Source organism: Cynocephalus volans, chromosome 9 (genome assembly GCF_027409185.1).
Source record: "Cynocephalus volans isolate mCynVol1 chromosome 9, mCynVol1.pri, whole genome shotgun sequence".
Taxonomy (NCBI): Eukaryota; Metazoa; Chordata; class Mammalia; order Dermoptera; family Cynocephalidae; genus Cynocephalus; species Cynocephalus volans.
Genome location: NC_084468.1, coordinates 19,604,007 through 19,892,364, shown reverse-complemented (window position 1 = coordinate 19,892,364; position 288,358 = coordinate 19,604,007). Strand labels below are relative to the sequence as shown.

At 38.5% G+C, this 288,358-nt stretch overlaps 1 protein-coding gene and 1 pseudogene across 1 annotated transcript; one reads left to right on the top strand and one right to left on the bottom strand.

Annotated features, from left to right (window-relative positions):
* Positions 1–83,317: 83,317 nt before the first annotated feature.
* Positions 83,318–84,434, top strand: LOC134386502 (phosphatidylcholine:ceramide cholinephosphotransferase 2-like; annotated as a pseudogene).
* Positions 84,435–162,691: 78,257 nt separating this feature from the next.
* Positions 162,692–281,963, bottom strand: LOC134386585 (cytosolic beta-glucosidase). The gene is made up of 5 exons (XM_063108792.1): positions 281,906–281,963; positions 238,384–238,611; positions 227,365–228,161; positions 226,519–226,642; positions 162,692–162,894 (listed from the first exon to the last, which is right to left on the bottom strand). Exons 1-5 carry the CDS (start codon positions 281,961–281,963, stop codon positions 162,692–162,694), a joined length of 1,410 nt encoding a protein of 469 aa, XP_062964862.1.
* Positions 281,964–288,358: the final 6,395 nt, after the last annotated feature.

Below are 288,358 nucleotides of genomic sequence, written 5' to 3'. Positions count from 1 at the left end.
TATACCTTCCACTTGATGATTTCCATTCCTCTGGGTATATTCCCAATAGTGGGATAGCTGGGTCATATGGTAGATCTATCTGCAATTGTTTGAGGAAACTCCATACCATTTTCCATAGAGGCTGCACCATTTTGCAGTCCCACCAACAATGTATGAGAGTTCCTTTTTCTCTGCAACCTCGCCAGCATTTATCGTTCACGGTCTTTTGGATTTTAGCCATCCTAACTGGAGTTAGATGGTATCTCAGTGTGGTTTTGATTTGCATTTCCCGGATGCTGAGTGATGTTGATCATTTTTTCATATGTCTGTTGGCCATTTGTATATCTTCCTCAGAGAAAAGCCTACTTAGCTCTTTTGCCCAATTTTTAATAGGGTTGCTTGTTTTCTTCTTGTAAAGTTGTTTGAGTTCCTTATATATTCTGGATATTAATCCTTTGTCAGATGTATATTTTGCAAATATTTTCTCCCACTCTGTTGGTTGTCTTTTAACTCTGTTAATTGTTTCTTTTGCTGTGCAGAAGCTTTTTAGTTTGATATAATCCCATTTGTTTACTTTTCCTTTGGTTGCCCATGCTTTTGGGGTCGTATTCATGAAGTCTGTGTCCAGTCCTGTTTCCTGAAGTGTTTCTCGTATGTTTTCTTTAAGAAATTTTATTGTTTCAGGCTGTATATTTAAATCCTTAATCCATTTTGAGTTGATTTTAGTATACGGTGAGAGGTATGGATCTAGTTTCATTCTCCTGCATATGGGTATCCAGTTATCCCAGCACCATTTGCTGAAGAGGCAGTCCCTTCCCCAGTGAATAGGCTTGGTGCCTTTGTCAAAGATCAGATGGAAGTAAGTGTGTGGGTTGATTTCTGGATTCTCTATTCTATTCCATTGATCAGTGTGTCTGTTTTTATGCCAGTACCATACTGTTTTGGTTATTATAGCTTTGTAGTATAGCTTAAAGTCAGGTAGTGTTATGCCTCCAGCTTTATTTTTTTTGCTCAGCATTGCTTTGGCTATGTGTGGTCTTTTATTGTTCCATATAAATGTCTGGATAGTTTTTTCCATTTCTGAGAAAAATGTCTTTGGAATTTTGATGGGGATTGCATTGAATTTGTATATCACTTTGGGTAGTATGGAAATTTTCACTATGTTGATTCTTCCAATCCAAGAGCATGGGATATCTTTCCATCTTCTTGAATCCTCTCTAATTTCTCTCAGCAGTGGTTTGTAGTTCTCATTATAGAGATTTTCACCTCCTTGGTTAACTCAATTCCTAAGTATTTTATTTTTTTGGTGGCTTTTGTAAATGGGCAGGCTTTCTTGATTTCTCGTTGTGCATGTTCACTATTGGAGAAAAGAAATGCTACTGATTTTTGTGTGTTGATTTTGTATCCTGCTACTGTGCTGAAATCATTTATCAATTCCAACAGTTTTTTTGTAGAGGTTTTAGGCTGTTCGATATATAGGATCATGTCGTCTGCAAACAGAGACAGTTTGACTTCATCTTTTTCAATCTGGATGCCCTTTATTTCCTTCTCTTCTCTGATTGCTCTGGCTAGTACTTCCAACACTATGTTGAATAAGAGTGGTGAGAGTGGGCATCCTTGTCTAGTTCCTTTTCTTAAAGGAAAAGCTTTCAGCTTTTCCCCATTCAGGATGATATTGGCAGTGGGTTTGTCATATATGGCTTTAATTATGTTGAGATACTTTCCCTCTATACCTAACTTATAGAGCGTCTTTGTCAAGAATGAGTGCTGAACTTTATCAAATGCTTTTTCAGCATCTATAGAGATGATCATATGGTCCTTGTGTTTGAGTTTATTGATATTGTGTATCACATTTATTGATTTGCGTATGTTGAACCAACCTTGCATCCCTGGGATGAATCCCACTTGATCGTGGTAAATAATTTTACGTATGTGTTGCTGTACTCTGTTTGCTAGTATTTTAGTGAGGATTTTTGGATCTATATTCATCAAGGATATCGGCCTGTAGTTTTCGTTTTTAGTTATATCTTTACCTGGCTTTGGTATCAGGATGATGTTTGCTTCATAGAATGAGTATGGGAGATTTGCGTCTGTTTCAATCTTTTGGAATAGTTTGTAAAGAATCGGTGTCAATTCCTCATTGAATGTTTGGTAAAATTCTGCTGTGAATCCATCTGGTCCTGGGCTTTTCTTTGTTGGGAGCCTTCTGATAACAGCTTCAATCTCCTTTATTGTTATTGGTCTGTTCAAATTTTCTACATCTTCATGGTTCAGTTTTGGGAGCTACTGTGTGTCCAGAAATTTATTCATTTCCTCCAGATTTTCAAATTTGTTGGCATATGGTTGTTTATAGTAGTCTCGAACGATTCCTTGTATTTCAGATGAATCAGTGTAATATTGCCTTTTTCATTTCTAATTTTTGTTATTTGAGTCTTCTCTCTTCTTTTTTTAGTTAGCCATGCTAAAGGTTTCTCAATTTTATTTATCTTTTCAAAAAACCAACTTTTGGATTCATTGATCTTTTGAATTGTTTTTTGGTTTTCAATTTCATTCAGTTCTGCTCAGATCTTAATGATTTCTTTCCGTCTGCTTACTTTAGGTTTGGATTGTTCTTGTTTTTCTAGTTCTTTAAGGTGAAGTGTTAGGTTGTTCACTTGCCATCTTTCCTTTCTTCTGAAGTGAGCATTTAGTGCAATAAATTTCCCCCTTAATACTGCTTTTGTAGTATCCCACAGGTTTTGGTATGATGTATCATTGTTTTCATTAGTTTCAGTAAATTTTTTGATTTCCTGCTTGATTTCTTCTTGGACCCATATGTCATTAAGTAGAATGCTGTTTAATTTCCATGTGTTTGTATAGTTTCCAGAGTTTCATTTGTTATTAATTTCTAGTTTTAATCAATTGTGGCCTGAGAAGATACATGGGATAATTCCAATTTTTTTGAATTTATTGAGACTTGATTTGTGACCTAATATGTGATCTATCCTGGAGAATGATCCATGTGCTGATGAGAAGAATGAATATTCTGAGGTTGTTGGGTGGAATGTTCTGTAGATATCTGCCAATTCCAATTGGTCTAGAGTCTTGATTAGATCTTGTGTTTCTCTACTGATTCTTTGCCTAGATGATCTGTCTAATATTGACAGTGGGGTGTTCAGGTCCCCTGCTATTATGGTATTAGTGTCTATTTCCTTCTTTAGGTCTAATAGAGTTTGTTTCATAAATGTGGATGCTCCAACATTGGGTGCATACATATTTATGATTGTTATGTCTTCTTGATGCATCAGTCCTTTTATCATTAAGTAGTGTCCCTCATTGTCTCTTTTTATGGTTTTTAGTTTAAAGTCTATTTTGTCAGATATAAGAATAACTACTCCAGCTTGTTTTTCTTTTCTGTTTGCATCGTAAATCTTTTTCCATCCTTTCACTCTTAGTCTATGTGAATCTTTATGGGTGAGGTGGGTCTCTTGTAGGCAGCATATAGTTGGGTCCTCCTTTTTGTTCCGGTCAGCCAGTCTGTGTCTTTTGATTGGGGAATTTAAGCCTTTTACATTAAGAGTTGTTATTAAAAGGTGATGATTTATTCCTAGCATTTTATTGGTCATTTGGTTGTCTTAGGTGTCTTTTGTTCCTTGCTTTCTGATTTACTGTTTGGTTTCTGTGTTTGTTGGTTCCTTAGGTTGTAGATAGCATTTCTGTTTGCTTGTTTTCTCTTCATGAATGCCATTTTTATTATTCTAGTGGGTTTTGATTTTTCTTGGGTTTTTATGGCAGTGGTAGTTATTTTTCAGGAACCAAATCCAGTACTCCCTTGAGGATTTCCTGTAAGGGTGGTCGTGTGGTAGTGAACTCCCACAGTTTCTGTTTGTCTGAGAAATATACTATTTGCCCTTCATTACGGAAGGATAGCCTTGCAGGGTAGAGTATTCTTGGCTGGCAATCTTTGTCTTTTAGTATTTTGAATATATCATCCCATTCCTTTCTAGCTTTTAGGGTTTGTGATGAAAAGTCTGATGTTAGCCTGATTGGGGCTCCCGATTGGGTGATTTGACGCTTCTCTCTTGCAGCTTTTAAGATTCTCTCTTTGTCTCTGAATTTTGCCAATTTGACTATAACATGTCTTGGAGAAGGCCTTTTTGGGTTGAATACGTTTGGAGATCATTGAGCTTCCTGGATCTGAAGATCTGTGATTTTTCCCATACCTGGGAAATTTCCTGCCACTATTTTGTTGAATATGTTTTCAATGGAATCTCCATTTTCCTCCCCTTCTGGAATACCCATGACTCGGATATTTGAGCGCTTAAGGTTGTCTGATATCTCTCTCAGATTTTCTTCAATGTCTTTGATTCTTTTTTCTTTCTTTTTGTCTGCTTGTGTTATTTCAAACAGCCCATCTTCAAGTTCAGACGTTCTCTCTTCAACTTTGACAAGCCTGCTGGTTAAACTCTCCATTGCGTTTTTTATTTTGCTGAATAAATTCTTCAGTTCGGCAAGTTCTGCTACATTTTTTTTCAGGACATTGATTTCCTTGTACATTTCCTCTTTCAGATCCTGTATACTTTTCCTCATTTCATCATGATGTCTAGCTGAGTTTTCTTGTATCTCATTCAGTTTCCTTAGAATTATCACTCGAAATTCCTTGTCAGTCATTTCAAGGGCTTCTTGTTCTATAGGATCTAGAGTTTGAGATTTATTAACTTTTGTTGGTGTACTTTCTTGATTTTTTGTATTTCTGGCATCTTTTTTTTTTATGTTTATTCATTGTGGCAGGGGGTTTCACAGTCCACTGGTTTGAGACTATTGACTAACTAAGATGTTGCTGTGCTTGCCAATTTCATATGGCTCCCTCCGTGACTGCTCAGTTGGCCTCTAGTCCCTTGTGTGTATGGTTGCCTCTGGTCTTGGGCCTCTCCGGGGAGCCACCTTTCTGGTCAGCTTGGACTCTGCTGGGCTTCTGGATCATGTACCACAGGGTGTGTGATCTCTGTTGAGCTTTCACTTCCCATGCAGGACTTCTCCCTGTTCTGTGTGCTCTGGCCCAGGCTGTTGGATCGTGCAGTGGCGACCCCACAGGGTGTGTGGTTTCTGTCGAGTCTCTGCCTCCCTGGCCGCACATCTCCCCACTCTGTGCGCACTGGGCTGGGCTGGGACGTGTCTTCTGCAACCCTCGTCTATCAGCTGGGCCTTCAAGACCCTGCTCGGCACCGCCTCGCCCAGGAAATCTACCAGGTTTCTGGTAGGCACATACGACCAGTCTCTCTGGGTGCCTTTGTAGCACTGTGTAGATCTTTCTTGGGACTTGTTCACCTTTGTATCCCCCTGGTATGGACCGAGTCTAGCACCCGCCTGCAGCCAGCTCTCCAGCAGGTTCAAGCGGACTTGGGAACTCTCCTACCACACTGTTCCCAACCAGAAATTGGTTAGGCTTTTTTCCAAACAGGTGGCCACAGAGATGGTATCTGCCTCCCAGTAACAGGAAGTTTTCTGGGGACCGGAGTCCAGGGTGTGGTGGAGTGACAGTCAGCCCCACCCGTACTTCCTTGCCCTCCCAACACTGGCCGGGGATGCCCCATGCAACCAGCCCCACCAGAGAACAACGAAGGGAGTGGGAGAGGAGGCCGGCCCGCAGGCCCCGGAAGCCCCGCACCGGGGCAAGCAAGTGGGAAGGCTCAGTGAAGAGCCGAGCCGAGCCGGGCCGGAGCTGCCAGTACCTGGGAAAATGGAGGCAGCCCCGGGGAGGTGAGTGACCCGGTGATGCAGGCGGAAGCCGGGTGGGCATCAGCCCCCCAGCAGGGCTGGGCCGGGGGTCACTCACAGGGCTGTGCCAGGTCTGGCGCTCACTCTCTGCCTCTGGTTTGTCGCCTTCCCTGTTCTCAGCCGCTGCCGCCTCGGGCTGTTCATTCGGTTCCGTGGCGCAGCTCGGGCATTCCCAGGAATCTTCTTTTATGCCGGCCTGAAACCTCGAATCCTGAATAGGGCAGCTGGCCGCCTTAAGCGTGGCCCCGGCCTCCGGGATCCTGTCTGCATCCACAGCAGCCCTGGCGCCATGTTCCCTGTTTAGAGACTCACTTTTGCAGCTAAGAAACAGTTCTTTTCCTGCTCCATACTTCAAAGCTGTTGCTTGTAAATGAGGCAGCCTCTCCTGCCGAGGGCAAAGTGGCGGTCACCCCCCACGACCGGCCACCAGCAGCGGTCCTCCCTTAAGAGATGGCAAGAGGAAGGTCCACAAGTTTCCCAGCTGCCTGAGGCCCAGTGGCCGCCTTTTCCACCTCAGCTATTCCACGCCAACCGCCGCAGCCACCGCCATCTTGAAAAACCCTGACAAGACACCCTTTATAAACCTCTTTTGATCTTTCATTTACTCATTATCAATGTCAATGCAGTTGTCGTAGCAATTTCCTGTTTTTATTTGCAAAAGAAAACAACATGCTACCTTTATTGGATAGAGTGCTTGATTATACTTTACAATCCCATTCATAAATTCAATATTTTTAAGAGTCAGTATTTATGATTTTCAGAATAATAGGCAAATTCAGCTAACAAGAACCCTAAACTGATAGTACTGAATGGTTATCAGTTTTCCTAAGTATAATATGTATACATTATTTTATAATATATGTTTCATACATATATAAATGTATTCATATATATTCCTTATACATACAGTGCAAAGATGTATATATTTGCTACAGTTCCTTTCAAATACTTTATTTTTAAGGAAACACCATCTTATATATAATATATATACATGCATGCATATTTACATACATATCACATAATATGTAACATGCACATGGATAATAAACAAGATACAAATATATACTCAAAACAGGAATATATAATTTGTGTGTATGCAATGCTTACTATATATTCAGGGATAGGAAGAACCCTGAAGCCTTTATTTTATTGAAGAAGTGACTGAGGCCCAAAGAAAATAAATGACTTAATCAAGGTCACAGTGAGGAAAAAAACCCAAAAATCCAAGTATCATGATTTCAGCCCAGTGTTATCCCCACTTAATATTTTGATTTTCCATCCTGAATTTTAGACATGGAGAGTGAACTGTAGATGACTTGTCTGCTGAGATTTGCCTTGTCTGAGATTTGAATTCTTATCATAAGTCTCTGTTTTGGAAGGACCAATTGCCATTTTAATGCAACTTACTGATCATGCAGACAGCCAGCCTCTCATAAATCATGTAAAGTACCTGAAAATATGATTTATGAGCTAAGTTATGGAAAATGGGGTCCTTTAATATTCTTAACCCTTCAGGATGTTACTGACCCTCCTTTCCTGATTCCTGAAGGTGGGTCTAAATGCTCAACCCACCCTGACCTCTACCCCCAGCTAACACGGACCTTTTATCCATTCACCTTCATCCATAAAGAATTTGCAGCTTCTTTACGTTCATCAGTTAAGTATGAATTCTTAATTCAAACTCTAACTCCATTTGTTTCTATTGCAGAATAGAAATATAGAATACATTCCTGAGGCACTGCCTCACATGGTAATTAAAGAACTGCACTTAATAGCATCTTACTATAGAATTAAAAGAGCGAGAATATTATAGTTTGTTGCAGAAAACAGTCTGTGGAAGATCCTAAGAAACCTAAGATGAAATTAATTTAAACCATATGACTTGTTGAAAAGGAATATGGAAAAAATGTCTGTAATATGCAGTAAATGAGGCCCATAACTCATTGGAGCCTCCAATGAATTATGTGTTAAATTCATATTTCACAACATGGTCATGATTTTTTTTAAAATCTGCCTGTCTATTAACCCTTTTGTTTGTGTGGGAGAGTTTATAAGATCAACATGGCTCTGTGTGCATTAATATATTTACTTATGCAAATAAGAATTGTATACCAATAGGTTGTTTTTCTTTTCTTACCCCCTCCCTTATGGCTCAATATATTATCGCTTCACCAAACCAACAAATTAAAAACAATTTCCAATTTCTTCCACAAATACCTACTGGCTAAATGTTATTAATGCATTTGTCTGAAAGGCACAAATTCAAACATTGCTCAGTTAGGGAAGAAGAATATACGGTGCTGATTGCTTGCAATCAGTTTTAGTAATCTATATTTTCTTCACGGAGGTGAAAGTTTATCTCCCCATGGAACAACAGTTATAATTTGGCTTCTACCATTCATCAACTCTGATATTTCAGAGCCTCAAATCATCACTTTCTCAAGCTACAAAGTAAGCAAGCTGTTGACTATTTTCTTTTCAGTACACTCCTTCAAAAAAAAATGTTTGCTTGTGTGTTATAGGTTTATCTTCTGTCTATGAAAGACCCTAATAAATCACTTTTGCTTTCAGCTATCATAGATTATTAGGCTTTTATAATCATGAAATAAACCCAATAGACTATTGCTCTTTTCAGAAGATTGAAAATCACTAGGTGTTTTCTTCTTTGTATAATTTGTGGTTCCCTCGTTTTTCAGAAGGGTAGTGTTACATTTAGACTGCATCAGCATATTGCTTGTAGAACAATAATGCTTCCAACAAATTGTGGTCTAAGGCATAGAAGTGAGAATTCCAGAATCACAGGGGTTTAGTCAGCCTCTGCCATGCTAAAGTTAAAAGCCTGAAGTTTATTTCACAATGTGAACCTTTCAAATTGTTCTCTTTTGCCCTTTCCCTTTTCAAATACAATAATTGCTGATAATCTGTTGTAGAACAATGGTTTGAAATAATTTCAGTTTTAAGAGAGTACATGAAGTCCATCAAACAGAATGAAGCCCTTAAAGGAGATTTATGTGGACTCTTTCTGAACACAATTACTGCAAGTAGATACATGTACACCTTTGTGTCCTTAATATTGTAATTTTCATGGGGCAATGATTTGAAGGAGCTCCTTACTAGAAATAGACCTAAAACACAGGGTTTTGATGACATTCTCAGCTAAACTAATTGTGAGAGCTGGGAACAAGGTAATGAGGACAAATGTCAAGGTCAATATAATTACTAATTTCTGAATCTGGGTTAATATTTCCAAGAGCTTTGCATAAGAGTTACAACTTATAACCACCACTCATAGAAAATTCAGTTTTAGTTTTTGTGGTATGGATGTAATGTTTATATTCTTTTTCCAGTGGTGTCCCAAAGTGAACTTTATTTGTCAAAGGAACAAAATGAAATCTACTTTCTTGTTGACTCTTCATCATATCGAAAGATGCAGATGTGAACAACAAAAGAAACACTTGGCACGATCTCTGCTAATGTGCGCACTCCAAAACGCAGCTCATAAAAATCATATTTATCCCTTTGAGAGGAGACAGGCATAAAAGGGGACAAATACAAGGAGGAATTGTGTTGTTGAGTTATTTACATTTCTGATAGTCCTGAAATTATTAGATAGCTATTTTCTTGGATCTTTTTTCCCTATCAGCCACAGACTGTCTGTACATCTTGTGTCATAATTGCTATGAAAGGACCTTGTTCCAAATGACATTCATTTCCAGGTTTTTATGCCTAAGCTCCTAGATGATCACCATGTTTCAAAGTGATGCAGGGGTATTCATTCCATAAACAGTGTTTTAGAACTCTCTTCACTTATGTTGGCTAGGATAAATGAACATAGGTAGAGAGGTGCTGATTAAAAGGCATGCTTCAATGGAAAATTATTTCAAAGCCCAAATTAATAGAAACTGCTCAACTAAACAGATTTGGGGACCTGCGGGGGAAACTGGCAGGTAATAATACAACAAAAGGACAGCAGAATCAATCAGTCTTTGTCTCTCTCTGTGTCTCTCTCACACCCACACACACACACACCCCCACACACAATTGTTCGATAATACATATTTACCTTTATATTTCATATCATTGAATGACTTTTGTATTCTTATCTTTTTTTAAAAAATGAGCTAGTTGATCATAATTCTATTTGACACTATACTTGAGTATTCCACAGAGAGTGTAGATGGCAAGCTTTCCTAGTTGTAATTGTCCAACAGGTTTCTGGAACTAATTGGCTAATTCAGAAAGTCATCTCCTGCCTTAGGCTTTACTAACTCTTCCTCTCTACAGTATTTCACTACTAATCTGCCTCTGTCTGCTCTGACTTACCCCACCTTGGCACTGACCTTGTCTCATGCCAGTTGCTGAATTGCACTTAGGAGACCTTCCCTTCTGGAACCAAACATTTAAAACCTTGATTTAAAAAAATTTTCTTAATTTCAACCAAAAAAAAGGAAAGAGAAATCTTCCCATACCCCCTCCCCTTATTCTGACAGCTTGTCTCTCTCTATTTTTCATCCAAGTAAGCAGAGCTCTGTAAATCTTGTCCAGAAGATGCGGACTGAAAGAATTAATCAAAGTGTTGTTTATGAGCTGCTCAGAGCAGATTAAATGTTGTGTTGACAACACAATTTGCAAATTATCTATCAACATCAACAGACATACAGCAATGAGCCAAGCCAATTGGATACTTTTGGACACAAGAGGACCATGTATTTCCTAGTCTTGTTTCCAAAACTAAATCCTTTTTCAAAGAGCTTTATCCAACATTATTTGCAGTCTTATTGCTGCAGATGAGTTCCTTTACAATTTGTTTTGGACAATGCCAGTTTTATTTCTGCCACATACACGTCAAATTTTCTATCATAACTCTAATCAAAACCTTTCTTCCCAGCCCCGCTTCTCTACCCCATTCCAGACTCCTTACATTTTAATTCACCACCAGACAACTGCCAGATAACTGGCTCCTAAAAATACCTGTGGCAGCCAACCTCCAAATGATCCCAAACTCCTGGAATTCACAGCCTTTACACCTTTGTGTTTAGTCCTCTCACATGACAAGATCAGTCTGTGTGACCAAGAGAATAGGCCGAAGTGGAGGTATGTCACTTCTCAGATTTGTTGTACCTGAGATCTGTTCCTGTATACCTCTGGGTAATATTTTGTTGTATTGACATACCATGACTTGTTTATACATTAACTTATTAATAAACATTAGAGTAATTTCCAATTTTCCCAACTATGAATAAAACTACTGTCTTTTTGTGGCCTCTGCTTTCAAAAATAAATACCTAACAGTAGAATTGCTAGGTCAAAAGGTAACTTTATACTTTGTGCAATAAAAATTGAAAAACAGTTTTCCAGTAATATTTTACAAACTCATCAACAAGGTAGGAGAATTCCATTTGCTTTGCTTTGCCAACACTTGATACTTGTGCTCTTCTCAATTTTAACCATTCTAATGGGTGTGAAATATCTTCTCATAATGGTTTAATTTGTATTTTTCTGATGCCTAATCTTGTTGTACAACTTTTCATTTTATTGAATATTTGCATACCTTTGTGGACCTTCATTTGTGAAGGATTCTTTCACGTCCTTTCACTCATTTTTAATTGATTTGTCAACTTCTTATTAATGAACTGTCTAAGGTTTTCTAAATATTCCGGATAGAAATTCTTTGTCCGAATTACACACTGTGATTATTTTCCCAGTCTGTGCCTTGATTTTTATTCCGAACAATGTCTTTTAAAAAACAGGTTTTACTCTAGATTAAGCTTTATTTATCAAGTTTTAAGGTTAGTGCTTATTATGTACTGTCCAAGAAATCTTTGCCTACCTTAGTTGTAAAGATTATCTTCCATGTTTTCTTCTAGAAGTATTATAGTTTGGCTTCTTGATACAAATTGTAGAAGTGGCCTGACAATGTCTATGAAACAAACAAACAAAAACTGCTGTCTGGGATTCTGACAGGATTGCAATAAATCTAGAGTTCAATTTGGAAAGAACCAGAATCTTATAAACATAGAGGCTTCCAGTCCACGAACGTGATATCCCTCTCTGTTCTCCATTCTGTAATTTCTTTGTCAATCTGAATGTACCAGTCTTGTAAGCCTTCTGTCACATTCATTTCTAGATATTTCCATGATATTGTTATCATTATATTGTTACTTTATTTTTCAAATATAATAGGCATATGATTAATTTAATCATAAATTTTTATTCTAAACTTTACTAAATTCATTTATCAATTCCAGAAGACCTTTTTGCAAATTACTGAAGATTTCCTAATATTTTCTTTTTCTTCATGTAGTCTATAAATAAAGACAATTTTACATCTTCCCTCCGATCTGTTACATGTACTTCCTTTTTATTTTTTCTTGTTATACTGGCAAAGACTTCCAGTATTATATTGAATAAAACAGACATTCTTGCATTGTTCTCATTCTTAGGGAGAAAATATTTTTTGTTTTATACTATTACACGTGATGGTGGTTTTAGAAATTTAAATTGTTTCTTATTAAATTCAGAAAATTCTCTCCTATTCTTAGTTGACTGATATATGTAAACATGAATATGTGTTAAATTTTATTAATTGTTATTTCTGCATCTGTTGATATGACTATATGACTGTATCTTTTTTTGTCAATATGGGAAATTACATTGATTTTCTTTTTGATGTTTGATCCAGCCTCGCATCCTGGGGATAAATGCCACTTGGACGTGATTTATTAGCCTTTTTTAATAGGGTGCTATTTCCAATTTGATAATCTTTTGTTGAGAATGTTTTTGTCTATGTTCATGAGTATTGTTGGTATGTACTTTTCTTTTTTAGTAAAGTATTTTACAGGTTTGAGTATCAGGATTATGCCTTCCTTATAAAATTTGTTTTAAAGCATTCTACCCATCTCTATTTTCTGAGGGTTTTTGTTTGCTTCTTTGTTTGTTTGTAAAATTGGTATGTATTCCATAAATGTACCATAGCATTAACCAGTAAAATCACTTGGGCCTGAGATTTTCCTTGGTAGTATATTTCTTATCACGTCTTCAAAATTTTAAAATGATATAGGACTAATAAAATTTTTCCAGTTAATCGTGTGTCAGTCTAGGTAAATGTATATTTCAAGGTTTGTGGTCATTTCACCTGAGTTATTAAATTTATTGGCATAAAATTGTTCATAGTATTCCTTATATTCCTTGTATCGTGTGTAGGATGTATGATATCCCCTTTCTCATTTATGGTATTGATGATTCGTATTTTATTCTTTTTGGTCTTGGTCATTCTAGTCAGGTGTTTCTTAACTTTAGTAAACTTTTCAAAGAACAAACTTGGCTTTGTTAATCTTTGCTATTATTTGCCTATTCTAATTCATTGATTCCTCTTTTTTTTTCCAATTATTGTGTGTTGAATTTACTGTTTCTCCTAACTTCTTGAGGTAAATAATTAGATCACTGATCAAATAGACATTTAATACTGAAAATTCCCCTCTAAGCTTTGTTTGGATGCTTCTCTTATATTTTGATGTCTTTGCTTTATCACTCTGTTTAAAGTATTTTCTCTTTTCCCTTCTGACTTGTTTTGTCATCCATGAGATATTTAGCAGTTTGTTATTTAAATTCCAGATATTTGAATATTATTTTATATTTTATTTTTATTGGCTTTTAACTTAATTCTACTGTGGTCTAACATCAACTGTCATGAGGTTTAATCATTTGAAACACAGCAAGACTCAGTTTGTGGCCCATTATGTGGTATATTTTGTGGACATTATATGTTAATTTGAAAAGAATGTTTATTCTGTAAATGTCAATTAATTCAGCGGATAATGTTACTCAGATTTTCCATATTCTTACTGATATTTTTTTCTACTTGTCTCATCTTAATGAAAGGGCTGTTAAAATTTCCAACTACACTGTTATTGTGAATTCATTTATTTCTCCCTTTACTTTTACCAACTTTTGTTTCATGAATTTTAAAGTTTTATTATTAAGTGCATACATCCTTAGGAGTGTTATGTCTTTTGGATGCATTGCCCCTTTTATTATAGTGAAATTCCCCTCTTTACCTCTAATAATAGTTTTTGTCTTTAAGTCATGCTGTCTGATATTAATACACCCAACATAGCTTTTTTTTATTAGTGTTTCCATAGTATATTTTTTTGTTCTTTTATTTTCAACCTATGTATATCTTTGTTTAAGTACATTTCTTGCAGACAAACTCTAGCTGAGAGTTATTTTTATCCCCTCTGACAATCTGTGTTTTTAATTAGAATATTTAAACCATGTGTATTTAATGTAGTCATAGCTATGGTTGGGTTTAAGTCTACAAAATTGCTATAATTTTTCTATTTGTCTCACCTGAGCTCTGTTTCTATTCTCTTCCTGTGTACCTTCTTTGGGATTAATTGGATATAGTTCATTATTCTATTTGATGTCCTCCTTTGGCTTATTAGCCACACTTCTTTTATTTTTAGTTAATGCATTTACAATATCCATCCCTAACACGTCAAAGTCCATGTAGAGTCATATTTTATTATTTCACACTTCATACCTCACGCTTCACACCTGATGCTTCCTAAATTTCATTTCTCACGTCACTACTGAGAAACTCCCCTTTTACATTTCACACTTCACAGTTCCTGCTTCATGCACGTAATATCTTCTGTTTTTCCTTTTACCGTTGTGGTCATTTCTATACCTCTATGTATATTTCAAACCTGCCTTCAATATTATTATTTTTATATTGAACAACTGTCAATTTTCAGACTTAAAACAAAATTTTCTTGACATGAATAACAAGATTTTCTTTTATATTTTCCCATTTCTGGTTTTCTCTTTCCTTCCTCTAGATCCAACTTTGCATCTGGTATAATTTCCTTCCTCCTGAAGAATATTTTTTTAGCATTTCTCCTAGTGCCAGTCTGCTGGTGATACATAATCTCAGCTCTCATTTATCTTTACCTTGGAATTCTGAGCATCTTTGATTTATAAGCTGAGGTTTTTCATATTGAGGAAATTGTAAGGCATTATTTAAAAAAATTTTTTTTATACCATTCTCACCAGCTTTTTCAAGCATTCCAGTTGATATTGTCCATCAATTTTCTGTACTTCTTTTAATTTTCTTCAATCTTTTCCCTTTCTTTTCCAAATTCAATATTATTTCTATTTTTTTGTCTTCAAATTTATTGACTCTGCCTTCTACCATATCCAATTTACTATTAAGCCTATCCACTTAATTTTTTATTTCAGTTATTGTACTTTTCCATTCTAGAATTTTGATTTTGGTTTTTTTGTGCAGTTTCCATTTTCTGCTGAGATTTCTTTTCTATTTTATACATTTAGACATACTTCCATTAATTATTTGAACATATTTTATTTAAATTCTTTGAATGTATTTATATTAGTTACTTTACAATATTTGTCTACTAACTCCAATACCAAGGCACCCTGAATTTGGTTTCTAACATCTATTCATTTTTATTTACTTGAAACTGAGTTTCGTTTTCCTGTTTCTTTGCATGTCTGTTTTTTGTTTGTTTTTTGTTTTTTTTTTTTTTTAATTGCATACTGGACATTGTGAATAATATTGCAGGGACCCTGAATCTCTTATTTTCTTCTGAAGAGTGTTCATTTTTGTTCTAATAAGCATTTCAATTATGGGCTGGTCATCCTTTAAATGGTGTAAGTTTGATTTTGTGTGTTGTTAGATGGATCTGTAGAAAGCCATTTCTTCAGTTCCTCTAGTACTGTAAGTTCTACCTAGCAAACTCTCAATTCTGAAGATCTGATTCGAGCTTGGTTTTGTCTTCGTTAAGGCTGGTCTACAGTAGACCTAACTCTAAGTTGTAGACCTTACTTCAGAGAGGAAGTAACAGCTGAAGAACTTTACTCCCGAGAGGCTTTACTCTCTGGTATCTCGGATTCCAAATGCGTTAATGAGATTTTTCTATTCTTCCTGGGACAGAACTTTAATGTCCTTCAGCACTACTCAAATTCTTATATCTCTTTTGTTCTGTCAAACTCATAGCAGCTGCTCTCTGGTAGACATGTGTAATCTTATTCTGTGTATGTGCAAATAGTATTTAATCAAGAACTCATAGGTAACCCCTGCCCCACAGAATTATTGCTTATCCCTAAGAGCCTTTTTCCTCCAGTGCCTGTCTTTCAGATTTCAGCTGCTTCAGGGGTCTTTATACTTAGATCTTAGCTGCTTCAGCTCAGCAGAAACCATTGTTTTTTTCTTTGATTCTAGCTTTTTGTACCATGGTTGGGGATTTGTCCTAGAGAATTCATGTGGGTCTCCTTACAAATTTCCCTTTTTAAGAGATTATTGTCTTATGCTGCCTGTTGTCCAAAGCCCCTGCATTAGTTCATTTCTGTTGCTTATAACAAAATACCTGGAATTGGGTGATTTATAAAGAAAATAAAATTCACTGCTTATAGTTTTGGAGGCTGGGGAGTCCAAAGTCCAGGGAACATATCTGATGAGGGTCTTGGTGGTTGTAACAGTGATCCAGGAGTCTCATCTGGCAGAAATGGCAGAGCAGAGAGAGAGACTAACCTCTTTATTCACTCTTTTTAAAGCCCTCAGAGCCATACCCCTAACCACCATTATTAATCTATTCACTATGGCACAGTCCTACAATCTAATTATCTCCCCAAAGCCCCACCTTACAATTACCATAATAGGATTTCCTACCCTCCCTAGAGTCACAGTGGGGGTAAAGTTTCTAATACACAAAATTTCAGGGACATCATTCAAGCTTCAATAAATTAGGGAGGGACATTCAATCCACTACAGTCTCAAACCCAATAATTTATATATTTTGTCCAGTTTCACGGTTGTTTGTGGTTGATTATGATGTAATGGTCCAGTCTAGTACTTCATTATATTTGTAGTATGTTTTCTAAATAAAGAAATTTTAATGCCGATCATTCATGCCTATGAATAAGGCTGTTTAGCCGCCTTTACAGCCCAAGACAGGCTGGCCTTGGGAGTCACTGTAATGATCTGCCTACTCAGTACAATTTGGATTAGCCCAAAAGCTTGTTTCTTCTTAATCCTTTACCCACCTGTCATGAATAAAGCATCCTGATATTTTTTCCCTTAGTCCAAAATCCCCATTAGATTAATTTATTTAAATGTTACAATAAACGTAGGAACATATCCTGTAATAGACACAAGTTAAAATTTATTTTAGCACATATTTTCGAGAATCTTCAAATGAGTATTAGAGCAGCATAGTTGCGTAAGCCCAGGAGTCAGAGTTAAGAGAGAAAGGACTATTTAGCGTTTCAAAGGCTCAGCTTCCTAATCTGTAAAGCATGCTAGAGCTCTTTGTGCATTGTCAAATTTTGTCTGGAAAATGTTTGTTTTATTAGAAGGCATTAATTAAAATATGCTTTCTACTTGGGGAGAAGGGATGGAAGAGGGAATATAGGGTAGGGGAAGGATTTTCTCTAGCTTTTACCCATTAATGAAAATTAATTTATCAATACAGTTATTATCACAGAAAATCTGATTCTAAGGAAATCAAATTCAAATCTGTCCCGCTGAAGAGTAAAGAAGGGGGTTTATGGCATCAAAAATGTCAACAGTGTTGGGACGTGTCACAGAATGGAAACAGATACCATAAATTTAGAAACTTGCAGTAAAAGGGCGATGAAGATGAATTGCTTTCAAGTAGCTCTGATTTAATTACTCATTTTTACCTTTACCAAATAAACAACTAATAGATGGTACCAATATATAAGATGTCATCAACTGCCAAGCAGAATGTTGAGGACTTTATGTGGATTATTCCACATGCTTGGCATGATTTATACTTATTATACCGAAGAAGAAATGAAAACTTAGGGAGTGTGGTGGACAGACTTTAAGGTGGCCCTCATGTTTTCTGCTTTCTGGTGTCCATGTCCTGTATGATCCCCGTCTCTTCAGCGTGGGTGAGACCTGTGACTTGCTTTTAAACAACAGAATGTGTCAAAGGTAATGAATCACTCCCATGATTGTGATACATTGTATAAGACTCCATCTTGCTAACATTCTCTCTCTATTGATGGCCATGGACAAGCAAAGTTGCCATGAATACTACAGCCACAAGGAAATCTTGGAAATGGATCCTTTCCCAGTTGAGCCTCTTGCAAAAACTCAACTCTGACTTAAACCTTAGTTGCAGCCTTGTTAGGCACTGGGCAGAGGACCCAGTTAAAACCTACCCTGACTCCTTGACCCACACAAACTGTGAGGTATTAAACGTATGTTGTTTTAGGCCACCAAGTTTGTGGTAATTTGTTATGCAGCAATAGGTAGCACAAGAGGTAAATTAAATTGCTCAAGGTCACACAGCTAGGATGGAGCAACGACAATAACCAAACCAGACCTATTTGGATTCAAAATATTTGCTCTTTGCTAATATTTTATATTAAATCCCACGCCTCTGCTCTAGGATACCCAATCTCCCACCAGTAAAAACTTAGTAATGCCAAGAAGGTTTCCCAATTGAATACTGTTTCAAAACCTTGAACCTTGACTGTAAAATTTGCTTGCCTTTTATGTGAAATGGTGGCAAAATTTCTACATATGAATAATAATAGCTAATAATTAAAGTGTTCTCCATGGATTTATCTGCATTATCCCACTTAACCCTTTGAAATTCCTGTGAAGTCAACCCTATAGTTATTCTCTGTGATAAAGACTGCAAGTTACAGACTTATCCAATTTGCCAAAAGTTTTATAGCTACTATGCAGCAAAGCAGAGATTTGAACTCAGATCTGTTTTATCCTAACACATGGGACTTGTAGTCAGACAAATCTGCAGGCTGTTGACAGAGATTCACATATGGCCTAGAAAATTGAAAAAAAAAAAAAAAGGAAAATGATTCAGGTTGCAATTGCTAGTCTTTATTGTGAAATGTATGAAATTCTCTAAGGCAGATGGACAGCATTTATTAACCACCTCCCGTACCACACACAGGACTGGGTACCATAACAGTAGCAATGATGATAATGAATTTCACCCATCTACTCTTCAATTATTTACTGGTTTTCTTGTATGTGCCAGGAGCAGAGCAGATACTGGGAACAGGGAAAGAAAAGGCATAGTACAAATGTGAAGTTATTTCTGAATTTTAATAAAGTGATTAAACAGAAAAATATACCCTTTCAGACTATTTAGAAGAGACATCCAGACTTTGAAAAACTTGCTTTGGTTTTTTAGAAAGGAGAGAAGGGAGGTATAAGATATTCACATTTTGGTAGAGTAAATGCATCTGCTTAGTTCAAGTCACAGCTCCTAATTATAACAAATATGAATATCTGTACTTGTAGCAGACATTGTGATTCCTCCCAATGTTGTTTCCATTCTTTCCCCATCATTTATCAGTCTTGTTCTTTGGATAGGCCTTAAATGACCTATGCATTCAGGAGAGTCCCTTCCCCTTTGCAACAGTGACAGTCTAATCAGAAAACTACTGGTCAACTAATGGACATAGATACAAACAAAACTCCCAGACGTGTTTGGTGGCCATTTTGCCACATGCTAGGAAGGAGTCCATTTTAGGAGGAGGGCGTAACAAGAAGACAAAAAAGCAGTAGGTTCTTGATGAGTTTGTTGAGTACCTAGATTAAGTCCATTCTATTCCTAAGTCTTTCTCATTAAGTAAATCAACAATTTCCCTCTTTGTTTAAATAATATAAGTTGAGCTTTCTCTCACAGACAACAAACGTGGCTAAGTGTTGAAAAACTTTAAGTCACCTATTTAAAAATAATCAGTTTTCTGACATGTTCATCTGAACCAATTTTATGGTAATGAATGTTCAGGGAGGGTTAGCAAGTACAAATGTTGACATCTGAGTCCCGAGACAACTCAATCTGTGTTGGAGCCAGCCTTCCGGGACACTCCCAGTGATCCTCATGCTTATGTCCTTATGCAGTCTCCTCCAACACTGAATCAGGACTGGTTATGACAAGCAGCAGCAGCAGCAAAAAGCAGTGTGTACTTTCCAAGGTTAGGTCATAAAAGGCATTGAAGCTTTCCCCTTAGTCTCTTGAATCTCTCCCTCTAGGGGGAGATGGCCACCTTGCCATGAGAATACCTAAAATTCCTGTGCACTGTCTCTCATCAAGAAGAACTGAGGCCCAGCACGAACAGCAAGGGTCAATGTGGCAGTCATATAAGCAAGACACCTTGGAAGCTAATTCTTCAGTCCCATTCAAGATTTCAGGTGACTGAAACTCAAGTCTACTTTTGACTCCAACCTTGTGAGAAACCTGGCTCAGAACCACCAGCCAAGCCATTCCTAAATTCCCGACCCACAGACATAATAAACAAATATAGTTGTTTTAAGCTACTAAATTTTGAGGGAAGTTGGTACTCATCAGAAAATAACTAATACTATAAACAATGAATGGCATCTTCCTAGTTACAAAGACCTTACAATCTTATTGGAAAGATAAAAGTAACACAAATAAAGCAAACACATTCCCTTCCATATAGTTGTCAATCAAAAGTGCATCATTAATTAACCAAGAGACCAGTACACTATATCCTGTTAACAAAAGCTAAATTGTGTAGTTCTAGAAATAGCTATGAAGTCAGCTGCCCATACGTATTGTAACCCAAAATTGTGTATGATGTATATTAAAGCAGATGAACATTAATATTAGTGTAAATTATGTTTAAAAATTGAGATTAGTGTAATTAGGTATAAAAATTAAGAATTAAGTTATTTAATTCTTACATTAGAATTTGAAAATCTCCTATTGTTTGACTGATGGAAGGTTTTTAGCCTTCATTAATAAGCAGTTTATGTTTCAGGGTTATAGAAATTACCCTAGGAGTGTTTTGTGAAATGCAAAAAGGAAGAGAGCTGATACAGCGATCAATTAATAAACAATAATGTAATGTAATTAACATTTTAAATGGAAGGTGGTTTGCTCAAGAATCCCCACAAATATCTAAATAATAGGAAACAAAAATATATGTTGTCCCTTCCAGATAGAAGAATGGAGGAAAGAGTATGACCACAGAGTTTTGCCAAAGATTTACATCAACTGAGAGGTTAAAATATGGTATTTCTCTCTCACCTACAAAGTAGCTTCATAGAACATAATGAAGTAGGAACTGAGGATTCCTTTAACACAGAACAAAAAATTTGATAAATGTGTTTGCTGTGTTTTACAGAATAATGTACTCTATGGGATAATAATACATGAAAAATAAACTTCCATAATATGGTCAGTAATTTGCTGGAGAACCAGCAACATCTAATGCCAATGATTTCATTAAGCTATTAGATTTCCTTTGATTAAAGTTAACAATTGGTGTTACACCACCTGACAATGGAAGCTTTTCATCAGAGCAGCTAGTTAAAATACCACAGTGTTGTCTTTCTTATCACCGCTTCCATGTGAAACTCATAAGAATAGCGCTTCCTCAGTCCAACAGCTGGAAAACCCCACTTCTGAGATAAGAGAGGTTGTGTTCATCATCACAAAAAGTGCAATATTATGAAGGAATTTGTAGAAATAATAGGATCTACATGGAAATGCTGAGGACAATTTAACAAATGTGTTCAGACACTGACTTATGTTTTAAGCTCCTCTTCAAAATTGGGCATTGCATTCATGGCTGCTATCTAACTCATGCTCGGCTTGCAGCGTTAGATAATCACATGTAGCTTTTCTTTCTCTCTCTCTTTTTCCAACAACAGAAATGACGTTTAACGTCAAAACACCGAGAAAAGAATTGACTACAGCCAGGTCTTCTAAATCTAATAACAACTTTTTTCTTTCTTCCCTTTTTTTTTTTTTTTTAAAGATTTAAGGTTTCTCTTTAGCAGAAATAGAAATAACACCTTACTAGGCACCAAAGTTATAACCAGTTTACTTACATTGACTCACTTCATCTTCACAACAATCTTGAGAAGTAGTTTACTATGATTATCCCTGTTTCACAGATAAAGAGATTAAACCACAAGGAAATTAAATGACTCACCCAAGGTCATATGGCTAATAAGCCTTGCCATCTGTCTTCAGATCTTACGTACTTAATGCACAATTTTTAGAATGCTTATTCCTAAATTTTCATTTTTTATTTTTAATGTGGTAACAATCAAAGAATCAAAACTCTGGACAGAGCTACCTGATGTTTTGGGGTTAGACAAAATGGTTTTCTGCCTGTTGTTTCATCTTTTAAAAATAGCTCCAATGTAAGCACCCCGCCAGTTAGAGCAAGCATATACACCATTGAAAATGTATGAGCAAATCCAATATTTTTGTGCATTAAATGATGTTTTAAATGAGAACTAAGAGAACTACTGTTTAAATTACCTTTTGAAGTCGATTTTAGAAACTCATCTTCCCATAACAAGGACTTGTTCAAAGTGCATCACCTTGTAAATAACTTTTCTACTGTTCCTGGGAAGAAGTAAAAGAAAGAACAAAAAAGAATACCAGAAGGAATACCAGATAGAAGAAGAAAAATTTTTTTAATTATTATTTAGTTATATAATCATTGAATAAGTAATTATTATGATAAACTCTAGATTGTGGAAAACTTGGTGTTTTACAAAAATACTCTCAAATCTATTTGTTATTCAATGCCTAAACTGACTCCATAATGAGGAAAGTTCAAGCATAATTATAACCACATGACATGTAGGTAATTGCTTGGCTGTCAGCTCTTGAAAGATAGGAAAAGCCTTTGCCCTGTTCTCTCCATATCCCAGCTCTTAATACCTGGAACATAGTAGGCACTCAATTTACCAATCACCAGATTAATTAATTAATTAATTAATTAATGAGTTAAGGCACAAATGAGAGATCAAAATTTTGGTCTCTGACTAGACTACTAAGGCATGAAGCCCTGCTCTGCCACTTAAAAAGGGTTATAACTTTGAGCAAGTTTTTTTTTTTTAACATCTGAGTCTTGATTTTCTCATGTAAACATGAAGATAATACTGGTGCCTACTTCATTGTCAGAAGATGCAGGAATAATGAGCTAACACATGTAAAGTTCACAGAACTGAGCCTGACCCATAGTAGCTGCCCGATGTATATTTGATAAATGAATGAATAATAAAACAAACTTACCTTCTCTGGAACTAGCCTTACATTCCTGGAGCCATCTAACCTGAATCTCAAGAGATGGAGGCTTGCAGAGGGGAGGCGGGGTTGCTGCCTGAGGGAGCAGACATGCAAGGGCACAGCAGTATCCAGTGGCTCTGTGGAGGGCTGTGGGGGGAGGCAGAACTGCTGCTGGACTGGCTGTGGGGCCAGCAGAGGCACCTGTGGGCTTAGCAGACCAGCGGATCATGCAGGGCTGGTGCCCATGAATGTGGTGGACCTGCTGCCTACTGGTGGCTTCCCCACTGGACAGGTTTTCCTATTCTCCTAGGGGGAGAGGGCAGGAGGTGCCACATGGGTTCGGATGCTGGGGTCTCAGTGGTTCTGTCTGGCCTAGGCTCCAGACAGCCAGGGTCATAATATTGCAGGTGCCCGTGCTAATGTGGTAGAATTAATGTGGGGCCTCAGGGCAAGTCACACCCTAGCAGTGGTTTTGGTTTCAAGATGGCACTGTGCCATAGCCACTTAGGTCAGAAGGGCAGGGGTTGCTCTATCTGGGCTTCTTCTATGAGGACTTACAGCTGCACAAATTCCCAGCTACTCTCCAAACTGGGTTTGGGGCCTGGGAGGACTGAGAAACTCTTGTGGCAAGGATTTCCAGCATTTATGGCAGCAGTGGGAATGGCCAGGGTTTTCCAGCCTACCTTTTCTCTGTTAGATGAGGTCCTGCCTGACTCCAAGGCAGACCTTGCGGGGAGACAATATGTCAGAGGCAACATACCTTTCTGGGCTCTCTATGGTGCTATTCCAGTCTCCTATACTCCACAGGGATTTTGTCACTCCCCTGGTGCTCTGCAGCATACTTCTTTGGTGATTCCAGTCAAAATACAGTTGTTTATTTGTTGTTTTGGTCCTTTTGGGGGTGAGGGGCAAATGCCAGACAACTCTAGTAAGCCACCTTGCTCTACCCTCTGGTCAGCCTCTTAATCTTACTAAGAAGTTTATCAGAAACAACAGGGCATGTCCCCAGATCCTGTGCCTCCCACTCAAAACACCTGTCAGCATCTCCAAATGTCTTTCCCACTTGCATTACCATAGCTGTCACACAGTCATTTCATGGGGCAGATAAATGCCATCATCTGATGGTGGGGACAAAGAGGACAGATTGCAGACTGTTCTCAAGCAGTCCCTCCATGATAAAGGACTAGACTCAATTATTCAAACTGAACTGGGAACCTTAATAGCTATTAGTGATCTAGGGAGCTATGATGGAGGTGCTATCAACCTATGTCCCCCAACTAATGACAGATCCACTTAATGGGGCAGGGACACAATTGTAAGCAACCTTTTCTTTCCAGGGACACCATGTATGTCTCCCATACTATGCTTCGTCTATGACAGCCAGGTGTTAACTTGCCTCCCTCCTAAAAACATAACTTGCAATATGGCAGAATGAGTCTATCAGCACAAAAGATTCCAGGAGGTTTGTCGGGAGTAAGGATGAGGCAGTATCAGGAGAAAGAGGCAGAGGCACTGAGAAGGGCTAGTTTCTAGGAACTGGACCATCTTTGGATGGATTATTTTTTTTAAAAAGTGTAACCTCATTTTGCAATCATACTGTAGGGCTGTGAAAATAACATATTACATAGGTCAAAATGGTTACAATGCTTCAAAGATGGGATGAGTAAATTGGCTGATTGTGGGTATTCTCTAACTAGAGGAATTCAAGTATGGAATAGAGGGTTACTTAGTAAAAGTATTTTACAAGAAATTCAGGGGTTGGCTGCAGATCAGAACTAGAATTTTGTGATATTTCCTTTCTCTCAATTTTGATCTAGGGGATAAAATAATCCAGCATAAAAATGTGCACAAAAATTTTTAACCATGAAGATTCAAAACTCCTGAGCATGTCACCAATATAAATAACCCATCTGAATGCTCCTACTCTTCTTATTCACCTTAGATTCTTTCAGCAATAAGGCATCTCAGAACTCAACCAGCTCATCTTATGTATTTTACAGATAAAGCGATAGTAAATTTAATTAAATGGCTTTCTCAAAAGTTGGCAAATTTATGACATAACAAAATTAGAAATTGAGTATAATGACTCTCATCAGGCTTTCTTTTCTTTCCAGGGTTCCTTATCTAAACCACGGAATATAGAAAAAGAGTCTGAATGACTGTTTCCTCAGTCCTCCCAAAGATGGTACACAGTGCCACCCTAGATGCATAGGAGAGAAGGCGGACTCATATACACCAGGGTACCTGGATGTCTGTAGCATTGGATATTATTTTCTCCCGGAACTCTGGTTGAGCTGGGCCGTCCCTGGCAGCATGCTGCTCTCTTATTACACCCAAGTCACACATTTTATCAATACGAGGATAGTTTTCCCCTCAGAATTATCAGGTGGTCCTCAAAATACAGTGATCCATGAATATAAACACACAGTCCATTTATATAAGCCTTTGGGTGCTGTGGTAGAAATTGAATGAAACACATTGTACTGGTCAGGGCTCTCCAGTCAAGTTGACACCTCAAATTAATCATTGCACACACCTAGAGAATTCATTGGACCTTAAGTTGGTGCTCTGGCCCCTCACTATAAACAGGTAACGTTACATCACTGGGCCTCATGCTGTCTCAGAAAACACCACATTTTTATCCTCAGTATATTACTTGTTGAGTGAAATGTCCAGTTGAGGCACTGTGAGGTTCAGTGCTGATTAAGTCCTTATTCTTCAGAAAGAAGCATATTTCCTGAGCACTTTTTGGGGAAGTGGGAAGGCTGAGGCCAAAGCACAATCTTTACTGTTCTCTGTTCTTTTTGTTTCTAAATTAAAACAGGCTACTAAGGTGTGCGAGTGTGTGAATTATTATTTTCCTAACATTAAACACTTGATTTAAAGCATATTCCCTTTGAAGGAAGGTATAATTTGGGAATTATTTGAAGTTTCTAAGTGTTTAGAAACTGGTTTAGCCAGATTTCTAGCTGTAAGCAAAAGTCAGCCTTTGATAAGAAGCTGTTGTACTTTATTGATGCAAAGGAGGAAAGTACCCTCTTGGGGGTTTCTCAGTTCAAGAGCATCCTAGTTGTTATTTGCAAACTGCAGTGTGCAATTCTGAATATTTTCAGATACGTTTACTCCATGTAACCAAGTTCTCCTCATCAAAGGAAGCTTCTGAGTAACTGGGAGAAGTTTTAACAATGTATTGGTTGTAACATGGGTTTTGTGAGGCAGAAAAGCTTCCCTCCATTACCTATTCATATGCAATATTGAATTATAAAATAAAGCACAGAAACAAAATAGATAGACTTTCCAACAGAGAGACATGCAGCCGCATTACAAAGTCAATTTCATATATGCGACCCTGCGCTGAATCATTTAGCTATTTAGGAATGCGTTTCACAGCTAACTCATCCTGGCAGGCCCAACGGGATGCAGTTCCTCTTAAAATAAATATGGAGTCATCAAACGGGCATCACTGTGACAATTAACTGCTGGGCTTGAAGGAACTTTTGCCTGGCTTTTCAAAGGAGTCAGAACAAAAACAGAGACTCCATGAGTCACAAGCATGATCTATATATGGAACAATCTTTTGCAAAAATCAATCTTGAATAAATGCACTGTATTAGGTCCTGGTTTTGCTCAGCACACTTAAGAAATAAGGGGTGCCACATAACTGAATATTCCAGGTAACTTGAAACATACTACTTTAATAACTGAAAAAGAGAGAGACAGTGAGCTACAGACATTCTTAAATTTATTACATAGAACCCAGGGTCCTTAAATAGAGCTGGGTTATAACTTAATTTTATAAGTTCATTAGTTGACTTGACATCACCCATTTGGGATGATGCTCTTGCAATAGTTTCAAGAAGGGGTGGCGCAAATCTAGACCAGGGTGGCAGGGCTGATGGGGAGAAGGGGACAGATTTGAGATATATTTTAGAGGTAGAATTGACAGAATTTAGTGACTGAATGAATGTGGCATTTAGGCTGAGGGTGAAGGCAAATATGATTCCCAGTTTCTGGCACAAATAACTGGGAAGATGGCAGTACTATCCATGTTGACATTGTATACGGAAGGAGGAACAGGTTGTAGGGGAAAATATCAAGCGTTCAATAAGATCAGTAATCTAGAACATAATAGAACTCAGAAATAAAGGGAAAAGACCCCTGAACCAGGGAAATTACATCCATAAACCTGAGCTACACACCAACTTTGGCTAGGCCCTCATTCAGAGTGTGTTGACTTTTGACTGACCCTCAATTGCAGGATATGAGGTTATCTGGTTGCATAGTTTTAGCAGGTTGGAAACACTACACATGAAGAGAGAAGCCTTCATGAAACAGACACATTCACAGCAAAAGCAGTGGCTTAGAGCCTAAATGGAAAGCTGGTGAATTACAACGCAAATGAGTAATATTCACCATAAAGGCCCTATACTGGATGAGGATTAAATGAGCTATTACCTATAAGGCTGATTCACCATTTCTTTTGACTCAGAACAATCCTATATGGTCAGTGTGATCATCAGCATTTTACAGATGGGCCAATGATACTCAGAGAATTCATGGCACTTACCCAAAGCCATATACAGTAAGTGGCTAAGTTGCTGTTCTGATCCATGTGTACATTATTCCAAAGGCCGGCTCTCTTTTTCTCTACGCTCCACACTGAGGCCAATGAATGGAATTTGAGGAAGATACAGCTATCACCTCCATTAAAAACAAAAATTATTTTGAACAATTATGGCTGTGCATTTAAAATACTTGGTATCATGAGACAGTGAGCTCTCTGTCACTTGAATTCAAAAGAAAAGGAACTTCACCTGCCCATTGCATCTTTAAACGGGATTCATGCATTGGATGGGAAGAGAAGGCAACTAATTTCTTTTAATGGCAACATTCTATGAGTTTAGAATCTAGGTTCAAATGAAATTGTGGATAGAAAAGTGCTCCAGATATTGTAAAGCAATATTCAAATATCAGCATCTTTATTATTTGCCAGAGCGTGCACACATCCAAAGACCCCTCTCTACAAAAGGCTGAATAATTCACTGCTTAAGTATTATAACTGGATAATCTTGCACTGCTCTGCTCACCTTCATCTGCCTCTTCCTTTCCCTTTGACTCTACCAAGCTTGAAATGAATATCACTGGAGTCTTTTCTTTGGATGACTAAAAATATTAGCCATTTTCTTCAGAAGGCCGCTATTGAAATGGAAACATTTGCCAAGGATGAGGGTTGTAGGAGCTCAAAGATCTTCTCTCATTCTTTGAATGATCATATTCACTTAGATGGAACTGTTTAACAGACTAGCTGGTGGTCCCTTCGGGAGGTAGAGACACATGAACAAATCATCTTTGATTGGAAGTGATGGGAAAACGTGGCAGGAAGACTTTAGCATCATTAATTTATATTTTCTCCATGTCTTTCTCATGTCCTTTGCCCCCATCCAAGCAAGTAACAGGCTCAAACCAAGAAAATGTTTGTGACAAGACTTTCTGGCTTTTTATAGTCAAAAGCTTAAGCTCATTAAGAATAGTAGGCTTTGAAGTAAGAGGGATACCCATCAACTAACAAAGATTTCTTTGGCTTGGAGAAAGTTGGTAGGAAAAAAAATAAATTCACATGGTTCTGCATGCTGAGTTTACCTGCACTCTTCTTTGTAATACTTGATAATGGAGCAAAAATTCAGTAAACCACATAGTGTCTCAGAGACCACAGAGTGTCCCAGGGAAGCTAGATGCTAGGGCCCGAGGCTCACAGCCTTACCAAAGATTCCTTAAATATGTCATGGACCATGAAGGTTGAGATCATGTGCTTTCCAACAGAACCAGTGCATCAGACATTTGCAATGACTTGAGGACTTTGGCACAGCCTCAGGGAAGTGGTGAAACGAAGCCCCAGGAATATGCAGTTTAATTTTCTATAGGCCATAAAGGTGGAGAATCCAAGTTGAAAATTTGGTTAGTCTAAAATAAAAAGAAATGAAAAAAATCTTGTTTTCCTGAACAAGAATGGAAATGGAATGGAGAGTCACATTCGCTCCAGAATTAAATCCCTAAGGGACAAGCAGAGAAACTGTATGGAGGGTCAAAGTAGAAAAGCCAAGGAAATCCCAAGGATAGGAGTCCGTGAAAGGGTATGAGGCCATGGATGGCAAGGCCTAGATAATGAATAATCTTGGATTCAAAAGGGAGCTGAGTGCTGCCATAAAGAGGACAAACCTCAAGAAAAAAAAAAAAAAACCCAAAAAACAGGTATCTACTTTACCAACTTCACATATTTCCTGAACAGCAGCCTTCCATAAGAGATTCGAATTCTTACAGTTTTCATGGCAAATCCTAATTTTACCATCTCCCAAAAGGCCAAGCAGGACCTAATTTAGTGTGACACTTTCATATCCAAACTACTTTTACTCCTCAGAGTGAGCTGAGTCTGAACATCAAAATGAAATTTCAAATAAGAAAGGATACATGAGGTTTTTGTTTTTATTTTTCCCCCTAAGCCCTCAAACTTCTGCTAGAAAATCCATGGCACTATGAAAGGTACTGTCTTCCAGCAGAAATACTACACTCACCTCTAGGGGTAGAAGAACTTCACCCATAAAATAAACTCCAGCCATTTACCTCCTCTCTGAGCAAATGAAATCCCAGGTTTTCTCAGTGCATATCCAGAAGCTAGCTGCATTTCTTATCTTCCCCTTATCTCACTGTGTAGATGGTCTCCAAAGATGGCTACCACCAATTGCCTTCTTCTCTGTAGATGCAGACTGATCCTCTCATCAGAAAGTAAAGTCTAATTCAATCATTCTCTTTGAATCCAAGCTGGCTTTCTAATTAATGGAATGTGCAGAAGTGACATTGCACCAGTTTCGGGTCTTACTTTGAAGAGGCCTGGCAGCTTCTCCTTTTGTGTTCTCTAGAAAATTTAGCCTCCATACTATAAAGAAGCTGGGGCTAGACTATGAAATGATGAAACACGGTGTGGAGAGAGAAAGAGATGGGGTAGGGAAGAGAAAAAGGAAGGAAGGAAGAGACAGAGACAGAGAGAGAGACCACATGAAGGGGCCCTGATGCCAGACAAGCAAATAAATTCATCATAGATCTTCCAACCCAATCTAGACCCAACTAAATGCAGAAACGAGTAACACAGTGACACCACTTGGAGCAGAAGAACTGTCTGGCTGAGCCTTGCCTAAATTCCCAGCCATAAGAAATCATAAACCATTGCTGCTTTAAGCCATTAAATTTAGGAGGTGTTTGTTATGCAGCAATAGATAACTGAAACACAAGTCTAGACCTCATGATGTATTATTTCAACCATCATTTTACCATATTTTTAACTCCCATGAAAGTCCCTGACTAGTATAAATTTTAACATTTATCTCCCACACAATACCTGCTGGGTTCTTCCGGAGAAAATAACACCACTGCAGATATATGTTCTCCTCTCAGCTGAACTTTGATTCCTTTCAGCAGTTCTTCCATATGTCCCTAAGTCACTCTTCATTACTCACAGTGGCCATTACAGATATTCACTATGCTCCCCTTTCCCACCTCCCACCCCTTTTCCCACCTCCCTCACGCATAAACCTCACTTCCTACTTCAAATAGTAAATAGAAGTGAGAATTCCCTCAATCTCACCAATTTTGCTGTTAGAAAGGGAACTCCTCGCATCACTGTCCTCCTGTTTCCAGGAGCTACCTACGTGTTTGGTTGATATGGGAGAAAGGACTGGGCACACGGACTTTAACCTCTTTCTCTCTTTGAGATCTGTCTGCAGACAGCACACACCGGCACCTGCGCAGATGTTCTTGGCCCTTCAGTAAGGGGCTCCTTTTGTGTGGAGAGGCTTGAAGACGTCCAGCTGTCCATTCTCTAAATGTCTGTCTAATGCAGGATTAAAGTACTAGCAAGTCTATTTTCTTGTACTTTATAGCTATGTTCTCCAGTCAACCTATCAGTTATAAAGCTCCTGTTTTTAGTTTCATCTCTCTGCTTCATTGTGTTATTCTTCTTTTGGTTCTAAACTCAGAGAACAAGGGCGGGGGAGTTATTGATTCTTTAAAACCCCAATGTTTCTTTCATATTTATTTGTAAACACCACTGTCCTCTATTCTCAACTCTGAAGTGTTATTTTTGCTCATTGGGGCTAATGCTTCTGCCTACGATCTGCATCCCAGCCCTTATCCATCCCTGTTAATTATTTTCTCTCGTTCCTACATTTTCAAACTCTTCCTCAACACTGAATCGATCTGCCTAACAAACCTCTCTTACATGAAGAGTAGTGAAATAACTTTCTCTCTACCTTATGTCCGGTTTTGATCACTGTCCTATTTTTATGCTTCCTTTCATAGCTAGTGTCTTGAAGACTCATCTGTAATTACAATCTTCTACCCGTCACACTTTTAGACATATCAATACACTATGCTTGGCTTTTATCCTTATGGCTCCTCTAAAATTTTCTTAGTAAATTGGACAGATCCTTGGGCTCTCCTTTCTTTGTATTCCATGACCTGTCTATAGCACCTAATCATGGTGGCTACTCCTTCCTTCCTTCTTTGGCTTCCGTATGCCACGACCCCCTCCTTATCCTTCTAAATCTTTGACCATTTACTCAACATCTCATTTATAGGCAGTATTTTCTCTGTCTGCTAATGAAATAGCAACTTTCCCCAAGTCACGAACTTTGGCTCTCTTATCACTGCACAGATGCCGGCTGGATCATGACACTTATAGTGGTGGTTTAATTATTACTTAGCTATCACTGCCTAAATCTCTATCATTGGTCTCCCAAACTTCTATCCTAAGTTCTACTCACTTAATGCGGTTATTTTTAATTACCTCATAACTAACCTCATAACCTCCCAAGAGGTCTCTAAACCACAAACTTAACATTTTTTGTAATAAAACATTTCCTTATGCCCGCTCAACTCTTAAGTTTCCATTTACAATGAACAGCACCACAACTAAACCCTTCCCTCAGACTAAAAATTCCAGAACTATTTTAGATGCATCCTTCTTCCTCCCATCTCCTAAGCTATCGGTCACTGATTTGTGTGAGGTCTTCCTTTTATGCTGTTTCAGACATTACTCCTCATCTCGTTCATTCTATTGTCTTAATTGATGCCTCCACTAGTATACTGCAAATGATTTCTTAGCCTCCAGAGGCACTCTTCTCCCATAATACTCCTAGTCTATTGCTATATTTTAAAATCCAAACCTGATCATTCCTTCTCTGCTTAAAGTCCTTCAGTGAATCCTTGTCGTCTACTGGATGAGTCTAACCTCTTCAGTTTTGCAAGTAAGATCCATCATCATCAGGCTCCTCTTTATTGCTCCCATTCAGACAGCCTCATTTCCAACCATTCCCCTGCAGGTCTCCTGTAACACAGCTAGACAACTTATTTGCAGCCCCTTCCCCAAAATATGCCCAAAGTGGCTCATTCTCTCACACATCAGTTCTTTCTACTTGGAATGCCTTTTCTCTTCCTTTATATTCTAGTCTGTCTTCCAGGTCAGTTTCCAGTCATGCTTCTAAATTCTACACTGATATTATCATTCTGTGAATATTCCCTCAAGTTTGCCCCCACACCAATGCCAACAGAGAAGGGAGCTTGCTACTTTTGCTTTTAGAGTAACTCTCTACAGACATTCATCATCACACTTCTCAGCTGTATTATGTTTTATTACCTGTCTCCCTCTTAGAAGATAGGTTACTTTCATTTATTCAACAAATGTATTTATTAGATGCCAGCTTTTCTCAGGCACTTTTCTAGGCTCATGGAATAAATCATTGAACAAGCAAAGTTCTTATTCTAATGAAGCTTACATCCCAGTAGGAGCAGCAGACGATTAACAACAAACATAGTAAATTAGTAAACTGTGTAATACAATATGAAAAATAAAGTAAAGGAAATCAAGAATATCAGAGTCAAAAGAAAGAAGGAAGGGCTGATTTTAGTTTTAAATAGGGTGGTCAGTGGTCATTGAGGTGAGATTTAAGCAAAGACTTGAAGGATGTGAGGATCAGTCATTCAGGTAATGGGGAGTGGGCCTTTCTTCTTTGGGCAAGAGTAGAAAAAGAGGAGCTCCGTAACTGAACAGAGGGCTGGATCACATAGGATATTATAGACCTCGGCACGGGCTTTAGCTCTGACTTGGATGAAGCCAGGGCAGGGTGTTGAACAAAGGAGGAGTGAGACTTGTCCTGTATTATAAAAAGATCTTTCTGACTACAGTGTTGAGGACAGACTGTAAGCAGGAATCAGGGAAACCAGTTAGAAGGCCATTGCACCAATCCAGGTAGGAGGAATAAAAGGAAGGATGAAAACAGAAGAAAAGAGAGAGCAGGGAAGTGAAGTAGGGAGGAGGCATGAAGGAGAGAGCAGAAAAGGGTGTAAAGAGGAGACACGCTAGAAAGAAAAAGAAAGAAAAAAGAACTCCCTGTTTAGACTGAACCATCTGTACGCCATCACGGTGATATTTCATCAGCTTCAAACTCGGCCGTGTGTTCGTTCACTCTCCCTCTTCTGGGGTTAGTGGCTACTAACCCGGCTTCTTTTTGATTAATCTGAGAGTATTTTCTGCTGGCTGAGCTACCTACCCGTAGAACTGTCTGCTTTTTGAACAACAAAATCGGCCCCTGGGACAAAAGCCTAAAAGAAATTAGGATAAGGCTAATGAAAATCAGGCGACTGGACTAAATATAGCGCTATGTCCTACTTTCTCTTCAATTTCTCTTTGCCTTGTTTTCTTGTGAATCTGTGTTTGGGGAGAAATTCTATCTGTATTTGCTTCAATAAAATGTTTGTGTTCTCTTTGCTTAGGTGGATGCTGAGAAAGGAAGTAATTCAACAGTGACTCAAGGTGTCAGGGAGAAGCTGAAGAAACAGGATAGTACAAATATCATTTGGGAAACCAATAGATTTTCTGCCTTGAGGAAATTATTTTAAGTAATTTCCAATGTTTTAAAATTATTGGAAGGTACCAGGCTTAAAATTGTACATTGTACTATATTAATAACAACTATTTTTCATGTACACTTTTCTTACAACATGTCACCTTGATTTCTAGCTGTGAAAGAGTAAACCATTCATGCTTCTTTAGGTCTTTGCCTGTTTCCCATTTTTCTCCCCAGCAAGCATTTCATTATATTGTTTTGCTTAAACAAATCTTGCTAGGATATTTAATAATTGTCCTTCCTGTGTTGGAAGTTGTTATATTGATCACTTTGAAAGATAATATTTACTTTTTTGTCTGCATCTGTTTGTTCGGTGTATTCCTACCACAGTCACAGCAATTATCAGGGCTAATTCTTGAAAGTTGAGCAGTCCCGGTCTTTGGCTCCTATTTATAGGTTTTCCTTCACTTTTACAAATAATGATTTATGCAAAGTCACCAAGACAGCTATTGCCTCAATGCTAGGTTTATTATCTCCAAGATGAACAGACAAGTCATTAAGAGCTCATGGGAGGATTAGTGTAGAGAAAGATCACCACATTGTGATTTTCTGGTTACGTGGCTCAATACAATGATGGTTTGAGGAAGTAAAAGCCAATTTTAGCACTGCCATTATGGAGCTGTGTATACTATTAATAGGCAGTTATAAAAGCTGTGACTGATAGGAATTTCTCCACCATAAAAGTTCCTTCCATTGCATACCCACTAAGTGAGTCATATAGAAGAATAACTTCTAAAGAATATGATTTATCCTCAGCTTTTATTTTCTGATATATTTCTCATATATGAGCTAAGGCCATAAAGTAATAAGATAGAGTCCACAAGAGCCTATGCAATTAGCCTCATTATTTTATAGACACATTTTATGTTTGAGTATATTTCTTAGTGTACAAAGTATGTATTTGTGGATACTCAATTGTAACTATTGTTCAGAGGACAGAAGTTTACATTTTTATGTGTACTGTTAATGTGTGTTATAGTGGGTGGGGCACAGAAATGGGTGAACAACGAATGAATGAATAAATGTACCAACATCCACGTACACATCTAACTGCTCTCCTTGCTTCTCCTCCCCACTTTATTTTATTCTAAACAGTGAAGCAAGTTACTCACTCCTTTACCAAAAAGGCTCAAAATCCCCCCATGTCCCTGAGAACAAAGTCCTACCTTATTAGTGTAACATTAAAGATCTTCTGTGGTCTGTCCACAACCTCCTTCTCCGACCTGTCTTTCTGCTCCACCCACAAGCCCCCACTTCAGTCAAACTAGCCTAAGGACTATCTGTCTATCGGGCCAAGTGGCTCTCCATCATTCCATCTGCTCACACTAGAATGCATTTCCCTTTAGCTTTACTAAAGTTTTAATGGCATGTGATAACAATAGCAATAGCCACAATGTAAAGTAGTAATAGTAATAGTAGTAGTAGAAGCAGTATGACCAACATTTGCACGGTTGGTGTAGTTTAGTAAAAAACAGGTTTGGAGCCAGATGCCTGGGTCTTAATCACAGCTCTCACAATTCCAAATTAAATGAATGAAGGCAGGTTGTTTAATCTCTCTGGACCTCAGTATTTTTATCTTTAAAATGGGAATCATAACACAGTACCTCATAGGGCTGCAGTGAAGTTGAAATGAATTGACACATGTAAGTAGTGCTTAGAACATAGTAAGCGCTTGATAAAATTAGCTCCAAAATGGTTCCAAAGCATTTACAGTGTGCTAAACAGCCCCTAGGCCAGTTTGACTGAAGTTGGGGCTTGTGGGTGGAGCAGGAAAACAGGTTGGAAAAGGAGGTTGTGGACAGATCGTAGAAGATCTCTAAAATTACACTAACAAGATAGGACTTCATTCTCAGGAACATGGGGGATTTTGAGTCTTTTGGGTAAAGAAAAGATTAACTTGCATCACTGTTTAGAATAAAATAACATGGGGAGGAGGAAAGGCAAGGAGCACACCTTAAGACACAGATCTTATGATCTGGGTGGAACATAGATCTTACGATCTGGGTGGAACATAGATTAGGTGAAGCAAGGTAATGAATCTCTGGGGTTTTAGAAAAGGATAAAGTGTAACCTATTTCATTAGATGGATCTGACCCCAGTCTGAGAAGCAGGCTTCTTGCGTTCAGAAAACTGCTTAGTTATAGTTTTCTGTGTATGATCTGGAGAGGGGGAGTTGCTCACTGCTATGTTCTCACTTTAATTATCTGTAAAAGTTTGTTACCGGTATTGGGCTGGCTTGCCTCATAGAGGTGTTAAGATCCAAATAAGATAATGTATGTGGAGTTCCCCAAATGTACACAATGAAACCCTGACATCTGTGAGGGTTATATCTCAAGCAAAGAGCGTCTTAATCCCAAATTGTGAACACCACTGTAGCATATATTTTCTTCATAAAATGCATTCAATTACAACTATAAATTTTAAGTTGCTTCTTTAAAACCTTAATTAAAATTACTGGGCGTGCAACAATAAAAGAAAGGCAACAAAGCCGCCTTCAACTGTGATTCACGGCTGGTCCATCAGGTTTGCTCATAAACAAGTCCTCACTACCTACAATGTGCTCTAAAAAACAGCATTATGGGCACTCCCAGAGAAAAATGCAGAATATCAGGCCCCTCCCCAGATCTAATGGGTCAGAAAGCGAATTTTAGTAAGGTCCTTTGATGATGTGTGTATACAGGAAATGTGAAGCACTGCCATAAAGGCCTCAATTACCCTACACATTTGCCCTCAGTGATAACTGTTTTGAAGTCACACCTGAAAAAAATGAGCTATTACTACATGTCAGGGATGTCCAATATCTCCCCTGAAGTGTCAAAACCTCGAATCTTAAATCCCAAGAGTCCCAAAGGTTGCAGCTAATGGGTTATATGCTTGAAGTAGGCCATCAATCTCAATAACTGGGCCTATTCAAGTACCCTGTCTACCAAGGGAAGCTGCATGATAATGGGGCCATTTCTAGGTTCAAAGATAAAAAAAATTGCACACTACTTAGAATAACTCTTCTAGCAGCACCTAAGGCATGTAAATAAGAGGAAGCAATTAGAAAATGAATACAGGATGTGTAGGTGACTAATGTTCTCTTGGGAAAAAAAGCTGTTTCCAAAATGAAGAAAGTCATGGAGATTCTTGGTGAGTTACTCATCTACCACATCCACGGGGCTCAGACTGTGCACATCGGTGACCTCTGGGGGTATTATTCACATCTGTACAGTTATGGTGAGTTCATGACACAAATATACATCTTCAGTTCACTAAAAAAATTTACAAATTTTTGAGGCACAATTATCTCCAACAACCTCCTAATTCCCATATAATTCTGGAGCATAAAGGCATATTACCATTTCACCAAAGCAAAAATCGTATTTCTTCAGTTTAGTCCTCTAAGAAATAGAGCAGGGACCAAAAAAATAATTTAAAATATTCTTCTTTATGGCCAATTCTCCAAATTTAGCTCTTTTTTTTCCCAGAGGAATATGTATATTGGGTGCCATTGGGTGTTCAAGGTTGGTCAGGTCCACAGGAGTAGGGAAATGGAGTACAGAAGCAATTATCTGCATAATTTGGGATAATTTGCTTCCACCTGAATTGTAGTTGGGACAATAATGGGAGTGAGGGTTTCACAAAGACATGGATTTTTGTCTGTGTTGTACACCAAACTATTTCAAGGTTTTTGAAAGCAAAGATTTTGTTTTGTTCAGTTATGTGCCAAGCTCCAAAAAGCTGGCTCACAGTAGGTGCTTAATAAATATTCTCTGAATAAATGAATTCCTAAATTCCTTGAATCTCTAGTTTTCCTATAGGAAAACTTCATATCTATAGATATATCATAGCACCTCACAAGATTTTCATAAACCAACTAATTGATTTTTCTGTGTACTGGCCATTTACAATTGCCTTCATATTTTATTGAATCATCTGATTATTAGACTGAATCTATTCTCTTCCATCATAAGAAACAACATGAAATAAGTGAAAGAATATAGATATTGAAGTTAGTCAGGTATTGATATGAATTCTAACTCTGATCCCTATGAACTGCAATACCTTGAGTAAGTTATCCACCTGCTAATTTTCTAACCTATAAAAAATAGGAGCTCCAACTATCCTAATTTGATCATCACATATTATACATGAATACTAATGGTCGACTCTGTATAATACGTATAATCAGTTATGTTCCAATAAAAAAAATAGGGACGATAATACCTTCTTTGAAATAATATAGAATTTAAAGGTGATAAGTGGAAGCTCTCAGCCTAGCACTCAAACATACTAGTATTATCACTAGTGCTAAAGTTATTTATGTAAACACAAACACAACCTGAGTGAATTTTGCTACAGGTCAATGACCATGTTCTCCCAGTCTTAGAATATGGTGCAAGTTAGAAAGAATTGGAAGTGGAGAAAAAGCTTTGACAATTATTCAAGATGGGCAAAGAGAAAGGATCTTACTGAGAGCAGCAAGATTTCCCTCTAAGAACCAATTAATTCATCCTTACAAGGAACTTAAAAGGTCGTTAGACCTTAAATATCCTAGTCATCCTGAAAAACTTGCTTTGATCCTTTCTCTTTGCGCACCTTGACTAATTTTCACTGCCTTTTCTGCTGAACTTCATTCGTGGCATTTGACACAGATACAGATTTGGGGGATCAAATCAATCTCTGGGAGGAAGGCTTTATGACACTAAACTTTTCTGCAGAATTCCACAAAATGAAGGTTATTTGCACTCGAAATGAAAACCACAGGTATGCCTGGACCTTAAGCTTTCTGGCACGCTTAATGTTATCAAAACGTGTGTGAAGCCAGAGATTGTCTATAACCATTAGACTCTCAGCAAACTGAATTCATTCACTCATTGATTCATTCATGCATCCATTTATCCCACATTTAAGCATTTACTATGTGCCTAGTTCTCTGTTGAACACTCAGCTCTGTATGTCAACTCATTAAGCATTTGCTGAAAATCAATGAATGTATACTTCTACATTTGCCTACCAATTCCCTCAGTTCTCTGAATTCAGCCCATGATGTAAGCACCCTCAAATTCTAGAACCCCTTCCCCAGTATTTCACACAGCTTGGTTTGAACTCCCTCTGCTGGTGAATCTGCCAGTAAAATCCCCATGACTACTGATCTAGCATACGACATTCACTGAGAAAAAGATAATGCTACCAAGAAGAAAAGTCTCAAACGGACGGACAGCCTTTCCTGAGAGAGCATTAAACTTCATCTTTAAGAGATCATTGCTTTGTGTGAGGAAACACTATAAAAAGAGTGAACCTTATCATCATTTTCACTGTAGTTGAGCCTAGGAGTAAAGAGCAGAGACTGAGAAATCTCCCAGGCTTAGATAGGAGGATGACTAATGAACTAGAAGATATCTGGGGTGTGTGATCCTTAATTGTACATTTCATTGCTTTTACTGTTTTCTATTACAACTTTATAGCTGGCTAACTGTGCTTTCCAAGAGCCCATGCTTGGCAATAAGAATTTGTTTCAGAAAATAAAAAGAACCTCTCAACTTCTTCAGAAACTTTTTTCCCTTTAATAGATTTTCTCTTTTCTCCCCTGAAGCAGCAATTCTTTCAAAAACAAGCACACTAAATTTATTTCAGAAATGAATAGGGAACTTTTTAATATCTCACACTCATTTTCCCTTTACCTTCTTAAGCATTTTTCTTCCTTATATTTCAATATAAGGCAATATTATGAGTCATAAGATTGATACCTAATTATTACAAGTGAAATAATTGCAAGTAATGGAGATATATTTCACTCTCAGAGTATTGAAGAAATTCAACCATTTTATATATTATGAACAGTTATTGGCTTTGAACAGCACAGAATTAGGTGGTTCTTCTTTCTACTCAAGAAGTTCTCAGTTAGATGTGGCCAGTTAATGAACAAAAGTTCATATAGACCAAATATACTCACACAAACTTAAGCAGAAAAATAAAAAGGAAAAGGAAAAGTACTATCATTTATTTAGTGCTTAACATATACAAGAGATTCTCGTAAATGTACATCATATGTATGTGTATTTATCTTCATAGAAACCCTGTGAGGTATTTATACCTTTGTTTTAGAAAAAGGAGAATAGGCTCAGAGAGTCTAAATAATCTGCCTAAGGTCGCACAGCCAAGCATAACAGAGCCAGGATGAGAATTCAGGTTTCTTGGTTTCTCAGAGATGATTAAAGAAATTTTTAGCATGCGATGTTAAAGCTAGAATGAATTTTAGACATCCCCTCTTTTCCAGTCTTCTCAGTGATAGGAACACTGAGGCCCAGGAGATCTTAAAACTTGTTCGTTGGTATCCAATATGGAGGAGACCCATCCTGATAAATTTTTTGTTGAAAACACAGATAACCCTTTGCTTCATTTAACCGATTTTTCAGATGAAGTATTTGAGGATCTGAATCATCTCAGTGAGTGGCCCAATTTTGTTCTGATGAACAACAGGTGTGTCGACAGGTGGTGACTGAATTGAACCAAGACTTTAAATAGAATCAAGGTGGTGAGCAGAACTATCCAAATGATCTGTTTCACTACTAAACATGGTAGTATGCTGACACAGGTGTTCGATGCCAACCTTCAGCTCTGTACTTACCTTAAGGAGATAGTATATCATTATGCCATTTAAAAACATACATTAAAAAATATATCCTGTCACTGGTAAAAATTTTCCTGCTGTTGAAAAGTATGCTGAATATGCCCAGAACTTCTAAATGAGGAATAACAATAAAATGGAATCTTACATTTAAATAAATATATTATGTTCTCTGGCATTGCTGTGTCATTCGGCCTCACACCTGTTTTCCATAAGGAAAATTGAGACTCAGAGAAGTGACTCACCCTGCAAAGCCCAGTCTTCTGGGTGTCAGTCTAGGACTGTTTCTATTACCCTCGCTGCCAACCAGAAAATTGCAACTGGATGCACACTCCCTTCACACATCTCTCCCAGCTCACCTCCAGGAAGGTCCTTTTTAGCCCACTGTTCCTTCCTCCATGCTGACAAGGTTAATAAAGCATAATAATAGGGTCGGCATCAGGAAAGACATCTTATCCTTCTCTCCTTCTCCTTTGGGGACCAAGCTCTCTAGGAGGAAAGTTTCACCTTTAAGAATCTGAAGTACAAAGAGTGTCATCTCCCACAAAGAAAAGGAGACATACCAAAGACACCCAAACTCTTGTCTGGAAAGAGTGAGGCTTTCTAATAACAGTGCTGAGTTGTACTGTCATACCATTTCCCTCCCATCTTGGGTGATTGCATATGTGATGTCTTCCATTTGGGAAATATTCACTTTCACCATCTTCTCTTGGCTCATGAATACCTATTGTTGCTTCAAATCTCAGCTTCACAGGGGCTTCTTTGGAAAAGTCTTTTCTGGTCCTCCAGGCTAGGTCAAACCTCACTTTTGTAAGCTCTCCTGGCACCGTACACCTCTCCTTCTTTGCATTTGTCATGATTATAGTTTTATGTTTCAATTTGAATGATTTATAGATTAATGTCAACCTCCACTGGATTATGGTGTCCATGTGGGCATAGACTATGGTTGGCTCACCATTGTTTTTCCAGTGCCTATCATTATATACAGAAGATGTCTATAAATACATGGTCAGTGAATGAATAAGTAAACAAGCCAAGAGAGTAGGGAAGAATAAAAAGATGTGTCCTGAAGTCAGACATAGAAATAATTGGGGAATTTCCAATTGTCCAATATGTCAAAACTTGCCTGAATGAATGCAATGAGGTACTTTATTTGTTGTTCATGTTACTATTATGTTGATATTGTTCTGGTTGTTGTTTTGGCTTTTTTTTTCCCCCTTAGGAGCCAGATAGAAGATAAGAAAGAGCTTGATATAAGTAGAAAAAGAAGTAAATAGGAAAATTATTTGATGAATGCTTCTTCTTTCTGCCCTAATAAATCAATAGTTGGGTTATCAATACAATGAAGCATTCTACAAGGAGTGTATTTCTTACCATTTCCCAAGAACAAAAAATCCGAACAGACTATATTTCCAATTTACTCTTCAAATCCTTTGAACAGCATAAGACTTTGAACTCTGAAAGAATTTTCACAATCCAATTTGCTTTCATCATCATACCCTATACTCAGTATTTCAGTTTTTAAACATTTCATTCTCAATGCTATTGTAGTACAGTTCACAACAGAAATGTTTAATTCCCCCAAACACCTGTTTTTGCTCAGACAAAACAAAAACCATCAATACAGTTCAAGTTCAGTAAATCCTATCTACAATCCCCATTATTTTCATTGGGAAATAATAACAATTCCTGAACCTGAGAATTGAATACTCCATTCCACTTCTGTAAAGATTTTCATCAGCAAAACCCAGAGCACTCAAGTATACAGTGATGAGATTAGAGACTGCTAAAACTATTGTATTGTTTGAGCTATCAGATAGTGCTCATTTGACAATCTCTGTGCTCCAAAACCTAATGAAGTTATGGCCAGGATATATGCAAATTAAACTCTGTGAGAAAAACTGTATTGTCCCATCATCAGAAACCTTCATGGGGAAATGAGTCATTTCAGTGGCTTGGCTTAGCTAATTACTACTGAAAAAGGGAGGGGCGGTATTCCGAGAGGAAGTTCAGGTGGAGAAAATGGACACCTGGAAAAAGCAGAGAGTCAACAGAGATAAAGGGGGCACTTGACTGCTGAGAGGGAGAAACAGAAAAGCCAAAGTCGCCCCAGCTTATCTTCCAGCTGTAAAATCATCCCAAGATCAGATGAGAAACATCATTAATTTCAACGTAATTAAATATCATTAATAAGATGCTCTGGAGTGTGTGCTGCTTAGAGATAATGGAGGCCCCTGGGCATGACCTATGGGGAGGCTGTATCTCCAGATCACGCTGGCTCTGGGCTCCAAAGCAGAACTGGAAAAGTAAAAGTTGTGCACTTAGTTAACTTTGTTTATTGACTCCACAGCTCTTTCAACAACACCACCACCTCCAATAAAAAAGATCAGAAAAGATGGTGCATGGCAGCCATAAAATTTATCTTCATTGAATCAATAGAAAGGATTGCATTTCCCAAAGCCAACTCAGGCAACCAATTCTCCTTCACGAAAACCCCTATGGATAAGCATGTAGGAGGAATGTTTCATAAGTAGAAGGGAATCTGATAGGGGTTTCATTTCTATACTCAACATATAAAATCACATATACTCCGAACAGCTCTGGATCCTGCTGGCTTGGTGAGATGCTCATAGATGCCCGTGAGAGGTACTGGTGACTGTGAGGCTGGCCCTCTTACTCGGTGACTGTGACACTCAACTGTGATTCCCTTGGGCTGAGGCGATGGGCACAGCATATAAGCATAGACTGCGAGAGCAGGTAGAATCTCCCTGAGTGTAGAATTGTGTTCTATTTCTCTCCAATTTTCTCTCTCTGCCTGTTTCCCTGTCTCTCTCTCCCTCAGTAAATAAATTCAGGGAAATGAAATATGCCCCTGATGCTACTACACTGTACTCTTCCCTCTGTCTGGAAGATCATTTCTCTCATCTCTGTTCTCATACCTCACTCCCTTCACAGTCCACTTATATCCAACTAATCCTTTGAGACTCCACTCTAGTCAATTCCCCTTACTCTCCAAGTCTAATATAGTTGCTCCTCTTCTGGGCTCTCTTGGAATGCTGCATGTCCCTCTGTGTAATCACTTATCCTGTCTAGAGTAATAACTGATTTGCATCACTGCTGCCACACCAAAGCAGAAGTTCAGCAGTCTATGTCACGTGTCTCTTTGTATCATTAGCACTGAAGACAGTGCGTGGCATCTGGGAGCTATCAATAGATAAGGAAGGGAAGAAAGGTGACAGAGAGGAGGAAGAAGAGGAACAAGAAAGAACAGATATCTGTGCAACTTGAGCAATTTTTCACCCCAATGGGTCTTGCTTTCCTCATCTGGAAAGTGATGGGGCAGCTACTTCAAATTTTGGAGAGTAGCATTCTGTGATCCTAGTCTTGGAACAACCTCACTGAGACCTCGCATCAGGCCAAAAAGAAGCAGTTAAAGAAAATACTTCAGATAGGAAATAGGTGTTAAAAATAATCCAATCAGCAGAATGCATCCCAAAATATGTGCACAGCTCTTAGCCACTATCTTGAACAGTTGGGAAGTAGCATGCTCAGCAGTGAAGAAATCTCTAGGGACTAGGCCGATATGAACTCACAGATGTTCCTGTTGAAGTCAGGTGATGAGTTTCCTTCAAAGCCATGTTTAACCAGAGTCCTCAGTTCACCTCCAGGACACAGCCCACTCAGTCTCTGCACCCTTGGTTGAAACAAAGGAAGAGAGAGAGACAGAGACAGAGACAGAGACAGAGACAGAGACAGAGAGGAAGAATCTCCTAACACCGAGTACAATCCATGTCTAAGTGTTCCAAGAGTTGATGAACTTTCTCTTCCTAAAGAAAGGCCATAATTTGAAGTAACAGTGCCCAAGCAATAGATTTATTCATTATTTTATGATTCCTCTTCACTTACCATTCTTCTCTCCACAGCAGAAAATCCCTACTGCCATCCTCAGGCAGTGGCGAAAGAGGTGTGGGTTTTCTTGTTGAGAGATTTAAAAAACAAAACAAAACAAAAAAAAAACTGCAATCAGGAAGATTGAGAGGATGTGAAGAAGAAATAAATAATTTGTTGAGTGTTGACTCTGCAGCAAAAGCTTTATATACAGTATCTCATTAATTTTAAGCCCCACAAGATCCTTCCCAGATACCATCAGCATTTGACAAAGCGGAGAAAATAAAAGCAAAAGGATTTCAAAATAACTTGCTTAAGTCATCCAACGAGTAAATGACAGAGTCAGCACTTGAGCCTAAGTCTCGTGTAGTGTGAAGCCTCCACCCTTGCTCCTGATCTAAATCCCACCTGTTCAATCAGTGCTTCCCTAGTTGCTCAGGAACCTCCCAACTGCATTGCCAAGGGGTGTGAATGAGCAGCATGGTGAACTCAGATCTCAGTGCAGCCTAGTGGGGGTTAGGGAAGCACCAGTCTCCGGGCCCACGGCTTCCCACCACAAGTGGCATTATCTAGTGCCACTACTAGAATACTACAAACAAATGCAGTATTTTCATTTCCTAGGTGCATCATAATGTGAAAAAGTTTGGCAGACAGTGATCTACCTTTGTCTTCTATCGCCCTGTACATGTGATCTTCCAAGCACCTGAAGTTACATAATGTAATAAACTTGACATATAAATATATGATATCCTTTTATGCCTGCATGGATTTGCTCATGCTGTGTCCCCAGTGCAGAATGCCTTCTCCTTCATCTCTACCTGGTAAATTCCCATCTACTTCAAGAGCAATTGAAAAGAGAAAGTCCTATGCTCTTTTTTTCTCAAGCACTTTGGCGCCTCCTTAGGGTTCTCATCACATTGCACTTTAAAGAAGACACAACAATCACAATTCCTTGAACTTGTTAAGACAAGTGAACAGATATGATGTTGATGGGTGGGAGGGAGGCGAGGGAGGGGGCAGGGAGGAATCAGTGAAGGGACACAAAAATCAACTGCATTGTATATTGATAAAATAAAAATAAAAAAGTTAAAGAAAAAAAAGCAAGATAAAGGTTAAATAGCTGTTTCACCCACTTAAAGCACAGGGAAGGTACTCAGTAAAGATATGTTACAAATGGATGCAGGGAATTTGGAGGGAAAAACTGCATTTTAATCTTTTTAGCATCACCAGCAGCTTGCTGAGGGGTAAACAAACTACTTCCCCTGGGCCAAATCTAACCTGTGGCCTGTTTTCTACAGCCAGAAAGCTCAGAAGTTTTTATACTTTTGATGAGTTGTTTAAGAAAATTAACAAGACTATGAGACAGAGATCATATGTAGCCCACAAATCCTAAAATATTTACTATAACCAGCCCTTTACAGAAAAGTTTGCCAAAGCTCAATAGCTAAAGCAATCATCAAGATTACTTGATTGACTTTATAACTATACCGTATATAAGTAATTTTTCTTTTCAACTCTAGCCCTCTTGTTTTTCAACCTCCCCCTGTTTCTGGCCTCAATTATACCACTCTTCCTATGTTCCTCTAGTCAATACTTTTTAGTTCTAATATTGAAGAGTAGCACACATACAAAACAGACAAAAATCGTGAGTGTAGAACTCAATGAATTGTCAGTAAGTGACCACACCCATGTGACTACCACCCCCGTCAAGAAATGAAAGATTGCCAACACATCAGAAAGCCCTCACCACCCTTCCCAACAATTACTCTCCTCATCCTTAAAAGTAAACATATCCATGACTTCTAATCTTGCAGATTAGTTTTGTATTTCTGTAGTTTTTAATCTTTACATAAATGGAATAATACAGCATCACAAATCTTATATTAAGCAAAGTTAGGGCCTCAGTATTTTGCTCAATATTAGGTTTGTTATGCTTTTCCACTTGATTGTGAACAGAAGCTGCCTGTTCATTTTCGTTGCTGTATAGTACTCCATTGTCATTTTCTGAAATCTATTTCACTGTTGATAGACATTGGCATTATTTTTATTTGAGGTTCTTGTCAATAATGCTGCTTTGAACATTCTTCTACCTGCATTTTGAAGACATCACTGGCCACTTTTAATACTCAGCTGAGCTACCACATTATCTGTAACACACCACCTCACCTCTCCTCGGTCAGCTCCTTCTTCACAGTTACACAGCCTATTGTCATCACAGGGAGGTTAAGAGCATAGATTCTGAAACTGGACTATCTGTATCTAAATCCTAGACTCCCCCACTGCTGTCTGTGCAATTTTGAACAAATTACTTACCCTTTCTATGCCTTTGGTACCATATCTGTAAAATAAGAATAATAGAATTAAAGGTGTTAAATTTCATAAACCACATAGAGCAGAATTTGGCACATAGTAAGTGGCATTTATGTGTTTTCTCAATACTTAAATAATCACACTGAAACAATTACTCTGTATTTAGCTTGAACTCTTCAGCTTGAACTCTTCACATGACACAGATTAACTCTTTTCTTCTGTTTGAAGGATATAAAACAATGCGTAACTCCTTGAGAACTGGAAGTCAGTATCAAACACTCCCCCAAATCATTATAGCCTCAAGTTTTTAATTAGAAATATGTCCTTTATTTACTCTATCCTCAATACACAATGGAAAAAACAGGCATCTTGTAGTTGCTCAATACAAATTTATCAAATAAATAAGTAAATGAACAAAATACCATGTGAAAAAAAGAATCAAGTTATGATCTTGAACCACCTGCCCACCACATGCTGCCCCCTGCACAACCTCCCTGCATGTACCTGCATTTCTTTCTTCCGTTTTGAAACACCAAACTTCAGTCAGTTGAGGAGGTGGGCTGACACTGCTGCTCTGCTGACCTGTCCTCCTGACCATAAATAAAATCCTTCTTCCCAACAGAAAAAAAAAAAAAAGAGATGATCACTGTAGTATCAAAATTACAATCGGTTAGCCAAATATCTCACTGTTTAATTTCACCACCGTTTGTTAAACTACGTGGGAAATACCCTCTAATCCAAGCTAAAAACCAAGTATGCATTTATTGTCATGTTCTCGGTATTGTGCTAAACACAATAGAAGTATAATATACATATTTTCTCTCAGATGCTTGCAGTTCTGTTAGTTATTCATGCACTCTATGTTTATTGTTCATGGGGTTCTAGGCATCTCTAAAGCAACATTTCTACATATGAAATGATCGAAGAATATAAGATGAGAGCTACTCGCATACTAAAGTGGGGCTGTTTTTGTTCCTAAACTAAAACAGAATGCCTTTTTAAAACCTCTTTCTCAGAACGATAGAAACTGAAACAGCATCCCAGAACCTCATTTTAATTAGACACATGTTCTAGATGGTTGAAATGTAATGTTCAAATCAAGTAATACAGTACATCATTTGGGGGCATGTTTATAAAATAAAATTTTTGTTTTCATCAGATGTTTTTCCTAAGTCAATAGAAAATTCCCATTTCTCTTAATTCTGATGCAAAGCCAACCTGTTTAATAAGGGATACTACAGAAAATACCAGATGAAAAGAAGGAAAGTAGTGTGGACAGCAGTTAATGTTTAACAACTAGCTCTTTGAAGAAAAGGGCCTGACTGGTATCCTTTGCTCACTTCCATGGTGTAGGTACTCCCAGCACAGCCACTTTCAAGCACTCAGGGAAATGCCACTGAAATTGGAGCTGGAAAGAGTTGTGCAGCATCAGCTCTTATGAGTCAAAGCAAGCTGGTTCCAGTGCGCCATGGAGTGCGGAGTAATAGAGCTTCAGATTTCCTTTGAAGAACTACTCATCTTCCATGGAATGGTAGGCCTGACAGTGAAGCTGTCCCACCCTTGCCTGGAGAGGTAATCCTAAGAAATAAGACTGATCAAGTAGATTCTCTCGAGTATCTGAATCTTGAGTGGCACACAAATAAAGAGCAAATATTCAGGAAAAGAAAATCCCTAACAGTTCTTGCTTTCCAGACCTAGCCCCCACCCCATCCCCAGGCTCTAGTCCACCGACTTTATGAAACCTTGGTCTTCCATTTTTTCCCATGGTTATATGAAATTTCTTAAATTTTTCTAATCAGTTTGTTTTTCTTTAACATGCTCAGAGTCAGTCTCCAACTTAAAAAATTTTTTTAAAAAGTAGTAAAGCAGCAGATTTGCTATTTATTACTTTGCAACAATGTATATATAAATAGTTGCTCCACAATACTCTTCTCCCAGACTCATTTTGAGTCTTCTGAGGGGAGACTGCAGTGGGAGTAAAATGTAATTTATTTACAAAGGCACAAGGTGACACACCTTCTTTCCCACCTTTTTTCATTATGCCCACTAATTATGTCTACTATTAATAGAGAGTGGTTAGGGTGATGGAGGGGTATTATATGAAGGGAAGAGCCAAGCTGCTGTAACAAAGGGACTTAAAGCAAATGAGGCTTACAGGAAAAAGGACTTTGTTTCTCTGTCACATAACAGTTCCAATGTAGGCAATCTGGGTCAGTGAGCTGCTCTACTCCACCTGGGTATTCAAACACCCAGGCTCCTACCATCTTGCTATTGCACCTCTCGTTAGGCATATTGCCATCTGCATGGTTGAAGTTGGATTTCTACCATATCCAGTTTCCAGCCAACAGGAAGCAATGGAGAACAGGAAGAGGCATGCTCGTATTCCAAGGACAAGAGCTTTGCCACATGAAAAAAAAAAATAGAATTAACTGGTCTTCCACATATCTAGCTAAAACTGAGTTACAATGGAAGAGAGAAAGCATTGCATAGAAAACTGGCCATCTGCCCAGCAAAGGCCTTTTAGAACCATATGCTGTCACTGTTTTAAAAAAAGAGCATGGACACAGATCATAAATGTGAAACATGTTCCAAAGGATTAAAATAGAAATAGTTCAACGTTCTATATGTTTTCTATGTAATAGGTTTACATAGGACAGCACTTCTAAACCAGAGCGGAATAATACACTGGAATACCTTAAACATTTGTGAAATATACAAGGGTACCACAAAAAGTTGGTGGAAAAATAGGATTAAAAGATAATACAAATCCTTCCATGAACGTTTTGGAGTACCCTCATATCCTAAGAAATTTGTTACTAATAATCATCACAGTACTGAAGGTTGAAAATAATTTAGTTTTTGAAATATTAGGGCCAATTCAAGATTATTCCTAGAGCAGTATTTCCTAAACTTTCATCCTTCAACTAGTACCATCAGAATTTTCTACCTACCTGTACAATTATTGTAGCATATCATCATCATTATGTATTATGGAACATAGCTTTATTATTTTTTAAAAAAATCTTTTTTCTTTAAATGAACTCATTTCTTGACTTAAATAAATTTGTTTATGAAGGAAACTTTATATCCCCGCTATAAATGGAAAGCCAGTATCACTTGCCAAAATAAAAGGTAAACTTATCAATAAATAAAACTACCAGGCAATGTTTTTAAGTTGTAGCTAGATACTGTTGCTAGCTGAGAACTTTGAGTCAGGGCTGGTCTTTCAGAAGGGAGAGAGTGAGAATTAAGGGCTTTTAAAGAAAAATTAGCAGCAAATTGAGTCTTTCTCCTTGATGTAGTCTGAAGAACTGAAAGAGAACTTAAATTGGATTAAATGACTATGTGCATCAAAATGATTTGATTCCTGTCTATGAACTACCTAAAGCCACTCTTTGTGGAACTCTGCTCTGGAAATTTCCACTGTTAATCACTTGCACATAGATATCTTTTCTTGAGTGTGAAAGGAAGAGGTGAGGTTGCAGTCAGCACATTGAGAAGTTCTAGTAATCCTGCCAATGCCACGGGCTTAGAACATCATCATTCATGTGTTTGCAGGTGGCAGAGAGGTAAGGAAATACTATCTTAAACCCGGCTATTGTCTCAGAGCCATGAACTGGAGAAAAATGTCCCAAAAGATTAGTCATCCATACACCTGGGCATCAAGTCTGAACCATCTTTCCCTCTCTGGTACTGTTTATTTGGATGAAATTGCCTAGCTTCAGAAAGCTGTTTTCCAGTTCCAGATCTGTGGAATGTTTGTGTCAGATGTGGCCTCAAATGTTTTAATCAACCAAACACTCCTCCAATGAAAGGAAGATGATTTGAGTTATCTGGTCTGCAAACCTAACCTATAATTATGCTGAGTGTCTGACTGCTTTTGGTATTCCTAAACTTACACTGCACTCCAGGAAAACATTTTCTTTTCAGAAGCAAACAGCCATGAAGCATGAAAATAGTTGTTCCAGCGAGTCAGTCCCTTCAAGTGGCATCCAGCTTTTGCTCAAGTCATCACAGCAACAGAGAGCAAAGACTTCAACTCTCCAGAAAACCAGAGCAATATAATTCTATGGCCAATGACTTCAAAAGCATAGACTGGATGGAGAATTTCTTAGTGTTAGAGCTTCAGGTTCAAATTAAATATCTGGTTATCATATGAAACACAAATTTAAATGTGAGTAAAATGCATTTAACAATGAGATGCATTCAGAGCTACCTAAAGAAATGGTGTTGACGGTGAGAAAAAAAAGGAATATACCATTTCTTGTGTACCTACTCCATTCTAATCATTGCGCGATGTACTTTATAAAAGTTAGCTCATTTATTTCTCCCAACTCTGAAAACTTGTACAGAAAGATGAAGATATCTTATTAAATTTTGGCTGCCTTGTGATAAACCAATCAGTCATTCAGGGTCACCACAGTCTGCAGGTTTCTAGGACTATCCCAGTTTCAAACATCTATGGTTTTCCCCATAAACCATTTACTTTCAACTTGGAAGTGAGGGAGGCATGGTGAGGGAGGTCATGTGGGGGCTATAACCCACTCCACATACTCCTAAGGTTATGATGTCTCCAATGTCCCCTTCCCCACCATTGAGCATCATTGCCTTAGTAAATAGCTGTCACTAGGGAAATTTGAAATATCCCTCAGGTAAGTTTCACAGGTAACTTTTGCAGATAAGTTGAGAACTATCTCAATACTTGAATCATTGATCTTTCCCTGAAGGTCTAATATTTCAGAGCCCTGGCTACATATCTAAGATGGCCCCTCATATTTAGAAGTGGTAGAGAAACCTTCATCAGATCATTTGTCTAATTATGCTTTCCACATTTTCCTGAGTAGAGCCCAAGCCTCCTAACTTTATGTGTCTGTTTAGTCCATCTAAAGTAATTTTCTTGGTGCCCCAGGAACAGGTACTAGAGGACATCTCAAAATGTCTTCCACCTTTAGGATTCTATGATCCCATAATATAATCAGGATAGAAACCATTATTAATAACTGTCAGGTGACAGAACCCAGATATTTCAAAATTTGAAAGAATCCTATTGTAGCATTTCCAGTACTGCTCAAATGAGAAGAAATAACCTTGTCTTGGGAATTATTTTCAGCCGCAATTTTTAGCCAATATAAACTGGGCTCAAAAACCAGAGCTGTTGTGTAAAGATCCTTAATTTACATTTAAATATATATATATATTTAAATCTCCTCACACATGTGTATGTATTTATTGTGTATAACTGACTTGCTAACAGAAGGCTTAAAGAATGTTAGCAGTGGGGAAGTGTTATAAGTGGGAAAATGTTGCATTAGTCTTCTTCGTTAATTACAAGCTGTATGCACTGTGGGTTGTGTATTGATGTAGTTTTGTCTGTGTTATACTAGTTGATCCTGGATATTTGCAAATAAATTTGTGAATAGGAATAATAAGAATGATTTCATTATTCCTCCTAAAGAGAGTCTTGTGATTTGATCATTTTCCCAAAAGCAGAGACCTAAAATTATAGGGTTAGAGAGAAAGTTATATAGTTTAATTACTCGTTCAATTATTGAATCTTTCCTACCAGCTTCTTGACAAATAGTCACTCAGTCCCCATCTGAATGCCTTGAGTCAAAGGGAATTTCTGGAACAGTCTATGCATTTGCAGCAGATGACTAATGTTTTAGTTCTGCATAATGTATTCCCTCTTCCTCTGAAGGAGGTACCTTGGTTTCCCTGCGGGAAATTGTTCTCCGTTGCATACTGTCTTAAAAGACCATCAGTCAAGGTGTTCTTTCTCTATTAGCCAAAGAGCTCTCATGTAATCCAAGCTGTGACAATCCAAATCCATCTCCAGAGATTTAAATTCTGAGTGTTAAGGAAGGGGTTAAGAGAGATAAATGATTGGAGCAAATTTCTTCCAATGACAGTACCTTGAAGATCCTGGTTTGGGGAAAGACCAGATTCTTCAACTTTAATTTCAGATCCGTGGGCACTTAACACTTTCAATTTTTGCCTAAGTTTAGGTGAAGTCAATTTACATTAATTGCAATCAAAAAATTCTATCTGATATCCTGCTGGTATTGTATTTATCCAAATGGGGAAATCTAGCCAGGTGTACTCCCTCTTTAATATTACAGACCTTCATATGTGTGAATATTTAGCACATTCCCCTTGAAAAATTCCTCATTTCTTTATGTGCCTCTTTAAGAGACCAGCTCCCCTTTCCATAATTTCTGATATGTGTCAGATGTTTCCTTTTCTCCCCTCATTCCCCTTTTTCTCCCCCACTGTCAGGTATTCCTAAGAATATCTGAAATGCAATATAGTAAATACTTGTTCAATTTCTATTTCAGCACTTTTGTATAATGGTTTGTGAAGGCTATGCAGAAAGTACTGTAAAAATATATATACGATATATGAGTTGACATATGGTAAGTGGAAGCTGGAATTCCCTATGCCACAACATTTAACTCTTCTGCACATCCTCTGTCTCGCTCTTGCTGACTGAGGTATCTCAAGACTCCTTGATCTGGCTTACACCTTAACTTGTGCTGCATACGATACAGTGTTTCTGGCCCCACCATCCTTGGGGCTTTAATTTTTGGCATTACTTTCTAAGACCCACAGACATTTCTGGCATACATTCAGTCATGTGTTTGGCTGCCTGAATTCCTCTGAAAATACATGGACACATTTTGCCAAATAAACGGGAAGAAAGAAGAAAACTCAAAATCCCTTTCTTTGCATGACATAATTGTGTTCTCCCTTTGCATATCGCTCTCGTTCTTGCTTTTGGGACAAGGTAGAGAGTCACTTTCCCAGTCACTCCACAGACCCTTTCTGTGATTCTTCCTAGGAGCCCCTCCCTACCAACTAGAAAGACACCCACCGCTAGTCAACTTACTCACTGAAGCACGACCTGATTCTAGATGGGTTTCAGCGTGATTTCAGGTCCTTTCAACTTTCTACTTGATCTTCTCTAAACAAGCTCCAGCTAGTCTGTTCCACTTAATTCCGTAAGTATGTACTGAGCACTTACTTAGTGCCAGGCTCTGTACAAAATTGAATTGGATGTGGATCCTGCGCTCCGGGGCAGAAGGACACATAAGCAATACGGTAATGAAAAGTGATGACTGCACTAGGGCAAGTGAGCCAGCACAAGGTGGTGTTGATCAAATCTGCCTCATGAGCATGGGGTCTGGAAAGGTGTCAAGAGTGACCTTAAGCTGGCTTTAGAAAGATGAATAGGAATACATCAGGCAGACAAGGGGGCCGTCCAGGCACTTGAATGTGTCACTTCAGTTATGTAGAGAAAGGGAACTGATCACTTCCTTCTATGCTCTACAATTGAAGCCTATGATCCTCTTAGTCTTTTTGGCAGCCACAACACAGAAAGAGTTAAAACCACTACCTCACTTGCATTGTTTTGCCCCATCAACCCTCATCATTCATGCCATTATTTCTGTATTCTTCATCAGGGAAACAAAGGCAAGCCCTGACCTCCTTCATCTGACCCTCCCTGGTTACTGCCCTGTGGTTCTGATGAACACAGCACTCAGCCTTGTCTCTCTGCACCCAGCGTGAGAACCCTTCATCTCCACCAACTTTCCCTCCTCTCTCTCTCACACATATCCTTCTGCAATGGTGTGCTCTGAGCTTTGCAGGAGGCAGAAATCATCTTTTGACAAGTTTCACAGAGGGTTAGATGCAGTTTCTACCCAGCTGTTGTCCAGTGTTCTCTGAAACCAACCAAAGGAAAAGGAACCAAAAACATGTTTGCAAAAATCAAATTAAAGTCGAGCTCTGATGGAGTTGCAGCTTTCTACACCCATATGGGCTGCCTGCCAAGAATGTTTTTAATATAATAATTGCTCATCCGTAGACCCATAATAATTGATATTTGTAATTCGATAATGCTTCTTAACAATTTTTTATTTGTTTCCAATCTCCCCACTTACCTCCTCACCTCATCCGCCTAACAACCCCCTGCGTCAGCACATTCGTGGTTCTTAATGACCCTCTCAGCAGCTACTTATCAAAGTCAAATTTTAATTACGGTTCTAATTTTGGAAGTTTGCTTCTTTTTAATCTGAACTTTTAGAAGAGAGTCAAATAAGTGCTTGCAACTGCTCACAGGAAACACATCAAGCTCTAATATTATATAATTGGATGAGTTCAACTAGTTTTGAGCTTCATGCTTCCTACCAGCTTGAGTGATTACACCTATAGAATGTAAAGCACATCACTAACAACTGTAGTCTGGCCAGGGGAACAGGCAGAGTAAAAATGAGATGCAATCGTGTTACCAGAAAACTTTGCTCTCAACATTTTGGAATGGCTACTTTTTCTCCAGTACTTTGAGCTCTCCACAGTTTGGTCTAAGACCACCTGAAGTCTTTTCTATACTTTTGTGATAGCCCCATTACCTCTGCAAGATTATCTTACTTCAGGTTTTTGGAAATCCTACTCATTCTTATAAGCCCACCTCAAAAACTTTATCTTCTATGACACCTTGCATGATTCTTCCAGATAAAAATGACCCCCTCTAGAAATGCAGAGCACTTACTGTCATCAGCATTATATCAACTAGTAACCATAATAATAGCTAGCATTCATTGAGTGCAGATTACGTTGGGGCATAGAAAACACTATCTTACTTTACCCTCCCAAGAATCCTATTGTGTACTCCTATTTAATCCCTATTTAATAGATGAGGAAACTGAGTCTCAGGTTAAAATGCACTCAAAATCAAGTAGCTATTTAGTAACAGAGCTTTTGGTCTAGAGAATTTGAATGCCAAGTCTATCACAGCAAACCACAAGATTTACATTCCTCCTACGTGCACAAAATAATCTCAATTAGAATGTAAGCCTGTACAAGAAAGAAACTATATCTCACACTTCAAATCTCCTAACATTCATAAAGTTGTCATTTAATGAATACTTTTGAAATGAAAGACTGAATCTTAGAGCACATGCAAATATATTTAGAAACTTGCTGATGAGTAGGAATAAGTGACTTTTTAAAAATTATTTCCCATTTTCTTAACTTCTTTAGAAATTTGACACTTTGAAAGGTCAACTAAGGTGATGTCTCTAAGCACCATAAACCTTTAATGGAAAGAGAAAAATACAGACACTCATCAACAAATTATTAGCCAGCCTTTATTAAGTGCCTAATATGTGGGAAGTACCGTGCTCAGTGTGGTAGGGGACATGGAGGTGAAAATAACTGCTCTTGCCATCAGGGTAAGTAATTATCCAGCTTAGGGGTGCAATGAAGATCCAGTATTTACATTTGCTTCTTAAGAATAAGTAATAGCAGAGCTTTTTGTCTAGAGAGCATTTGGACAAATAAGTGTGCACACATTTGGAATAAAAGCCAGAGGGAGAACTCAATTGTTATGTGTAACAGAAAGAAGAATTCCAGGTAGACCCGGGAATGATGAGAGAGAAAGCAAGAGAGATAAAATGTCAGTGACAAGGTTTTAAGAGAAAAAAATAAATAAAACGTGCTATAAATCTTAAATTGTTTGCTGTGGGGTGCAAAGTGTAAAGCCCTCTCCTATAAAATCTTCAGTAAAGTCTACTTTGCTCACTCATAATTTTATGTAAGTGGACTTCTCTGGAGAATATGAATGTCCTTAATTTTACTTCTGTGTCAATGCAGTGTAGTCCAGGGACAGCATGAAGGAGTGGAGGGGCCCGTTATATTCATCACAGGATCTACGCTCAACCCCTACCCAGACCTTAATATGGAGATGTTTATACTCACACTCTTCTCCCTGGCTTTGGCTTCCTGGCTCTTTATCCCAGGTTCAGTAGCCTGACCCTGCACTCTGTTGCTTCAATGAAATTCCCTTCTAGCTTCTTGGGCCCTGTATTGGGTTGAATAGTATCCTCCAAAAATTCATGTCTACCCAGGACTTCAGAATGTGACTTATTTTGGAAATATAGTTTTCGCAGATGTAATCAAATAAAAACAAGAAAATACCAGATCAGGGTGACCTCTAGTCCAGTGACTGGTATCCTTACAAAGAAGAGGGAAACTTGGACACACACATTCAGGGAGAACCTACACGTGATAGTGCACACAAAGATTGGAGTAATGTCTCTACAAGCCAAGAAATGCCAAGATTGTCAGCCACCACCAGAAGCTAGGAGAGAGGCAAAGAAGAGATTGTCCCCAAGCTTGCAAACACTTTGCTTTCAGACTTCTGACCTCCAGAATGGTGAGAGAATAAACTGCTGCTGTTTTAAGCCATCCAGTTTATGGAAGTACATTACAGCAGCCCTAGAAAACTCACATAAACCCTTTCCTAACTCAGGTCCTGGTATCCCCCAATACTCAATGAGACAATCTTCCTCTATTTCAGGCCTCAGAATCCAATTCTAGCCAGACCTGTGACAGCAAATGAGAGGATTTGGCACAGATCCTTACAGAAAACATTTAGTTTTTCCTAAGACCCTGAGAAGAAAAACGATAAGGTATATTTTTTCCATCAACACCCGTTGTGATTCTCCATATAACAACACAGGACTCTTCAGAGGTTTAGGGCACCTGTGTGATAGAACTACTACAGAAACCCAATAGCCTAGACAAGTTGACAGACAGTGAGTACAACATGGCAAACGTTATTTATAATTGAAAACACAAATGACAAGATTGTCACTGTCCACTGTGCACAGTCTGAGATGTGCACACTCCATGCACTGCAGACAGACAACAAATTCACACCTGCCTAAAGGAAGGATGTGCTCTGCCAAATGGGCATTTTCTAAAATGACCTCATTTAAGAATTGTTCCATGATTTGTGCTCAAAATGAATACTATGCTTCTCTGATAAATGACTCCTCATTCATTCACTCAGCAAATATTTATTTGATGCATATTATGGGCCACTATATTTGGAACTTAATTTAATTTTTTTTAAAAAAAGACATTTGACAACGTATGGTTAAGGAAAAATAGGCTCAACACTAATTTATGATTTGTGGAGAAAAATGCTATAACATGGATCTCCAGGAAGTCATAGACTTAACTGAAATTTCACATATTCACGAAAGCACTGAAGATCCTTCTTACACAAATTTGGATTGCCCAGTCCAATTGTCTGGCAATCTGCCCAACATTGGCATCTCAACACAGGTTTGGTGTTCCCTATTTATCTTCTGTACACAGTTACTCTAGCGAGTGGTAAAACCTTTTAGAAGATGCTGTGGTAGGCCACAGTACTGGCAAACAGACAGACAAATACACTCATTTTCTGGGCATAAAGTATTTTAATGAGGTGCTTGGTGAGGTGGAATTTATTTTATTTTACTTTATATTTTAGCTGCAGAGGCTGTCAGTTGCTTTGTTAGGTGGATCCAGCTGGTGAGTTTGGAGCATCATTCTCTTTTCAGAGAACAGCTACTCAGTTTTGCGATTGCAAGATGAGTATGCACACATGAGTGTGGAATGGAACATTTTGAGCCCTGACCAAAAGCTGCCCTCTCCAAACCACTTGCAATGCAGCAGAGTTGATCAGACAAGATAGGGGCAGGCAAATTTGCATATAAGTCAAGGTGTCTCCTAGGAAAACAGGATGCAAAGAAAGAGAGACAGAGAGACAGAGCTCTCTGAGTACAGTTAAACAATGAATGAATAATCAGATCTTTGTTTGGGGGTGAAGTTTGCAGAGAGTTGGAAGAGAACTCCATCCTCCTGTCCTTGTATTTCCATGAAAAACCTTCAATTAGAGAAAAAATGCTGGCCTCTCTTCCCCATTTTCATGGGTCCTCCTGAAGGAGGAGAGACAGGGGATTGACAAAACTAGGTAAAGGAACTAGACAAGTGTGGTTAGCTCTCCCATCCTTGGGTTTTCAGAACTGTCTTTCCTCATCACTATGCATCTCTGCCATGCCAGTAAGAAATATGCATCTGGTGAGGCAGAGCAGGGCAGCAAGCGCTGCCTTTGCTTCCAACTTCGTGGACACGTTTAATTCAGTAAAAGTAAGTCTCACGGAAAGCAGCGAGGCACAGATATCCGAGCTGCACTGCCAGTCGGCTTTATTAGCACAAAATCTGATCCTTTGCTCACCATTTCTCTAACTCTCTCATCTGCTCCTCAGCTGGCTCCAAACGCAGGAAAGAAAACATCAGGTGTTATTTATTAGTCCCACAGTCACTACTTGCTAATCCCCTCCCGCACTGTCCCCCAGGATTATTCCACACTTCTCCTTATTTCTTTAACTCTGCAACCCTCCCTTCCAGGTTTCCATTATGAAATTCTTCCAGTCCATTCCAAATGCTGGGAAATTGTGTCCAACCATGTGGGCTCCACTGAGCATCCATGGCAGGTCGTACATATGACTCGGGCAGTTTTCATTCTGCCTGAGTTACAGTTATTTGAGTATTTGTTTTATCTGTCCTGCTGAACTTTGTCCTTACATCATGCACCATCTACTCCAACTTCATCCCCTCCCACACTACTGAACTTGAAGCTCTGCGATAACGGGAACTTAGTCTTTCTTGTGGTATTTATGATACCTGGTGCAGTGTTTGACAAAAGGAAGTACATTCAGAACTCATGTCCTCATTTCATTAAGAATCAATTCTGACACCACTTTGTCCTGCTTTACCAACTTCAAGGTACAAATACCATCAAAATTCTAATGAACTATTAAAATATCCCCACAACTACATTAGCAGTAAGTCTGGGTTCTCCACCTCAGTGTTCATTTAAGAGGAACGTATTTATCCAAAGGGGTCAGTTGTGCTTCCAAATGGCAGCAAGAGAGAGAAATGTGGGGTCTGGCCAGTAGTCACACCGTAGCATCTACACTGTAGGTGATCCCTGGCACTAACACATTTCCTTTCCTTATGGAAAATATGGTCCCTTTAGAGACTTAAGAGTTCTTTTCTACCAGTCATCTGGGATCAGCTCAATGCATCAGAGATTATAGTTGCATCCTGTTTTTCTAGGAGACACCTTGACCTATATGCAAATTTGCCTGCCCCTATCTTGTCTGATCAACTCTGCTGCATTGCAAGTGGTTTGGAGAGGGCAGCTTTTGGTCAGGGCTCAAAATGGTCCACTCCACACTCATGTGTGCATACTCATCTTACAATCACAAAACTGAGTAGCTGTTCTCTGAAAAGAGAATGATGCTCCAAACTCACCAGCTGGATCCACCTAACAAAGCAACTGACAGCCTCTGCAGCTAAAATATAAAGTAAAATAAAATAAATTCCACCTCACCAAGCACCTCATTAAAATACTTTATGCCCAGAAAATGAGTGTATGTGTTTGTCTGTTTGCCAACACTGAGCTTAGAATTTTTTAAAAATATAAATGCCTTTAAGAAAGACAGAAATTTTAGTTCCCTGCAGGATCTACCCAAACATGGAAGTTTCACACATTAGCTTTCTGCCTGGCCTCTGTAAGCATTTGAGTTCGAGCATTTTGCATTGTAGGTCCACATATTAGCTATACCACTGGGGGTGTGGGGATAACACACACAAGCAGATACACACACACACACACACACACGGCCACATGAGCTGAAAAAGCATTACCTTGACAATATCTTGTATGTCTCTGTTTTTGATTCTGAAGCTCTTTCTAGCATCCTGTCCTCTGAACAGCCATGGGTAAAGTGATGGAAAATAAGGCTCATCTATAGAAGAAAAGAAGACAACACCACAGTTAACCATAGGATTGAGACTTTTCTCAGTCATGCATGTAACTTTGGTGCTCAGAATGTCTGTTGAATGATTAAAACATCTGTTCCATGGGATGTATTGAAGTAGGTTGGTCATTGTTCTGTAGGTGGTCACATTGCCCATCTGCAAGAGATGGGATGGCCTGAGGGGTGACAAAGAAGGGTCACTGACCCCCCTCCCCCATCTACCATCTTCAAGAAAGGAAGCTCCGCTTTCATCTGTTTTACATATAGCTGGTCCCACTAGGAGAAAAGAAAGCAGATGAGAAAACCACTGGGATAGGTTAAAGTAATTTTTAAGAAGTACTCTCTTTACAGCATTCCACACTTCATTTCTTTTGCTCAACAGAAGCTGAAGAGTAGTGATCCTCAACTTTGGATATGCATTAAAATCATCTGGGAAGATTTTTTAAAGTACTGATGCCTGGACATGACCCCCAGAGATTCTGATTTAGAATTTGTCTGGGTCTTGACCTGAGCATCAAAATTTTTTACAGTTCCTGTCTAATTCCGATATGCAGCCAGGGTTGAGAACTCCCGCTGGAGAGAGAAAAAGACAGATTTGGGGGTCAGAAAGATGGTGTGGATTCCTGACTCATCTCTATCTGCCATAATGTAAGCTAATTACATAAACTCTCAGAGCCTCCATTTTATGCACTTACACTAGTATATCTGGGGGAATTTGTGTGTGTGCGTCTGTGTGTCTGTGTTGTTGTCAATTTATCCCCTTTGTTTCCTCATAACAGTTTCAGGTGCCTTGAAGAAATGCATATAGTATAGCAAGGAAATTCTGCAAAAGAATAATGAAGCCAGGCTAGAATATTCCCCAATGACTGTCATAAAGACCACTCCACTTCCTGGGGCTTCTTAGTAGTGAATACAAGTAAAGAAGAATCCACAATAGTTTGCCCAAACTACAGCTTCCATAAACAGCTGACTGCTCAGAGAATCACTATCAAGAGGGTTTTGTCCTGAGGGTTCTCCCAATAGAACACTGTGTGACACGATAAACAAAATCCTCAAAAGCCACAGTAAAACCAGTAAGGACCTCAACAGGGCTAAGCCTCAGTTTTCTACACCAATAAAATGGGGAAGATGACAGAGACTCCTAGTATGTACCCAATAACCAGTCTCACCTTCCTCCTTAACAACAGAACCATGTTTTCCCTGGGGGCAACAATGTGCCCAGGCTATAAGAAGAAAGAAGAGCAGGAGGAGGAGCTGAGAGAAGCCCTCGATCTTCCCCATTCACAAGTAGGGGTGGCCAATGGCATGTGAAAGTCCTTAAAGACCAGCTTCTCAAGGAAACCTTCTTAAAAAGGGTTGCCCTGGGTGGAAAAGTGCTCTTTGTTCTTTTTCCTTCCCTGTTTATAACAAGGATGTGATAGGTGGAGCTGCCGCAATCACCTTAGGGTCACAAGGAAAAGCAGAAAGAATTGCAGAGATCTTGGTTCTGAACAACGGACCACTAACCTACATGCAGTAAAGCCTGGACTCCTCATTACATCATTACATTAAGTGATGAAAACAAGCCTTTATTGTTTACGCCTTTATAGTCAGGTCTCAAGAACTCACAGGCAAACTCAGTTCTTAACTAATACAGGGACAACTATATCTTACAGTCTGGTGAGAGTGAAATTAATTAACATAGGCAGAGTTTCTGGCATTTCCTTGTGCTATTTCTGTTAGTCATCCATTCCATCAATATTTATGAAATGCTCTGTGCCAGGCACTTCTCTTAGCGCTGAAGAAAACAATTCTGCCCTCATGGAGATGACATTCTAATAAAATATTACTGCTGTTTGCCCAAAGGATTCCTATTTTTACCTCTATATATGTTTTTTAAAATACTTTGGCTTATTCAAAATATGGAATTACATATCAAATCTTTATATGACACATTTAAAACATTAGATTCATACATCTATGTATGGATGAATAGCACTTGTGTATGTGTTTGTTATATAGGTAATAAATATATCTAAAACACATTCTCTGTGCAGAAGAATCCTAAATATCTACTAGGAAAGATAAGACCTGAATGGAAAAAGAAAAAAAAAAAGCCAGCAAATCCAGACAATCAATCATGCTAGTAGCTAACATCTACCAACCTAGCATATTGTACGTCACGCATTTTCCAAGCATGCCATGGGAAGTATCTCATTTATTCCTCACATCAATCTTTTGAGAGAGTGGATAATATTGTCTTTATTTGAACCCTAAGTAAATTGCCTAAAATCATACAGCTCCTAAGTAGTAGAGCCAGGATTTGAACCCACCTAGTCCAATGCCAGAGCAGATGAGCTCCGTTACTTTAAACAAGCCCCAGGTTACCAAAGGATTCCAGAGAGACAATGACAGCCTGAAATCAGGAGTTTTTTCAAAAACTATTCATGGAGCTTCTTTTTCTGTATGCCAGGCATTGTTTGGATACAAACAACTCCATAAGAAAACAGAAAAGCAAAATTAAAAGGATAGGAAGAAAAGCTGCCCACCAGAGTGGCCAGAAAATATACTGCCATGGTACAGTATAGTCATCACTTTGGCTGAGGCAAAGGTTTAATGCTGGGAACGTGGGAGATGCTTTTAGTATTTTAAATATCTGCAGACAAGGAAATCAGATCATGTTCCCTGGTAATCCACACCAATCACTGAGACAGCTCACTGTCAGGGACCCTAGTCCCCTGTCTCTTCCCAAATCACTTGTGGACCAATTAAGCTTTTGCTCTCTTTCCTTCCTCTCTGAAGACCTAAGTGATGACTGATTTTCTTTTGAATCTCCTAAGATTTCCTTGTCCCTCTCCCCTTAAAAAATAGGTGTTAAAATGAGAGTCTGTGAGAGCCTGCCCAAATTTGGTGAGAGGTCAGAAGCAGCGACCAGCATTACAAACCACAAACGGTATTTCAAGAACGGCTCTGCTAGAAAGGAATCATTTGCAGGGAGAGTGGTCACTGGTGAGAAAAGGGCCCACAAGGTCATCAACTTTAGAAACCCATAGATGCAAGCTGTGATCATGCTTTTCATTCTGACCTGAGGGCTCTTTGCTTTTACAAACCACACCGAGTCAACCTGAAGTGTGTTCCCTTTCTGTTTAAGAGGGAAGAATAGTCTTAATTTCACTCCTTCATTCTTTAGGACAAACAAACAAAAAATAAACCATGAGGCTATAAAATATTCTTATGGAAGAAAGTCAGTCTGCTGCATAAATATGTTGTATCCATTACAAATGACAAGCACCATTTACAAGGCATTTACTACTGGGATGTGCCTGCTATGGTGCCCAGTGTTCTAGAAATATTTTCTCATTCACCCTCTACAACAACCCAATGAAGCAGGGTCTTTTCTATACCCCATTCTATAGATGAGAAAAATGAGGCTTAAGAGCTATGCAAAATACTTTGGTGGTTCTTGAGAAAGTTAAACGTAGAATTATCATAAGACCCAGCAATTACACTCCTATGTATGTTACCCTAAAGAATTAAAAACAGGTACTCAAACAAATACATTTACACAGATATTCATAGCAGCACTATTCATCATAGCCAAAAGGTAGAAATAACCCAAACATTCATCAATGGATCAGAGGATAAGCAGAATTTGGTATATCCATATATTATTACACTATTCGACCATAAAAAGGAACAAAGTACTGATACATGCTACCCTATGGATGAACTTTAAAAACATCATGCTAAGTGAAAGAAGCCAGATGCACAACATCACATGTTGCATGATTGCATTTATATGGATATCCGTATAAGTAAATCCATAAAGATAGAAAGTAGATTAGCGGTTGAGGAGAAATAGGGAGTAACTCCTTAACGCGTACAAGGTCTCCTTTGGGGGTGATGAAAACATTGTGGAACTAGGTAGAGGTGATGATTGCACAACATCATGAATGTACTAAATGCCACTGAATTATACACTTTTAAATGCTTAATTTTCTGTTATGTGACTTTTATCTCAATTTTTAAAAAATAATAATAAAAATTTTAAATGAGGGTTAGTTAGAGCTATGGTAGCCATGGAGGTGCATCACTCATATCTCTTTAAGAGGACCTGCTGCAAGGAAGGTGGTGAGTTTTCAGCCTCCAACTGTCAAACCTTCATATCCCCAGGTGCTGGGGGGTATTTATGCCCTGAGCCCATGCTTTTCTGGTTGCTCCCAGCCAGTACCTGAGCACAGCAGAGATCCTAGAGCTGGGTCTCTCCTACCCAGTGCAGTACTCATGTAGCAGGCAATATTCACTAAGAGCTGAACTGCAATCTGAGGTTCCTTCTACTCAATTCTACTTCCTTCCCTCTCTCCTTTTCACACACATCAGACATACATTTTGCTCCTCTGCCTCATCCTGCTCCTCACCACTTTATCCACCACAGGTATTCCCCCCACCCCCAGGTAAATCTCCGGCATGTCTAATCCCATCTTGGTCTGCTTCTTGGAGAACCCAAACTAACACCAGTCAAAAAAAATTGCCCAGAATTACAGAGCTAGTAGATGGTAAAGGAAAGACTCATTATCTGTATTACTAATCTTCATCAGCTAAACAAGGATACAAAATAAAATTATTTGATGATGAGAGCTATCTAAGTAAGATCTTTGTGTATTTTCTGGTGGAGTGGTTCTGATCCTCCACTAAATAGCCATAATTTTGAGCAAACCATTACCTTTCTGTATCTCTGTTTCGAAAACATAGAATAAGAGGTGACCCACTTGCAAATTACAAGCATCCTCCTTCCTGTGCCCATGGTTACCTCACTAATCCACTTCAGCCCTTTCTTACCCTAAGGCACTAGGCAGCTACTCTGATTGGAGTTAGGCGTATATACGATGAAATTTATTTGCTTCAGATGTGTAAGAGTCTACTCGAGCCCAGCCCAGCCCACTGTGATTAAATTACCACACTCTTCTGACCATGGCACTGAGCATAGCTGTAAATTCTCCAGGCAAGACCTTCACTCCCTCCTGCCCAGCAACCTCACCACCTTAATCAGCCAAAGCCAGGACATCAGGACTAATCCAATCTTATGCTACTTCCACATTTATGTCGGTCAACACAAGATGCCCCACCTCCCAGGGCATCCTTCATCACACTATAATTCTCTATATCCTCTAATCCAACCTCATCCCCACCAGCTTTCTAGCTGTCCATCTTCAGCAACTGCCCCCACCCTTCGTAGTCATTCTCTGATGTATGCCAACTGCAACCACGCTCTATGCTGAAGACACTGTATCCCCCATAACTCTCTTAAGTAGTGGCTCCTTTCTCATACCTCTTGTTTCACTGAGCCTAGAGGTGTGGTGTCATCCTTGGACCTCCTAGCCATTTCTAGACCATTGTCCCTTCCTCTCACTGAAATCCCCAGCTTCAAATTTCATTCCCTCAGACTATACTCCTATTACCACCTTCCTTTATAACCTGATCCATAGTCACTCCTCCTTATTTCTTGGCAATTTTAATACCTGAATCATTATTAGCCTCCACTAATACTTCTGCCATGATTCTTGGTAACTTTCAGCATTCACATAGACAGTTCTTTTTTTTACTCCAGCCTCTTGGTCAGAGGTTTCTTGACCTGCCCCTTTAATGATGTCATTCAGCCACCCAACCCTCAGAACATTCCCTGGACATTGTCATTGCCATAATCTCCATTTCAAGTATCTTCTCCTCATCCCACAACACCTCTCTGTGCAGTTTTCTCACTCCTGTGTTATGACTCAAACAACTAACAAATCCCACAGGGACCAGCCAACCACTGATCCTGGCACTTTTCTCTTGTCCTTATTTCTCTCCAGATCCAACTTAGATTTCATGGTTCTTTGCAAACAGGCTTCAGTCTCTTTCCCTCTCTTCCTTCATTATGACTCCCTGGCCAAACCCAAGTTTGAATACATTTAATTCTTCACTTTCTGTGTGCCTGCATCAGGGTAACTGAACTTAGCTAGAGAAAAACATATACACGTGCTCATTCATGTCATTGTGCAATCATTACCACAGCTCTCAAGAGGGTCCGTAAAGCTGCCTGACAATTCAACTACAGTTCCCAATTCTGATTCTCTCCCATGATCCTAGGTGACAATTTTATACCTTCCCATTAAAATTCCAACGTCTCCTGCTGCCTCCTTTACTCACCCCATGATGTCACTTCCAAGTGCACTGAGAAAATAGAAACAGCCAGAGAACTTCCTTATGTGCCCACCTCCACATGTAGCTCTCCTCATTACTCCTTTCCTCTTACACCCCTGTTTTCTTACTAGCTCCTACCCCAACCCACACCTGTTATTTATGTAATCATGTGTTTATTGGTTTGCCATCCATTCTCCCTATTCCCAAGATAGCAGAGAGTCATCTTTGTCCCCTGCTATAACCTGAGCAACAGAACAATGCCTGCCACATAATAACATTCAACAAATAGTTGCTGATTATGTAGCCAATATGTTGACAACTGACTGTCCTGTGATGCTTTCAAGCATCATTTGGTATCCTTCTATCCCTGGGGGTCTCCCTTATACTTTCTTAGACAAGGCGAATGTGTCTCTATCTTGGCTGACTCTCTTACTCCTTTTCTTAGATCCTAGGTATCCAGAAGTTTCTCCAGCTTTTCCCTACTAAGATCTACTCACCTGTATTAGACGAGATGTAAGACTACTCCATGAAAGTCTCTCTTGTGTGTAGCTATCTGTATTCATAGGAAATATTCACTCCTCCCTTGCACTGACAAACTCTTAAGTGCCTGCTGCCCTATGCAAATAACTTGCCTTTCTTTTACCTGTCCAGCACAAGCCAGCCAGTAAGCCCATCCGTGATGGAAGCTGACAGCAAACCTGAGTCTCCAAACAACTATATAATTATAACTAACAACAAATGTGGCATTTAATATGTGTCAGTAGCATATGAAGTGCTTTACGTATATTAATTTATTTAATCCTCAAATAGCCAGCAGAGGTAGATATTATAATTATTTCCATCTTATAGATGTGAAACTGAAGTGCCTACTTTGTGACAAGTCCTCCATGGTAGGTTCTTGCTCCACACTTTAGGATGAACTTTCTATTATCTTTAGCCTGAGCCCAAATAACTGAATTCATTCACTAGTCATTTTAGAGTAGATAACTTCTAAGGTTCTTTCCAATACTTATAATTTAGAAATGTAAAATGATATCATTGCCCCATCCATGCATGGTAAGGAATAGAAATGAACTTAGTTTAGGGTTGTGGTGCTGATGGTGGCAGTAGAGGAATGGAGCTAAGTTTGTTTAGCCTACATCTACAGACACTCATGTGATTCTAGCAATGACTTTGTAGTTCAGCAGAAAACTAACACAACATAGATGGTATGTACTCACAGAGCTGAGGAGTTATAACTCTTCCCTGGTCCTATTAACAGATGTTTAATTGACTGTTCAAACTTGCACCCAACTGCACAGTACCAGAGAGACTGGACATGAGGGCCTGCTCTTTTTTCTTTTTAAGTATATGTTTAAAAAACCAAAATCCCAACTGTTTATGTATCTCTGCCCTCATACAATTCCAACATTCCTCTATTGAAAAGATCTCAGAACAGTAGAAAGCACAATTAATTCCACCATAACTAGTTGGAAGCTTTCTGATACAAGAAGAAGAAATAAACACAAATTTTGTAACAATATTTTTATATTCCCTGCTAGGGCATCTCCTGCCTGCAAGGGAAGGAGCTGTGAAACTCATCTGTGAATTCAGAAGAATATTTAATGTGGCTTTCTGAACTGTGGCCTATGATGACAACAGAGTAGTTTTGGTACCACTTGTTAACATCCAGCAGAAGAGTATTACCATGATGTAGAAATAAGGACAGCCAGGGAGTAATAAAGTTAGAAGGCTCCTTTGCCTTAAATGTTGGGTTTTAGAGGTTCTGCAGTAAGTGCACCTGCAGAGCAAGAGTCGCCTGTCTGCCACTCTGCATCTGTGAACCCAGAATTAAAAGCAGAGGAAAATACACAACAGTAAGTGCAAATAACGAGATGGATCCAAAGAAAATAAGACCAAATTCTTACCTCCCTATCCCACTGCCATTGTCCAAGCTCAATAAACTCTAACTCCACTCCATGCAATTATCTCTTCTTTTCTCTGCTTTCAGCCTTCCCTACTCCTATCCAAACTCAACTGCTCAGACAGTCATATTTCTAAAATGCAAATCTGATTATGTCACTTCTCTGCTTAAAAACTGCTGCTCCCCACTGCCTACAGGCTAGAGTCCAAACTCATTAAAATGGAAGTCAATGCCCTTGAAAAGCTGGCGCTGACTCACCTTCTGGCCCCATTTCTCAATGTAATATTTCCAAACCCATCACGCTTCCTTCCATCTCTCTGCTAGCCTTTGCACATGCAGCCCTCCTGTCTAGAATTCCCTGCAGTTCAGAGGGGATCAGTTGTAAGCAACAAAAACTCAGCTCAAACAGGCTCCCACAATGAAGTGTATGTATTGGCTCATGGATTGGAAAGTCCAGAGGTTTACAGGATTCATATTTGGTTGAACCAAGGGCTCCTTGGCATTATCAAGGATGCACTTTCTTGCCATCTTTCTTATTTGTCTTCTGAAATACCTATTCAGATATCTGGGAGGCTCATCTTGAGAAAACAAGATGAATGTCAGCAGCAGCCAGGTCTACATGGGATGAAGTATAGAACCTTAAGGAAAGAGCAGATCCCTGGAGAAAAATCTGAATATTGACAGAAAAGGAGAATAAAGGAACAGAGTTATAGTACACTTTCAGTCTAAATAACTCTTAGACATCTTTCAAATCCCAACTCAAGTGTTATATTATCTGCAGGGAACATCCCCCACAAAGTCAAATTTCTTCCTTCATGCTCACCTGACACTCTAATCAAAGCTCTTTTATTAACACTCCTACAATTCATAAAGGTTTTCATATTGGCTTACGATGTGCAGACTATTTTATATACAGTAACTATTTAACACTAATAATAAAACTTTGAAATATATATTGATATCCATGTCCTATTTAGGAGAAAACTGTGGATCTGAGAGGTTAAGTAATTCTCCTGAGATAAAACAATTGACAGAACTCTCCAACTTCTGAATTCGTGTTTCTTGCTTTACACCCTGTGAGAGAAAGACATTACAAAATATCCACCATATAGCAATGACCAGAAAGACGTGTTCAATGGATCATAACACTTATCACAGTGTCTTATATCCATGGATCTCTCTTCCACACCAACTATAAAACCCTTATTTAAAAAATTCCAGTTGAGAGCCCCAAAATAACATGACTAAAATCATGCGCTCCAGAGACAAACTGGCTGGGTTAATACCTGAGTTCCTCCACTCCCTGTGAGACCTTGGGCAAATTCCTTAACTTCTCTGTGCCTCAATTTTTACATCTGTGAAATGGAGATATTAAGTACCTACATCATAGAGTTGCTGTGAGGATTGAGTAAGATATGGAAAATCCAAAGAACGATGCTTGAAACATTGAAAGACCTGAAAATATTCATTACCTGAAGGTACTGTTATCTTTTATTCTTTTAGGATAGTGCCTGATACAAGGGAAATAGTTGATGAATATGATTATAGTCATGGATAAGATCCTTAGCCTTCAGAAAACTTAACATTTCTTTAAATTTTCCCCATTGCCTTCTAACTCTAAAGAAATATTTTGAAATATTTCAGAAATATTTTCTTGATCTGCAAAGCAATCAGGATCTGGTTAACACCAAACAATGATGTCCTGGATAGAACAACACAGGGAAGAAAAAAAAAAATTCAAGTTATAGTAAAATGTAAATTAAATACGGTCTAGGAATTGGGAAATTCCGGAATCTAGAGCTGATTCTTTTTAACTGCGTGAAGCATTTTGCTAAAATCAATAGAATTTGATGAGTGCCTGAATGTGGGGATTGAGAAAGAGATATTAAGAATCATTCCCAGTATCTGGTCTTGGTCAAACCTGTTCCTGCAATAGGCCTTGATTTTCCCATCTATAGATGACAAATAGTATCGTCAGCTTTCTCACTGGGTTGTTCAAAACATCAAAAAGTGCAATGTTCATCCAGTACATTGTGAAATTAACTCTATTTCTTTTAGTACAACAGTAATTAGCGAGGGGCTCCATTTTCTACTCATTTTTACAATACATTATTTTTTTTATTTTAGAATAATTTTGATTGAGTGTAATCATGTGTATACACCTCACTGATGGGCAATTTTTCTGTTTTAGTCAATTCTTTATTTTTTGAATCGCATTTCTTTCATAACAATAAAAATTTGCAAATGTAAAAACATAATAAAAAAATAAATAAGGAATGGCACCTGATGGGAAAAAAACCAACACAATCATTTAAGCTGAGAAAGCAGCAGCAGGTGTTGCGGTGACTGAGGAAGCAGGACCTTTCACTTCGTTTTAAAAACCTGGGACTTTATCCTAATGTTATGGGAAAGCACTGAAGAGCCAAAAGCTGTATGCAGGAGGGCGGCATTGTATTTGTATATTAGAAATACTCCTTTGACTGGAGTTTAGATTAAGATTGCAGAAAGGCAAATGTAGTAGAACTAGGAGATTAACTGCAGAAATATAGACAATAAACAATGAGAGATTAAATAGGGGTCGTATCAGAGGGAAAAAAGAAAATACATAAATGCAAAGCATGTTTCAGGGATAAAACTAATAGAACCTGGTGACTGACAATGTGGGGATTGGTGAAGAAAGAGGAACCTAAGGCAATTCTCAGTTATTCTGATTTATCCAACTGGGTGAAGGCAGTGCCACTTTTAAGAAGGGAAAACTAAAAGAAAACAGAGTTAAAAATCATTCTTTTGGGAAATGAAAACATGACACAGAAGAGGTTCTTAGCTGGTTACGTATTAATATGTGGACTCATAGATTTCCTTATAAGGCAGACATAGGATTTTATAGAAATCATCATGGGATCTGGTCTAGAGAATAAATATGTGAAATTAAAAGGATTGACAAAAAATGAATTTATCAAATCCATGTATTCATGCAGCCAATATGACAGGTACTATTGCAAGCACAGTGCAGAAGAGAAAAAGTCCTTGCCCTTAGGAAGCTGATATTCCAGTAGGAGGAAAACATCTAATAAGCAAATAAACAAACAGGAAAAAATTAGATACTGATGAGAATTCCTCAGAGCATTAAAATAAGTTGATGTGACAGAAAAGAACTGGGTAGTTCTTCAGGAGCAATAGATAAAGACCTCTCTGATAGAGAAGACATGTAAGCTGAGACCCAACTAAAAGCAGCCAGCAACCATTACTGGTCAAGAGAAAGAGCATTCTAGATGGTGGGAATAGCCAGTGCAAAGGTCCTGTGGCAGGAAAAATCTTATCTTAATCAACCACAGTGACTGATGGGAACAGTGGGGCAAGAAAAAGCAGAAGATGTAGACGAGGCAAATACATACGTTGCTTCTAAAGTGGGGCTTAGTGTTGTATTTCCTTGTGTGAAGGGAGACTATAGAAGGGATTAAGCTGGTTGCTGTGTAGAGAATGGATTTTAGTGGGCCACAAGGAAAATGTGATCCAGGTGAGAAATACCTGAGGCTTGGTTAGCAAGGATCTGTAATATTTTTTTTCTGTAAGGGGCTAGATAGTATAACACTTGACACAGCAAGCGAAGGGTTTCTACAGAGAGAAAGCTGCAGCAAGAAGGAAAAGCATGCACAGTGCAGGGGTGGGAGAGATGCTCAGCAGGGAAAGGCTGCCCACTGGAATTGAACAAGGACCCCAGTGCTATAAAGGGAGGGAGACTGCCAGATTCCTCATTGGGCAGAGGGTGGCAATAGAGAGAGGCATTCAAAGGAGGAAAGGAAAAAGAGACAGAGAGAGAGAAAGAGGGTCAGAACACCAGCAAAGAGTGTGTTTTAATTTAAGGACACATTTATTTTAATATTTAAATACATATTTATATATTTTGAAATATATATTTGCTTGTTAATAAGATTTCTATTTTGAATTATATGTAGCAATGGCTAGGTGTTGGGACATCATAACCCTTGAGGGTGTACTATAAAGTCTCCAATTTAACTGATGTCTGAAAAGTGAATGTGGCAAGACTTCATGAGAAAATGAGGAAAGAAATAAAAGGAAGATGCAGTACAGGCTTTGCTTGTGGTGGAGGGCAAAGAGAGGAAGCTCGGAATAAAGGTGTGAAAGATGCTCAAGGTACATGAAAGGAGGACAGAGAATGTAATCATGATAAGTAATATGGCTTTCAGTACAGGTTTCTGATCTTTCTACAGGTTTCCTTCTTTCATGGAGGACCATGTTGGCTTTTCAATGATGAAGGAAACGGAGGACACAGGAAAAGCCAATTCTGTGCAAAACGTCCAGAGGAGGAAAGGAAGGATTAGGAGGGACATTGAGAAAATTTGAAGCAAAGTGTAAATAATCTTCAGTTTAAAAAAAAAAAAAAAAAGTTACCAGAGGTGGGAAAGGAGGGGGGAGGGGTAAGGTAGGAATTGGTAAAGGGCCATGAAAAATGATTACATTGTATAATGTTTAATACACTAATTACCCTGATTTGAGCATCGCATATTGCACACAGGCATCGATACTCAACTCTGTACCCTACAGATTTGTACAATCAACTGTTTTAATTAAAAGAAGGGGGGAAAAAGAAAATAGTTCAACTAAAAGTAAAATAAATAATAAATAAAAAGCTAAATAACCTAAAAGCAGAAGAAGTGATAAAATCGGGGGGAAACAGCCAAACGCTTAAGATAATGGAAAGAGAAAGACCAGGAGGAACTGAAGGTGTGGTAGAAGAGTCCCCAGGTTCTGCAGTGCAAACACAGGCATGAATCCACATTCTGCTTCTTTTTTACTCAGTGAGCAGTTCCTTTACCTTTCCTAAGCTTGAGTTTATCTGTAGCTAGTAATGATGGGAAGAGAACATGACAATATGAGAAGGTTTTGTAAACTTTAAGAAATTACAGGTAGAGAAAGAAGAAATTCAAAAGAAAAGCTGAGTAAGTAATGCTTGCACACATACATGCATGCACACATGCACACGCACACAGGTTCTAAAGTTTACTCCAGCTGCTGGGTGGAAAATGCTTTGAAGAGGAAATGAGTGGATCTAGGGAGATCAGTTAAAAGGCTGTAAAACTCAGTGGGACACAGTAGAGAGCCCAGAATCACACCCATCACATACATGAAAGTTTGATAAGTGACTGAGTGGGTGTTGCAGATGAGTGAGAAAGGGAGGGACAGGTCAATAAATGCTACTAGGACAATTAGTTATCTCTTTGAGGAAAAAAATGAATGGGTACCTCACACCATATACAAAAATGATAGTGAAGTGCAATATTTAAAACTTCAAAAATTATACAGAAAAGAATTCTCATTCTTAAGGGAGGGTTTTGTTTTTCTTTTTTTTTTAATTCACAAGGTGAGCAATCTATCAAGAGAAGGAATGATAATTAGACTATTAAAATGATAAATTTTAGTTCATCAGAAGAACCCTTAGAGAGGGAAAGATAAATCACACACTTGGATAAGACACACACATACATGAGCACACACACACACACACACACACACACACACACACACACACACACACCCTTTATTGCATCCACCCACCCCCCCCAAAAAAAACTTTCCAGCAATTCGTTAATTATTCTCTTGCTTTTTCAATAGTTTTATCACATATGTATGTGTCTCTACATACTGTATTACAGTTTTGCCGGGTTTTGAAATGTGAACAAATGGGATTATATCATGATCTTTGGGGCTATGAAAACTGCAGTATTACAGTTTCCAGCCTGACTCATTTTGATTTAGGTAGCTACTCGATTTTCACATTATTGTATTTTGTTGAACAACCACAATATGCTTATCTCTTTCTCCTGTTGATCACCATCTCAGTTGTTCTAAGGTTTTTGTTCTCATAAACAATGTTATTGTGAACATTCTTGTATGTGCCTCCCAGTGCAGTGCTCATGGGCCAGATTTCTTTATAGCAGGGGTCAGAAAACATTTTCTGTAAAGAGCCAGATATGAAAAACTTTAGGCTTTGCAGGCAATGTGGCATCTGTTGCAATTACTCAATTCTGCCATTATAACATGAAAGCAGCCATAGACAACATCTTCCAATAAAACCTTACTTATATAAACAGACAGTAGACATAATTTGCCAACTCCTGTTATAGAAATCTTCATACAAATATTAATACTGAGGAAATAAGCAAGCAGCAACAAAACATGTTATGATTGTGTTTGCTTCTATTTTAAAAAAAAGCAAAATGATAATATATTATAACATATAAGGTAGACATATATATACCATGTGGTAGAACTACAAAGAAAGCAAGAGGAGAGACAAGCTGGCAGCAGCGGCTGTACAGGGTGAGAGAGGTGGTGGCGTTCAGGCAGGAGAGAAGCTGGCGGTGGCCCCAGCTGTGGGACAGGCAGTAGCCACAGTGGCTTATTAGATATGATCATCTGTCAGCCTGTCACTAAAGTGACTTTTTTAAAGAGAAAGGGCCTCAGCCATGCCTCCCCCCATGCACAATCAACCCAGTGATGACTATCCAGGAAGTGCCCCAAGCTCTCCCAAACCGGGGTGGTGAGGGGCTGAGGGCCTCGGCCACACCCCCTCCACAACTGCAATGAGCCCAGCAAAGACTACCAAGCTGCCACAAGAAGTGCTCAGGCTCCACAGCTGGGGTGGTGGAGGGTTAGGGCTTTAGCCACATCCCTCTGACATCTTCATCCAGCCTGGCAATGACCAAGTCAACACTGGAAGCCTCCTGGTCTCCCCTGTGGGAATGAGGAGGGGCCACAGGCCTCAACCCCACCCCTCCTCCTTCCTCCTTCTTCCATCCCATTTCCTTCCCCTTTCCCCTCTCCTCGTCTCTCCCAACTGCTTCACAACAACATCATAGAATGTAAAAAATAATAATATTAATAAATAGAAAGCAAGAGGATAATAAGCAAAATGTAATATAGTGGAGTTTTTTTCTTGAGGCAGGGAAGAGCAGGGGATGGATGCATTGAAGGACTCTACAAATATGCTGATCTTAAACTGGTTGGTGGATAAAGGGAAGTCATTTTATTATCATTCTTTAGACAATACATTTAAGTTTTCTAGCTTCTTCTATTATATATATTAGAATGTGTGTGTGTGTGTGTGTGTGTGTGTGTGTGCTATATTTCATGATAAAAACAAAGAATTGAAAAAGAGTCTATTGTAGTGGTCCAAGTGATGATGGCTTGGTCCAGGCTGATGGGAACTAAGACATGAAGTCATATTTGTGATTTATTTTGGAAGCAGAAGTGACAGGACTTTGTGATTTTCATTTGCGAGAGGTAGGAAGGAGAGCTGTCGAGGATGAACCCCTGGTATTTGGTTGAGGACGGGGTAGACACAGCATTATTTCTTGAAATGAAGGGTGTGGGTGAGGTGAGGTGAGACGAGACAGAGCTTAATTTTGGGTAAATTTGTGACACCCATAAGATACCTGCAAGGAGATGACTTTAGATATCTGAGTGTGTGGCTGTTGTTCAGAAGAAAGACTTAGACTGGCTGAGTTAATAAGCAGTTGTCAGCAAGCACGTGGTATTTCATGCACGGGAGTGTTTGAGATGCACTGGGGCTGAGCACAGACGAAAGCAGTATGTTTAGTGGTGAGCGCTTAGGTCTCAGAGTCAAATCCATACTCTGCCACCTGCCTGCCAAAATGACTTGGGAAAGTTACTAAATCCTTCTGGTCGAGGTTCTTCATTACATGAAGACGATCCAATTAAGGCACCTTGCACAGGGTTAGCACATAGTGGGTGCTTGATAAAAGATAGCTCTTAGCTAGTATTATTATACCATCAAGGTCACAGAAAATGTTGGCCTAATGAATGAGCAGGAATACGTGAGAAAGTTTTAATATTTAACACTCATTCAATCCTACACTTTTCATTCTCTCTGGGTAGACATACCCACTTTTCTGCCCAAAACTGTATCTTTTATTCCCAGCCTGAGGCAAGGATAGAGGAGTGGGAGGAAATCAAGGAAGGAGGAAGGGAGAGAATGCTGGCTCCCAAGATTATACTGCATTTTAACACAACATAAATCTCCCAAACTTGTTTCCTGCCCATTAGCATCCCATCCCGCTCCCTCTCTAAGCAGTCTGCCCAAGTCCCTAAACGTATCTGGACCATGCACAAACTTCACTTTCCTTTCCTCTTCTCTTTACTTTTCATTGAGCTCATCCACACATGTCATTTTCCCTCAATGAAAGCCACCATGCTCATCTGGAAAGATATTAAGCTCTCAGTTCTGTCTGTCATTGGGAAACATTTTCAGATATTTGTTATGAAGATAGCTGAAGAAAAACAAATTGTGTTTTCTCCTACTTTCCGGAGTGGCTGCTATTACACAAAATTTAATGAAAGATTGTCATCAGGTGTCTAAACATTTAAGCTACTCAAAGGTCAGAGGCTCCCTTATCCGCTGTTACACAACCTAATGCACACCACATACCCACAAAGCCAAAGGAGGGGGAAGAAATATCAGATATGATCATGAAACTTGCCACTATCTTGTCCAGATTTTTATGAAAACTTTTAAAAAATATTATATGATTTAACATATTTTCTCTGAGAAAATGTAAAATCAAAAACTCAGCACCTTCTTCATAATTCACTGCTGTGTGTTGTTACATCTTCTGAAATTTAAATAGTCTTTCTCAAAATTATTGTTACTAGGAATGATCTCTTTAATTGCAAAGGCACTAACCAAAAATATCATTTCTTCTGAGTGAAAGGGAAATGATAAAACATTCAAGTGATTTCAACTTTCAGAAAATTGCAAGGACATACTTTAGTTTCAAACTTATCCCACCTTTATATGATGAATACCTACTAAGTGTTAGAGACAGTGTCAGACTCTAGTGAGAAGAAGTAGAACAAAATAGACTAAGTCCCTACATTCCTGGAGTTTGCATTTTAGTTGGGGGCTGGGAATTGAAGGAAGGAGGCTGACAACAAACAAAAAAACAAAATGAAATAAACAATCTGGTTACAGAGCATGAGACGTACATTGAGGAAAAATAAACAGGGTGAAGACTCAAAGGACCCAGGTGGCAAAGTGTTTGGGAAATGTGGCAACCCCTCTAAAGAAGTGATGTGGGCACTTATACAGTATGGTGGGAACGAGCCTTCAAGTGATGATCGTGGGGGCTGTCAGGAGGTGACGGGGGGTGTCTTCCAGGCAGTGGGATTTGATAATGCAAAAACCTTTGCTGGGAAAAACTTGGCATTTTTATAGATCACAGAGGAAGCCAGTCACTATCTACTATCTCAAAGAGATATCTGCACTCCCATGTTCATTGTAGCATTATTCACTATAGGCAAGTTATGAAAATATCTTCAATGTCCATCAACAAATGAGTGAATAAAGAAAATGCGATACACGCACAAACACACACATGATGGAATATTACTCAGCCTTAAAAAAGAAGGAAACCCTACCATTTGAGACAAAATGAATGAAACTGAGAGCACTATGCTAAGTGAAATAAGTCAGAGAAAGACAAATACTGTATGATGTCACTTATATGTGGAATCTAAAAAAGTTGAATTCACAAGAACAGAGAGTAAAAGGGTAGTTGCCAGGGGCTGGGGTTTGAGAAAATGGGGAAATATTAGTCCAAGTGTATAAAATTTTGGTTATGCAGGATGAATAAGCTCTGGAGAACTAACGTACAACATGGTGACTATAGTTAACAATACTGTATTGTACACTCGAAATTTGATGAGCAGATCTTAAGTATTCTCGCCACACACACATATAAAGGTAATTATGTGCAGTGATGGATAAATTAATTGGCTTGACTGTGGTAATCATTTTACAATGTATACATGTATCAAAACATACACCTTGAACATACAAAATTTTTGTCAGTGATATTTCAATAAAGCTGAAAAAGAAAAGAAGCAAGCAAGCCAGTAGGAGGGGTGTAGAGATCAAGGAAGTGAATGTAAGAGAGCAGCGGGGACCACATCTGCAAAGCCCCATGGGCCATGGGAAGTGTTATATCCAATTCAGCCCATTGCCTTTGGACCCAGGCATTCTTGCCCACTTGTACTCAGTCTGAGGAGAAAACTATGACAAACCCTTTCTTGTTAGCTGTGTCCTGTAGTCGATCAGGTTTACCTATGCATGTTTTGCAAATTCTACCCAAAGTTCCCAGCCTAATTCAGGTCCTCAACGTCTTTCACCTGCCCACTGGGGAAGCACCAGGCTCTGGCTCCCTGCTTCGACTCTCTCCTCCTCCAGCCCAGAGTTGCTCCACTCTGCTGCAAAGTTAGCTTGATAAGGCACCCCAGACCTCTTCAAAAGTTCCCCGCTACTGCTCCGACCCCTGAAAGCATAATCGAAGGGCTCTCACAGTCTAGCCCCAATTTACATTTCTGCTTCACCTGCTGTGTGTATTTGCTAGGGCTGCTTTAACAAAGTACCACAGACTGAGTAGCTTAAGCAGAAATTTACTGCCCCATAGTTCCGGAGGCTAGAACTCCAAAATCAAGGTGTTGCCGGGGTTGGTTGCTTCTCCTTGGCTTGTATATAGCCACCTTCTCCTTATGTCTCTTCATATCACCTTCCTCACATGTGTGTCTGATCCCAGATTTCCTCTTCTTACAAGGACACTGGTCATATTGGGTTAGGGTCCACTCTAATGTCTTCATTTTAATATGATTATTTCTTTAAAGACCCTGCCTCTCAATAAGATCACATTCTGAGGGACTGGAGGTTACAACTTCAACATATGAATTTGGGGGGACACAATTCAACCCATAATATCTCCTATCTCCCATCCAATATTCATCCTACATCCTGATCCCCAAATCATCCCAGTACTCTTTGGCACCACCAGGTGTTTCCTCGTTCTTTTCCCTCTGTATATGAAATTCCCTTTATTTCCCACTCAATTTGGTAGTATCTTATCAAAAAAGTCAATCTCAAAATGTATGAACTACGTATGTCCCACCCCTCATACACACCAGCCCACAGTTGAAAAAACTGGTCTCATCCACTTGTGTTTTTGCACAAATTTGTTTACAACTGGGCAAGACTTTTGATGCATTACATTACTTAGTTTGGGGCACATCCATCTCCCCTATAGAGGGTGGTGAATTGCTACATGCCCTTCATGTAGAAGACACTCAATAAATGCTTGGTGGACCACAGACATAGATTGCTTTCTCTCTTAGCTTGTTGGCTTTCTTTTAGAAACATTTTCATTGGTGACTTTTGACAATGACAAATGGTATTATCAGAATAATGATGAAGACAATGTGATGGATCGTGTTGTCAGACTCTGCAGTTTCTTTTATATAGGAAGTATTGACCAGCTATGTGATTGAAGGAAAATAAAAGTATTATCCACTGGATGAGTGGTTGGACTTGGCAACCTTTAAGTTTCTTCCACCCCTGGCACATTATGACACAACTTTCAGTTGGATTTGAATAGCTACTTCATTGCCAACCCTTCTCATCCCCCACCCGTAAACAAAGCTTTATTGCACAAATTTTAAAGATGCATTTCAATGAATAATAATCCAAAGAGTTATCTCATGAATAAAAGTGTCCTATGTTTAAAGGAGTTTGACCAAAGCTAAATTCCAAATACCTTTTGAAAGTGACAATGATGTCAACCTGTTAAAGGCTCTGAAATATTCAGCACCAAACAAGCCTTAAATTTGTTTCAACTTTTCTTTATGTATTTGATTACAGAAACTTTCTCTATATAAATATATACACACATGTAATGTATAAGTTCATAAAATATGTTTGCATATAAATGTATATAAATATATATATGTATATTATTAAACACATATTCTGTATATAAATGCATATTAAATAGATAGCTAAAAATTGCAAACAGGCATTTCAGCTCAAAAAACTAGTGTTCCATGGAACTTACTTTATGAAAGGCTGACCCAGTAACATTCAGTGAATCTGATAATAAAGGAATGTGTTTTATTAGAAGTAGCCATTTATACTTCTTTTTTACTGCTATATACTTATATTTTTCTCCCCTCTACACACACAGATTAGAGAAAGTAATATAAAATTCATTTCTCCTCCTTATTCCTCCCTAAAGACATAACAGCAGCAAGAATTCTGAATCTTTGCAGACATGGTAAAACTAGTGATTGTATTTTCAAAGTGAAATTGTTAGCACTTTAGATAACAGATTCTTGCAATATTTGCTCACCAGACATTGTGTGCAATTTTAGAAGAGCTCTACATTAGATTTTTGATTCATGAGGATTTTGCAAATAATGATTGTGATGGTTGGCTTTTTGGGGTCAATTTGCCTACGCTCTATCCCCAAGTTATTCAATCAAACACTAATCTAGATGTTGCGATAGAAGTATTTTGCAGATGGGATGAAACTCCACGATGATTTGACTTTAAGTAAGAGAATTTATCCTAGATAATCTAGGTGGTCCTGATTCAATCTATTGAAAGGCCTTAAGAACAGAGGAGGCTTTCCTGATGAAGAAGAAATTCCACCAGTGGAAAACAGCTTCCCCTTGAGCCCACTAATTTCAGCCAGCCCTTCCTGATGACCCAGCCTACGGATTTTGGACTTACCTAGAGGATCCACACAACTGTACAAGCCAATTTCTTGCAATAAATCTCTTAATGTGTATCTCTGCTTCTCTGGTTGAACCCTGACTGATGCAATGGTGATATGTTTTATATACTTTCTGTGGCTACAACCCTACACTTTTTCCCCCTTTTTTGATCAGGAGCCTGTTAAGGGCAGGAAGCAAATCTCACTCATCCTGATGGCCCCAGTACCCATGGGGCTTGGTAGGGTTGAACTCAGCAAATGAGAACGGAATGAAATATTTAATCTATACCGCCTGAACCCATGGCATTGGCACATTTAAAAAGGCTATTTTGTGCTTCTGCATGGTTTTATAATAGCCCACTGAGGTCATATTTTTTGTTGTTTTGCCAATAAAGGAAAAGAATTTTATTTTTCTATATTATTCCATAGAATGAAAGAAAAATATAAAAGCACTATAAATGCACACCTTGGCTCATTATTAGGGAAATTATATGGAGCAAGCATTGCAAACAAAAATAGTTTATATAACTAAAGAATCTTGTAACAAAAAAGTTTCTTAACAATTCCACAATTTTGTAAATAAGACTGATGTTTTTTTTGGAATAATTTTATTATACTCTAAAATGCAGGTGTATCATAAGGACAAATCCAGACTTCCAACAGGGTTGGATTGGCAAAGAAAAAAAAACAGCATAATTTTCATTCAGTGTACATATGATAGATATCGCACTGGATCATTTGCATTCCAGCAAAACATGTTCCTCCCTTAACAATAGGTCAAGTGATTTTGATGAAGTAGAATAAGGGCTATGAATGGACAGAGGATGTGTATGTGTGGGAGTGGAGGAGAGAAGATAAATAAATGTTGCTTGTTCAGGAGAAGAGGAATGAGGAAAATAACTCACAGTAGAGTTCTACTATATGCCAGCCTCGGTGACACAGAGGGATAATGAAGTAAGTTGTATATCTTATCTCATTTAATCTTTATAACCCTGTGAGACAGGTTTTGATATCGATATATTACAGCCAAGGCTTACATAGGCTGAGTAATTGGGTTGATAGCTAGTTACTCAAAGAGGCAGAATTTGAATCCAGGGCTGATTCCAAGGTTGATGCTGTTTTTACTACAGAAAGCTTCCCTTGCATTTTTATCATGCTTTCTACCCGATAAACTTTTTCATGTTTGGGTTTTTGATCATAAATAATCACCCCGATTTTCCACACACATCTCTTAAGGAATGGGCAGAAAAATTAGAGAGATGGGAGACAAAGCATCCCCTTTATTGTAGGTAAAAGTGCACAGCCACATTAGGGCTTCCCAACACTACCCCCAAAATGTAGACCCTGGGGAAGACCCACCTGAGGGAGATCAGACACTGCAGCTCAGAACCTTTGGACCACATGCTTTTTTCCTGATAGTAGGAAAAGTCAGATCTCCAGCCCATCCTTCAGAAACCAGGCTTAGACACAGATCCACCTGTGCTAACCATACAGAAGACAAAATGCTGAACACCAGTGCAATAGACAGCCAAATTCAAAAGAAGGAACTGGAAGGGATTTAGCCATGCATGCTCAGTGCCCCCTTCCCAATCTCATCAGAAAAGTCATGCTTCTCCAGAGGAGGAGTGGGTGAGTGGTAGAGAAAGCGCAGGAGGACATCTTCCCAAATTGCCCCTCTGGAAAGGATAGTGGGACACCACCCCACCAGCACTGCTCGTCCGGCTAGTCACAGAAAATGTAAGTGGGAATTGGGGTCTTTTCTAATAGTTTCCAAGTATGTCAACCAGAAGGTACCTACCTCCCTGGATGGAGTGAGGAGAAGAGTGGAAGATTAGCTTCTTTATTTGGGACAATCTTACTCCCACTTTCATGACGTGCTTCTGCCACCACACTGCCTCTTTGGAAGAGCTGGAGGGCAGCTGGGCGTTTCCCTTCAAAAGTCTCTGGGCACCTTTAATAGCTGGGAGAGGGGAGAGTTGGCCAGGATTTTCGTCTTAAGAATCGCACCTGTTTTTTGGGCTCCGCTCTTGTGCCAGGAGAGCCACAGCTGTGGCAGCGGGCACTGCTGCCACCAGGCCTCCGGTGAAAACCATGTAACTTGAGAAACCCAGGTGGGCTGAAACCACAGGACTTTGAGCCATGAAGAGCTGTCTAGGCTTCATGCTCCTCACCCAACGTTGCCCTTGTGGGATAGTAACAACTCTGGGTGGGGGAGGAGAATTGGCTTCCTTTCCTGAAAGTAGTGAACCTACAGCAGATACCTGCGGGGGAGGAACAATAATCCAATGGCTACCTTCTACGTTTCGTATTAGGAAACAAAATCAGTTGTACGTGCCCATGTTGATCTTGGAAACAGAAGAATAAAAAAAAAAAAATTAAGTTTCCACAAAGAACAAGAACTTTACCACCTGCTTTTTGAGCTGAAGACTGGAGACAATGGATATCATAGAGACAGCAAAACTGGAAGAATATATGGAAAATCAGACCAACGACCCTGCAAACACTTAACAAAAGACCCACTGAGCCTGTTGAAGAAGAAAACAAAAATGGCAGTGGTAAACCCAAGAGCTTATCCAATGGGCTGGGAAAGGGCACCAGAAAGTACCCAGGCTATATTCAGATTGCTATGCCCTCAGAATCAAGGAACAAATTTCCCCCAGACTGGTGGAAAACGGGCATTGCCTTCGTGTATGCACTCTTCAACCTCGTCCTGGCCACCGTCATGATCACAGTTGTGCACGAAAGGGTCCCTCCCAAGGAGCTCAGCCCTCCACTCCCAGACAAGTTTTTTGATTACATTGACCGGGTGAAATGGGCATTTTCTGTATCAGAAATAACTGGGATTATATTAGTTGGATTACGGATCACCCAGTGGCTGTTTCTGAGATACAAGTCAATAATGGGGCGCAGATTCGTTTTTATCGTTGGGACTTTATACCTGTATCGCTGTATTACAATGTACGTTACTACTCTTCCTGTGCCTGGAATGCATTTCCAGTGTGCTCCGAAGCTCAATGGAGACTCTCAGGCAAAAGTACAACAGATTCTACGGTTGATTTCTGGTGGTGGATTGTCCATAACTGGATCACATATCTTGTGTGGAGACTTCCTCTTCAGTGGTCGCACAGTTGTGCTGACACTTACGTGTTCATCAAAGAATATTCACCTCGTCACTTCTGGTGGTATCATTTAATCTGCTGGCTGCTGAGTGCTGCTGGGATCATTTACATTCTTGTAGCACATGACACTGTACTGTCGATGTGATCATGGCTTATTTTATCACAACACGGCTGTTTTGGTTGTACCATTCAATGGCCAATGAAAAGAACTTGAAGGTCTCTTCACAGACTAATTTCTTGTCTCGAGCATGGTGGTTCCCCATCTTTTATTTTATAATAATAATAATTATTATTATTATTAGAAAAATGTGCAAGGCTCAATTCCCTGCTGCTTCTCTTAGCCATTGTCTTGGCCTCCAGGCTGCTTCAAGTCATCATGCAAAAAGTATTCACCGGTCCAGAAGATCGGTAAAGATAATGAGAAATCTACCTGAGGAGCAAAACAAAGGCATCAGTTCTTATACCAAAAGAGTTAACGCTGTAACCAAAGGTATAGTTTTGTTTTTTTATTTTAGGAGAATTGACTGGTAAATGAAGATTTGGACCAAATTTCATGCAAATGATTAGGAAAATGAACGAAGTATTACCCATTGACTCATTTCTTTTTATTCATGCTGAGAAAGATATATTCTCCTGCAGCTCTTCATTCATTGGTGACAAGCCCCAACACTGGGATTTTACTAATGAGCTTGTTAAAGAGGTGCCAAAGAACATACTACTCCTTTCCTTATTCTTTTTCCACTAAAACTCTCTGTTTCAGAATTTTTTCAGGATTTTTTCCTCCCAAGGACAGAAGAATTTGTTAATGTTTTAAATAAAATATCTGGATATATACAGCCACTGTGCAAATAGTATACCCTAACAACAACAACAAAAAGTCTCTGAAATGGATCAAAGCAGAAAATTAACTAAATGCCAAGGCCAAGTTCTACCCAAGGTGGCAAATTCATTTCCTAGTTTATTTCCCACCCCAAATTTTTCCCAGTAAATTATCCTGCATGTCTTACCAGAGTTACACCAAATTTATTAGTTTCCTGGGGCTGCCATAACAAATTCCCACAAACTGGGAGAAATTTGTTGTCTCAGTTCTGGAGTATAGAGGTCCAAAATCAAGGTGTCAGCAGGGCCATGTTCCCTCTGAAATCTGTAGAGTAGAATCCTTTCTCGCCTCTTCTAACTTCTGGTGTTTGCTGGCAATCCTCGGAGTTCCTTGGCTTATAATGCATCACTCCAATCTGTCTCCGTCACCTCACAGCTGTCTTCTTCCTTCGTGTGTCTATGTCTTTACATGGTGATCTCTTCTGTAGTCTGTTTTTCTTCTTCTTATAAAGATACCAATAATACTGGAGTAAGTACCAACCCTACTGCAGTATGACCTCTTCATAGCTTAATTAATTACATCTGCAGTGACCCTATTTCCAAATAAGGTCACATCCTGAGGTACTGGGAGTTAGACCTTCAACATATATTTTGGGGGGACACAATCTGATACATCACAAAGTCTATGTGTTCAACTCATGACACAACCTGTATTACACAAAGGTACTAAAACAATATAACATCAGTACCTAAAAATGCCCCAGATTTAAACTTAAACAATTAAATCTTTATATTCCTAGACAAAAATTAAAATTGAAAGATTAAATCCTCATGCCCTTTTAAGTTAGTGTCCAATGACATCACAGCCCCCCAAAATATGAAATATTAGAATTATGACTTCAGGTTCCTAATTCATCTTTTCCAGTTTCTCATCTTTGCTTCTCAATCAGACACATCTTGGATGCTTTCCTACAGGAGCTGAGTGCCCTGGAATGGAAACGATTCCTTCAGAAATTAGTTCAATACAAAGAATTAGTTTAATACAAGGTTTCCTTTGAACCCTTTTCTCTCAGATGTCTGAAGAATCAATAGGATACACAGATTATCACAGCAACACCTCCACACAATTTAGAGAACATGCCAATCCCAGTCCCAAAATCAAAGTTACACTCCTCTGACCCAGCACTGGGTGTAGTCCAGACTCAGTGATATTAAATTGAAGGAGAAGTGATAGTGCTGAGATAGTAAGCTGGTTACTTTTAATTTTGATGCTTAAGAAAAGGTCTATCCCTATCAACTATAGGTCTTGAGCAAAAGTGCTCATGGAGCCCCTCATACCATTGTCCAAACACTCAAAAGCTATACAACAAGTTAACAAACTGTGACATAAAATATGTTCTATGCTCCTACCCAGACAAAAATGAGATCTGGAAGTCAAGTTAAAATTTAGAAATCTCGAACTCTTCCGCATTCTTTTCCTAATGACATTTTTAAGAGCAGCCAGACCATGGGGCACCCCTTTTCCTTCTAAACTCTGTGATCAGAGAGCTCTTCTCAGATGTTATCTCTACTTTCTTCCCTTTTTGATCCTACCTCAAGTTTCTCTCTCCTGTTTCCAGAGCTAAACCCATTTCCTGAGTTCTGGTCTTATGTTCATCAAAAACATCTTGAATTTTGTTTTTCTGCTCTCTCGGGTCTTTGCATTCATTCCATGATCATCCAATTTCTGCAGGAAGGAATTTCAGACACAAGCCATCTTTGGTAAATTCCTAGTCTTTGGATTTGTGATGATCTCATGAATCTTTCTCCTGCATTATTTAAAGAAGCTTTTGCAATGGATCAAGAGCACCATTAATCTTTATCTGTTTATGAATAAAACTCACTACTCTTCCATGGTCGAAGCCAGTGTCCAGGCATCTAAAATATAAAACCATTGTCACAATTTCCATAATGTATAAGTTGAGAGACAAAGTGAAACATGCGATGAGATGTGGGAAATGAATGACTCTCACCTCTGTGAACAAGCCACATAAAACCAAGAGGTTGGCTCTTCCAGAGTACTATCATTGACCCTCTCTGTTATAGTTCCCCCAAAATGGAAAGAAAGTGAGAAGAAGGAGAAAGAGGAAAGGGGAGGAGGAGAGGGGAGGGGGAGGAAACAGAATTGGGGGCAGCTAATCTACTGCTCTTTATACCTAGCAGAAACAATTTAAAGGTTCACGTCTAAAATGCTACTTTTTTGTGTCCACAGACTGCCCACCCTGTGGCTCATCCCCAGCCCACACCCTTTCCACTCATCCAGCCTTCTTTGAATTTTCCAACAACCTGGAAATTCTAAATGTCTGTCTCCAGACTTCACTCAAATTTGAGGGACCCTATGAGGCTGCCCCCTACATGTATTGCTTCCTCTTTCTCTTTCCTCTCTTTGATTGAACAATCCTAGAGCCCAGAAGGCTTTTTTTTTTTTTTCCTTCCTGGATAGCAAAAACTTCTCCTAGGTTATATGTTTAAGCCTGTTTTCTCTAGAAGTTACAGCTTCCATGACCTCTAACAGACAGGCTTGACTCCTCATATGTAAAATCAATCTTTGGAAACAGAGGGGAAAATCATTTTCTCTCTCAGTATAGCCAGGCTCCTGGAAGCATTGGCTTTCATTGGTGGCAGTGAGGACCAGGAGAACAAATAGAGCTTCTGCAGGTGTGTGGCTGTTTGGGGCTGTGCAGTTTTGGGAAGCTTTGAGCTGTATGGGCTTCTGCGGATGACTGACCTAACAGGCTCAGTTGAGGCAGGGATTAGTTATAAGGAGAGGAGACTTCTTCATAACAGTTAATGTTCATCTCAAAATGGGCAGAGCTTCAGTATGTTAACTTTTTTAACACTGGTAAATACATAAATGAAATAATCACCTTTTTTTTGTGCTTCTTAGACATTACTTGAGACCAGGACTTTATAATGTAAAGGGTAGAAAGTTCCAGCAGGCTACAGACCACTGACACTTGAGGTTTGAGCCTTTTATTGTTAGTTATATGAACAAAGAATTGATGTTACATTTGCTGCCTCAAATTCTGGGACTCTCCATCTCTTCTGAACTGCCTGTGCACAGGGTCGATAAGAGAACTGTGGAGGGGCTACTGCTTTTTCCATGCTTTTTCCATGCAGCTAGTCTACAGGCTCTGAAAGTCATCCCTTCTCTTCCCAATCACCACATGGCTTCAATTTGGCTCTAGACTGGTCTTCCAAAGTGTCTTCAAGTCGTACTCTTAAAGGGCTTATTCTAGGCAAAAAGAACAAGAGCAATATCAATGAGTGTACTGTATGTGGGGTGGGGAGAAGGAATAGATAGCAACTACTACAGGTAGACTTCCGTTTGGGTTTAGGCCATACTATGAGGAACCTTGATTGTAGGGTTTATTCAATGGCCAAGGAGAAAACGTTAAAACATTTAGGTTTGTGAGTAATGTCACTGATCCATGACTAGGAAAAAACTTAATGACCTGAAACTGTCCTCAGGAGATAAGAACACATGTGACTCTGGTGAAAAAAAATCATAATTTTCAGACACAGTACATGGACAAAGGTACACTTCATCCTGGAAGAATGTCTCTTTCCTAAAACCAGAACTAACACATTTAACCCAAAAGACCATAGAACTCTCTCTAATAAAAATGGGTACTGATATCATTAGGGCATAGACATAGTCTTGAAACACATCAAGGCGATTTTTCTAAAAGAATATTAAATATTGGACATTCACAAATCCTCCCAGCTGATCATACCGAAATGTATTCAAATTGTGCTCCAATGACTCACAGTGTGCCAGCCTAGTATGACTTCTGAATGGCAGCAGTTGATATGTACTTTAAAAATAGGTTTCTTTAAGTAGATTCAAAATCAATTAAAAAAAACATTAGAAACATAATTATAGTGATACAAATCATAAAATGATATGTTTTAAAATAAACTAAAAAATGGGGGGGGTGCTTGCATAATTAATGTTCTGTGTTGCACAGGCTGTATATACTTTTCATCCGCCACCTGCCCAGATGTAGGCAGATGCATCAGTTACTTAAGAAGGAATGATTGGAAGAGCATGCCAAACGCGGATGTGAACACCAATAAAACATAAATTCCAATTGATTCTCTTCTGAGAGAACCAAATGCCTTGTAAATATCCCAGCATGCTTTAGAACAGGTTCAACATCTTTTCCATCAACTTATTAACCAGCAAGAATATACTAAGCAACCGCCTAACACACTTACTTTTGCCCATTATTCAAGGTCCAACTCTTTTGACAAAACCAAGCCTATTTCCCAAAGCTGCAGTTATGAGTTAGCTCCTCAGAACAATCATGGCATGGTCCTTTGGACCTTATCCCTTCAAAATTGCTCTTGGTATAGACTTTGTTCTTGTTCTCAAGGTGTGGTCCTCAAGCCAACAGCATGGGCATCACCAGAGAGCTTGTTAGAAATGCTGAATCTCAGGCCCACGCAGACCTGCCGAATCAAAGTCTACAGTATGACAAGATGATCCAGTGGTTTGAATACACATTAAATTTTTAGAAGCAGTATATTTTGTCTTATTCTTAGGAGAGTGCCTTACAGTGAACCAATTTTCAATATATACTTTTAAATAAACAAATACTTTTTAAATTTTGAGATATTAGTAATACAAAAAACTAGGTAAATTTTTCTATATTGGAGGCAGGGGCACTCTTTGCCTCTGAGTGGTAAGATTTAAATGAGACTATTCTGTATAAAATGCTTATCCAAGGCAATTACATTAAGCACTTAGAGTGGCTCTCATATAGTTGGTTTATTAAATGTTAGTTAATGTTATCATTACCTAGATTACTATGTCAATTGGTTTCTTTACCCACATAGATCTGATCTCCATGTTTTGGTCAATGTATTCCAGTATAACTTAATTGACTTTAGCATTAGTGTCCATTGTAGAGCAGGACAATGAAATGTCATTTTAGAGCCATTATTACAAAATAGTAGGAAAGGCAAAGGAGCAAGTGAACTTTTTCTCTTGTAGCCGAATGACTATGAGCCTTAATGTGAGGAATACATTTATGATCGTCATTATGTCAAACATTTCTTAAGTAGCCATTGGGAATTTGGAAAAACTTAGAGCCTACAGAAGACGTGTTTTCTACTCAGCATAGTGCTATGAGAATGAAATTGCTGTTTTGTTTTGTTTGGGAATCTTCCTCCAGTCAAACTAAATTTCAATTTTTAGCCATTTTTTAAATCAGTCTTGCTTTTAAAAATCTCTTTTAATGATACTTTGAAAGAAAAAAAAAAAACTTTTGTGCTGTAAAAAGTAGGCACTTCCAGTTTTTGAACTAATACTTGAAATAAGGGCCGGTACAAAGATGAAGTACATAGTTTAATTGTCCTTTTATCAGATTGGGGGCGGGCACACATGATAAGATTACCTTCAGCAGCCTACTGACTCTTTCAACCTTGCCTCTTGAAACCTTTCTAAACACAGAAGCTGATACTGCAGGTTTTATATTTATAATGATTAATTAATTCTGCACTAAGCAATGTTCTTGACTGCAAGAACAAAACCCACTTTAGAAAGCCTAAATGACAGCTTGCCTAAAATAATTCACACTCATACTGATAGAATTGAAATGTTCTTACTCAACTTTATACAGGCAGATTTTTCCAATTTAATTACTAATATTTCTAATTGTTCTAGAATTATAATAAAAATAGAGTTTGATGAAGCTATGGTGTAGATGAAAAAATCAAATAAGGGATGAAAAATGAGGAAGCAAAATTTAAATGTGGATACATCGAAAAGCATTACATACAGCCTTGGCACTAAGGTGTATTTTGATAGATGGAGCTACCAACATACAAATGGAGCTGATTAAGGTCCAGGTTTGGGGAGGAAACTCTTAGATCACTGCTGCTCTCTGGAGCTAGGAAGTATTCCAATGAAGTATTACGTAACTGTGGCTTGTGAATGTCAGGGGTTTAGCATTTTCTTGAAACCCTTTGGTCCTTTCCGTCAAGCAACTATTATGGAGTTCATCATGGAACTTAAAAGTCTCCAAATTTAAGAGTTCTGACATCTGGTGCATGTGAGTAAGTAAATAAAAGAAGCAGAAGCATGTGATATAGTCCTTCGCCTTTTTCCATGAGTTTCTGAGTAGAGTTCGTAACATCACCTTGCAAGTGGAAGCTCTCAACCAAAGCAAACTGAGCGTAGTGCCTGTTAGATTACGTCCCTATAAAATGGCAGCTTTGCTGATAAAAGGCTTTGATGACGTCGCCACAATTCTCACCCTCCCATCTCCCTATTTTGTATTCCCTAAATATCTAGTAAATGAATTCTAAATATTTCCTTCTGTTCCACATGAAATCCAAACTACCTTTTTAATTTTTTTAATTTGCTTGTAAAAGAGGGAAACAGAACCAAGTTCCTGTTCTGAGTGAATGAGATTTTTTTTTTCCTTAAGGGCAAAATAAGCTATTTTTTGCTTTATAGAATCAGCTAGTGCAGTTCAAAATTTCATTGACATGATTAATTTATAAAATCTTTGATCACATTTTTTCTTTTTGTTATATTGTGACAATCCTGCTGCGACTACCAACTTCAGTGCCTTCCGTGGTTTGGAGAATCATTCACAGTGACAAAGCAATTGTCTGAAGATACATGATTCAACGTGGTAGCCACTGGACATATGTGGGTTGTATACACTTGAAATGTGTCTAGTTCAGATAACATACATATGGGATTTCAAAGACTAAAGCACAAGAAAATAAAGAATGTAAAAACCCTTCTTTAGTCATTTTTATATTAATTACATATTTAAGTTCAAATATTTTGGATATATAGGGTTGAATAAAATATGTTATTAAAGCTAATTTCACTAGTTTCTTTTCACTTTTTTAACTGTAGCTACTAGAAAATTTTAAATCACATACTTGGCTCATATTTTTGGTTCACATTATATTTTCATTGAAAAATGCTGGTCTACAGAGGTTATACACTTAACAGCTTACAAAATACAAGCAGTCTTCAAAATATTCATGGAAAGATTGTCATTCTCTTTTAATTCACTTTTTCACAAACTTTCTGAAGAATCTTTGTACTCATCCATGTGTTCTTCTTGTGGAAAGAGAGTAGGCTTTGGAATCTGAGAAATCTGGGTCTACATCATCTTTCTGGGACATTCTATAAATGAAAATCAGAACAATATTTATTGTAAACAATAAATATTAACAGAATTTATAGTAAAGAATAAATGAATATACTATTAAATATTAAAAAGCCAAAGTTGGTGCCTGGTCATGTTGCAGGAGAAAGACCATAGACTTGTCTAGCTAGATCGAATAATATCTTTGAACACGCCTTTCCAGGAGCATGTTTGTGGGCCAACTAACTTCTACACCTTAGTTTTTTTCACCTGTAAACTGGAAGTCAGGTTGTGTTGGTGACAACATCACGCTCGAAAAATACAGGCCATTATTAATACATGGTCAGTAAATGTTAATTATATTTTTCTTTCTATCATTTACTGCTTACCAGGCGTCAGGGATTGTTTTAAAGATTTTTAGATGCATTTTATCATTTAATTCTCACACCAACAGCAGCAGCAGTGATAACTGTAATAATAACAGCCAAATTTCATAGAGATTTGACTGACGCTGAGGGAACTGTCCTATCAATGTCATCTCACTGCATCGTACTGAGTTAGGCTGTCTGGTAAGGAAACCGAGACACAAAGTTTTATTAGCCATATTTTATGGATGACAAAATTGAGGCTCAGAGACACTAAGTAACTTCCTAAAGTCACATAATTAGTATAACACAGAGCTGAGAGTCAAATCCATTGATTCCAAAAGCCATTATCTTACCACAGCAGTCTGTCTGCTCCTTCCTTCCCTTCTCGGCTTTATTTCCTCCCCTCTTCTTCCCTTTCCTCTTTTTCCCCCTTCTTCCCACCCTATCCTTCCTTCCTTTCTGTCTCCTTTTCTTTTATTTTCTCCTCTCTCCTACCATTTTTAAGATGCCAGCTTGTATATGCTAAGGTAATGTTTTCCCCCCAGCAATGTCTAGCTCTGTGCATTAATAGACTGTGTTTAACTGTTTGGTTTGTTTGCTTTTTAAGCATCTTAACTGTAATTGTCTCTGTCTGTGATGTTTGTTGTATTTGCACTTTCAGCTGAGAATTAAGGTCTGGTGTTTTCCTCTTTTGGAACTGCTCCTCTTATATATTAATGAGTGGATCAGGGCTTCTTGTGAGTTACAGCTGAGGAATGTCAGGTGTCTAAGTGAAGCAGAGTCATCATAGCATGTCTGTTGGGTTCTAAACTGACAAATATACACACACACACACATATATATGTATGTATACATCACATTATAAATCTTAGAATTCACTATTAAACAACACCTTGGAGAACATCTAGTCCAGCTGTCTACATTTTACAAAAAAGGAAATTCTATCCCAAAGACATTTTGACTTGCTTTATACTTTGCTTTTCACTTAGCTATTTAGCCAGTAAGGTCTAGATTCAGTATTTTGTTACATATTATTCTCTACTACAAACTTATTTGTCCTTAATAAATAGCTCAAACTCTACTTTTGAAAACAAGTCTCCATTATGGACAAGTAAATTCAGGGAAAGCAAAGCAATACTGAACATTTTGTACTGAAATCTCATTATTACTTTTTAAAAAAATCTGCCTGTCTACATCTCTTCACTGTGTTTTAAACTACGCGTTCTCCCCATGATCAAGCTTTACTTGGCTCAAACTTCAGCACAGAAGAGAACAGCATGCCTTTTCCCCCATGCTTGAGCTTCCAGCATCCAATGGAAGAATAAATGCTTAGTTTCAGAGCTACAAGCCCAGTCTGCCTAGTGTTGTGCAACTTATAATGACAAAGACAGATACTGTTTTAGTCTGTTCAAGCTGCTATAACAAAATACCAGATGCTGGGTGGCTTATAAAGAGGAGAAATTTATTTCTCGTAGTCCTGGGAGCTGGAAGTCAAAGATCAATGTGCCAGCAGATTTCGTGGGGGGGGGGGGGCTGTTCCTGGTTCATAGATGACTGTCTTCTTGCTGTGTCCCCATGTGGCAGAAGGGAGGAGCAGGCTCTCTATCCCCTTTTATAAGGGCACTAATCCCATTCACATCCTGAGGCCCCCGCCTCCTAACACATTCCCTTGGGGTTGGGATTTAACATATGAATTTTGGGGGGACACAAACATTCAGTCCAGTGCGGATACCAGTTGTTCAGCTGATTCCTCAGCTGCACCTGTCTACTTCCCCAGATCTAAGTCCTAGATAGGTGAGTTACTATCGTTATACTTAAGAACTGGGTTTTATCATTTTAAAAATCGCTCTGGGAAAGCATGCAAAGTCCAGTGAAACTCTCAAACCATTTCTGATCCAACCTTACTAATCATTCTCTGTATGTGATGGAGTTTGGATGTGTTGTCTCCTCCAAAACTCATATGGAAATTTGATCCCCAATGTGGCAGTGCTGGAAACTGATTGAGTCATGGGGGCAGATCCCTCATGAATGGATTAATGCTCTCCCTGGGGAAGGGGGGATTAATGAGTGAGTTCTCACCCTATTAGTTCCTGCCAGAGCTTGTTGTTTACAGGACCCTGGCACCTCCTCTCTCTCTCTCTTGCTTCCTCTCACCAGTTGATCTGCTTGTACCCGCCGGCTGCTGCCACTTTTCCGCCATGAATAGAAACAGCCTGAGGCCCTTGCCAGATGCAGCTGTCCCAGAATCATAAGCCAAATAAACCTCTGTTCTTTATAAATTACCCAGTCTCGGGTATTCTGTTATAGCAATAAAACAGACTAAAACAGTATGCCTGTAATAAAGCTTTTCAAATTTGGAACGTCATTTCCAGTTTGTTTACCCTCAATAGCATCAGAGAAGGGTGATTATTTGAAAATGCTTTCACAACGAAAGTCTTCTCACACAGGTATTGATATGCAACTCTGTACCCCACAGATATGTACGTTCACTATGTTTCAATAAAAACAAACAAAAAACCAAGCAAAATCTTCTCAATCTAAGAGAATATTTACGAACTCCCTGTAGAAGAAACTCACTCTCGCTGTGTTTTATACAATCCCTCAATCATTATTTGTCCCATAATAGAATCAATTACTGTTATTATATCTATTAAAGAAGGTGGCAAAAGTGATTGTTTATTGCTCTACATCTCTAGTATGCCAATGAAAAATTAACTACAAATTTATTAACCTTGACCAGACTATAATAAATTTGACAGAAATAATGTTAATTTGTAGCAACCACAGTACAGGCTAACATCCTTCTAACCTCTGAGGCTGATTGTCTATCCTTCTGATCCATATCTCTAGCAGAGGAATTTCAATTTTTCCCATCTCATAGAGACATTCGTTCTTAGCAGAGTTAGACATATTTTCCAAAGGTGCTCTCTGGTAAGTGAACAGAAAGAAATCACTGGCATCATTATCTTCAAAGAACACCAGTGGAGCATCCATCTACACCCACCAGGGCTCGGGGCATTGTATAAAAACAGTTAAGCAGATAGGGACCTGCCCTCTAGGTGCTTAAACAGATACCCATACTGCGGATACATACAAGTTTTAATCATCCACTTCTGCTTCTATGTGGTGAACACATCACTCAGTTAGGTAATAAAAATACTGGTTTTTAATAACACTTATTTCTGTGTTCTCTATTCATATAGCAAATCCTGTGGAGTGACATTGTGTACTCTCCTAATATGTTTTGAAAACTTGTGTTCACTACCATTTTGTATCAAGACTGAGCCATAAATTCAACTTGAATTGTAACTTGGTGCCTGTCTGTAGCTTGTACCTCTCACATCAATCAAACTTTGGTGCGAGGATGCAGATTTCTGAGGGGCGTGGGATAGATGTCCCAGGGAATAAATGCTATACAATACATCAGGCTTATCCCTTCCATAAAACAGAGGGAATGATTTAATTAAAAGGAAATAGATCTATATTTCTCCTAATACCCCAGGCCTAGCAGACTAAGCTTGAACGTGTTCCTTTAAAAAGTAATCACTCTTGGATGCCTGTTGATCTCACCTGCATGTTAACAGTCTTTAGAGGTTTCCTCCTCTAAATTCTCTTTCGTTTGTTCCTAGAGGTACTCAGGGTGTGTAATATGTCCTAGTAAAGGGTTTTCTTGTTTCATTTCAGCCCACAGGTTGATATCCTATTCTTCTAGAAGCTTCTTCACATTGTCTCCTCCCACTCTCACTGCCTCCAGGGTCCTTAGTGAGAACAACGATGCTCACCGGGGGCCCAAATTTGGGTCCTCCCCCAATTTGAGCTGAAGGGCAGGGGTGCCAGAACAGCATGATGAAGCTACCATGCCATGTTTTACGCAGAAATGAGAAGCTCCACTCCTCCCAGGCTGGCCACACAAACGGACTCTGAAATAATGCTGCTCATGTCCTGAGCAGCCCAGAATCCTCTCACAAATCAAACAGTGATGAAGCTGCACTCATCAAGCACTGGGGAGTTTCCTCCCTGCTGCCCTCTTCTCCTCCCTCCACAATCATACACAAAATCAGACTATGGAAAAATAGATGCCTTGCTCTACACAGAATAGAACCTCCAATACAGCTAGTCGGGGGCTTCTCAGTAAATTGCAGAATAATGTCTAACATTGTTGAGTGCCTAATTTAAGCCAGGCACTGTTTCAAGCTCCCGATGGGTTCAAATACTGACTCTGTCACTTCTAGCTGTGTGATTTTAGACAAATTTCTAAACTCCTCTATGCCCCATTTTCCTCAACTGTAAAATAGAAATGATAATAGTAACTATATCTGTGTCATAAGGTTGCTCTGAGAACTAAAGTATTCAGACATAAAGAACTTAGAATAGCGTCTCACATGTAATACACATGATACTGTTTTAGCTGTTATTATTCCTCAGTAATCCTCTGAGGACTAATATTATTCCCAATTTACAGATGAGGAAACCAAGCACAGAGAAGAAATACAACTTGTCCAAGTTAACCCCACTAACAGATGATAGAGCTGGGAGTCAAACTCAGACATTCCAGAACTACAGCCCAAGCTTTTACTGTGGTGAGCAAAAAAAGAAAAAGAATTATATATATATGTGTGTGTGTGTGTATACATATCTCTCAAATCTGCAGATTACCTATCAAAAATGTCCTGTAAAATTTCCATTTGAGTCTTAAGCTTGATTACCTTCAATTTTCCAACAGTGGGAGCAACAAAGAATAGTCAGTAAAGAACCCCCATCCATCAAAGCTTCTATCTAGCAGCACCCTCTGCAAAGACACTTTCTTCTCTCGAGTGCATTCACTATTAATTTTTAAACTAGTGTCACATCCCCTCAGCAATTGAAAGCACCAACGACCGTCCTCTCTGATTTTCATCCTGCGTTGTTCTATTTTTTGTTTCATGCTCCAGCACTAATGCTATCTTCACCTCCCGCTTCTCCACTGCAGCTGGGCATCTGCCCTTAGCTTTCTCTCCTGGGCTCCATTCCATCAAGCAAGCTGTAACCAAAGCTCTGAAGCATAAAACTTGGGCAGCCCTCCCCCTAGTGGTGATGCAGGGAATATCCTAAAATCGCCTGGGTTACAAATGAACCGCTTTCTATCAAAACCCACCTACTTCTTTGAAAGTTAATGCAAAAAAAAAAAAAAAAAAAAGCAGGGAAGTAGGGAGTGTCAAATGACAGCCCCTAAAAGTTTAAGCACTTCAGTTATGTGAAGAATGAATAGAATACCAAGATCGGCGCTTGTGGTGCAAAGTCCCTGAAGCGAAAGAGAGCAAGTCCTGTTAGAAAGTGGGTGGGAAATAAAGGAAGGCCGGAGGCTGGAATGAGAAGAGAGAGGCGTAGGTCAGGCCAGCACATCTGAGCTTTTCTAGGCAAAGCTTGGGATTAGAACCTTTTATCTAAAAGCAATGCGGAGCAAGCAATTAAAGGTCTTTAATCAAGAAGAGACAAGACCAGACTAGAATTTTCAGTAGATCTCTAAAATCACATCCAATCATGCCGGGATAGAGGTAAGAGTCATTCCTAATTCAATGATTTTGTTTTCCCCATTATCTTCATGTCATATTCCTGGGCATAGACAAGACTAAACCAATAGCAGTAGAGACCTACCTTTTTTTAAGAATTTTATTTTAATTTTTTAAAAAATTTTACTTCTCAAAATACATTGTAGTTGATTTTCATGCCCCTTTACCTGTTCATCTCTACCCCCCTCCCCCCAACATCGTATCTGTTTACTTGACTTAAATAGGTCAAGGAATTTTTCTGGTTATTCTCGAGACCTACCTTCTTAACAGAGACTCAAAGAGAGATGCATTTACTGAAGCAAGGGATATTCCTAAGTCAGTGTTCCCTGCTGGAGAACTGTCAGCTCCATCTAGAAGTGGCCGAAGTTACTGATCAGAACAGGGCTTTAATAATTCCTAGTGAGCTTTCCCTCTGTGAAGGGAAAAACACTAGATGCTTATCTGTGATTATAATACGTTTTGTTATCCGTTTACTTATCCAAATGGCTTGGGAGTTCCAGAGAAGCCTGAAATTTAATGTCACCAAACTCTATCCATCTTTTAGGTCCTTCTCCATGAAACCTTCCCAGCTGTGATTTTCTTCTTCCTTCTCTGCTCTCCTAAAATAACTGACATTATTTCTTGAAGCCTAACAGTCAAAACTTATTTAACATGGTCAAAGGAGAAGATGTGAGTTCCCCTCCCTGCCCCACAACTTGCTTACATAGGGAGAATGCCATGTGGACATGAAGGCAGAGAAGGGACGTCACATCTACAAGCCAGGGAATGCCAAGGATTGCCAGCAAGCCACTACAAGCTAGGGGAGAGGCATCACCTTAGTCTGTTTGTACTGCTGTAACAGAATACCTGAGACTGGGTAGTTAATAAGGAACAGAAACTTATTTGTCACAATTCTGGAGACTGGGAAGTCCAAGATCAAGGAGCCAGCAAATTCAGTTGTCTGGTGAGGACTGCTCCTCCCAAAGGGAGGAATGCTGTGTCCTCACATGGTGGAGGAAAAAGGGGCAAGTGACTAAATACTGCATGTAGCCTCTTATAAGGGTCTTAATCCCGTTCACAAGGGAGGAGCCCTCATGGCCTGATCACTTCTTAAAGGTCCCACCTCTTAAGACTATCACATTGGCATCACCTGAATTTTAGTGAAGGCACATTCAAACCATAACATTTGCTCCCGGCCCCTCAAAATTCATGTCCTATCATATGCAAAACATATCCATTTCATTTCAGTAGCCCCAAAGTTCTAACCTATTCCAGCATTAACTCAAAAATCTGAAATCCAGAGTCTTTTCTAAATCAGAAATGGGTGAAACTCAAGGCATGATTTTTCCAGAGACAAATTTTCCTCTAGATGTGAGCCAGTGAAATCAGACAAGTCATGTGCTTCCAAAATACAATGGTAAAACAAGTATAGGACATACATATCAATTCCAAAAGGGAGAAATAAGAAAGAAGAAAAGAGTAACAAGTCCCAAGTAAGTCCGAAACCTGACAAGGCAAGCAACACAAAATCCTGGGGCCTGAGAACAAAGCTCCCTGACTCCATGTGCCACCTTCTAGACACACTGCAGTGGGGGCTGGACAAGGCTCCAGGAGACTGACCCCATCCCCATGGCTTTGCTGGGCACAGTTCTCATGTGCTATAGGGTGTCTGCAGCTCTCCCAGGCAGGCATTGCATGCTGGCAGCTCTATGGGTCTGGGGTCTGGGGACAGCCCTGCCCCTAATGGCTTCAATAAGTATTTCCATAGTGGAGGCTCTCTGCTACAAACTCATCCCTGTGTGAAGTTTCTGGTTGGGTTCTCAGGCTGTCTGAGACATCCTTTGAAATCTAGATAGAGGCAGTCATGCCTCCACTGCTCTTGTACTCTGCAAGTCTGTAGAATTAGCACCACAAGGATGCCACCAAAACTTATGGCTTATGACTTCCAGAGTGGTGGTCTAAGCTGTACCTGGGCTGGCCTGTGTTACAGCTGGAACAGCTGAGGAATGTCCTGCCAGAATATGAGGAGCATATTCTTGAGACAACCCTAGACAAGGAGTCCTGAGATTGCACAGGTACCCTGGTCTCCTCCTTAAAACTGTTCTCCCCTCAGTGCCTTGGTACTCTTGCCCTGTGATGGGCATGGCAGCCTTAAGGATTTCTGAAATGCCCTCAGAGTCATTCTTCCATTTTCTTTATGAATAGCACCTAGCTTCCTTCTATCCATACTAATCTCCTTATCAAAGAGTTACTTGGACACACCCTTGATTTTCTCTTCTAAACACACATTTTTATTTTTTACATGTCCAGGATGAGAATTTTCCAAATCTTTCCTTTCTGCTTCCCTTTTGATTATAAATTCCATCTTTAAATTGTTTCTCTCTTCTCACAATTTACTATTAGCAGTTAAGAGAAGCCATGCAGCTTCTTCAGCATGTTTCAGCTTAAAGATTTCTTCCACCAAATATCTTGGCTCATTGGCCTTAATTTCTGCGTGCCACAAAGTCCTAGGACATGGACATAATTTAGTCAAGTTTTTGTTTGTTTGTTTTTTGCCAATTTCAAACAAGGATGGACTTTTCCTTCAATTTCCAACACCTTGTTCCTCATTTCCATCTCAGACCTCATCAGAATTGTCTTTACTATTTATATTTCTCTAAGCATTCTGGTCACAATCCCTTAGGTAGTCACTAAGAAGACTGAAGCTTTACCCTACAGCTCTTGTCTTCTTTTAAGTCCTCTCCAGAATCACCCTTAATGCTCTATTCACACAAATACATGCTTTTTTTTCAGCATTCAGTTTAAAACTGCTCCAGCCTCTAACCATTACCAAGTTCCAAATCCACTTCCACATTTTCAAGTATTTTTTATAGTAACACCCCACTCCTCTGGTACCAATTTCTGTCTCAGTCCATTTGTGCTGCTCTAACAGAACACCCAAGACTGGGTAATTTGTAAGGAACAGAAATTTATTTCATACAAGTCTGGATGCTGAGAAATCTAAGGTCAAGGCAAGAGCAGATTCAGTTGATTGTGACTCTAGATGGGAGGACACTGTATTCTTACATGGTGAAAGGCAGAAGGGGCAAGTGACTGAAGAGTGTGAGAAGGGTCTTAATCCCATTCATAACTGAGGAGCCCTCATGTTCTAATCACTTCTTAAAGGCCCCACCTATTAATGCTATCACATTGGCAGCACCTGAACTTTGGAAAGGACACATTCAAACCAAAGCAGGCAGGGAATAGATTCTTCCCCATAGCCCTCAGAAGAAATCAATCCTGCTGACAGATATAGTAATCTAAAACTTCTAGCCTCCAGAACTGTAAGAGAATAAATGAATGTTTTTTCGAGCCACCTATTCTGTGGTACTTTGTTAAGGTGGCTCTAGAAAACTAATACAGATTTTGGTCTCAGTCTTCCACATCTAAGGAAATGTCACCACTGTTTCCAAAAAATCAAGGTCAGCAAGTTAAGAGTCTCTCTCTCTCTCTCTTCTCTCTCTCTCTCTCTCTCAGTACTCACTCTGCAGGAAGCAAGCTGCCATGTTGGGTAGTTCAAAGAAGAGACAAACATGGCAACATGGCATGTGACTAATGTCACCAACCAATACCCAGCTAGAACCTGAGGCCTTTCCACTGTTGTGAATGAGCTTGGAAGTGGATATTCTCATACTTTCCAACAGCCATGAGAATGAACTTGAAAGTGATCATCCTCCAGTTAATCCTTGAGATGACTGTGGCCCTGAAGGATACCTTAACTACAGTCATGTGAGAGACACTGAGTCAAGGGCACTCAGTTAATGCATTCCTAAATTGCTAACCCACAGAAACTCTGAGATAATGAACATGTGTTGTCTTAAGCCACTAGGTTTAGGGATAATTTGTTGCACATCAATAGATAACTGATTTAGAGCACTTAGTAGTTGCTCAATAAAGATTCTTGGTGTAACCAAATAAATATCCTGTGACTCTTTACTGACAGTTAAGACATACAAATTCAAAGACTTAGACACACAATTTCTTTTACTTTATTCTGCAATCTGAAACTGTAGGAACGTTAAGTATAGAAATCAGTTAATCGGTGATTCCTTATTCAAATAACAACTTTCTTTTCTGACACTCTGTGTCAGAAAATGAATGTGATACAGTGTCTGACCCGAAAATGGAGCTCCAATCTAAAGGGCACACACCAGTCTTTCTATCATGGGTGTCTCTGCATCAGTCATGTTGGCTGTATAAAATTCTGGGAGAAAGACAACTTAATAAAAATCTGATAATTATTTTTAAAAGAGTGTCAAGCCAGATGAACCTATATATAGATTCTCTCCCCATATCCCTCAAACACATAAGGAAGCAGGAATCACTTAAAGTTTGAGAAAAGTAAACTTAAAACATTATCTCATAACATAGACGATAGACATGAGAAACTTGTAAACCTGAGAAATGGTATGGAATTAAATGAAAATATAGAAATATATAATCCAAAGAGGTTTTAAAAATCTAGAGCTGATCTGAAAACCTGTTGTAAAAAGTCTAGTAAAAGGCAAAATGAGTGTTACAAAGTTCATTCATCAATGCATGTATCTTTTTGTCTGTTGGTGACCATTTGCCTTTAGTTTACACACAATTCTAACAAAGGTGGAAATCTAATTTTTCAGTCCTCTCTAGATTAGTCTCAAACAGTTGCACAGTCAGACAAACCGAAAGTACTGAGAAGCACTAGCCTAACAGAAAAAAGATAATTGAACAACTAATTAAACTAAAGCCTAAAAAACAGTAACAACAACAACAATCTGATGCCATTTAATAAAAAGTAAGGAAGTCCTGTATTTTCCAATTGCATCAACATATGCACCACTATTTTATAGAAGTGCATAAGTATTCTGATTAAACTGAATCTTTCCAAAGATGCTAAAATTATGTTTTCCTTTTTATCTCCCTAAAATTGGGCATGTGCCATAGCTTTTTTTAAAAAAATGTCGTTGTTATTTGGCACTAAAGATTATATACGATGTTACATTTCAGTCATCTATTGAATTCAAATATAAATTCCTCTAACTTTGTGGCAGCAGGCAAATAAAATATTAAATAAATGCATATAAAGGGATTGCAGATACCTAATGAGCCACTGTGGGACACCAGGCTGTGTGAAGTAGACCCTAACCTTTGATGATGACATCCAGAAAGACAGGCATGGCCAGGCTCAGCCTGTCCCTGTGGACTAGGGCAGAAGGTTCTGCAGCTGAGCATATCACCACTTGGGAAAGTAGGTTCGAACTGCAGTATCTGGGTTTTTCCTTCTATATGTGGTGAGAGGACAGAGAGAGATGCATGAAAGATCACTTTTCTGCAATATCACATTGTACTTCCCTACTGTAGACAGGGTTCCTTAATCAATTTGCCCTGTGTTGCCAACTGTCCCACTTGTAGATCGTTTAACCAAGAGGTACTTTCCCACCTAATATTTTTCTCTCCAGTGGCTCTTTAACAGCCTCACATTGCATGGAAACATTCTGTACTGGATGTTTTCCTCCTGCTCCACTCTCTACTCTGCTGTTGCAAGGCTGACCCAAAAAGCCTGCCTCAGACAGATACCCTTGTCCTGTGGCTTCTGGGTGGAGTAGCCATGAGACACAGCCCCCAAATCAGAGTAGGAGGAAAGGGAGACTGGCATTTCATTCCCACTTGTTAGAGGTGGCTTTAGGATTTTTTGTTTTAAAATCGCTTTATTTGAATGCAGTAAAATCTCTTTTACTTGTACTATTCAATGAGTTTTGACAAATGTATATACCTGTGTAACCACCACCACGATGAAGAAATAAACATTCTATCACCACAAATTGTTACCTAGTTTCCCCTTGTGATCAGTCCCCACCTTCCCAGACCCAGGCAATAACTGAACTGATTTCTGTCATCATAGATTAGTTTTACCTCGATTAGAATTTAATATAAATGAAATCACAGAGGATGAACGCTTTTTATTCAACATGATTATTTGGAGATTTAAGAATGTTGTTGAGTCTATCGATAGTTCAATACATTTTATTACTTTGAGAGTTTTCCATTGTATGCCTGTCACACCAAAGATTGTGACTACTGCACTGGACCCTCTCCTGCAATTCAGCCCAGTGCCACCATCCTTGCTGGTTTCTCTTAAGCCTGCCCCCACCTTTGTAAATAGCCCCTTCATTAAATGTTCTTTGATCCTTTGTGGATGTTCCATCTGTCTTCTGCTTGGGCCTCTAAATGACCCACAATCATTTAGAAAACACAATATACACATTTTATTCTCTAGAGAGATGAAAGATTTTATAGGCATTGTCTTAGTCCATTTTGTGCTGCTATAACAAAATACCTGAGACTGGGTAATTCATAAAGAACAGGAATTTATATCTCACAGTCTGAAGGCAGGGAAGTCCAAAAAAAGTCCTTTTATAAGAGCCTTAATCCCATTAATAAAGGGAAGAGTTCTCATGGCCAAACAGCCTCTTAAAGGTCCCACCTCTTAATACTGTTGTTTTGGCAACACCTAAATTTTGAAGGAGACACATTCCAACCCTAGCAGGAATCATTCTGTTATCCTTTTTTATGTCCTTCTTTAGCAAAGAAGTAGGTATTGGCCTTTTTTAATGACAAAAAGAAGAAAGCTGTGGAGATATCAGGCTCCCTGCCTGTGGTCGGTCATGAAACAATAGGTAGAAAAAGGGTAGGTGCAGAAGGGTCTGGAACCTTGAATTTCTAACCCTTTAGTGTCCCTCTAACTATTTAAAATAGTTTATTTCTTCAGACTATAAAATATATATGCGTTAAATGAATATTTAGAAAATGCAGGAAAGTATAAAGAAAAAATAAAAGCCATCCATAAACCCACCAACCTGAGATAATATTTCTTTCAAGTCTTTTATCAATGATAATCCATATGCAGCTATTTTAAATAAAATTAGGTTCCCAGAGTAGTTTTGCTTCCTGACTTTTTACACCTAATTATACATATATAGCCAGCATTGTCATTATCATTAAATATTATTTGAGGACATTATATTTAATTGCCACCTAAATCTTACATTGTACAATTCATACCCTCATCTACCTCCCTTATGTTCTCAATCCCTGCTTCTAACAGGGATCTAAATTTTGCAGAAAGCAAACCAAGTTTCAGTTCACTCATTGGCCACTGTGATGGCTTTCTTTTGACATTTGGGGCCTGCTTACCTCCTAAATACAATTTAAAATCAAGGGATTAAACAATTGAGAGAAAGGTACTTGACAGCTAATCGAGATGACCAGTCATTTGGGGAACATTCACTGGGCCTAACAAGGAAAATAGTGGGGTTCTCAGTCTCCACCTCCAGATAACTTCCAAAGCCTGCCCTGATAAGGTTCAATTAAGATGAGAAAGATCAGGTAACTTTGCAGGAAGACCATAATTCCTGCAATAACAAATGTCAAATGTTGCCATTTTAGCTGTTCTGAGTGACTGCTTTGTTATTTCTGGGAGTTTAAGGGTAGTATTTGTCAATGGCAATAACACTGACTTTTCAAAGTAATTAACTTTGTATCTAAAAATAACCTTAATTGTTTAACCATCAGTGTATTAGGCACTGTGGGAGGGATATACCACTTTCTTTGGAAATAAATCTTATTCCTTCAGTCTCTTGATTTATTTCTCTAGGAGCCGTGTTATTGTCTTGTAAAATGGTCCACCCCTCCCATTATCTCCTAAGTAGCAGTTAGTTGGGGAGAAAACAGTTATATTGATATATGAAGTTGGAGGCAGATGCCAAGCTAATTGATCTGAGTAGGTTAAATGGGAGAAAATACTTCCAAGAATCAATAGAGGTGCTAATTCAGCTAATTGTCAGACAGTGTTTCTTTATTAAGTGAGCAATTTTCCCAAGTACTGTTTATCGTGTTGTTTCTTTTTTGCCCTGAGTTTATCAGTTTTAACTTTACTAAACCTTCTATGATATTGGTTTTCTATGTGTTTGTCCCAAAGTTTTATTGTCAACCTGGTGACAGGTAGTTTTCCTACATGTGTTGATTTACAGTTCAAAAACTAGCCTTGGTCTTTTACTAAGATGACTCCAGCAGAAATAAATTTTTACCTATGGTTTCAAAAACAAAAACAAGAGTTCTCATCTGCTGTGGGTTGACTGTCTCCCCAAAACTCATTGAAGCTGGATTCACATTGTAACAGTGTTAAGAGGGTAGGAAATCAGACTATGGCAGTGTTGAAAGGTGGGGTTTTCGAGAGGTGATTGGATCATGATGACTATGCCCCCATGAATGGATTAATCCATTTGTGGAGTAATGGGTTGACAGTTTAGTGGATTGTCATGGGAGTGGCTCTTGTGGTTTCATAAGGGGACCGAGTGAGCACATTAAAGAGTTTCTATCATTCTACCATGTGACACCTGCGCTGCTGGTAGAGAGTCCCTACCAAAATAAAGACTCACCACCCTCCAACACTGTAAGAAATAAACCTCTTTTCTTTATATATTACCCAGTTTCAGGTATTCTGTTATAAGCAACAGAAAATGGACTAATACATTGTCTTACTAGAGTTGATGGACCAAGAAATAGAAGTTTAAGTGTGTTATTTAAAGTTACAAGGGTAATCCATAGACAAACTGAGGATTAATATCTTACTAATTAAAAAACTGGGAAGTAGAATGCAGAGAGAATGGATAGCAAGCAAATTTCTTACCTTTCCAGGGTTGTATATATGGGGAATTAGCAATAACTATTGCTTAAAATTGATAGTTTAAAACATGGTCAACAGAAGATGCAAGGAATGGAAATAAGAAGAAATGAGTGGACAGGGAGAGAAAAATTTTGTTCTTTCTTAAAAAAAAAAAAAGCCCTGCTATGTAATAATTTAAAAATAATAATAACATAAATACAATGGTGTTGGGGGGTTGGAAAAAACAGCGAGTAGATAATAACAAAAAGGGAATCCCAGAGTCCTATAACTTAAGGACTAAAAGACCTAGAAGAACAAAGTCCTATTCCACCCTCTTTACAAATGCCAGACTAAGAGACAGATGGTTGAATAATAGAGAATATTACAAACATTGAAACCAAAAAAAGACAAAGAGGAGTATATTCCATTGATATGCATGATATTTTCTTGGAATAATACTTGGAAAGTTCTTCTTGCTAACCCCACCCCCCCAAGACCTCTCAAGCCTGCTCACTAGTGCCTGAAATTCTTTTAAGAAGGAACTAAGCCTTTTATTCCAAAATGAAGGATACCCTAGGGGAAATTTTACACATTAACTCATGGTTCTGCTTGAGTGATTTTGACCTAAATTGGAACAAAGGTTTAAATGTCTGATATTGGGAGAGTACAAAACTCTGAAGGCTGAGATAGAGGAAGTTCCATCAATCTGAGCTCAAAAAGGGACATCCGAAGGCATCAGATGCACACATTTTACATCAAACTGTTTCCTGCTATGTTTCCTGCTGCCCACTCTCTTTCTCTCCGTACCGTACCCATGATGTTACAGTTATTCAATGGCTAAAATCAGCACCAGAATTGGATTTTTAAATAGTTACTGTCAGATTTTGGCTGGAATCTTTGGCAGATCCCCTTGTTGGAATTTTCACTGTCATTTCAGGGTGGTAATGAGAAACTTGAACCAACACACTGGCTAGTGGCTAACTTGAAATAGAGAAGACCTTTTCCAGGTTTTTCCCTGGGAAATTTATTGATTAAAAGAATGCAGAAAAACATCTGGGTGTGAACAAATATCTCCCTGCAAGTAATGTGTCATAGTCATCATAGCTGTCATGTTTGTTGTCATCGTCATCATCAGCAACAATACACTTTGGTTACCATGTGACCTAGAACAACTTACTTCACATCTCTGATTATCAGCCTGCTTATCTATAAAATGGGAATATTGAACTTTGCCCTGCCCACCTTGTAGAGTAAGGAAACATACCGGTGGAGAAGGAAATGAGGCAAATGCATAGGAAAGCCATTAGAAAGCACTACACAAATACGAACATAATCAAAAGTTACTCCAGGGTCTTTAGCTCTTTGAGGTCAGGGACCCCACAGAGCATTGCATGGATCACTGCACATTGTAGATTTTCAACATATCTTGTGTTTATGTAGCTGAGGAAACAGGGCAAATATATACAAAAATGAAAATGACAATATAACGGATTCTACATGGTGGCGTATGATTAGCAAGGGGTATGGATAGGTGATGCTATAATTTCAGAGGACATTGAGCCCTCTAGAAGGACTCTGGAGTAAAATTGTGTAGGAGAGACTTCAATTGAGCTTTGAAGGTCACACTGGAATAAGGTAGATGCTGAAGGAGGGGGAAGACAATTGAAGATAGGGCAAAATATAATTAGTAAATTTATCAAGTGTTTACAAGTTATCCAGATATGATTCTCTGGTAGCCCCAAACAGGCATTGTTTAGCCTTCCCAAGAACTTTCTGAGGGGTAAGTATCAATCATGTAGATGAGGCCTGCCTGGAAATTCTTGACATTGTTAAAGCTGAGCTATAGGTTTCCAGATGTGTCACTGACAGACTTAAGGCCTCAAATGGGGGGAAAAAGAGAAAAAGTGGACAAAAGAAAGTGTGGTAAAAGAAACAAAATGGAAGAAGTAAATAAATAAATAAAGTTAGTAGAGGAAAAGATGGAATGGTAAAAGAAAAATAGGAGAAGGGATAGGAAAAAATAAAGTGATGTATGAGCCTGGGCACAGTAGATGAATAATGACAAAGGTCTCTGTTTCTACACATACCCCAGGAGGTTACTACTCCCACTTGGGTTGGCCCAAAATCAAGGCTAGCAATTAGAAAACAAGAGCTTCCAGCCTGTGTTCACTACTAATTAGTTAAGAAATCTTAAGCAATTATACCAACCTCCAACAGACCTACCTCACTTAATCTGTTTCTTCTGCTGCTATATTACCTCTAGTGACCACTGCACTAGTTGGTTGGGAGAACAAAAAGAATGCATATAATGTGAAAACATTTCAGAAAAAATGCATTAGCAGAATATTTGATTATTTGATTGCACTTTTAAAAAGTATTATGCACAATCAAGCTCCACATTAGGTACTAGAGATTCAGAGATGAACAAGACCTAGTCTCTTCCTTCAGAGATCTCACAGATCAGTGACAGAGACAAGGAGGGTTAACAAATGTACTGCAAAATGGTATGACAAGTGTAATAAGAAAAACACACTCCAAGAGTACAGAAGGATTAAACCTATCAAGGGAGGTCATGGAAATCACCATAGGAAGAAAATGCAAGAGTCAGTATTTGTTTTATGGGGGAAAGAAAGGGAAGTGATAGAAGAAAAGAAAAGCGAATGAAAATGTCCAGCTTTAAACCCACCTAATTCAGTATCAAAGGAACTATGTATTTGTTAATGTCTGACTTTCTTTCTCTGCAATTTTAATCAAGTCCAGAAGGATATTTGTGAGATTAAATCACCACCCCCAAGATCTTGATTTATCCAGGGAAAATGGACTATTTGAGACATTTCCCTGAACAGAACAGACAAGCCAATTTTGCCTTGAAAAAATCAACAGGTAGAGGCATAACAAAGGTCATATATTATGAGGCTGCAGATGGAGATTCTTCCCTAGCAGTTACATTGACACAGTTATTACTGTTATTACAGCTAAACCTCCTCATTCCACTGACATTATTAAGCAAGACAAATGTGGCCCTGCAGCTTTATTCCATGGGGCAGATCACCTATTAAATGATGAACAATATCTTTGTCTTCTGCAGCACCTCTAAAATTGTTTCTTGCTTTTAAGAGGTTTCCTGGGCTTTTTTCTCCTTACAATCAAAATAGACACCATCTATCTTGTACATATTGTTATATGGCCAGATTCTGTTTTGCATATCTCAGTTTATCCCCACAATACCCACTCAGATAAGAGGTATGCAATTGTGATCATTTTTGAAATCATCAACATGTTCTCTGGCAATCTCCTTTAGGTACACAAAGTGAATCAGTCCCTTAAGAAGTCCAAAATTTATCAAAGCTTTTTTTTTTTTTTTTCTCTAACCCAAAATGCATGCTTCAGGAGTCTTTAGTGAAATTTATCCCAGGATTTGTGAGTGCTACCTTAATCAGGAGGAAGAAACCAAGTCTCAGAGAATATGAGTGATTTGACCAAAATCAGACAGGTATATGTGACTGGACAGAGACCAAAACTGAAGTCAGAAAACATTTTTCCACTTATGTATCTAGGGCAAATGGCTACTCTTTTTGAAACAGGAATGCAGATTATTATTTGCTACTTGGGTGATAAACTAAAATTCAAACACCTTTATTTGGCTTTATGAGTTGGGCTGATTTTCGCATGGAAATTTTCCTCTTTTAATTATACCTTTCTTACCTCAATTAATTTACTGACTAAATGTAAATATTATTTTCACACTCCATGTGCCTTGGATTTATTTCAATCTGATAATGTCCCCTTCTTGTCAAAAGGGGAACAAATCCCCTCTAAGCATTGATGCTGCTGAAACTAGCATTATGGGCTGTTTTTGATGGAGCCCTAGGTACACAGTATGATTATAAATAAAAACCCAGACAGAAATAATTATGGTAATCATTCAACTGTATTCTCTGCTCTCTTGTGAATGGTAGCCTCCGGAGGCAGAGTCCAGCAAGAAGTTTGGGACAATCTAATCCCTGGAAAAGGGAAAATTATCTTTTAGGTTTTGTGCAACTCCAAATGATCAAAGCCATCCAAGGAGATTTGCCATATGGTTTGAGCTTTTGCATGCCTTGTCTTGAATTTTCTTCTCTAATAAAACACACCAACATGTCACTGCTGAACAACAACAAAGTAGCAGGACTTGATGTTCCAGTGGCGTCAAGGCCAGGAGCCTGACCTACGAGGGCCTTTGTGGACAGTCTCTCCCTGGGCCTCCTCTCACAGCCAACCTGGCCGACGGCAGGCAGGATGAGTGGAGGCAGACCCCTGCTGTCTTGGTGGTTCCTCTGGTCTGTAGGCAGTCAGACCGATCCAGGGCCGGGCCTGGCTCCCCAGCTCTTTGCCTTTTGGCGACCAGCCACCTGGAGTCTGTTCAAATGAACAAGCTGCCTTTTCTTCCTACGTATTGGTTTCTCCTCCATTTGAAAACAAAACTCTTCCCCATCTGCTTGCTTCTGGGATGGCCGTAATTGCATGGAGGATAATTGGCGGTAACTCAATCCGAGGAAAACCCTGTTGATTCGAAGCACAGTCTCAATAAACGTTTGTGTTTCATCGTTTTGCTAAATGGAGCCTGTGTCCCAGCCAGCTTTGCTAATGCAGGAGTGGAAATTAATGAGAGGCATATGAGGAGGAGGGGAAGCATCAACCAACGCTCTGCCACAACCCCTTTGTTTCTAAGAATCCTCTACTGTCAGGGGATCCGTTGATTTGTCTGGATTGTGTCCCCCCCCCCCTCATTCATAAAGCAATGAAGTAAATGATGCCAGAATGAAGCCCTAAAATAAATGGGACTGCCAAGAATAGGACCATTTTTCTGACTCCATGTGCTAAACTACGGGCCTGGATCTGAGGACTGAGCTGGTCAGTTCCCTTTAAAAAAAAAAGCTCATTGCCTTAATACTTATCCTTTGCTTTCTGAAATGGTCATCGACGGCTATGAAAGAAGCCACTAATGTTCATGCATTATTCTTTAGCAGGAAGCATTGGTGCAAGACAACAAGCTTGTCATCCACAGACCTGGTTCAAGTCCTGCCTCTGGTACACAAGAGCTATGTGATCTTGAGCATGTCCTCTGATCTCTTTCAGCCTCAGTGTCTTATCTCCAACATGGTGTTTAAGAATCATTTCCAGCTCATTGGGTCAATGAGATAATTCATGTAAGGTTCAGATCAGTACCTAACACATATAGTAAGCTCTGGAAAACTTTGCTATTAAGACTTATTAAGTTGATGTTCATTCAGCCAATCTTTACTGAGCATTTACTGTCTGTTAGGCCCTGCATTATATGCTAGAAATATAGCAAAGAAAAACAGAGATGGGGTTTTTGCCCTCAAGAATGTTAGAGACTTGTAAGTGAGACAGGCCATAAACAAAATAATAAATTATAAATGAGGTGATTTGAAATAGTACCAATTTTTATAATTGAAATAGAGCTCCCTATACCCTCATAACGTATGCTATCTGCTTCTGTAGAATTGCTTGCTTAACCTAAGTAACGCCATTTTACCCCATCTGACCTGCAGACTACCCCCCCCAACTTCTGCATGAGAAACCATTGACCTTCTCATAGAAACAAAAACCGTTGCATAGAAACAGGAGCCATACACAGTAAACTATTACATGAGAACAGGAACCATACACAATGAACTATTACATGGGAACATACACACTGAAAACTTGTATGCTCGATTGCTCTAACGGCTCATTTCTTGGCTTCTGTGACCTAGCCCCCTAGCTTGCTTTGTGCACCTGGACAAACCCGTGTGCCAACGGGATGTAGTTTTTGCCTTTAAAAACCCCACAAGACCAAGGCCCGAGGCCGCTCTTCCTCAGTTGCTCCTTGGGAGATGGTCGCTGGCCAACAGGAGTGAATAAACTGCGCTTTTCTGCACGAGTGGCGTGTAAGTGCATTTCTTGTGGGTGCCTCACAACACAATGAAAATAAAACCAAGTAAACAGAGTAGAGAGAGACTTGGATGACTCTGCTACTTTAGGTAGGTTATTCAGAGAAGGTCTTTTTAAAGAGGAAATATCTAAGTTGCTACCTGAATGCTTAGGCATAGGAAAGAGCTAGTGCAAAGGCCGGTAGTGGGAATGGTCTTGATATATTCAAGGGAAGAAAGAAAACAGAGTGGCTGGAACATAGTGAACAGAGGTAAGAGAGACCTGAGATGAAGTCAGAAGGCTTGCAGGACCTTGCAGTTCAAGGTAAATATTCTCTTGTGTGCAACGGAAGCCTTTAGAAACTGTTGTTGCATCATTTACACGTTTAAATGCTCAGGCTTGCTGCTTTGAAAACAGACTGGTATGGCAAGAGCAGGAACAGGCCCACAGGAGGCTGGTGCAGTGGCCTTGTTGAGAAGTACCAGGGGTCAGGACTTCAACATAGCTCTTTGGGGGACACCAAAAAAAAAAAAAAAGATTCTGCTTTGGACTGTCCTGCTGTCTTGCTACAGGAGAGCAATGACCAGTTTTTAGTTCAAAGATGTACCTTGGCAAGAGAGCAAAATCAAAAATGCCGGGAATAGGACCATAGGGAGCTGGGATAAGGTGGGATAAGCTTGACATGAAAACCAAAAATTAAGCTGGAACCATCTGGTGGCCCCAGGGGCATTGTCAAGTTGGAAGAACTAGAGAAAAGCGAATCCAGAGAATAAGCCTGCATTGCTATCAGGAAAGGAAGAGTTAAATTGTTAGAACTGGGAGCTAAACTATTACAACTGGGAGCAGTGGGGGCAATTGTGGAGCAGTTGCCACATACAATGGATACTGCATGGGCATTCCATTTGCCAGGCAATTACTAGGTTGCCCAAGAAGAAACAAAGAAAATGAGTCAAGGAAAGCAGGTTTCAAGTTCTGCAGGTCCTTAATTGAGCACAGGTGGAAGCTCTAAAGAAATCAAACGGTAAGTCACTTTGAATTGTGTGTGTGTGTGTGTGTGTGACAGTTGCTCGGTCTGGCAGGTAGCCACGTTCCTAGACAGGCAAGATGAGGAATTTTAAAAATCTGTCTTTTGTTGTTTTCCTTTTTCTTTCAATAAAACTTCAACTTAAACTTTTTGTGAATATACATGTAATTTTACAAAACAGAGATAGTAAGTAATAATCCCAACTTATTAACATTTTTTCTTTCTTAGCTGGGGGATTCTAATCCTGGAATTAACCAGGTACATTTTAAAAAATACTCAAACGGAGCTTTGTGAGATGTTGTCTAAAAGAAATTAATTCAAGGAATGTTTAATTTTACGTAGAAAGGAAAGAATCAGAATATTCTCTTTCCATAAGAAATCGTAGTAGGTTTCAGGGATCAAAGCAGAAGGCAAATCATTATTCCAGAGCTGGTGAAATGAAATGCAGACTTTGAATCTATAAAGTGGAACTGACAGTTTTTCTTTCATGGCATCAAGTGCAGTACTGCCATGTGAGTTTCACTGCATACAATTTCACTCACATATGTCGTATCGCACCACATTAGCAGACAATTATTAATACCAACACTATGCCAACCTCTTAGAGCTATATGAATGTTAGCATAATTGTATGTTTCTGAGTTTGTATAATTACTCATTTATTTTGCACACTGGACTGAAAGCCCCTCAAAACTAGGGGCTGTCTTTTATCTCCATATCCCTGGACCACTATATAATCAAAGCCCAAAGAATAAATATACCTAGGATACCAAGATCTCACTTTCCCCTAAATCTATGGGAAAGAACTCTTCAGGTAAGTGACATTTGAACTGAGACTTGAAGAAAGAATCAAAAGACATTCCTAGCAGAGAAAACGAAATGAGCAAAAGAATGGAAGTAGGTGATTATTAAGGAAATAAATAGAAACTGGCAAATTTGAGGTTAAGATAAAAAAAAATTAGCTGGAGCCATATGGGGGCCCCAAGCAAGTAATCCCTACCTGCCTTTCCAAACTTCAATATCAGTTCAATCTAGAAAGAGAGACCATCCCATGTATTTTAGTTAGGAAGGGATTTAACATAGGAATTGGAAAATTATAAGATTCTTGGAGCTTCTGGAAGAGCAGGATTTAGTTTGGTCCTCCAGCAGCATCTCCTAGATCAACATAGAACTGAGACACCAGGAGAGCTACTGTATCTGAGAGAATCAGAACTCTGCCAGGATCAAGAAGCTGCTATGGCCTCTGCTATTCGACCATAACTGCCCGTAGATGTCCAGGAAACTGAGGGTGAGCAATGAATTCTCCTGCAGAAACACCTACCTATTCATGCCCTTGCCCAAGAAGAGCAGGAAAACAGCCTCCACTTCACTGGCACTTTCCAAACATTGCACAAAGTAAATCATTGGTGGAAACTAATTCAAATCCAGAGCCCTCAGAAAAAAGATTCTGGGAAATGTATTTTTAATGTAGTTTTTAGCTTTTCAACCTCTCCATGTAGAAGGAAGGTAGGAGTTGTTTAAGTGATTCAAACCACAATATCCAGAAAACCTATTACAGTATTAAGGTGAGAATGCTAGAAGTGATGGTTTGGGAAATTTTACCTGGTAGCCATATGCAGGATGAATTAAACAGTATACAGAAACAGAGAAACCAACATAAGCAAATAAACACTTAATTTATATTGTAAACTAAATATTAATCAGATTTTATTGGTGACAAAAATATGTTTTTTAATATTTTTCCTGCTTTGAAGTGTGTGTGTATGTGAATGTGTGTGTTTATTTTAAGAAAACTGCTCTGTGATTGATAAGGGCATTTATCAGTAAGGAACAATGAAACACTGATAAGGAAAAAGCATCCCTCAGCTCAGAAGGACTGCCTACAGTTGTCATTGTACACTGTGCCTTGCTGAATCCTGAAGCCATCCATGGGAATTCTTGAATTAATTTGGCATTTCAAATATCAGCTGCTGTTTTAGGTCAAGCCATGGTTTACATTTCTATAGGATTTGTTCAGTATGGTGCCTTGGCTTTGAGTATTGGCAAATTTTTGTTGTAATTGCTCATTTAATTTGATGTGACTTCAGGGTGTACCTTTCACTAAAACCTCCCAAGCAGCTTTTAAAATCCCTGATTAGTTTAGGAAAGGAAAAAAGTTTCTCCATTAAAAAAGAAAAAATAAAATGGCTGCATTAGTCGTGAGACTTTCAAGATTTGTGATTGTGAGAGAACAGTCTCAATCACTTCATGGCTATATCCTAGCTAAGCTTCTGTCCAATGCACCATTAGGCCATCAAGGACAGATACATTCACCCTGAGCTGAATCCCAGTGCTACTCCTCACCAGCTGTGTGACCCTGAGCTAGTTATTAACTGCTCCAAATCTCAGCTTCATCTTCTGTAAAATGGACATGACACTTATTTCTTAAAGTGGTTGGGAGATTCAAAAGATATATAATTTCTGACATATAGTGTAGTCTTAATAAATATTAGTTCTTTCTCTCTCTCCCTCTCATTTTCTACTTAACTCTGTGCTCTTAAAGAGCATACCTTGTATCTCTTTGTTCCTAGTACCTATGTGTTTCCCTGGCGTATAGTAGGCTCTCAGTAACTGTTTTTTGAGTAATTAATGCTGGGATGGTTGGATAGATCATTCATAACAGCTACTCATACAATGAGCTATTATTGTTGGTTGAGTACCTGGGCTGTGCCTACATCTCTATAGTGCTGGGTAGTGAGTTAGGAATGCAGACTCTAGCTCATGCTGAGCAGTAAAGCAACAGACATTTTCACTCCTGACTAAAACCGAGCAGGACCCTCCCCTCTGACTGTCACGGGAGACTTGACTTGCATTTGAGGCCCCAGAAGTAATTGTCCTTTCCAAGGGGGCTTATTTCACAGTCGATTATGTTGTGGAAGCCCCAGCCATCCCCTTTTAAACATGTATAGCATGTCCTTGAAGAGCCCAGTAGCTTCGACAAGATGCAGTCACTCAAAATATTAAATATCACTCAGTCTGCAAAGCAACTTATCATATCAACTAGCCCCTCCCGTGGCAAGGCCTGCCATTGTCAAAACACACAATAAAATTTAAAAAATAGCTTGACTTAAATACTAGGCTTGGAAATACAATCAGTCAATTACACAGCCACGGGTATCCACAGTGCCAGACATCAGCAAGGCAACATTACCTGGTACAAGGCTCAGAAATAGCAGTTCAGATAGCAACATCCTCACAAGTACTTTAAACCAAATAAATATAGGGCTCCAATTCTCTGTAACCTGCAAGGAATTCAGTGGCTGCCTCATTCCTTTTGTGGGAGTCCCATGGCTCATTCTCACCTCTCAGTGCCTCCAAGTGGTTATTTCTCTTGGCTGCCTAAGCCACCCCTGGTATCATTAGTGACTGCAGAAAGAAATACCAAGTCCTCTTCCCTGCTTCCAACACCCTGTCGACAATAGAGGCAGGGTGATTTGGATAACTCCTGGAAAGCAGGGTGATTTGGATAACTCCTGGGAAGCAGGCTACTAGAAGAGGTTTTTCTCTCCCCCTGAGAAGTGAAATTATACAAGCCTTTGATCTTACTTTTATTTTCCTTCTCTGAAGTGAATGTTATGCCTGTGGAAGGTGCCAGAATAGCAGGCCAGGAAAATGAAGGGTTGTACTTGACAGTGTGGGAGGTCAGAGAGGAGAAAGAAACCTGCCCTCAAAGGGTCAGTTTTATCCTCCCATGTCGGGGAGCTAAGGAGAAAGTAGTCCAAGAATCCAATTGTTTCTTGTCTCTTCTGCAGTGTAATTTGAACGCTTGGCCAATTCCTTGCTCTACCTTGGTTTTCCCTTCTGTTAAGTGGGCAGAGTTATAAGTGCCCTTTTCCTTCATCAAGGAGATAGTTGAGAATAAATGCATTTTCAGGTTTGAAGGTTTTCTGAGCTTACCAGAACACAAGCAAGATCTCAGCTCACTCAATTGAGAACCAAATGAGCTTTGGGGTGATAAGAAATGTATGTAAGTGTTTATCAGCTCCCTACAGTGTCCTCCAGGCTATGCCCACCTCTGTGTGGAGGAGGAAGAGATGCAGAAATGGGATCTTGCCCTCAATCAAGGGTTACCTATACTGTGTATGCAGTTTCTTGATTTCTCTAGGAATGGAAACACAGAATTACCCAAAAAAATAAAACCAAGTCAACACATAATTGAGTAGGAAGAAAGTTAAACCAGAACTGACTATAGACTCCTCTGACTTCTAAAGGACTTGAGAGTAGGGAGAGATTTAGTGTAACTTGACTACTGTAAAGTATTATGGAATAGCAACTACACTGAGTAGCTACCATTCCTAGCAACAGGAAAACTAAGGGAAAAAGTTGGCATCATTCAAACAGAGCAGAGAACAATCTGGTAAGGCTAAAACTCAGATTTTTGAGGAGGCAGTGTTAAGAATCAAGTGCTACTTGGCTGTAACTGGTGTTTATGAGGGTATGTGATGAGACTGATCCCACTCCAAGTGTGGGAAAAGCTTCAACTTGCATTCAGCTGCTAGAGTGAAGAAGCCTCCCCGAGTGACACTGACAGGAACTGGAAGTTGAACAAAGCCAACAGGAACAAACAGGAAGGAGCAGGTCCCCTCTCTCCTTCCAGCCCTGCTCACAGTCTCCCTCTAGCACCTCCTCCTGGCAGGAGGTCAGAAAGCTGATGTCAACCCACCCCATTCTCTACCAGGTTCTTGAGTCTACCACAGGAAAGAGTTCAAGAGCAGAGCTGGAGTAGAACAGAGTGAGCAGCAGCCGCGGCAAGTTCAGTACAAAAGTAAGGTAAAAAGTAAGTAAAAGTGCTTCACAGACAAAGTGCAGGCTGGCTCGTGAGAGTGAGCAACAGCCCACTAAACGCAGGTTCAACACAAAAAAGTAAGGCATACACACCTCACAGGTGAAGTGTGGGCTGGCTCCAGAAAGAATGAGCAACCTCCCTGCTTTCTTCCTAGATTCTGCTTTAATAGTTTGGCTATCTAATACATATTCTTGCTATCTAATGAATATTAACTAAGGGGGTGGTTCCAAGTTATGTAACAGATTATGTAACATAGCCTTACATATACTCAGCTGGTCTTTTTGGAGCATGCTCATTGGTCAAATTCCACCAAATACACTTAAAACGTGTTAGGTGCTCTCTATCATCTGCAGTGGAAGGTCATTTATAGGATAAACTCCTTTCTACTGAGCATGCTCAGCCACTGGAATTACATAAGCCTGCCTACTGCAGTCTCAATCTCCACATTTTGGTGCTGAAAATAGGTGCAATAGCAATAGTTGCTCTGGACTCAGAGGAGGGGCTCGAGTCCTAGGGGAGTGGTTCGAGACCCTTATGAGTGGCCTGAAACCCAGGGGAGTGGCCCAAAACCCAGCCCCAGAGAAACCAAGCACATCGTAGCTCAGTGGCAGAATCCCAGCCCTAGCATTACAAAGAGGAGTAGAGACGGGTCAGTTTGGAGTGGAGACAGGATTATTTAATAGTTGGCAATGGTGGGTAATCAAAGAGAGAAAAAGGATTGTACTATTTTGATGCTGGTACTATAAAGACACAGAATAGAGAATAAAACTTTAGAGAGACAAAAAACTGGAATGTAATGAGAGAGGTAAACAATAAAAAAAAAATTGTAAGCCCTTGGAATTCACAGCAAAGTTTGAAGAGGGATTAAACATAACACAGAATGTAAGATTGGGATGAGGCAGTTGGGGGTGGGGACAGGTTGTGGTGAGCCATATAGATCTTAAAGGGTAAAGCTCCTGGGAGCATGGACTTTGATTTAATTATAAATCCCATCAGTTATTCAATCTATGACCTTGGGTAACTTGCTTAAACTCTTTTAGCTTCATTGTCCACATCTGCAAAGTGGAGATGATAATGCCATCTAAGTTGTAAGGTTATTATGAGGAACGAGTGAGGTAATTTTCTAAAAGAGCTTAGTGGAGTGCTTGCATAAAACAAGTACTTGCTTTTTTTGTTTTCCAATCTATTTACACATCTTATTTATACTTAGTATTCTCATTAATAATGCTATGGCAGAAACTGTTATTTGCTCCCCAATATTCACTTTTTCTTTCAAAGATAGTAATGGAAATTTTAGCTGGATACCCTGGCTGTGCAGAATAAAAATTTATTTCCTGGCTATTCTTGACCCTGTAGCCAGGTGCCTAAGTTTTGACCAGTGGATGTTAAGCCAAGTGATGTGTGCAATTTCTGGGTGATTCCTTTAAAAGATGGTGACTTCTTTCCTCTCTCCCTTTCCTCCTTTCTGCTGGCTGGGATGCAGACATGGTGGGAGCCATCATGGACTTTAGAGATGAGGAAAACACCACTGCACAACAACATGACAAATAGAGCCTGTTCACGTGGCGAGATCGCAGCAGCTCAGACTCAATTCTTAAGAGAGAAATGAACTTCCATCACGTTGAAGTCATTGTAATTTGGAATGAACTGGACTTCATCCCTCCCCTCATGGAGCTTACATTCCAAAAGGAATACATAACAGTTATAAAGGTATATTGTGTAGAATGCTTTGGTTTCGAGAAACAGAATAACTCAAAAATAGACTTTGAGGTAAAGGTTGGTTTGTCTCAAATAAAAAGGAGTCCGGGTGGATCCAGGGTTCATTCAGTGGCTTAGCAATGTCAAGGCTCTGTGTCAGCTTCTCTGTGATGCTCTTGGACCTATCCTCGTGGTCTAAAGATGACTGCCATAACTCCAGGCATTGCATCCTCACACACACAAATATTTAAAGCAGGAAAAATGGGGAAAGGTGTGTTCCTTGTTTGTCTTTCTTTTCTATCGGGGTGAAGAGTCTTTGACAAGCACCCTCAACAGATTTGGTCTTAGGTCCCGTTGGTCAGGATTGAACATATTACCAATGCCCTCGCAGCAAGGTAGGTGAGGCAAACAAGGAACTGGCATCTTGAGCCTCGGTAAGCTTTGGAAGCTGGGCTGTACAGAAAAGAAAGAAGTAGGCTGGTGATGCTGTTCATTAAGCATCAGTCTTTTCAGGAACCCTCCTTCACTTTCTGTAATTTTCATGTGGTCAGGATAGTGCTGACGTTCTCCTCTAAATGTGTTTATCCCCTACTTCTTGTTGAATTGTCACCCTGTATTGCAGAGAAAGTAGGGTAGGGCCAATTAATTTTCAGCAAAAAATAGTTGTAACTACTATTTATTTTGGTGCTACTATGTGTCAGGTTCTGTGTTGAGTACTTGATATCATTTAATAAAGCATGGTTTCAGAAAATTGCTGGTTATCTGCTTGTTACCTTCCCAAAGCACTGCATTTTAGTACAAATAAAAATAAAGCTGGATGATAAAAGGCATTGTGAATCAATTATCAATAGGCTCAAGAATCAGCATTACAGAGAGCAGATATCTTATCATTCTGGCCAAACTACATAAAGTGTTGGCTTAGCTTTTTTAGCTATGCTAATGGTGAAAGAAAACACAATGGAAAACTAAAACATATCTGGCATTCTCCTGCCAAATGAAGCAACTACTCTTTAAGAAATGAAACACATTGTTCAAGAATTTAGAACAATTTACCAGGACCATTCCAGCACTTATCAAAATGTCTCAAAGTTCTTTTAATATATTTAAATACTTGCTGCAGCAGTTATGCACTCTGCCAGTCAATTGTAATACATAAATTGTTATATTTTCCACTTTTGACTGTGGGCTTGCCTTTAAATCTGCTGAATTTAAGGAATTAATGTTTGGAAACTTTATTAAAACTATTACCAATACATTCTGTCACTTTCAAGCAAATGGTCAGACTATACAGATATAGTAGAAGTGATTATTCCTGCAATGAAGAAATTTATTGAAAGAATCATCCAATGAGACTAGACAGATTGCACATCACACAACATGGCCAAGGGTGGTCTGTGGTTTAATCAATTGTGCAGGATCTCAAGACTTGGCTACTGCTAGTGTTCAGACATGTTGTCCCTCCAAAACTCATGGAAATCTGACTCCCAATGTCTCTCTCTCTCTCTCTTCACTTCCTCTCGCCATGTGATTTGCTTGTACCCACCAGCTGCCTGTCATTTTCTGCCATGAGTAGAAGCAGCCCGAGGTCCACACCAGATGCAGCTGTCCCAGAATCATGAGACAAATAAACCTCTGTTCTTTATAAAGTACCCAGTCTTGGGTATTTTGGGTATTTTGTTATAGCAACACAAAACTAACTAATACAGGTCCATCTACACTTCTAGATGTATAGACTCAACACAAACATAGGGTAGAATCATTTGTCCTGAAATTTGGGTAGTGAAAGGAATCATGTAAGAAGCATTTTAAAAATATAGTCTTGTTCCGTGTGCTAAAATGTGTATTTAATAGATCTGAGTTAAAGTAAATAAATCTGCATTATTAATATGTGCCCTAGGTAGTTCTGATGTAGGTAGACCACATACCACAATTTGAGAAACACTGGTCTAGATGTTGTTTGGTTGGCATCTGCTTTTCCAACTTTAAATTACAAAATTTTGTCTTTGCAAGTATGAAATTGGCCTAAAGGAGGATTCCTTTAAAACTTAGATCACAGAGGCAAAGTTATACAATAATTACATGTCAGATAAATCAAAGTGACATTACCATGTTGACAAGCATGACGTTTGTACATGTGAGTGCACATACACACACACGCACACGCACATACACACACACCAGCCAAGTGACTTGACAGAGACAGAACTATTAGGAGAATCTCATCTTGACCACATAGCGATGAATTACCAAGTATACCAGAGATAAAATGTAAAGAAAATGACGACTATCTTAAGACCACCCCAAACTGCTGTACTCAAGCCACCTGATATTTCTATACCTACTAGTATATCAGAGATAAATTTAAGGCACCTTCTTCTAGAATAAACCTTTATATTAATGTTAGGGAATGAGGGCAAATGTTTGATAGCCAAGGACTTAAGAATTCTCAAATATTACCCTGACAAATATCCTCATCTCCCCATAAGTTTCCCAGAAAAGATACATAGAAAATACAGAAGCAGGATGTTTACAATAGAAGAGCCACTAAATTAATAGCAGCACAAGTTTCTCATACTATTTTACTCTGTTCACATGTCAGGATCAGAGCAAGTTTGCTTTTGTCTGGAGATCTAAACTGGGACTTAAACTCCCTCCCTCTTTTTATACATCTAAATTTTGAGACAATTATAGACAGTCAAATCTGTGGGAGTGTGGGGGGCGAGGGGGTGGGATGGAAGAAAGAGGGGAGGGTACAGAGGAGAGAAATAAATAAGAATAAAGAGAGAAAACAAATGAAGGGTAAATATGAAGAGCAGGCCCTGGCCTGAGTTACCTACCCAGCCATGTGCTAAGAGAAACTTAGACAATAAAGAACTGGGATTCTCTAAGTTGGTAGACCATATCTAGTTCTGCTTATTATAGGAAGAGAAATCACAAGGAAGAGGTGCACTCACCATGACCACCTTTAAGAACTTTATCTGTGCCTGTGACGACAGGGTGGCCCCAAGGAGCACTTTGGGATCTGACTAGTCATATGAGCACCTGCTTCCTCAGCAGCAAGTACAAAAGGGATGGGTAGTGAAAGAGAAGTAAAGTTTCATCCTGCTATGGTTTACTTGATAATCAATTTTAACATTAAATAATGGTTGATGTATTTCCTCACCCCTGTCCACCTTGACAAATTTACCCATCATTTAGGGTTCAGCTCAAACCCATTCTCCTGCTTGACATGTGTCCGGATCACTCTTTGCATTTGGATCACATGGCACACATCTATGCCACTCATTTACCAGCACATCTCTTGACAGATCCTAAATATTTAAACTGATTAGAAAGTAATCTAACCCTTTCCTATGGTCTGAATATGTTTATCCCAAAATTCATGCTTTGACATTTGATTGCCATTGTGACAGTATTAAGAGTGGGAAATTTGACTAAAATTAATATGTTGATGGTATTTGGAGGTAGAGCCTTTAGACAATTAGGGTTAGATAAGGTCATCAGGGTGGGGCCCCCATGATGGGACTAGTGGCTTTACAGGAAGAGAAAGAGAGACTCGAGCTGACATCTTCTTGTTCTCCTGCCATGTGATGCCTCCACCACGTTATGACACAGCAAGAAGGCCCTTACCAGATGGGGCCCCTCAACCTTGGACTTCCCAGCCTCCAGAACAGTAAAAAATAAAATTCTTTCCTTTATAAACTACTGAGTCTGTGGTATCATTATAGCAACATAAAATGGACTAGGATACCCTTGTGTAAATTCTTAGAATAAACAGAAGGGTAACCTTAGAAATGTTATGACGCCTTGTCTTCTTACCTGGATTCATTATTCCTTGAAGACAGCAACCCTGCTTTGAATACTTTTGTAATCTTTGCAACACTCATAATATATAATCCAGAAATATTCTCACTTACGAACATTCAATTTACAAACTTCTGTAGACACAGAGTTGCTCACCACAAGTGAAGCGATCCATCAGCCATCAACAGATGGTTGGGTATGGTCCCTGAGACGTAGCCATCAAGTCTTTTATTAATCAATTGAGTGTCTGAAGCAGTATCATATTACAACTTATTTGAGATTTAGAACAAATCAAAATGAAAGCATATTTGGGAAAAATGTTTGAGGGTTGATAAAATCAGAAATGTCAAATAGTCACAGTTCTTTTACAAAACTGAACTTTACATAAATAGGCTCACAAGATTGCTTGGGGACTATTTCAGGTGTGCTAAACAAATAATGACCAACCTTTTGGATTCTGACTTAATCATAAGTTAAAGAATATTCTGTACCTTGTACTCCACATAATAAGTACTCAGTAAATTTTGATCTGATTTTATTTTAATTGCTTTGACTCCACAATTAAATGTTAGTCTTTTCAAAGGTAAGAACTGCAACAACTGCTTCTGTTATCCACGCCCCCAGATCCCCCAAAAACCAAGCCTGGTGCTAAATAGCATTGTTAGTCCTGGACAGAGAACCAGTTAATAAACCAAAGTAAGACCATATCACATACATGTGCGTGAGATTCTACATTAATTCTGACATTTTCTTTCCTAGGAAGTATCTGGGAAAAGAAGGGACAGAAAAGAAAACGGCAAATATCATATACAGCAAGATATGTAGGTTCAGGTCCAATAGCCTGGCTTGTTCAGATGGAGTGTATAACTTTGAGAAAGTTACTTAGCCTTTCTGTGCCTCAATTTACTCTTTTGTAAAATGGAGGTGACAAGAATAGCAGGACCTATCTCATATAGACACTTTGAGGGTTAAAAGAGTTAATGCATGTAAAGTGCTTAGAGCCTTTGCCTGTCACCCAGCAAATGCTCAGTGACAGTTGACTATTGTTTTTGTAGTGTTGGGACTAGACTTTAGTCATACTTTTGCTCCTACTGAGACTTGTGATTTCACGTTACCTCCTGTGAGAAATTGAAATATTTAAACCAGATGACCTCTAGTTCTAATTCTAATTTGGGCTACTCAGTATAAAGAAAACATATGTATTTGGGAGAAGAATATAGACACGAAAAAAAAAAAACCGCAGAAAATTATGTGACAGATAGGATTCTACCTCCCCCTCTCACAACCAAAATAGAAAGCAACTAAGAGGGAACAGGATATAAGAAGAGATAATAACAATATAAAAAGAAAGAAGAGACAATATTTTACTCAGGGCTCTATTACTTTTATTAACTGAGACAAATTCACTCAGAACTTTTAATTCTTCAAATAACAAGCACCATAAACACCATTATCTGTTCGCTTGTTTCTGTAGTATTTACTGTAATTCCTCAGATTAAAACCACAGTCTCTCATGTTACAGGGCAGGGATGGAGTGAGAAAGGCTTCATGCAATTCAAGACATTCAAAGGTAAAAAGCTGCAAATGGAAATTATCACCATGAGCAAGAATAAAATTATTATACAACTGTCACATTTCTAATATTTCATATCACTCCTGACCATAAGCTCTGCAGCTATAAAAGCAATATCTTTTACTCCCCAGTGTGCAGCGGTGATGGTTTGCATTCTTCAAGGCTTATGATGTTAAAATGCCTTTAATTATGTTCCGGATAGCTATTCCTAAGGCATTCTCAAACCTCTCCAAGGTCAGCATCTTCCTTCTCACTGATTCTCGCATCTTCACTTCATGATTCTAGCTTCACTGACAATATTCATTTTATTCCTGGGAAAGACACAGTTGCTGAATTGGTCACACTGGCATCCGGGATGGGAGCAACTATTGTCCCGGAAGGTTCCTTTGCTGGGCACTTGATGTCTGCACTGGTCTCCTCTGCCATCCTTTAGAGGTCAGCCACATAGAAAACTCGGACTGGTACTTAATGCAATTCAGAAGTCCAAGCACTGCAAACGGCCACCACCTTTTGGGGCCATTTGGAGACCCTGAGTAGGAAGCAGATGGTAAGCGGCAGAGTCCCTTATAGATTTGTGTTTCTGGCAATACCTTGCAACAGGGAACAGGAAAGCAATGTTGAGTTGCCAATCACAGGGCTAAGTAGGCACCTTGAAAACTGAAAACATAACTCTGTCCAGAATTTATGCTGAATTCAAACAATTGCTGGCTATGCTGCATACAGTACTAGACTTTACTCTCAAACCTTTCATTTAAGCTCTCAGACACCAAAACCCGAAAAAGAATCAACTTTATGGATCGCCGGCCTTGTTAGCACATAGCAAACGGGTGAGTTCGATTTCAGGAGCACTAGCTCACCAAGTTCTTGTCAAGGGCACAGCAACACTGGAAATGTCCCTGTTTTCAGGGATTTTCTTTTGATTCACCCATTCACGCACATGTCCATGTACACACACACAGACCCTTACATCCTTCACCTACCTGGAATTTTTTAAAGTCTGTGCAAAACAAGTGGGGAAAGACTCCAAAGTTTAAAGCCACACAGAAGAAAGAACACATACAGAGTGAGAGTGAGCTATAGAGTCATTTCCAGGGGCCACCTGGGTAATGAAGAATGACTTTGCTTTTAATAATTTTTAATAATAATTTCACTCTTTTTCCCTTAGGAAGAGAAATTTATGTCTGTTATAGAAAATTTGAAAAATACAGAAATGTCATTGTATAAGCTCTACCAACCGGAAACCACCACTGGTACATTTTGGTGTATTTTTTAACAAATGTTTTTCCTAAGCATTGATGAGTCATTTTATACCTCTTCATTTCTAGCTTAGCCCTAATCACAAACCTTAATTTCTTTGCTTATTTACTTGTGTTTTGTCTGTCACCACAGCCTTCCCCAGCCCACCCCAAACCCTCCTCCTGCCCTAGAGAGTATGGTCCCAAAAGGAAGAGTTTTGTTACATTCATTGATTTCACAGCATTTGGGACATATTCACCACTAAGTAGATTTTTGAATGCATAAATTAATTGAGATCCAATTGAGCACATAACTCTAGCTCTTATTTTTCTTTCACAACTTTATAACAGTAGAAAGAGTGCATCTTGACGTTAGTGGAGTGTATCTCACTCTGCAAACTCCTCAACCTCTCCGCTAACTTTAAGCCCTGCAGGAGCGGCGAATTCCGTGTGGGCATTGATGGGCTTCATGCAGGCACTGCTGGAGAGTGCTTCACACAGACTTTTGCTTCCAGCCTGCAGCCTTCTCTGATGCCACAAATAGGGACACTCATGGGAATGCTATGCACAACCTGGACTCGTGCCCATGAGACTACTCTTGACCAGAAGAGGCAGGGTCCAGCAGATAGATGCTGTCCCCTTTCATGACTGAGGAAGACAATTCTGAGCAGTCTCCTCCACGGTTCCTGATGGGATTGTGTTACAGCCAGCCATTGATGACACGAAAACACAACCTTGTATCGGCTCTGTGTCACTGCCCAATGTTCTGCACACCTGCTCCGTGGAATGCCATCCTGAAGAGACGACCTGCACACAAGCCTTCATCTCAGATGCTGCTTCATGGGAAACCGCCTAAGAAAAATTCAATTTTGTACATTATTATAAATCACCGTAAATATAATTTTGATGTCTGTATAGTATTTCTACTGATATGAATTACTATAGGCTGTGTAAAAATATTATAATGTTTCTGGACGTTCAGGTGGTTTATAATTTCTAATCTTACAAATAAAGCTATGATGATCATCTTCACATGATAAGAATATTTTTAAAGTTTTTGATTACATTGACAAATTATTTGGAAGAAAGTCACTTTATAGTCCCAGTAGCAATATACAGGGGTACTTCAAAAAGTTCATGGAAAAATAGAATTAAAAGATAACGCAATCTTTCCATAACCTTTTTAATATCCCCCATGAGCTTGATCTATTCATTGCACCTTTTCCAGCACTGAGTATTATTTTCATTTCTATTCTTGATAATTTGGGAGGTCAGATATAATTTTTATTTTAATTTGCTTTTATTTTTTACCATTTATTCTATTATTTGTACTGTTTCCTGTGTTAGCAATTGTCTCTTATTGAAGAGTAATACTTTTTAAAATTTCTTGAGACTCTGAGTCAGATATACCCTACAACGTGCACCAAGTCACCCTAGGAGATGGCCGTTAGAGTAAATGAAGGTTGGAGAAGTCTAAGGGCAGTTCTGAGTTGGAACGAGGAGAAGGGAACTTTTCAGCTTGATGGATATGTATGCCTACAACATGCTAGGCACATTGCGAGATACTGCAGATCCACAGACAAAAAACACACAAAACTGTCATTTTGGAGGTAATACTCTAGTGATAATGCTGAAAATTGAACTGAATGTCTGAACTAAAGTCATCCTAGAGAAAAAATTATAGAGGAAGCTTCATTAGGTTTGATTTGACTGGAAAGTGAAAAAGCTAGTCCAAACCACCCGCCACCACCCAAGTAAGTTAGAAAAATTAGATTGTTTGGCCTGCATTTAATTTGGCTTTGAAGGAAATTAGACAATGCTGGCTGTTTAGAGCTGGACATGACTGAATTATGGTCACATGATACCACAGAAGCTAGATGGCAGTGTGATATTATAACAGGAAATCCTCAGTGTAGAAATCAGGCAATTCTGGTCTCAAGACTAAATTCAACCACTTCTAACTTATAGTCTTGGACAAGTCAAATTTTCTGGACTTCTATTTTCTTTTCTGTGAAATGAAAATTAAAATGTCTTCCTGACAGGGTTCTTATGAAACTTTAAATAAGGTAATGTATGAAAAAGACTAGCAAATTATAATGGCACGAAATAGATAATCAATAAAAGTTATAAAGAAAAAAAATAATACTTTTTAAGTCAAAGAAAGACAAAACTCCCACCAAGAGTGAGAACTGCCTTTCTTAAGTAAAATAAGTCAGTATCACATTTGGGATACATCCAAGGCCAGAGTCCCAAAAAATGGAGGAAAGACTCTAGAAAATAGAAACTATGGAGAAGGTAAGAAATGGGAACCAAAAAAAGAGGGGGGTGGGGTGGCTGATTAAAGAAAAATTGTCACAATAACTTTTTCAAGAATGAACAATGTAATACATTGACCTAAAAGTTGTTTGCTGTGCAATGCTGAGATGTAACCCCTCTCTTATATCCAAAACTATAACAAAACAAACACTTCCAAAAGAGTATGCTATACACATAGTCTAATACCAATTAACTAATATGTATACATGGGCTTATGATTACTAGATGCTCTCTTTTATTCCACATCAGGACTGGTTTATTGAAAAGTGTATTATACTGAGGAATCATAAAAAAGATAAGTACATACCTAAGATATTTTCATTTACCAATCTTTGGATGTGAATCCACTGCCTTCTCTCCAAGCAAAGTTCCCCAAGTCAGCTTCTTGCCCTCTTTCTTAAATAAACCACACCTATAATGCAGCATCCATTTCCATTTTAGTTTCTTTAAAGTGGAGTAAACGCTTAAAATAGTTGCACGTAATCTGAGTACAGAATCTTTCTAGATTCTTATATATTTTTCCAAATCTTTTACTGTTGTTTTTCCTAGGTTTAGTTTAATGCTATTTTATTTTTAAAAACTCATCTTCATTTAGACTTCTGATCATTATTTTATAATAAACAAAAACTCTCTGACTCATTTATTTAATCAGCATAATATTTCTATAGATTAATTAGCATTTCTTCCTTTCTTCCACCCACATTACCTTGTCTATAACTCAGTCACATAGTTCCCAACCTAGTTGAAAGAGAGGGTGAAAAAGCTCATCTTACACTGTGCCTGAAATGTCTAAACACTTCCTCTGCCACAGAGATAATAGAAAATAGGGAAAAGGTAATGTTTAAAGACAGAATTGTTGAGAATTTCCTAGGACTGCTTAAAGACACCAATTCTCAGAACTAGAAATTGCAACAAATTTCAAAGAGAGTAAATAAAAAGAAATCCACACTTCGATAATAACAACAATACTGAAGAACACCAAAGAAAAAAGAGTACTTAAAAGACACATTACCCAGAAAGGTATGGAAATTAGACTTATCGATGATTTAACAGCAGCAACAATGAAAGCCAAATAATAATGGAATAATACCTTTAATGTAATAAAAAAAGTTGAACTATCATTCTAGAAAGAAGATAAAGACATTTGCAGACAAATAATATATGTGAAGCTCAACCTAGCACTCATTGACTCTCCCTAGAGAACATTCTATAGGGTATTCTTTAAACAGAAGGAAAATGATCACAGATAGAACATCTGAGATAAAATAGTGAGAAAAAAACTGGTAAATGTATAGTCAACATTTAATCAATGTTGACTATTCAAAATAATTATAAGAATTTTCAATTGTCAGAGGGGGGGAAAAAGAGAATTGAAATACAGAATAACAAAATTTAAATTGCAATATTTAAATTGCAATATCAAAGTTAAAGTATTTAAGGTCCTTGAATACCTGGGAGAATGATCATGCTCTTGCTGTTAAATAAGTCTATTAAAGGTGTAGGGTAATAAAAAGAAATACATTGAGCACATAACATCCAAATATATAAATAAATAACAAGAAAAAGAAAATATTTAGTCAAATAAGTATCACAGAAGCGTGTGTGTGTGTGTGTGTATAATTTTACTTACAGAGAGAACAGAAAGAAACAAAATGAAGCAATATACATTTTTATATGTACATATAAAACCATAAAGAAAATTTAAAGAGTAATTTAGAGACAACTCGGGGTAGTGGTTACCCTGGGGAGAGCACAGGGGAAGGAGAGACAGGCAGAGGGATGCAGTGAGAGAGGGGCTCACAGGTTGCCATTTTTAAGCTGGGTGGTGGGTACCCAGATGTTTATTTTATTATTATCTTTGTAGAAATCACAAATTTCTAAATATATTTTGTATGCATGATGTACTTCATCAAAACATAAATATACAAGAAAACCGACTTTACCAACATGACCTACTAGCCCTGAGTATTCAAAATGCCACGAGCGTTACTCAGTGTGGGTTGTCGGCACATATATTTTAGTGAAGGAATGGAGAGTGTCAATTAATGCAGTACCTCAATCAATCCAAAAAAAACATTAATCCAGCAATTTGATTAAGTAGAGATCAGTTAAGAGTGGTTCTACTCTGTGTATATGCATCTATTCGGATGTGCTTCCCCTGAGGAGGGGAGAGAAGAGGAGAGAACTTGATGCTCCTGGTTTGATTTCTTGAAAACTGCTCTGGATCTTGTATGTGGGTTTGCTGACAGAGATGCTTGCATTGTTAAGACAGTGTGTGTGTTAACTGCACTAGTACTCGTATGCATACTGAATTTCATTCTTTATGGGCTATAACTCTTTCCATACAGCATTTTTTTCTCCATAAAAAGCACAGTAACAGGTTATTGTTTAACGAAAAAGAGGGTAGTTAATAAAGCTTGTATCTCTTCTAAAGTTGCTTGAACAGTGTCTGCTTAGCTCCCTGAAGATACTAGGATAAAATAATGATGCACATTTTAATAAAATATGCACAGAGTTTGAGCATTAAAACTGCCGTTATCAGTATTACCATTATCAGTAGAGAAGTTGTATACCTAATTCTCCATACATTATGTGAAAAAATTAAAGCATTATGTCTAATACAATGTCAAAGACAATGTTAATGCAAAAATAAACTACAGGAAAGTGCAAAAGCAAAAGAATGAAATTCTACAAGAACGAATTAGAAAGATGCTAGCAAAAAGATATCTTTAGCTTCTAGAATTATTACAGAGTTTTCTAATGTAGAGTTCTGAAAAATGTCACCTGTAGAAGTTTTACCTGTAGTCCTTTGCATTTTCATAAGTGATATGTAAAATGGCTAGCTGTTCATATTGCCATTAGGTCGATGACAATCAACAAGCAAGGAATGTCGAAGAATGTATTCATCCAAACTATCATAATTGGCCAGACACTTTGTTGGAGAGAAATACAAGAATTAGATGATCAAGATTCCTGCCTAGCTGGGTGAGTGAAGCGGACAGGTAAAGAGATCAGTGCTCACATAGTGATTCCTTGGCTCCCAGGTCTCTGTCTCATAGTAGGTTCTTGCTGCAATTTTAGCTGAATGATGACTGTGGTAGTCAAAGTGCTTTTGGAATACCAAGGAATAGGTAATATTTGAGCTGAATCTTGGAAGGAAGGATGGACATTCCCAAGTGGAGAAATATTCAGCTAGCAGGGATGAATGAAGAGGAAGATTTTTTTTTTCTATCCAAAGTGTAAGGTAACACATGGGTAATGAACTTGTAAGTCTTGAAAGGTTCAGACTGCTTGCAATGAGGGTCGAGATGAAGCCAGGAGGTAGCTTGGGCCGTATTATGAAAAACATCGCCTCCAAACTGAAGAGCTTGCACTTTCTCCTACAGAAGATACAGAGGCTTCACAGGTTTTTCTGCAGGAAAGTGTTGGATGCACATGTGTTTCTACAAAGAGGACAGCTCCTGAAGCATTATGGAGGATGGGTTGGGAGAGGAGTATCATGTCCTAGGTTCTGTGTTTGTGTCCACACCAAGTTGAAGGAGACACTGTCACTGCATTCCAGGTTCTTATAGCCTACAGAGGGAGGCATGTAAAATCAGGGGACAGATAACTGCTATACGAAGTGTTAAGTATGACAAAGATATGCATAGTGGTGCTTTGGAAATACAGATGAGGAACATCTACCTCATGGTGGAGAATCAGGAGGGAAGTGTCATCTGAACTGCGCCTGCATCTTTAAACTTAATTTTTAAAAAGGCACACATGCTGGACTTTAATTTACTGCTCAGGCCACACCACAAGGTAAAGAGATCATAATCAATTTGTATCCAATTGCTTATCGTTTTTGGGATTTGGCTGATTATAAATACAAACGTAAATAATTTAATAAATCAATAATGTCATAAGAATAGTATTTAATCTTATTAAGCACAGGAATGTTTAATTGATTAATTATTCACTGAGAGTGCTTATCAAGGGCTAGACACCTAAGAAGGTTCAAGAGAATTATCAGAAGTGCCAGAATTGTGGCCAATAAGATTCTCACATTAGGAAGGGGGTTAGAATGGGTCGTATTTCTCTAAGCCCCTTTGAGCGCTGAAGTTCCGTTTCTGACACCTTCTAGCTCAAGGAGCTTGTAACTGAATTGATGAAGCAGATTTTTCATGCCAGAAAAAAATAAGAGGCTAAAACAAGGCTTAAGAAAAAGTAGGAGTAAGTGGTTTAGTACAAACTGAAACTTCCATGTAGGTTCTGAGAAATGAACTGAGAAATATGGACTCAAGGATTCCAGGCAGAGGGAACAGTCTGAACTGAGGGTACAGCAGTAAGTGAAAGAATGGCTTTCTCTTTTCCTTCCTTCCTTCCTTCCAACTAGTATTTATAATTTTTTTAAAAGGAAATTTTTTAAAAATATGTCAAAATCAAGTTTCTTCACTGAAAGTGCTTGCAGTTCAGTGAAGGAGAACCTAATTCTTCTCCTAAACCTAATTCTACCTTCTGGAGGCAGGAGTGGGGGGGGGTTGATCAGGGAATACAACCCAAAAGAGGTAATGACCAGACTAAATCCTGCAGGACACTAAGGGACTCCAGGAAGAAACATAGCTTATGCCAAAGCACGATACAGAATGTGGCATGTTATAGGAACTACAAGGATTTGACTATAGCACAAGCGTGGAATGTGTTGGAGAGGAATGAGGGTAGCATCAGAGGAGCAGTCTGACGAGGACTCCCAAGACAGGAGACTGAGGAACCCTTGGTAGGGAGCAGCAGGAAACAGGGTTGAACAGGTCATTTCTGGTCCTGCCAGCTAGAGAACAGCAGATGGACTTTACATAAAAGTGGTTCCTGATGGTCCCACAGAACTGTGTTTGCTAAGCAATTTTGCACACTTGAAAGCAATCTGGGTACATTTAGGTCTTTTAACTATAGCTTGTGCTACCTGTAATTATTATTAAAGGAGGAGGCTCATGTATGTGAAAAGAGTGTGGAAATCTACAGGGTTCATTTTCATATTTGTCAACTTTTATTTGAAAACAGCAGGTGAAATTTTGATTTGAGCAACATTTAGCCTCAAACTATCATGCAGATTGTTTTGGTATCTATGTAATTGCAAAAGACTGCTTTGGTCGAAGCTCCTGAACACTTTTTATTGCTAATTTTGGCAATAAACCTGTTAATTAGTTAATTGTAAAACATTAGTGAATCAAGCAAAAAGAATCCATCTGTTTATAAAATTTCAAAGATCTCTTCTGGGCATAACATTTAAAAACAAGAGCTGGATTGCACTGTATTGCTTACTAACTACAAGCCATCTCTTGAATATTTGTACAGTCTCCTCTTAGAGCTAAAGGGTGATATTTTAGTGTAATCATTTGCTGTTCTTTAAGGTAATTTTGTAGGCACATGGTGCTGCATGCAACTTGTTTCAGGGACTGTTGGAAACTGGAAAATTCTAAGGATATACAACTTTTTCATCTATATCCCAAGCTAAACCTAGAAATAATTAGCCAGGAAGAAAAGAAGCAGAAGGGTACTCCACACAGGGAAACACAGTTATAAAAACAGAGAAGGAACTTGGAGAAATGCAAAAATTCCTAACAGAAAGGTAAAAGAGAAGAGTGGTGAGCCAGGCAGGATCTGGACCGCGAAAAACTAAAATCTCAGTATTAAGGGACCTTCCTTCAACTTTACCTTCCACGTTATGGGAATCCTTTGAAAATCTTCATTCTACAGAGTATGATGAAAAAATTGTTGTTAGGAAACACTGTTGTCAGGACAATCACCCATTTGGACAACTGGGAAGAGCCCTAAGGTCTCTTTCTCTCATTGGTCAAAGGAAAGTGCATTGGGAAACCCAGCAAAAGCCCTGGCACCCAGAAAAGAAGGAGGGGAAAAGGCCACCTGACTAGGAGCCAGAGATGTGATTTCTAGTCCCCGCCCTGCTACTAACTGGCTGATGAACACAGCCACATAATTTATCTTCACTGGGTCTCTGCTTTTCTTTAGAAATGGGGAAGGTGTTTGGGGACACATTTAGTCTGAGTTTAGGGGGATAGATTTATATGGTTCTGTTCACAGTCACTTCTATTTGTAGCTAAGTTATTGATAGATGCCTGGATGTTGGGATGACTTGAAGGAACTCCTACCACCTCCAATACTGACTAATCTGACATCATGACAGGAACGGTGCCAGGCAGAAGTCATATGGTTATATGAGCTAAGGCACCTATGACTAGAAGTATGTAGGTATGAGGGTACAAACAGGTTTTCAAATGTAAAAGTCCAGAAGCTAGCTGCAGAGAATTCTTACAATCATCAGACGTATAAAATCATCAACAGAGGATTAAGTTTCCATGAACACTTAACCATAACGAGAGTTACCGCATTTGTTATCATCTGAATTTTTTGTTACAATTTGCTTCTCAATATCAGAGTGCCTCTATTGATTTCTTTTATTGTTGATCCTCATAGATTTGCTATATATTCCATTAATTATCTGAATTCTAACAGATCTCTAATAAATAAATTTAAAGATAACAAAAAGGTATCATTCAGATATATCTAAATGCATATCACTTGTTTTTGTTTCTTAAAATATTTCGAAATATCTTAAATGCCTTTCTAAAATGCAATTAAAATGAGTATGACTTTAGCATGGTTTTGTGAGCCAAAATTCTATTTATTTCATTATTTTAAGGTCTTTGCTTTGATCTTTCTACTGGGAGTCTCACTGGGCATTTGTTATTAAGTACTGTGATCTGTTCATAAAGTCCTCACTTAACTATTCAGTAAAACTTGAAGAGAAGGCACCATGACATGATAAAGCCAAAAGAGCACTGAGTCGGGAGTCAGGAAACCCACCCTCTAACACAGTACTGAGAGCTATGTGGCCTTTAATAATTCACTCAATCTCCTTCAGCCCCAGTGTTCTCAACTATAAAAACAAAGGGTTGGAACAGCTATCATCTTTGATTCTTTTTAGGTAAAATATTCTGGAATTTGATTTCCTGGGGTGTTCTGGTGAGCATCTACTTGCTTCCAGCCCAGGCAAGCAGAGGCCAGCACTGTTACAACCCGACAGCTGGAGAGAGAGACAAAGAAGGAAAGCTTCCCTAAGTGTTCCTGATTTTCCTTTTTTGTGAATAAATGAAAAGACCTCATTTCCAGAACAAATCCTAAGTTGCAGATGTAATTTTTTTCTTTCATGGGGAGGTAAAAAAATACATTGAAAAACACGCCAGCCTATAACATTTCGTTTGTTTCCTTACTGTCTGATTTAAGGATAAAGGTCATTTTTCAACACTGAAAGCAAAACCTCCTGAATTCATCTGGCTTACAGGATCATTTACATATCCAATGGGACATTTATTTTATCTGACCAGAAATGAAGATGATACAACATTCTTCGCTGAGATTAAAAATATATAAGGATAGAATATTGATGGCAATACACAGTACAGAGAAGAACCGCCCGGATGCTGCACGGTGGATGCTGATAAAAGTGAAATGGTTCCCAGCTACAGTGAAATGATAACCTCAAAAGATACAGATTAATGACAGTAGTTTCCAAGATTGAAAAAGGAGACGCAAGGATAAAAGAGGAATAAATTTAAGCATTTCAACAAAGGATGGAGAAATTTAAAGGATAATGTTAATTGAATTATGTGTTGTAACCAGATAATACTCTATTATACAAAGATGAAAGCCACAGTCATATCAAATCATCTAGTGGAAAGACATCAACTTGAATCCACAAAGGTTAGTTTTAAAGTGGCAGACTCTAAAATAAATCTGAATTTCAGAAGCACTAGTTTAGTTTAATTTTCTTAATTTATCATGGTGATAAACTTAGTCGGATTGCTCAGGAACAAATGTCCAGATCTATGGCAACACTGGAATAATTGATTGCATGGTTACTTTTCATTCAGAATTCATTGATACAGTACGTCTATATTTTTAGTTCCCGCTGTGTGCGTAGTCCCAAATAGTTCAAAGGACTCTGTTTTTTCAGTCTTCATTCACTCAATAAACCTTTCCTAAATACCTACTGTACAAAATGCACTGTGAGCCTAGAAGAAACGAATACACTTTGGCAGACAGGACCTATATCATTTTGACCTTTTCATGCCTAGCAAGAAGAACTGGCCTAATACACATCCTTGGAAAACTTTTTTTAAAATGAACTAAGCATTTTAGGTAGATAGACATAAATTAAAATATTACCTAAGAGAACCAAATAACATCTTACATGTCTAGAATTATGAACTCTAAAATTTGGAAGAGATCTTATATGTCAGTTAATCTAGTGTTTCCTAAGCTTGTTCAATGGAATAAAGGTAAGGGGTGTTACTAAAGCAAAACGAGATGGCAGATTCCTCAGCCAAATCAGTTTGGGGAAAACAAAATCAAACAAGTTTCCTTATTTCTCAGAGACTTTGATAGCTGAGTACTTTCTGTTCATCTCAAAATCAGATATAGTAAATGATTTCCAACCTTATTCATTCAGGAGATACTTTCATTGAGTCACATCTTCTGAAACTCATTGTTCAGACACTGTTAAGATTCCTTGCTTTATCCTTCAATCCCAAACATCCTTCAACCAGTGTGAGAGAATTTTATAACTCTGCTTAAATAATTCTATGAATAAGGAAATCACCCTATTTTGGGGCAAACTGATTCTGTTCATTGGATAACCTTAATTGTTAGAGTTTTTGTTGTTGTTATTTTTTAGGGTTTTTTTCTTTTCTTTTTCTCTTTTTCTTTTTTCTATTTGATTTTGAGCCAAAATCTGCCTCACAGGCCACTAGAATAGGTGTTGGTAAACTATTGTCTACAGGTAAAATCTGACCAAAGGCCTATTTTTGTATGTCCCTCAAGCTAAGAATAATTTTTCTATTTTTTATTTGTTCTAAATAAAAGGAGGAGAAGGAAGATGTTCAACAGAGACCAAGCCTAAAATATTTATAATCTGAACCTTTGCAGAAGAGTTTGCCAATTTGTGCTCTAGAGAAGTGTTCTCCAAGACTTTTTGATCAAGTACTCCATGATAAGCAGCTTATATGATACTCCCAGAAAACCTCTGCATCCCTGAATTCATGCCTTTAAATCATTCACTCCCCTTGAGCATGGGCTCAGTTTAGTGGCTCACTTTTCTATTCTATTCTATTCTATTCTATTCTATTCTATTCTATTCCATTCCATTCCATTCCATTCCATTCCATTCCATTCTACAGATTTGCTTCTATTCAGTTCTGCTGAATAGGATGTGGTAAAAATGATGTAATGTCTCTTCTAAGAGTAGGTTCTAGACTTTGGCTTCTGACTTGGATGCTCTCTCTCTTCTTTCATCCACTCTGAGGGAAGCCAGATGCCATATTGTGAGCTGCCCTATAAAAAATCAGAGAAAGTCAAGAGACCTTCAACAGACATCCAAGGAGGAACTGAAGCCCTCAAACAGGCTGCAAGGAACTGAATCCTGTCAACAACCAGGAGAGTGAGCTTGAAACAGATCCTGCCCCAGTTGAGCCGTCAACATGACCACAGCTTTGGCCAACAGCTATATTTCAGTTTCATTAGAGACCCTGAGCAAGTGGCAGTCAGCTAAACACACACCAAGATTCTTGACCCGTAGGAACTGTGAGATAATAAATGTTTGCTGTTTTAAGCTATTATTGGGGGGATGGAGGGGGAATGGTTACACAGCAGTAGACAACTAATACACACATTAGTAAAAATTGTTGAGCTTGCATTCTCAATATATGTATATTTACTTACGAAATATAAACATGTACTACTTCAAAGGTTTACTTTAAATATTAGTAAAGCTTTCATTTTTTCTTAATCTTTATTTTTTCCAGCTTCATTGAGGTATGATTGACAAATAAAATTGTATAAAGTGTACAACATGATGACTTGATCCATATATATATTGTGAAATGATTACCAAAATCAAGTTAGTTAACACACCTATTACTTCACCCAGTTACCATTTTTTGCATGTGTGATGAGATCATTTAAGATCTACTCTGTCAGAAGATTTCAAGCACATACTACACTCTTGTTAACTATAGTCACAGCTTCTGGCCACCATTCTCCTCTGTTTCTGAATTTGACTTTTTAGATTCCACATATAAATGAGATCCTACCATATTTATCTTTCTCCATCTAACTTATTTCACTCAGCATAATGCCCACAAGTTTCAGCTGTGTTATTGCAAATGGCAGGATTTTCATGTTTTTCATGGCTGAATAATATTCCATGTTATATGTACCACAATTTCTTTATCCATTAATCTGTCAGTGGACACTTGTTGTTTCCATGTCTTGGCTATTTTGAATAATGCTGCAATAAACATGGAAGTACGTGTATCTCCTCTAGCTACTGATTTTGTTTCCTGTGGTTATATACCCAGAAGTGGGATTGCTGGATCCCATAGTAGTTCTATTTTTAATTTTTTAGGAATTCCCATACTGTTTTCTATATGGCTATACTAATTTACATTCTCACCAACAGTGTACAAGGGTACCTTCTTCTCCATATCCTTGCCAATGCTTCTTGTCTTTTGTCATTTTGATAACAGCCATTCTAACAAGTGTAAGGTGATATCTTTCTGTCGTCCTAATTTGCACTGCCCTAATGATTAGTGATGTTGAGTAATTTTTTTTTCACATACCTGTTGGTCATTTGAATTTCTTTGAAAAAATGTCTATTCAAGTCTTTTGCCCATTTTTAAATTTAGACTATTTTTTTTTCTATTGACTTGTATATGTTTCTTGTATCTTTACTTAATTTTTAGAAAAAAGTAAATGCAGAGAGAAGTTTTAATAACTTGTTCCCAAATCCTGCTGAATTGGTTTGTGCATCGCTGAATGTGCCCATATTTACTTTGGAGAACACTGTTATAGAGCAACGTATAATATCATAACAACAAAAATGCTCCCTAAAACTGTAAACATAGGACAACTTCATATACTGCTATATCCTTTCAATAGAATCAGATCTCTCTGTCTAAAATATTTTGTTTGGTTCAGATGCGTTAGCTCTACATTTATGTTAATCAATAGATAACTTATCACAGATGTTACCTTGGAAGCCTGTACTTAAGTTTGTAGAGAATTTTCAGATGTCTTAAAGAGTTTGTTCCTGTCTTAAGGGTTGCTTGGCTGCTGAAGAGAAATGTTAACAGCTGTGGGAGAAGCAATTAGTGTCCATTCTATCCTGATTGACAATTCTACAAAATGCCCAGTAGCATTTTCTCTGGTTTTACAAAATGGCGACCTTCTGTTTCAGACTGCTGGGTAGCTATTGAGTTCTGGTACAGTTATCATCCTGCAGATGCCCCATGTGGTGCCCAATTAGGGAATGAAGCTTAATTTCACTCCCCAACCAGACTGAAATATAAAAGAGAAAGATAAGACCTTCATATTGAGGTATGAACAGAGATTTCAGGCAAGCAGAATACATGAATATCAACTTTTAGGAGCATTCAATTAAAAATGCAAAGGCAGAGCTCTCTGAGAAACTGGGAGGCACTGGATGAAAGGAGAGCGATTAGTGAGAACCCTGTGATGAATGCACTGTTCTCATACAATGCCCTAATCAGGAGGACAAGTGGTGGTTGTTATGAAACAGTAAGAGTCAGAACAATGCCTTTCCCAGGGAAGCAGTCACTACAAAATAGGGGCTGCAGTAGGACAATACCGACTTGTACACATGAAAAAGAATAATTACCTCAAGTTGTTATGCCTGACATCGGTGAGCCTCAGTCCAGAAACAAAAATACTAGGAACTGGAAAATAGTGGGTTATTTTTCCTTTGGCTTCCAGACTTCCTATTTTTCTCACTAAGCACTTCATGTTATCCCAATTATCGAAGTTAGTGCATTAATATAGAAATACTATGATCTTCCATTTTCCCTAATTAAGACTATTAAGAAGACATTTTATGCTCTTATTTTTTAATGAAATTCAATTTAAAGTCACTGTATCAGATCTTATTAGCTGCTACATTATAACATATAATATTTCACTGGGGACAAAATGCCTAAATCAAAAATTAGATCCAAACTTTAAAAATACAAACTATGATAGTAACATTGTCATGGTCCTTTGCATATGTTTCAGTATTTATAAAGTAAAACTTTTCTCATGTCAAGTTTTAATCCTGAATATCCCCAGGAAATACTATGACATGGAAGACCTGGGAAGAAGTTTTATCATTCCATCTTTTCAATAGTAGAGTATCCACATTAAAGGAAATGTTTTAAAGAGGCATGAAAGTTAAACAAAGGAGTTGACCCTCACTACCACTTTTTTAAAGAAAGCGAATAAAAATTTTCATTCAGTTAATTCAGCAAGTATATATAAGTGTTAACTGCATGCTGAGCATGGAGCTAATCACAATCAGATGGAATAACATACTGAAGGCAGATACCCCAGCATCAAGCACATAGCAGGTGCTCAGTACAAGATTTTTAAATAAATGAATAAAGACCTTGCTCCCTTCTCTAAAGGAACATTCAATCTTGTTGGAATTAACAGACATTCTCTCATGTAGTCTTTCCATATATGTGAGGAAGAAAATATTTTTAAGCTAATTTTGTAAAGGAGGAAACTGAGGCTCTGAAAGGTTATTTTCTCAAGATCAAAGAACTGGAGAGTGGTCGAACAAGGAATGCTATAGAACAACATTTTGGCCTCCTATGGGAAATCTAGCCATAATTACTACAACACAAGTAAACATGTACCCCCAAAGCTTTAGGAAAAACTATATTTCAAGTAAAACCTTGAGAGCTACCTGGCAAGCTACTTGGCATGTACCCAGGGCTCAGAGCAATCACCACCAGGACAACTGATGTGCAGGGACGTTTTCTTTGTCATTGCTGGACATGAGAGACCTTTCTCAATGATTTTCTATCAGCACTTGAAATGATAAGTTCTATGAACAGTTTAATGGCCAAATAAAAGATTTCTGGATACTTCATGGAAGGAGTTCTCAATTTTGCTGTTCTCCCAGTTCATCTCACAGATTTTCTACAAGGACACATCTATGTTCAGATTTTCACCAGGTCGCAGATCGTGTATCTCTTTTGGAGCAGCTCAGTTCCAGCTGAGACTAAAGATAAAGTGCACTAGGTAGATGACAGTCAATAAAATACAGGTCCTCATTTTTAGATTATGGGAATTGAAAGGTTTTTAGTTTAATATTTAATTTTTTAAAATCCTTAATAAATTTGAAAAAAGCAAATACACAATGGGTAAATATGACAAAAAATAAAAATGACAATTGGGATTGTTAAAGCTCAGCCACAAGAATGAATTGCTTTACACAGCTGAAATAGCTTGTTACTTGTTTTTTGTTTTTGTTTTTAAAGCATTTAATACTTAAACAATACCATTATTTCTTGACACTATCACTCTTGAAGAAGGTTCAACCACACGTAGCCCAGAGGCTCCTCCATTTACCCAGAACTAGATCAGACAGAAAACTGGCAGCTCTGATTTCCAAAAAATTGACAGGTTGCCAAACGTAACAATGACAGGAACTTCCAGAAGCACCACAGAATTGGTCATAACCAAATTTTTCAGTAGTGTCTGATTTGTGGCATATCAATAGTCCTCACTGATAGAGGTCAGAGATTTGCTCTTGCAACCTTCTGGGACACTTTTCCCAATCTTTGGGCAACAGTTCATTTGACACACTATCTGTAGATATATGACCATGATGGGAGCTTAAGAAAAGGTTTTTAATCTCAGATTATTTTTTTACAGTTTATAAAATGTTTTCAGACATATTGTATAATTTGATCCTTGTGACAATGTTATTGTAAGAGCATGCATTCTACAGTTGAGGGAAGACATTTGGAGAAATTCAATGACAAGTTTATCAAGGCATTTAAACAGTGGAGTTGGAAGTTCTACTCAGGTCTTCTGATTCTTAGGTCAATACTCTTTCTGCCTCCCATCATTAAGATTAGTTAACTCATTGGCATACACCGAGGATTCTCAACGTGGGCAACAGCAGCAGCATCTGGAAACTGATTAGAAATGTGAATCCTCGGGGCTCATGCCAGAGCTCCTGAATTAGGAACTTTAGGGTGAGGCCAGTGACCCATTTTTAACAAGTCCTCCAGGTGACTCCAATGCTCACTAAAGTTGAGAACCACTGGCATATGCTAATCATAGTAGCCTAGATAATGCTATGATTGACTTATAATTTTATATCAAACTTTCTAGGGACCATCCAATATTCATATATTCCTACTTATGGTACCATAAAGCCATCCCAGAAATAGTCCCTATATCAATCCTCCAGAAGACCTCAAAGCCATGAGAAGCAAAATGTTTTAAAAGTTATCCATACACATGGATGTAGAGACTATTACCTGAAGCTTCCTTGCCTACATTACTACCATTTGAAGATAAAGGAAATGATTTTTGTTTCTTGAAATCAAGATCATCCAACTATTCAATTTTGTTTGAGTTAAATAATCTTTATCCTGTTTAAGTCCTTTCTCAGGGGTTTTCATTTCTTTCTGTCTGCCCAAAACAGTGTTTTTGTCCAGCGTGAGTAACCAGAAAGAGTGATTACTTCCCTCTCTCCAGGCATTGTAAACACCACCTCTTTCAAGGGCTTTCTTCAATCATAGTTTAAAATGTGCATGTCTTGGAGTTCATACAGAAAAGAGAAGAGAGATTAGGGTCCCCGTCACATGCTCCATAGCACTCTACGTTTCTCCTTTACATTTCTCATCACACTTTAATTACTTGTTCCAATGTCACTGTTTAATTACTTGTTCCCCACATGTTCTCTATTAAGACTTCAGATGCCCTAAGCTCTGACAAGATAATGGTGTCTCCTCCAACATTAGATGGATGTTGAAAATTTTTTTAAAAAATCAAAACTTTAAAATGTTTAAGAAATCCAATAAGGTTTTGATTTTACCAATCATGAATACTTTGATAGGGTTATCCAATTATCATGTACAAAACTTATTTTTTATTTTATTTTTATTTATTTATTTATTTTTATTTTTTTAATTTTATTTTGTCTTTTTTGTGACCGGCCGCACCGCGCTCAGCCAGTGAGCGCACCAGCCATCCCTACATAGGATCCGAACCGGCGGGAGCGCTACTGCGCTCCCAGCCCCGCACTCTCCCAAGTGCACCACGGGGTCGGCCCTATTTTTTATTTTTTAAATGAATTTTATTGTGTATCATTGAGGTATACAGCATCATGTTACAAGATAGATATAGATAACAAAAAAGTAACTATAGTGAAACAAATTAATATATCCATCATCTCACACAGCTACACACTTTGGAAAAAAATTGTGACAAGAGCAACTAAAACTTATGTTATTTAGCATGAACCTCATATGCAGTACAATTTTATTACTTATAGTCTTCATGTTGTACATTAGATCTGTAGACTTGTTCATTCTACATATCTGCTACTTTGGATACTTTGACCTACTTTCTTTATTTTGACCTAGTTTCCCCATTTCCTCCCCTCCACTTCCACCCTTAGTAACCACTGTTTTGTTCTCTATCTCTGTGTATTTCAATTTTTTTTTTAATTCCACATATAAGTGAGATCATGCAATGTTTTTCTTTCTGTGTCTGCCTTATTTCACTTAGTGTAATGTCCTCCAGGCTCATTCGTGTTGTGGCAAATAACAAGATCTCATTCTTTTTTAGGGCTGCATATTCCATTGTATATATGTACCTTTATCCATTCATCTGTTGATAGACACTTAGGTTTTTTTCCGTATCTTAGCTATTATAAATGATGCTGCAATGAATATGGGAATACAGATATTTTTAGGAGGTGGTGATTTTATTTCCTTTTGTTATATGCCCATTCCATCAACAGAACCATGTTCTCCACACCCTTGCCAACATTAGCTATCTTTTGACTTTTCAGTAATGGCCATTATCATGGGTATGAGGTGGTATCTCATAGTGGTTTTGATGTGCATTTCCCTGATGATTAACAATGCTGAGCATCTTTTCACATACCTGTTGCCCATTTTTATGTCTTCTTTGGAAAAATGTATATTCGGGTCTTTTGCCCTTTTTAAAAAATTTTTGGTTATGAATATTCATGAGGTACAAATCTGACCATCTAAGAGAGTTATTTGTTTTTCCATTATTAAGTTCTTCATAAATTTTAGATTTTAAGCCCTTATCAGATATATGGTTTGCAAATTTTTTTTACCAATCCAAAGGCTACTTCATTTTGTTGATTGTTTCATTTGCTGCACAGAAGCTTTATAGTTTGATGTGGTCCCATTTATTTATATCTGCACTTGTTTCCTGAGCTTTTGCTGTGATATACAAAAAATAATTGCCAAGATCAATATCCAGAACTTTTTACTCTGTTATCTTCCAGGAACTTTATAGTTTCTGGTCTCATATTTATGTTTTTTTTACCCATTTTGAGTTGATTTTTGTGAGTGGTGTAAGATAAGGGTTCAATTTCATTCTTTTACCTGTGGAAAATGTGTTTTCCCAGCATCATTTATTGAAAAGTCTAACTTTTCCCCACTGTGTATTCTTGGTGCCTTTGTCAAAAATTAGTTGACATATATGTCCTAATTTATTGCTGGGCTCTTAATTCCATTCCACTCCTCTAGGTGTCTGTTTTTATGCCAGTACTATACTGTTTTGATTACTGTAGATTTGTAATATCATTTTAAATCAGGAAAGGTGATACCTCTAACTTTGTTTTTGTTTCCAGTTATTGTTTTCGCTCTTCCGGGTCTTCTACGCTTCTATACAAATTTTTGGATTTTTTTTTTTTTCTATTTCTGTGAAGAAAGCCATTGAAAAGGGATTTCGATAGGGATTGTATGGAATCAGTATATTTCTTTCAGTAATACAGACATTTTAACAATATTGATTCTTCCAATCTATGAGCAAGGGATATCATTCCATTTATTTGTGTTTTCAATTTCTTTTATCAATGTTTTGTAGTTTTCAGTGTTTATACCTTTTACCTCCTTTGTTAAATTCATTCCTAGGTATTTTTTTGGTGCTATCATAAGTTGAATTGTTTTTTTTTTCAATTCCTTTTTCAGTTAGATCATTATTTGTGCATAAAAATGCTTCTGATTTTTGTATGTTGATTTCATATCCTTCAAATATACTGAATGTATTTATTAGTTCTAACAGTTTTTTGTGGAATATTTGGGTTTTTTTACATATAGGATCATGTTATCTACAACGAGTTTATTTTACTTCTTCCTTTCTAATTTGGATAACTTTTATTTCCTTTTTTTGTCTGATTGTTTTTGCTAGTACTTCCAGTACTATGTTGAATAGAAGGAGTGAGAGTGAGCATCCTTGTTTTGTACCAGATCTTATCTTTCAGTTTTTCCTTACTGATTATAAAATTAGCTGTGGATTTTTCATAAATGGCACTTATTATGTTGAGGAACTTTTCTTCTACACCTAATCTGTTGAAGAGTTTTTATCAAGAAAATACATTGGACTTTGTCAAATGCTTTTTCTACATCAATTGAGATGATCATGTGTTTTTTATCTTCTATTCTTTTAATGTGATGTATCACATTGATTGACTTAGGTATGTTAAACCAGTCTTGCATGCCAGATATAAATCCATTAGGTCATGTTGTATAATCTTTTGATGTATTGTTGGATTCAGTTTGCTGATGTTTTATTGAAAAAAATGTATCAATGTTTATAAGATAAATTGACCTTTAGTTTCTTTTCTTGTGATCCTTTGTCTTACTTAAGTGTCTAGGCAATGCTGGTCTTATAAAATGTTTTTGGAAGTATTCCTTCTAGCTATTTTTTGGAAGAGTTTAATAAGTGTTATTATTAATTCTTCTTTGAATGTTTGGTAGAATTCAGCCATGAAGACACCTGTTCCTGAGATTTTCTTTGTTGGGAGGCTTTTGATTACGTCTTCAATATCTTTGTTATTGGTTTGTTCAGGCTTTTTATTTATTCCTGACTCAAGCTTGGTAGATTGTATTTTTCTAGAGATTTATCAGTTTTCTCTAAGTTATCCAATTTGGGGGCATGTAATTGTTTATAATAGTCCCTTATCATCCTTTTATTTCTGAGGTGATGTTGTCAATTCTTCACTTTTATTTTTTATTTTACTTATTTGACTCTTCTCTCTTTTTTTTCTTAGACTTGCTAGGAGTTTGTCCGTTTTGTTTATTTTTTTTCAAAATGACAACTCTTGGTTCTATTGGTTCATTTTATAACCTTTCCATTCTCTATTTGATTTATTTCTGTTCTGATTTTTATTGTTTCCAATATCTAGCTAATTTCAGGCTTAGTTTGTTCTTCTTTTTCAATTTTCTTGAGACATAATATTGACTATTTATTTGGGATCTTTCTTTTTTTATGGAGGCATTTATCGGTATAAACTCTCCTCTTAGAACTGCTTTCACTACATCCCATAGGTTTTCGTATGCTATTTTACCATTATCATTTGTCTCAATATATTTTCTAATTTCCCTTTTGATTTCTTCTTTGACCCACTTGTTCTTCAGAAGCATGTTATTTAATTGCAACATACTTGTGAATTTTCCAAGATTCCTCCAGCTACCGATTTCTAGTTTTATACCATTGTAGTCTGAAATAGTGCTAGATATAATTTTAATCTTCTTAAATTTGTTAAGACTTGTTTTGTGGCCTAACATATGATCTCTCCTGGAGAATGTTTCGTGTGTGCTGGAGAACAATGTGCATACTGATGCAGTTGGATCGAAAGTTCTATATATGTCTCTGTTAGTTCCATTTATTCAAAAATGCAACTCAAGTCTAATACTTTCTTATTAATTTTCTTCTGGTTGACATATCCATTGTTGAAAATGGGGTATTGAAGTCACCATTATTATTGTGTTGCTAACTATTTCTCTCTTTATGTCCATTAATATTTGCTTTATGTATTTAGATACTCCAATATTGGGTGCATATATATTTAAAATGGTTTTGTCCTTTTGATGGATTGACTCATTTGTCATTGAATAATGACCTTCTTTGTCTATCTCAACAGTATTTTACTTAAAGTGTACTTTATTATATCTAAGTATAGCCACTCCTGCTTTCTTTTGATTACCATTTACATAGAATATCTTCTTCCATCCTTTCACTTTTAGCCTGTGTTTCCTTATACCTTAAGTGGGTCTCTTGCAGGCAGCATGTAGTTGGCTCTTGTTTTATTATCCATTCAGCCACTATATGTCTTTTGATTGAACAATTTAATCAATTTACATTCAAGATTATTACTGATAGGTGAGGACTTAATATTGCCATGTTGTTATTTGTTTTATTTTTTTTGTATGTGTGTGTAGCTCCTTTGATTCTTACTTCCTCTCTTGTTGTCTACCTTTGTGATTTGGTAATTTTCTACAGTGCTAAGCTTTAATTCCTTTTTTAAAAACTGTTTGTTTATCTGCTGTAGTCTTTTGTTTTGTGTTTACCATGAGGTTTGCAGAAAATATTTTATAGTTATAATCTACAATGTTAAACTGATAACAACTTAACTTCTGGTAATTCAAAGATGGAGCCCCAAAGGGATAATTAGATTGTAGGACCATGCCATATGAATGGATTAAAAATGGTGGTCAGGGCATGGTCCTGAGGGCTTTAAAAGAAGAGAGAAGAGAGTCCGTCTCTCTCTACTCTCTCTCACTTCCTTTTATCATGTGATTTGTTTGTATGTGCTGGCTGCCTGCTACCTTATGCCATGAGTAGAAGCAGCCTGAGGCCCATGCCAGATGTAACTGTCCCAGAACTGTAAGCCAAATAAAACTCTGTCCTTCACAAATTACCCAATCTCAGGTATTCTGTTATAGCAACACAAAACAGATGAATACAGATGGGGAGCTGCCTTGGCTGCAGCATTGTGGGCATGACTTTGCTGTTAGTTTGAGGCTCCAAATTCCCAGGGGCAGGGCACCACTTCAGCTCTGCCCTAAAGGGAGGGTGCATCAGTGGCTGGGATGGACCAACTCTGCAGTAGCTTAGCCCTAGGTGGTAGATCGCAGCAGCAATTCTGGTCATGGATGGGGTGCCAGTGGGCAGGCATGGTGCAGTGGCAGCCAAGCCTCAGGGATGAAGGGAGGCAATGGCTACTTGCCTCAGGATCAGGACACTCTAGCAATGGCTCCAGCTCCAAGATGGCACAAAGTACTAGATGGCACAGAGCACAGGCCATGAGGAGACAGGACACAGCATTGGCTCTTTCTCTGGAGGTAGCTATGTGTGTGGACTCCAGGGAGCTCCTCAGCTGGGCTCAGAGCCTGTGAGGACTTCAGGAGTCTCCAGTAAGACTGCAGGTGTCCATGGTGACAATGGGACCCGCTGAGGTCCTCTTGCTTATCCAAACCATGGGGATGGAGTGGCAGGGGCAGGGTGGTTCCTTCCCTTCTCTGTGTGACCATCCTGGGTTTCTGTGCTGCATTAGTCAGGGTTCCCCAGAGAGATGATATCAATATGAGATGCTATAAATATATGAGAGAGGATTTATTAGTGAAATTAGCGCACATAATTGTGAAGAGAAGTCCCAAGACAGGCCATCTGCAACCTGGATGCCAGTAGCATGTCTCAGTCCAAGTCTGAAGACCTCAAAACCAGGGAAACCGATGGTGTCTTTGGTGTAAGACCTGAAACCCAAAAGCTGAAGAGTCTCATGCTTTTCTGATGTCCACAGATGGAAGAGAAGAGTGTATCCCAGCTCCAGCAGGTAGAGAGCAATTTGCCTTTTTCTCTGTTTTTTGTTCTCTCTGGGCCCCCAGCAGATTGGATGGCTCCCACCCATATTGAGGGTGGATCTTTCCCACTGAGTCCACTCAGGCTGCAGACCTGATAATCTCTTCTGGAAACACCCTCATGCTCACACCTAAAAAGACAGCTTTACCAGGTTTCTTGACATTCCTTAATATAATCAGGTTGACACCTAGAATTAACCTTCACAAGTCCACCCTTTGTCAACTTGCTGTCTATAATTGTCTCCTTAATTCACACTTAATCTTCAAATGGGATAATAACATCATAATTTTGCCTAACATGATGCAACTATCCTTAAAACAACCAAAAATGCATTAATCCCTTTGCCAGAAGAGGAGGTAAAGTCTTTAGATGACATTTACCTTTCTCCTGATATCCCATGACTTCAATGCAAATACTATGGTATAAATTTAACAATATTTGAATGTTCATATCAACTCAATAAGTCTTATGGTACATGACAAAGAATAAGAGAAACAAAAACAAAGATAATTGCTTAATATATGTCCATTTCTGCTGCTTATAACAAAATATCTGGAACTGGGCAGTTTATTAAAAAATGAGATTTATTGCTTACACTTTCAAAGGCTGGGAGTCCCAAAGTCCAGGCAACGTATCTGGTGAGGGTCTTCTTTGGTCATGGCTTTACAGCAATGCAGGGGTCTCACGTGACAGAAAATGGTGGAGCAGAGAAAGAGAGCTCCTCGTGTGCTCTCTTTTCAAAGCCCTCAGAACCATGCTCATGACCACTGTTAAACAATCAATTTAATCACCCCTTCAAGGCCCCACCTTTCGATTATCATAATAGGAGTTCTTGCCCTCAACAGTTATAGGGGGATTAAGTTTCAGGGGGACATTCAATCCAAGACATATGCTCTACAGGATTTTTAATGCTTCTTTTCTGTTCTCCAGTGCTCTCCTTTTGTTATATTACTTGAAATGTGGCTGTTTACTCACTGCTTGGGTTTTGTGTGTGCATGTTGATGCAGAGGAGTGCTAAGAGCTTCCAATCAGCCATCTTGATGATATCCTTAAGCTTAATATTTAAAAGACCAGGGGTGGGGGGTGACTCCTCCTTTGCTAGTGCGCTAAGCATGGTCTTGGTCTTCCTATTGGGTAATCCAGCTCTGTTGCCACATAAAATTGTGAGTTTCATGAGGACCAAAGCTATTTCTGTCTTGGTCACAGTGTAGTCCCAGTGCCAGCACAATGCCTGAGCCAAAATGAGTTCTTAATAAGTGTTTGAATAGGGACTAAAAGAGTGAGTGAGTGGATGGAGTGAGAGAGAAAGAGAATGAGGAAAAGATAAAGTGATGGGAAGGAGAGGAATGAAAGAAGACAGGGGAGCAGAAGGCAAGGAAGGAGGCAGGGAAAAGGGCAGGAGGAAATAAAACCAGTTGGTTACTATCTTAATTTTGCTGTAGGTTAGGAGTAAGATGTACTGATAAGAAATTCCCTAGTCCGCAGCTAGAGCTCAAAGAATCGTCTGTTTCATTATTGCTTAATTCTAGAATAAATGTTGTCATTATCCTTTTATAGAATTATAAACCATCTTTATTTACTTACATGGCACAATTTTCAAAAACATGACAGCCCATTGCTCACATTGTCCTCATCATGTAATTAGGGAAACATAGCATAAGCTTGAAATGTGCAGCTGCCATCCAAAATGAGGAGGGCTCACCTTGCAGGCAGAGCTGTGATGTGTGGCATTAGCTGTTCAACGGTTACTGTCCTTGGGACTTCTGAATTCTTTCACCCTAGAAAATGAACATTTGTGCTAACAGCTTTTTTTTCTATTTACCCTTTTCTAATGAATCTATTTTTAAATACAAGTACACATTTAAATAAATTTTACACACCATATCAAAACAGCAATATCAACAGGACTCGTGGCCACAAAATTCCATGCAAATTACAGGGAACTATCATATTCAATACATTTAGCCAAAATGGAGCTTTTACATGACGTCAATCTTATGTGGTGTCAATACACAGCAATGACATGCAGACCTTATCTTCTACTTTTACTTAAAGAGAAACAATAGAATGTTTTGGCACAGCATTCAAATTAATCAAATAAGCACTCAAGAACAGATTGTTTGCACAGACTAAAGATGAGAAAAGACAGCCTATATGCTGTGCTAAAAAAAAAGGAAGAAAGAAGAAAGAAAAAAAAAAACCTCCAATATCCCATATCTTTGGGTTCCCAGATCCTAATGTGACAAGGATACTATTATCCACTGGAGTCATAAAGCCTTTTATAGAGATATTTCCCCCCTTAGCCCTGTTATTTTAATTTGTGCACAGATTTTAACAGAGGCAATTTCCCCCTGCAAGGGCTATTCACTAATAGAATTATACTGTCTTAGCTCAAAATGGCCTTTGGTTCTTAGTCCACTGGGCTCAAAAGATTATTTTCTTGTGGTGGAGAGCTCCCCACACTGCCTGGGAGCCCACCATAATCTGCACTTAACACCCCAATCCTCTACATCCTTCAAGAGGCTACACAGCTGGGCCCAGCATGAAAATGACAATCATTAGAAAGCTCCAAGATTTTATTTTCCTCTGGCTGGGCATCTCAGCTTCTGGATTCCTGTCAATGCCATAACAATGCATGCCTTTCAATAAAAAGTGATCCTAACAGGATTAAATGTAATTTAGAGTCAATAAGGAGAAATTTGCCATTGGGCAGAATTATAATAGTATGATCAGAAGGTAGAGAATCTGGAAGGTTTTCAGGGATGCATTCTACTGAAAAAAAAAATGAAACACAGGGGAAGAAAAATAATGCTTATTCTTAGCCAAACTTTTCATTAGTTTCATCTTGCAATAATAATAAGGACTATGTGGTATAGTTTACAGGGAGGCAAAAAGAGAAATGTTTTCAGAAGAATAGAAAACACTGTGATTTCTCCACCAATCTTCTGTTGTTATACTAGTGGTATTTTAAATAAAATGTTTTTGGTTCTGCATGACATAGAATCTGAACCCACAAAAAGCATACGGAGGCCACCACAGAATTATATTTGATGCAGGACAGTTGGTAAGTCATCACTCAACAGGCAATAGCTTTGGGAGGTGGTCACTCTTCTAGAAAGTAGCCCACCATCACCTGGGCAAGGAGGACTGAGAAAGTAATAGAGAAACTGAGCAGTGGGTTTGAACTCTACACAGGGAAGGATATACTTCCACTGCAAGAAGGATGAGCTGCTTTCTTGGAGCCACCAGTGGATGCCCTTCACAAAAAACAATTGCTGTAGTGCAGATAGATGGAATAAGGAATAAGGCAGGTGTGTAGCAAGAGTTGATTGTCTAAATTATTTTACTAAGTTTGATCTTAACGCTAAAGTTAATAGAAAATAAGAATAGGTACCACTTAATGAGCATTGTAATGATCACGTAATAGAAAATGTTCTAAGTTATCATATCTATCATCTCATTTAATTCTCACTACAGTCCTACAAAATAGTTCATTTGATTTTAATTCTCACTTTACAGATGGAGAAAATGTAAATCAAAAAAAAGGAAAATCAAATTGCTGAAGATCACATGTTCCATAAAATGTGAGGCTGCCATCAACCCTGGCTTATGTGATACTGTCCACAAGCTTAACCATCATATCTGTTCAACAGATGACTGGAAATGCAAAACTTTAATCATGGGAATAATTTTGGTTTGGCCAATGTCATTGCTGGGAAGAGTATCAAGTCCGTTAGAAGACAGGATTTTTTTTAAAAAATGGCCTGGGTGAGCATATAAGAAAGAAAATAATGTTTGGCATGGGAAATTGTAGTCTTAGGAAAGGATAAAACATCTGCTACTCTGTAAGATGACTAGTTATAAGATATGGAAAATTGGCTGAAGTTTCAAAGACATAGAGCATCCATGCTCTAAGGTTGCAGTGTGGCTAAATTGTGCATCAGGGCAGCCCACTGAAAATAACTGGGTGGGGTCCTAGGCAGGAGCCACGGGCAACACCTTCTGCCCAGAAGCAAGCAAGAAGCAGAGCATTCCCAGGGTCCTAGGCAGGAGCTGAGGGCAGCCCCCTCTACCCAGAAGCAGGCAGGAAGCAGAGCATACCTGGGGTGCTAAGTAGGAGCCAAAGGCAGCATTTCTCAGCCAGAATCAGGCAAGGAGCACACCAAAAACACTACTTCCATGCAGGTGGCACACTACTGCGACCACCACAGCCATGGCTGCTGCAAAAGTGGCTCAATGCCACAGCAGTAGCCACAGCCACTTTGCAGGTGGCCCACCAGACACTTGACTGCATTGACACAAGGAGAATCACTAGTGGAGACTGGAAATAAAAGAAGACATCTCTCTCCTCAAAACCCACTCCAGAGCAATAGAAAAAGCAGCTGCTCTACCAGATAACTAGACATCAACATAGAGATACTAGAAACATGAACACCCAAGAAAATATGACACCACCAAAAGAATACAGTAATTCCCAAATACAAGACCCTATACATAGTTCCTTCTGAGGAACTATCCTAGGGAAAGGAATTCTGAGCAACAATCTTAGGGAAACTCACTGAGATACAAGAAGACAACATAACGAAATGAGAAAAAAAAAAAAAAGTCCAGGATATGAAGGAGAAAATTTACAAAGAGATTAATACATTGGAAAAGAATGCAGCATACCTTATGGAACTGAAATATTCAGTCAACAAAATAAAAAACACAACTGATAGCTTAAACAACAGGCTTGAACAAGCAGATACAAACATTTCTGATCTTGAAGATTATCTTTTCAAAATAATCCAGGCAGCATTATTCACAATAGCCAAGATACAGAATCAACCTAACTGTCCATCAATGGATGAATGGATAGAGAAAATGTGGCGTAAATACACAATGGAATACTATTCAGCCTTAAAAAAATAAATAAATCCTGTCATTTGTGACAACATGGATGAGCCTAAAGGACATTATGCTAAGTGAAATAAGCCAGGACCAGAAAAACAAATACCACATGATCTCACTTATATGTGGAATCTAAGCAAGTTGACCTCATAGATTAGAAAGTAAGGGCCGGCCCCGTGGCGCACTCGGGAGAGTGCAGCGGCGCTCCCGCTGCGGGTTCGGATCCTACATAGGAATGGCCGGTGCACTCACTGGCTGAGCGCAGTGCGAGTGACACCATGCCAAGGGTTGCAATCCCCTTACCAAGACAACAACAACAACAACAAAAAAGAAAGTAAGATGGTGGTTACCAAGGGCTAGGGAGGGATTGGGAAGATGTTGGTCAAAGAAAAAGAAAATGTGTGACAGAGATATAAACTAGTGGTTATAGAGTAGAGGAAGCAAGTAATTTTTAAATATTTCAAAACTGTAACAAGAATGTAAACATATTTGTTGCCATGATGGGCACCTAGATGGAGTGATGTGTAAGCTAGTCAATTTCTATCAATTGTACTTTTGTTTCCCTACAGAGCCATTGCTTACTTATTCATCTCTGCTATCCAAACATCCAAGGAATCACCTTGACCACTGAAGTTTGTATTTTAAAAAATGCTTTTCTAGTAATAAAAGAGGACAAGAGTGGAAAATGTGGGAACAAGTTATAAAGAAGCTATAATACCACAATCCAGAGACAGTGAGAGGAAATATCAAGGCATTCGCAGTGGTTATTTCTTTCCTCTCTTTTATCTTTGAATATGTAGACTGTAATATGTACCTATATGTAACATTTTCTCTGGATGTATTATTAACTCTTCGCATGTACACTTTTTAAACTTTTTATTTTGAAATAATTTTAGATTTGCAGAGGAGTTGCACAGAGAATACAGAGAGTTTTATATATTCTGCACCCAGCTTCCCCTAATGGAAACACCATAGGTAACCATGGGATATTAATCAGAGCTAAGAAGTTTACATTGGTAAATTGCTATTAATCAAACTATGGACTTTATTTGGATTTCCCAGTTTTTCTAATAATGTTCTTCCTCCTGTTCCAGGATCTGATCCAAAACAGCATTGCGTTTAAGTTCCCATGTGCTTTTCATACATTAATTATAACTTTACATTAACTTTTCATATATGCACTTGCCACCACAAATAGGGCCTTTAACATATCAACTATAATCTGTCAGAAGAAGCTTTTTATCTGGTTTTGACATATCACCTCCTTTGCTGTCCTTCAAAATGTTACTTTTAAATCATTATCATCCTGTTCTGAAACTTTCACCTTCTCTCTATGAGAAAACCAAGGTTTCTTTGAAAGAACATCAGAGATGCCCCACATTGTAGTCCCAGTCTGCCCATTCTCTTCCCTACAGTGAACTGATCTTGGTACTGCCCCCCACATCCCACAGGATTTATCCTTTTTACTTCCATATTTTTACTTATTTTTTATTATTCTATTATTACTGTTATTTTTTATATTGTAGTGTCTTCTCTTGCCCTTCCTTTCCCTTCCCATCCCTGTGCACCCCAGCTAACAGAGAGAGAGCTCACATATACAGCTCTCACTCTCTGAGAAATTCACCTGGCATCATTTGTTATCATTTCATGTCTCTATCCTAGTTCCCCAACCAGTCCATGGGACTCTTCGGAGAGGATATGGTCTTGTCTGCAGTATTGCATCTCTACAAAGTATTGCACAGTTTAGTTTAATAAGTATGTACTGATTCAGCTGTTGGACACCCTCAACTCTAATGATAATAAAAGTAATTGTGTCTTCCAGAGTCTGGTCCAGCATTTAAGAGTTTGGAAGTCATCACTCCTGTCCTAATGACAAGAAAAAAAAAAAGCCAAACAAGCTGAAAATTAATATGTCTTCTTAGGTCCATCAGAGAATTAAGATCATAGAAAAAAGCCACCGCTGAAGAAACTGGACAGACAGACAGACAAAACAGTAAATCTCAACTTATCAGAGCACATGCCACGAACAGAAACCTCTGTGGAAACCTGAGGTAGTCCCAGAGTAGGAAAACCTGAACTGTAACTGACAAATTGCTTATCAGTGCGGACAAGTTTCAGAGTTAAAAATAATGGTTCACACTAACTGTGCTGTTACTATGTTCCAGGAACTGCTCTAAACACATTATATCAGCTTACTTAACAATCCTAACAGCTTTGTGAGAAAGGCTATCCCCATTATACAGATGGGGAAACTGAGGCACAGGAAACTTTAGTAAGTTGCTTAATGTCACTTGGCTAGCTAACATTAGAACCAGGATTTAAATCCAGGTGAACTGGTCTAGAGCCTGCACTCTTAATGATGACACTATTTTGCCTGGTACCAGATCATAGTGGATTGAATCATGCCCCCTCAAAATTCATTTAAGCTTGAATTGTGTCCCCCAAGTTTTATGTGTTAGAAACTCAGCCCCCACTGTGACTGTTAAGAAGGTGGGAAATCCTATTATGGTAATTGAAAGGTGGAGACTTGAAGAGGTGATTGGATCGTAGGAATGTACAGTAGAGAATGGATTAAAATGGTGGTCAGGGGCATGGTTCTGAGGGCTTTAACAGAAGAGGAGAGTCTGTCTCTCTCTCTCTGTCTCCCTCTCTCTCTCTGCTTCCACCATCTTGCAATGTGAGACCCCTGGGTCACTGTTGCCACCACTGGATGTGTCCCCTGGACTTTGGATTTCCCAGCTTCAGAAACAGTAAGCAATAAATTTTGTTTTCTTTATAAATTACCCAGTTCCATGTATTCTGTTATAAGCAATAGAAATGGACTACTTTAGAAAATTGGTACTAAGAGTGGGGTGTTGCTTATAACAGATACTTGAAAATGTGGAAACGACTTTGGAACCAGGTGTTGAGGAGAGGCTGGAGGAATTTGGCGGCATAGGCTAGAAAAAGCCTAGATGCTGGTGAAAGTTTAGAAGACAAGAAAATCAGGGAAGGTTTTAGAGATTGGTTAAATGGTGGCGAGCAAAATGCTGATAGAAATATGGACTGTAAAGACCATTTTAAGGAGGTCTCAGATAGAAATAAGATGGAGTTTATTAGAAACTGGCAGAAAGATCTCCCTTGCTGTGAACTGGCAAAAAAATTTGACTGCATTTCTTTTGGACTTTGTGGAAGTTGGAACTTTGGAGTTTTGATCCAGAGTATTTGGTGGAAGAAATTTCTAAGCAGCAAAGCATTAAAGAAGCTGCATGGCTGCTTGTAACAGTCTTTCTGAGTTATGGCAGCAAAGGCATGACATAAAGCCAGGATTTAAAAGGGAAGCAGAGTGTAATGATTTGGAAAATTCGCAGCCCAGCTATGTGGTAGAGAAGCAGATTGCATTTTCAGAAGAAAAATTCAATAGTACTAAGAAGATTAACACAAAACAGGGGATAATCAAGAAAAGGAGGAAAGGCCCTGAAGACATTGCAGAAACTTCTGGGGCAACACCTTCCATATCAGGCCTAAAGGCCTAGGGAGACAAAATGATCTTGGAGAACAACCTCCATGGGCTAACTGCTCAGGGCCACCTCGGGAAGCCGCTTCTATCACCAGCACCCCCACTGTTTTGGCTGCTACAGCCATAGCTAAACTGGCCCCAGATGTGGCTGGACCTACAAATTTGAAAAATACAAGCTGGAAGCCTTGGCAGCATCCACATGGTGTTAGGTCTGCAAGACTCACAGAATGCCAGAGCTGTGAATGTTTGGGAGCCTCCATCCAGATTTCAAAGGATGTATGGAAGAGCCTGGGGACCCAGGAAGAGATCTGTCACAGGTGTGGATTCACCACAGGCAACCTTCACCAGAGCAATGCCAGGCTGAAATGGGTTGGAGTTGCAGCAGAGAAATCCCAACAGCGCCATGCCTAGTGGAGCTGTGAGAACAGGATCGCCATGGAGACCCTAGACTTGTGAGCTACCAGAGTGGAATGACAGCGTAGGAGAGCTAAAGTGTGGCCTGACACCAGGAAAGTCAGAGCTGCTCAAGGACTTGGGGGCCCAAGCCCCACAACAGCATGCAGAGGGAATTGAACATGGAGTCAAGGTACGTGATTAACCATCTTTGAGATTTAATGCCTTCGCTGCTGGGTTTTGGACCTGTTTGGGATATGTTATCCCTTTCTTTTGGCCTATTTCTCCCTTTTGGAATGGGAATATGTACCCTATGTTTGTCCCACCATTGTATCTTGGAAGTAGATAATTTATATTGATATCACAGATGGGACTTTGAACTTTGGACTCTTGAGTTGAACCAAGTTAAGACTTTGGGGATGAAATGAATGTATTTATTTGCATATGAAAAGACATGAATTGGGGGAGGGGGCAGAATGTAGTGGATTGAATTATGTCCCTCCAAAACTCATTAAGCCTTGAATTGTTTCCCCCAAGTTTTATGTATTTAGAAACTTCATCCCCACTGTGACTGTTAAAAGGGTGTGAAATCCTATTATGATAATTGAAAGGTGGAGGCTGGAAGATGTGATTGGATTGTAGGACTATGCCATAGTGAATGGATTAAAAATGGTGGTCAAGGGTGTGGTTCTGAGTGCTTTAAAAGGAGAGTCTGTCTCTCTGCTTCTAACATCTTTGCAATGTGAGACCGTTGAATTACAGTCACCACCACCAGATGTGTTCCTTGGACTTTGGACTTCCCAGCATCAGAAACTGTAAGCAATAAATTTTGTTTTCTTTATAAATTACCCAGTTCTGTGTATTTTGTTATTAGTAATAGAAATGGACTAATACACAGGTACTAACAGCCACTCAGGCAAGATCACATAATACAAACACTGGGAAAGCCTGGGACAATAGGCCCTACCTACTCTCTTCAACAAACACTCCTCAGTTCTCACAGTGGGGAATTACTCTTCTTCAAGACCCTACCACGGCACTACAACTGTACCTCCCATCTCACCTACCGCTGCAGTTATACGTTTTATTTTCCCTTCTCACTGCCATAACCCAATTTCTGAAGGACATCATAAAGTGTCTCTATATCAAAATTTCTTCTAATTTCATTTTTTAAAGCTCATCATGCTTTGTTCTCTGTACTTTATCCCTCCCAGGACAACTAGAACCTAAAATATTGTGATCAGTGATGAATATGTGTTCTCCAGGTGAGGTGTATTGCTGGTAATTAAACAGTGTTAATTCCACCAGCTTTGATTTATATTCTGCTCTCTCAGTAATAAGCCTCAGTATTCTATTTTCTTTCTGCCTAGCACTGAGTAATAGAACTGGTGTTTAAGAATTATCATATAAATCTACTTTTTGGTTAGTCAGTGTTGGAGACATTTTTCAGTATATTACAACTGTATTCATTATTCCTTTGTTCATAAAAATAATTAAAAGCTATAGCCCAAATCCAAATTCCCAGAACACAGAAACCTCCACTGCCAAATACGAAGGTTGCCAGCTTCTTAGTTTACAGGGTTTCTTTTAATGACAACTCATATCTTCTCATTCAATAAAGGGCTTAGGTGGACAGTTCCTTCTAGCATTCTCAGGAGTTATAAAACTAAAGCCCTAAACATCAAAAATGAAAATAGGGTACTGTTATTTTATGTTTGTTTTTAGCAATTCAGAAATGACTTGCCCTAAAATAAAAACAACCAAAATAATAATAATAATAATTCTCTTAAAAGTAATCCCCAGAATGTAAATAAGATGCGTACACACTCTTATAAAAAAAAAAAAAGGCAAGGAATAAAGAGATAAAGACATACAAGTAGATCCACTCCATCATTGTAATATCCAAGTTTCCCTTTAGATTAAAAAAAAAAAGACATAAAACGTGCTTTACGAGCCCGTTTTTCTATTTAAAGAATTCAAGTTCTGGTTTCTCAACAAGCAAAAGCCAATCAATCCTGTTCTCAAATGCTAATACAAGCACTTTGAAAATAACATTAATTGAAATGCTGCAGGGTCTGTTAGGTTTTTGGATGGTGGATTATCTTTACCCCCATCACCTTTAACCTCATGGCATAGAGAAGCACCCTTTGTATGATCCATCTCTGGGACAAAGAACTGGCTTTTGAAACCCAGCAGAGAACTGCAGAAGGCCAAAGAACTGTGAGAAACCTTAGGCGCTCCAGCTAGAATATTTATTTCACCTGGTAGACAGAACGTGACAGATCGTTTCATTTACAGCATTATATTAATTTTCTGGTTTTGGTAACGAAAATACAGTGCTCATTTGTACTGTTGTAAAACTTGTAAATATGCCCTGTAGGATAGGTAATATTCAAAGCAACATCCTAATTAAAAGGAAAACTCAGTTGTCTTGCAAAATAATATAAGAGGGCACATAAATTGTAAATAAGATACATGGTAAAAATGAAAAAGACAGGCTGGATAGGAGAGGAATGAAATAAGATTTGGAAATGTGCTTCTTAAATGAACACAAATTGTGAGATAATGTCTCATTGAACAATAAAAATAACAAACCAGTGGTAAAGATGTAATAGAATTTCCTGTGTATACCATTTTAATCTTAATATAATTTTCCCCAGTGCATCCACGTTTATTGAACTACTACGACCATTTCTTTCTCACTCTGTCCAAAGTTACTGAGAATGTGGTTTCTGCTGTAAATAATTCCCTGATTATGAACATGAAAATGATCCAGAAATTGACCACAGTTTATAAAAGAAAAAGTGACATAGCATCTGCTCATGGCCAAAAGCCCAAAAGTATGCTCTGTTTCGTTAGGGAAGCAGAGTGAGAATACAGAAAACTACCTTCCCCACTTCCTCTTCTTTTAAGATGGCTCCACAACATTGTTTCTTTTTCCTCTCTTCAAAAAATGCATAAGACTTTCATGGCACCCCAACCTACAGTGTGCTGGACAGAGAATAGGGCTGATACCAAGGAAGTGCCAGGTCCAGTTAACAAGTACTAATGCGACTTGAGAAAGATACACAACAGTACAGACTCAGTTTCTCAGTCTGCAAAATGGGGATGAAAATACTTACCTCTTAGCTTCAAGGCTTATACACAAATGGGTGTTTAGTAAATATTACTGAAATACGGACGTGAGGGTCCAAACTTCACATATGCAATAGATTGGTTGGAGAGAAGGCATGGAGACCAGAGGGAGCCCTGCATCTACTACTGACCCCTACTGAGGAAGCTCAGTAAAATTCCCAACTCCAATCAACCCCATATACATCTCAGACATTTCAGCTACAAATGTAATGATTCTTCACCTCACCCTTGCTCACGCTCATGTTGGTCATTCAAGTCATGTATTTATTTCATGAAGTTCTAAGTATCTAATTTTTTTTCTAAATACCCAGAAGTAGAAGCCATGCCCTGCTTATTACTTTGCTTTTTTAATCAGGTGTCATTCTACAATAGGAATCTCTTTTTTGCCAAACATTAATACTCAAATACCTTTTGTATCATTCAAAGTCTAATTTATTTTATTATTTTATTATTATCCAAAAGTTCATGAGGCAAGCGAAAAATGTGCTTGTTCAAGTACAGATAAAGATATGTGCCAAATATATTAACAAATACATTTTATAATACAGGTTATCAATTAATTCCTTTGTTGAAAAGAATGCATAACTATGTAATATAATTAACCTTTAACTTGGACTTTTTAAAGCTAAACAGTAGAAAAATTATGTATCACACGGTATTGAATCTACTAAGCAAAAGTCGCTCATGTAACCAGAATAAGTAAGCTCATAAACAAGTATTCTTATAATAAGTGGTCTTCTGTTACAGTTGTTAATCATGAGCATCTTATCTTTATAATCTTTGCATTATTTTTTTCTAGAAAAATTTGTAAAGATTTAAAGTTTCCAAGTCTACCTGATTTTTTAATATAAAAATCAATTTCATTGATTTTCTATTCTACTTTTTCCAAACCTTATGGATCAAAATACCATTAAAGTCAAGGCTATAATTAATACATCCCCAGGCATTACACAGCCACACTTCTTAATCACAGATCCACTGGTATGAGCTGTTGATTACAGAGGCAACTTGAAGTTGGTTTTCTTTCCAGAAGCAGAGGACTCTTCTCCAGGTGACACTTCCCAGCCATCTTTCTTAAGGATTTCCTTCTAGCCCATTGTTCTGGATGATCTTGGCATACTCCTTGGCTGATGTATAAGGGACTCGGGGTCTAGCTGGGTCTTCAAAGTCAACATGGAAAAGACCAAACCGGCTACTGTATCCGCTGTTCCACTCAAAGTTATCCAGAAGAGACCATGCACAATATCCCTGAAGATTGACTTTGTCAAGTTGTATAGCTGAAATGTTTTAAGAAAGAAAAAATTACCATTTCTGGGAAGGTTTTATGAGAACACAGACAAAATCACTGATGAGCAGTATAGGTCTCTTTCTCCTCCTCTGCAGGGGATCACAGTAGGAACAGACAAAACCTGCTCTCTATACCCTTTTCACACAAAAAAAATTATAAGTATGTGAGGTAATACATATGTTAATTAGCTTGGTTTAGCCATTCCACAATGTGTACATATATCAAAGCATCATGTTTTACACAATAAATATATATAATTTTTATTTGTCAATTTTTAAAAACTTTCCTTTTTCAGTTTCCTGCTTGAACTAACCAAGGGCTTCATTGAAGAAGTTAAGTTATATATTATTTTAATTATTTGGTTATTCATTCATTTTGATATTTGTTTTATTTATTCATTATTTTTTGAGCATTTTTCTAATACTTACCACTTTTCAGGCACAAAGACACATATACACACAGAGTTCCTCCCTAGTACCCAAAAGTGTGTTTAGTAGACTCTGTCCAGCTTCTAAACACAGCTTCAAGATAGTCCAGAAAGTTCATTAGTAAATTGGAATAGGTGACAATAGCATGCCTGGGGAAGCTCCAACACTTACCTTGTGTCCCTATGTCCAAACTAAGACATGTCTTACAATTCTGGAAAAAGAACCTCCAAAATAAAGATAGTCAGAACACAGCTCTAGTCATGAATGAGTCATAGAATGAGTAGGCACAAAAGTGCTATAGCATCCTGTCTCAATCCAACTGGGTGACTATAAAAGAATACCATAGACTGTGTGGCTTATAAACAATAGGAATTTATTTCTCACATTTCTGGAGAGTGGGAAGTCTAAGATCAAGATGGTGGCAGATTCAATGTCTTGTAAGAAACCACATCCTGTGTTTACACAAGACCATCTTCTCACCATGTCATCATATGGCAGAAGGGGTGAGGAAGCTCTCTCATGTCTCCTTTCATATGGACACTAAACCCATTCATGACCTAATCACCCCCCCAAATCCCCACTTCCTAATATCATCATATTGGGAGCTAGGATATCAACACGAATTTGGGAAGAACATGATATTCAGTCTATAGCATATCCCCTCTGCCTCATGTCTAAGCTCAGAATGGTCCTTAAGCCCTTTCAGAGCCAAAACAATGGATCATCTCTCCAAAAAGTATGCATATGTACAAACAGAATATTCTATATAATTTCATTTGTGAGTGCCCCAAAGCCCATTCATGGACTCCATGTTAAGATGCCAAGGTATGGAGAATTCTCTAAATAGTTTTACACTAATTTCCACTATTTTATTCAGGGAATTGAGCTCACTTTTTATTAGTATTTTTAGTTTGGTAAAACTCTAGGGTTGTGTGAATCTTTGCATTGAGCATGTTCTTTTTTAAAACCAGAATAAGTAAATCCAATCTATGGGATGCGCTAATATCTGTGTTTCCGTGTGGAAATTACATGAAAAGGCAGGTTTGATTTACAAGATAGACATATTCCTAAATAAACTGGGTGAAAATGAGCATTCATATAATAAATCATTTTAACTGTACTGGGGATTACTTTCAACCAAAATAACTCCTCTAGCTAAATATTTGCTGAATATTTATTCAGCAAAGCAAGACCTGCCCTTTAATTTTTTCCTTGGAATCAACCTGTATCTTTCAGGTGTCTCAAAAATACTGTACCATATTCTACTACACCTGTGTTAGTCTCCAGACTTTCTTGGAATTTTTTTTTTTTTTTGGCTGCAGATATTCCATAGACAAAAGGTGCTTGACAGGTTAATTGACACACAATCCCTTCACATTTGTGCATGAAGTCATGCAAAGTGTTTTGCTTAGAGAGTGCCTTACAAATGGCCTTGAAACAGGAATTAAGCCAAGCTGGACTGGATCTTTTTAGATACAGTATTGTTGGAAAATGAAAAATGTAGCATTCACACACATTAAGCTTTGCAGGAATAAAAGTATTTACTAGATATTCCTTCTTTTCCTACTTGTCCACATTTGTCCTCTATGTCACCCATAATCTGGAAAATATCATTTTTTAAGTAATCTCTTTTTTAAAATTTAATTTAAGTACTAGATATCATATCTCTAAGAATCAAAACAACTAAAGCCAAATACCAGACCAGGAAACAACAATCTTCTCTGCCTTGTAATTCAATCTGGGGACATGTGAGAATCTGCGTATTTCCTTTCTTATTTGCAGAACTCCTGTCCAGCAAGAAAGACTGCCAGGTATAAAGCCAGACAGTTTCTGAGAACACACACAATCCCACTGATCATGCATAGAAGGATTGATTCATGTGCTAAACCAGGGGGAGAAAACGATACCCTGCCTGCTTGGAAAGGAAGAAAAAGGAAATCTTGACAATTTCATTGTTAACTGCCAGGAGTTCCGCAGCAGGCACTAAACTGCCTGAGTGACACTGGTGGATGCCTCTGCATTTTCATTGCAGGAACATTCAAGTAGAGAATTACCTAGTTATGGCTGAGGAGCTAGCCTGCTGGAATCCTTCTCACCACGCCACCACTGGGAAAAATTACAAAACTACACTGGAGCTTACACGCCTCTCCTCTTCCCATCTCTTCAAGAATGTAAAGAGACCATCATCCCATTTCTCGTCACCATGATTTATGAGGTCCCACATCTTGACAGGGAAGAAAACACTTCTATGAGTTCACTTTCTTTCTGTAACCAGAGTTGGAAGCAAAGTAAACACAGACTGGCAGGAACATTGGATGGGTACGAAGCATGCTAGAATAAAAATGTCACCCATCACAGAATCAGAGTTTGGTCTTGGACTGAAAAGCCAGTGGAAAGGGTCTCACACTTAGCAGGTTGGATGCAATGATGCAAGGAGAAAAATATCTAAGCCTTGCTAACATGGTACAGTTTGGGTCAGGCTGTTCTAATTATAAAAACCCCATGCTGGTGTAGTACACACACACACATGCATACAGGCATAAACACACACACACACATACACACACACACACATACACACACACACAAACACACACACACACACACACTCACACTCACACTACCCAGAGTTAGCCAAACTGAAAAGGTTAAGGACTGCCAACCAATCATAAGACTGCCCTCACTTCATACACCCACTGCAAGTTCAAGAGGTTCTCAAAACCACCTTAATTTGGGTAATTTGCTAGGACTAACAGAACTCACTAAAAGCTGTCATATTCATGGTTATGGTTTACCAGGGAAGCACACCTGAGCTTCCTTGTGCAGTTTTTATAGGAGGCTTCATTATATAGTCATTATTGATTGATTGATTTCCCATGTGGATGAACTTGGTTTCCTGGTGAACTGATACCAGGTGACCCAAAGCCTCCACTCCAAGTCACAAGGTTGGTCTTTCTGTTGTGTCTAACCCCTGACCCTAAACAAAGACATTTTTATCAAGTATGATATAGATTACCTCCTGGACATTGAGAGCAAAGGCCAAACCACTCTTTGGGCAAAGTCACACGCTAGACACACACACGTGCACAATCATACACACACAGAGACACATACACACTTATTATAGAAACTTATTATTTCATGGGACTGGGCAGAATCTTCTCAAGTTACTGGTTTCCGAAACACCAAAATTATGCCTGTATTTGTCACATTACAAACGTCTAGAAATTGGGAGTTCAGCATCGGTGGGATTTATTACCTGGCAATTTATAAACAGAGATAGCCTTAATTTTCAGGATTGTCTAGGACTTATATAAGATACCCATGAATGTGGCAAAACCATCAAGTTATCAGACAAATCACTAATCCACAGACCCAAGCTGCCATGACAACAACCAGTGGAAGGATGGCAGCCTCACAGAAAAAAAAAAAAAAAAAAAAACCCGAGAGATAAAACTCCAGGAGTGAGTGGGAAGAAAATATGTAGGCCTTTAGATTTCTGTGTTCAGCTAATGGCAGGCTACGTGATTTCTGCAAACCCTCCTAAAGAAAACAAGTAGAAGATGCAGGACACAATTTTTAAAGTAAATCTTCAAACCAATGGAAAGCTGAAAATTTACAAGGGAATTACCAGGTCAAATTTAAAAGTAGAAATTGAGATTGGTAGATATGGTAGCTATATTAGCCTAATGGAATTTTCCAATCTTAGGAAATCTGAACCTTTTTCTTTTTTCTGGGATGAAGTTAGGTATCAAATGGATCACACTGGATGGGAAGTCTAGTATGATACCTACACACAGAAAACTAAGACCCCAAAAGACCCAACCCTCAGTAATGGTGAGAGTGTCCCAGAAGCAAACTAGTCATTGGAAAATCTTGGAGTCATCTGATGGTTCAGCAAAGTCTTTTCTGGATCTTAGATTGAGGTGATCTCAGACTGTAGTACCCCCAAGTGCCTGGCAGATGCACATTCAAATTCTTTTTGAAGGGAGGTACCTATTCAAAACCTCCAATTATTATTACAAATATTTTTAAGTATGATCATCAGCACATAATCAAATACAATGAGACCGACTGGAAAAATGATGATGTTAAAAAAAAAAGAAATTATCAGAATCAGCAGAAAACAGAAAACAACTTACAAAGCTCTCAGTTATCAGAATTGTCACACAGACTATACAGTAACCATGTTCACTGTGTTTAAAGCATAGAGACAAACTTGAAATATCTTCAAGGTTTAGGAACCTATAAAAACCGATGTGAACCTCTACAGATGTGGCTTTTAATCTCAGATGCACCAGTTACTTGCTGAAAGGGGCCTCTCATTTCTCATGGGTACAATGGAAAAACACTGCTATGTACTTTTAGGGCTGCTGTAAAGATTAAATAAAATAACATGGACCCCAGTAAAATACTCAGCCTATGCTGGGTTTCTGTTGTTTTCCTCTCTGCCCATCCCTTAGGAGAATGCAGAATCCAAGGTAAAAATATACTTGTAAGAGGAGGGAGGGACACCAGGAATGTGCACACACAAAGGAAAGACCATGAAAGGAGACATTGAGAAAGTAGCCATCAGCAAACCAAAGAGAGATGCATTAGGAGAAGCCAAACCAGCCAACACCTTGATCTTGGACTTCCAGCCTCCAGAACTGGGAAACAATAAATTTCTGTTGTTTAAGCCACCCAGTCTGTGGTATTTTGTTATGGCAGCCCTAGGAAACTGGTTACAGTTTGGGACCTGAGAACTTCTGGTTTAATAAACTCCCCAAGTGATTTTTATACCTAATCAAGTTTGAGACTCATAGCCTAGTATAAGCTCTGACAGTCCGCTACAAGTTTTTAAATACAGTTTTAAGCTCCAGAGGAACCCCTCTTGAGGCTTAACAATATGTTGGAGAATCTCTCTGCCCCTCTCCCTAGTAGTCATAGCCAGAGATAGCTCAGTGCTGACAGACACAGCTATGTATAAGCTGGGCCATACCACCATTCAGAAATGTATGACACCAGAAGGCTACCAGGATGCTGTATGCACAATAGTGTCAGAAAACCCTTTCAGCCCACTGCTCAGTTGAAGTCTAGCTCAATCCTTAGGGGTCAGGAGAAATTTTCTTGACTCACCACGTTTAGTGGGTTAAAGGGTGGCCCCCAAAAGATATGTTCATCCAAACTGTGAATGTGGACTCATTTGCCAGAAGCATCTTTGCAAATGTATTTCAGTTAAGGATCTCAAGATAAGATCATCTTGGATAACGGTAAGCTCTAAATTCAATGACAAGTGTCAGAAGAGAAGAGAAAGGGAGAAGGCACACAGAGAAGAAGGTGATGAAAAGACAGAGGCAGAGATTGGAGTGATATATCTATAAGCCAAGGAACACCAAGGATTGCCCACCGCCTCCAGAAGCCCGTAGAAGGGCATGGAATAAATTCTCCTGCAGAGTCTCCAGAAGGAACCCATCCTGCTGACACCTCAATTTCAGACTTCTGGCCTCCACAACTGTGAGACAATCCATGTCTGTAGCTTTAAGCCACCAAGTGTGTGGTCATTTGTTATAGCAGCCTCAGGAAACTAATGTATCATGCCCTTTTAGACTGGTTGCCAACTGGGCTCCTAGTCCCAAACCACCCACCTGATCTTGCTGAGGACTTATGAGAATCTCTCTCAAGGCCTGTCAAAGCTGGAGAGAAAAAGAATTCTGAGGACACAGTTTGAAGCTGTTTTTCTGGCAATTGCCCCCCACACTAACTTTGAAAAGCTGTTTCTCTGAATTTAGTTAAAATGCACGAGAGCATTACAATTGCAGGACAGTTTAGCTGGATAATAGTTTCCGCAAAAGAACCGGCACACTGGCTATTTTCCCCTTTCTTTAGAAAAAATAACATCAGGAAGATGTAAACATAGAAAATATACAATAAGCCCTCCCAACTCCAGCTGAATATCATGGGCTGGACAGCATATATGACAATGTTCAAGTAATCCCTACACAGGAGGCCCTACCTGTAGATGGGAACTCCCAGATGCAAAAACTATGACACTCTGAAAAGAGAGTCTTTGAAAACCAAAAGCTAATTTTTAAATATTTTATAGGAAAATGCCAATTAACCAGAAATGAACTGCACAGATTTCATTATTATCTGTATTATATCTACTACTTACATTAGACTTTGGAGAGGAAAAGCTGCAAATAGCCAGCAGTTGAAAGGGGCCATATAAAAGTATCTAAATTGTAAAGCTGATCTGAGGATAGGTACACGTTCTATGTCATGTTCTATAATTTCTCCATCGATATCGTTTTTACAGTTACTTCTGCTCCAGTAGAGAAGTTCTTCTCATGGGAACCAAAGTTCTTCTCAGCAAGGGAAGCTCTCTTCTACCAGAACAGCAGCCTTCCTTCCCCTTTTCTCTCCCATTCTCTCTACCTTCCTGCCTTTCTTTCTTTCCCTGTGGTATTCACTTTCTTCTTCTGTAAAATGGGGCTAATAGTATCTTCATAGCTTTATGTATTAAATTGAGTATTAAATAAATTAATACCTATTAAGCTCCATAAATAATGGTTAGTGTGTAGTAAACATTCAATACACACTACTTCGCTTTTGCTATTGTTTTTATTTTTCTTAGAGTCTGGGAGAGCAATGAATGAAATCTGTTTTCTCTCTTCCTCCCATCTGGCTTCAAACGGCTTTCAGAAGGTGTCAAGTCAGCACAAAATGCTCAGTGCTGAGAACCAGAGAAATCAGGGCATGGAGGGAAAGCGCAGCATCTGGGATAGGGTTTGTGCTCAGTGGGACTGGGTCAGTTGTGGGTCATGCAATAGTCAGTAAAAACAGGGAGCGGAGGGTGATATGGCCAGGAAGGCCAGGGACGGGGAAGCCTCCTGCGTTAGTGTGCAGGGAAGTGGGGTTGGCCTCACTGAAGGCTTCCGGGATCCTATGGCAACAAATACATGCTGTCTTAGGAACTGGGGGTATAATGATAAGCAAAATAAACAGCTCCTTTTTTCATAAAGATTACAGTTTATGGGGAAGGCATATCTTAATCAAATTAGACCCTGTGAGCATTTAATCACAGTCAATGAAAAGCAGTATGAAAAGAAAGAAATGAAAACCGTGAGAAAGAGCAACATATTAGCTAGCATTTAGGTACCACTTCAAGGGTTTCATTATGTGTTAATTCATTTGATCTTCACAATCACCCTATGAGTTAGTATTATCACTGTCCCCATTTCACAGACAAGGGAATCAACTCACAGGCAGATTAGGTAAACTTTGCAAAATGCATTCATCAAGTAAGCAGGAGACTTGAGACAGGAACTCAAGCAGGGGAGTGGCTTTAGCTAATTTGCCTTTTTAAAAGATTACTGTGACCTCTGTGGAGAATAGATTTGAGTGTAGCAGAAATAGAATCAGAGAGAGCATTTAGGAGTGATTGCAGAAAATCATGAGAGAGATGGTGGGAGCTTGGTCTGGGGTGACATAGGTAGGTGAGCCAGATGAATTCTACAGATACTCGGGTAAAATCAACAAAATTTAACAATTCACTGGGCCATCAGTGGTGAAGGAGGTAAGAAAACAAAGTCAGCACAATTTAATGGGTAACGTTGTCAATCTCTGAGTTAGGGTTACTGGACATGGACAAGTTTTGAGGAGTGGCAGGAAGATAATGAATTAAGCTTTGGTTATGATGATTTTAAAGTGCCTTTTTTGATCTCCAGACAGAGTTGATCAGGTAGTTGGAGAGACAGATAAAGAGCTCAAAGTAGTCTAAGATGGGGATGCAAATTTTGGAGTCGTCATGCAGAGATGATAATTGAAATCGTGGCTGTTGAAATAGAAATTAGAGGATAAAAAAACAAGACTTTTGTGCAAGTTTTACAGCATTCGAACATTTAAAGATAAGCCAAGGTTGGTTAACTAATACAAAATTATAGCTAGATAGGAAAAATAAGTTCTAGTGTTGTACAGTAGTGTTAGGCATGTATAGTTATCAAGAATTTATTGTATGTTTTCAAATGGCTGAAGAGAGGAACGTAAATGCTCTCATCACAAAGAAGAAATAAATTTTTGTGATGATGAATATGCTAACTACCCTGATTTGACCATCACACATGTGTGTGTGTGTGTATAAAACATAACTCTGTACCCCATAAATATGTATAATCAATACATGTCAATTAAAAATGAATAAGCTAAAAAACAAAAATGATAAGCTGGAAAGGAAGACTGAGAAAAGGGGCCAGAAATGTCCCACATCCTTGACCTGATAAAATCACAGGGGACACTTTCTGTAGATGTAATTTTACAAAAGTTACACATCTCAAAGGGGAGAATTTGGGAATGAAACTTATGGCTGTCTGAACCAAAGCCCATGATCATCTCATCAAGATAACATAGAAGGATTGCAAATCTTAAACACAAGGACCATAAGCGACATGCAAGAGTCAAAGTCACTGTGGGATGCACATTGCCAGACTACATGGAGAACATGAGTGTGTGCAGGTGGGAGAAGCACCTAGAACATCAGTCCCTTAAAAACAAAAATCCTTCTATGACACTAAGACCCTACGTGACCAGGCCTCTGCCTCACTCTCCTACCTCTTCCTGTCTTCTACTTGCCATTTTCCAGGCACATTGGGATTATTTTTCTTCTTGGAATGTGCTGAGCTCCTGTCCATCTTATGCCCTTTACACTAACTTTCCTATCCTAGGTCAGTCCTCTAGGTCTACACCTTCTGGCTCCTCAAATTATGCTCCTTTTATTATGCTCCAATTTAAAGTTCTATTTTCAATCACCCCATTCTCTTTCATATAATCCAGTACTACTTTCTTTGTGGCCCTTATCATTAAATGAAAATGTCTTGTTCATGTATTTACTTATTTTTTATTGTCTATCACCCATGAGAAAAAGCGACAATATCTGTCTATTCTCTTCAATATGTCTCACCCTGAGAACAGTACTTAGCACATAATAGATGAAGTACATAATAGATGTACTTATTATTTAGTACTATTATTTAGTACTTTTACTAGATAAGTACTTGTTGAAGGAACAAGGGAGAGGAGGCAAAGAGAGATGGGAGGAAGAAGAGGGAAGGAGGGAGAATGGCTGGGATCATGCTAATAGGCTCATAACAGGACTCCAGTCTCACTATTCCCATCTGTGTCTTACACTCATAACAACCAGGCCTTCAGTGGCCATTGGCTTCAGGTCTCCACCCAGCACCTGGATCTCTACTGTAGCACAGCTGGTGGTCCCTGTTTCCCATAGTAACCAGCCTCTACTTCCAATCCCAACCTGGCTATTCCAACTCTTCACCCACTTAGACCACATATTCCCCCATCATTGCCACTGGCCTCCCACTCTATGACATTCCTCAAAAGCTTCCCCACTGTCTCAGTTGCTGCTTCAACCGTTCCACCTCTGACTCCCAATGTTTCTCACAAAACCCTCTATTGGCCCTTTGCTGCCTTTCTGAGTGTTTTCCCCTTGATCTGTTAATTCTAAAAGCTCTAGGTGCTCAGAAACAATAATCGCTGCACTCTCCAGGGCAAAGCACTAAACTTGAATGGTGACTCCTTGGTCCCTGGAGCTCCTTAGGAGAAAACACCTTCCGTCATACGATCTTATCCCTAGCCTGAGATACACACTTTGAAATGACTATTATTTTTTACATTGTAAGAATACTGATCTACTTACATGTGGAAATATCCCATCTTTACCAGCTACAACCACCTAAGAATAGCTCCCAAGGAAAGCATCTGGTGCTCCAGACAGAACTATCAAAGTCACATATTCCTATACTCAGGTGAAAAGATGGGTACTAAGTTCTATGGCTCTAAACATGAAAAACTAGGCATCATGAGTGAATAAAAACTGGCAATGATGAATACGGGGGAGCAAAAGAAAAATGTGTAGTTTTATCCTAAAACTGATTTAGGGTGTTCGAATTGTTATTTGTCAAACTGTATCTGGAATGAGTGGTCTAATATTAACACTTCCTTCTTAATTCTTTTCTTCCACTCCTCCCTTACATCCACAGATATTTTATTACGCTACTATATACAAGTTATAGTTTTAGGCAGGATGACTCTTATACAGGGAAAGAAAAAAGTCTAACGTAGACCTTGCCCTTAAGCTTCCAGTAGGCAAGTAGAAGAGCAAAGCCCACAGATTTGCCTGCTATATGCATTTGTTCAACACCCTCAACTTCCCTTTCATAACATGTGTGAGATGTGTAATTAACCATTTGTTTCCAGTCTGTCTTCTACTCCAGACTCTAAGCTTCAGGAGGGCAGGAAGCATGTGACTCTTGCATTCTCGACACTTAGCCCAGTGGCTGGGGAAGAACAGTGCTCAATAAACATTGCCTAACTGAGTGAAAGGCTACAAAAAGATAAAACTGAATGTACTGTCAGCAATATGAAAACAGAGAAGAGGCAGTCCATGAGAAGGCAAGATTATTTTCTTGATCAAGATGACTAAATTCAATTCCAACTTCAACTTTTCCAAATTAAACATAAAAAGATGTGAGACTTAATCTTCTTCCAGTCTAATCAACTCACTGCCCATTTCGTATGCTGGAAACTGGAACATGTTCTTGTGATCTCTTGACTCCAGGACCAAGTCTCTTATCAATTACTGGTATTCCTACACATATAAAATAAACTCTGAATAAATTATATTAAATGCTCCTTAAAAAGCCATTCTCAGAGGAGTCAGTACCACCTTTCATTTATGACAAAGGGAGAGCCAGCAAGCGTTAGTATGACTCTCACCACACTACCGCCATAAAAACACTGCAAGTGCCTAAGTATAGCAGCCGCTGTAACTGCCTGGAGTTGAGAGATATGGGAAAGTGAGTAACGGAGACAAAGAGGAACAATGGCACCTCTTTAAAATGCTACCTTGTAAGTTTTCATGTTGTTGGCACCAAGTTCAAGCCCAGGTGGGCACACCTCACCCAGACTGCCTGTCCTGGCCTAATGTACAAGTCTCGCTAGTCTGCTTTTTAAGGACAAGGAAGGACACTGCTTGGTGATATGGCCACAAGCTGTTCGGGGAAGAGACTTTGCTCAGCACATTTCAGAGAGCTACATAAAATAAATAATCATGCAAAAGCAGATTTGTTCTGATAGGGCTCTGACAGCTGCTCCGAGAGGTGGGTCCTTGCAAGCCCATCTTTCAACAATGAACTGACCTAAAGATCCAGGAAAGCTCCAGACAGGACCATATGGCCTGGAATAAAAACATATTTCAAACTCTGTTTATTATGCATATCTTTCAAAGGTTCACTACCCTGTGATGAAACATCACACCTGCAAGGCTTTAATAAGCTTCCCAAGCAAGCACAATTATAAAATCACAGGCACCTGAAGAATTTGTCTTCTCTCTTGTACTTAGCCATGCACTGCCCACCAATGACTGGTCTCATTATTTTTAATTAAATGGGTTTGCAGTATTTTGTAAGGTGTGATCAATACTTACTCAGAAAATAAAACTCCTTATAGACCTCAGAGTGAGGGCTATGAAATATCTCTCCTCCTAAACTTTGGGGACTCCATTATAGCATACAAAACACTCCAGTCTGACTGAAAAGAAGTGATTCAATCATGCAGCCTGGCAAAGATAGGAGAGCATTTGACATCGATTTAGGCTGGGCATCATTCATCAGCAATACCAGGGGCAAAGCGGGTATGAACAGCTTCCCCTCACACGTGTGCCCTGTGACTCCACATCTGGTCCAAACATTTGAGAAGCATAGTTTGTTCATTATTCACTCAACAAATACACACTGAGTAGTTATTATGTGCTGGACTCCAGGCTGTTTGGTGATTTAGAGATAAATAGCACACAGTTTCTGTTCTCAGGAGTTAATGGTCTCATTGGAAGGAGAGACCCAAAAAGAACTGCATTGGGAACACAGAGGGACGTGGGCTATAAAAGACACGGAGGAACAAAGGAGGGGATAACTTAACCCTCCTGGGAAATTCAGGGACAGCTTTCCAGAGGAACAGGCATTTGAATAGAAACTTGAAAGATAAATAAGAGTTCACTAGCTAGTCACAAAAGGAAGAGTATGAGCCATAGCAGGGTTGGAACTATGATGATGTGCCGTTTTCACTGGCCTCTCTCAAGGCCCCGAGCAGTGAGATACACTGTGAGGCCCCAAGTCCTTTTTACATCTCTCCTTCTGACTAGCTTATGCATGAACAAGGCATGTATGTCTGAGATTGTTCACATGATTAAATGACCGGTTTGGAATAGATGATCATTACAGGCCCATTGACTCTATAATCTCTCTAGGGTTCTTCCCAAACTAAAACTCTATGTGAAATTTGGAACCTTTTATTTCTCTGCCCCCCAAAAAGTACAGAGTGGTCCCTCTGAGGATTTTAGGAATGGATTTTATGTAAGATGGCTTACAGTAATTACGCAGAGTGACAGAGAAGATGAGTCTTGTCTGCTAATATCTGTCTTAGTCCCCTCAAACCTGCTGTTCAACATGAAAAGAGTCTTTGAATTGTATTGTGGAAGAATTATATTATACTAGGCCTTCTAAATGAAGACTATAAGACAAAAGAGTGATAAAAGAAACGAAGTTTTTAACTAGGAAATTATATGGTAAACCTAGAGACATATAAAAGAGGTGCAGATAAAGTCATCAGTAATGTGCAAGAAGATGAGCTTCTTTGACTAAGCATTGCTATTTGGCAAGGGCATTGAGGGCACAGAAGGAAGGAAGGAAGAAAATAAAAGGAGAGAAGGAAGGAAGGAAGGAATATCTGCTTACACAATCAACAATATCTCTAAACTGCTTTATCCCCAGGCTCTCAACAAATATGTGGCCAAGTTATTGTCTTTCAGGCCTCGAGGAGAACATCATGGGATTACCAAAGGTGGTGCCTGATACTTTCCTTGCATATTGGGGGAAAAAAAAACCAAAGCTATTGTTTATTACTAAAAAAACATATTGCTCACAATAACCCTTAAAGATTGATGCTGTTATGTCCATTATATGGACATAGAAAATGAAGTTTAGAAAAAGTAAATGTGGTCAAAGTGATTAAGAAAACAGGTGACAGAGAAAGAGTTGAAATCCTGCTGCCTGGTTCCAAAGCCCATGCTCCTTCTAAGACCCTATCTTGTTCTTTCCCTGATTATTCTTCATTGGGGTTCACACCCCTGCTTAGGAGGTAAAGAATAGCCATATTTTCTCATTTTTACTTATGCTTTAAAAGACCGCTGATCACAGCACAGCAGGTGGCCATGGCAGATGAGGTGACATAGGAACTCTGGACAGGTGCCTTGCACTGAGCATGTGACTGACTGGCATGCCAACAAGTTTCGTTTTATTTGACCTCATTGTCTTTCATATGTTAGTTATTCCTTTCCAGCTTTGAGTATTAAAAAGACAAAAATGTCCCTAAGAGGACTCAGCAGAAAGGGAGAAAGATTAGAGAATGTGCATGGGAATTGGAAACTTTTTATCTTACTGTGAACTGCAGGGCAGAGAAAACCATCAGACAAAGAGAGTTTGGAATCAACATAGTTTTGTTTTTCTGTGGCTAATGCCAGGACTCTATAAGTCTTTGAACTCTATTGTTTTACTTAATAAATATTGGCTTTGTTTGGATTTTAATAAATCTACTCTATTATGAGCTACTTCATTGAGGTCAAAGAAACATACAGACCCCCTCTCCCACCAACAATTTATTGATCACCTTCAAGAGTGGCTTTCTTTAATAAAGAATAGGGTAGGGCCGACCCCGTGGCGCACTCAGGAGAGTGTGGCGCTGGGAGCGCAGTAGCGCTCCTGCCGCGGGTTCGGATCCTATATAGGGATGGCTGGTGCACTCACTGGCTGAGCGAGGTGTGGTCGGTCACAAAAAAGACAAAAATAAATAAATAAATAAATAAAAAATAAAACTACTTTAAAAAAAAAGAATAGGGTAAATTTACTCCCATTTTTGATTTAATAAGATAGTAGAAACTCACATTTACTGAGTGTTTACAGGATGCCAAGTACTGTTTTGAGTTTTATATGCATATTTTATTTGTTCCTTCCAACAATGCTATAAGGTAGATACTACTATTACTCCCATTTTACAAGATGAGAAAACTGAGGCACAGGGAGGCTGTGTCATTTGCCCAAGGCCCCACTTTGGGCAATTAATCTCAAGTATGGTCTGCTCTTGTAGACTGGAGTAAATCAAATTTAGAGATAATTCTTGAAGAACAACTACATCATTTTATTGTAAGTATGATGTTTATTCTTTCATTCAATCAATACTTATTGTTTTTGTTCCAAGCCACTAGGAATACAGAAACGAGTAGGATGAGATCCCAATCCTCAAGGGCTTCTCCATGAAGAAACAGAAACATAAAAGAGTGGCTGTGATACAATGTGATCGGAGTAAATACTGGCTGCCATGAGAGTAGAGAGAAAAAAATCTCAACTCAGTGAGGAGCACCAGGGGGATGCAGAAGGGGATGCCAGATAGGCTTCTTTAGAGTAGGTGTTGCTAGAGTAATCTTGAAGGGCAGGGAGATAATGAGAAGGAAAAGGCCAGAAAGCATATGAAAGAAATAAGGACACTGTATTACCCAGAGTTCTCCAGAGAAACAGAACCTGTTTTATATATATATATATGCATTTTATCCATATATTACATATGATATATTTATTTATTATAAAAACATAACATATATATGTGAGAGAGAGAGAAAGATTTATTATAAAGAATTGGCTCATGTGATTCCACAGGTTGAGGAATTTCAAAATCTGCAGTCGTCAAGCTGGAGACCAGGAAGCCAGTGATATAATTCCAGTACAAGTCCAAAAGCAGAAGAAGACAAATGTCCCCACTCAGAGTCAGGCAGAAAGAGTGAATTCTCCCTTATTCAGCCTTTTTGATCTATTTGTGTCTTCAACAGACTGGATGAGGCCCACCCACATTAGGGAGACGATCTGCTTTGCTCAGTCCACAATTTAAATGTCAATCTCATCCAGAAACGCCCTCACAGACATACCCAGAATAATGTTTAATCAAAGATCTGGGCATGCCATGGCCTAGTCAAGTTGATACATAAAATTTACCATCACAGATATATTCTGGTAACCACATCTAACTTGGTGTGACACAAGGCATCGATAAAGGCAAAAGGGTGAGAGATACCCTGGGGAAGGGTTTAAAAGCCATGTCATGGAAGGCCTTACTTGCCATGCTAAGAAATTGGAATTTTATGCTGAAGGCAATGAAAAACCACCAGGGAGTTTTAAGTAGAGGAACAAGAAGATTGAATTTTTACTTTAGAATAATCATTCTACCAGCAGACTGGAGACTGGAGGCCAGGAGGCCAGTTAGAACACTGCTAAAGACTTATATTAAGGAAGTTTCAGTGAGATAGGAGGCAGGGGAGAGATACCAGATATAATATCAAATCTTAAGGTCCAACTAATTGGGAAGAAGAGTTTAAGATGACTCCCAGTTTTGCAGTTGTGTCAATTGGGTTAATAAAAAAGAGAATTCAATAGAAGGACCAGGTTTAGGGAATTAATGATGATAATAAAGATAAGGCTTTACAGTTTATAAATTAAATTAGCAGATATTAATTATTTCATTATTCCTTTAAACAAGCCTTTGAAGTTGGTGTTTTCCTCACCTGGAATGAGAATGCTGAGCCACCAGAGGAAGTGACTTGTCCATACCGCCAAAAGCAACAGCGGGAAGAAACAGAACTTGAATGCTTTCCAAATCCCATTTTTTTCCCACTACATGATCTGATACAAATAATAATAGAAAAATAATAACGATGATAGCTAACATGTGTTGAACACTTATTGTGGCCCAGCCACTCTTCTAAGTACCTTATTTTCATCAACTCATTTAATGCTCGCCCTATAAGGTTCTTTCTAGCCCCATTTCAGAGCTGAAGTAAACAGGCACAGGGAGGTGCCAGCAATAAGCTATGTCAGCCAGACAAATAATCTACATGCTGCAGTTTCTCCTGTGTGGAGGACCTAGGAATCCTATTTTCCAGGATCCGGAAAAATAGAACGACATAGTGATACGCCTCAGTGACTCGACCCACCGGTGTGTTCCTCATGGGATACGGAGCCTATAGACGGAGGAAAAATCTAGACACAGGACCTGCTATTTTAACCCATCTGTAAAAAGTGAGAACCAGTTTCCTCCATCCCACCCCCAACTTGAGTGCTTACACACAAGTACATCCAGGACCTCCTTACTGGGCTCCTAGTGTTGTTATGAAAGCTACAGCCAGGCTCTGTTCATCCAGTGTGAGTTTTAAATTGGGAATCATTTTTCAGCAGCATGAGTGTGCTGGGCTGCATGAACCTGGATCAGGATAAACAACTGCAGGCTGGACTGCCCCATGTGTCAGCCTGTGGCAACAGCCCTCCAGAGGACACTACTCACCCCGAGCCCATTAGCCAATTACTCAGAGCCCGTTTAGTAAATGAGCTCTTTCAGTGTACTAATTGGAGCCCTGTAAAAGTAAACTTGCAGCAAGAAGCTAGTTCTCTGTGCCAAATTTCTCTCTCTCTGGCACACCACTGGATCGGGCATACTGAAGAAGCAGGACAACATAGTGGCACAGATCACAAGCTCTAAGTCTGGCTGCCCAGCTGCAAATCCCAGCTGTGGTACTTCCAGCTGTATGGCCTTCAGCAGTTATTCTAGCCTGTTTCCTCATCTGTGAAATGGGTATAATACAACCCATTTCATGGGATTTGGGGGTCTAAAATGAGGTATAGACCTGTGCCCAATGTACAGGAACCATTTAATAAATGTTAACTGGTATTATTTACTGGCCTTGCTTATTTATGCAATCTTAATCCAAGGAATGTGATATATAAAAAGTGGGGGGAGGGAGAATAAATGTACTCAGGTTTGATTACTTGTGTTTAAATAAATAAATTTACTCAGGGCATCTGTGGTGTCTATTATATCCCTCAACTGGAAGTTAAGTTATACTTATTATTAGTTCATATTACTATGTAGCTAAGCAACTTTTTACATACCTAAGCATTAGGTAAGTATTAGTTATAACTATCTAATCAATTTTACTTTATTCTCCTTGAAGACAGGTTCCATGCCCTCCAGTACCATCCAAGCATTCAACAGATTTTGGTTGGTGATTGATGTTCTTGAGTGAATTTCTATCATTCCTGATGAAAATCAATTGGACTGAATATTGGCGAGTTAGCTTTACCACCTAGGAATCCTTAATTCTTTGAGATTGCACAATTCCAGGCATTTTAAGTTCTAGTCATGTTTTAATGTCAAATTAGACATATCTGAGTATTGAATCATACCTTGTCTTAGTCCATTTGTGCTGCTATAAGAAAATACCTGAGACTGGGTAATTTATAAAGAATGAATTGATTCTTATCATGCTGGATGCTGGGAAGTCCAAGTATAGGGCTCCGTCAGTTGGTGACTGGTGAGGCCCTTCTTGCTGTATCCTGACATGGTGGAAGAAAGGAAGGGCAAAAAAAGCCTAACTAGTTCCCTCCAGCCCTTTTATCAGATTTGTAATCCCATTCATGAGGGGAGGGTCCTCATGACTCAATCATCTCCTACAGGCCCCCTTTTTAATACTTTCACATTGGGTCCTAGGTTCCAACATGTGGATTTTTGGGGGGACACATCCACTTAATCATAAAGGACCTATACAACAAAATAGTAACAAAATAAGCCAAGCCAACAGTTTATACTACTCCTGAAGCCACAGTTAGTTTATTTCATAAGGGCTTAATCACCAGATTAAAGTATATAAATCCTAAAGCCTTCATGCTCTTAATTCCACTGGAATTAAGGAGTTAGCCTAAGTAGTAGAACAGAGTCAGGAAAATAAATTGAAATTCTGCCTGAATTAACTGTAATTGTCATTGAAGCTGTGAAAACTTGATCAAATAATTTTATTGTCTACAAAAATATGTCTATTTTAGTATGCATGCATACTGTACATTTAGTACTATTGAAACATTACCCCGTAACCATTTTATGAGTTTGAGTACTTGATGATCATTGATTGAAAATTACAGTTGTCAAGATAGATATTGAAAATAATAACTTTATAATGTGATAGAAGCCAATTATTGCTATTTAATCTCTTCTAAAAAAATTAAAATAGGTTGATTTGTTTAAAGGAAAAAATTAAAATATGTCAAATCTTTTTTTAGCATATGTAGCTGTTAAATGGAAAAGTTAGAACTGTATACCTTCAGACCTGTCATTCAAACAGACTTAGGGAAAGAGTTAAATTACTCACGATCAAGTTTCCATGGAAATATTTTTGTACTTTAAAAAAGATAAGAAAACCTTGAATTAGCTGTTCTTCTTTAGTTTGGTCCTTTTCCTGATTACACAAGCAAAAGCAAATACAATGTGACTAGCTAATTCCCAGCTGCACAGAGACTTAAATCCCTGTCTGAAAACTGAACAATCAAATTACGTAGTAGCACAGTAGCCAGAAATAAACCCAATACATAAATGCAGTTTATTCAACATTATTAACACAAACAAAATTTACACCTATACTCCTATACATTAAAAATAACTTCTTCCACATCAAATAGCAATATTTTGCTATGCCAATCAAATTAAACCACCAGGAACATATGTAGAGAAATCAATTCTATAACAAACCTTTGAAAAGTATGGTATTTATCATGTTCAAGACAGGTTAATTCCAGTTCTAAATAAACTTTCTCCCTCCAAGGTAGGGCTTTTATTTTGTTTGCTTTGCTTTGCTGGGAATGTACTCAATACAAACATTCTGTCAATCTAACCATAAAATCCTTTTTCTCCCAACCCAACATGAATTAAAAGGGGGGAAAAAAACAAAAGCAAATCAATACACACACACACACACACACACACACACACACACACACACACACACACACACACACAAATAATCCTACTAGACCCAGACAAATTTGACCGTATTGATTTTAGGCAAAAGTGGAACTAAAATCTTATGCCAAGAAATGAGAATCTGAAAATTCTGGTGAGACATGTTTATAGAAAAAGCCCTGTCCCCTTGTTTCCTGTGAACAGCTTCAGAGACTAATTGCAAAATCACCTCGGCAAAGCTCCTTGACTAAAGGGAGAGAAGCCATTTCTAAGGGCCTTCGGAGCCCTAAACTCCACACAGCTGTACAGATGAAAACTGATAGCCTCCAGTAGAGCCTTAATCTGAACAATAAGTGCCTGATGCACACTACCTGAATCATATTCCTAAATTAGTGGCCTCTACAGCCACCATTAACTCACATTTGAAAGATAGTCGAGATCAGTCTTCCAAATCATGTACCACAATAGCCTCATCTGCAAGTTATGAGCAGCTGAACAATACAGATGAGGCGAAAAGGAACAATGTCTGTGCGAAAGTGCGCTGAGTGGAGGGGAAGGAAAAGAAATGCAACAGTGTGCATTTTAGAGCAAAAAGGGAACTTACTGGTTACCTAGTCTGGTCTTGTAGCTTCCATTACCAGCAAGTGTGGGAGTAAAAACGTGGAATGCAAAAACAGTCCCATTGGCAACAAAGAAATGAATCTACAGTGCCAAATGCCCACGGGGCATGGCAGCATTTGTGCAGCTCCCTGGTTATTCCTTACAAAAATGGAAACAGTCAAAACTATGGTGTCAAAATTAAGAGAATGGTTGGCTTTTCTGCTGGGGATTTGAAATTTGCATTTAGTTAAAACCAGTCAACTGAAACACCAGGATAAGTTTCTTTGGGTTGTCATAATTTTACCATAGACATCCTTAATTCACTCATCTGTCATTCACTTATTAAGTCAGCAAATATTTACCAAAAGCTACCAAGTGTCAGGCACTGACCTGGCTGCAGGGGTAAAGCAATGATCCAAGCAGAGAAAGCTCCTGGGAGGGAACTGTTAATAAACAAATACAGATATGTATATTTCAGGTAGCGATAGATGATATAAAGAAACAGAAATCAGGGTAAGCTTTGAGATTATCAGAAGATGCTATTTTATATAGAATGGTCAAGGAAGGCCACACTGATATGGTGTCATTTGAAATGAGAGTTACAAAAGAAAAGGAGCAAATCCTGAACATATACAATAAGAATGTTCCAGGCAGAGGGAACAGCAAGCACAAAGGCTCTTGGGTGAAAGCAGTTGTGACATGAACAAGGAGCAACAAGAAGGTGGGACTAGATTTGAATGAGCAGAGAAAACAGTGGTAGAGCGGGAGGGAGAGAGAAGTGGAGACTAGACTAGGTAAGGGGCTTGCAGGCCACAGCAAGGACTTTAGATCTTATTCTGAATGAGAAGAAATGCCATTAGGATGTTTTGAGAACAGAAAACACATAATCTGACTTGGCTGACATGTGAAGAATGGACTGCTAGAAAGCAAGTATAGAGCAGGTGGATTACACAGGAGGCTATTGCAATAGCGCAAACAAGAAATGATGGTGAAATGGACTTAAATGTAGTAGTAGTGATGGACATTGTAGCGATTCTGGACATATTTTGGAGGAATTGATGTGAAATATGATAGAAAGTGAAGAGTCAATGATGTCTCCAAGATTCTTAGCCTGAGCAAGTACAATGATCACTTATGGGGGCAGAGAAGGATGTGAGACAATTATTAAAATTCCTTGGGAACATGTTAAACTTTGGGATGTCTGTTAGGAATCCAAGTAGAGATGTTAGGCAGACAGTTGAACTAGCAAGTCTGGAGTTCAAGGAAGGGTATACAGTGCAGTCATATAAATGGGAATCGTCAGTTGTTAGAAAGTTATTTAAAGCCATGACACTGAATGAGATCATCTAGGGAGTGAGAATGGTTAGAATATATTTCTGGAGACTGGGTTCTGGTGTGCTGCAATGTTTAGAGGTCAGGAAGATGAGGAAGATACTACCAAGAAGCTAAGAAGAAACTACCAGTGAGATGAGAGAAAAACTAAGCAATAATGAATCATGCTTTGGAGTACAGGAAGAAAGTATTTTGAGAAAAAGGGGATCAACTGTGTCAATTTCTACCTATAGGTAAAGTACAGTGAGGACTCAGGAATTACCATTTTATTGGGCAAATAGAAGTCATTGATATTCTTGCAAGAGCTTTTCATTGACGTGGTGGGAACAAAGGCCATAATAGAATGGGTTCAAGAGAGAATGTGGTGGGATTTTGAGGAAACTTCTCACACCCCAACAATTAACCCAGAAGTGATAAACTCTTGGACACATATTGCATTGCTAGTTTCCAAGGAAATCCAAGATCATACACACACACACACACACACACACACACACACACACACACACAGAGAGAGAGAGAGAGAGAACTGGTCTGAGAGAGGTGGTTACAGAAACTACAGTGGCCACAGTGAGAGTTCTCAGGGCATGAGTCGGAATACACCAGATCTGAGTCCAAGATGCTAATATCTAAGGCCATAGAAACAGAATCAGAAGTGGAACAGTTGGTAGAAAAAATGGCAGCAAGTCAGCCATGACCTACCAATGGGGTTATCTTGAGACTCGGATACTAAAGTTGCATGATGATCCTTGAAATAGCAACAAGGAAAGAAAGTTGAGTCTAAGACCACCTCGAGACAAAACTCTTCAGGGCGAAGGCTGATGTACTTCAGGGAGAAGCCAAGCCTTCTCATTCCAGATGCCTGACAAACCATTCAAGCCCTTGTTCCTGCTCATGAGCCAGTATATACTCTTATTTCAGGTCACTTCTCTTTCCACACAAAGTAGATGAAAGAGCGCCCCACCCAAACCTCTGCCAATTGGAAGGATTGCTCTATTTCCCATAATATCTTTTAGGACCACCCCTAAGTTGGGCTGTAGTGAAGCAGCAGTTCATTTTCAGCTTGCATCTACACACCCAACCTACCTATCACACGTACTGAGTCCTGTTCTCCAGCTCTGCATCAAGGAAACCAAGGGTAGGATAAACACTCTCATTTGAGACCTCCTCTGGAAAATTGCCCTTGGTAACTGAACTAGAATCTCTTAACCTTTCATTTCCTCTGTAATGATTACAGTATCAGTCAGGTTTATTTTACTATTGATTGGGTACTTGCTAATAAATTTACTAAGTGGTAAGCTTTTTGAAGGCAAGCACTATGTCTTCATTCCTATTTTTAAAGAAATGCTATAATTAACATAGTTTACTTCAGCATCAGATACAGGTTCTGACTCCCAAATTTGTTAGACGTAAAATCTTCAGAAAGTTATTAAACTTCCCTATGCTTCATTTTTACATTATTATTATATGAAAAATAATACCCATCTTGCAGTGTTGCTTTAAGAATCAGTAATAATATGCACATAACACTGGTACAAGGCTTGGCAGAAAAGTCCAATAGATGGTCCCTATTGCTGTTGTTTTTATTTGAATCCCCAGAACCTAGAACAGCACTTGGCACATAGTTTATAGGCACAAACTGATATTTATAAATTAGAAAGAGACATATCACCTAAAATACCATGGTTGGGGAAAGATTGACAAATGGGTGAGATTCTAAACGTAAAACTTGGCAGGAAGAGAGAGAAGTCTTAAAAAGTTTATTTGACAAAACTGTCATCAACCTTCAGAAAGTTTAGGCCTGCTCACTTCATCCTTTGGAGGGCTTATATGGCAGGATGGAGTCAGGTGCAAGGTGGAATCCTATTTTTGCAGCAGTTATAGTTAAGACCAAAAAGGTACTGACTACCTCACCACCTAAGTTTGTAATACTGCCAGCAGTCAAATACACCTACTTCTCCACAGAGCTTACTTCATTCACGACCTCAGTTCATCACCCACCACCATGATCATTACTACCACCTTTACCCAACGCAGTAGATATTACTAGAATCAGGAGGGTAGAGAGATCATCTTATTATAGCTTTGAGAGCAGTAAGCATACTTTCTTCTTGAACTCCACCACCCACTTCTACAACATTGAGGGGACCCAAATGATTGTCTCACCTCTACTAAGTCAGGGACTGGTGATCATTTCTTTTCTGAAGGGCTGACCAGTGGGATCCTCAGAGTGATCAATACTGCAAAGAAGTAGGATAAAGAGCAAGAGAAGGCTAGCAGAAAAAAACAGGCAGTGTTATGGTGGCAGCCTGCACACCCACAGTTTATCACAACAAGGATGTAGGGGTTTCCTGTGGGTTGACCAGATGTCAGTAGATGGATGGATTTAAGCACCCCTAAAAGGGCCATTCAATGAGTGAGAGGATACTTGCAGCAAAGAGCCATGCATGGGGTGGGTGGCCTGCCCACAGTGTGGGCCAAAGCTGGCAGAAAGAGGTCAAGACTGAGCCTGGTGTCCAAGGCCAACTTGCCATGTAGGGCAAGTGTGAAAAGGGCTTTCCCATGACCACCCATAAGAGGAAGGCCTTTAGGAACCTGCCACACAGAAGAGTGACAGCCAGTAAGTGAAGGGAAGCAAACTAAAGAGCTCAGAGGAGTTTACCTGCATAGTGTACCCCACCATGAGACCCACATTGCCTGTGCAGCACCAAGTGCCTGCAGGGTTCCAACCAGCCTTCCAGCCATATGCACAGCTCTAGTTTTCCAGCTGCCTGCCCAGCCACCTGTGTGACCCCACGCACCCACATTACCCCCATTGCCCAGCCACCCTTGCAGCCCCACCTGCCTGCATGGACCCTGCCATCTGGCCACCTGCATGACCTCACTCACTTACATGGGCCCAGCCGTGAAGATGCCTGCATGGTCCCAGCTATCCTGACAGCCCACATGGCCCCAGAAATCCAGCTGCCTGCATGGTCCCAGATACCACAGCCACCCATGTGGCCTCATCTACACACATGGGTCCAGCCATCCAACCACCTGCACATCCCCAGCCACCCCAGCTACCCACATGGCCCCCACCCACATGCATGGGTCCAGCTAAGCATGTAGCCCCAGCAACAGACATAGCTGCCAGTATCCCCCAGAAATACTGAGTCTACCAGAACTACTGAGCTTACCTAGAACCCAAACCAAAACATCCCACACAATAGGCAATATATCACAAATCTACAGGAGGGAGTCTCTCTCCTCAAAAGCCAACCCAGAGTAATAGAAGAAGCAACCACCAGATGACTAGGTATCAAAACAGGAGTGCTAAAAGCATGAAAAAACAAGAAATATGACACTGCCAAAGGAATGCTATAATTCTCAAATGCCAGACCCCATACAACAAGAACCCTTGACATGTCTGAAAGGGAATTCCAAGTAATGATCTTAAAGAAACTCAGTGAGATGCAAGAAAATTCAGTTAGACATCAAAATGAAATGAGAAAATCAATGAAGAACATGAAGGAGGAAATTTGCAGACAGACAAATATCATTTAAAAATAAGAATGTAGCAGAACTCCTGGAGCTGAAAGATTCATTCAATGAAATAAAAACTACAAAGGAGAGTATAAGCAGCAAGCTAGAGCAAACAGAAGAAAGCATTTGTGATGTTGAAGACAGTCTTTTTGAAATAACCCAGGCAAACAAAAAGAAGAAAAAAATTTTTAAATGAAGAAAACCTAAGAGAGTTAGCAGACCACCTTAAGTGCACAAACATCCAAATCGTGGGTGTTCTGGAAGGGGAAGAGAAAAGAAAGGAATTGAAAACATATTCAATGAAACAATAGTTGAAAACTTCCCAGGTATTGGTAGAAATACAGACTTTGAGATCCAAGAGGCTCAAAGATCCCCAGACAGCTTAGATCCAAAAAGGTCCTCTCTGAGACACATTGTAGTCAAATTGTCAAAAGTCAAAGACAGTCCTAAAAACAGCAAGAGAAAAGCATCAAGTCACCTATAAGGGAGTCTCCACTAGACTAACAGCAGACTTCTCAGCAGAAACCCTACATGCCAGAAGAGAATGGGATGAAATATTGAAAGTACTAAAAGAAAACAATTGCCAGCCAAGAATACTATACCCAGTAAGGATATCCTTCAAAAATAAAGAGGAAATAGTGTATTTCCAGAGAAACTAAAGCTATGGGAGTTCACTACAACACAACCAGCTCTAAAAGAAATCCTTAATGGAGTCCTGTACCTGAAACCCCCAAAAAGATAATCACCACCATTAATACATATGAAAGAAAAGAGCCCACTGGTAGAACAGATATGCAAACAAGAAAGAGAAAGAAACTATAACATACCACCTCAAAAACCAATGAACACTGAGGACAAACAACAAAAGGGAAAGAAAGGAAAAAAGATATTTAAATCAACCATAAGAAAAGCAATTAAATGTCAGAAGTAAGATAATATCTTTCAATAACCACCCTAAATGTAAATGGATCAAATTCCCCACTCAAAAGACACAGATTGACTTAATGGATTAAAAAATTAGACCCAACTACATGCTGTCTACAAGAGACCAACTAAAAGTGAAGGGAAGAAAAAGATATACCATGCAAATGCAAACCAAAACCAAGAAGGAATAGCTATTCTTATATCAGATAAAATAGACTTTAAACCAAAAGTCATTTTTAAAACAAGACAAAGTATAATAATAAAGGTATCTATCCAGAAAGAAGACATTAGGTTCATAAATATACATGCTCCCAACACTGGAGTATCCTGGTATATAAAGCAAACACTATTGGACATAAAAAAAGAGATAGACTCCCAATATGATGCTAGTTGGGGACCTGAGCACACCTCTCTTAGAACTGAACAGAGCATATAGGCAACAAATCAACAGAGAAACACAGGATTTAAACTACACTCTAGAACAACTGGACTTGGCAGATATCTACAGAACTTTTCATTCACCAACTACAGAATATACATTCTTTTTATCAGCACAAGGAACATTCTCCAGAACAGACCACATGTTAGGTTACCAGTCAAACCTCAACAAAATTTTAAAAAGTGAAATCATTTCAAGTATCTTCTCAGACCACAATGTATTAAAACTAGAAGTTAATAAAAAGAAAAAATCTGGAAACTATACAAATACATGGAAATTAAACAACATGTTCCTGAATGACCTATGGGTCCAAGAGAAAATTAAACAGGAAATCAAAAAAATTCTTAAAACTAATGAAAATAAAGATACATCATACCAAAACCTGTGGGATACAGCCAAAGTAGTCCTAAGAGGGAAATTTATTGTAATACATGCTTACGTCAATAGAATAGAAAGATTTCTAATAAACAACCTAAAACTACACCTCAAAGAACTACAAAAACAAGAGCAATCCAATCACAAAGTTAGAAGATGGAAAGGAATAATTAAGATCAGAGCAGAACTAAATGAATAGAGATCCAAAAAATGATACAAAAGATCAACAAAACAAAAAGTTGGTTTTCTGAGAAGATAAACAAAATAGACAAGTCATTAGCTAGGCCAACTAAAAAAAGAAGAGAGAAGACCCAAACAACAAAAATCACAAATGAAAGAAGAGACATTACAACCAAAACCACAGAAATACAAAGAATTATCAGAGGCTATTATAAACAACTATACACCAACAAATTTGAAAAACTGGAGGAAATGGACATATTTCTGGGCACATGTAAACTACCAAGACTAAACAAAGAAGACATAGAAAATATGAACAGACCAATAACAAAGTAAATTGAAGCAGTAATCAACAGTCTCCAAACAAAGAAAAGCCCAGGATCAGATGGCTTTACTGCTGAATTCTACCAAACCTTTAAGGATGAATTAATATCAGTTTTCTTCAAACTATTCTAAAAAATTGAAACAGAGGCCATTCATATGAACTCCTACTATGAGGCCAGTATCACTATGATACTAAAACCAAACAAAGCTACTACAAGAAAAGAAAACTACACGCCAATATCTTTGATAAACATAGGTGTAAAAGTCCTCAACAAAATATTAGCAAACAGAATACAGTGACACATCAAAAAAAAATTATACACCATGATCAAGTGGGATTCCTCCAAAGTATGTGAGGATGGTCCAACATATGCAAGTCAATAAATGTGACACACCACATCAACAAAATAAAGGACAAACACCATACAATTATCTACATGGATGTAGAAAAAACAATTATCTCAATAGATTTTGACAAAATTCAACATCCTTTTATTAGAAAGACTCTCAGCAAATTAAGTATAGAAGGAAGATAACTCAGCACAATAAAAGCCATATATGACAAACCCACCACCAATATCACCCTGAATGGAGAAAAGCTGAAAGCCTTCCCTGAAGAACAGGAAGAAAACAAGGATGCCCACTCTCACCACTCCTATTCAACATAGTATTATAAGTACTAGCCAAAGTAATCAGGCAAGAGAAAGAAATAAAAGGCATCCAGATTGGAAAAGCTGAAGTCAAACTGTCCCTATTTACAGATGACATGATCTTATATTTAAAAAAACCTAAGGACTCTACCAAAAACCTCTTAGAGCTGACTGACAATTTCAGTAATGTTGCAGGATACAAAAATCAGCAACATTTTTATACTCCAACTATGATCTAGCAGAGGAACAAATCAAGAAAGCAAGCCCATTTATAATAGGCACCAAAACAATAAAATACCTAAGAATAAATTTAACTAAAGATCTCTACAATAAGAACTACAAATCAGTGCTGAAGGAAATTTAAAAGGACACAAAATGATGGAAAGACATTCCATGCTCTTTGATTGGAAGAATCAACATTGTGAAAATGTCCATACTACTCAAAGTGATCTAAAAATTGAATGTAATCCCCATCAAAATACCAATAACACTCTTCGCAAACATAGAAAAAACAATTCTAACATTCATATAAAACAACAAAAGACCCCAAATGGCCAAACCAACCCTGAGCAAAAAAAAAATAAAGGTGGAGGAATAACACTAACTGACTTCCAATTATACTCCAAAGGTATAGTAACCAAAACAACATGGTACTGGCATTAAAGCAGACACTCAGACCAATGGAACAGAATAGAGAACCAGGAATCATGCCCATACTTACAGCCAACTGGTCTTCAACAAAGGCACCAAGAACATATATCAGAGGAATGACTGTTTCTTCAGCAAATGGTGCTAGGAAAACTGGACATCCATAAATAGAAGAATGAAACTAGACCCATGCCTCTTGCCATATACCAAAATTAACTCAATGTAGATTAAAGACTTAAATACAAGACCGGAAAGTATAAAACTCTTAAAAGAAAACATAGGGGAAACACTTAAGGAAGTGTGACTGGGCAAAGATTTTTATCAGTATGACCCCAAAAGCACAGGCAAGAAAAGGAAAAATAAACAAATGGGATTATATCAAACTAAAAAGCTTCTCCACAGCAAAAGAAAAAATAAACAGAGCAAAAAGACAACTTACAGAATGGGAGAAAATATTTAAAATATTTGCAAACTGTGCATCTGACAAGGGATTAGTATTCAGAATATACAAGGAACTCAAACAACAGTAGAAAAACAAATAACACAAAAAAATGGATAAAGAGCTGAACAGGCATTTCTCAAAGGAAAGTATACAAATGGTCAACAGACACGTGAAAAAATGCTCAGTATCACTCAGCATCAGGGAAATGCAAACCAATACCACACTGAGATACCATCTCACCCCAGTTAGACTGGCTTTTGTCAAAAAGACAAAATGCTAGTGAGGATGAGGAGAAAGGGGAATGAACCCTCCTACACTGTTAGTCGGACTGTAAATTTGGTGCAGCCATTACAAAAAATGGTGTGGAGGTTCGTCAAACAACTACAGTTAGAACTGCCATATGATCCAGTAATTCCACTGCTTGGTATATACCCAGAGGAATGGAACTCATCATGTCAAAGGGATACCTGCACTCCCAAGTTTATCACAGCTCTATTTCCAATAACCAAGGGTTAGAACCAATGTAAATGTCCATCAACAGATGATTGGTTAAGGAAACTGTGGTATATTTTCACAAGGGAATACTACTCTGCCATAAAAAAGAATGATATACTGCCATTCACAGCAACATAGATACACTTAGAGAAAATTATGTTAAGTGAATATGCCAGGCACAGAAAGAGGAATACCACATATGCTCACTCGTAAGTGGGAGCTAAAAAATAAACAAACAAACAAATAAATAAAAGAAAGGAAGGAAGATATAACAATCACAAGAATACATTGAACTTTCAAAAGGAGAGAACAGAACTGATGTTACAGAGGTGGGAAAGGGAGAGGGAGAGGGGTGTAAAGGAGAAACTGGTAAAGGACCATGAAAAATGATTACTTTGTGTAGTGTTGAATATACTAATTATCCCGATTTGAGCATCACGTATTGTAAACAGGTGGTTATATTTAACTCTGTACCCCAGAGATATGTACTATCAACTATGATTCAATTAAAAAAACAGAAAATTTAAAAAATTTTAATCATAAATAGATAAATAAAGGAAAGCTTGGCTGGATATAGTATTCTTGGTTGTTGGTTTTTTTCTTTTAGCACTTTGAATTTGTCATCCCATTCTCTCCTGGCCTGTAAGATTTCTGTTGAGAAGTCTTCTGCTAGGCTGGTAGGAATCCCCTTATAGGTGATTTGACACTTTTCTCTTGATGTTTTTAGAATTCTTTCTTAGTCTTTCACTTTTGATAACTTGACAATATGTCTTGGGGTGGTACTTTCTAGGTTGAATCTGTTTGGGGATCTTTGAGCTTCTTGGATCTGAGGGACCATATCTTGCCCACTACATGGGAAGTTTTGGGCTATTATTTCATTAAACAGGCTTTCAATGCCTTTTCCTTTCTCTTCCCCTTCCTGATATTAGTACACCCTTAATATGGATGCCTGTATACTTAAGACTATCTGAAATATTTCATAGCTTTTCTTCATTTTTTAAAATTCTTTTTTCTTTCTGTTTTTTTGGGGGGTTTTTTGTTTGTTTGTTTGTTTGTTTTTTGGTGCAACTGTGTTAATTCATAAATCCTGTCTTCTAGTTCAGAAATTCTTCCACTTGTTCTAAGCTCTTGCCTGCTTCTTACGGTGTCAGCTGTATTGTTTTTTGTTTGTTTGTTTGTTTTGTCATTGAATGAATTCTTCAGTTCCAGGATTTATGCTTGGTTCTTTTTTATTGTTTCTATTACTGTTGAGTTCATCCATCATGTTAGTTTTTTGTTTGTTTGTTTGGGTTTTTTTTTTTTCTGTTTGTTTATCAAGCATTTATTAAGTGATACATACTATTCTAAGAACTTCATATGCATAAACCCATTTAATCCTCAAAACAACCCTGTATTATTATTCTTATTATTGCGATTGCTATTGAGTAGCTTTCATCTCTTGGTTTTGCCCAAGATGTCCCTCAGATCTCCTTTTTTCTAGATATAGTACCCTTAGTTCCATTACCCATAAGACAGGATTTGAATTTCTTCTCTTCATCAAATGTTATAGATTTTTTATTCGATTCCTTTTAAAGGATTTTATCCAAAATCTGTACTCCAGATGTATTCTGACATTTGCAGAGCAAAGCATGAATGTCTTCTCTCTAGTTCTGTGTATTACAGTTCTCATAATCAGCTTAAACCCACAGAAGCTTAGTGTATTTTTTTTTATTTTAATCAAATAATAATTGATTATACATATTTTCAGGGTTCAACTTTGACATATGTTACTCAACTCATCATATATTACTAGCATATACATTGTTATAAATCGTACTTATTCTTTATACCTCTTGTCCAATCTCTCCCCACCCCCTCTCCCTCCCCTCTCCCACCACTGATCATTCTAGATTTGTTCTCTCCTTCTGAAAGAGTAATGGTTACTCTGTTGATTCGTTGCCTAGATGAGCTGTCCAGTGCTGAGAGGTGTGTTCAGTTCCCACAATATTATCATAGAGCAGATGCTTCTTCTGTCACTCTGGAATGAGCTTTGTGGAGAGAAACATCCTCTTCTTTACTTTGGTCTCTGCTGGTTACTCTGCTTGTGTCAATGCACTCCAGTGGCTGGCCGACCATCTGCACAGTGATTGTGGTGTCTAGCCACTTCCATGGCAGCCGTAGTTATTGTGGCAGCTGTGGTGGGCCACCCATGTTGAGGTGATGTTTTTGGCATGCTCCTTACCTAGTTGGTGGTGGTGATGGCAGTGTGCCTGGTTGTGGGCAGAGGGTCCAGTGCCTGGCTCCATATGTCAGCACCTTGGCGGGGGGAGCATGGCACTGGTGGTGTGCCTGGCTGTCTCCCCTTTCTGGCTTGGTGGCTCAGGGGATTTCTGGTCCTTCTAGGTGTTATAGGTATTCTTCGGTGAAATGAGACCTTTACTAGTTAATATCAAACTTTGACTCTGGTTGTGGGTACACTGTTTTTTCTTTCAGTTCTGTGTTGGATTATTTGCTATTCCCACCACTTAAACTCTGCACTGGAACTAATTTGTTGTCCTTTGCTTACTTCTAATGTGGGCAAACTTCCTGTGGGGGACCAGCATTTGAATCGCTGCTTTTCTGTTGATTCCCTGGGAAAGGCTTTTTGTGTAGCTCAGGATTTAATGGTTAACTTTATAGGACTTCTGGGTTTAGTGAAATCCAATGCACCTGGGTTGTGTAGAAACACTGGTCTGGTTTCTTTTCATCAAACTGCTCCCCGTGCAATTCTATATAACTGACCAGTCTCCTCTGAGTGGTCCTACATTGACTGGGGGGCAGATCAGCTGTCCTTGCTGTGTCCCAGTGTTCTCCCAGTGGGCCCGTCTCCCCAACCACCCATGCTGCAAACACTTCCCATGGGGCAGGCTGTACGCCAGTCCCTTGCGATGACTCACTGGCCTCTGAGTGGCTCCTTTTTTTCAGTTGTTGTGGCTCCTTGCTCCTATGTGGGTCCACAGGAATCCTATTAGTGGTCTTGGAAGCCACCAAGACCTTCTTTTCCTCTGCCTCCTTCATGCAACTTCATCCAAAGGGCACAGCTGGGGCTTTTGCCGGCTCCTGCTCCGTATGCTCAGCAGCTCCAGCCTGGAAGCAGCTGGGGCTTGAAACAGTAGAGAAGGTTTTTTTCTTTCTCTCGTTGTGGCTTCTCTGAACTTCATGCACTCCGTAGGTCTCTCCTCCTCTTCCCCTGAGCTCCAGCAGCCCCAGCTTTGCTGTCATTGCTTTTTCATAGTTGTAAATTAGTTGATTTGTGGGAGCATGTGATGCTGGGGACTGTCCGTTCCGCCATCTTGACCAGAAGTCCCATGTTAGGTTTTTTTTAATATTGGCATTTGGGATTTCTCTTCAGGCAATTCAATATTTTCCTATTGTTTGGGGTCTGGTATTGGAGAATTGCAGTCTTCTTTTTGGGTTGTCGTGTTTCCCCACTTTTTCATACTTCTCACATCTCTCCATTGATGTCTGAACATCTGGTGGCATACTCACTTCTTTTATTTTTTGGAGTGGTTTTCGAGGGGAGAGATGCTTACCTGTAGAAGTGTTCTATATTGTTAGTCAGGTTGGGCTATGTAGGTTTGTTTCTGTGTGGGCACAGTAGTAAATGTCATCTCCCTCTGCACACCTTCTCCACTGGTGTGGGTGGCTGCTGTGTCATAAGGGACACTGGGCTCCCAGCAAAGGCAATGTGGATTTAGTCAGCTTGTACACCCCTAGCACACTGGTTCTGGTGAGCTGGATGCATCAGAAAGACCTCTGGGCTCTGTGTTTAGGAGGGTATGGATTCAGGCAACTAATGCAAGGAACCAATACAGCCCCTTCTCACTGTCCACTGGAGGGGTTACAGGATATTGAGTACGGTGGGGCTCTGAGCTCCCAAGAGAAGGAGGGCACAGATACAGATGACTGGCACATTCTCCCCAGTCTCTGCTGGCATGGATATTTCCCCTATGTCAAGAAGAGCTCCACTCCTGGGAAGAAGAAGAGTGTGTATCTAGGCAGCTGGCATGCTCCCCCCACATTCTCCACTGGGGTGTGTGGGGACACTGGATCAGCAGGACTCTGAGCTCTCCTGGCTCCTATCCCAAAATGGTGATGTGCAGCAGCAGCCCACAACCAGTGGTGGGGAGAGCATGACTCCACATGTAGGTCCCCTCTGGGAAAATACAAATATGAGGGCTCTTAGCCACTCCACAAATTGGGCTCACTGCCCACAAGGGCTATGCAGTTACCCTGCAGCTTTGTTTGCAGGTGTCTAAGGTAAGAATGCTAGCTGCCAGCCCTCTCCCACCTATCTTGTCCTGCAGGGTTTCTCAAGTCTCCAGGCCAGGACATTCCAGTCCTGGTCAGGAGTTTTTCCTGTGCTTCTAGGTTGCTGCCTCTAGTTTCCAGTTCTTGGGGGATTTTCCTCACTGGTTAGCTGGATTCTGTTGTTTTGTCCCAGACACTCTACTCTTCTGGTGACTATTTATTGCTTTGGACATTTTTTGCATTAGAGGCAAGGACTGGCCACCACTAGTCAGCCATCTTGCCAGAAAAAAAAGAAAGAGAGAGGATATATTTTTAATCATGTAGATGTTTAACCTAAGAAATATCCTGATCTGTTGGAGGAACATTAGAATGGTGTTAATTCACCTCTACCTTTTAACTATAATTCCATAGACAGGTCAATTTATTTTTCTGAGATTGTATTCTCATGAAAGAGTTGGAATATAGACAGTGTTTCTAATCTATAGACTTACGGTCTTTGGGGGAGGGTCCGTCCTAACATCTCCTACCAACTATCTGGTCATTACTACAATGTATCCTGGAATCCACTTGTGAACTTCTCCAAGTTTTCTGAGAAACCATAGTGGCCACATAGTGCACATGTTTTGGATGGGACTGGCCCCTCTTCTGAATCCAGATGTGGACACAACACCTATTTCTGGTCAATTACTATTTTCCAAAACCAAAGTCACAGCGATTGGTCAAGAATGAACTCCTGATTCAAGTTATCTAGCCAGAGCTAAGCCAAACATTGGCTGGGTATGTGAGTATGTAAGCTTGGATCAGCTAGCAAACACCCAGGACAGAGCCTGGGAGTTGAAAAAAATCCACAGAAAAGCAGAGCCAAGCAATGGAGAATTAAATCCCTTCAAGCCTCTGAGTTCTACTAATTTGAAGAACTACCCTTGGACCATTTAATCACTGGAGCAAATAAATTATTTTTTCTTAAACAATTTTCTAATAAGCTTTTTGTAATTAAAAGAGATATACCTGATACACACAATCTGTAGGTTGAATAGTTATTCAGTTTAATATACAGCTATCCAAATATTTTATAATATTTGTACATAATGTGCTGAATAAAATGTAAATTGGTGTAAAATTTTTCTAAACATTTTTATTAGGATTTCCTCAATACATAGTAAAGGTACAATTAAAAAATTTCAGTAGTCCCTTCAAGTTTCAAAATCCTGTGATGTTTAATAGCTTTTGCATTGCATAAATCAAGGAATAAACCTGCACATAAAATGGTACAGAGGACATTTGTCCTGGGAGATTAATCGATAAGCAGTTGTGTTCCTTTTCCTGATACTATGAAATGCAGTAACTTTGAGACAATAGTGTTACATTTTGGGTTTTGCAGATTAGAGACATGGAAATAAGGTTGTGAATTTTGAGTAACAGCAATAAAAAAAAAAAAAAGAATTAAAAATCCAAAAGATGCCTTTTGTTTTGATCTGTCCTTTAGTATCAGTGGAGATTTCACACTGGGTAATATAAATCACCAACGTGCTAATTAAGCTGTGTTTCTCACTTTAAGGTTTTCTGTGCTCCCCTCGAAGTGATAAAAAATGGAACATCATCATTTTCCTTAGATCTGAAATCACAAAATATCCACAAGCAATATATAGCTGTAGTGATACAATAGCCAGCAAAAAGAAAATAAAGCTTTAAATATTGCCCACCACAAAACTTGGAATATAAAATGTGAAATTTACAGAGGCATGACTAATAGGGTGATTTCTATTTTCCCAACAACTGAACGCCCAGTCCATGAACCGAGCACATATAATGCTTAGAAAACAGTCTTAGAGAAAACTGACAGATATATAGGGTATTTTATCTTGCATTATGTGATTTGTGGAAGTAATCTCAACTGGAAGTACTTCAAAGGAAGGCATTAAACAAGTGTAAAATAACTAATCTACAAGTATTTATTAAGTGTTTGCTATGTAGCCAGCCAAATCTAAGGTAATTGAGGAGGAAATCAGAAAGTGAAGTGAAACTAAAGACCTTGTTGTGAATAACCTGCTGTGTCCCCCTCTCTCAGCCTTTTCCCCTTCAGACCACCATACACATGGCTCTCAGCCTAACTGGTTCAAAGCACAGTCTGATTTCCTTCACTCTCCAGCCCAAGCATCTTCAGTGGCTCTTTGCTGTCTACTATACACACTCTGGATAGTCCCAATCAAATCTTCCAGCCTTGTCTCCCAATAGTTCTCTTCAAGTGACAGTGGATTCAGGTTAGCCTTTTCATCTGAGAAGAAACTGGTTCTAGAATGGCTATGACAATGACCACAACAATGGCGATACAGGAGAAGAAAAGCAGAGGTGGAAGAGGAGACTAAGTCTGATTGGTTACCACATGCTCAGTATTAGCCACATGCTACATAGTTAACTTCCATAATTCTCACTATAACCCTATGAAGTATGTGCTGTTATCATCCCCATTTCTTTCTGACATGAGATTCACATAACAAAATTAACCATTTCAAAGTGAACAAGCATTTAGGACATTTACGATCTTGGACAAGAACTGTCTTTATCTAGCTCCCAAATGTTTTCATTACCCCAGAAGGAAATGCCTTACCCATTAGCAGTTATTCCCCATTCTTCCCTCCACCCAGCCCCTAGCAACCACAAATTTGCATTCTCTGTATATATCAATCCTCATTTAAAATGGGGAAATGAAGTCTTAAAGAAGTTAGGCTATTTATCCAAAGTCTCTGTGCTAGAAATAATGGAGCTTGGGTTCTGTTTCCTTCTTCAAAACAACTAAGTTATGAAGCTTTTGAAACACAATTACTAGAAGAATAAACTTATTATAGATATAGGGTTTAGACAGAGGTTGAATAATGCACTTGGGGACTTAATAACTGTAAAATAGGCCATATCCGCCACTTGCCCCAAAGAGACACATGCCATGGGCCAAGAAGGAGTTGCTAGCAGCTCCAGCACCTTCTCTCCTCATTACTCTGCTCCCACTCGCCTGTTCCACTCCAGCCACAGTGGCCCCTTCCTGTCTCTGGGCAATGCCAGGCCAGATCCTGGTTTTTTTCTTTGCCAGGAAGCTTTTTCCTGAATGTCTACACTGTTTTCACTCTCATCTCCTTCAAGTCAATTCTCAAAAGACTCCTACTAAATGCGACATGTGTTGCAACTAGCTCCTCACCTCCACTACCGTCGTACCCTCGGCTCCCAGCATTTCTGGTCCTCTAGTGCTATTCTTATCTTCATATTGCAGATGAGGAAACTGATGGACAGACGGTTAAATCACCTTGCCCTTGCTCACTAAGCCCAAAAGTGGAAGGACCAGGATTTGAACCCAGGCATTGTTACTGTAAGTCCATGTTCTTAACTACTCCACTAAACTGTCTCTACCTGTTTTGAAGGAGAGAAGGAAATGCAACTTTCTGAGTAAACACAAGGCATAAGTATAGCCCATGTCATGTACCTTTTGTACACTTTTTTAAATTGACAAATAAAAATAAAACCTAGTTATTGTACACAATATGATGTTTCAATATACGTATATATCGTGGAATGACAAAATCCAGGTAAGTAACATACGCATTACCTCACATAATTTGTGGTGAGAGAATACTTAAAATCTACTCTACAAGCAATTTTCAAGTATATAATACATTGTTAATAACTATAGTCACCATGTTGTACAATACATCACTTGAACTGACTACTCTCGTCTAACTTCAATGTTGTATCCTTGACCAACATCTCTCAACCTATCCCAGCCTCCCAGTCCCTGGTAACCACCACTCTACTATCTGCTTCTATGAGTTCAACTTTTTTAGATTCTATATGTAAGTGACATCATGTCTTTCTGTGCTTAGCTTATTTCATTTAACATAATGTCCTCCAGATTTATCCATGTTGTTGCAAATGACAGGATTTCCTTCTCTTTTAAGGCCAAATACTATTTGATTGTGTAGTCATACCACAATTTCTTTATCCATTCATTTGCTGGTGGACACTTAGTTTGATTCTATATCTTGGTTATGGTGAATACTGTACTCTATTTCACTTAATTACATAGTTCTCTTTATACAAATGTGGGAACTGCCTTTTAAGAGAGATTAGGAAACACAACAAGTAAGAAAGTTGGAATCTTCTCTCCAAAATCTGTGATATCTGTACTACTCCATGCTATTGCAAACAGCCTGGCTGTGGATAATAACATGCGGATTACAGAATTATGAATCTAGGATATGTTCAGAGGTAAGGCTGCTGAATGATTTATGGCCATCACAAAGACAGAAATTAGTAGAGTTCAGGTGTATTCTTGTACATAGGGTCTTATGGAAATATGTTTTATAGGATTTATTCTTTGTAGTTAGGGCTAACCTTATATGTGGTCTACATCTTATGAGCTTAGGGATGCTATAAAGTCTGCTACAATGTATACAATTACATCATTAAGGATAAATTCTTTTGAGTTGTGGCTTTACTATATTTCAATAAGTCTTTTAAAATTACAACAGAGAACCTTCTAGAACTTCTTTTGAGACAACCAGAAGTTCTTTATTGTTTAGGCTTAGGCCTAAACAATAAAGAAAGCTGATAGGCCCAGGTAGTTAAAAGTCAAGAGACATAGTAGCTTAAGGTAAGGTTTGATCCAGCAGCTCAGATGGTCTCACCATAGACCAAGTTTTTCTCTATTTGTCTGTTCTGAATTCCATAATGTCTGCTTCCATTTCAGGATTCCTTCAGTGCCACCCCAAAGCTCCAGGTTCTCCCCTTGTGAATGCAGCACAGCTGCCAGAGTTTCAGACTTCCCTTTTTCACACCAAATGAGAAAGACCAAGGGTATCTGTATTAGTCCATTTTGTGTTGCTATAGTAGAATTACCTGAGACTGGGTAATCTATAAGGAAAAAGAGGTTTATTTGGCTTACAATTCTGGGACAGCTGCATCTGGCATGGGCCTCAGGTTGCTTCTACTCATAGCAGAAAGTGGCAGGCAGCCGGTGGGTACACGCAGATCACATGGCGAGAGGAAGCAAGAGAGAGAGGGAGTGCCATGGCCCTTTAAACAACCAGCTCTCATGGGAACTAACAGAGCAAGAACTCACTCATTAATCCCTCCACCTAGGGAGAGCATTAACCCATCCATGAGGGAATCCGCCCCCATGACCCCAAACTGCCACATTGGAGATCAAATTTCTATGAGTTCTGAGAGGGCAATCCATCCAAACTCCATCAGTATCCTTTAATAGCTCCCACGGAAGAGAGGAAAAGCATCTTTGTAGAAACACCAACAAATATCTTCTTGCATCTCTTGATCTCTGAGTAGGTTATATCCCCTTCATGATCTGATCAGAGTGTCTCAGGAATTATATTCTCTGATTGACTTGAGTTACTTAAGGCTTTTCTCTGAAGCTAAGGGTGGAACTATTCTTACTAAAACTAGGCTGAAATGGGGACAAAATGAATTGCTCAAAGAATATGTGGGGTGATGTGAGAAGAGGTAACATATGTCCACTAGAAAAGGGTAGGGTATAAAACCATTTTAAATTTTTGATAGTTTATCAAGATATTGTTCTATTTGTTGGTTGCTAATTGTGGCACCTGAGAAAAACAGAGTGCATAGAATGTTAGTCTGGGGGAGATACTGGGGGACCTTTTATCTCCTGAATCGGGTAATTGGTAGAGCAGGAAAATTCAAGGACTGAGTGCCTTAGGTCACCCGTGAGCACCAGAAGTCATGAGGCTCAGAAAGGGGAGGAAAGCAAAAAGATGCAGGAAAGAGAAAGAGGTTTTGCCTACTTGACAAGTTTGCCTTCTAGGATGGGCAAGCTGGAAAATGAGAAGCGATAGACTCTGCAAAAACAAGCATACATTACAGCAATTCTCAGATGGGATGAACCTCCTGAGAATTTTGTTATGTCCCAGCTAATTAGCCAAGTAGATAATTCATTTCACTCTTGAGAATTCACTTTTCCCTGCAGGGGGAAAATATTCAAGGTCTGCAAAAAGAGAGTCCCAGACTACTGTGAGTGATACTAAATACCAAACATCCACCCTCCAGGGCCTGAGCCCAGCAAGGACAAAGCAAAGACAAAGTACCTGCCTTTGGAAGTAGCTACTCCCCTCAGCCTTCCCCTAATTCCCTTCCATCTAATTGCCCTGTCCCCTCCCCCAGCATTTAGGACTGGAGATATCTCATGCCTTGGGAATGCAGATCCTGGAGAGAATCCCTTTTGTTACTGCCAAAATATACAGTAGGGAGAACCAGGCAGTATGATGTGGGTGGAATACAAGGAGAACAAAAGGCCAGAACTCCGTGAATTAGAATAGCATCACCACATACAAATGTGTGAGAGCAAATGCATGCAGAAATCCTTTGGAGCAGCCCAGTTCCTCCCAGTTCAGGAGAGGGCTGACCAGAGCCAAAATGAAGTTCTGGCTACACCAAAAGACAGGATATAGCAAGAGAAAAGAGAAGTTCAGCCAGGAAAACAGGAAATTGGGCAATTTGTCAATGTGAATCCAGCACATCCTGCGACTGGATGCCTTGGGCAACTAGTACAATATATTGTCCCCTAAGTAGGAATAAACATTCTACTAGAGTTGGGTGCATCAGGCTGCAAGATTGCAATGCTGTTAGTCCTTACCTTACCAGGACCATCTGGCCACTCTTTAAGCCTTACTTCTGTTTCAGTTGTAGATTTCTTCCAGAAAGAGAACACTCACCTAATTGACATAAACATCCTATGCTCTTGACAGTTGTATTTCAAACCATACATTAATAATTTAACATTTACATTTACATATAAGTGTCTTACAAGTTGCTAGATATGAGTCTAATTCCACGAGAAACTGATCTGCTCTAAGAATGCTGACAGCTCTAGTTTCTGAACAAACAAAGCTGAGGAGCATGACTATGGCCAGCCATTATAATGTCTCCCAAAGGGCAGTGTCCAACTGTCTTACTGGACTCTGTAGGTATCACGCCCTCCAAACTAGAATAGCAGTGCGCATCATCAAGGTCAATTTCATTGCAAAGGATCAGCCTTCATGCCAGTTAGTAGTATAGGAGAAGCTTCTGTATGTTGAAATATTGTGACTTCTTCATTCAAAGTAGCCAAAAGTCAAAAATCACACAGAATTTGAGTAGTGATCACCCATTTCACAGGTGATAACAAAGTGTCTCAAATGATGTGTTTATGGTCAAATGTTTTGGGAAAAAATATAGAACCAGGATTTTTGGTGTAAGTCTAAGTCTTTCCACTGTGTCCTAAATGGTGCCCTAAGACCATCAAAATTTTCACCCATGTGATACAAAAACTCATGTTTCTATAACATTTTTTTGCATTCACAGTTACTCTTACACTGCATATTCTCACTTGTATGTGGCTGCTAATAAAAATAAATAAGTAAATATACAAACAAACAAATGGCAGGGAGCGGAGGGAAGACACAACAATCACAATAAGTCCTTGAACTTGTTAAGGTAAGTGAACAGATACGAGGTTGATGGTGGAGGAGGAAAGAGGGAAGGGAGAAAAGGAGGAATTGGTAAAGGGACAGGGACACGAAAATCAACTGCATCATATATTGATAAATTTTAAAAAATAAAAATAAAAATAAAAAAATAAATTAAATTTCAAAACATAGTCAATCCCAGTCTATAGTCTCCCTCCACCCTTATTGCATTGCAAAGATAAAATTCTCTGATTACTTTTAAAGAAATTACAATTGCTCTTATAGGTCCTCCATTTCCTTACTGTAGTAATCTCAAGACTTCATATAAAATTTCAATATAGATCAAGGAAAATCTTAATAAGTTGTTACCTCGATATGAGTTCTCATTTTTACATGTCTCACAATAAGTTGCTGATATAGGCATAGACAATCAAGTGTTATTTATTTTGATATCAGAAGATTATTACTGTTATTACCTGTAGAAGAACTGGTATACATCCTTTCACTGGCTGACATCAATTACCAGCCCATAGTATTTTCCTTTTCATCCTGGCTGGTGGGTGACTCATCAGTAAGCATAATGCTCAATCACAGGAATTGTGCTAGACTAGTATTCTGGTGTACTCATGCAGAGTTGCTCAAGCAGAAAACATGCAGAGTGGGAAGGGAGCGGGGAGGGAGGAATAGGTAAGGGGTCATGAATAGCAATGACAGTGTATATTATTGAATATAATAATTATTCTGATGTGAGCATCACACATTGCAAGTGGATGTTGTTGTTTAACTCTGTACCCCGCAGATATTTACAATGCACTTTGTTACAATGATTGAAAAAAAAAAAAAGAAACCTGTAGGGGTCATGTAGCCTGGAGAGTCTGGTAAGGGGCTGCCTGTATCACATCTGGGATAAGCTAACTAACTAAAATTTTAGCAAGATGAAAAGCCATGAAATTAGAACAGATAAGATATCAGACTGGAGAGAGAAACTATTGACAATAAAATAGGAGTGAAAAACATGTTGGCTAGAGACAGGAAAATCTAAAGAATAAAGAGTCTAACCAGGACAGTGATCCTGTGAACTCAGCACCAGTACTCTGCCATCTTTCTTGTGAGATATTGATTGATTTCCTAGCCCAATTTAGATTCCTAAAGTTATCTTCCTTTGGTTTTTTACTTGTTACTAATCAGTCTAATTATATATGCTAGTTTTTTCTTGTTTGTTTGTTTGTCTGTTTGAAGTTCCCTGCCCTCATATATGAAAGCAGTAGACAGAGTATAAAATACCCACTGATAAAAAAAATATGATGGCTTGTAGGAACTAATTTGTAATGCACAGACTATATGTTTTTTAAAAGAAAAAAATATGACTCTAATCCTCATTCAGGCAGTTGTGTGCCTGGAGGGCTGAGGAAGAACAGCAGGAAGGCAAGTGTGGCTGGAGTGAAGTGAGGGAGAGAGACCAAAAGGAGATGAGGTCCAAGAGTGTGAATAAGAAGGGGACCGTGTAGGATCACAGCAGTCACTTAAAGATTTTGACTATTACTCCATGTGAGATAGAGAGCCTCTAAAGAATTCTAAGCAGAATATTTCTATGATACGGCCTATGTTTTAAGAGGATAACTCTGGCTGCCATAAAATGAAGAAATGGGAGACCAGTTAAGAACCTATACCATGAACCCAGGAAAAGATAATGGTGGCTTGAACCTAGAAGTTTATAGATTAATTTTCTGAGAGGGTACAAAATAAAGAAAGGAGGCAAAAATGACTCCAATATTTTGGGCTTAAGTAATTGGAAGCTTGGAGCTGCCATTGAATGAGATGCCATGCCAAGGCATCGGGCATACAGAAAAGGAGATACAATGGCTTTGAGAACTCACAATCTAGAAAGGGAGATGGACAGGTAAAAGAAAGTCAGTAAAAGCAAGTTCTATTTCTTGAACAGTTACTTTGTACCAGGCACTGAAAGATATCTACAAACATGGCATAATTCAATCCTCATAATGACATAATGTGGTAGACTTGATTAGCCCTGTTTTATAGATGAAAAAGCTGAATTTTGGTAAAGTGAAGTGACTTGCCTGAGATCTAAGAGATGAAAGGTAAAGGAGTGGTTTGAACCCATACCTGTTTCTAACTTCAAACGTGTGCTCTTAACCACTATGCTTTAATCTAACTCTGGCTCAACTCGATCTGAGGAAATAAGGTGGGCAGGACACATGAAGCAGTTTACCTATGACAGGATGATTGCATGAACGCTTTTAATCCATGAAACAAGAAGGATGCACTCATGATTTCCATGGCTCTTTCCAGCTCTAAATGCCTATAATTTTAAAACATGGTGATGCTTCTTTTTGCTAAAGTGAGAATAATTTTTATTCCTTAAGACTGAATAGCATATAACACAATTCTCTTATTTATACAAAGCTATTCCAAGCCAGGCTGAATGGAGCCTTAAGCCTTACAGTTTGCCCATTTTGAAGTCGAAAGAGAATTACCGGTAAAAGAAGAGCAGTGAACACAGAAAGGCAAATGAGGAAAATGAGAGGGTGTATCAAAAAAAAAGTAGAACCATCTCATAAAATAAGCAAAGAAAATAAAAACCAGGTTTGGAAAATTGTCATTTTTTAGAGAACTGAAAATTATATATATCTTTCATACTGATCTATCTTGATTGTTGACTAAAAAGATCGGTGACAACTAAAAAAGTATCTTGCTTATTAACAGAAACTTTAATTTTCATAGTCTTTCCTGCTCTAAGTTCTGGCTTGTAATATCACACCTTCAACTGAACACAATTGCAGAATCATATGAACATATTTTAACGTATTTTCAACCAGAGAGGACATAAATCATACACAGCCAGGAAAAGATAATACAACGTATTTATGTTTGCTTTCTATTTGGGATATGCCTGTGAGATTAAAGTAAAATCTGGCCTAGATTTAAGGAATCATAGTTAACAACTTTGGTTTGCCTTAGGTTGTAACAAGCAGTATATTTTTCTTCATCATCATCACTAAATTAACAATAGGTATCCATAATGTATGTATGTCTGTAGTAGGAGGCAACTATGGGGTATGCCGCTTGATTTTCTGATATTGAAGGCAAAAAAGTTACAGTGAAATGACACGAAAGTGTTTGATTAGCATGAACAGAAAAGGAAACGCTCTCAACTATGCTTTTTAAATTATGTTCATGGAACCGTGAGAGTGTTATGGTCCAGGGGGCAGAACTCAGAGCCCATCTCCCTCACTCCATCCACTTTTGGATGCCTTCATATGGTGCCATTTATATAACGATATCTTCAAATCTTATTTTAAGCTTTAAAAAATGTGTAAAACTGCATCCAAGTTTACAGTGAATGAATTCAATGTTTAAAAACATAATTAAAATTGTAGACTTTGCCCCCATACATTAGAATCATCACTGTCTCTAAATAACTTCCTGGAAATTGCTAGGGAAAATGGTATTTATTTATTATAATGGTTGTTTTCTTAACACACATGCTAAACACAAAAACCACAATAGAATGTTCAAAGGACATAGACACCTCACAGAAGAAATTCAAATAGCTAATAAATAAATAAAATATTTCATTTTCTCCACAATTAAGTATAAATGAAAACAACAAAAATATACACTCAAATATATGTATCATATTGAAATAGAGCTCCCTACTCCCTCATAACTATGCTGTCTGCTTCTGTAGAATTGCTTGCTTAACCTAAGTAACTCCATTTTGCCCCTATCTGACCTGCAGACTACTCCCCCTTCTTTTTTTTTTTTGTCTTTTTCGTGACCGGCACTCAACCAGTGAGTGCACCAGCCATTCCTATACAGGATCCGAACCCGCGGCAGGAGCGTCGCTGCGCTCCCAGCACCGCACTCTCCCAAGTGCGCCAGACTACTCCCTCTTCTGCATGAGAAACCACTGACCTTCTCATAGAAACTAAAAACAATTACACAAAAACAGTAGCCATACACAGTAAATTATTACATGGGAACAGAAACCATACACAATGAAAACTTTTATGCTTGACTGCTTGAATGGCTCATTCTCAGCCTCTGTGACCTAGTCCCCTAGCTTTCTCTGTGCACCTGGACAAACCTGTCTGACAACGGAATGTAGTTTTTGTCTTTAAAAACCCTACAAGACCAAAGCCCAATGCCGCTCTTCCTTGGTTGCACCTTGGGAGATGGATGCTGGCCAGCTGGAGTGAATAAAGTGCCCTTTTCTGCACGAGTGGCATGTAAGTGCATTTCTTGTGGGAGGGGGCCTCACAACAATATCAGGTTAGCAAAGGGTGTGTTGTGTTATGTGTACATGTGTGTTTTAAAGAGAACACTCAGTATTGGTGGAGATGTGGCAAAATGGGTATCCTAATTAGTATTAAGAGAAAAAATTAATTTCTAGAAATCCACTTGAAGAAATATATACGTGTTCTAGAACTATATGTATTCTAGAACTGTATCGTAAGAACATAAATAAAATCTGGGTCAAAAAAATATTCTCCAAAGATTTATTATGTTTTTAGATAATCCATTAGTGTGAACATAAGCATCTACTTCTCCCAATTTCCATATTCCTATGGAACATTTCAAAATATAAAATAAGTAAAACCTACATTAACTCTGGAAACCATAAAGGATTTGCTCCATTTGCCAAAAAAACGTCAGGTGTCTGGTTTGTCTGCTGGAGAGGGAGAGCAGATGGCACCAGATTAAAGGAAGAACAAAGGCTAAATCAGTATAGACAGAAAGTAGAAAACACCCACGTGGACGGTGGACACCACCAGCAGGAAGACCACAGCCTGGATTCCACCCAAATGAGGAGAAAAACGGTCAGACCCTTAAAAAGATACTGCCTTGTATAAGAAGAGAGCTACTCCTAAAAATTATAGAAAATGCTTCACTCCAAAAGAGACCTAGTGCAAGAAAAGTATTTATATTTAGAAATTTTTTTTCCTTTCATGTTAAAATTTTGTGAGCACTTATTGTGTGTATGAAACTAGAGTAAGCAATCATAAGATCAGGAAAGAACACATGAAGAAAATACATTGCTGAACTAAAAAGCACCATGGTAATATAGATCAGAAAATTGAGCATGGCTGAAAAGCAAATTAGTGAAGTGAAAGACATGGTTAGAAATCTGTCCAAATCTCACAAAAAGGCAAAAAAGTGTGTGTGTGTGTGTGTGTGTGTGTGTGTGTGTGTGTGTGTGTGTGTGTGTGTGTGAGAGAGAGAGAGAGAGAGAGAGAGAGAGAGAGAGAGAGAGAGAGAGAGAAAAGACATGCAGAACAGGTACAGAATATCCAATACTCTATATGTAAAAATTAGACTCTCAGTTGACAGTCACGATACACATAAGGCAGACTTAATTATTAAAGATATAATAGCATAAATTTTTCCTGAGTTTACAAAAAACCTGAGACTATTGTTGCAAATGGCTGTCAGGCTACAATAATAAAAAGACAGGAATCATTTATATGTATTTCAAGGATAAACAAATATCCTTATAAGCATCCATGCAGATGCTTGATCACTCACAAAAAAAACCCCAAAATTGGTCTATCTACATACTTCTCTTCCGCAACACTAATGTCCAGAAGAAAATGGAACAAACCCCTAATTAGAAGAAAAGAGAAGCAGAGGAGTATATTTTTACAAATAGAGTACTGGATTTCCTAAATCTGTTCTCCACGTAGGTTTTTTTTTTTCTCTTATATTTAAATCATTTTGCCTTTCTTTGATGAGGAGGAGGAGGAGATGATGAAGAATTGTACACACATACAAGTTGCTATTCATGTGCAAGATCAACAGAAACCCACTCTCAGACAATGCATTTCAGAAATGCTCTGAAAATACCTGTGGGGTGAAAAAAACAACCCTCTTCCCGAAGTCCCTTTCAGAAAGGTTATCTAGCATGTTTAGTATCTCTTAGAAACTTTAGAGTCCTTTTCAACTCTCAGATACACAGGCAGTCTATGTTCCATGCAAATGATACTCCACAAATAACAACACTGAAGATTTAGATTTTTCTTTACTATTAGAAGATCATCAAAGCCTTCAAATCAGTGATCTTCAGCATTATCTGCACATTAGAACCTCCTGAGGAACTTGTAAATCCCCGATGCACAGTCCACACCCCAGACATTAAAGTTAGAATCTCTGGGGATGGAACCCAGTGCCAGTATTTCTAAATATGATGATTCCAGTATGCAGCTGAATTCATGAATCTGTGCTCCAAATCTTTGTTCTACATAGAGAAGAAAATAGAACATAAAAAGGAACGATGTAGGGGAAGCGTTTTCTCCCCAGTCAGAAAGTGCAAACTTCCATTTCAGTATTTTTAATTTGCCAATGTTATTCCTTTTTCATCTAAGAGTCTTTTACTTTAGTTATTTATTTTTAAATTTTATGAATGTTTATTGAAAGCCATGCTTGAGGAATAGTCCAGTAAGCACAAGCCAAAAAGTTGGAAAGTGCTCCAAAGTCTACTACAAGCAAAGGCATTCACATTTCAGCAGGGAGTTTCAAAAGGGAGGGGGAAAGTTCCAAGTACTGTTGTCCTTTTCTCACAGAACACAAAAATCACAATCATTGGATATTGATTACAACGCAGGAATCAAAAGTGTCCAAGTGCAACCAGAAGCAGAAGCTTCATGCTTCAGCTATTCTTAACAATATGTAAATGGCTTATTCAGAACCAGGAAGTTACACATTAATCAATAAATCAGCAATTCTAACCGCATTAATTGTTTATATTGTTTTATTGAAATATAATTGCTGGTACATATCTGTGGAGTACAGCGCTGAATATCAATACCTGTGTGTAATATGTGATGCTCAAATCAGAATAATTAGCATATTCAACATCATACAATGTAATCATTTTTTGTGGCCCTTTACCAATCTCTCACCTACTCCCCCCTCCCCTTTCCCACCTCTGGTGGCCTCGATTGGGTTCTTCTAAAATACCTCCATGCCATAGTAAATGGACACTTTGGTCCTTGCTGGCCAATCACCCTTGGTGACTCCAAAGCAATGGCTTGGGAAAATTGTCTCCATCAAAGACTCCCTTTATTCCATATTTTTTCCTCAGAGAAGAATAATCTGAACTATATTTGCAGAGCATAATTTTAAACTGGATTAATTTCAGGACCAACAAATAAAAAGTAGCCATACATAAAGAAACTTTGGTCAATAGAAGAAATAACTTGGTCCTCAAACTGCATTGCAAAGGAATTTTTTAAAGACCACTCAAATATTTTATATATTTATTAATATAATAATGAATGCAAACATTTAACATCTGAGGCTGTTGTCTTTTCCGGGACAAAGTGGCTTCCAATGTTATGTTTAATAGCCTAGGACTTCAGGTCACTGTAATAGCATTTGGATAAGTGGGCTGCAGGAAGCATAACATATATTACTGGGATTCTAGCACAATTGTTTTTGAAGCATGTGAAAGAGAGGCCATTTCTATGTGGCTGCCAAGGTCATGTCTTTGGCACAGGCCAGGCAGTTCAGACCAAATGTTAGGTTCATAATATGATGTCCATATACAACCCAAAAACTATTCCATACAAAAATTTTATTTATTTATTAATGTTCTCTACTGTATTGAAGGATGTCTCCAAGTCAAAAACTTTGCAATTGATTGAGGCAGACTTGACTTTGAAGAAGTAAGTGTGCTGCCTTATAATTCTGTAACATCTCGACTTTATAATCCATGCTTTTGTTATCAATGCGAATTACAGAAATTCAATTCTAATGCAGAAATATTTATCTCGACAAAGATTGATTTAAAAAAGCCAACACACATCGTGTTAAGCTCAGAAGTCATATTGGCTTTCAAGACCAGAAGAGAAGTGAAACAAAGAGAAAAAACTTCTTGTTAGATTCTGTAATTTTTCATATCACAAAGGCCAAGCCAGAGCTTCCATAGGGGAACAAAGTAGGACTCAGCTATGAAGCAGTGTTCTGCAGCATATTCTTCCTGATGGGCACAAGGTTTAGTATTACAAGTAAGTTGGCAGCATTGTGAGACCTCATTACTTCAGACTGCTCCAATGTGGAATGTGTGAGGATTTCATCAGGGCTTCAGCTAAAATTCCCTGAGATTCACAGAATCTAGGGTTGAAAGATGATCGTGTAAAGACAGCAGGTGTACCTTTGCAATCATCTTCCAGAAAAGGTAAAGCGTTGATATATTTTTGCATACCCCGTGGCAGCAAGTACACTGTAGGTAATCAAGAAATATTAGGTGATTGCACACACTTGTGAAACGACCCTCGCACATGGTGCAGACAGCCTCTCAACAGCATCTTTGACAGATGGGAGTTGGCATCTGCTTCCATGCCATCTATTCACAAGTATCTAATGGTCTCCCGAGGACACTCATTCCCTTTCTCAGCCCCTCTAACTGTTAGAAGCTTCATCTTAGGTTGAACTGAAACCTGCCTTTGTATAATGGGGCCCCACTGGCCTGAGTTCTGTCTTCTACAACACCACAAAATGAGTCTTTTTAGCCTTCTAACTGACAGGTCTGAAAGAATTTTAACCAAAAGCAACAGGCTTCTCTCTATACAAGATCATCCTAGACATTGTCTTCTGGGTACAATTTAGATTGTGAATATTATCATCAATGCTCAGTGATTCCCAGAATGAAAGATAATATTCCAGACATAAACTGAGTGATGCTATTACATCTTAATTTAGGCAAACTTTTCAATGACTGTAACACATATGTTTGCTTCCATAAAGCATATTCAACAACCTCTACCAGGTTTCTAGTCTTGACTCTTCCCAAATTTCATTTCTAAACCAGGAATCTAATCCTGTCACTTCCTTGCCCAAAATCCTTCAGTGATTCCACTATTTTCATAAAATCAACAGAAATGTATTATGTTCCTATGATCTGCCAGGAACTATTCCACATTCTGGAGTTCCACAAATGGATGGGGAAGTAAGACTTCTTCTCTCCCAGAGTTTATAATCTTGGAGATAAGGCAGGGACCCAGTAAACACATAAGAAATGCAATTCTGGATAAAGAAAATGGATAGAAATTATTGGAAGTGGAGGCTATACATAGATTTTCTGGAAAGGCCTCTGTGAGAAGGTGAAATTTAAACTAAGATATGTTTGATGACAATGAACAAACCATAGTAAAAGGAGCAGCAAGCATGTTTTAGTTCTCTGTCCTAATGAGCTTTCTGACATGTACAATTTTGTCATCTGCAAATTTGAAATGCATCCCCTCAACTCTTCGCCAAAATCATTGATTAAAATGTTGTGTGGGACATAGTCAAGAAGGAAGAAACTTTAGGCACCCACAGAGTACTTATTAGACTGTCTTGTATAACTTCTAATTATAGGGACTTTGCAAACCAAGTAGTATGATTTCAAGATTTCCAAAGTAGGACAGAATTTTTCCCTTGTTAAACTTCCATAAAGAATAGAGAAGACTGTCTGCTGTGGGGCTGTTTCCCTCCCCAGGGAAAGCCACCTAGTGAGGACAAAAGGAACTTAGATGAACACATTTCAGTGTGTTAGGACTTGTACCTTCTTGTGGGAGGCTCTCAGCTTGCTACCTCAGCCGGATACAATTCAAGCTTCCTTTCCCAGAGCAAGTGCATATATGCCTTCCCTAGACAACTGGCCTTCCTTGGTAACATACTGTTGTGTTAGCAGATGAAGCCTCATAGAAACCTCCACTATATACATGTCTACAGAAGGGGCCTGAGGGCAGTATTCTCGAAAGGGGAGAACTGACGGATAGCCCCCCGCCAACACACACACACATCACTCGGCCCTGCCACTGGTCCTATAACCTGCAAAAAATCAAAAAAGCATTATACAACCTCTTGAGTTCTCCATTTGCAACATTCGAGAATTATCTCTAAAGAAATTTCAATTTCCCCAACCCTTGCCTAATGGAAGGACTAAACACAAATCTTTTTAGTTTCTAACCTATTAAGCACACAAATTCACTCAAGCTCTTTATATCCTACAGGGTTTTACACTATAGAATCCCCTACATACAAGACTACAGCTTATATTCTGTTAGTTTTGCTTTGCACCTCCTTTGTAGATGTGAATAGTCTTTGCAACCATCTTCTGGAAAACATAAAGTGTTTAGAGGAAAGGGAGCTTCATTTTAAATAGTACAAAGATACCATGTGGGCTAGCAGTAGGGCTGTTTCATGGACTCCCATGTAAGAAATGCCTTTTAAGCTTATGTGCTACTCAAGGATATTCAGTGAAGCACTATTTGCAAAAGTAGAAAAAAAAAATGGGAAGACCTCAAATACCCATCAGCAGGAGAATGGATAAATAAATGTGGTCTGTTCACACATCAGAAATGCTATAGATCTGTTAAAAAGAATGAGTTAGAGCTAAAACTATCAATATGGATAAATCTCAAAGAACAAAATGTTGGAAACCGATATGTGAACATGGCACCATTTATCTAATGTGTATTTAGGACACAGGTAGATACACATCAGCTTCAAGATCAGGGTTACCTTAAGCAAGGGAGGAAGAAAAAGAGATTTGGGAAGGGTACAAAGTGGCTTCATCTGGGTCATTAATGCTTTATGTCTTTTTTAATGTAAAGTATGTATGGCAAAATATCAGCATTTGTTAAATCTAGGTCACTGTTAAATGGGTACTTGTATTTTTCTGTATATTTGAAATAACTCATTTTTTTTTTAAGTGAAGGAAAAAGGAAGTTAAGTTTTATTTCCCCAAAGGAGTTACTATGCTTCTTCCCCTCTGATAATGAGATCCTTGTTACTCAGTGGTTTTCCAATTTTTCTTTTTTTAGCAATAGAGTCTTTCTTTCAAATGAAAATTTTTGTGGATTCTTAATATATGCAGCCATAAAAGCTGAGGTGCCCTGGAGCCCTGCTCTCTCACCAATCTCTGTGCAACCTAACAGAGTCCCCAAAGGTATCTCCGTGGAACTCAAGGCTCCAAGAGCACAATTTGAGAACTCCTGATGTAACCAATGGTGAATCCCTTTTGACATGCATGACCAGTTTTCAAGCTTTATGACACTAACTACTGTTAGGACATTTGTGTTCTCCCTTCTCCCTTCCTGGTCCTGGTTTACTACCTTGTTCTTTGTATTTCTTTTTAACAAGAATCTGAATGTAATCAAATGGCCCATCTTCAACAACTGACAAAAATTAATCCCTCTCAACAAATTCAAACTGGCATTTCTTAACTGTTCTCCCCACCAGTATTCTGAATACCGAAGATTTAACAGTATTTGTGTTAATCAAAAAATATTTTTAAAAAGAAACTAAGATTTTTTCCATAGAAAAGATTTTTTTAAAAAAAAGAAAAAGAAACTCCCTTACTTAAAAGGAAAAAGGAAAGCATTAAGTTACTTAGGATGAATGTATTTACACATATTTTTAAAAGAACCCAGCATTAGAAATGTAAAAATGCCTAATACACATATTAAATATGGCATTTCCATGACTAATAATGAATTGGTACAGAAAGCTAGTGTAGATGTTAACTTCAATTTTGTGAATGTTCTCAAATTTTCACATTTTATATTAACATAAATTCATTTGTTCTGCGAGGTGATCTTACGCTGTACTTATGAAAATATCACATTTTGTTAAAAAAGCCTATTCCATAAAGCACTGCAATTGGCCATTTGAATATATCAAAGTTCAAAATCCATGGTTCCCAAGAGATTCAAAATAGCCCTATAATGTAAATATGGTTTGTCAAATGTGAAACATGTTTGCAGTGAAGAGATATAGGTGTGCTTATAGCTAGAGTAACAATGATAGCTACACCATTGAGTTGCTGACTTTTAATACATGTCTATATAATAAGAAAAATCACTTTGGGGAAAAATTACACACAGTAGCGGTAACAGGTAGCTTACCTGAACAACTGAACTACAGCTACCCAGTGGGTTTCATCTCAGAGGAATCACAAGTCTAGTGTAGGCAGAGTGCTGATTGCTCCTTCCTGGCTAAGCACCAAGCTCCCTATCCTCACTAGGCACCCACCCCAACATCAGCAAGGAAGGCTTCTACAGTTTGACAGGTGCACCCTAACTAATCCTGCCCTTCACACTAGCACCAAGAGTTGTCTAGGCTGGGAATGCAAAATTAACACTTCATCAGCTATTTTTCTCCTTAGTCTTGTTCCTCCTTTGAAGGAAACAATCGGCCTCTGCTTACTTCACTGAGTAAGTACTGGAGATGTCAGTTGGGATGCAAAGGGTGTTATGGAAGAGAAGACTGTCAGGCTGCAAAGAGAGATTTCAGGGTGGGGCAGAGATTAAAGGAAGACTAAATGAGGGAGACAAAAGGGGACTGATGAATACTATGTCCTATGCTGGACAATTGAACCATGAAAATCAATCAGCTTGCCTGAAAATGTACCATGATAATTGAGATCACAAAGGATCAATAATATTAGTAAATTTTTTAAGAGACTCTATTTATTAACACAAAACCTGTGTTAAGCCACCTTTTAAAGCAGCATATGACATTGGTAGGCACAGGGAGATAGACGAGAAAAAATGTGGAAAGTTCAAAGAACCACAAAAATGCTAAAATGCATGGTGAAGTTTTCATCAGGAAGTTTACATAGCCTAAAAAGCCTAGTTAAAACAAGTCTAAAACATGAATAGATAAGAATAAAGGTTGATGAAACACCAAGACAGATTGATTCCTAGGGTCAGTTGATGTGTCCAGCAAAAGAAGCAGACAGCCTTAAGGCTAGAAGATTTAGTTACTCATCTGCACCAAATCGGAAGGGATGACCAGCACTAGGACCTTGTGATCAAAATAATATGCCAAGAGTGCCTTGAATAGACTCTAAGACTGTTGTTCAAGGATATTTAAAGATTAATTCTAGAATTTCCAACAGGCAATAAGTCAACACTTCGGCTGTGAGAGTGATGTAAGATCAGCATGAAGTGAATCCATCCAGTGAATGGCCAGTTCATCTGTAGGTCAGAGTTTGGGTTCCAACAATATACAGTAAACTCCATGTTAGTCAGATAGTCAGGAAAGTAGATCTGCAGCTAATCAAATATTTTTTGTTAATTGTTACCACATGCAGAAGGATTATAAATTTTGAAAGAATGAGAATAAATTAAAATACACTTAACACTGAAACTGAACTGATTATAATTTAATCTTTCTCTAATTATTCAGAATGCATTTCAGGGTCATCAAGAGAAGCATAAATTATCAGTGCTTGATGACTGTGCAGGAAGTCACAGTTTTTCTAAAATCCTGGTTAATAGATGCTGGGTAACAAAGAATTCACTGCAATAGTTATCATTTTGAGGATTTACATGCTAAGCATTTCTCTAGGATATGAAGTATTTTGTTAATTATCACCAAAAATAAATTTTCAGAGATGATGAACTGGTATCCATGGATGTAGAATAACTACCCAAGATTCACAGCATGAAAGAAGGTCAGAGCCAGGTTTTGAACACAGATCTGTCTTTAACGAATATGCTCTTTTCCTATGTCAAACAAGCAAATACTTCTAGTGTGAAAGTATTTATAAAATTTTCTGCTTGTCTGTACTAAACTTACACATAAGATCACGCCGTTTGTTTTTCTAGGAGTGTTAAAGGATTTTTCTGAGCCACTCTTGACATTGCCACCACATATTCATGAGGGCAGCAAAATGTGGCCATGAAATACGTTTCGAGTTTTTTTTAAACAAAAGGCCAACTGCTCATTCAACGGATCAAGAACATATTCTGAGTTTTTTTGGAAGAAAAATGTTTTAAGAGATAAAGTCAGCATAGCTTCAGCCACATAAGAAAAATGATCTACGAATAAACGTAACACTTAAAATAGACTCATTTATTCATATTTTATGCAATGATCTAATTTTTGTATTACTCCACTCATTTTTAAATATGAAACATATTTGACTTGACTATGCTTCATAAAAGAACATGGTCATTTACAATTATTAAAACTGTGAGCTGGGTGTAAATCTACTAAAATAAGTTCGCTTGTTGGGAAAGAAAAAAAGGTTATTTCATAAGCCGATGTAATACATTCTTCCTCCTATCCTGCTCCCAGTGTCCACTTTTCAGTGCCCAGATCATTAATATTTTCATCTGAAATATTTGTGGCATCTGATTCATCTTCACTCACCAGCACCAATCAAAATTCTTCAGAGTTCAGACGCCTTTTCTTCCTCCACCCATAATGGTTTCACTTGTCTCTAAAGCAGGCAGTGATTTCTATACTAGACTTTCACAAACAAGGGGGAAAATCTGGCCAAACTTTAGAAAGACACAAAATAATCTCAGTCCATGATACTGTTTCTTTAGAAAATCTCATTCACATACCAGAGACTTCTGTTGATGAGACGACCCTATTCAAAGAGATGGGCCTCCCTCCCCCACCTCTGCACAGAGCATTTCCAGATAAGCCTTAAGAATTACTTTCTATTCCAAAAGAGACTATTTTCATTTCCAACACCAGGCTGATATGTTTATTGTATTGAAGAAAATGCTACCTAAACAGTAACTTGGGGTAAAAGCAGCCCTGATTGGAATAAGCTCTTTGCTCAAAAGTCAGAATAGAAAAACAGACGTCCACCACGTCTCCACACAGAAGTAAGGTGGGACACTAATTCTGAAAAAACTACAGCTTGATTCCTCCTCCGAACTTAGGATCTCACCCAGAGACAAAACTTTCATACTCAAGTTAAATTTAAGGTAGGTTAAAATTACTGCACTGCCTAACAAATTATGTGTTCATGATAAACTTTGAAAAATCATACTTAACTGTCCTAAAACTTGATAGATTAGGTGGCATTTGCCATGACAGTGTTTTGAAAGGTGATTTCAGTCCTGGTGATTGTAACTGCTGTGGAGTTGTTCAGCTAGGGTTTTTACACTGATTCTTTGAACTGATTTGTTCATCCAATTTCCACTCTGAGATTTTATGTTCTCTGCAGTGACTTTGTTAAATTTGAATCTGATGTGTCCTTCTGACTCAATGAACTCTGAGGCAGAACTTTCTCTAGGGAAGAAAAGTGAGTTCCATCTTCAAATATGAGCGAATAGAAGAGGAAACACTCAGATTGAAGGTCAAGAAAATGTTACCTGGAACCTGAATCAATATCAATAGAAATAGTGCATTGAGGAGCAAGGTCTAATTTTATGTCCATATAAGAAAGGTGTTAAATTTTGAATTAAGTAGCTCGATAAAAGAAAATGAAGAGAGGTTTTTTTAAGACCATTAATTATAATTTCTTACATTTAATTTACAGCCTAGAGTTATAAAATGTGATCCATGACATACCTCTCTGGAAAGAAAATTTAGAACGTCACATAATTCTTATGTTGGCAGGATCCCAAAATATCAGCTAGTTCAACCCTTTTATTTTGCAAATAAAGAAACTGAGGCACAGAGAGGTTAAGAACATTTACAAAGAGAGCTTAAAAACGCTAGCATTTATCTAAATTATTGTCACCACAAACCGAAGTTTAATATTAAAAGCATAAAGTTAGCACCCATGCATAATACCAATGCATGAAAGTGTTCTCATAATAGTAAAAACAATCCACCACTTCTTTAAAAATCAGAAAAGCACAATGGTGGTATAAACCTAATATTTCATTGAAATTCCCAGAAGTAATTCAGTTTTCCTGCTAATCTAGACTCAATCTTCTTGTCACTCATTAAACATTTACTGAGCACTTACTGAATGCTAAGTATATAGTGCAGAACTCCAAACTTTTATTCCAGTCAGAATTTTGTCTTTAAAAAAACGGTGAATAAATTCTTTATGCACACTGCTTCTGCCTATGAGTGCTTACACCTTTTAATAACTTCCACTTTTTTCTGAAAATGGTTTTCCTCCTTCCTTTCAAGGATTATAATGGGTATTGTCTTCAAGAATCAAAGTGTCTCTCAGGTTCCACCTATTCAGTTGTCTAACACAACAAGTATTGAATTGTGACAAGGCTGCAGTTAAGCAGGCACTGTACCATGCAGCAGTTATGGCACCAATTTTTAATGTTTTTATTCATAATATTGCGATTTTTCTCCTGCACAGTGTCAGGCTCACTACTGAAAAATAAGATAGGATGCAAAACCTGTAATTAACACAATTACAAGTCTGTGAAAGTTGGCAGAAACAGTATTTATGTCACTGTAGGGTGATTCAACAGCCTGAGAAATACTGACATTATAAAAAGGTATGATAAGAACACAGGAAAGCTCTAGAACTGGTGAGATCAACACTGCTTCAGGTCTAATACTCAGTACTGCAAATCCAGAAATTCATTTTTCTACTGCACCCAGACATAATCCCCTATGATGAACGTGCAAGATCTTCATTTACAAATCATAATGTCAATGCATTAATTTTAGTGGGGAATATTCCTTTTCAAGCCCTGGAAAACTCATGTTATGTTTTCTGAGCATTGATAGTTAACACCTGGCCCAATTCTCTCCTTTCTTTCCATGAGCTCACAGCAGTCCAACAGAATCCTTCTTAACATAGATATCCAGGCAACTTCTGCCAATCATACTAAGATGAAATTTACCAGCCTCGTTCCAAAGCAATGCTTCATCACTTCCAAGATAACAAAGAGGTCAGATAGTAACCAGGTTATTTGGGAGATTTGGAAATAAGAGCTAACATAGACAGATGCTTAAGGACCACTTCATCCATACCCTGGGGAAAACCTGAGAAAGTCACCTTCCCTCAGTCTCAGTTGCTGTCACCTGAATATTCCAGCATATCTCTCTCTTGGAACACATTTTAAAAATAATTATCAAATCCTTCCTCTTCTTTCCCCCTTTTTCTAGGTTCCATTCAGTCTACACCATATATTGGAAAGGTAGATTTTCTTCAGATACTATACTTCCATTGCTTTAGTTGCAGGTCTCTTTTACATTTATAAAAATAAGTTTCTGTTTGCTGCTACCTCACACAAGAACTACTGATCAGATTGTCATTTAAAAAAAAAATGGAAAGTCAGTTTGGAATCATCTGAATCTAAAATTTTTTTTAAAGGCTTTATAATATTCTTAAAATTCGCTGGGACTCGGGTAGTGGGAGACCTTAAGTAATTATCACCTCAAAGCTGTTGAAACCAAATTTAAAAGTCCAAGGGGATGTCAATCAGTTGCAACACAGCATAGGTATTAGAATGCTACAGACATAAAATAAAGAATGGTGATGGAGTTTGGATGTGTTGTCCCCTCTAAAACTCATGTGGAAATTTGATCCCCAATGTGGCAGTGTTGGAAACTGATTGAGTCATGGGGGTGGATCCCTCATGAATGGATTAATGCTCTCCCTGGGGGAGGGGGAATTAATGAGTGAGTTCTCGCTCTCTTAGTTCCTGCGAGAGCTGGTTGTTTATAGGACTGTAGCATCTCCTCTCTCTCTTGCTTCCTCTTGCCATGTGATCTGCTTGTACCTGCCAGCTGCCTGCCACTTTCTGCCATGAGTAGAAGCAGCCTGAGGCCCGTGCCAGATGCAGCTGTCCCAGAATCGTAAGCTAAATAAGCCTCTCTTCTTTATAAATTACCCAGTCTCAGGTATTTCTGCTATAGCAACACAAAACGGACTAGAACAAATGGTTTCCAATCCAAAAGCACCGGTGCAGATTCTCTAAAGTGTGAGTGGTATGCTTCTCACACAGGCAACTCCATGAAACCTGTTCCCATGAAGCAGGTACATCAGGTTCTATGTTTCTAAGTGGATGTGCCTGCTAAGTGGTGTATGTCTCTGATCACACAAATGTGTGCCTCACCTGGGCAAGTCTGATGAAGTAGCTTATCAAAAAAAAATCCCACGAGTATGTACACCAGCCCCCACCGACAATTCTTGGGCACAGCTTTCGAATCTCATTCTTCCTTCTCTGTTCTGACCTGCCTCCTCTTTGCTAGCAGCCATCCAGTGTAGTCAGGAGCAGCCTTGCTAGCAGGACCAAGTCAATCCAACATTCCACCCCTACACACACAAAGCCAAACAAACATATTCCACATAGGTTCTTTGTGAGCTGTGAGAGGGACTGCTTCATAGGGGACAAGGTAACAAAAGTCTTCTCTGAGAAGCAGTGAAACAATAGATGCAAAGTGGGAACCTACATTCAGGAATTTTGGTCTGTTCTGCGCTTCCAGTGAATGTTTAACTGGTTAGTGTTTCTAAAAGGTCAGCGCATTAACCTTTGAGAGCTTTCTTTAACTCTAAGGAATTTTTTATGCACATTTAGGAAAACGCAGGTGCTTAACACATTTTGTCCAGTTAAATGGGCCTCTGTGATCTGAAATTGGCATAGGCAGGTGGCTGCCAGGTCTGCAGTACTTTGGGAAATGGATGTTTTTCTCCTTTACCGACTCTCCATGGGAAGGAGAAGAGGAAGCAGGAGCAAGAATGCTGACAGACAACAGCAGGGTGACTCTGTGCTCAGCATCTCATCTTGGTGGTATATCCAAGCTGCAAGATTTATAACCTTCTTATTACAATGTATCAGCTTCAACACTTCCAGTGAAGTCTTCAATAACTTCAATGACATCTTGCTGAGGGGATTTGTCATTAAAAGCCTAAAGCTGGTCATTAACAAACCTTCTCTGCAATCATCTACCACTGTGCTAACTCAGGCATGGATCTCACTGGAAAGTTGGGCTGGCTCCGAAACTTTCCAGAAGGCTGCACTTTTTTTTTTTTTTTTTTTTTTCCTTATGGGGAAAAAAAAAATAGAGTTCCCTATCATTTAATCATTTATTTCTCATTACTTATGGACTAACCGTTCCGTGATAGACACAACCAAATCCAACGAACAAGTGTAGAACTTTACTATATAACAGGCATGGTGCTTGGGGTTAAAGATATAATTATGAAAAAGACACAGCTCCAGCCCTCGTGGAATTCACAGCCCCCCCAAAAATTAGCTGTCATTTACAGAATCATCAGTTATGTGCCAGGCTCTGTTTAGGCATTATAAGTGTTATCTTATTCATTCTTCATCACCCTTTAGAAGATAGATGTTTTTATTATCCCCATTTTAGAAAATAGATGACTGAACCATTGCCTGCTTAGAAATTTTCCCAAAACTATTGAGCTCGGGAATGGTCATGAGCCAAGGTAAAGGCAGACACATGCTGGCTGTGGGAGGAACAGGGCGCGCACACGGGAGCAAATCCGCTGTTGGGAGAATTGAGACCGTGAGTGGAGCGCCGCCTACTGGCAGCAGCCTCCCATGGCTCCACACACTCCCTCACCTCCATAGAAACATTTATAAAGGAATTAATTCCTTTATGTGCATTTCTGTATGATCTCAAACTTGCCCACTGGCTCTGGAGGATCAAGGACAGGTGTAAATTTTATGAATGTAATAAAGATTCATGTGATGTGAGGAAAGCTTAACTATTTGAAGATCACTGAATGCCAAATTTACACAAAAATTCATGTGGCAAAGCAATTCCCAGTTGCTTGACAGTTGTTTCTGCTGTCAATGATTTGACTTTTCACCTAATCTGGTAACCTCTCAGATGGAAGTAATGAATGGAGTTGCTGCTTTCTCCTCCACACAATTCAGACTGGAAATAGCCAGTGCTAACAACACACATCCGAAGTTCCCTTAAAAAGAATGACAGAGAAACATGCAGACGTGGGCAAATGTTCTGCTATAACTTAGAGGGGGGAACAAAGAATAGAAAATAAGTCTTGGAATGGCATTTTTTAAAATATCAAGGACATAACTTAGAGGTTTTAAGTATATTTTTACGGGTGCACATTTTGTGATAATTATTAACTATCATTGTTTATGGACCTACTATGTGCCAGGGAATTGCTAGTGGATTTTTATGCAATAGCTCGTTAAATGAAATCTTTGTAACAACCTTGACAAGGAAAGTGTTATCCCCATTTTATAGGTAAACAAACCAAGGGCTGGATAGATCGAGCAATTTGCCAAAATCCCCTCATTAAATAATTTGCACACCTGGAATGCAAGCCTAGGTTTATGTTATTTTAAGTTTTTGGTGTTGCTTTACTCTTATTTGTATCCACATTAATTAAAATATAATCTATTTAAAGTTACTTAAATACAATTAAACAATGCAACAATTAAAAATGTACTAATTTCTTTTTTCTTAAAATGGCTTTTTCCCTCTCTCTCTTTTTTTTTTTTCTTCTTTCCCAAAAGGAAACAGAAACATTAGCTTACTTTTTACTGCTCTATTAATTGCTGTGGGACTTCACCTGAAGAGATCAGTAAGACCTCTAGGCGGACACCATTGATCCAACAATAGTGTCATTATGTGCCTGTCAGTATGCATGATGTCGGAGGAAGGCTTTGTTCATGGTAATCACAAAGCCATCATCCATCTGACTCCCTGGGTTTTGGTGGGCTCTCACTTGCAGAGCTTCCCACAAATGTCTTCCTTGGCCTGCTATTATTTTTAATTACTCACAGAGTGCTTCTTACTAGTAAGTTCTTGCCAACCAAGATCATCAGCGGTACCTCGGAGGAGTCTCAGGAAATTGATTAGTAAGTTCAGCTCTGTTCTGATGAGAAGTAGTATATGGAGTGTCTGAGCTTTGTCCAAGGTCATAGACCTGTTGGCTCTTTCAGACAGCATGAAGCACTTTCAAAGAATATATGCAAGCCCAGAGTACGAAATGTAAGGAAAGGGTGCTATGTGGTGGGGCAAACAGATGACTCAGAAAGTCCTGAACTCACACATCATGTCTAACACCAAAACAATTACTACTAATAATAATACATACATACATTCTGCCTTGTTCCATAAAATATTACTCAGAACTCTGGGATCTTGAGCAAATAACTTAGCCTCTTTGAAACTCAGTTTCCTCATCTGTAAAGCAGGAGTAATGACTCATTATTAGAATAAGGTTAAGCAGAAAGAGCACTTTATTATACCTAAAAGTAATTCCTCTCAATGACATACATGCAGCCGGATCTCAGGGAAAACTGGAATCAGAGGCTCAAGTGCCATCCAGTAGTTTTCCCTATTTCTGATCTCCTCTTCCCTCGATGCTTGGGAGCAGTGCTCCTATGCTTACATAGTAAAACAAAGCCACCATGGCCCACACAGTTACATATCCCCCAACACAGTCTAAAACACAAACTGATTGGTCTGGGTTCTAAATCTTAGGAAAGAACTGGGATTGGCCCAGCTCATATCATGTGCCTGCATCTGAACCAATTGATTATCTATTGGCATGGGGCAGTATTTTATTCTACTTGCAGGGCATACATAAAGTACTTGAAACTATTCTAAAAAACAGTGAAACACCCTTATATGATTAGTACTAAACAAAGCATCAAGCTGGGAATGAAAAAAGCCCATGTCTATTTTTCTGTCTTTTCCCAAAAATACACAGAACAATTTTAGGCAAGTCATTTGTGCTCCTTGTATCCATCCATAAATCTGCTTGATAGTAACTAGCCTACCTTCATTCAGGATGAAATCTGGGAACATCAATGGATTAAATATGAACAGGACCCATTTACAGGCAGAAGTGGGGAGGAATTTCAGAAAACTAAAGATTTCCGTCTGTTATCAGAAGGTGAATTCCCACCCAGAAGAATATCTTTTGTGTGTAATACAAAAAAATTCTTTCACTTGGGCCAAATTGTAGGAATCCAGTTGCTTTCTGCCCGTACACTCCAGGCCTGAGTAAGGGGTACAGTCAAAATACTACAGGTTTTGAAAAGAGACCACTTTGCATCACTTTCCAGAATTCCTTCCAGCTGTTTTTAGTATAATACTGAATAATCTGGAAAAGAATAATTCCAGAACCTTTCAATAATGAATGACAAGAGATAAGTGTAGCTATCGTGGCAAAAAAAAAAAAAGGAAATTTTCATGTTGCATTGGAATTGGTTGCTAAGATATGGTTTCTTTATAGGGAGGAGGAATTAGGTTTAGAAAGCAACAAACAATCTTCCAAGAGTTAGCTAAAGTGTGGGAGGCAGGGGGAGAGACAGGCTCAGTGGTCTAGAATTATGTGTTACCACTTAAAGATTATTCCTTCATATTTGTTTTTAAAGATAGAAAAGAGTTCCCTGGAGGGAAAACAGTCACCAGAATAATACTGTCTTGAAACACAATTCACATTTTCTACACGACAAAACCTTTTTCTAATTGTGCTGCTTGGTCACAGCTTAAATGAAATATACATTGACAGAAGACTTGTGCCATTTTGAAGTTTATTGCACAAATGCTTAATTTTGGTCCTTTAAATATCCTGTCAATTCCTTTCTTCATAGCTAGGATATTAAAATATGCAAATAAGCATGCTATAGTTGATCAGTGCTAATCTTTTTGTAATAATTAATGTTCTCTCCCAACAGCCACCACTCCTTCTGTTCTTGTCACCTTCGCCCAGGAGTCACAAAATGCTGAAGACAGTCGCTTTTACTTGATTCGATTTTAGGAGGTTGAAGCTAAGCCAAAATCCTCACCTTCTCTTTCCTAAATACTTTTTCTCCCTTCTCTTAATTACATGGTTTTCACTGATTTACATGAATTTCAGCTTTCAAAAATCATTGGTCTTTGCTGGAATGCAAATCGGCTCATGGGAAAATTGTATTAAGTTTGCACAATTGATCTTTCATCATTTCAAATGGTACCTTTGAACAGTTCCTGAAACGTCTGTCTGAAATACTCCCAGCGCTGAGTGTCATCAAGAGACGGGGGGTCACGCTGAGGAAACCCATTCTCGGTGATGTAAATTACAGGGTTATTATACGTATCCTAGAACAAGAGAGCAGAAGTTCTATTTCAAACAGATGTTTTTTTTTAAAAGCGCTCATAAAATCAGGTGCAATACCCACTATCTTCTCTAAGCTACAACCCCAAAACTAGTTTTCATCAAATTGTGCTGACCCTATTAACTTAATTTTCTACATACTCACCTTTTATGACTAACTATGGAAAAACAAAACTGTGCAAATGTCTGTGAAGACAGTAAAATTACTCTTATTCTAATGAGAAGAGAAATATTTTTCCTCCATCAGCATCTGCTGATTGTCACTGCTCCTTAACCCCTTGGTCCCACCAGTGGCTACTTTCTCGATCTCCCACAGGAGGGGTCCTGAAAACCAGTAACTTGAAATTTTAATTTCAGCTACCTGGACGCCATCCAGCACAGCTAAGACCCACGAAAGCTATCTCAATCTTTAAAATGCCTTTTAATAATCACAGTCATGACAACAGCCCAAAAATACATATTTAAGCTACACCTATAGCCCCAACCAACTTTAACAACAAATCTTTTGACCACTGGTTTTAAAGCCCTTTCACAGCTAATTACCCCTCATCAACTAAAATCATAATCTGTTCCTCCCAAGCTAACAAATGTATATGCTATTACTGAAATTCATTCTTTTTCAGGTACATATTCGCATGTACATTTATCTCTCTTGCCACCTTCACATATTTGGGTGTATATGGACACAAGCAAATCATGTATTTACCTTAATATATTTCAGTAACTTACGTATTCCCCATGGCACCACGTAGACCCAATCTATATTTTTCCAAGATGGATCTGGAAAAAAGTCAATCTCCACATCCTGTAAAAAACTCGGTTCTCCTTTCTCGTTCTCCTGGTACTTGACTAAGCGACTGGTATAATATTGCAGAGCAAAGAAATCGGCAGTGCCTTTGATCATTTTCTTCTCTTCTTCTGTGAATTCTGGAAGCCTTGATGATGGATAGCCTTGCTTTTTACTCATGGAGGCGATCTGGGACTTGACGACTTCGGGATAATCACCATCAATGAATATGGGCTTAGCAAAGAAATCTAAATGGAAAGCCATGGCTCTTTTAGCAGCTTCCTGGTCAGACACTGAATTGGGATCTGCTGGTTCCACCCAGCTAGCAAAAAGTGATAGGGACACCATGCCCTTCTGCTCTTTTCGGAATAAGGAATCATAGCTGTGCCAGGATCTGGCATGAGCCTTAATTAAATTATGAGCTGCCTGATAACCTCCAGTTCCAAAGTGAGGTATACCAGGAGGAAATATACCCAATTCATATGCCATCAGGGCAAATATATTAGCCTCATTGATGGTGATCCACTGCTTGACCCGATCACCAAAAGTACTGAAGCAAAACCGAGCATATTTGTCAAAGGTTTCAATGATTGCCTCTGACAACCAACCTCCCTGGTCTTCTAAAGCCTGAGGCAAATCAAAGTGGTAGAGCGTCACTATGGGCATAACCCCATTTGTTAACAAGTCGTCAATGATCTTGTTGTAATAGTCAATTCCTAGGAGAAAAAAGAAGAAAGAAAAGAAAAATTATTTTTAGTATGTTGTCAATAAACTTTAAAAGGGAAATGATCGATAATAATTTCCTAATAGACTTTTTATTGAAAAATAATGGTTATTGCTTCCTAGATGTAATTAATGAAAAGCTGGTAGGAAACATAAAGAATTCCAAAGAAGACTCTTTGATCAGAGTGTGAGAGAGTGATGGGTGACATAATTGGAAGATACACATTGTGAAATGGATGCATTTGGGCAAATCATTATCACCTAACTTTGTGTTACATTCACATTTATTGAAATGATTTCATTCATTTGTTTGTATGCTCATTTTTGTCTCTTAACCTCAATTGAATACAAGCCCCATGATAGCAGGGGTCTTGTCTACCTAGTTCACCTCTGTATCCCCAAATCCTGGAACAGTACCAGAAATTTGGTAAGTAATAAGTATTTGTTGAATGAATTAATAGATTTCAACAGTATTAAATATAAAGTAAAGGAACAGATCCAGATGACTGCCTTAATGCTTTTCCATACCTATTAGCCTCACAAGTCTAGGAAAGGAAACCCCCTGAGCATAAACAAGAGCTCAGCATCTGTCCCAGGATGTGGGCTACGAGAGGAAATGGCCAGAGGCTTGGGACATTAGGAGTACCCAGCTGGGTTTTTTTTTTTCCTAAAATTCTGACATAGTCCAAGGGAATACATAGCCACCCCTGGCTCTCAGCTGATTCTTCAAGAATTTCATTTGTATAAGAAAGAGCTTTTAGGATTGCTACAGAGTTCAGAAGAATGTTATTAAGGTGAAGATGCCTGCCTCAGAAACCAATGCTGAGATGATATTGAGTCCAGCCTAATGATTACTCTTGGAAGAGACTTTCTGAGGAGAAGGTGGTGCCCGTACTTCATGTGGTTGTATGTTTAAGAGTAGGGATGGCACCTAAGCTTGGAAAAGAGAAGCTGTCCTATTTGAAGAGGTTGTTTTCTGGATAAAGATCATAAAGTCATGTGTAGAATTGTGTTGCAATGAAAACGTGCCAGGAAAGGTCCCTTTCTCTCTCTCTCTCCCTCTCTCTCTCTCTCTCTCTCTCTCTCTTTAACTTAGTACCCTCCAATTCTAAAAAAATAATAATTTAGACTTTTGCATGTGTTTTATTCCTTCAATTATTTATGTGTTCATTCCTTAAATATACATTGATAGAGAAACTACTATATGCTGGACATACAAACATAAATAAGCAAGGTAAATACCACCCTTGTCCTCAGGGAGCTTATTAGGAGGGGCTACAGATAAATTCATGAACAATTACAGCAATTACCTTACTACCAGTAAAAATAAAGTACAGAGCGATTTAAGCATATGACCAGAGGTACCCACCCCATACTCGGAGCATTGGAAAATATATTCTGGAAGCAACACAGCATAATGGTTTTAAGAATGAACTATAGTGCCAGGCTATTTAAATTCTATCCCCACTCCTTCACCTACTAGCCTCATGACCTTCGGCAAGTTACTGATCTCTCTGAATTATTTTTCCCCCACTATGAAATGCAGATAATAATAGAAACCTACTTCAGTAAGTTGTTGTTGGAGCTTAATGAGTCACTAAATGAACATGCTTAGTTGGAACAGTTCTTGGCATATGGTAAAGGTTCAGTACAGGTTAGCCATCTTTCTAATAATAATTATTATTGTTATTATTGTTATTAGTGATGTCTAAGCTGCTGCTTAAAAGATGAATATAAATTACCTACATAAGGCGAGGAGGAAAGAGCAATCCAGGAAGAGGAAAAGGGGAAACAAATGTGCAAAGGACCAAAGGAGGTGGTTGGAATAAAGACCACCCAAATCAGCAAAACAGGCTATTTATTCAGAGTTTGCTATGGCAAGGGAGTTAGCCACCATCACTTGTGTTTGACAAATACTCAAAGGCAGCCAGGGAAGAGAGAAAGCTTTATAGTCCAAAAAAAAAAAAAGAAGAAGAAGAAGAAGGCTTCAGGTATGCTCCGTTGGAGGTTATTGCCACAGGGAAGCTGGACAACGGCAAACTAGAAGGGCACATATTATGTCACTGGTTTAACACATTTGGCTTTCTCTGGATGGTCCTGAGTTGGAAGTAGGAAACAGGAGGAACAAAATATAGAGAAGCTGGCAGGTATTGACCAAGTCCTGACTATTCTGGGCTGATTGCTGCAGAGACTGTGATTTGGCCTCCTGGACTTCTTATGTGGGTCTGAGTTTTATTGTCACCTACAGGGGTACTTCAAAAAGTTAGTGGAAAAATAGAATAAAAAGACAACACATATCTTCCCATGAACTTTTTGTAGTACCCTTGTATGACCTGGCCATTGTTTGTATATTCATTCCCTTAGAAAAGTCTGATTCTTTCTGGGAACTGAACGTTCAGTTTAAGGACGGTGGATAGCTTATTAGAAAAGGAATGAGAACGGTGGGAAGTAAACTGGCTAAGTAGAAGCCAAATTACGCACAAGCATGTGTTGTCTATCTGTCCATATTAGTGGGTATTTTTAACATCAGCTCATTTATTTTGCAAACTGCAACATAAGGTGAATAGTGCATAATAACTCCATATTTGAAAAACACATTTGCATGCTATTTCTCACTTGGTAGGCAGAATAATTCCTCCCCCTCCCAAACATGTCCATGTCCTAATGCGTGGAATGGGTGAACATGTTACCTTACCTGGCAAAAGGGACTTTGCATATATGATTAGGGGAAAGATCTTGAGAGAGAAAGATTTCTGTAGACTGTTCAGGTGGACCCGACAGAACTACACAAGTCCTTAGAAGTGGAAGAGTAAGGCAGCAGAGTGGGTCAGAAAGATTGAACAACAGAGGAAGAGGTGGAGAGTTGGCAGCTTTAGAGAGACTCAACTGCCATTGTTGGCTTTGAAAAGGAAGAAGAGACAAGAGAGCCAAGGAGCGCAGGTTGTCTCCAGAAGCTGAGAATGGTCGGCCGTTGGCCAGCAAGGAAACGAGGAACTCAGTTCTACAGTCACAGAGAACTGAACTCTGCCAACAACCTGACCGAGCCAAGAAACAGAGTCTCCTACAGATCTTTCAGGAATAAGGTACACTGACATCAACTTTCTTCAGCCTCAGGGAGATCTGTGCCAGACTTCTGACATACAAAACCCTAAGGTGTTGTTTAAAGCAGCTAAATTTGTGATAATTTGTGGTGGTATCAACAGAAAACTAATACACTCACCAAAATTTATGAAACTTTCTTTTCGTCTCTCAATAAAAGAGCATTCAATCATCCCACCTCTGGGCCCCTACAAGCACGCATTTCCTCATTTGTAAATGAAATAGTCAAAGGTGGTATGATGAAATAATCTTGGTATTGGTATGTGTGAAGGTTTTCATAGACAATGCTTCCCACTGGCTTTGAACATAAACATAATTGCTTTCTTTATTTAACTCATAAATATCTACCACATAGCACACATTTTGCTTAATTCTAGCACTAAGCCCAGAAAGATGGACATTTTTATTCCCATTAAACACATGAGACAACTGAGATTCAGAGAGTCTCAATGTTGTCAAATGGCGTAGCCAACATTTAATCCCAGTCTGTCTCACTACAGACTGAGCCATTCCCAGCACGACATGCCACTTCTCATATTTACTAATGCTCCCAACCAGAAACATGTGACTCTGTTTTACTAACTTTAATAATCATGGATTCAGACTTCAGAATCACAGCATCAGATTTTTTTTTTTTTTTTTTTTTTGGAGAAGTCATTAATGATGGCCAATCAATGTAATTCAAAAACATGATCATCATCAGTTGAATTGAAGACAAATAAATTTTAAGTATAAAATTTTTTTCCTCGCTCATCAGCATGGCAGAGCAACAGAGCATTGCATAATTAATATTTGATATCTCACAGTTGAGTGCTTCTGGCTTGTATAGTTTATTTGAAATTTTTCCATGAGGCAATGGAGTGGGATCTTTAAGAGCAGAGCCCCAGACCCAAATAACTCAGTTAAAAGATCACGGGCAAGTCACTTGGCCTCTCTACACCCAAATTTCCTCTTCTGTAAAAGAGGAGTGTTAATAGTGCTACCTCATGAGTGTTGTATCAAATGAGAGCAAATTCTTAAGGGGTTATTTAGCTTTGTTCATTTGATTTGTACAATCAGTGATAACTAACTCTCTGAATAAGTGTATATTTTTAAATGATCATCTGTTAACAATCTAGGAATCCTGAAACTTTGAGAGATCATTTAGACCCTGTTTTGCTTCTGGACATTTAGGACAAGATGGATTATTTCAAGGATTAAAACTTCTATAGCCTTCTTTCATCGTCAATACCATCTTCTCTGTTTTAATTAAGCCTATTTCTGTTTACGTGGTCTTTGACAATAGGAAGTATTTTGAGTTAAGAGTTATTTGAATATAGGAAAAATTAACTTAGATTAACTAAAATATAAAGATGGTACTATGAGCTAAATATGCCCCCCCAAAGTTCCATATTTTGGAAATTTAATCCTCACTGTGACAATGTTAAGAGGGTGGCAAATCCTATTATGGTAATTGAATGATGGGAACTTTCAGAGGTGATTAGATTGTGATGACTGTACTCTCGTGAATGGATTAATCCATTGATGATTAAGTAAGTGGTCGTGGGCATGGTTCTGATGACTTTAAATGGAGAGTAAGTGAGCAGGCTAGCTCTCTCTTGCTCATGCCAGTCACCATGTGACACCTGCATTGTTACAGAAGGCTCTCACCTGATGTGTTCCCTGGACTTTGTACTTCCCAGCCTCTGAAACTGTAAGAAATAAATTTTATTTTTTAAAAAAATTCCCAGTTTCAGGTATTCATATATAAGCAACAGAAATGAACTAATACAGATGGCATTGGGGGCAATTGGGTGGTAGGTGTGGGGTGCAGTGGGCATGATTTAAAATGACAAAGAGATATGAAATATCCAATGACAGAAAAATAACTGCAGCTAAAACTCAAAGGAGCTGGTAAAATCTTTGCTTCTCAAGGAAAACTCGTCTCTCCCATCCCAGCTTCTCTCAACACATCTACTCTATTCCTCTCCTTCTTTCAGAACCAGTTTTCTTCACTCATGCAATTTTCCATGGTCTCAAAATGGCCATCCCATCTACCAAAGCTACCTCAGAGCCCCGACGAACTCAGCCTCTCAGTACCTCAATTACAAACATCCTGGAGAGAGGAAAACAATCGGGCAAGCTCATCTTTTCCAGTGAGGTCACACAGTTATATATCACAGGGACAGAAGTCTTTCGTTCATCTTGTCAGACATGGCCAGAAGTGGAAGAGGATTAAACAGAACAAAGAAAGGAGTAAATTCCCCTAGAAGAGGATGTGGCCGGAATTTGCAAAGGTGATGCCTCTAGTAAAAAACATAACACAGGATTCATTTTGAGCATGTGCCTGCAACTCTTTGGTCCACTCCTCTCTAGATTCACACCACCAAGTTTTTTAACTGCCCTGTATTCTCTTGTCACACTGTCTGTATTAGTTTCCTATTGCTGCTGTAACAAAATACCGCAAACTCAGTGGTGGAAACCAACACAAATTTATTATCTTACACTTCTGGGAGTCAGATGTTCAAAATAGTTCTCACTATGCTGAAATTAAAAAAAAAAGCAGGGTTGCATTCCTTCTGGAGGCTCTCAAGAAGAATCCATCTCCTTGCCCTCTCCAGGTTGTACAGTCCACCTGCATTCCTTCCCCCATGACCCTTTTCTCCATCTTCATCTTCATCTCTCCTCTCTGACCTCTGCGTCAGTCCTTACACCTCCTCTCTCTGACTCTGATCTCATGACTCTCTCTTATAAAGACCCATGTGATTACACTGGGACCACTAAAATGATCCAGGATAATCTCTTCATTTCAAGATTCTTAATCAGATCAGTAAAGTCCCTTTTACCACATAAGCCAAGATATCCATAATATCTGAGTTAAGACAAGGACTTTGCGGAGTGGGCATTATTCAACTTACCAAAGTGCCCAACATAGAATATAAGATTAATGTTTGTTTAGTTAATTTCTTTAAATAATTCCTGCTAAGTGTACTTATATTTTAAATCTTAAAATGAACAAAAATATTGTCTTTTTTTTAAATTTCCAATACTTGTGTCTCCTACTAATCACCTGAAACTTACATTTGTGGCAGATATGAAAATGCACTTGAACAGTTAAGAAATACAGAAATATGTGATTTCAGTTGCCACTTCAATCTCTTCTTGTTAAACTTTGAAAACCTGACATTTGAAAGAGAAAGGCTGTGTAACAATTCCACTTTGTAAATATTCTTTCAGTTTGGGGACATAGAATTGTACGAGTTTACAAATGTCCCATATTCAAACTTTAAAATGGGTAGTCAAACACACACAAAAAGGGGGTCCCTCAAAAAGGATAGTGGCAGGGGTTCTCTAATTCCTTACATGCCCTTTGAGAAAATGTGTAAGTGGAAAAAAAAAAAAAAACAAATGCTAGCCTTTCTGAGTTAAAACAGTTCCACTGCTTCAACAGATCACTGAACAAGAGTGAGCAGCTGCTTATTGAAATTCTGCTTCCTGGAAGCACCTCCAATGCCCTCTTGTTCAGGGAAAAGTCTAAAATATTAACCAGGGATAGCTTTACAAAAGCTGAGGCCAAACACAAAAAGCTCAGTGCTGCGGGCACGTGATCCCCCTGTGAGATTTGCATGAGTGATCCCCCCACGTTGTTCAAGTGGCTCCAACATCTCCAGCACCACCACCTCCACCAGGCGGTTTTTCTGCTTTCCTGCTCTTGAATTTCTGGTCTACAGTTGATTTTAAAAAGCTTGATATGTTGACATACCAGTACAGATACATAATCCACTATCTGAAAATCTTGGGGACAAATGTGTTAAGAATTTGGGGGGTTTAGAGAGGAAACAGAACATATAAAATGCTAAGTTAACACTGCCAGTGGGTTTGGGTCAGTACCTCTTAATATTTCTGGAGTAAAATATATAAATATTCTCACCAAGCAGAATAAACCAAGATTATTTAAAAATTTTTTACATCAATTCAGGTCAGCTTTTGCTGCCTATTTAGTTTGATGAAGATTCAATAGTCAGAGCCTTTTAGATTTTAGAATTTAAAATAAGAGACTATAGGTCTATATTACAAGTTGGTGGGTTGTGGATTTTGTTTTGTTTTGTTTTATTTTAATTTTTCTGTTGCTTACCATCCAAGTGAAACTCCATCCTCCTAGAACCATTGGAAAGAGTTTTAGTGATACAGAGACGCCACTTTGTTTTACCAACAGGGACACCACAGCACAGAGAGTTCAGGTGGTTTGGGGAGGTTATAAATTAGCTCTAGGCTGGACATTAGGTTTTTGACATCAGACAGGCCTAGGTTGAACTCAGCCCTAACTAAATCTATCTTGGCAAATTTGCACCCAGCCTTACTTCTCAGATTACCATTATTCCCTCTGTTGAGAGAGCCCCTTACTCATAAGGCCGTTAAAAGCAAGTGCAATGCTTGGCACCATGAGCAGCACATGCTAAATAAAAGGCAAACATTCCTATCCTTGGAGTGATTTTTATGATGGTTATCGAGCTAACTCAATTAAATTCAATAAATGTTTTCAGAATTCCTCCCTGAAAGTTATTGGACTAGATTATAAGGGTAAACAAAGCAGAATCATCTGCCCATTACACTGTAAGCAATTCGAGGGGTTCTCTTATATCTGTGGTACATGCACTTAGCTCAGTCCCTGACGCGCAGCATGCACTCAGTTCACTTCAGTTGAATAGATTAAATTCAAGGTGCTCACAATCTAATGGGGGATGTAATAACAGTAACGATGAAAAATGTGAAAAATACCCTGAGAGCTTTGCAAGGTGCTATGGGAATAAAAAAAAAAAGATTTATTCCAGCTTGGAATATAGGGAGACTTTAATGAAGAGGGAACATTTGTGCTAGGCCTGAACAGGAGGATAGGCCTTCAGCAGGTGTAAATGGGGGTTAAGGAAAAGCCATTTCAGGTAGGAGAAAGTACTTACTCAAATTCCTACAAAAATGGAAAATTGCATAGTATGTTTAATAAGTAGTGGGCTATGTGCTTAGAAGACTGAATGGAGAAACTGCATGGGTCATGTGTATGGGGGAATTTCAGCCTACCAGCTTCAGAAGTAGATTAAGATTAAGTCAAATAGAATAATACATGAAGGAGTGTAGACTGTTTGTCTAGGCTTGGGAGGACTAAATTTTCCTTTTTTTTTTTTAAATCTTGCTTTGTTTTTAGCAGGATAAGATAATCCAAGCCTATGATTTGGTCCAAGCTTTAGAAAAATAGTGGTGGTGGCATTTTTAGGAGGGAGAGAAGGACAGAGAGAGACGTAAAGTAGGTAGACCCATCAAGGGTTAAAAAGGCATAAGTAGAATGTACCATATTTGTCAGCCAGTTAGATGTAGGAAGCAAAGAGAGGATTCAAGGATTACTTTCAGTTTTTAGACCTTGGGGCATGATAGTGCCAGAGAGAAGGGAGAGTGTAGATGTTGGATGAGGAAAGTGGAAAATTATGAGTTCACTTTTAAACTGAACAACAAATTACTTCCTGTTCTAAGTCAAAAAATAAAACTGGCCAGTGATGTCAGGAAAGTAGACATTCAACCAAGAGTAATTAGTTATGGGCTAATGTCTTTAGACTCAAGCAATGGGCCTGCTAATCTCACATTGTCCCTATTCGAGGGAGGCTACATGAAGTTCAATGCTACATGTGAGTCCATGAGTTGCAATTCCATTTCACAGGGCGGAGATTATTCCAACTTACATAAAATGAGCATTGCAAGTACACAAGCCCACCTAGGATTTTTTTATCACAGTTTGTTCTATGTAGGAAATCAGATAATTTACTTGAAAAGAACCCCTTTGTATCAACGAAGCTTCTTGAGGTGGCAAGTGTGGTGAGGCAAGCAGGTGCCTGACTCTCAGGTCATGCACGTGCCTGTGCTGCATTTCAGAGACCCTCCTTAAATTTTACACCCGAGGCACCCCATTTGCCTCCTCCTACTCCTGTGCCTATGAGTATCATGAAATCTTTTCCAAGACAAAGTAATAATAATCTATATTAAGAAGCCGTATGTTGTAGTACAGGGTTTGGCAAACTTTTCCTGTATAAAACCAGATAGTAAATATTTTAGGCTTTGCAGGCCATGTGGTCTCTACCACAACTACTACCCAATTCTTTAATTATAGTGAGAAAGCAACCATAGATGATATGCAATGAATGGGCATGGCTTTGTCCCAATAAAACTTTATTTACAAAAACAGGCAGCAGGTCAGATTTATCATTTAGGTCATTCTAACCCTGTTATGTGGAAAGAGCTAATCGGGCCTTAAATTTAAATGCCAGATCTACTGTTTACCAAATATGTCTATTTGGACATTCACTTCTTTAAAATATGATCATTATACCTTTCTTACTGAGTGGGAGGATTAGGGAAAATGTCTTATAAATAACAGGCCTTCAAAAGGGCAGTGAGTGGTCCTTTTAATCACAAGGCAAGATAGGAATAATAGCTAGTATTTACTGAATGCTTATGATATGTCAGCTACTGAGTTAAGTACTTTACAAAGATCATTTCATTTAACCTTCCAACAACTCTCTGAAGTAGGAATTATTATAGCACTTCTTTCTACTTGTGGGGAAACTGAGGCACTGTGAGCCTAAATGATGCTTATACAGATAGCTAAGTGATATAAATGGCATTTAATCTCAAGTAAGTGGATTCCAAGGGCCTTGGTGCTAATCCCTAGGCTAGTTAATCAGCTCCATTAATTCAGCCCCAATTGAAATGTTCAAAGTCATCTCAAGTTCTTTCTAACTTTTCATAACTCATCACCGGGGCACACAACTGAAAATAGTTGAATACAACTTTTAGAAATTCACCTTCTGGTTAATAGTCAGGTAACATCTTACATAAATAAAGCACTTACTTCAACCTCCCTCCTGCCACTTTCCCTCCTCTCCCCAACAAAGATGTTGGCAGTCAAGGAAAACCAAAATATTACTGAGAAAGCTAATGCAAACCCATCTCAAAAAATTTTATCCTATAATCACTCTAAAAACTTGCAATTTCAAAGCTATGCTGCAGAATAGCATAGTGGATTAATTATGCCAGACTGCAGCAATAACCTTGAATTAAAGCTGCAACCTTCTATTTTTAAGAAACACTTGCCTTTCTGGTTGATGAAACCTGTCGTCCCATCAGGTAACAGACGTGACCAGGAAAGAGAGAAGCGGTAATGAGTCAATCCAAGCTGTTTGATACATTTCAAATCTTCCTCCCACAGAGTGTAGCTGCCACAAGCTACATCGCCAGTCTGGTTTTTGAAAACTCTCTCTCCTCCCTGATGGGTGAATGTGTCCCAGACAGAAGGGCCTTTTCCATCTGCATCCCAGCCTCCTGAGAAAAAGAAGAAAATGAAACGGTTACACTCTTGACATCAAGAGGCATATGTGGAATGTAAATATTTGTCACCAAAAGAACATACCTCATTAACTCAATGTACCATATTTATAACTTTAAAATACGCCTTTAAAATAACATGCATGAGTGGGTTATGTGTTTAGCTGTCCTTGATCCCTGAAGCTGACTGGTGGCAAATGAAAAATTATTGCATAGTGCTGCTGCATAGCAGGATTTCATGGTTCATTATCTGAAAATCTCCCAGCTGGTAAACAGAGGCAGGCTCCAGCTTATGAATGTCTGAGTTGAAAACATCTCCTCGTTGTGAACATTCCCCCTGGCCATGATCGACACACCTTGTCCTGCGTGTGATGGAGTCTGGGGACCCTGTGCGTGGACCTCCACACTTAAACCTTATTCTCCTGTTCTCTGACAGTGGTGCCTGTGATGATCCAGTCCATTTTTGTTTGTAGGGCACTAGGTTCTGCCATTGTTGACATGATACTGTTATCTGAAATTCATTCATTCATACCTCCATTAATTCAACAAATGTTATGTGTCAGCCATTATGCTAAGCACAAAGGATATCAGGGTGGACTATGTTGTGCCACATGTCCTCGGGGAGCTTAGCTAATAGGCCATTGCAAAAGAGCAATGTAAAGGCCTTGCCTGTACAAAAACAGGGAAGGGTGTTTATCCAATCGTGGGCTAGAATCAGAGGAAGTCTCTTTCTGCTCATTTTTTCTGTAAACCTAACACTGGTTTGTAGTCATCCATTTTCTGTTTCTTATAACAGAATACCTAAAACTGGGTAAATTATTTTTACAGTTTTGGAGGTTGGGAAGTCCATGGTCCAGGGGGCACATTTGGTGAGGGTCTTCTTGGTGGGTGCTCTGTACAGAGTCCTGTGGTGATTCAGGCAACCACATGGTGAGGACAGGATGAGCTCTTTCATGTGCTCTCCTTATAAAGCCACCACTCTTCCCTCAATCATAACAACCCATTGATCTATGACTGGATTAATCCACTCACAAGGGCACAGTTGTCACTATCAAATCACATCTTAAAGGCCCCACCTTTCATTCCCTACTACCATAGTCTGATTTCCCACCCTCTTAACACTGTTGAAATGGGGATCAAATTTCCAATACATGAACTTTTGGGGGACACATTTAACCCATAACAAGGTCTAAAATATAAAGTCTCTTAATTTTAAAATAAAAGAACTTATACAGCATTTTAAAAAATATGTAAAATAATCCATATATTTTCTGAACATACACATGTGAGGTCAAAGTATAGCAATATACCTGGGAACAATAGAGTCAGGCCCGTGGTTACCTTTGAGGAGAAAGATGAAGAAATAGAATCAGTGAGAGGTAGAAGGGGCCTTCAATTGAACTTCTTATGTTTCATTCCTCGTATTTTGTGCATAGTTCTGAAAGGATTAGGTATAGTCTCCAGTCCAACAAAAGGACAACATGGGCAATAAGAAGTTATGGGGAAGGGCCGGCCCGTGGCTCACTCAGGAGAGTAAGGTGCTGATAACACCAAGGCCCCGGGTTCGGATCCTATATAGGGATGGCCGGTTGGCTCACTGGTTGAGCGTGGTGCTGACAACACCAAGCCAAGGGTTAAGATTCCCCTTACTGGTCATCTTTAAAAAAAAAGAACTTATGGGAAGGGACCATGAGGAGATGAGAGGCTGCAAAAAGGAAGCACTATGACAAAAGCAAAACTAACTGTCAATATCAAGGTAGGATACTAAATATCTATGTAAAGAAGTCATGAATATTAAAATGTATTTTACTCTGGAGCCATGCAATTATAGAGTCAAATGGTTTTATACATTCCAATGGCTCTCAAGTCATGTCTGTACATGGGGTTTTAAGGAATGGCAGTAAAAGAATACTGATATTCAATCTTAGAATGAAATAGATACAAACACAAAAACAATTTTTTCAAGTATGGTGCTCATAGTTTTGAATAATTGATTTAAAAAATGAAGAAGCTTAATCTCAGAGAGCTTAAGCACTGTGGTACTGGTAAATATTTAACTGGCAATATGTAAAAAAGTATACAGACTTATATATATATGCTTACTATCAATTTTTCTGATGTAAAGAATGTGCAATACACAATTTAAAAATAATAAGAAATATGCATTGCTCTTTACTGTAAATTCCGTATGGGCAACTGATTCTCACAGAATGTTCTTTCTGATTTTTGCTGAACTCTTCTTCTTGTCGATAGCCAACCTACAGTTACAAACTCACAAACATGTGTAGTGCTCACATGAGAGTTGGTTGATGTTTTTACTTAAATTAAAAAGCAGAATGAAAGGAAAACAACAAAGATGTGCCAGAATTTCACTTGTTCATCAGTAGCATGAGCTGCTTCTTTGCTGAATAGTGTAACAGTTTTCAAACACTTGAGGAATATTTCCTTAATTTTTGGTGCTACTCACAGTGTAATAGCTACAGCCATGACATACCTTTAAGTCTAATGTGGATTATTAACATTTCCCATCACTTTTTTAGGTCTAGACAACCAACAAAATAATTGTTGTAGATTGGATGCCCCCCAACCTCATTCAGGTTAAATCTCCACTGTAAATGTTGAGGGTGGGAAATCCTATTATGGTAATTGAGAGGTGGGGCCATGAAGAGGTGATTAGATTGGAGGACCATGCAGTAGTGAATGGATTAAAAATGGTGGTCAGGGGTGTATTTCTGAGGGCTTCAAAAGAAGAGCACATGAGAGGTTGGTCTCTCTCTGTTCTGCCATTTTGTGCCATGTGAGATGCCCACATTGCTGTAAAGCCACCACCAAAGAAGACCCTCTCCACATGTGTTCCATGGACTTTGGACTTCCCAGCCTCTAAAATAGTGAGCAACAGATTTCATTTTCTCTATAAATTACCCAGTTCCAGATATTTTATTATAAGCAACAGAAATAGATTAATACAATAATAAATCAAATACTGACATATAGCACTTGCCAGTTCCTGTGGTGTAAATACCCCTACCATGGCCAATTTCAACCAATCAGTGTGATATCACTGAAGGCAAAGTTGGGAAAAGATGAACAGTAGCACACCACTACATAGTATTTCTCCTATACAGATACAAGAAATCTAAATAACCTCCAGGGCATAGATAGTAGTAAGACTTAGTAAAATAGTTAGTTAGGAAGTTATGATTTTGAGTATTTATTAACTTTGTTTTTGATATAAATTATTTACTTATAAGTTTATAAGTTTAATCTTTGACGATGCCTGTGCTTAAGAATCAGCTCACAAAATTGCTGAAAACTTAATAGGCTTTCATGAGCCAACACAAGCTGCCTTCAGCACATCACTCATAAGTAGCTCATCTATGATTACACTATTGAGTGCCAGGATTCATATTCAGATCTTGGAAGTTCAAGTCCTTCTGCTGGAACATGCTGCTCTTAGTAATATTGACTCTGAGAGATGAAGAAAAAGTCAACTGATGCCCATGTTGCTCAATTGATGAAAGCTAAGAAATGCAAAATAGAATTTATATATTTTGAAAAACAATCCATCTAATGTGACTTAAAAATTTTTGACAATTTAAAGAGATAAATGTCAGTTAGCAGGAAAATGTACTTATGTGAGTAGCTCATTCCTTATGTATCCTGGCTAGACAAATCATATTTACACAACATTGTTTCTATGTGAAACTAAGCTTTTAATTGAAAATTAACAGTTATAACTAAAATTTGATTTAAATCCTGTAGTTGATTTAAATTGTATTTATGTTAAAGTACTAACCAGTATTTTACCATAAACATACTTATATGTTATATAAATATGTTGAAGTACTAACTAGTACTTTAACATAAATCTTGCTGAATGAATATTAATAGTTCATTTGCTTGTTAGGAATTTTCTCCAGTTACAATTATGCACACATTCTAAAAGTACACTGTTCATTTTATTCTTTTTGATGAATAAGACTACCATTTCCAGGTGGACCACATACTCTGAGCCATCCTCCAAACAGCTATAATTGCTAGGTAAAATATTTAAAAATATATATTTTTAAATGCATCACTAATCTGGCAGGAAGTTAAGTAACCCAAAAACAAAATGAGAAAGGTAATTCAGAGGCATGAGTGAGCAGTAAAGCAGGCTTTTGTTCTGGGAGCATCTGCCAAGTCCAGATGATCTGAGCTTCCATTTTCGTGGCCTTGTGGGAGAGGGGTGAAAAGTAGACAAAGCATAAGGCTCCCCAAAGATGGAAAGGAAGCATAAATGAGAAGCTCACATTAAGCTGGCAATATAGGGACTCCATATCCTGTGCAAGAATAAGCAAGAGACAAACCCCACCCACAGAAAGATAGAACAAAGAAATTAGCTTGACTCAAATTTGGGTGAAAGGGTGAAACTACTTCTTAATATTTGTAACCATAATCTAGCCCTCAAGACATTAAGTGTGAGAACAGAAAAAGGTACTTACAGAAACAGCTCTCAAAAATTTTCCTCTTTTGGGATGTTACTGGAGGATACATTTCATGAAAATAATGATGTAAACCAAGAAAGATAAAGATATAGGATCTGGAAATGAAAAATCCAGCAGAGGAAATTTAAAAAAGAAATCTCTGGGTATTATGGACCTCAAAATTCATAGGTTGAAGCCCTGACCCCATGTAACTGTATTTGGGGATAAAGGCTTTAAAGAGATAATTATGGTTAAATGAGGTCATAAGGGTGAAGCCCTACTCCACTATGACGGATGTCCTTTTCAGAAGAGAGAGAAAGATATCAGAGATGTATGTGCACAGAGAAAAGGCCATGTGAGGCCCCAGCAAGAAGGTGGCCACCTGTGAGTTAAGGAGAGGAGCCTCAGGAGAAACCAGCTCTGCTGATACCTTGATCTTAGGCTTAATTTCTACAGAACTGTGAGGAAAAAAAAAGTCTGTCATTTAACCCACCCAGTCCATGATATTTTGTTATGGTAACCCTGGCAAAGTAATACACCAGGATAATGGCGAAGAGAAACTTCCAGGATGCTAGCTATGCAGCAGACAGGAAGTAAACAGTCCATTTGAGCATGTAACAGGCTGTCAGAAGTATTTTTTTCAAGATTACACAAATAGAATCTTGTTGCATTAGACAGGGTTCTTCAGAGAAACAAAACCAATGTAATATTTATTTATTTGTTTGTTTGTTTGTTTATTATAGGAATTGGCTCATGCAATTATGGAGGCCAAGAAGTCCCACAATATGTCATCTGCAATCCGAAGAACCAGAAAAGTGGGTAAGCTGGCGGTGTAATTCAGTCTGAGACTGAAGGGCTGTGAACCAGGAGCATGAATGTCTGAGGCAGGAGAAAATGGATGTCACAGCTCAAACAGAGAAAATTTGCCCATCCTCACCTTTTTGTTCTGTTAGGGCCTTCAACAGATTGGAAGATGCCAGTCCACATTGGTGAGAGTGGTTTTCTTTACTCAGTCTACCAATTCAAGTGCTAATCTCTTCCAGAAACACCCTCAAAGACACACCTGGAAATAATTTTTTACCAGCTATCTGGGCATCATGTAGCCCAGTTAAGTTGACACATAAAATTATTACATATTTTTACTTTAAAAAATTTATTATGGCACTTTTGACACACACAAAAGTATACTAGTACAGTAAAGCCACATGTACTCATTGCTCAGCTTCTGCATTTTTCAGCATTTTGCTAATCTTGTTACATCTATACCCCACGCAAGCTCACTCATTTAATCTGTAAACATTTCAGTGATCATCTTTACTGATCAGAATATTTTTCTAATTGTGGCAATACACAGAAGATAAAATTTACTATCTTAACCACCTTTAACTGTATAGTTCTGTAACATTATATTGTTATGCAACCATCAACACAGTCCATTTTCAGAACTCTTTTTATGTTAAAAACTGAAACTTTTTAACAGTTAAATAATGACTCCTCATTCCTCCTTCCCCCAGACCCTGGCAACCATCATTCTATTTTCTGTCTTTATGAATACCTACTGTAGGTACTTTATGCAAGTGGAATTATATGAGGATACTTCAAAAAGTTTGTGGAAAAATAAAATTGAAAAATAATATAAATCTTTCCATGAACTTTTTGAAGTACGCTCATTCAGTGTTTGTCTTTTTGTAACTGGATTTTTTTATTTAGCATAATGTTGTCAAGTTTCATTCATGCTGTAGCATATGTGAGAATTTTTCAGGCTGAATAATATTCCATTATATGAATATACCACATTTTGTTTATCCATTCATCCATCAGTGGACCCATGGGTTACTTTCAGGTTATTGTGAATAATGCTGTATAAATATCTCCTCAAGACTCTGCTTTTAGTTCTTTCAGGTATACACCCAGAAGCAGAATTGCTGGATTATATGGTAATTCTACTTATAATTTTTTAAGGAACCTCCATAACATTTTCCACAGTGGTGACACCATTTTACATTCCCAACAGAGCACAAGTATTCCTATTTCTCCACATCCTTGCCAACACTTATTATTTTCTGGGTTTTTTTTTTTTTGTTTTTTATATATATGTGTTTTTATATATATGTATACATAGTAACTACCATATTATATGTTTTTAGCTATATATATATATATATATATATATATATATATATATATATAGTAGCCATCATATTAGGCATGAGGTAGTATCCTATTGAGGTTTTGACTTGCATTTTCCTAATTACTGGTAATGATAATCACATGAAACGATACATCATTAAGGACTATCTAGTATGTTTGAATGAGAGGAAGTTTACACAAATAAGAAGTATATTTAATTAGCAGTAAATACACAGAAAATAAAATGAAAAAATCAAAGTCAGCTAGTAACTCTAGGGGAAAATGTTGGCTTGGAAAAGAAAGATAATGATAGTACACTGCATAGTTCAGGTGTAAATAAATTTTTAATATTTGCAATAAGGTGAATGCTGACTAGTGATCTAAGTACAATTACAGTATGATTATTTGGGAAGGGTTATGATATTAAAATTTTGCATAGGCATAGTGAGAGTGGAGGAATAGGAAGTTAACAAAAGAGTAAATCCTCATCTTTCGGCAGTGAGAAGTCAAGAGATAATACCTGCAATGGAAAACTAGTAATATGAGCATATTGTTTAAAATATAGAAGTCAATGCCAGAAGAGTGAACTCAGAGGGCAGGTTCAATCAAGGTGGTGGAAAAGACATTTCCTAGCATAATTATTCACCACAAGTAACCAATTCACAACTACTAAAAAGCAAAGACTGCCAACCGGGGACAGCTGCAGCTTGGGGAAGAGGAGGAGAGACCCACAGAGTTCATGAAGGCATGAGAGTCCGTGGTGAGAGGGTGTAGGGATGACACCTATCATTCTAAGCCCTGGCCAGTTCCGAGCCAACCTGTTTGCTTCTGAGCCATGCTGGTAGGGGACAGAGAGTGGCTACTGCATACAGATCAAAACTGGTAAAAGCCTCAGCTGCACCCTTCACATTATCCTGCTTGGAGTCTGCAGGGGAGAGGAGGGCTTCAGAATGTACCATACCAGACCTCAGGTCATAAATATCACTGGCAGGATTCTCCTGGGCCTGCATAGCAGCAAGCAACCACAGCTGAATGGAGAAAGGAGCCACCCAGAGGCCGGTGAGTTACCATGAGGGTTGCATACATGTCCTGCCCCACAGGAAGCAGTTGCAGGGGAAAGTCTGGCCCACCAGGGGAACACTGGGTACAGTGAGGGCAGCTGGTCTTAGTGGAAATTGGTCAGGACATTAGAACTGCAGGGGATGCAATCTGCAGGAAAGACTCAGTCCTGGGCCTGAATTTCCACATAGCCCAGACCCGGAAGTGATTGATCTGCACAAAAAGCCTTCCCCAGGGAATCAGCCCCAAAGCAGCAACTTAGCTCAAGCACAGAGCTCAAGGTTGGGTCCCCACAAGAACTTCCCTGAACTTGGGAACTAACCACACAGCAGCACATTAGTTTTTGTGCAGAGTCTAAGTGGGAGTGGTAGCTAATAATCCACCACAGAGCAGGAAAATAATAATAATAATAATACACACAGACCAGCGACAAAGCTCTGATAACCACCTACAAAACCTAGAATAGGTAGCAGTCTCTTCAAATGCCCAGGCATCAATACAAAGACACAAAGATTGAGAAAGAATAGAGAGATATGTCACTACCAAAGTAAATAAACAAAGCACAAGCAATGGACACAGAGAAACTGCAATTATGAAATGTCTGACAGAGAATTCATAATAATTCCCTTGAGGATGTTCAAGGAGTCACAAGAAAATACATATAGAAAATTAAATGATATCTAGAAAAAAATTCAGGAGCATAGTGAGAAACTTTACAAAGGAATAGAATCAATTTTAAAAAGCAAATGGAAATTCTAGAAATAAGGAATACATTATCTGAACTGAAAAACTCAACAGAAAGCTCCAACGGCAGACTTAATCAAACAGAGGAAAGAATCAGTGAGATCAAAGATAAAACACATGAAATTATCCCATCAGAGGAGCAAAAAGAAAAAAGAATAAGAAAAAATGAAACAGAAATACAGCAAATATGGGAGTCCCTCAAGCAAAATAGCCTCTACATAACTGGCACAGCTGAAGGAGAAGAAATAGGAAGAGACCTAGAAAGCATATTTAAGGAAATAACGACTGAAAATATCCCAAGTACAGAGAAAGATGACAGCATCCAGATATAGGAAGCTCAGAAGTCACCAGTCAAATTCAATCCAAGGAGGACATCATGATCCAATTATTAAAAACCAAAGACAAAGAATACTGAAAGTAGCGGGAGAAAAGAAACACGTAACATTCAATGGATTGAATCCTTACATATCTCTCAAAGGATTTCTCAGTAGAAATGCTACAGTCCAGAAGAGGGATATATTCAAAGTGCTGAGGGAAGAAGACTGTGAGCCGAGAATTCTGTGTCTGGCAAAACTAACTTTCAAATGTGAGGGAGAAATAAAACCTTTCCCAGACAAACAAAAGCTAAGGGAATTCATCAACACTAGACCTGCCCTACAAGAATGTACCGAAAAAATTAAAAGAGTTTTCCTCTAGTGAGAGGGACATGAAAGATGGCAAGAGACTGTTGGTTTAGGAACAGTCTTGTTTTGATTCTTTAAATTATTGTATTATATTGACTTTAGTTAGCATAACAATGAATTTAAAAGAAAAAATATGAAGTTCAACATTTAAAAGACAAAATAATAAAAAAAAAAGACTGTAGTAAATGTGTAGATAATCTAAACTAACTGTTAACATACAAAACAGGAATGAAATTTCTATTTTGTGAGAATTAAAAAGAATAACAATTAGATGGAACTAAACTGCTGGACCAGAAAACATACAAGCCAAAAGGTGGGAAACAGAGAATTAAAGTGTTCTTGGGTTTTCATATGGTTAAAAAGGGGGTAAAGATATTAGCAAATTACTTCATTACATTTCGTATTCAGTTTAAAATTTCTAGGGTAAGCACCTTTAAAAATGAAACATAGTTCTAAAGAAGATTCTAACACATCTAACACATTCTGTGCCAGGCTCTATTCTAGCATTTTATGTATATTAACTCCTTGCAATACTATGAAGTGACTGCCATTATTATCCCCATTTTTAGAAAAAGAAATAGAAACAAAGAGGTTAAATTACTTGACCAGATTAGAAGATACTATAGCTGAGATTCTGACTCAGACAGTTGGATCCCAGATCCCTTGTTCATAACTATTATGCCAGATGGGGAAAACTAAATAAATCAAAAAGAGGGCAAGAAAAATAATTTTTTAATAATAAATACATAGGTAGTAAGCAGAATTTAAAAATCAGATGTTAGGACAAGATAAAAATGATAACTTCTAACAATATAAGTCATTGGATGAAACCCCTCAGTTAAAGGACAAAGATTGTCAGACTACATTTTTAAAATCCAGTGATATATTGTTTACTAGCACCTAAAACACAGGGATATAGAAAAATTGAAAGTCAAAATATGGAAAAAGATCACCTACCTTCCTCCACCAAAAATAAAGAAAAACAAAAACACAGCAAAGAAAGGCTTCATGAAAAAAAGCATTCCTAGACATAACATGGGTTATTACATAATGATAAAACTGTTTTAAATGTACATGTACCTATGAGTATGGCTTCAAAGTATGTGAAGAAAAACTGACACAACTTAAAAAGAAAGTTGACAAATTCACCTCCATAATGAGAAAATTTAACTAACCTCTCTCAACAACTGAAAAGAGAGAGAACAAGGGAGTCAGATAATAACAAGTTTGATCTGACTGATATATATGACATTGAAAATAATGAACACTATGATTAAAGAATATACATTCTTTGCAAGCAGACAAAAAAAATTATGAAAGTTGTACACAAATTGTTCCATAAATAAAGTCTACATAAGTTTCAAAAGTTTGGAGAAATACAGTTGAAAGTCTCTGATCAATTTAGTTAGAATTCAATAATCAAAGATCATTTGGAAAAAGTCCAAAAGTTCAGAAATACGAAGAGCTTAAGAGCAAAAGAAAAAGAAATAAATGATAGTGGCCACCAGAAGATAGTAAAAAACTAAATAACAAAAGAATATTAAAACATTGTGTCATTTCGTTTAAGTGGTACTTAATTTAAGCATGAGAAAAGATGCAAGCCTCAGAGCAAAAGCCAAAATCACTTAAAAGAGGAGGAGGAAGAGGAATAGAAAACAGAGGAGGAGGAGGGGAAGGAAAACAGAAAGAAAAATTAATAAATAGAAGGAGGAAACAAAAAAAAAAAAAAGGTAAGATCAGAAATAATAAAATAGGAAACAAACCAGGACAGAGAAGGCTAAAGAGGCAAAAGTGATTTTTACAAAAGTCTAATAAAATGGAAAAAAAACACCATGACATGAATTTTTTAAAATGAGAGAAGGCAAAAATAAATGTTAGAAATGTCAAAAGGAACATAGCTACAGAATCTATGGAGATAAATGACAAGCATATTACTTTTAAAACTTTATTAAAAACAATTGAAAAGTTAGGTGAGAATGATTAATTCTACAAAATTAAAACTTATCAAGACTGGCTGAAGGAGAAATGAAAAACTTGCAAGTTTTTTTTTAACTATTTAATAAATTAAATAAGTGCTTATTATCAGTAGTAAAATCTTCCACAAAGAAAGTGTAATGCCAGTTCATTTTACAACTGAGTTCTATCAAACATTTAAAAAACAGAACAAACAAAAACTTTTACTTTTGCACAAATTCTTCCAGAAAATTTTTTTTAAAAATAATTTCTCTAATCATTTTATGTGGATAGTATAACCTTGATACCCAAAACAGAAAATGACACTATAAAAAAGGAAAAATTATAAGCCAATCTCACTTACAAACATAGTTGCAAAAGTGTTAAATAAAACAAAGGGTTATTGAATGTACAAGTATGACAAAAATGTTTTTACAAATCTGAGTTATAGTCCATGCATTCAAGTCTGGTTTATCAGGTAATTTAACACCAATTGAAGGATAAAAATCCATGGGGTCATCTAATACCTGCAAAAGTTAATATTATATATGCATTCATGAATAAAAGTGATAGAAAATTGGAAACAGAAATAATCTCTTTATCATAGCAACTAATTTTAAAAAACACACAACTGTGCACTAAAAAGCACCTTTTTTAGGATCAGGAAAAAGTCAAGGATGTCTGCTATAATTGTATTCAATGGTATATAAGAGTTGCTAGTTAGGACTACACTGAAATAATAACTAAGTAAATAATTAGTATAAGTTCTAGAGAGGAAAAAATAAAACTATCATTTATTAACAGTAAGATTGCCTATGTAAAAACTCCCAAAATATACGGATAAATTATAAGAATAAGAGTTTAGCTTAGCAAATTTGTTTAATACAAAATTAATACATAAAAGACAATGCATCCTAAACACAGTAACAGTTATAAAATATAACATTTATTGTATCAACAGCAAAAGACCTAAAAGTATATAGAATAGGTACAGCTTAAGAACTTAGTATAAAACATTTTTAATTTTCTTGAAAGATAAGAAAAGATAAAATTTTCTTTCAATAATATTTAAATACATGAAGAAATACCATGTTTATGAATAGAAAGAGTCAATGTTAACAAAATGCCAAATGTCCTGTAATTGATATGTAGATTATTTGCAAATCCAAACAATCCTAACAATTTTTTAAGAGACTTTGATAACTTGATTCTAAATTTTTTATGAAATAAAAAAGGGCCAAGAATATCTAAAACCTCTGAAAAGAAATATGATATAGAAGTTAATAGATATTAAAACCTAGAATAAAATTTTAATAAATAGAATAGCATGGCTTTGACACAGAACTACATAAACAAAGTAATGGCCTTTATAGAGATCCCAGAATAATGCCATGCATAGGTGGAAATTCAGTATACTGTACAAAAGAGGTGGTGTTTCGGATAGCGAAGAAAAGAGGCATTTTTCAGTGAATAGTGCTGGGGCAATTGGTTCATATTTTTTAAAATGTAATTGGATGCCACTTCACTACACACAAAAAACAGGTGGCTTAAATACTTGAATTTAAATAGGAAAATTATAAAACTTTCAGGAAACAACTAGAACATTTTTATATCTCAGGTTAGACAGTATCTTTAAAAGATACAAAAAGCTTAGATCATAAAGTGGGAGGGCTCAGAAATTCAACTACATTAAGAAATTATATTTATAAAAAGAAATCATTAAGGAAATTAAAATACAGGCCATGAAATAAGAGAATATATTTGCAACATATATGACTAATAAAAAGTGTTTGCCCAGAACATATAAAGAACTCCTAAAAATCAATGCAAAAGACCAGAATTTTTTCTTCCAGCCACAATGTAGCAACATGGACTAGATTTACCCTTTCACCTAAAACAACTGAAAAAACAAACAAAATGTATGACAAAATGAAATTTAAAACATTGGGCATCAGGCAAAGAACCGTGATCACTGAGAGATAGGAAACAGATGAGATGAGCCCTGCGATCGTCCCATCTCATTACCTTGCAGAGTTTGGGCCACCACACAGAGAGGGAGAACCCAAACAGAGCCTGGCAAACTTTTTGATTGAGGAGACAAACCTGCGAATCCAGGGATACCAAGATGGCTAGAATTCTCAGGGCAGAGTACCAAAGAAAGAGTTCCAAAGAGAAAGAACTCCAAGAATTATAGAAGGTCATGCTTGAGTGTGCAGCAGAATCCTGATCCAGGCACTCATGTGAAGAAACTTCCTGAGTTTGAGGAGAGAATCACCAAAAGGAATAGAGGTAACAGGATTCAAAACTCACATAGGAGTAGTAGCCTAACAATCCTAAATGTTTATGCACCTAATAGAAGAATTTCAAAATACATGAAACAAAAACTGATAAAACTGCAAGAAATTGACAAACCCACAATTGTATTTGGATATTTCCATTAAAAAGGCCAACAGTTCTTTCACAGAAGGGAAAACATGTGGCTAGTAAACATTTTTTTAAAATGCAAGAGTGTTGAAAATCTGGGAAATGCAAATGAAAACCACAATGAGATACTATTCTGAACCCACACAGTTGGCACACATCTAAAAGTTGGGCAATATCAAGCACTGGAGAGATTGTTGTTCAGCAGGGAAACATAACAGTGCTGGAGGGAGGACAATATGGAAACATCTAGGAAAAATGAGGAAGCACGTATACCAAACCAGTAGTTCACGTACTACCATGTAGGCTGTTTCTACAAATGTGGACCAGGAGACATCTACAATCATGAATGCAACAGCAAAACAGCAAGAAAAAAAAACACTGGGAACAACCCAAATTTCCTTTGTCAGACCAATAAAATAAACTATAGAATATGTATCCAATGAAAGACTATACAGGAAGGAGAACGAATCTGAGCTGGCTGATTAGCTCACTTCATTAGAGCGTGGTGCTGATAACACCAAAGATCAAGGGTTCAGATCCCCCTACCAGACAGCCAACAACAACAACAACAAAAACAAACAAACAGCAAAAGCAAAAGCCAGTCATCAAAGGAATGAAAATGAATGAACTACATCTATACAGACCAACACACATGAATCTCCCAAATATAATATTAAGAGGAAGACAGTAAGTTGCAAAAAATATGCGATTTATTTCCATTTATGTAATATCCAAAACATGTCGAACTAAATAATAAATTGTTTAGTGATACATTCTCATGTGGTAAAGCTATAAAGAAAAGCAAGGAATTGATAAATGCAAATTCATTTTAGTGGATAACTCTGGGCAGAAGCTTAGAGAGATGATATTGAAAGGGGTTCTGGAAATGTGGTGAGTATGTAGATATCATTTTTGGTATTATACACATAAACTATAAATATTATTTAACCTATTGTAAGTCTAACAAAACTAATTTTATAATGCATTTCATTGTTCATAGTAAAGGCCATTTACTGAGCATTAGCTCTCTGTCAATTCTATACCAACAGCTTACTTCAACCATCGTTTTTTTTGCCCTCATAATAACCCTTAGAAGACGCATGATTATAATTCCAAATAAATATGAAAGGAAACTAAGACATATAAAGATTGAATAATTTTCCCAAGATCACTTAGCTGATAAATGTGACTATCAAAACATAATACACCATTTCTACCCACCAACAAATTAAACTCCTTGAAGTCTACTACAGCTTAAGTGAGTCTTGAATAAAATGAAATCTTTCTTTGCAAATTAATGTTTCATTCAATGTTTATACTTTTCACAAATAATTATTGCATATTCACTTTTTTCGAAGAACTCACAACCTAGTTAATACTATACAAATGAAATCTTAGGCTACATTAGGATAAGAGTTGTATTAGGACCTAGTAGAAATACTGCAGGAAAATCAGCAAACGAGCACTCAAGAGGTAATTCTGTCACTGGGAGTCAGGTAAACTTGCCCAAGGGAAAACATTTTAAGGCAGGGGTTCAAAGATGAGTAAGAGTTCTCACAATGGGCTCAATGAGGGGAAAAGCAAATGTATAATTCAATGGCAGTGGTCTAGGTGATTACAGAAAGAAGGCACTAGGGGCCCAAACTCCAATTAGCAGTATTACAATATGTTTGGCAAGAAATTATAAAATCTTGCATTTTATTTTTTTAGTGATTTGGAAGGAAATAAAATTGTCTCTGAAATTCCCACCCTATTAAGACATAGATGGGATTCCCACAGAAACGTAAAATATTAATATTACCTACAAACATAAATATCAGACTTTCAAGATTGCAAAGTATTATGGGAAAAGCAGAGGCTCTAGAGCCAGGCATAGATAAATATATGTCCTATCCCTACTTATTACTATTCATGTACTATTCATGAGATGTCTTTGTATGTAAAGTGGGAGGATAATATCTAGGGTTCTAGTAAAAAACAAATGAGCCAAAACAAAATACTTAGCAGTGTGCATGGCAGGTAGTATGTGCTCAACAAGTATTAGTTCTTTTCTCCTCCTCTGGGCTCAATGCAATAAGCACTAACTACATCTACACAAAACATAACCAGTGCTATTTGGTTATTTCCCTTCCCTCTATGGCCTGCTCTTGTTACCAGAGTGCACAGGTAGAAAACACTCTAACTATAAATATTTGCATACTTGCCTGTGATTAAGAATCAGTGTCTTGTCTTATATAACTTGATCTGTGAGGCCCTTAGTTTCCTGATTTAGAAGATATCATTACAAACGGTGTCATCACTTTTACTATGACCTTGACAATGTCCTTTGAGAGGTCACAGATCTAGACACCTCAGTCCTCTGAATGAAGGAAATCATGACAAGTAAAAAATAAATAAATAAAGGGGGCGTGTATACGTGTACATGTGTGTCTGTCTGTACAAGCATATTCTTTGTTCAAGACCCAAAATGACATCGCCTCTTTTTGAGAGCATTTCTGCCTCCCCACCACTATTACAGCCTCCTCTAAGCATGCACTGTACAAATAGCATGCAGTGCTAAAGTCGTTTTTCAAAAATATCTTTGGCCTCCCTTACTTTGAGCTCTGTCAAGGCAGGGTGCATGTTTTGCTGACTTATCTGTGTCTCTCCAGTAGTAAGAACGGTGTATGGAAATAGTATGTGCCGAGTAAAATGCTTTTTGTGCGGTATGCTTCACATAAAATAGGAATATTGATGTTTACTGTCTCATTGCTTCACAGAGATATGCAGAAGTTATCTTCATGCTTGTAAATTATTGCAAATTCTTTATTTGAAAGATAAAATGTGGCTAAAAATTCGAGTAATTGCCAGTATAAGTTATGATCTGGTGTACTTTCAGAAGAAAACATTTGTGTATTTTTACAACTAACATTAATTGAGTGTGTTAGGCATAACTACTCGATGGGAAACTTTGAGGTTGTGGTGAGCAAAGATTACTTGATCTAGAAGCTGCACTCTATGCCCTAAGCTAATCCAGAAAGGACAAAGGCACCTGAAGTCACAAGGGAAACTGCCATACCATACCACATGGAAACCCATTTCACTGTCATGTCACAGGAGATGGAAGGTTCCAGAAGAGATGTCTCAAAAAAGGGCGGGGGGGAAGAAACTGATAAAGTATCTGATGTGTTTGGATATACTGAGAAGCAATTTACATTACCGGCAGACTATGTGGGAATAAATTAGTGAAAGGATCACAAAAAAAGGACGCCAGCAACAACAGCAAAGATACGTATTAACTCTCGGGAAAAACAAAAACTGTATGAAAAAAGAAATGTAATCATAGGACATTTATGGCTCAGTTGTAAACAATATTTACATTTTAAAAAAAGATGTAAAAACTGAGTAACAATTTAAACAAAATTTGTTTAATAACTAAATTAGAAAAATGGAGAAGAGAAAGTTTGCTTTGTATTATGCCATCAACAGACTGAAACAAACAACAAAATCATCTTACATCGCAGGAAGTCAATGTTATATTTTCAACTAGAAAATCAAATAATAGCTGTATATGCATGCTATTTGGAAACACAGAAGTAAATATTAGAAAAAGATAGTGAAAAGACTCAAAAAGGTTGGCCTTGGAGAACATAAATAAGAAGCAGAGAAGAGTAACATAAAAAACGTGTGTTGTTGGGTGGTGTCACTCTCACGGTATGATTTTAGTTTTTAAACAATGCACACATATTATGAAGATAAAAATAAAAATTAAATTAGAAAAATGAACATACCCACAAGAGAAACTGTAGACCTAGGTGCCAAAGTAGAGAGCACTGGTTTGCAGTTCAGAGTGGAATGACACTCCCAAGAGTCACGTAGACATGTGCAAATGCACTTTCAGTTATCCCAGGGACTGGAGACCTACTGTATTTAGTGGCTTGGCCAACAATGAGGACTGCCAAGCGCAGAACAGCCAACACAACAAGAAATGGCCAGGTCACATGCCAAGAGCACCTTCACTGGGAAACACAGCACTGGATGGAAAAAAGAGTAAAGGAAAATACAATGAGGTGGGGGGGAAAGGCAGAAGAAATGGTGAAAAAAACAAAAGGAAACGATAGCATGAGAAAATATAAAATAACAATATGGCAGAAAAAAGTCGAAACATATGTAATGACAAAAATTATAAATTCATGAAGTCTTCCTATTGAACAAAGGTAAAGGTTAAGAGGAAAAAATATTTACCATGTAAATACTAACAAAAATATATTTTGCAATATTAATATTATTTAGAAATAAATACAAAGTATTAAATGTGACTAATATATTCATATTATGTTACAGCCCACCAAAACGATAGAATAATCATAAACTTTTATGCTTATAAACTCTAACAATAGAGTTTTGAAATATATGAGGAAAAAACTGCTATAAATGCAGGAATATATTGAAAACTCCACTAACACAGCGAAACACTCTCAGAAGCTGACAAAGAAAAAAGTTTAGCCTCTGTGGCACATACACATACATCTATATATGTCTATACACGTAAATGTGTATGTGCATGTATGTGTGTATGTATACATATGCACACACAGATGATACACAGACATGTGAAACAGTCAAAGAGACAGAAATTGGTACTCAATAACAAAAAATTATTTTCAAACATCCTTGAAGTATTCACAAATATTAGAATTCATGCAGGCTACATTTTCTGAGAACTAGACAAAAAAGAAGACAGAAGAGAAAGAAAGAGTGAGGGGATGGGGGATTAACAACAACAACAAAATAAGCCTGCACCCTGCCTTCTCCAATCTATTTGCTTGGAATTTTTTTAAATACTAATGAAATCTTAGAATAAACAGAAAACAAAAGCATAATTAATAATAAGGAAAAATATGTTACTAACATTGTCTAAAGAAGAAACAAAAACCTGAAAACAAACATCTTTAATGCAGCTAAATGCTTTAAAATGGATTTTTCCTAAATTGGAGAGTTTACTAGACAGATGTTTAGAAAATTTTACTTTGGAATATAGAGTTTGGCTATGCATTACACTGCTTCTGTTAGCTCACTTTATCCACGTAGACATGACACAGCACAACTCTATAATCTGCTCAGCATTTAAAGAGTCTTCACAACCAGGAATGATGCTAGACAAATGGCATTCCTCCTCAAGATTTCTCTGCTAAGAAATTAAGTTCCCCAGTCCTCCTAAGACCGGTATCTTTAGGACTTGAGAAGTAAATTACATTCCCAGGCTGAAAGACTCAAGCTCAGTCATTGTTGCTTTCATCTTGCTAGGGAACATAACAGACGGAAAGACTTGGAATTCAGTTTTGTCACTAAGTGCAACCATTTCTTCAAGCTACAGGTGACCATCTGGGAAATGAGACAATTCTACGTTGTCAATTTATGAGATATAACTGCCCAAACTCCTCACAAATATTTAAAGCAATAATTTGATGGACCATTCATTTAATATCTGCCTTTCCCCTTTCCATTTACCCAGGAAACACACACACACATATTCATTCCCTTTGTAGACAGAGTAATAACCAAACTTGGCTGACAACTTTCTCTCTTAAAAAAAGTTATCGTTACAATTAATCAAAGTGAAATAGATATTTATTGAATTCAGGAGTTACATAAATAATTGGAAGTCTAACAAACTCAGAGATGTATAGACCAGATGGCTGAATAAATTTACTCATTAATTCTTTCTTTTTTTTTTTCTTTCTTTCTTTCCTTCCCTCTTTGCTATACTTCTACTTAACAGTACTTAATGGAACTCTAAGATGAGTTTTTGAAAATTGAATTGTCATCAATAAAACCAACACCAAGGTGGATAATATTAAAGAAAACTGAATAGTTAATCTGAAAACATGGACAAAACTAATATGACACACATGTAACAGATGATGAAAGGGAATGTCAACTATAGCACCAAAGTAAAAATAGTGTTTGGTTGTCAAGCCAAGCTGCAAACACTCAAAGGCATTATCCCAAAACAAGGGTCACAACTCCTGTCTCTTTCACCTACATCAAGGATATCAGTGTGTCAAGAGGCTGGAGATTAGTGAGGATTTTCAAGAGGCATTTTTCTTGAAGAGAACTGTCTGTGTGATATGAGCCCTCAAAGAAGTGGAAAGGATGACTGCCCACTTTTCAGCTTGACATAGAAGAGCACACTTGTTACAGACTGAATAGTGTTCCTCCAAAATTCATATGTTGACGTCCTAACCCCCAATACCTTAGAATATGGTATATATTTGGAGATAGGCTTTTAAAGAGGTAATTAAGTTAAAATGAGGCCATTAGGCCCTAGTCAAATATGGCCAGTGTCCTTATAAGAAGAGGAAGAGACGTCAGGGATACAGGCCTAGAGAAAAGGCCATGTGAGGACAGAGAGAAGGTGGAAATCTGCAAGCTATGAAGAGAGTCCTCACCAGAAACCAATTCTGTTGGCACCTTGATCTTGGACATCTAGTCTCTATGATTGTGAGAAAATAAATTTCTGTTGCCTGAGCCTCCCAGTCTGTGGTATCTTGCTATGACATCTCTGGCAGACTAATACAGCACTCAAATGAACCACTCAGAGGCCCTGGCGTGTGTCCCCTTTGGTTAAAGGGATATGTTGAATCGGAGTCTTTACTTCTACTAAGTGAATCTAGAACCCAAGAGGAGAAGAAGAGGAAAGAAGCAAAAAAAGGAAAGGAAGAAGCAGCAAAGGAATGCTGCAGCTGGTGTGGGGTACACCTGCAGGCCCAGAGGCCACTTAGAAAAGGACGTGCTTGTGTTTCCCACAGACGAGATGGCACAGGTGAGGGACAGAGCATGGTGATGCTGTAGCACCTGCCCAGCAATGTCCAAAAGGGTGAATAGATTCTGTATTAGTTTCCTAAGCCTGCTCTAACAAATGACTACACACTTGGGGGGCTTAAAACAACAGAAATTTATTCTCTTACAATTCTAGAGCCCAGAAGTCCTAAATCATGGTGTCGGCAGAATTGATTCCTTCTGGAGTCACTGAAGTGAGAATTTATTCCAGGCCTCTCTCCTAGCTTCTGTTGGCTGCCTGCAACCCTTGGCATTTCTTGTCTGGGAGACACAGTAATCCAAGCTCTGCCTCAATCTTCATGAGTCCTTTCCCTTTGTGTGTCTCTGTATCTTCTCCTTTTCTGTCCCTTATAAGGGCACTCATCATTATATTTAGGACCCAGTCTAAATGCAGGATGACTTTATCTCAAGACTCTTAATTATATCTGCAAAAAAACCTATTTCCAAATAAGGTCACATTCACAGGTACCTGGGGTTAGGACTTGGACATATCCTTAGGGGCCACTGTTCAACCCACTACGGACTTCAACAGATGGAAGCTGAGATAAATGGCTGGATTCTTATACACCACGGAAAATGATGACTAAAGGACACAGCATCACCTGTATCTAAGATACTAGCTCCCCAGCAATGGGCCACAAGAATGTCCATAAGAGAAAGAATCAGCTCTCAATATCTGCCACAATCAGAGAGTGTACAGCACCTTATGAACTTTCCTTTTTCTTACCTTGCCTTCAGCCAGGTCAAAAACCCAGAAACTGTAGCAAACAAGTGAAAATAAGAGGAGCAGGGAAAGAAAGATGACTTCACCCCCTCCTCCAACAAAGCTAAGAAAGATCTAGCCCTAAATTCAATTTGGAGTTTTAACCATTTCATGGTTTGATTATTCTAAATACCAAAATGAGACTATTCTGCAACTTCAAGTGGCCATATGTTATCATCCAGGGTCCCAGCAGGAAACAGATGGCACTCAAACTGGGTAATTGAGAAGATTATAATAAAAAAGACTTTTTACCATGGTGTGATCAGGGTTTGGGAATGGTGCAGTACCTCAGGGCTTGCAACAGCAGGAAGTCATTACTGCCCATGAAGAGGGTAGGGGAAGAATTGGTTTCCAAAACCTGCAGAGACTAGTGGTTTGCCAGGGGCTGCCCAGGAGAAGAGGCCTTTAGCAGAGGGACATAGCCAACCCACCTCCATCCAGCAGGCAGGAAACCAAAAGAATAAGGACTTTGGCTTCTCTCTCCTCCCACTCTACCCTCCTATCTCTTGCTAATGCTTCCCACTGACCAGGTCCAAAGAGAAGCTAAAGGACAGTGGAACCTATGGGTGCCATCCACACAGGTTGACCTCCCAGGGCCTGGAGCAGGGAAAGGAGGAGAGCAGATCTGGGTAGGCAAATAGAAAATATACAGTACACAATAGAACTTAAAGCAACCAGAAAAATAGAGCCCACTTGTATTTTCTTCCAAAGGGAAGGAAAGGACTATCCTCACTAAGCAAGTGCAAAGGGACACTGAGAAACAAAAATATTTACTTTTATGAGTGTGCCCTGAGAGTCCGACTTGTTGACTGTACCAGTATAATATATAACAGAATGTGATTATAATTTAACTACTGATCTGATAATTCAGAGAAGCGATAAATTCTTACAGGAACAAGTAGTGATAGGAAATATTTCAGTCTTGGTTCTGGGACACGACCTTCTGGACTTCAACCCTACATGTATCTCATCGTTTGTTTTCTGATGATCATAATGTCTTTAGCTACGAAAACTTCTCAAACTCGCTTCATTTACTAAAGTCCTGTTTAATATATGCGGCTTTTTGTCTTAACTGCTTTTGCCTCTGCTATTCCACTGCAACTATTCTTTTATCTTTCAATTAAGTCTCTTGCATTCAGCCATTTAAGCATCAAATCACACTATCTAGCAAAAGACACCCTTCTCTGTCTTTGCAAGAAAACCTCTACTCTTCTATCCATTAGAGCATTTCATTACCCTGTGCTAGCTTCAGCTATTGACTGCCACTATGCTAATCTGAGCCCCATTTGGAAGGGTGGAATGGTATAGTGGAAAAAAATGATAATAATAGTAGCTATCATTTATTGAGCCCTTATAATGGGGTAGGCACTTAACTAAGCACTTTACAGGCTTTATAACTATTGATGTTACCTTACTTCCATTTAAATATGAGAAACCTGAGGTTTCCTTGAGTTCAAGGATTTGGAGAAGGTCAAAGAGCTAGCAAGATGGAACTAAAACTGTAAGTCAGATGTGACCAAACAAAGCCTGTGCTCTTGACTACCAGTCTGTGGCCTTTCAATTAATATTATCTATATATTAATTTATCTCTACAGCTTAGTATCTCTACGACCTTGGGGAATTCATTCAATCTGTCTGTGCCTCAGTTTCCTCATCTGTAAAATGAGAATGAAAATAACTCCTGATCTTCCTATTTGGCAGAGTTGTTGAGAAAATTTATATAATTCATTATTGTACTTAATACATTTAAAAGTGACTTGCTGGGAGGGAGTATATAATAATCGTTCTTACTGATGAATGGTTTTTGTACCTACTACTCTTGGCTATACTTTCTCATGGGCTGTCTCACTAAGAACAGATCTCAGAGTAATTAGCCCTTAAGAACCTACTCTTGTCCAGCTGGCCTCGATGAGGACTTCAATCCTGGTCTCTTTTTCTGGACTACCTGATGGCCTAGCTGCAGTGAGTCTCCAAGCCAGTGACCACCTAGACCCATTGGCTGTTCCCACTGAATGCTGACCACACAAATCCATGGTTCCTCTGATGCTTTGACACTTTTATTCAGTCATGACTCTGGCCTCTCAGCACCTTGAGAAGGACATTCATCCTGTTCCGGAGCTTTAGAGCAGGAGGAAATGGCTCTTGGACAAAATGCACTGTAAAAACTGTCCCCAAGGGCATCAAGTATTTTTCTTAGAGGACTTTTTTTTTTGTCTTCTTAAAAATAAATAAATAAATAAAATTCTCTTATTATGTAACTATGGGACAATCGATTGAACTCCAGTGCTTAAAATGCAAAAGGTGCCCTACATTCAAACCTCCATTGCCAAGAAGAAGCACCCTTTGCAGCACTGAAATCCTTTAACTTGTTTCTCCCTCTGCTGTATGAAAGTCCTACTGATGTCCTACTACAAAGTCCTACTATGAAAGTCCTACTACAAAGTCCTACTGATCTATAACTTCTTGGTAACATCATGTGAAATATAAAATACCCCAAGAAACCTCAACTTCTAGGAATTTGAGTGGCCTGATTCCAAAAGCAAATCAACCTGAAAATTTTACAAGCATTAAATCAATTTTCACTATTTTCTTATCAATCACAAATCACAGACTTTCATTGTTCAACACAATTAAGCACAAAAATTGACTCTCTGAATCTATTCTGCGAATTGGGCAGGGTACATTGATTCTGTTTGTTACTTAAATACAAATGACTTGTCCTAAATAATTTCATTTTGATGTATGTTGTCTAGAATACCTACATAAATTTGGCATTCATGAAAATGGGCTAATGATATCTTTTTTGGCTAATAAAAATCATAAGCTTCAGAGGTAGCTGGATCTTTCTTTTATTATTTCAACAAATATTTATGAAGCACTACCATGCTCCAGATACTGAGACATAACTCTGGGGTTTAAATCCTAGTTCCCATTTTCCAAGAGAAGTGAGAGGGCTGGGGATAGGTAGGCTTAAAGAAGCTGGCACAACGAGAGATGGTTCATAAACAGATATTAGGATCCTAAAGAATTCTGAAGCTACCAAGAGATGAAGCAAGAACTCCTGACCTGCCTAAGCAGGAATGTGGGTTTTTGTTTTTGTTTTGGTTTTTGGTACTAGTTTTCCTTGAGCAACTTTTTGAGTCTGTGTCCTCCTCTATAAAAAGGGAATAATTATATCCACCTTGCAAGATTTTTGTAAGGACATGTGTAAACTGTCTGGCACAGTGACTGGCAAATAATAGCTGTTTTAAAAAGCAGCAGCCATTATTGTTGTTGTTATTTACTCCCATCATTATCATGATGGCAAGCTTTTTCTATATGTGATTTTTATGTTTGCAAATATCTCATTAGCTTGACTGTATATTTAGATCCATGCAGTATATACAAATGCATTTAATGACAGGCTATGTCATAGGCAGCTCTGGTATAGTTTTGACTTTTAGAAAAATACTGTTTCAGAATCAATGTATCATAGAATTTAAAATTCCAACTTGAGGTATCATTGAGTCACAGACCATTGCTTGAGAAGAACAGAACCATCCATCCCCCACAGACAGATCTGAACTGGGTATAGATTGGTCTTACAAGATCTGTTTGTGCTAAAGTTTTGTTATACTTGAAATGGTTAATTAGAAGAGGTAGGGGAATCTGAAATGTCACAGCAAGTTCCTCTTGGCCCACTGTCACGTTTCATGAATTCTTTCGCTGAACCTATTTAGATTAAGCAATGACCCAACCCAAGCAAATTTCTTCTGTGCCTCTTATCTCCTATCACATATTTATGTTCCAATACATCTGCATTGTGTAGCTCAGTGAGATCCATTAAGTCCTTGGGCAGTGTTTATGGCTAATTTTTTTATTATTATTTCTTTGAGTCTCAGATTTCTTACAATAAAGTGATAGAAAACGACTTTGCAGAGAGAGAGTAGAACATTTTTTTAAAAGAAAGGGGAAAATAAGTATAAAATATGCAATTTCCGTCTGGGAATTCTCAGAGCCATCCTGTGATGAGAGACAAACGTATCTTGTAGGTTTTAGGTAAAGATATAATTACCTTTATTTGCAGACACAAAACTCTAAGAAAACATCACTTGCCATCAATGCCTCTTGCTTTAAAAATATTTATGAGATTGAAGTAGTCACCTGGAGCAGACATTTCATTTCAATGTCATAGGTCAGGCACATTGGCTAACACCCCAGATAATACTGATGTACCTTCAAAATTTAAAATAATGTTGATACCATTTATTTATTCGTTCATATAGAGAGCACCCATCCTGAAGTATCTGGGACACTGAACAAGGTTTACATAAATCTGACTGTTTTTTCCTCTGGGCCATTTGGCTCAGTCTGGTAGACCATAAATATTCAATAATACTTTACAATGACAAAGCATCTTTTATGCAAACATCTAGAAGCACATTATTCACCAATATTACAATCTCCTTTTTAACCTGCTGGTAAAGTCACAGAAATTAATTGACTTTCTTCAAGGTCCCACCACAAATTGTTTATTTTATAGATTAGAGTCCAGGTGTCTTAATCCTACTTATAACTAAAGGGAGAAACAAACACATTTTTTCAGGTGCTTAAACTGATGACCTACACTAAATATTTCTAAATTGAATCTATTAGGCAAAACGTCTTCCTTAAAGATGTTAAATGTTGTGATGCATCCAGTTGAATTTTATAACTTGTGTTCCAATTTGCCCAAGGCCAGTTACCATTTTCAGAGCCCCAAGAATGACCTATTTTAATTGAATCCTGTGACAAACACTTAAACTTTCACATTCTAATCAAATCAGGTTTCTAAATAGAAATTAAAGTTGGAGGAGAAAAGTAAACCTTTCATGGGAAGGTACAGTTGAAATAATAGCACAACTGTACCAGAATATTCAAGCAAAGTGAGATTTGGGACTCAAACAGTTCATTTATCCAAGCAAAAGGAAATATTTCAATTACTTATTTTATTTGTTCCCCAAAATGTTAAATAATGCAGGTTAAATATAGAAAATTAATAAAATACAAAAAAAGGGAAGTTTCTTTTAAAAATCACCCACAATTCTGTCTGTGACAGTGTGAAAATACACTTTGCAGACCTCCAACCTTAGCAAGTGTAATTGGCTGAGGACCCCAGTGACTGAACCCTGAAATCCATCAAGCATTTTCACTGAGGTCACACTTCCCTGAGTTGGCCTTAGCCAGTGCTGAGTGTGGCAAGCCTACTAAGGCAGGCCTGTTCCTAGGAGATGTGGTACTCCTCTGACAGTTGACTTTGGATCAAGAATTTGCCAATGACCTTGCTGAACTTCCCTTGAACTATACGGCAGTATAAACTGAAAGAAAGTAAGCCGAGATGCTGGGTACCGTTCAAGCTTTATTAAAGGAAAAGAATCTGCCAGACTACGCTCAAAGTGACAGGCAGCCCAGGGCTGCCCTCAAAATGGGGGATAGCACCAGTGTGGGGGTGGTAGAGCTTATATAGGGTGCCAAGGGCTGGCTGATACCATCAGGGAGGGGCATTATGCTAATGTGGAAACTATATGACCAGGGTGGAGAATTGTGCCCTTGCAGAAGCAAAAGGGTTTCTGTTTAAGTCAGGAAGCTTTTCCTAAAGGGAAGCGGGGAGGGGTTTGTTGCTGGAGTGCTAGACAAGGTCAGCAGCTATTGGCGGCTATTTTGTGCTTATTGTGTGCACAGTGGCACTGGTCACATCCAAGATCCATCATAAACCATTCACCAAACTTCCTTTCTTCCTTCTCTCATGAGACATGCATGCATCCAAGGCTCTCCAGGCTCTCTTTCCATATTCATTCATGGGCATTTCCTCTAATAAACTTCTACCTTATTCAATATCATCTTGTCATGTGCTTCTTAGAGGACTCTGACTAACATATCACCTGATGGCAATGATGATGATAATGGCAAAGATGACGATGGTGATGTTGATGGTGGTGCTTCTGCTGATGATGATGATGATGGTGGTGGTGATAAAAATTATGGTGATACTGATTAACATTTTTTGAGTTCTTTTAAATAATGCCAAGCCCTGGGCTAAGAGTTTGTCTAAATTTTTTCATGTCGTACTCCCAATAAATTCTAAAAGGTAGGTGTTACTCACCTGAGGGAAGTAAGTCTTAAAAATGTTAAGCAACAAAAATCAGATCACTTGGCTTGCGAGTATAATAATTCAAATTGAATGTTTGTTTTTCCCATGCCAGTAGAGTACACAGCACTGGTGTCAGTAACCACTACTTTATATTACCTCTCTGTATTAATATTTTGCATTAGAATCTTTCAGTTATTTTTCTGGATAGTTACTATATGGTTATAGTTAACTCAAAATAATAGAAGTAATAAGGTAAGCCATTTTTTGTAAGAAATTGAATTTTTACTTTAACTTTGTGATTCCTCTAAAATTTGCAGTTATCCACTTCACTTTGGTTGTGTAGACCTGATCCAATCATTCAAATATGATTAGTTAACTTATTCTAATCAAGTGTTTTCCAGATTTGTATCTCATATGTCAAGAGCCACTACATCAGCTCTGTGTAGTTTACATGAATTTTTCCAGGCCATTAAAACAAACAAAGGTCAAGCAAATGAGCCAAGGCCAAGTAACTTGGACAATTGGGATCATTATAATGTGTAGAATAACAATACCCAGTCTCTGATCTTAGAATTTACTAACACTATTAAATAGACCACTTAACAACAAACCAATGGGCTTTTTCTAAATGAAACAATTGGTACAATGAAATGCACTTAAAAAGATTTACATCCCATAAGGATCTTTCTAAGAAATAACGTTGGCTTGGAACTTGTAGCAGCTTACTAAATTCAAGAACAGAACTGTCCGATGATAGCAATGCCATTTAGAATAATTTGAGGTTCTTTGACTCAGAAACTAATTGATTTTCCTCAAGGTCCCCCAGGAATCCTTGAGTCAGTCTTCAGTCTTGGCAGATTTCTGCCAGTGTCTCAAAGTAACTCTCTGAATGTAGAGTTTCTTGGACTTCTCACTGAAGCACTGATTGTGGTAGCTACAAATGGGTTCTACTGTATACCAATTGGCAGCATAAAGGAATGTCCATTAGCAACCCTCAGAAAAGACTTCTTAAATAAATATACATTATAATAAAAGGAGTATACTTGCTTTGCAAAAATGACTTTAGGATGTGTTACCAGGACACCACCTCCAAAACGAGGTGCCTTCCCAAAGAAGGCAAAGGAAAAGAAAGCCACTGCTATTGCTTCAGTCTGAATCATCAGTGTGTCCAACCATTAAACTTCTACTGTTACTAGATGGAGTCTGAGTCGTAGTTGTGACACAACATATGTGACAACTGCCTCAATTTTGTGGACATTGGAAAGATCCTCTTTCTACAATCCAGTACAAACCTGTAGCTCTGACTTTTAAATGGGCAAGAAACTGAATTTCCAAATGTTTTCTTAACTTCTTAAAATCTACCACCTCTGCAACTCCTTTCCTGAATATCACAACTCAGAATGTTAACTCTGTCCCTTGAAACTACATACTGTCTGCACCACTCATTTTGGCTATGAGTTTCACACCGCCTTTCATTGCTTTATTGTCTCTTTTGGAGCTTATCACATCAACATGTTCTCTTCCCGTCACTAATGAGTTGTGCGACATTGATCATGTCAATCAATCTCTCCAGCTCCTATAAAATAAGGGAAGTGTATGGATGTTTTAAAAACCACGTTCCCTGGAGAGAAGTCAAGAGCTGCCATGTGGGGAAGGAGCAATGAAGAAGGGAATGCTGAGTGGGTAGCACACGTCCTCCCACCCCTTTTCTTCAACCAGAGACGCTCCATCTGTATCTTTCATTTATTAGAGTTCTGAGTTAGGTTTTCTTGAAAACTTGGTTCTGCTGCATTAAAACACATTTAAAGGCCACTGCACCAGAAGGTTTTAAAAGTTCTTTCTAGTCATTTTAAGGTTCTGTAAGAGTGTCAGAAGTATGTGGGCTGCTTCTGAGTCTTTTGAGCTCTTCTGCAGAACTTGACCCAGACTTGCAATCTTTGCTCCTCCTCTTACTTCCCTCTATAACCTATTTCAAATGTGCTCGTTCGTTATGGCTTCAACCATCAGCTATACATTAGTGGCTAACAGCAAATCCAACCTGAAATGGAGATATGAATTTGCAGTTGCCTCCCAGACATTTCCTGTAAATACCCTAAGGGAGTCTCAAACCCACATTGAACCTGTTATATTTCTACCACACATTCTACCCCACAACCTATAACCCTGCTCCTTCTCTAGTGTGTTTTACTTCCATTCACAGCATCAACAGCCAGCCAGTCACCTAAACTATAATCACGAGAATCACCTTCGTCTTCTTCCTGTTTCCTTCATGTCCTACATTTTATACATGAACATATCCTTTAGGTTCTCCCTCAATGATGTCTCCTTACTCTTTTTTTCTCCACTCTGTCCCTCCCACCCAAACTCAGGTTTTCATCATCATCTGCCTCGTCTACTGCAATAGCCTGACAACGGTTCCCAAGCGTCCACATCTCCTTCCTTCAGTTCATTTTCTGCACTGCAGTCAAAACTCTTCCTAATATACAGACCTGATTGTATTACTCCTTTTGCTTAAGAATAGTTTGTGGCTACCAAATACCTCATGCACATGGTCTTAACACCAACCCCTTAGCCTGGTAGTTTATGTGCATCACAACATAGGCCTATTCTATCTTTCTAGCTTCAAGTCTTGCCATTCACCCTGTTGTCAGAAAATATAGCCTATGCCAGGCTAATTCTAACACATGTGAAAGTATTAGAATTATCAACCATTTAACTATTGAACTGGACATAACTACACCATTACCCAAATACAACGTTAAGTATTCATACTTTTGTGCCCTGGCTCAAAATGTTTCCTCTACTAATGTTCCATTCCTGTGTCACTCCACAAAAATAAAACACAGAAAACATTTCTCCTTAAAACCTAGCTTAGATACCCCATACAATCTTCCACACATGCTTTACTCTTGTCTCACTACCTCTCCCACCTTTGCTTCAGCAGCATCTTGTTTGTTCTACTGTTAGCATAGTCACATCACATCGTAGTCACACACACGCCTCTCTCCCCCACTAGAGTGTTGGATTCAAGTGATCATTTCATTTACCTTTACAACCCCAGGCTCTAGTACCCACAGTAGGTAAATGTCTAATTGGGATGAACTAATTATATCTACATTGCAGTAATTCAAATAAATATCCATTAAATTTAATTCAATTATTCCCTTCATACCAGGGAAACCAGGTCTCCAAGTACAATACGGGAACATACCTTTTCTGGATCTTCTTGCATGATTTCTCTCCAACCAAAAGAAGAGTCATTACCTGACAGCAAACCAACCATATCATACTATTGGTATGGTTGTATGTTGTCTTTATTTGAGCCATGGAGAGAGTACTAAAATGATCCTAGAAAGATATTCTGCTGCATAACATCTATGCTGAGAACCCCTCAGTTCTCCATCAAACCAGTCGGGTGACAAGAATTTATGTGTGCCAGAACTAGGAGGAACCAAAGGATACACTATAGTCCCCATCACCTCCATCACCAAATTCTGCTCTTCACACAAACATAGTAGGCAATGAGCAAAGCCCCTTTGTAGTATTTCACCCTGAGAAAGGGCCTTAGTCTCCCACACTCTGTTACAGAGTGGCTGATATACATCCCTAACCTGTGCCTGCAATCTAGTCCTGGGTGATAATTTATAAGCTATATGAAGTAATGAACCATCAAGAGAAAATGTTGCTTTTTCAGAGATCCCCCAGTATGCATTTGTATGACGGACTACAATGACTCCAAAGATTATTGTCTTTAGAGCAAGTAATACACTTTGTTCCCCAAGTCTCAAAGCCTATATTTAAATGATTATTCATAGGTGTTCTGGGAGATTTTAAGCCTTTGCTTGGCAATTCCCAATGTAAAAATAGGTAATGTTTCAAAAACCTTGTTTATGAGTCACCTGCCCAGAAACTCAACATTGCCTCTTACATTTTGTTCCAAATTCCCAGGCCAACCCCCCAAATCTATTTATCTCATTACACACCTGAAGGGTATTCAGTGGCATCTACTTTTGTTTACAACATTGTTCTGTTAGGAAAATGTCCTCTAAATTCTCAGTCAAGCGGCATGCAAATACATTCACACCTGCATTCAGAGGTGCATGGGGAAAGACAAGAGGGTGAAAATGAGAAATGAAAGAGATCGGATATTCCCAGGAATCAGAATCCTGTTAGTCCTATGCATACATTCAAAAAAGTCCTTCTCCAAATGATAGTTGCTCATTAGGGGCAAAGAATTTTAGCCTCCACTATCAAGGGAAAGATTTTCAGAATTTAAAGTGGCTCCCACCCATTTTTTGTTAGCTACTTGAAACATAAACATGGTTATAAGAAGATTTGACATTGAATCTAAAACTGTCCAACCTCTTGTCTATATTTTCAATTTCTCCCCTAACTCCTGTAAGTGCATATTGTAATTAGTATACATTTTAAACAGGCTTTAAATGGGTTAGGTGCATTAGAGGAAATATTTTCCTATTTTGAAGCAAATTAAAACCAAATAAATTTACAATTTCAAAATATAAAATAAACCCTGTCAGACTAAAAAAAAAAAAAAAAAAAAGCTACTTTTTTGTCTATTATTAAAATGTAAAGTATTTTTAAAATCTCATTTATGTTGTCAATTGGTTCTGCTTAACATTCTTCAGCCCAGTCCACTCTCAATTATCCATGCTAAGGAAGGGGGCTCAGTGGCCTGGATAATCTAAAACAGCAGACAATTTTAAAAGCCCTTTTAGTTGGCCTGGGCATACTTTACAATCATATTCTGATTATCCACACTCATGAAAGGAAGAGCAGGCACCTTGAGAAAGATCTAAAGGCAATATAGATATGCTCAGCTGGTTTAGGACACCTCAAGGAAAAGGGCCACGTTGTGTAGTGGAAGGAAAACAACAGGGCCCCAGCTGCTGCCAACGGCAACCACACTTGCTATCCAAACTACAAACAATCAGCTACAATATTCATATCAACAGCTCTTATGATATTAGTCATTTTTAGAAAAATGGGGTTATGTTCAAAAGCCCCTAGATAAAAGTTATATTATTCATTTTGTTCCAAATAGTTAATATAAGAACAGATTGTTCATATGTGTTAAAAACCTCTTTTGAGTGTGCCCTTTGCCCCACCAGACACCCAGGCCTTTACTACCACTACCAAGCTCACAGTCACACACTTGGAAGAGTAGCAAAGAGGATTAAAAATGAAAGAGGCAGTATGTTGAAGTAGAAAAAGCTCCAGCCCTGAAGTTAGGAAGCCTGGATCTTTGTTCTCTGTTGGTCTCTGCTCATGCCAATAGTAAGATGTGCATTCAAGCAAAGGAAACAGAGTGTGCCAAGATACAGAGGCACGAAAGTCACAGCACATTTAAAGAATTGCATGTGCTTCATTTTGGTCAAAGAGTAAGATACACATAGAAAAGAAGCAATATCTGGGGATATAGTAAGAGATAAAATTACAAAGAGTTTTTTCTGCCATTTAAGAAGTTCAGAAATTATCCTGTAGAGGGTAAGAAGACATTAAAATTTTTTTAATAATTATTAAAATTTACTGAACTTTTAACAGTCTGCCCAGAACTGTTCTAAGTATTTGATATTCATAAACATATTTTATATTTACACAACCTCGAGTTAGGCACTATTACTCCTCCCATTCAGGAAACTGAGGCCTGCAAAGCTTAGATACATCAAAATCATTCAATCGATATGTGGTGGAGACAGGGTTCAAACGTACTCTTTTATTTCAGAGCTCATGCTCTCTCTCAAGAAATGTAATAATGTGGTCATGATTGTAAAAGACCACATGCTAGAAGCAATGTGCAGGACAGATTGCAGGAGAATGAAGAGAGAAACAGACTTTAAGAAGACAAGAGATGGTATGTTCCAAAACTAAAGAAAAAGTAGTAGTAATGAAAAAGAGGGGTATAATCAAGAGAGTTAGAGAAAATAGAATAAAAAAAACGGTTAAATTTTAAAAAGAGTAAGAGGAAGGGTGTAGCATGAACCCCATATTCCTGTCTTGAGCACTTGTGTGATGGTCTGATAATTTTTAAAGAATCACTTAACCTGGTGCACCAGTGAACTTAGCTGGAAAGCAACCCCTACCAGATGGACAGGCCCAGGAAGAAACAGCACAACTATAACTTTTTTTTTTTTTCCCAGTATGATGCTGGCATATATTCATTCAAACAAACAAATGTTTATCTTAACTGATTAATTTAGAGGTAATAAAAAATTTACGTACAAATACGTGGGCCAATATATAGAACCCATACTCTAAGCATCTTATTGAGAAATGGCTATTTTTTCTTGTTTCTCAAGGTAGAATATATTGACTCACAGTTAGCTCTCTGGGTAACATCCATGTTGTTGGGAAAATAGAATAGTTTAATCAGGCCCCCTCTCTCAGGTCCAGTTGGGTGTGGTGCAGCACATTCTTTGTAAACAAATTGTGTGAGTAGGTGGAGTTAGTGCGCATGCACGCCGATGTATCTTTTTAGTTTTGTTGCTAGTGTGTTTGTTCTTCAGAGAGTTGTGTGGAGCAGCTGCCCTGAACTGCTGACAGTAAAACCATGTGGATGGTGGCTTAAAGATGGGCCTTGCCTATAAAATGGGAAGATGTAGTGAATGCTTATAGTGCTTGCCCAGCATGCGCTCAAGAGAGTCCACACCCCGGGCAGAGAGCTCGTGTCTAAAAATAGAGCATGTTTACTTTGCTGGCAGCTGTTCAGTTTTTCTTTGGACTTTGCTGGTAGTTGAGTTTTGAGTTACTCTTTGGACTGCCTAGCTCCTAGACATGTGTGTGCAGAAATAAAGACTACTCTTTCTTCAACCAAGGCTCCAAGGACAACTTTTTTCCATTTACCTAGCTCATAGACCTGCGTGTGAAGGGTTTGTGACCCAGTCTGGACAACAGGCTTGAGGGGTCTGTGAGCTCCAGACCCAGCCCTAGCTCAACACATGAGTGTGTGTAGAAAGATAGATAAGAGAGAGAGGGCACAGGAATAGGAGAAAAGATGCATAGATGTGTTATTGCTTATCAAAATATGTGTAAGTGTCTTAAAAAAGCAAGAACCATCCATGGAACATTCTTATCGGTGAAAAAAGTGTTCATGTGCACGTAAGTCTGTGAATGTATAGAAAAAGACTGAAACTACCTACTCAAAATTTTAAAATACCTCTCTAGCTGATTTGTCATTTTGTTTTTTGCTTGTTTGTATCTTTTAAATGTTCTACAATTATCTTTATTACTTTCATAATACAAAAAAAAAAATTTCAAAATATATGTGATAAGCATCCACTCTATTCAGAACTTTGCCAGTTGTAACAGTTAATTCCTTAAGGATTAAGCAATACCTAGTAACCTGGTAAAACATTACTTTGGGGTGAGTCTGTAAGAGTGTTTCCAGAAGAGATTAGTGTGTGAGCCTGAGTGGACTATGTGCAGAAGACCCGCTGTTGGGAAAATGGAACAATCTGGTCAGGCCCCCCTTGCCTCAGGGCTGGATAGGGGCAGTTCCATAAACATTGTGTGTGTGTGTGGGTAGAGTAAGTGCGCCTGCACAGTGGCACCGTTTTGGCTGGTGTTTTACTGCTTTGGGTGCTCGCCCTGCGTGGCCATTTTTTTCCAGACCTGCAGCTTCCATGGACCATATGGCCAGTTACCTAGCTTATAGACCTGCGTCAAGGGTACTGGTGACCCAGCCTGGCATGTGAAGGGTTTGTGACCCAGTCTGTGAATCGGCTTGAGGGGTCTGGGAGCTCCGGACTCAGCCCTAGCTCAACCATCGGCCCAGTCAGTGCAGGATTACCAGCAGGTAAAAGAGCCCGGCAACTGGCATGGTCACCTAGCTTTAAAACTGGCATCACGAACAGGACTAAGAGCTAGACGATTGGCACAGTGAGCAGGATTCACGACATTAGCCTTGCAGTAGCCCTTGTCATAGTCTGACACCCGCTCTCAATATGGGCAGGCACCATCCAATCTGCTGGAGACCTGGAGAGAGAAAAACAGAGGAAAGGCGAATGTGTCCATCTATCTCCTGGAGCTGGGATACACTCCTGTCCTCGGACATTGGAACTCTAGGTTCCCCAGCCTTTTGACTCTCTGTGATTCAGGGTTTCAGCCTTGGACTGAGAATTACACCATTGTCTTCCCTGGTTCTGAGGCTTTAGGACTTGGATTGAGCCACGCTACTAGTAACCCAGGGTCTCCAGCTTGTAGATGGCCTTTTGTGGGACTCCTCAGGCTCCAAAATCAAGTGGTTCAATTTCCCTAATAAATCTCCTCTCATTGTATCTGTATACATATCCTGTTGGTTCTGTCTCTCTGGAGAACCCTAATACACTGATGCAAAACAATGCACAAGCAGGGAGACAAACCCTTATCAATAAATAACCCACATATACCAATAGTGATGGCTTCAGCTACCTTTCAGCACTGCCCACGAAGCCAGCTGAGGTACTGGAAAACCTGGTACATGAAGAATCATGTGTTCAGAAATAGAAGGAATTTATTTAATTAACATAAATAAAGACTTTCAGTTCAAGATGGGGAACAGAGTATACATACGTAATTCCTGTGCCTCTCACAATCCCATTGAAATGACAGTAAATAAAAGAAGGAATCTACACCCTAGCTGAAAACCAAAAAGGATCCCAATAGGATACCACATTTACTGAAGTATTTTTGGAAAACAGAAAGAAAATAGGACTGATTTGTTGAAAAACTAAGGCAAATAATTACAACATAAACTCACACCCTGAAGATTGCTGGGAAGGATTAAGAGGTGTTCCCCTAGAGAATCTTTGAGTCAACCGATGCAGAGAGCAGACCAGGCCTCAGAGCAATCCTCATGGTAACTAATTAAAGGATTATATACCTTATTGCTGGGCTAACTGGTTCCTCCCCATAGACAGCGCAGTTGGTGCTGCCTTTATTTCACCTTGAAGTCCCAAGAAATGCTTCATAAAAATAAGAGATGTGACTGGGGGGGGGGGGGGGACTTCCACCATGGGTTCTGAGAAAGCCAAGAAAAGTAAAACAAACTTTTGATCTAAACACACACTTGAAAGGGAGGGAGACAGGAAACAGAAAATAAAAAACAAACACAGCAGTCCTTAAAGTCCCTGTTATCTGGCAGTTATCAAGGTCTAAATCTTGGCTGTGTCCCCTCACACACATAGTCCTTTATGAGGATTCAGTTATTGACTGATCCCACAGACTTACACAGAATTCTGTTTCTTACACGGGCTCCCCTGTTTCAGTTCATAGAAGCCTCGAACTGAAAAGGAAGCCTAGATCAGTTACTGACATTAATCAACATATTCTCTCAATATATAAACATAAACCGGCACCCAAGGATCATCAGGCATTTGACAAAAAGAAGTCGTATGAAAGATAAGAGCCAAAATAAACAAATAGCCCAAAGACCTCAAAGATGATACAAAAAAGAGAGAGAGAACCTAGTTTATTAAATTTCTATTATACATTGACAATTTATAGTTGTGTATATTTATGTGATACCAAGTGGTGTTTCAATTGATGAATACAACTTGGAATAATTCAATCAAGGTAATTAACATATCCATCACCTTGCGTATTTGACTTTTTTGTGGTGAGAAAAAATTTTTTAAATAAAAATAAAATTTTGAAATTTATTCTCTTAGCAATTTTGAAATGTACAATACTCTATCATTAACTATATTCACCATGCTATGTAATAGATCTCAAAAAAAAAAATCGGTCCTGTGTAACTGAGCTTTTGTACCCTTTCACTGTCATCTCCCCTTTCCCCCACCTCCAGCCCTCAGCCTCTGTAACCACCATTCTACTCTCTGCTTCTGTGAGTTTGATTGTTTTAGATTCCACATATGAGAACATGCAGTATTTATATTTCTGTGCCTGGCTTACTTCACGTAGCATAATGTTCTCCGATTTCAACCATGTTATCACATATGACAGAATTTTCTTCTTTTTTAAGGCTGAACAGTATTCTATTATGTATGTATACCACAGTTTCTTTATCCACTCGTCTGTTGATGGACACTCAGGTTGATTCCATAACTTGGCTATTGTGAATAGCACTGCAGTGAACTTAGGAGTGCAGACATCTCTTCAACACACTGGTTTCATATCTTTTGGGTAAATATCCAGAAGTGGAGTTGCTGGATCAAGTACTTAATTTTTAAAATTTGCATTCTTAAAGAGATTTGAGGGGTGACAACACAGAAAATAAAAACATGGCTTTCTGAAAAAGAATCAATTAAAGAATTCATTTCTAAGAATTATAAATGATTGCCACAACTAAATATTTAATAGAGAGGTTGAAAATTAGAATAAATGAAGTCAAAGTCCAAACACAGCTGAAGTATAGTAATTTGGAAGAAAAAATTGAGATAGTTAACCCAGATCCAAAGAAGCACAAAATGTATGAAAAAGGTCTGTAATATTCAACCAATAAAACTTCCAAAAAAAAAAAAAAAAAGAGAGAGAGATCAGCATTAGGAATTTTGCAGGTCAGATATCTGAGGCTTAGAAAAGTTAAGTGATTCAACTCTCCAGTAGCTCACAGATAGAGTCTGATATATTACAGATTTGTCCCACTCCTAAGCCCAAGGCTGAAATTCAATCAATACATATAAATGTGACCCCAATGGTTGTTTATGGCTGGCATCCACTCTGATTGGTCAATGCAAGTACCAGACTGGTCCATATCAGTTGTTTATTGGTGACATCCACTCTTGATGGTCCGTAAACATGCTAGTCTCGCACACACTGGTTATTTATGGCTGGAGTCCACTGATTGGTCAGTGAAAGAGCTGGTCTAGTCTATACCTGTTGTTTACAGCTGGCATATGACTGGTGAGTCTGGGTAGTGTATCAGTTGATGAATATTTGAATGTCGTCTCTGTCTAAGCTTATACTCTTTTAATGATACCCACATCATTAATTTCATGATACAATAAAAAAAAAAAAGCAATTACCAAGATTTTTGTGAATCTCAAATTCAAAACTGGGAGAAAGAAATATGTAGTTTCTGACATATGAGCTTTTAAGCTATGATAAATTTCATGGGTAAATGCTCACTTCCATTCTGCCTTTTTTTTATACGCCAAGAAATAAACTACCACGCATTAAGTCTGTCCCCACTCCTCCTTCCAGACAAGGATCAGATCTATCTTGCTAGCTCTGTTTTAGAAGAGTACCAAGAGCAGCCACGAGAGCAAGTCCCAAACTAAAATGTTTAATCCACAGGGTTCAGCAGAAACCTGGACCAAGACACACAGCTGAAATTGGTTGAGTGGAGAAAGCAAACGGGAAGTGGTTTAGAGAAATGTGGGGCTTGTGCTGATATCTACAGCAGGTAGATAAAGCGCGCCTCTAGCTCAGGTTTGTGTGCACCGGCTGAGTTTTAAAAAAAGGACCAAAGAGGAAACAGCCTGTACAGAATCACCATAAACTCAACATAAAACCAACTAATACAGCTATCTTGTTCATTCTTCTGCTCTTTTAATGCCAAAACAACCCCAAGTGTCATAACTATAGGATTCCACCTTGTCACACTAAGGCAAACAGAGATAGCCAAAATCTGGGGCAATTTCTGCCAGCATAAAACCAATGTCAAAGTTAAGTCAAAATCAAACATTATGTTAGTATCCACTGCAGCAGTAAGGGTTCATAATGGCCTTCATAAAACTGAGGGCTTTGCCTATTTAGGAACCACAAGCTCAGATCCCAGCAGGAAACATCCACATAGTATTAGACTTTGCTGAGGATTTGTGGGATTTTGCAGAGCGTGTTCACCCCTTAAGAGTCTTCCCCGAAATCATTGAGAGTTATAAGCTCATAATAGCTGTAGAATTGGGTCCTAAATGTCATTTTCATAGCTCCTCCATGGCGTACCAAGAAAGTAAACAGAATGCCACTATTTGTCTCACATTCCCTCCAGTCAAAAACAGGGGACAGACTCAGCTTCACAAACGGTTAAAAATTCAGCGGAATTTTTCTGTACTTAAAAACACTACGTGAGACTCACTTCTGTATGTACGATGATTAACGCATTTTCTTCTTTGCCTCTTAGTCTAACAAATACATTTATAGGTTTTACAATGTTCTTTACAACTCACCTAAAGCACATAATTTTCCTCCTGCTTGTAAGACTTATTCATTATTTATTTATTAGATATATATTGTGCTTTCCTCCAAAAGGCTCAAGGCACCATGCAGCCAGATCTTATGGAATAAACATTAAACTCTTCCTTAAAACCATAAACAGTGAAGTAGCTAGAGAGGAGGCAGAAGAGATAGGAAGGGCCATGGGTCTGGCGAAATATGAAACCAAGTAGTCAAAATATTAGGCGGCCTAGTGATCAGGAGGCCCAGTCCCTGCTCCTCTCAGTAGGCCCCACTGCAAAGACCTTGACAGTGCCTTTTATTCTAAGTAACAGCCAAAATATCTTTATTTTTTGTGCAGGAGTTGGGGGGCCGGGGGATGGTAAGCTAGGTATCCCTCAGGGCTCTCCAGAGAGTATCTGAAAACAAATGTACCAACCCAGACAATGGTGTTTTGAGAATTAGTGGAAAGAGATACATGGTAATGTCGTATAACAAAGCACCAAAACATTTGTTTCTTTGCAAATAAAATTCATACTCAGTCTTCAGTTCTGCTGGGCGTTTGTTAGTTTCAAATGTTCTATAGACTTTCAAAGGCCAGGGCAGTACAAAAGTTTAAAGATTATCAAAATCAGAAAGTGACAGAGCTTTTAAGTCCCAGGCTGTACCAATTGAGGCAGCTGCATGCTGACTTCCTGCACTACGATCCAGGCAAAGGTGGAAGGGATGGTTAAACAGTAACTCTCCCAGCAGCTACTAGCAAAACTGGTCAAGAAGGAGCAAGGAGGAGGTATATTCTAATTTGAATCAAAACAAAAATTGACCATTCCCACTAAATGGAGCAGACGATGTAACTCTCCTCATCAGTACAGAGTGGGAGAGGATGCAGCCAGGAGAATGAAAAATAATGACAGTATTGGAATTAGTATTAACATTAGTACTAGTATTAGCATTAGTATTTAGTGAGCCCTGTGTGCCAGGCACTCCTGTGTTCTAGTTACATATGCTAACCTCTTAAATCCCCAGAACAAATCTACAAAGTGAGCACAACCATTTTCCTAATTTTACAAACAAAGGAAATTGAAGCTTCGATAAGTTATTTGCTCAAAGTCACTCGGCTAATATCGCTCAAGCTGGGATTCCATCACAGCACAAAACAAACAGGAAAGTCAGCCTGTGAGTTCACAGAGATAGGAGGCTGACGCTCTTGGCAGAGCAAGTTAGATCAAGTTCTCTACCCTAAAAGCTGTTGATGGAGACTTAATAGCAGGTTAGAGGCCACAAATAAAGACCTTACAATAAGGCAGAAGCCAGCCCAGTGCAGAAAAGCATGGGACAAACTGCCTCCTGGCAGACAGAAGAGGTGTAACAACACTGAGATCATGTAAAGAGAGGAACTAAGAATGTGCGAGTTAAGGTAACCTCTAGGTCCTAAATGAGCAAAAACTGAAAGTCGGTAACTGAAACCCACTGCATTGTCTTGTATGAGTGACTGTGTATTTATATCAAGTGTAGAGTTCTCTCAACTGTAGAGTTCTATAGTGAATCATTCTCAGTAATACTTTTGTGACCCTTCAATATGAATACCCCACACTGAACACTTACTAAGCACCTAGCACTTAACTGCATCATCTTATTTAAACCTCATAGCTATAGCTATGCTATACAGTAGATACCATATAATCCCCGTCTCACAGATGAGGAGGCACCAAGAAGTTCAGTGAACTTGCCCGAAGTCACAAAGCCAGTAAAAAAGTAGAGATGAACTCCAAATCTAAGGAGTCTGGCTTCAGAGACCCTCTTTATAAATCTCCATGCTCTGCTGCTTCTAGAGCCTGATTCTACTCACTCTGTTCCAGTGCTCTGCCACCACCCCTTTCACCCCCAATCTGTCTAACCTCTTTTCTGAGAAGGGAACTAGCTAAGATTGTGTCTCTTATTTTCACTCCTAGAGGGCCAGCTTATGCAGTTCCCTTCCCTGACCAAGTGGAGATGATTTGGGAGAAGATGAAAGAAGAGACCATATAGTGAGGAAAATGGCATGAAATCCCTGCTAACCAAGACATTCCCAGACATTCATTTAAAATGTTCTTGTATTGCAGAGCATATATGCATAATAGTGTACATAGACCCCCATAGGAGATGTCTTCTGCATGGTTTTAGATGAAATGACACTAATTCACAGAGCTCCTCCTTGACCACCCAACCTAAAGTAGCCACTTTTACATGACCCTTTACCATGGCATCCGATTGTCACGGCAGTATTTACCGTAAGTAGTAATTATCTCATTGATTGATTTACTTGTTTTGGTTGGCTCATTAGTTTTCTAGGGGTGCTGTCACAAGGTGCCACAAAATGGGTGGCTTAAACGACAGGAATTTATTCTCTCACAGTTCTAAAGGTTAGAAGTCCAAATGCAAGGTGTGCACAGGGCCATGCTTCCTCTGAGACTTCAGGTAGAATCCTTCACTGCCTCTTCCTGGCTTCTGGTGGTGGCTGTCAGTCTTTGGAGTTCCTTGGCTCATAGCTGCCCCACTCCAGTCTCTGCCTTTCTTGCCCCATGGTGTTCACCTCATGTTTCTCTGTGTACAAATTTTTCTTCTTATAAGGACACCAGTCATATTGGACTAAGGGCCTGCCCTGCTATAGAATGATCTCATCTTAACTAAGCTAATTACATCTTCAAATAGCTAGTTCTGGCCTCCAGAAGTGTAGAGAATAAATTTCTGTTGTTTAAGCTTCACAGTTTGTGGTAATTTATTACAGTTGCCCCAGGAAACTAGTACAAGAAACTTGCATAGCTTTTTTTTAAGCCAGGATTTCACAGACTTATTTGACCAAATAAATACATTTTCCCCTCGGTAGATATTAACAATGCTTAATTCCTTAGAGGAAAAAAACAATATTTTTTTTATATTGATAAATGGTTGTACATATCTGTGGGGTACGGCATTGAATATCGATACCTGCATGTAAAATGTTCAAATCAGGACAATTAGCGTATTCAACTTCATACAGTGTAATCGATTTTCATGGCCCTTTACAATTCATTCCCTACCCCCCTTCCCACCTTTTGAAATTTCAACATATTATTGATTGTTCTATCTTTATTTATTTATTTATTTATTTTTTAGCTCCCATTTATGAGTGAGGACATGTATTTCTCTTTCCGTGCCTGGCTTATTTCACTTAACATAATTTTCTCTAAGTTTCATCCACATTGCTGCAAATGGCAGAATTTCACCCTTTTTTATGGCTGAGTAGTATTCCATTGTGTAAATATACCATATTTTCCTTATCCAGTCATCTGACAATGGACATTTAGGTTGGTTCCAGCTTTTGGCTATTGTAAATAGAGCTTTTTTAAAAAAGTGAATCTAATCTTCCTGTTTTACAGAGGAAGAAACTGAGACTCAGGAAGAATAACGGATTCATGTGCTCCTGCATGACAGGATGAAGGCTGGAACTGAGACCTCAAGTCCGTCCTGGGTGCTCTCTACCATCTTATAGTTGCTCCCCTCTACTTCCCATATGCCCGAGAAAAGAGGGCGACATGTGAGATTCAGCCTTACTTTGTGCCAACGAGGAATAGAACAGGGTGCTCTTCCCAACTAATGAAGGGCTCCTTGAAGGAATTTACCCAATATTTTTCCAGCCAATAGGAGAAATTGTTCTCTTTTTTTAGGGAGCTTTGGAGCAAATGTGTTCAAGACATCAATTACGAAACCAGCTGGTCCAGTGTAAACTGACGCTCAGAAAAGCTTGGACTGAGCAAAAATGTAGCTATGGCTTGGTCTCTGCCTTCTCAGCCCAGCACCCCTTGTGCCTAAGGAAAGAGACAAAGGAATGTGAGCCTCTTCTGTTTGAAAAGGGACACAGTCTCATTTCATATCAATCTGGACTCTTCAATCCTTTCCTGCCTTTTTTTTTTTTTTTGCCTCCTTACCGCACCTTTTTCCCAGACATACAGAACCCACCAGAGGTAATCCATTCCAGCCCTGGTGAAAGGGAGGGAGCTTCTCCTACCTTCCACTTGATAAGCTGCTGTGGCTGCCCCCCATCCAAAGCCTGCAGGGAAAGCCATGATTTCAGAGGAGGACAGCTAGAACCTTCAGCTAACAGGAGCCCAGCACCCTTTAGCCAGAGGAGCCGAGCAACTGTGCAAACAGTAAGTAAACTCTCACCCCGATGGTGTCTCCCCATGTGCAAACAAAAAGAGAAGTGATTAAAGCATCCCACGTGACTGGCCACAGCCTTGATGAGAATCAAAGACACTTTTACAGAGCAAGCAATTATATTTTCTTCTCCCAGCACTCCTGATTTTTAAGAGTCGAATTAGCCTGGCTGCTGACCAAGGTCACTGCTTCGTCAGGGCACCCATGCACCTTATCTTTTCCTTGTTAATGTAAAACATGGACCTTGTTTTAAAAAGTCATATTATCCTACTAGAATTTTCCATTAACCAATTGTTATCAATTACTGATCCCTTCTCCCTAGAAATAACCATTTCAACCATGTCTTCTGGTATTTATTCCTATGTTGTTTCAGTAATAAGCTGATAGTACTGCTTCTTAATTATTTTTCAAATAATAGATAACTATTGACCTCTGAATATAGGGATAAAGAATCTAACATTCTCTCTCTCTCTCACCTCTCTCTCACCTTCTCTCTTTTTCCCTCTCCCCTACCTTCCCTCATTTATCCAACATGATAAGATTGCTTTTTCTGTTTAAATAATTTTGATACTTACATTATTATACTATTTATGGTTCAAAGCTGAGCCACGTAGTATGCCTTGCTTATGTGCAACTTTTTACTTTTTCTGGGGTTAATGAATTGCCCGCTCTTTATATATATTTAATTTTCTCTATATCTGTCACTGATTCGTACCCAAACACTCTTACAGAAGTATAAATCTCTGAGTCGCTCAGACAACTCTGTTTTCTTGCTTCATTCCGCACTGTATACTTTTTAGACCACAACAAAGCTATCAGCATCCACCATCACTTCCACATCATTCAGAGAAGTCCCTGCACCTCTCCCCTGGTCTCTCTCCCTCTTTGTTTCTTCTCCCCTTTTAGAGGAGCAAATTCTCAAATAACTTTCTGATAGAGGGGGCATAGGAGATAAATATTCTCAGACCCTGTGGTTCCAAGATTATCTTTAGTCTAACATCAGACTTGATATGCAGTTTTTTTAGTACAAGATTTTATGATGGAAATAAATTTCACTCAGGATTTTGAAAACAGTTCATCGTTTTCCAGCTTCCAGTGTGGCTATTGAGAAGTGTGATAAACCAAGTCCTTATCTTTTCTATACCTGTCTAACCTGTTTTTTTCCCCAGCCCACTCTTATGGTTCCCCAGGTTTCTATTTCGGAAATTTCACAGTCATGATCTTGGGCTTAAAACCACTGTGGCAGGCACCCCGTGGGTACATGCCTTAGTAATGTGGAATGTTGACAGTGGGGGAAATGGTGAGGGGACCCTGAGAACTCTCTGCACTATCTTTGTAACTTTTCCGTAAATCTAAAATGGATCCAAAATAAAAAGTTTATTTAAAAAATAAAAAATGCCTGTGGAGAGAGGAGTTGGACATAATCAAAGTGAGGAAAGTTCAGTTTCCTCAAAACTGAACTAAATCCTCCTGTGCTGTACCATGACAGGAACACAAGGTTTCGAATGAGGTATAACTAGGTTGAAATCCTACCCTCTCCAGTTATCCTAACCCTAAGGAGAAAGAAGCAGTCAAATATAGAAGGAAGTGAGGGAAGCCATTTACAATATTTAAAGTACATGTTTGGTAAAATAAACATCAAAAATACAACACAAATTATTAAATCTAGCCCCTATAGTCATTCGGTTCTTAAGCAATCACTGTAAATTGAATGAAATATATATATATTAAAATTTCATTATGAAACACTAGATGGCAGTATTGCAATTTTTTTAGGTTTACAAGTTGCTGTAGGAAGTGGTATTAAAATTTAGTTATTTCACCAATAGCTGTCGATTCCAGTAGCTCCTAACTAATTGCTACTACCCTTCTAAAGATGCTCTCCAGCAAAAGCAATCTACACTCTGCAGCTAGATGTCCACAAATGGCAGAATTTAATTTTTCTCAACTTTGATTGGATTCTGTAATACAGTTTTCCCGAATTTTTTGGTGTCAGGACCTCTTTGCATTCTTGAAAATCATTAAGGCTCCTAAATTACTTATTTTTTCTTAATGTGCATTAGATTTATCAATATTAGAAATTAAACCTGAGAATTTTTAAAAATATTTATTGTTGACTTTATTTAAAATGGCAATGAAAAGCATGTTAACATGCTTTTATAAAACACACACATACTTATAATTCAAAAAAATATTTAGTGAGAAAAGTGGCATTGATTGCATTTTTGCTAATCTCTTCTGTGCCTGGTTTAATAGAAGCCAGGTGGATGCTCATACCTGCGTCATATTTGATTTGTTGCTTCTGGAAAACTCCACTGTGCACTCATAGAAGACAAGAGATGAGACTGGAAAAGGCAAATGTCTTAGTATCATTATGAAAACAGTTTTGACATTGTGGATCCCCCAAACGGTCTTATGACCCTTATGGACCACGAGGAGTTTGCAGACCACACTTTAAGAAGCATAGCTCTCCTGGTACCCTCTCTCTCCCTCTTCCAGGGCCTTCCATTGCTGTCCACAAGTCCTCAGAATCCTCCTCCCCTTTCAGAGAGCTCTTTTCCCTGATGTTCCCTGCATGAAGGCCCTTATGACTCTAAGACATGAATTTGCAGCTGCAATATCAGGTGAGAAAGAATTACTGCTTTTCTTTATTTTCTTCATACAAAAAGAATTTTCATTTCATGGCCCCATTCAGGAAAATTGGCTGGTAATTTAATTTTTTGTTATTTGGGTCCTCTCCACTCCATTTTAGGGCCATGCAAGAAAATTTAGGGCTTGTGAAGGCCAAATACAAAAAAAAAAATGCCTGCTGTCCCTATTTCCTCACCTTCCAACTTGGGTCCACACTGGTTAATGCCAAGTTCGCCAAACTCTAAACCTACTATAGCCCGTTCAAGTCCACTAATTCTGCCTTTTAAGCACAGGAATTCTTTTCCAAGGGTATAAATCTGAGGTTTTATGTTCAACTACCTTCATTACAGCCACACAGTAATCTCTCTGAGGTCCTGCCACCTTGCGAAGGTGCTGCTTAAGAACAGCACAAGCCCTGCTATTCATGAGAGCCATCACCCTCTGTCTACTTCCCAAGCTGAAGCCAAATAATATAAGTTGCTTGCATTATGTTTTTGCCTACAAGTGTGCTCTTTCTAGAAGTCCTGAGTGTGCAAAGAGACTACAAATGCAGTGTCCTATAAGGGGAAAAATCTTGCAGAAATGTGTTTCCTCGTTAACTACAAAACAAACTGTTCTTTAATGAGGATTCAGCTCTATTAATCATGACCTTGACCCTCCCAATTTGAATGGCTGAGATTTAAAAACTCTGGCATTCAAAATGTTCATATGGACCTGTGTTAGGTAAAATAGTAAGGTTTTCAATGAGCCTTTGTCTGTCTATAGCAAAGATACCTGTGTGTGATAGCCAATTCTGTTTCCTTTTCCATCTGGCACACTGTCAGACTACGTTTGTCAGCTCCCTTGCAAATTGGTGTGGCCATATGACTTTGACCTGGTCAGTGGAACTGGGCAGAAGTAATATGGGCCACTTCCAGGCTGACTCACTAAAATCTGCCTATACAGTCATTCACGTTTCATCCATGTGTCTTCATTCTTCTGTCATCCACCGGCTGGATATACAGGCTCCACTGGGAAATTTCGAGGCCCTAAGAACTCCTAGATGGAAAGAGCCTCATTCCCTGTATCACTGCATGGAGCTCAGAACCCACCAGCCCTGCAGCAGCCCTCATTGCACTGTGGTATGAATGAGAAATAAACTTTTATTTATTTTGCTAAACCACTGAGATTGGAGTTTCTGATAAACACACTCTGAATAACAGCTATGCTTTAAATAAAAAGCCCAGGAGAGCAGTTTAATGACTTCAAAGCACTGTCTTCCAGCAAGGCAGCCTCTTTACTGATATCTTATCGCTGGAGAAGAAAGGAAGTCAAAGGGAAAGTGAAGGAGCGTAGAGAGGGGGGTGAGGCATAACAAAGGGCAAAGCTACCTGTAGTTGTTTGTGCCATGGATTATTCATCTTGATTCATCCTGAATTGGCCAGGAAAGATCTAGTCAAATTTTGACCTAAAATGGCACATTTTACAAAAGTGCTTCCCAAACAGGGCCCCTGACTCCTGCAAGTTATTTTTAATATTTCAATAATTCTAATTGCAATTTTATGTTTACTTCCTACGAGGCCTTCCTGGCTATACAAAACATCAATTTTATTGCTTTAGGCTGGAATCACATTAACTCAATGTGGTAACACCAGCTTCTCATGCATGAAAATGCAAAAATTAATTAGTTATAACAGTGCTTTCAGTTTCTTAAAATATGTCAAAACATGAAGGGCAGAAAGTAAATCTATAATAAGGGAAAACTTTGATTTGTGAACATTCTGACAACCATGATGTGTGTGTGTACATGTGTGGCAGCCAGGGGACAGAGACATGTATTAATCTGGCCACCCAGGATTCAGCCAATTTACCTCTTGGTAACAGAATCTGATTTTCCTTCAGGCATCTGCCTTTGCCCTTTGCAGCCTAAATGCTTCTGGAAAACCTGACACTGGGCCCCACCCAATAACCCACCAACTTCAGGAATTAATTTAAGGCTATCTTCATATTTCATCTCATTAGTTCCAGGGATTAGATTAGAGACGGGCTTGAAACCCAATTCAAACAATGAGAAGTAAGAAAAAGTCCATTAGGGTTTTTGAGAAAAAGTTTTCTCACACTTTCACAGAAGTGACCTAAAAAGACATACTCTTCCTGCTACACCTCAAGGTGGAAGTTTTTGGCAGCATTTTATAAACATAAAGAGGACCAGCCTTAGGACATAGAGGAAAGACGGAGGAAAATAAACCTTTTGTGAACCAATGAATTCCCTTTATGCTTTAGGCCTCTTCAAGTTGGGTTTCCTGTTACTTGCAACCAAAAAATTCAAATTCACGTGTGTGTGTGTGTGTGTGTGTGTGTGTGTGTGTGTGTGTGAATGCATATGTGTGTATGTGTGTATGAGATATTTACAGTACATATGTTCTTATGTAGATGTAGTCATGTACAAATGAGTAGAGACATGAAAGTAGATGTGTGTATGTGTTTATGTGTGTATGGTTTATATATGTGTCTATGTATCATTAATTCTCTCCAAATAAAGAAACTTAAACACCTTTACTGGATATTTTTCCTGTCTTCAATCCTGGCTCATATCGTCAGCCTGGAAATGAAGAGACATGTGAGATAATTAATGGCAGTCTCAAGTGGGCTTCAATCCCACTATTTGCATTTGTTTATTGATGGCCATCCACCCCATAAGATTGAGCATAAAAGAGATACAAAACAACGGCAGTGCATCACTCAACCTTTCAAAAAACCATACTGCTATATAATTAAGGATTTATTATTGAGTAATTTTCAAAACAAACAAAAAATACTCTGCCCTTTAAGGTGTTGACAGGCTGATGCTAACAGTGACATACAAATAGTCACAAAAACCACTCTGTACCACTCCAAGCTACTGAGCTTAGCGCCGTAAGAATAAAAGGCAGTCAGAGGAGGCAGAGCCCTTGGAGTTCCTTTGGGGAGCTTTCCAACAAATACCCACAGCTGTGGTATCGAGTTCTAGCAGTAGCACATTTCAGGACATTATTCACAGTGGAGCTGCCAGTGACTCTGCCTCATCAGTGTGGTTCAGATTCCCGAGATATGTTATTCTAACAAACTTGGAGTTAGCCACTCGGATCACCCTCCGAAGAACACCCCACCCCACCCCATACAATCTGACCCCACTTGTCTTCCTACAGGGTATCTGGAAAAGTGGTAAACTGAGCTGAGATTCTGGTGAGGCAAGTCAGGTACCTGAAGGGCAAAATTTAAGGGGTGCTGGCCCTCAGTTCCAGCCCTGGTATTAAATACCAGCAAGAATAGAGATACCCAAGTTCAAAGGCTTTGCTGCAGACAATGAAGGGGTTTTATTTCTACAATGTTTCTGGCAGCATACCGGTGTGCCATATGCCTCGGGAATAGACTGTAGTTAATCCACCTAAATCCCAGGAGTGTTTGTGCACTGGAGAACATCTTTGATTATTAATGTCACTTCAGGTATTGGGTTTGGAACTTTAAACACGTTTTCTTCCCACAGTAAATAAAGTGATGTCTTGGAGGCCCACAATCCGGAAAGGGAGCATAAAAGAGAGGAATTGACCAAATAAAATGTACCACCAGAGAGAAAAAGAACAATTTTAGTGATAATAAAATTATTTTAGATCAACTAGATTGGAAAGCAAGCACAGCCAATTAGCTTAAGATC

What these genes read in the sequence shown, in the direction of transcription:
- LOC134386585 (XM_063108792.1), bottom strand. Translation starts at nt 281,963, where the DNA reads ATGGCTTTCCCTGCAGGCTTTGGATGGGGGGCAGCCACAGCAGCTTAT. An exon ending in AGGTTTCATCAACCAGAAAG is followed by an intron (nt 228,162 to 238,383) that starts GCAAGTGTTTCT and finishes TTTTTCTCCTAG; the next exon opens with GAATTGACTATTACAACAAG. An exon ending in AGTTACTGAAATATATTAAG is followed by an intron (nt 226,643 to 227,364) that starts GTAAATACATGA and finishes CTCTTGTTCTAG; the next exon opens with GATACGTATAATAACCCTGT.